The sequence below is a fragment of the Aethalodelphis obliquidens genome, unplaced genomic scaffold (genome assembly GCF_003676395.1).
Source record: "Aethalodelphis obliquidens isolate GAN/ISIS:26980383/991018 unplaced genomic scaffold, ASM367639v1 scaffold7, whole genome shotgun sequence".
Lineage (NCBI taxonomy): Eukaryota > Metazoa > Chordata > Mammalia > Artiodactyla > Delphinidae > Aethalodelphis > Aethalodelphis obliquidens.
The window spans coordinates 27,246,008-27,534,365 of NW_020837951.1; the positions used below are offsets into that span (position 1 = coordinate 27,246,008).

The 288,358-nt window shown below is 39.5% G+C and overlaps 1 protein-coding gene and 1 pseudogene across 6 annotated transcripts; both read right to left on the reverse strand.

Annotated features, from left to right (window-relative positions):
* Positions 1-5,641: 5,641 nt before the first annotated feature.
* On the reverse strand, positions 5,642-220,092 carry SLC44A1 (solute carrier family 44 member 1). 6 transcript variants are annotated; one of them, XR_003432562.1, is made up of 18 exons: positions 219,842-220,092; positions 168,202-168,291; positions 157,377-157,519; positions 123,251-123,387; positions 110,387-110,480; positions 103,370-103,539; positions 101,333-101,422; positions 96,516-96,655; positions 95,135-95,321; positions 93,867-94,032; positions 92,778-92,934; positions 92,008-92,091; positions 75,065-75,202; positions 68,149-68,385; positions 66,236-66,316; positions 53,473-53,521; positions 52,191-52,301; positions 5,642-7,672 (listed from the first exon to the last, which is right to left on the reverse strand). XR_003432562.1 is itself a non-coding variant. In XM_027105321.1 (17 exons), the coding sequence occupies exons 1-16, from the start codon at positions 219,875-219,877 to the stop codon at positions 40,263-40,265; spliced, it is 1,953 nt and encodes a 650-aa protein (XP_026961122.1). In that variant the 5' UTR covers positions 219,878-220,092; the 3' UTR covers positions 5,642-7,672; positions 40,217-40,262. The 6 variants fall into 6 exon arrangements, 5 of the variants coding, with proteins under 5 accessions (XP_026961122.1, XP_026961121.1, XP_026961120.1 ...); XM_027105321.1 differs by lacking the exons at positions 52,191-52,301; positions 53,473-53,521 and adding an exon at positions 40,217-40,265; XM_027105320.1 differs by lacking the exon at positions 52,191-52,301.
* LOC113619861 (nuclease-sensitive element-binding protein 1 pseudogene) lies at positions 159,475-165,256 on the reverse strand (annotated as a pseudogene).
* Positions 220,093-288,358: the final 68,266 nt, after the last annotated feature.

Here is a 288,358-nt window from a genome sequence, read left to right on the forward strand (position 1 = left end):
TGGTCCCGCCGGTCGTTTGAAGAAGCCTCGCCCTCCTTCCCCCATCCTTTTTCCTCCAGCGCGCGCGATTGCTGCTGGCTTTGGAATGGACCACTGGGCATCCAGCAGCCGGGTCCGTGGGGAGGGCAGGGGAAGGAAAGCTCCGGCCCTGGAGATAGATCAGCCCCTTCTCCATCCTGCAAGCATCTGAAGCACCTCCTTATGCTAGCCCTTGGAGAAGCAGCCAGGCTAAGACAGGCCCAGCGGTCCAGTGGGAAGGAAATGGCTGGGAGGGGGATGTAGTGGAAACATGGGGAAAGCCTGTAGGAACGTGACAGAAACTTGGGTAGACTGTGGAGTCTGGTAGACCTTTACCAGAGAGCCCCCTGGGAACCTTGCTCGCTATGACTTTGAGCAACTACTCTCCCAGAGCCTGTTTCATCTTTGGTAAAATAAATAATTCTGACTTTGCAGAGCATTATGAAGATTAAATAACGTATTGGGGGCTTCCCTGGTGGCGTAGTGGTTGAGGGTCCGCCTGCCGATGCAGAGGACACGGGTTCGCGCCCCGGTCCGGGAAGATCCCACGTGCCGCAGAGCGGCTGGGCCCGTGACCCATGACCGCTTGGTCCTGCGCGTCCGGAGCCTGTGCTCCGCAATGGGAGAGGCCGCAACAGTGAGAGGCCCGCGTACCGCAAAAAATAAAAAATTAAAGAAAAAAATAACGTTTTGGAAGTGCCCAGTACATAGTTAATGCTCAGTAATTATAGTTATTGGTGGGAAGCTAGAACCTGCTCAGTCTGGACTGAGGGGACAATAGAGACTAGAAAGCTTGGGAAGGTACGATTCAAAATGTTCTTCCCCAAGTGGACAGGCCTCATCTTCCATTTCGATGACTGCAGAGGTTCAGAAAAGTTCAACTGGGCAATCACTTATTGTGAATGAACAAAAGGGAAAAATATATTGAGTACCTATCAGGTACCAATTCCACAGACTGAGAATCAGCAGTGACAAGGCATTTTATATACATATATATATGTATATAAAATGCCTTATATGTATATAAAATGCCTCCTTACATTACATCTCTAATGTAAGGAGTTTAGACGTTTTACAGGGAAAAATTACATGGGATAAATGGAATCAGAGAATTGTGTGGGCTTCATGTTTGGTAGGAGAGTCAGGGAAGGCCTCTCTTGGGTCACTCCTGAGAGTGAGAGAATAACTATACAAACATCTGGAGAAAAGCATTCTAGACAGAAGAAACAGCAAATACAAAGGTCCTGAGAGGGCATGGTCTCTATGTTTAAGAAACAGCATTTATCCTACAAGGCTGTAATTATCTCTGTAGATGTGTCTCCCCGACTATACTTGTGGGTCGAAATTTCTTTTACCCATATCTGTATCGCCAGCACAGGGCCTGCCATCTAGTATGCATTCAATAAATCCTTTTTAAACTGGACAGACATGTACAAGAAAGGGGTTGAAGGGAACAAAAGGAAAAACTAGTTCAGGCCGGGTGGGTTGTTTTTGAAGGCCAGGGTCCAGGGCCTATGTGCACAATTTTCCTCCTGCATCTGAAAGTAGTGGCATGCAGTCTTGCAGAGAGATGCTCCTTTTCTTGGTATCAAGGGAAAGGAGCCTCCTCTCCAAGCTGCCCAGTTCCATGAGGAGAGATGAGAGCAGCCAGGCACTCAGCGACTAGCCTGCCGCTGCAGCCACGCAGGCCATTCTTCGCAGTGCACGCGCACTGCAGCTGAGTCAGTTTCCCTTGAGGGAGAAATGCAGCCTCGGGACTGGAGAACGTCAGAAGTCAAACCACCCTGCTGTGAGCTCCCCAGCCCTGCACCTGCCTGCCACTGCACGACCCAGTGAAGAAGAAACAGCATTTAGCACTGTCCCCAGTTCTCTTGCTGCAAGGACTTTACCTCACTACTGTCAGAGGGTAACTCCTGGGCACTCTGTGACTGATGGGCTTAACCCCCGAAGGAGGCAGAAAGAGGCTTTGGAGACAGTGAGTCAACAGCTGAAATGCGATCTCCAGATTCTGTCCCAGGCCACATCCCAGGAGCTCACTCCTGGCCCCTTGCCTCCCCGCTCCCCTAGTTCTTTCCCTGCAGCCCAGCCAAGAACCTGCAGCTTTTGACAAGAGTGCTACCCCATTTGACTTCTGCTCTCGCCAGATCTCTGTCTCCTCTGGCCAGTCTGGCTCCCTGCCCAGCTTCCCGGGCCTTCTGGTTTCCCTCATTCTCATCTGTAAACAGCTAGTGTCTTCTAGCTGTGACTTCTGTCTTCCCCGGCCCATACAGCAGGCACTCACCTAGCTGGGCACTAAGTCTGCTGCCTGACCCACTCCCACTGCTTCTGGCCTATGGGCAAGTCCTTTGCCTCTTCACAGCCAAGTCAGTTTAGAAATTTTCAAAAATAGCTTTTCTAATAAACCAAAGCCCTTGTTCTCAAATGTAATCCCCAGACCAGCTGAATCAGCAGCACCTGGTAACTTGTTAGTAGTACAAATTCTCAGGCTTCATCCCCAGACTTACTAAATCAGAATCTCCAGGGGGTGGGAGGGGGGTACAGTAATCAATGTTTTTCCAAGTCCTCCAGGTGATTCTGACGCACACTAAAGTTTGGTCGCCATTGAACTGAGAGAAAGCAAATTGTTTTAAAAAAAAAAAAAAAGGGAAAAGGGAACTACAGAAGCACAGAAACAGATGACTTTTCAACACAGGTTTCTGATTCTGAGATAGCATATCTGGTCATAGATATTTATTTGAATGAGGTTCCTCGGCCTTCAGGACTGCCTTTCTGACTAAATCCCAATTTAGGATAGCCTCAGGCTTGGCACTGCTGATTTAAAGAGTCTGGCAAAATTGTCTCTTCCAGAACCAGGTTTCCTGTTCTCTCTTGCCAGGCATCGCCTGCAGCCCTGAGTTCCCTCATAAGTTCTGGGATCCCCCATCTCTTGGGAGAGAAAATTTCTTCCCTTAAGTTTCTTGCCAACAGTCTTTCCCTTTGGTATAGTGCCATCGCCCTGGAGTCAGCCATCTGAATTTTTTTCTTTCTTTTTTTTTTTTTTGGTGGTACGCGGGCCTCTCACTGCCGTGGCCTCTCCCACTGCAGAGCACAGGCTCCGGACGCGCAGGCTCAGCGGCCATGGCTCACGGGCCCAGCCGCTCCACAGCATGCGGGATCCTCCCGGACCGGGTTACGAACCCGTGTCCGCTGCCTCGGGAGGCGGCCTCCCAACCACTGCGCCACCAGGGAAGCCCCAGCCATCTGAATTTTAATCCTGCCACTGCTACTTACCAGCTGTGTAGCCTTCAGTGAGTCATTTAACCTCAATAAGCCTCAATTTCCTTATCTGTAACATAGCGATCATAGTGGTAGTAATTCCCAGTTAGGGTTGTTGTGAGGATTAAAGGAGATTATGTATGCAAAATGCCTGATGTAGACACATTTAACAAATGGTAGCGGTTACTGTTATTACTGCCTTGTACATCATAACCTTCTGTGCCACCATGGCATGGCTTTCTGCTCCTTGATCTCTGAGGTCTTAGAAGTCCTATTCTCACCCCTAACCAGTTTTCACTGTCATACCTAGCTTTTCTGAAACATAATCACTGGCCAGATGCAGCTCTTTGTTGAAGCCAAATCTTCACCCATTGCTCCCTGTTAATATCTGGCCTGAGTCTTGGCATACACTACATAGCCTCGGAAAACCCTGAGCTTCTCTAAGCCTCAGTTTCTTCAGCTGTGAAATGGGCATCATAACAGTACCACCTGTAAGGGTGGTTGAGTGGATTAAATGAGAGAATTCATATTAAGTGTTAAGCACAGTGTCTGGCATGTAATAAGCATTCAAAAAATATTATCTATTATCATCTCTTCCTAACCACAGAAATCTAACTCATTCTTTTTTTTCCTGCCCCCTTCTGACCAAAAATAAATTCACCCCAAATCCCTGGAACCCCTTGGAACTTGGAGTACTAATTTCTGATCCTATAAGTTCTCATAGGAGGGAAGGGATGGTTCTGGTCTGACGTGAGCTTGTGCTCTAACTCCATACTTGGAGAGCTCTAAGCAAAGCGGGAAGCAGTCAGTGGACACAAATCTGACAAAGGGCCTGGAAACCATGTGAGAAGAGACACAATTAAAGCACCTGTGAGTATTTAGCCTGGAGAGGAAAAACTCAGGGAGGACACAGTCATTTAGGCTTCAAATCTCTCTAGGGCTGTTGTGTGGAGGAGGAATCTGGCTTGTCCTCTAGCCTCCCCCAGATAAGAGTTAGACCTGATTTGGTGGAAGCTACAGGAAGATAGATTTCCACTCAACAAAAAGTCCAATTTTCTAAGAGAACCGTACCGAGCTGGGATGGATTTTTGTTTGGTTGGAAGGTCCCCATCAGTGGAGGTATCCAAACAGAGGGCTGGGCATTTCCTTGTCAGAGCTGTTTTAAGGGGATCAGGCACTGGAAAATAACTGGCAGAGATAACCTTTAACATCTTTCCAAACCCTGAGGTTCTCGCATTCTTCAAACTAGAGGCCAGTTACTATGCATTCCCTTTCTGACTCAGCTTTGCAATTGTACTCACCTTTGGAATGCACTCTGAATCTCTTCTCCCCACCCTCACTCTCATAAGATCCATCACAAGAGGTCCCACTTTTCCTGGGAGAGAGCATGAGAGGGGCAGTTAACTAAACTGTAGCCATTATGATATTACTATGTCACAGTCCCTTCTCCATGAATGATGGCCTGCTTTTATGCTAGGTCCCTGGGACACTGAGATAAGTGAGGTCTGGAAGACACAGGTGTTTCCATCACATCCTACCTTGGCTCTGGAAATGCCCCTGGATTCATCATGTTCAGAGAATGACCAAGGACACAGCAAATTCATCTGCCTCTTGAGCTCCTCTGTGTGAAAGGATGCTGGCCCCCAGCCAGGTCTCTCCAACACAGAGGAACAGGCTCACTGTTCCTAGTAAGAACATTGCTCAGCAGCCCCTCTGAGGCCCTCTGCATATACTCTGAAGATGGTATGGGCCCGATTGAGGCTGCGTGGTTGAGACTAGGGAGAGGAAGGGCCGTTGTGAGTTCTATTTCACTGGCTAAGCTCCAGGACTCTGACACCAGACTGTCTGAATTCAAATGCCAAGTCTCCCACTTATCAGTGGTGTGGCCTTGGGTGATTTCTTAACCTCTCTGTACCTCAATATTCTCATTTGTACAATGAGAGTATTAACAGGACCCACTTGAAAGGGTTGTCGGGAAGATAAATGACAATGTATATACAGTGCTTACGATAATGCCTGACATATGGAAAGTACATAGTATGTGTCCGCTATCTATTGTTCTTTTCTAAAATAAACCATTCTTGAGTACAGCACCAGGAAATAATGGTTTCTGAGCCCTTTGATACTGCAGTGCCATTGCAGTCAAGTTCAGATGGTACCATGTCAGCACCTTCTAGGGAAGTCTCTTGAAATCCGTCATTCTAAAGGTCAATCTGAACTCTCTCCTAGCAATCGGAGATTGAAGGGGGAAGGTGACAGGACTTAAGCAGACGGGAAAGGACAACAGGATCCTTCCCAAGCCAAGAAAACAGTCTGAGCAAAGGTGAAAAAGAAGGAGAAGAATAACTAGAGGCAATAGAGATAGGAGTTGAAACAAATGAAAACAGCAACCTTTAATGTCCAAATACCCGGGCAGTATTAGGAAAATTCTGGAACATATAGGAGATGAAATATTCTCAGCCATGAAAAATTATCTTTATGAAAAATACACAGCAACGTGGGAGAGAGCTTATGATAATACAATTTAAAAACAAAACAAAAACCTTAGCTGGAATAGTTTTTTTCTAAACACAATTGGAGAGTGACTTCTGGTAACTGAAACATTTATAAACTTCTCTTTTGTTTATAACTTTTTGTTTTTGTTGCGCTGCTGGGCATATGGGATCCTAGTTCCCCCACCAGGGATCGAACCTGGGTCCCCTGCAGTGGAAACACGGAGTCTTAACTACTGGACCGCCAGGGAAGTCCCTGTTTATATAACTTTTAGCTTAGGTGAAGAATCAATACATCATATATAAGAAAGCTCAGCCTGGTTTCCTATTATCGCCTACAACTATTATATGTTTACTTTTCTGCTTACATAAAAGTGAATCAAAGACAAGTACATTGGCTTTGAAATATAAACCCAAACTTGGCGTGACTTCCTCGTGATTAAAAAAAAGAATAAGACGGGTGGAGAGAGAGATTCATAGGGGTCAGATTGTTTTGGTCTCTATATTCCCAGCTGGGGTGTTCGAATTTGAGCATTTTGTAAGTGGGAAGCCACTTACAAGTTTATGAGCAGTTATTTTAGGAGACTTGATTTGGCAGGGGAAATCGGAAGGACATGAGTGGGATGCATCTGGGGGGAGGAGCTGAGTGGGGACCCAGAGGCCCAGACTTCCCCCTTCTCCTCCCTGTCCCTTAACCTCCGCTGGTTGGATCCCTACAGCCCCACCCCCGTGCCCCACTCCACCACCACCAGTGACGGCCTTAGCAGTACGAATCTTTAAGTCGTTTTCTCAGTCAAATGAAAAAAATAATTAATTGGCCTTAATAAAAACTATTGGTTCTCTTCCTAAGTCATCCAAAACAGGTGTCAGCAAACTTTTTCTAGAAAGGCCCAGAGAGTCAATATTTTAGGCTTTGAGAGCCATATGGCCTCTGTCACAGCTATGCAACTCTGCCATTGTGGAGAGGAAGCAGCCTTAGGCAGTACATAAAGGACTGGGTGTGGCTGTGCTCCCGTAAAACTTAACTTACAGAAAGAGGTTGGGGGCTGATTTGACTCATAGGCCACAGTTTATCAACTTCTGATCTAAAAAAGCATTGTGTTATTTTTCTTAGAGACTAATTCTGTGATTTTTCAGTGCCTCTAAAGCTCCCTGACCCTCCCTTTCAGACACTTCCCATCACATACACTGCCATCCCCACCTCTATTTATGAGAGGAGTGCCAGTGATGATATGGTGGGCTAGTGATCTCTGGAGCAGTGATGGGCAAAGCGGCGTGTTAAAGTGGAGGGGCTTTGGACTTCATCTCAATTTGAGCCCTGACTCTGCCAACTGTGTGACCTTATACACAGCGCACAACCTCTCTGAGCCTCCATTTGCTCATGGGCAAAATGGAGATAATAGGTTCAACCTCACAGGGTTTTTGTGAGGATTAAATGTTTGTAAAGCACCCAGCCTAACAACTGGCATGGAACTGGCATTCAGTAAATAGTTACTAACCCACACGGGCTCTATAAATAGCTGTCAAACAGGACAGACCCAGCCTGCACGAAGAGAATTCCATTGTGGATCCAGCCTTCAGGTCAGTACTGGCACTGGAGTGAGAGGCAGTGGGATCATTAAACACACGCAAGGTTAGATAAGAAGGCAACATAAATTTGAAGAGGCTGCTGCCAGACACATTTGTATCAAATGCTTCTGATGAATCATTTATTAGGCAGCCCCACTGTACCACATCCTCTTGGTGGGCTGGTGGTTGGGGACATGGTCCCAGGCTTCCATTGAAGTAATAAGATCCTGCTCTTCATCCACAGACTCTCAACAGCTGGTGAGCGGGAGAACCTCGTGTAAACAGCCTCCTCTGAGTTCATTCTCCCGGGCTCATGGGACCAGTCACCTTCCCCTCAACTGAAAAATAAACACAACAAGAAAATGAATGCATCTCTCCTAGGGGAACACGACACAATGAGAAGCAATCAATAACAAGAAATAGTGTGGGATCATCTTTAGAGAAGACACTGTGACATGTAAGAAGGCTAAACACACACACGGGTTAACAGACAAGAAAGATCTGAGAACCTGGGTTCATCCTGATTTTGCCTCCTTATCAGTTGTTCATTTCTGGGCAAGTTATTCAACTTCTATGCCTACATTTCCCCATTGTAAAATGAAGATAATCATGGTAAGTTCCTTTAAGGTTTTTGTGAGGATTAAATGCATTACTAAGTAGACAGTGCTTAGAACAGTGCCTGACACTTTGTAATGAATACTAGGTTAGTGTTTGCCATTATTTGGTATCAGTATTACTCATTCACAAAGATGTTTTCAGAATAGCTGAACAACTGAGTCAAACACATAATGAATCAAATTCAAAACTAATCTGAAAAATCTGATTCTGTGGTACAGTCAAAGACCCAAACCCAAAATTCAAATAAAACTTTGGATTTTTCACTCCCATGACTGAGCGGTGGGAGAGGTCAGACCAGGATGACGGGTGTTCCCGTAGTTCAGTTCAGTTCAAGGAACAGAATATCCTAATTCTTAGGAAATATACAATGAAGTAGTTAGGAGTAAAGGGCCATGCAAATTGTTCTCAAGTAGTTAAAAAATATTAGATGTGCGTACATATATATATGTATATATATAGAGAGAGAGACAGAGAGAGAGAGAGGGAGAAATGTTTAACAATAGGTGTAACAAGAGTCTATGGTGTTCAGTGTATCATTCTTTTTTTTTTTTTTTTTTGCAGTACGCGGGCCTCTCATTGTTGTGGCCTCTCGCATTGCGGAGCACAGGCTCCGGACGTGCAGGCTCAGCAGCCATGGCTCACGGGCCCAGCCGCTCCGGGGCATGTGGGATCTTCCCGGACCGGGGCACGAACCCGTGTCCCCTGCATCGGCAGGCGGACTCTCAACCACTGCACCACCAGGGAAGCCCCAGTGTACCATTCTTATTCTTGCAGCTTTTCTGTAAGTTTGAAATCATTTCCAGATAAGTTTTAAAAAAAAACCATTAGGATGGGTTAAAAATAAAAAGAAGCATTGACTCAAGTGTGACTATCAAACAAGCACTGGGCCGCTATAGGACAAGCAGAGGTGACAAGGTACAGTCTTGACAAGACACCAGGAGAGCCTGGACCTGGAACAAGGAAAGTGGTTCTATGACTCAAATATCTAATGGAAACAGGCAAACTAAGATCGTCTGATACAGCTGTCTCCACAGTAGGCTCTGCTTGTCCCCAGGTGCCTAAAACAGGTTGTATGTGGCACTAAGAATAACATTGCTTGAAACCTTTGCCATAAGCTCCATTTTAGGGCTTTAGTCTTAAGATTTTTGTTTACCATTCCAGTTGTCGCCTCTTTGCTGATCCCCCTGCCTCAACTTCTCCTCAAATTCAACCCATTTTGCAAACTGCTCATAGAATAAATCCCTCAAATGTCACTCTCACTACATCACCTCCTCACTCAGGAAATTACAATGGCTTCCTATTTTCCACAACCCAAATCTAAACTTTGCTGTCTTATCAGTTCCATATTTTCTGATTTTTATGTATCTTGGTTTGCAGTTTCAACTTTTTTCCCTGTCGCTGAAAATAACTGAACCTGGGATTCAACTGATACCCGACAGTGGTTGAGGCTTAGCTGCAGTCATGTGGCCTGAGCACTAGGCTTATGCCAAAATTGTGATTTGTCTGAGATTGAGATAATAGTTCTTTCCTCCTACATATTTTTTAATTTAAATAAACTTAAATTTTAGAATAGATTTAGGTTTACAGAGAAGTTGCAAAGATAAAGAGTTTCCATATTCTCCACACCCAGTTTCCCCTATTTTTAACATCTTACATCACTATGGTACATTTATCACAATTAATGAAGCCACACTGGTACATAGTTACTAACTAAACTCCATACTTTATTTTTATGTCATTAATTTCCCCTAATGTCCTTTTCTATTCCATGATTCCATCCAGGAGACCACATTACAGTCAGCTTTCCTCCTATTTTTAAATTTTAGAATATTATTTTAAAAGCCAAATGTAAACAAAGTGTATAGTCTAACTGAATAAGATTTTATATGACACTTTGATGCAATATCTTTCCTACTACCCTTGAACATGAAAAAACTCACAGCATCTAACTCATCTCCAGGCGTGATTAGAACGTTTATCCTGAGTTTTCTCTTTGTGTCAGATCCCTTGGGAACCCAGAACAGTCTTCTCAGATTTCATGTCCAAGACTACATCAAATTAGCTAGTCCAAGAAAGCTTTGCTTCCTATACAATATAAAGGAATTCTCTACACAGTAACTCACATGGAGATTCCTGAAATCTCTTGTTTGACACAAACACATGGTGGTAAAATGGGCTTTCACTACCACCTGTGGAAAGTACCTCAGAAACATCACCACTGTATTATTCCCGCATGGGCCAGGAATACTAGTGTCCCGTATGGAAAACTATAGTATCAACTGCCCTTAAACAGGCAGAGACTTTTCTCTCATCAGTTATAGGGAGTCTACCTACCCCACTCACAGAGCTCATTAGCTCATGGAGCTAATTAACAGACAATGTTTAATGGCTCTTTCTAGACACCGATTTGATCTGCATTCTTTCCAACACCCTCATCTTTCTCTGCATAGCTGGAGTAGAAAGAAAACTTTCATGATAACATTTAACCAAGTGGCCATGTTTTTCCCATCAGGAGTGGGTAATTTCCCACTCTCTCTCTTAAGGAAGAGAGATAATACCACTTCCTAGAAAAATTTCTTAGATGGAACCTGAATTTAAGTACAATATCCTTTAGCATCCTGCTAAGGGCTAATAGCTATAAAGATTTCAGATAACAAAAATATTTGAAAAGTAACAACAATGCTTTCCAAATGAAATACTTGGCATAGAATTTTAAATAGGCAACATAGGATTTTTATCACTTTTATTAAAAAATTTTTGATGTTTCCCTTGTCTGTTAAAAAACCCAATATAAAATTAAAGGGAATTTTGAAAAAAGAAAAATTAATTTGTAATTCTGCCATCCTCACATACCTGTTTTCAGGTTTATTACTTCCCTTTTGTCTTCATCCACAGCATGTGTTCCTTTCACCTTGCATTATTTTATACACATTTCCTGTGTTTCTGGTATTCATGTAATTTTTCAATGGTTACATAACATTTCATTAAGTAGATGTATAATTATTATTTAAACATTTCCCTAATGTGCTCTATGAGGGCAAAGACTTCTGTTTTCGTCACCTCTGTACCCTCAGTGTTTAAAACAATGCTGGCAAAAAGTAGACACTCAGTACATATTTGTTGAATAAAAAATAAATTCAAATGGTTTCAAATTTTTACTCATATATTATTATTATTTTTCAAATTTCATCATGCCTTCTTTTGACTTGTTAATTTTTCTCACTCTACCTCCATGAAATAAAAACAGTTTATTATGATGATTTTCTCTTTTGTATGTAGACAACATTGAGTGATCAGTTTTCTTTGATGATGATTGGTATGATTCCATGTAAATCCCTTGTGTATTTGAAATGTTTTTATTCTACCCTCACATTTATTTCATAGTTTGTATAGATTATAGAGTTCTACAGTGGAAATCATTTTCCCTCTGAATTTTGAAATTGTCTTTTCATTTTCTATTAGCTCTCAGTGCTCTCTTGAGAAAGCCAATGTTGTTCTGATTCTTGATCCTTTTTCTATATATAATGTTTCTCCCCTTCCCTTCTCTCTTTCTCTCCCTCTCTCCCGCCCTCTGTTCCTCCCCTAACCTCTTTCCCCTGAATCTTCCTCTTTTAAATAACCAAACTTTTTAATGAATACAGTCTTCTCTATCATGTACCTTAATTTAGTAATTTTTTAAAAAGTGTTCTTGCATCTTACAGTCTGTTTCCTCCAAGTCATTTTGTTGTTGTTATTTTCTCTTTGTTTTGGTCTCTGTCTTTCATGGTAGAGACTTGCCTCAGGGGTCTGGTAATTCTTATTTAAGAATGGGGCACTAACTATATTCAATATCTTGTAATAATCTATAATGGAAAAGAATCTGAAAAAGAATATACTATATATATATAACTGAATCACCTTGCTGTACACCAGAAACTAACACAACATTGTAAATCAACTATACTTCAATTAAAAAAAAAAAGAATGGGGCAGTAAAAACTAATCGGAAGCTTTTCATTTGTGGGTAGATTTTGGAATTCAAGAGCTCTACCACAGGGTCATCTCGCTGGGCCATTTAGTTGGAGAACTCTGGGTGTCAACATCTTTAGGTATTTTCCCTTGGCCTAGTCAGATTCCCCAGAGAATAATCTTCCAATCTCATGCTTGGTGGGTGAAGGTCTGGTTGCTAGATTTCTGGGAGCTCAGAGGGGGAAGGAGGCCTCAGGTCCTCTACTTTCAGTATGTAGACTTCCACTTAACCCCCTAATTTTACTATGGTTCCCTGCTTCTGATGCCACCCTACGTCCTGTTTTACCCTCTTCAGAGATTCCCTCCTAGTTGTCTGCTGGGGATGAAAAGAGGTCTGACTTCACAGAATAGAGGATGGTGTCTGGAAAAATTAATTTTTTTAGCATACCTTTAAAAATTTAATTATAACTTAAATATAGTAAAGTGCACAAATCTTACATGACTAATGAATTTTTACACATGTATGTATCCATGTAACACCATCTAGATTGACATATAGACTATTTCCAGCACCCAAGAAGACTCCCTCATGACCCCTTCCAGTCAAAACACTCCCTAAAGTAACCACTATTCTGATATCTTTTACCATAGATTAGTTTTGCCTGTTCTTAATCTTGATTTAACCATTAAATCACACTGTGTGTATTCTTTTGTGTCTAGCTTTCTGCTCAACATTATATCTGTGAGATTTATTCATATTGTTTCAAGTTAGCTGTAGTTCATTATTTTTCGTTTCTGTGTAGTTTGCCATCATATGAATATACCACAATCTATTAATCCATTCAACTGTTGTGGAAATTTGAGGTGTTTCCAGTTTGAGGCTCTTAGAAATAATCCGTCCATGAACATCATTGAACTCATCTTTTGGTGCACATGTGCATGCATTTCTGTCGGGTACATAACCAGGAGTGGACTTGCCATATCTTAGGACATATATTTATTTTTAGCTTTTTTTTTTTTTTTTTTTTTTTGCGGTACACGGGCCTCTCACTGTTGTGGCCTCTCCCGTTGCGGAGCACAGGCTCCGGATGCGCAGGCTCAGCGGCCACAGCTCACGGGCCCAGCCGCTCCGCGGCATGTGGGATCTTCCCGGACCAGGGCACGAACCCGTGTCCCCTGCATCGGCAGGTGGACTCCCAACCACTGCGCCACCAGGGAAGCCCTATTTTTAGCTTTAATCCTACAGCCACACAAGTTTCCAGTGTGCTTGTACTGATTTATTTTCCCACAAGCAGTGTACGGGAGTTCCAATTGCTCCACAACCGAGTCAATACCTTGAATTTTAGCCATTCTGGTGGGTGGGTAGTCGTATCCCATTGTGGTTTTAACCTGCATGTCCCCAATAACTAAAGATGTTAAGTATCATTTTATATGCTCGTTGGACATTGGACTATCCTCTTTTGTGATGTGCCTATTCAAGTCTTTTACCCATTTGGGTTACCTGTCTTTATCTTACTGATTTGCAGAAGTTCTTTATACATTTTAGGTGAGTCCATTTTTAAGTGCGTTTTGCAAATATTTTTCCAGTCTGTGGTTTACCTTTTCTCTTTTAATGCTGTCTTTTGACAAACAGAAGTTTTTGATTTTTATAATGTCCAATGGAAGGCTCAATTTTAAACAACTTAAAAAGGAATGATTTCATTTAAAAGTCTGGTCCGTCTTTCTGAGTTCACTTTAATTACTGTAATAAAACTTATGCTGAGCAGAAAACCATCTTTGCTCCAGGGTTCGGGATGATGATTCTTGTTCCAGCTGTCATCAAGATTAAACATTACCAGACACAAACTGTATTATGCTACTACAGGATCTCTGGCAACAGCAAAGAGGAAGAGAGGGGTCAGTCTTTGGTTGTTCTAGCAGACCATACTGCAACAAAGCTTTGATCTCTAAAGACAGACGGACAAAGCTTCCAGGCCCAGGGAATCATTGTCTCTGCCCTTTTCTTTATACGTCGCTTGTTAATAATCTGATATCATTTTGGATGTTTTATGCAATCCTGAATATTCCTGTGCCCCCATCTTCAACAAAGTGGAACCAAAAGACAAGCATTTTATTATACACAAACGATAAGATTTTATTACCTTTAACAAGGAGTGGCCTGAATAGATACTGCAGTTGGCCTACTAGCTAATTATTGACAAAGAGAAGGGCTATAATCAATGGTTCACAAACTAGAGCCACCATTCAACTGTTTTTGACCAAAAAATGATAATCTCATACAGTCAACGTACTGTTTTTGGTAACTTTGCAAATAGTTTATGTTGGAGGTAGGCCAGAAATAAAAGGCTTCAAATCAAAGCTGCTTTATCGTACATGGTACAGAGGAGGGGCTCAATAAATATTTACCAGATGAATTTGAGGATGCTGAGATGAGTGTATGGAGTTATATTTGCCTAAAATTGACAAGGCTTCAAATTCCTTTAACCACACTATATGGGCTGGAATTCGGGCCTAATTTGTCAGTTTGTCTCTAAGCAGACTAGAGTTCCACGTCTTTTCAGGTGCGTGTCCCTCTTATGACCCTCATTCTTAGAGGAGATGTCAGTCTCTTACCCACGCCAGGCAACAGGTGAGAAGCATGGGCCAGTGTTCAACTATACTCCAGGTACTTGTTAGAGAACAAAATGTATTCATTTCACTCCGGTGTTCATCGAAAACTCAGCAGAGACATGAATTCCAATGGAATAGAACTGCAAGTCCAGCAGGAAACCCATACATCCATAGTCAATTAATTTTGGCCTTGATAAGACTGCCAAGACCATTTCATGGGGAAAGAATCGTCTTTCAACAAAGAGTGACGGGACAACTGGATACCCACATACAAAAGAAGAAAGTTGAACACATACCCTACACCGTGCACAAAATTAACTAAAAATAGATGAAAGATCTAAATATATAAGCTAAAACTATAAAATTCTCAGAAGGAAAAGAAAACTAAACCTTTACAACCTAGGTAATGGTTTCTTATATATGACAAGAAAAGAACAAGCAACCAAAGAAAAAATACATAATTGGACTTCATCGAAATTAAACACTTTTATGCTTTAAAGGACACTATAAGAAAGAGAAGAAAACAACCCACAGAGTGGGAGGAAAATATTTGCAAATCAGATATCTGATAAGGATCTGGTATCCACAGTATGGAAAGAAATTTTATGCTCAACAACAAAAAGACAGACTAACCAATTAAAAAATGGGCAAAGCACCTGAATAGACATTTCTCTTAAGAAGATATACAAACGGCCAATAAATATATGGAAAGGCGCTTAAAATCATTAGTCATTAGGAAAATGCAAAGCAAATCCAAAATGAGGTACCACTTCACACCCACTAGGATGGCTACAATCAAAAAGATGGAAAATAACACATATTGGCAAAGATGGAGAAACTGGAACTTCCGTACATAGCCGCCGGGAATGTAAAATGGTGCAGCTGCTGTGTAATATGGTTTGGCAGTTCCTCAAAAAGTTAAACACAGTTACCACATGACCTAGCAATTCCATTCCAAGGTATATACCTAAGATAATTGAAAACATATATCCACACAAAAACTCGTACACAAATGTTCATAGCAGCATTATTCATAAGAGTTACAAGGTGAGAACAACATAACTATCCATCAACGGATGAATGAATAAACAATACGTGGTACGTTATACAATGGAATGTTATTCAGTCATAAAAAGGAGTCAAGTACTGGCATGTGCTACAACTTGGTTAAACCTCTAAAACATTATGCTAAGTGAAAGTAGCCAGACAGAAGAGTCTACATATTGTATGAGTCCATTTACATGAAATATCCAGCACAGGCATATCCATAGAGAAACAAAGTAGACTGGTGGTTGCCTGGTGCTGAGTGAGGGGAAGAGGTATTGACTGCTAAAAGGCACGGGGTTTCTTTTGCGGATGAGAAAAATGTTCTGGAGTTAGATCATAGACATGGTTGCACAGCTTTGTGACTATGCTGAAACCATGAATAGTACACTAAAATGGTAAATTTTATGATATGTAAATTATATCTCAATAAAAAAGGAGAAAAGAACTATAAAAAACCTTAGTAAGAAATTATTTACGCCCACATGATAAGAACTGTGGTTAAAGCACACAAACACAGACACATAAAGAGACACGAAAGAAGATTTAAACAAAATTGAGATAAAATCAAAGTTCTGCATGGGAAGAATTATTTTAAAAATTATTTTCTCCCAATTAATTTATATACCTAATAGTCTTCTAGTTAAAATTGCAGAGGCCTTTTTGGCAGATGGTAAACAGTTGATAAGAGATTTTATGTCAAAGGATAAAAAGTATTATACAGAAAAATGATTAAAAATTTCCAACAAACAAAACTCCAGGACCAGATGGCTTCACAGGTGAATTCTATCAAACATTTAGAGAAGAGCTAACACCCATCCTTCTCAAACTCTTCCAAAAAAATTGCAGAGGAAGGAACACTCCCAAATTCATTCTATGAGGCCACCATCACCCTGATACCAAAACCAGACAAAGATACTACAAAAAAAGAAAATTACAGACCACTATCACTGATGAATATAGATGCAAAAATCCTCAACAAAATACTAGCAAACAGAATCCAACAGCACATTAAAAGGATCATATACCATGATCAAGTGGGGTTTATCCAAGGGATGCAAGGATTCTTCAATATACGCAAATCAATCAATGTGATACACCATATTAACAAACTGAAGAATAAAAACCATATGATCATCTCAATAGATGTAGAAAAAGCTTTTGACAAAATTCAACACCCATTTATGATAAAAACTCTCCAGATAGTAGGCATAGAGGGAACCTACCTGAACATAATAAAGGCCATATATGACAAACCCACAGCAATCATTCTCAATGGTGAAAAACTGAAAGCATTCCCTCTAAGATCAGGAACAAGACAAGGATGTCCACTCTCGCCACTATTATTCAACATAGTTTTGGAAGTCCTAGCCATGGCAGAGAAGAAAAAGAAATAAAAGGAATACAAATTGGAAAGAAGAAGTAAAACTATCACTGACACTTGATAAAATTTCAATTTTCTTAAATTTACCAAGTCTTGATTTGTGACCAAAGATATGATCTACCCTGGAGAATGTTCCATGAGCACTTGAGAAGGAAGTGTATTCTGCTGTTTTTGGATGGAATGTTCTATAAATATCAATTAAGTCCACCTCATTTAATGTATCATTTAAAACTTGTATTTCCTTATTTATTTTCATTTTGGATGATCTGTCCATTGGTGAAAGTGGGGTGTTAAAGTCCCCTACTATGATTGTGTTACTGTCGATTTCCCCTTTTATGGCTGTTAGCATTTGCCTTATATATTGAGGTGCTCCTATGTTGGGTGCATAAATATTTACAATTGTTATATCTTCTTCTTGGAGTGATCCCTTGATCATTATGTAGTATCCTTCCTTGTCTCTTGTAACATTCTTTATTCTAACGCCTATCTTATCTGATATGAGTATTGCTACTCCAGCTTTCTTTTGTTTTCCATTTGCACGGAATCTTTTTCCATCCCCTCACTTTCAGTCTGTATGTGTCCCTAGGTCTGAAGTGGGTCTCTTGTAGACAGCATACATATGGGTCTTGTTTTTGTATCCATTCAGCGAGCCTGTGCCTTTTGGTTGGAGCATTTAATCCATTCACATTTAAGGTAATTATCGATATGTATGCTCCTATTACCATTTTCTTAATTGTTTTGGGTTTATTTTTGTAGGTTCTTTTCTTCTCTTGTGTTTCCCATTTAGTGAAGTTCCTTTAGCATTTTTTGTAGAGTTGGTTTGGTGGTGCTGAATTCTCTTAGCTTTTGCTTGTGTAAAGCTTTTGATTTCTCCATCAAATCTGAATGAGATCCTTGCTGGGCAGAGTAATCTTGGTTATAGATTCTTCCCTTTCATCCCTTTAAATATATCATGCCACTCCCTTCTGGCTTACAGCGTTTCTGCTGAAAAATCAGCTGTTAACCTTATGGGAGTTCCCTTGTATATTATTTGTTGTTTTTGCCTTGTTGTTTTAATAATTTTTCTTTGTCTTTAATTTTTGTCAACTTGATTACTATGTGTCTTGGTGTGTTTCTCCTTGGGTTTATCCTGCCTGGGACTTTCTGCACTTCTTGGGCTTGGGTGACTATTTCCTTTCCCATGTTAGAGAAGTTTTCAACTATAATCTCTTCAAATATTTTCTTGGGTCTTTTCTCTCTCTCTTCTCCTCTGGGACCCCTATAATGCGAATGTTGGTGTGTTTCATGTTGTCCCAGAGGTCTCTTAGGCTGTCTTCATTTCTTTTCATTCTTTTCTCTTTATTGTGTTCTGTGGCAGTCAATTCCACCATTCTGCCTTCCAGGTCACTTATCCATTCTTCTGCCTCAGTTATTCTGCTATTGATTCCTCCTAGTGTATTTTTCATTTCAATTATTGTTTTGTTCATCTCTGTTTGTTTGTTCTTTAATTCTTCTAGGTGTTTGTTCTTTAATTCTTCTAGGTCTTTGTTAAGCATTTCTTGCATCTTCTCAATCTTTGCCTCCATTGTTTTTCTGAGGTCTTGGATCATCTTCACTATCATTATTCTGAATTCTTTTTTGGAAGATTGCTTATCTCCACTTCATTTAGTTGTTTTTCTGGGGTTTTATTATGCTCCTTCATGTGGTACATAATCCTCTGCATTTTCATTTTGTTTATCTTTCTGTGAATGTGGTTTTCATTCCTCAAGTTGCAGGATTGTAGTTGCTTCTGCTGTCTGCCCTCTGGTGGATGAGTCTATCTAAGAGGCTTGTGCAAGCTTCCTGCTGGGAGGGACTGGTGGTGGGTAGAGCTGGGTGTTGCTCTGGTAGACAGAGCTCAGTAAAACTTTAATCCACTTTTCTGCTGATGTGTGGGGGTGGGTTCCCTCCCTGTTGGTTGTTTGGCCTGAGGCAACCCAGTACTGGAGGCTCCAGGCATTTTGGTGGGGCTAATGGCAGACTCAGGGAGGTCTCATGCCAAGGAGTACTTCCCAGAACTTCTGCTGTCAGTGTCCTTGTCCCCATGGTGAGCCACATCCACCCCCCACCTCTGCAGGAGACCCTCTAACACCAGTAGGTAGGTCTGGTTCAGTCTCCTGTTGGGTCTCTGCTCTTTCCCCCTGGGTCCTGATGTGCTCACTACTTTGTGTGTGCCCTCCAAGAGTGGAGTTTCTGTTTCCTCCAGTCCTGTCAAAGTCCTGCAGTCAAAGCCCGCTAGCTTTCAAAGTCTGATTCTCTGGGAATTCCTCCTCCTGTTGCCGGACCTCCAGGTTGGGAAGCTTGATGTGGGGCTCAGAACCTTCACTCCAGTGGCTGGACTCCTGTGGTATAGTTGTTCTCCAGTTTGTGAGTCACCCACCCAGTGGTTATGGGATTTGATTTTATTGTGATTGCGCCCCTCCTACAATCTCACTGAGGCTTCTCCTTTGTCTTTGGTTGTGGGGTATCTTTTTTGAGTTCCAGTGTCTTCCTGTCTATGATTGTTCAGCAGTTAGTTATGATTCCTGTACTCTCGCAAGAGGGAGTGAATGCACATCCTTCTACTCCACCATTTTGAGCCCATCCACAGTCCTCACTTCATATAATATCCTAAAATTATTTACAGCTATTAAGATATATAAAAGATAAAGACATAAAACTATTAAAAATAGAACATAAATTTTACCTTATTTTTAAGAAGAAAAAAATTGAAAAGATAGATAAGTATTTTACTGATTTAGGGGGTTAAGAAAAGACTTTTAACAGAAAAAAATATAGGAGAAAATAACACAAAATTAGTTATCAATTTGTTTATCATGAAATTTAAATCATTTACAGGTAAAATATCACTAACAATATTAAAAGACAAATTATACAGAAGGAAAAATATTTTCCATAAATGTGACTGAAAAAGTCCTAATATATAAAAATCTTTTATCCAACAGTAAGAAAAGTAGTATCTCAATAGCAAAATTGGCAAAGGACATGAATAGAGAATTTACAGAAGAGGAAATAAAAGGGTCGATAAATAAATGCAAAATATTTAATTTGCTAATAAAGAAAGGCAAATGAAAAAAACCAAGGACTGTCATCTTTTGCTTTACATTGATCAAAGGTGAATGAGAATGTCATGAGTATCCACCAGGTATGGGAAGACAGGGACATTCATACACTTTAGTACAAATGCAAAGTGGTAGAACCTTTCTAGAGAGTGATTTGGCAAAATGTATCAACCTTCATAAAAAAGTACCCTCACCTCTTGATCTAGTACTATTATTTCCAGAAGTCTATTTTAAGGAAATAATCAGCAGTGTGACAAATATATATCTACAGTAAAAGGGTTATAAGTAATCTAAAAACTTAGGGACTTCCCTGGTGGCACAGTGGTTAATAATCTGGCTGCCAATGCAGGGGACATGGGTTCAATCCCTGGTCCAGGAAGATTCCACATTGCGGCGGAGCAACTAAGCCCATGCACCACAACTACTGAGCCTGTGCTCCAGAGCCTGTAAGCCACAACTACTGAGCCTGAGAGGCACAACTACTGAAGCCTGCATGCCTAGAGCCACTGGGGACAGACACCAAAAAGAACAGGAACCACAAACCTGCAGCCTGTGAAAAGGAGATTCCAAACACAATAAGGTAAGCAAAATGAGAAGACAGAGAAACACAAGGCAGATGAATGAGCAAGGTAAGCACCCACCAGACCAAACAAATGAAGAGGAAATAGGCAGTCTACCTGAAAAAGAATTCAGAGTAATGACAATAAAGATGATCCAAAATCTTGGAAATAGAATGGAGAAAATACAAGAAACGTTTCACAAGGACCTAGAAGAACTAAAGAGCAAACAAACAATGGTGAACAACACAATAAATGAAATTAAAAATTCTCTACAAGGAATCAATAGCAGAATAACTGAGGCAGAAGAACGGATAAGTGACCTGGAAGATAAAATAGTGGAAATAACTACTGCAGAGCAGAATAAAGAAAAAAGAATGGAAAGAATTGAAGACAGTCTCAGAGACCTCTGGGAAAATATTAAACGCACCAACATTCGAATTATAGGGGTCCCAGAAGAAGAGAAAAAGAAAGGGACTGAGAAAATATTTGAAGAGATTATAGTTGAAAACTTCCTTAATATGGGAAAGGAAAGAGTCAGTCAAGTCCAGGAAGCACAGAGAGTCCCATATAGGATAAATCCAAGGAGAAAACATGCGAAGACACATATTAATCAAACTATGAAAAATTAAATACAAAGAAAACATATTACAAGCGGCAAGGGGAAAAAAAAAAAAAACATACAAGGGAATCCCCATAAGGTTAACAGCTGATCTTTCAGCAGAAACTCTGCAAGCCAGAAGGGAGTGGCAGGACATACTTAAAGTGATGAAAGGGAAGAAACTACACCCAAGATTACTCTACCCAGCAAGTATCTCATTCAAATTCGATGGAGAAATTAAAACCTTTACAGACAAGCAACAGCTAAGAAAATTCAGCATCACCAAAACAGCTTTACAACAAATGCTAAAGGAACTTCTCTAGGCAGGAAACACAGGAGAAGGAAAATACCTACAATAACAAACCCAAAGCAATTTAGAAAATGGTAATAGGAACATACATCTCGATAACTACCTTAAATGTAAATGGATTAAATACTCCAACCAAAAGACATTGACAGGATGAATGGATACAAAAACAAGACCTGTATACATGCCGTCTACAAGAGACCCACTTCAGACCTAGGGACACATACAGACTGAAAATGAGGGGATGGAAAAAGATATTCCATGCAAATGGAAACGAAAAGAAAGCTGGAGTAGCAATTCTCATATCAGATAAAATAGACTTCAAAATAAAGACTATTACAAGAGACAAAGAGGACACTACATAATGATCACAGGATCAATCCAAGAAGAAGATATAATAATTGTAAATATTTATGCACCCAACATAGGAGCACCTCAATATATAAGGCAAATGCTAACAGCCATAAAAGGGGAAATCGACAGTAACACAATCATAGTAGGGGACTTTAACACTCCACTTTCACCAACGGACAAATCATCCAAGATGAAAATAAAAGAGGAAACACAAGTTTTAAATGATACATTAAACGAGATGGACTTAATTGATATTTATATAACATTCCATCCATAAAACAAAAGAATACACTTCCTTCTCAAGTGCTCATGGAACATTCTCCAGGACAGATCATATCTTGGGTCACAAATCAAGCCTTGGTAAATTTAAGAAAATTGAAATTTTATCAAGTATCTTTTCTGACCACAATGCTATAAGACTAGATATCAATTACAGGAAAAAAATCTGTAAAAAATACAAACACATGGAAGCTAAACCATACACTACTTAATAACTGCAGAACTTAAAAACTGAAGAACTTAATAACTGAAGATACCTGAAGAAATCAAAGAGGAAATCAAAAAATACCTAGAAACAAATGACAATGAAAACATGACGACCCAAAACCTATGGGATGCAGCAGAAGCAGTTCTAAGAGGGAAGTTTATAGCAAATACAATCCTACCTCAAGAAACAAGAAACATCGCAAATAAACAACCTAACCTTACATCTAAAGCAATTAGAGAAAGAAGAACAGAAAAGCCCCAAAGTTAGCAGAAGGAAAGAAATCATAAAGATCAGATCAGAAATAAAAGAAAAAGAAATGAAGGAAACAATAGCAAAGACCAATAAAACTAAAAGCTGATTCTTTGAGAAGATAAACAAAATTGACAAACCATTAGCCAGACTTATCAAGAAAAAACGGGAGAAGACTCATATCAATAGAATTTGAAATGAAAAAGGAGAAGTAACAACTGAAACTGCAGAAATAAAAAGGATCATGAGAGATTACTACAAGCAACTATATGCCAATAAAATGGACAACCTGGAAGAAATGGACAAATTGTTAGAAATGCACAACCTGCCGAGACTGAACCAGGAAGAAATAGAAAATATAAACAGACCAATCACAAGCACTGAAATTGAGACTGTGATTAAAAATCTTCCAACAAAAAAAGCCCAGGACCAGATGGCTTCACAGGCAAATTCTATCAAACATTTAGAGAAGAGCTAACACCTATCCTCAAATTCTTCCAAAATATAGCAGAAGGAGGAACACGCCCCAACTCATTCTACGAGGCCACCATCACCCTGACAAAGATGTCACAAAGAAAGAAAACTACAGTCGAATATCACTGATGAACATAGATGCAAATATCCTCAACAAAATACTAGCAAACAGAATCCAACAGCACATTAAAAGGATCATACACTATGATCAAGTGGGGTTTATCCCAGGAATGCAAGGATTCTTCAATATATGCAAGTCAATTAATGTGATACACCATATTAACAAATTGAAGGAGAAAAGCCATATGATCATCTCAATAGATGCAGAAAAAGCTTTCTACACAATTCAACACCCATTTATGATAAAAACCCTGCAGAAAGTAGGCATAGAGGAAACTTACCTCAACATAATAAAGGCCATATATGACAAACTCACAGCCAACATCCTTCTCAATGGTGAAAAACTGAAACCATTTCCACTAAGATCAGGAACAGGACAAGGTTGTCCACTCTCACCACTATTATTCAACATAGTTTTGGAAGTTTTAGCCACAGCAATCAGAGAAGAAAGGAATTCAAATCGGAAAAGAAGTAAAGCTGTCACTGTTTGCAGATGACAGGATACTATACATAGAGAATCCTAAAGATGCTACCAGAAAACTACTAGAGCTAATCAATGAATTTGGTAAAGTACCTGTATACAAAATTAATGCACAGAAATCTCTTGCATTCCTATACACCAGTGATGAAAAATCTGAAAGAGAAATTAAGGAAACACTCCCATTTACCATTGCAACAAAAAGAATAAAATATTTAGGAATATACCTACCTAAGGAGACAAAAGATCTGTATGCAGAAAATTATAAGACACTGATGAAAGAAATTAAAGATGATAAAAACAGATGGAGTTTTATACCATGTTCTTGGATTGGAAGAATTAACATTGTGAAAATGCCTATACTACCCAAAGCAATCCAGAGATTCACTGCAATCCCTATCAAACTACCAATGGCATTTTTCACAGAACTAGAACAAAAAAATCTCACAATTTGTATGGAAACACAAAAGACCCCGAATCACCAAAGCAATCTTGAGAAAGACAAATGAAGCTGGAGGAATCAGGCTCCCAGACTTCCGACCATACTACAAAGCTACAGTAATCAAGACACTATGGCACTGGCAGAAAGACAAAAATATAGATCAGTGGAACAAGATAGAAAGCCCAGAGATAAACCCACAGACATATGGTCACCTTATTTTTCATAAAGGAGGCAAGAATTTAAAATGGAGAAAAGACAGGCTCTTCAATAAGTGGTGCTGAGAAAACTGGACAGCCACATGTAAAAGAATGAAATTAGAACACTCCCTAACACCATACACAAAAATAAACTCAAAATGGATAAAAGACCCAAATATAAGGCCAGATACTATCAAACTCTTAAGAGGAAAACATAGGCAGAACACTCTATGACATAAATCACAGCAAGATCCTTTTTTGACCAACCTCCTAGAGAAATGGAAATAAAAACAAAAATAAACAAATAGGACCTAATGAAACTTAAAAGCTTTTGCAGAGCAAAGGAAACCATAAACAAGATGAAAAGACAACGCTCAGAATGGGAGAAAATATTCGCAAATGAAGCAAGTGACAAAGGATTAATCTGCAAATATACAAGCAGGTCATGCAGCTCAATATCAAAAAAACAACCCAATCCAAAAATGGCCAGCAGATCTAAATAGAGATGTCTCCAAAGAAGATATACAGATTGCCAACAAAGACATGAAAGAATGATCAACATCATTAATCATTAGAGAAATGCAAATCAAAACTACAATGAGGTATCACCTCACACCAGTCAGAATGGCCATCATCAAAATATCTATAAACAATAAATGTTGCAGAGGATGTGGAGAAAAGGGAACCCTCTTGCACTGTTGGTGGGAATGTAAATTGATACAGCCACTATGGAGAACAGTATGGAGGTTCCTTAAAAAAATAAATAGAACTACCATACAACGCAGCCATCCCACTACTGGGCATATACCCTGAGAAAACCATAATTCAAAAAGAGTCATGTACCACAATGTTCATTGCAGCTCTATTTACCAATTGCCAAGACATGGAAGCAACCTAAGTGTCCACTGACAGATGAATGGATAAAGAAGATGTGGCACATATATACAATGGAATATTAGTCATAAAAAGAAACAAAATTGAGTTATTTGCAGTGAGGTGGATGGACCTAGAGTCTGTCATACAGAATGAAGTAAATCACAAAGAGAAAAACAAATACCGTATGCTAACACATATATATGGAATCAAGGAAAAAAAAAAAGGTTCTGAAGAACCTAGGGGCAGGACAGGAATAAAGATGCAGATGTAGAGAATGGACTTGAGGACATGGGGAAGGCGAAGCGTAAGCTGGGATGAAGTGAGAGAGTGGCATGGACATATATACACTACCAAATATAAAATAGACAGCTAGTGGGAAGCAGCCACATAGCACAGGGAGATCAGCTCGGTGCTTTGTGACCACCTAGAGGGGTGGGATAGGGAGGATGGGTGGGAGACGCAAGAGGGAGGAGATATGGGGATATATGTATATGTATAACTGATTCACTTTGTTATAAAGCAGAAACTAACACACCATTGTAAAGCAATTATACTCCAATAAAGATGTTAAAAAAAAAAAGTTAATGGGTTAATGTATATAAAGACCCAACACGATGAGTCACTCATAAAAAGGCTTTCAGGAAATAGCAGTTGATATTATTTGATTGTTATTTTTTTAAATGGAAAAGATTTAGGAAGCAAAGTAGTAGTGAAGGCAGAGGAATTATTTCCCGGCCAAGGGAGTTATTTAATTTCTAATTTAAAAATAAAAAACATAAAAGATATTACAATCCTGGGACCTTAAAGGAATGTAAATGTCAATGTAAATCAAGATCAAACATGAGGAAAAATAATAGGAAGAATGCAATGCACGACGTAACCCCAGCAAATTCTCTAAAGCTTCTTAATAACTATGACATTGCCACCTTGTGGAATTAGTGATGCATTACACATCGGAGGAAATTTGAGTCTTTTTTTTTTTTTTTTACATCGTTGGTATAGAAAGACTAAATTACACAAATATTCTTACAAAAGAAAATAACATGTAACAAGGTGAGATCATACATAAATTGTTCAAGCACATACTTCCTTTAAAAATAAAAAAGTTAACTGTAGAAAGTGATGTTATAGGACATTTGGCGAACAAACAAAAAATCAGAATTCTGTCACTTGAAAGCAATGACATCATTTAAAAATTATTTCTATTATTTCATCCCATTTTCTACTCACTTCTAAGTTAATATTATATAATTAGGATTTTCCATGCTGTGACATTTATCACAATGATTTTTAATGGCTGCCTAGCATTTTGTTGAACGGACGTGCCATACCCTGCTTCAACATTCCCTTAATGCTGGACATCTAGACGGCTTCCAGGTAAAACGTCAGTTTACTGCGATGGTTTCTTTACAGGTAGATATGAGGTATTTATTTATTTATAAAAATTAAAATATGTTCTTATGAAGGTAATACACAATTAGTATTTTAAAAGTTAAGCAAAATTAAGAAAATAAACTACAGTCACAATTTTCCAACCCAGATAACCACTGTTACACCTTGCAGAGTTTTTAAACACACACACACACATATATAATATATACGTAAACGTATGTTAGCATACATTAACATTTATAAAAACAAAAACGGGATTATATTACTATATGACCTTTTTATTCATTTAAAATTCTATCATGTGCAATTTTCTATGCCAGTAATACCCATAGAAAACATTATTTTTGTTGACTAAATAGTATTCCATTATATGTTGATAGATTACTTAATCGCACAGATGTACTATGCAGTGCTACTTCTGATATACACATTATGAACACGGTTCTTACAATTTGATGAGAGGGAAACAGGCATTAAACAAATAAACAAGAAAAAGAAATATAGAAGCCTGACTTGTGATGAAATGCCATGAAGGAAAATAATAGATACTAGGAGGCAAAAATAGGGGTACACAAGTTGGTTGCAGGAGGTCTGCCTGAGGGAAAAAAATTGGACTTGAAGGACGAAGAATCTGTCATGTGATAACTGAGAAAGTTCTAAGCAGAGAGAGCAGTATTTTTGAAGGCCCTGAGGTGGAAAAAAATTCTTAGGAAGCACTGGAAACTGAAAGGTGCTCACTGTGGCTCGCACTTAATGAGGCTGGGACAGATGCAGCTGGAGGGCTTCTCTGCCATGGCAGGGAGTAGGTACTTTCAGTCTGTGGCAGTCACATGGTCTGATTTCTATTTTAGAAAGCTCACTCTGCCTGTTCCGTGTTGAAGAATGGATTGCGGGGGAACAGTGGAAGATGGGAGACTAGTTAGGGGAGTACAGCAAGAACCCAAACAGGAGATGCTGGGGGCTTGGAGTAGTGTAGAGGTAATAGTTGGATAGGAGATATAATGGCATGGGGAGTTGGAAGTTGAAATTAATATCCCATCCAGTCCCAAGAGTCAGCGGTAAATATTGCATCCAGGGTGGCTGCTAACATTTTCAGGGCTGAGACAAGAGGACAAAAGAAGACCCTTCTCCCATTCTCTCCCCACCGCTTGCCCTAACACTTGCTTGTGGATACCTGAACCCACTAATCCAAGCTCCAACCACACCACCTGCCATAGCCAGGATCCACCCTTAGGAGGAACCACCTGGAGAAGAGAGCCATGCAGGCCTTGTTTGAGGAGGGAGTTCTGGGGTCCTTTGTGGTCTCAGGGGAAGGAAGTGGGCTTTGGGTTGACTTCTTGCCCTGTGGAAGGGGTCCAGAGGGAAGAGGGCAAGGGTGAGGACCCTGATGCTCAGGATCTTAAGGTGGTGCTGATCCCATCCCGTCAAAATTAACTTTGAAAAACCTCTTAAATTATCCATAAAGTATAGTACCGTATATATGTTTTATATGTAAAATCCTATATCACTATTTTCTAATTCTTCCTTTTCCGTGGCTCTCAAATTAATTTCATCTTCCATGATATTTGTAGAGTCATCAACTCCCACTTGCCTGGCTACTTAAACAATGCCTTTCATAGCTCTTTCGTTTTCCTAGTCATCTCCCAGGGATGTGCAGAGGATACATCTTCCTCTATCGGTGGTGAATAAACCCTTGAAAGCATTCAACCTTCCTTATATATTGGCTTTTAGGCTTGATGGCATCTATCACCTGCTTAAGTTACTACAAGACGATACCCTGTATATTTTAGAAAACGGCAGGACTCGGAATGACAAGTTGAAAGAGAAGGAGGGAAATTTTAAAGTGATTCTAGGTTTCCAGCTTGAGCAACTGGTTTAACAGTGGTGCTATTTTCTGAGAGGAGAAAGACCGGGGAAGAACAGGTGTAGGTGTAATGTAATTCGTTGACCTGATTCTCTATATTTGGATATTTAGGTTGGTTGCGATATCTTATAACTAGGAACAGTACTCTGGTTTATGGCAAAATCTTTTCACACATCCTTAATTTCTAAACACTCAATTTTTGGGTTAAAGGATGTGCACATTCTTTAGATTTTTAATACACATTGCCAAACAAGTTCTAAAAGAACTGTTTCCTCACACTGTTAATATTAGGGTCTATTTTGAATACTGAGGTTCTCAGTATGCTCCCTCTTTTTCTTTCCTTTTCTCCTTACCACTTTTCCTTTGTCCATTCAATAACTAAACTTTTATCAAGTACCTACTATATCCCACACAGGGTCTGAGATAAATCTAGCTTTGTTCCTTGTTGGGGGCTGCGAGGTGACTGGGAGAGGAAGAGCTATAGAAGACGCTAGAGTTTTGAATTGGATGACTTGGATATCCCACCCACAAAATTTTTTCTCTCTGGATAGCAGTCCAAATTAGTTAAAATTCCTTCTTCATTTAGGTCGGTGATGCCACTCTAAGAATTTGGAAGAAAAAATGCTTACCTTTGAGCAGACTGCGAATAGGACACTGAGACCAGGCTTTCCCCCAAAGAACTGTAACTTAGAGGGTATCATTTTCCAATGAGCTTTTAAAATATTATGCAAATTTTACACTTTAGCCAATGGCCACATCACTTCTCCAGGCTTTGAGGCAGGGTTGCCCTAGCCAGGGATCTGTCTCCTGGGAGCTGACAGAGAAGAATGGAGGAGACCAGAGGTCAGGGCGGGAGTTCCCAGCATGAGGCCTCTTTGTGCACACTAGGGCCAACCCCCAATGTCTTGATCTGAGAGTATATCCCATACTACTTGGTTTGAACACCTGAGTGGCTAGATTTAACTATGACCTTGCGTTAAAACAGGCACCGGTGGACTTCCTTATTGCTGTAATTCAGATAGGAGTGTCCAACCCAACAACAATATCTTTTCTCAACGGGCACTTAGTGAAAGACTTCATTCAGCACTTCATTCAGCACATTCAGCACATAACACCATATTTATTACCAGTCATTGGAGACTTAGGCCCCTTGAAAGGCTGAAAAATAATGACAGTGTACCTATGTGTCCAAGGAATTAAAAGGAGATTCCTGGAGTATTGTGAACCTAACACAAGCCTTGATCATGAGTACCACTGTTCTCTTTTTAAACATGGGCTATTAGAAAATCCCTGTAATCCAGAGTTCTAACACTTACTTATTTAAGTAATTTGCTAGAAGCTCTTTGACCTCTAGTAAGCTACCTAAGTCTCTGAGTCACTGTGTTCACATCTTTAAAATGGAAACAACATTCTAGTCTCATGATTCTTGTAAGCATTTAAGGAGCTAATGCACCTAAAGCCCATAGTAGCTTTCACTTAGTGAAAGTGTTTAGTAAGTGGTGGCTGTTTCTGGAACAGTGTACACCATCATACCACATCTGAGTCATAAAATATTAATGCATTTTATTACTAAGACCATCTATTTGAAAGCCAGAGGAACCATTTCCAGGTATTGTTTTGTAATGAAAAATAGAGTTTTAAAAGAATTAACAACTGCCTTTTAAAAATATATGATGTGGTTAAATCTTTGGAACTCTAGATATTTATTAGTTTATTCCACATTTGCTGAACACTTTTTATTTACCAAAATTATGCTATATATCTGTGTCTTTCTGAATGGGCTCTTGCAGTTCTTTTCTCAGTAGGATACTGAAGCAATACAACAGCAGATCAATCTAGACCATCCTACTCAAACAAGCATTGCACTGATTATAATCAACTCAACATTCTGGCACTTTGCAGACTTCCTCACTTTGGAAGAAAAGAAAGAGATGTCTAAAAAAGGAATATGTGCTCTTCAGGGGAAGGAAAGAGTCTTTCTAATTCGCTCTCTCATACGCCACCGTACACACATGTCTCCAGGACAAATTAAAGAATGTTGTGATAACTTTAATTTTTGAATCCCAATAGGAGGCCAACATTTCTTAAACAGTAAAAGTTACAGACAACCATGCCTTTTATTTAACCAAGTGCTTTAACTTCCTCCCTCTTCCTAGGAATCTAACAAGGAGTAAAATAGGGCATTTAGTCTCTCCCCTCTCATCGTGCCAAAATGTTGGAGGTACTGCAGGCAACAGGGCATATTCCACCAGGATCAGGGGATCCTGGATGGGAAGGGCTCTGGTGAAGGCGGCATTTTCCTAAATAATGGCAGACAAAAGAGACCTCTGATAAAATGATAGACAGGCTGTCAAATAACACAGGCACCAGCTGTTCCAGAAGACAGAGCAGGGAGCGTGTGGAAGGTTCAAGGCAGCAGACCCTGCTCTCTAACCATCAGGGCAGCCAGCATGGGAACACGATGCCTTCTAAGGGGATTCTGAACCAGTTAGAAGAATTACTAAATTAACTTCTAGTAATAATTAGCAGTTGACTGTACCTGCAAGTTAGGAGATCCAGAGCAATCAGGAAGTTTCCTGCAGTATAGGATGTTCAAGTCTTCTAAATCCCAGATTGGGACAGATCACCTGTCCAAAGGCTTTTTCTCCTGACTTGTGTATTTGCTGATATTCCCTTTGTAAAACTACAATGCAGATACAATTTTCTTTCCTACTCTTTGAGCTTATTAAAAGCAAAATAAAAATTACTTTGGGAAGAGCTTCAAGATGGTGGAAGAGTAAGACGTGGAGATCACCTTCCTCCCCACAAATACATCAGAAATGCATCTACATGTGGAACAACTCCTACAGAACACCTACTGAACGCTGGCAGAAGACCTCAGACCTCCCAAAAGGTAAGAAACTCCCCACGTACCTGAGTAGGGCAAAAGAAAAAAGAAAAAACAGAGACAAAGAATAGGGAGGGGACCTGCATCAGTGGCAGGGAGCTGTGAAGGAGGAAAGGTTTCCACACACTAGGAAGCCCCTTCGCGGGCGGAGACTGCGGGTGGCGGAGTGAGGAGCTTCGGAGCCATGGAGGAGAGTGCAGCAACAGGGCTGCGGAGGGCAAAGCAAAGAGATTCCCGCACAGAGGATGGGGGCTGACCAGCACTCACCAGCCTGAGAGGCTTATCTGCTCACCCTCCGGGACGGGCGGGGGCTGGGAGCTGAGGCTCGGGCTTCGGTCGGATCCCAGGGAGAAGACTGGGGTTGGCGGCGTGAACACAGCCTGAAGGGGGCTAGTGCGCCACACCTAGCCGGGAGGGGGTCCGGGCAAAGTCTGGAGCTGCCGAAGAGACAGGAGACTTTTTCTTCCCTCTTTGTTTCCTGGTGCACGAGGAGAGGGGATTCAGCGCGGCTTAAAGGAGCTCCAGAGACGGGCGCGAGCCGCAGATATCAGCGCGCACCCCAGAGACGGGCAGGAGACGCTAAGGCTGCTGCTGCCGCCACCAAGAAGCCTATGCGAGCACAGGTCACTATCCACACCTCCCCTCCTGGGAGCCTGTGCAGCCCGCCACTGCCAGGGTCCTGTGATCCAGGGACAACTTCCCCAGGAGAACGCACGGCGCACCTCAGGCTGGTGCAACGTCACACTGGCCTCTGCCGTCACAGGCTCACCCCACATTCTGTACCCCTCCCTCCCCCCGGCCTGAGTGAGCCAGAGCCCCCGAATAAGCTGTTCCTTTAACCCCGTCCTGTCTGAACGAAGAACAAACGCACTCAGGCGACCTATACGCGGTGGGGGGGGGGGGCCAAATCCAAAGCTGAACCCCAGGAGCTGTGCAAACAAAGAAGAGAAAGAGAAATTTCTCCCAGCAGCCTCAGGAGCAGCGGATTAAACCTCCACAATCAACTTGATGTACCCTGCAACTGTGGAATACCTGAATAGACAACGAATCATCCCAAATTGAGGAGGTGGACTTTGGGAGCAAAGATGTATTATTTTTTCCCATTTTTCTCTTTTTGTGAGTGTGTATGTGTATGCTTCTGTGTGTGATTTTGTCTGTATAGCTTTGCTTTTACCATTTGTCCTAGGGTTCTGTCCGTCTGTTTTTTTTGTTTGTTTGTTTTTACTTAAAAAATTTTTTTCTTAATAATTATTTTTTATTTTAATAACTTTTATTTTACCCTCTTTCTTTCCATTTTTTTCTCCCTTTTATTCTGAGCCATGTGGATGAAAGGCTCTTGGTGCTCCAGCCAGGAGTCAGTGCTGTGCCTCTGAGGTGGGAGAGCCAAGTTCAGGACATTGGTCCACAAGAGACCTCCCAGCTCCACGTAATATCAAATGGTGAAAATCTCCCAGAGATCTCCATCTCAACGCCAAGACCCAGCTCCACTCAACGACCAGCAAGCTACAGTGCTGGACACCCTATGCCAAACAACTAGCAAGACAGGAACACAGCCCCATCCATTAGCAGAGAGGCTGCCTAAAATCATAATAAGGACACAGACACCCCAAAACACACCACCACACGTGGACCTTCCCACCAGAAAGACAAGATCAGGCCTCATCCACCAGAACACAGGACCTAGTCCCCTCCAACAGGAAGCCTACACAACTCACTGAACCAACCTTAGCCACTGGGGACAGACACTAAAAAACACGGGAACTTCAAAACTGCAGGCTGCGAAAAACAGACCCCAAACACAGTAAGTTCAGCAAAGTGAAAAGACAGAAAAACACACAAGATGAAGGAGCAAGGTAAAAACCCACCAGACCTAATAAATGAAGAGGAAATAGGCAGTCTACCTGAAAAAGAATTCAGAATAGTGATAGCAAAGATGATCCAAAATCTTGGAAATAGAATGGCGAAAATACAAGAAACGTTTAACAAGGACCTAGAAGAACTAAAGAGCAAACAAACAATGATGAACACCACAATAAATGAAATTAAAAATTCTCTAGAAGGGGTCAATAGCGGAATAACTGAGGCAGAAGAATGGATAAGTGACCTGGAAGATAAAATAATGGAAATAACTACTGTAGAGCAGGATAAAGAAAAAAGATTGAAAAGAATTGAGGACAGTCTCAGAGACCTCTGGGGAAACATTAAATGCACCAACATTCGATTTATAGGGGTCCCAGAAGAAGAAGAGAAAAAGAAAGGGACTGAGAAAATATTTGAACAGATTATAGTTGAAAATTTCCCTAATATGGGAAAGGAAATAGTTAATCAAGTCCAGGAAGCACAGAGAGTCCCATACAGGATAAATCCAAGGAGAAACACACCAAGACACACATTAACCAAACTATCAAAAATTAAATACAAAGAAAACATATTAAAAGCAGCAAGGGAAAAACAACAAATAACACACAAGGGAATCCCCATAAGGTTAACAGCTGATCTTTCAGCAGAAACTCTGCAAGCCAGAAGGGAGTGGCAGGACATAATTAAAGTGATGAAGGAGAAAAACCTACAACCAAGATTACTTTACCCAGCAAGGATCTCATTCAGATTTGATGGAGAAATTAAAATCTTTACAGACAAGCAAAAGCTGAGAGAGTTCAGCACCACCAAACCAACTTTACAAAAAATGCTAAAGGAACTTCTCTAGGCAGGAAACACAAGAGAAGGAAAAGACCTACAATAACAAGCCCAAAACAATTAAGAAATTGGGAGTAGGAACATACATATCGATAATTACCTTAAATGCAAAAGGATTAATAGCACCAAAAGACACACACTCGCTGAATGGATACAAAAACAAGAGCCGTATATATGCTGTCTACAGGAGACCCACTTCCGACCTAGGGACACATACAGACTGAAAGTGAGGGGATGGAAAAAGCTATTCCATGCAAATGGAAATCAAAAGAAAGCTGGAGTAGCAATTCTCATATCAGACAAAATAGACTTTAAAATAAAGACTATTAAAACAGACAAAGAAGGACACTACATAATGATCAAGGGATCAATCCAAGAAGAAGATATAACAATTGTAAATATTTATGCACCCAACATAGGAGCACCTCAATACATAAGGCAAATATTAACCATAAAAGGGGAAATCAACAGTAACACAATAATAGCAGGGGACTTTAACATCCCACTTTCACCAATGGACAGATCATCCAAAATGAAAATAAATAAGGAAACACAAGCTTTAAATGATACATTAAACAAGATGGACTTAATTGATATTTATAGGACATTCCATCCAAAAACAACAGAATACACATTCTTCTCAAGTGCTCATGGAACATTCTCCAGGATAGATCATATCTTGGGTCACAAATCAAGCCTTGGTAAATTTAAGAAAATTGAAATCGTATCAAGTATCTTTTCTGACCAAAATGCTATGAGACTATATATCAATTACAGGAAAAGATCTGTAAAAAATAGAAACACATGGAAGCTAAACAATACACTCCTTAATAACCAAATGATCACTGAAGATCAAAGAGGAAATCAAAAAATACGTAGAAACAAATGACAATGGAGACACGATGACTCAAAACCTATGGCATGCAGCAAAAGCAGTTCTAAGAGGGAAGTTTATAGCAAATACAATCCTACCTTAAGAAACAGGAAACATCTCAAATAAACAACCTAACCTTGCACCTAAAGCAATTAGAGAAAGAAGAACAAAAAAATCCCAAAGTTAGTAGAACGAAAGTAATCATAAAGATCAGATCAGAAATAAATGAAAAAGAAATGAAGGAAATTATAGCAAAGATCAGCAAAACTAAAAGCTGCTTCTTTGAGAAGATAAACAAAATTGATAAACCATTAGCCAGACTCATCAAGAAAAAAAGGGAAAAGACTCAAATCAATAGAATTAGAAATGAAAAAGAAGTAACAACTGACACTGCAGAAATACAAAGGATCATGAGAGATTACTACAAGCAACTCTATGCCAATAAAATGGACAGCCTGGAAGAAATGGACAAATTCTTAGAAATGCACAACCTGCCAAGACTGAACCAGGAAGAAATAGAAAATATAAACAGACCAATCACAAGCACTGAAATTGAAACTGTGATTAAATATCTTCCAACAAACAAAAACCCAGGACCAGATGGCTTCACAGGCGAATTCTATTAAACATTTAGAGAAGAGCTAACACCTATCCTTCTCAAACTCTTCCAAAATATAGCAGAGGGAGGAACACTCCCAACCTCATTCTATGAGGCCACCATCACCCTGACACCAAAACCAGACAAAGATGTCATAAAGAAAGAAAACTACAGGCCAATATCACTGATGAACATAGATGCAAAAATCCTCAACAAAATACTAGCAAACAGAATCCAACAGCACATTAAAAGGATCATACACTATGATCAAGTGGGGTTTATTCCAGTAATGCAAGCATCCTTCAATATATGCAAATCAATCAATGTGATACACCATATTAACAAATTGAAGGAGAAAAACTGTATGATCATCTCAATAGATGCAGAGAAAGCTTTCACAAAATTCAACACCCATTTATGATAAAAACCCTGCAGAAAGTAGGCATAGAGGGAACTTTCCTCAACATAATAAAGGCTATATATGACAAACCTACAGCCAACATCGTCCTCAATGGTGAAAAACTGAAAGCATTTCCACTAAGATCAGGAACAAGACAAGGTTGCTCACTCTCACCACTCATATTCAACATAGTTTTGGAAGTTTTAGCCACAGCAATCAGAGAAGAGAAAGAAATAAAAGGAATACAAATTGGAAAAGAAGAAGTAAAGTTGTCACTGTTTGCAGACGACATGATACTATACATAGAGAATCCAAAAGATGCTACCAGAAAACTACTAGAGCTAATCAATGAATTTGGTAAAGTAGCAGGATACAAAATTAATGCACAGAAATCTCTGGCATTCCTATACACTAATGATGAAAAATCTGACAGTGAACTTAAGAAAACACTCCCATTTACCATTGCAACAAAAAGAATAAAATATTTAGGAATATACCTACCTAAGGAGACAAAAGATCTGTATGCAGAAAATTATAAGACACTGATGAAAGAAATTAAAGATGATATAAATAGATGGAGAGGTACACCATGTTCTTGGATTGGAAGAATCAACATTATGAAAATGACTGTACTACCCAAAGCAATCTACAGATTCAATGCAATCCCTATCAAACTACCACTGGCATTTTTCACAGACATAGAAGAAAAAATTTCTCAATTTGTATGGAAACACAAAAGACCCCGAATAGCCAAAGCAATCTTGAGAAAGAAAAATGGAACTGGAGAAATCAGGCTCCCTGACTTCAGAGTATACTACAAAGCTACAGTAATCAAGACAGTATGGTACTGGCACAAAGACAGAAATATAGATCAATGGAACAGGATAGAAAGCCCAGAGATAAACCCATGCACATATAGTCACCTTATCATTGATAAAGGAGGCAAGAATATACAGTGGAGAAAAGACAGCCTCTTCAATAAGTGCTGCTGGGTAAACTGGACAGGTACATGTAAAAGTATGAAATTAGAACACTCCCTAACACCATACACAAAAATAAACTCAAAATGGATTAAAGACCTAAATGTAAGGCCAGATACTATCAAACTCTTCGAGGAAAACATAGGCAGAACACTCTGACATAAATCACAGCAAGATCCTTTTTGATCCACCTCCTAGAGAAATGAAAAACAAAAATAAACAAATAGGACCTAATGAAACTTAAAAGCTTTTGCACAGCAAAGGAAACCATAAACAAGATGAAAAGACAACCCTCAGAATGGGAGAAAATATTTGCAAATGAAGCAACTGACAAAGGATTAATCTCCAAAATTTACAAGCAGCTCATGCAGCTCAATATCAAAAAAAAAAAAACCCAATCCAAAAATGGGCAGAAGACCTAAACAGACATTTCTCCAAAGAAGATATACAGATTGCCAACAAACACATGAAAGAATGCTCAATATCATTAATCATTAGAGAAATGCAAATCAAAACTACAATGAGATATCATCTCACACCAGTCAGAATGGCCATCATCAAAAAATCTAGAAACACTAAATGCTGGAGAGGGTGTGGAGAAAAGGGAACCCTGTTGCACTGTTGGTGGGAATGTAAATTGATACAGCCACTATGGAGAACAGTATGGAGGCTTCTTAAAAAACTAAAAATAGAACTACCATACGACCCAGCCATCCCACTACTGGGCATATACCCTGAGAAAACCATAATTCAAAAAGAGTCATGTAGCAAAATGTTCATTGCAGCTCTATTTACGATAGGCAGGACATGGAAGAAATCTAAGTGTCCATCCACAGATGAATGGATAAAGAAGATGTGGTACATATACACAGTGGAATATTACTCAGCCATAAAAAGAAACAAAATTGAGTTATTTGTAGTGAGTTGGATGGACCTAGAGTCTGACATACAGAGTGAAGTAAGTCAGAAAGAGAAAAAGAAATACTGTATGCTAACACATATATATGGAGTCTAAGAAAAAAAAAAAAAGGTCATGAAGAACCTAGAGGCAAGACGAGAATAAAGACACAGACCTACTAGAGCATGGACTTGAGGATATGGGGAGGGGGAAGGGTAAGCTGTGACAAAGTGAGAGAGTGGCATGGACATATATACACTACCAAACATAAAATAGATAGCTAGTGCGGAGCAGCCGCATAGCACAGGGAGTTCAGCTCGGTGCTTTGTGACCACCTAGAGGGATGGGATAGGGAGGATGTGAGGGAGGGAGACGCAAGAGGGAAGAGATATGGGAACATATGTGTATGTACAACTGATTCACTTTGTTATAAAGCAGAAACTAACACACCACTCTAAAGCAATTATACTCCAATAAAGATGTTAAAAAAATTACTTTGAACATACTTTAAAATCCTTCAAGTACAACCCAACTGAAAAATGGACAAAAGACTTAAACAGACATTTCTCCAAAGAAGTCATACGGATGGCCAACAGGCACATGAAAAGATGCTCAACATCACTAATAATTAGAGAAATGCAAATCAAAACTACAATGAGGTACCACTTCAAACCGATCAGAATGACCAACATTAAAAAGTCTACAAATAATAAATGGTGGAAAGGGTGTGGAGAAAAGAGAACCCTCTTACTTGGGTTAGAGGGTTGGTGGGAATGTAAGTTCGTGTAGCCATTATGGAAAACAGTGTAGAGGTTCGTCAAAAAACTAAAAATAGAGTTGCCATATGATTCAGCAATTCCACTCCTGACCATATACCCAGACAAAACTATAATTCAAAAAGGTACACACATCCCAATATTCAGAGCAGCACTATTTACAATAGCCAAGCCATGGAAACAACCTAAATGTCCATCGACAGAGGAATGGATAAAGAAGATGTGGTACATATATACAATAGAATACTACTCAGCCATAAAGAAGAATGAAATAATGCCATTTGCAGCAACATAGATGCACCTGGAGATCATCATACTAAACGAAGTAAGTCAGAAAGAGAAAGACAAATACCATATGATATTACTTATAACTGGAATCTAAAATACAACACAAATGAACATATCTACGAAACAGAAACAGACTCGCAGACATAGAGAATAGACTTGTGGTTGCCAAGGGGAAGAGGAGATAGGGAAGGGAAGGACTGGGAGTTGGGATTAACAGATGCAAACTATTATGTATAGGATGGATAAACAACAAGGCCTTACTGTATAGCACAGGTAACTATATTCGATATCCTGTGATAAACCATAATGGAAAAGAATATGAAGGACATATATATGTATAACTGAGTCGCTTTGCTGTACAGCAGAAATTAACACATTATAAATCAACTATGCTTCAATAAAATTTTTTTAGAAATCACATTTAAAAACTTCTTCAAGTACAAATAAAACAGGGTAATGTTTCAGCATCATCATTATCTCCCCACATCAGTCGCTGTCTTGCAGCCACCCTTGGACATACATTTATACCAGCACTACTCAAAGTACAAAAGCTGTGCAAACTAGCATGTTTCTCACCAAAAGTTTCTATGCTAACACAAGCGTTCTTCAGCTTGTGAGTCTTTTTCTTTGGTAGCTTTTCAATCTTTTGTCACTTGGCTCTATTTTGACTGTCATGTTCACTGCCATACTGTGTTTATTCACAATTTGCCAATTTCTCGGCATTTCCAGGACATTAAGAGTAGATGAGTACAACAGAACAGAATATGCGCGATGGGAACTGTCCCTGAAATACTGTCCCTTTAAGTCAAAGATTACCTTTGGACCAGATCTTTGAGGGTAATGTTCTTTAGGCTGTTGACTTGGCCGATGAGTAAGAAACCTTGGTCTGTTATGTAATATCTACCAATAGGAAAGTCATCCTTCAGCATGAGTGGCTAGGAGACCCTCTCCTGATTTGGGGTCGGGCCAGTCAGGCACCAGTCTGCTTATCTGTGCAGATGGGGGCAGTCCCGCCCACAGGTCAGGAGAGCCTGTCTTCGGGCATCACATCAGGGTTGTGGTCCATGTCCTGTGGTGAGCAAATATTGACAGAACTGGATTCCTCTTGGAACTGCAAGGAGGGTGGGTGGCTGGTTAATGACCGTCAGACTCCATACTTGAAAGAGCTCAAAATCTTTTTGTTTTGTTTTTGTTTTTAATTTTGGCCACCCCGTGCAGCTTTGTGGGATCTCAGTTCCATGAACTCGGGCGATGGCAGTGAACGCGCCGAGTCTTAACCTCTAAACAGAGAGATTGGGACAGAAAATCTGTAAGCTAAGAAAAGGTCTCTAATTTAATTAACCCGTTTCAGAGGTAAACTCCATAGAACAGCACAGAACAGCAGGAACTAATGGTCACTTACCACTGTTGCAGTCTGAAGGCTGTGTGCTTCCTGGTCTTTTGATGACTCACTGGTATCAAGGGAAGGATAGAAAAAAAAGGGGAAAAGCTAACATTTACTAAGGTCCTGCTGTGTGTTGGGCACTGCTCTCAGGTATTCTATACATATTTTTTCTCACTCAATCCTCAAGAGAAGATATTATTAGCTCCCTTTGCCAGATAAAGAGGAAAAGTTAAGTGACTTGCCAACATAATGGGGTGGGAGGTGGGGCAGGGAAGGACAAGATTCAAATTCAAGTCCTTTGGATTTCAAATTCCATGCTTTTTTCCTCTAGACTATGCCAAGTGGGTAAGGCTATGCATGGCGTGGCTGAAGACCAAGCAGAAGGGAGGCGGAAGAAACAAAGAGATTGTGTTTGTCCATCTTTCCTGATTGTGTAGCAGGGCCCCACGGTAAGCACCTCCTCCTGTTGTCAAAAGCAACATGCAAATATATCCATTATCACTTATTATATGTTCAAGGTGAAAAATTGTGCAGGAAATAATGAATTGGTTTATTTCGTGCCTCAGGCTCTGAATATAAACCAGAGCTCAGCTTTTGGCCCTGTTAAGGACACCTGTGGGGGTTTCCCGGGGTCTGTGTGATGGGCACTGCTGCGTATGTGGCCCTGTTAGCACAGGAAGAGGAGGCAGTGCAGAAGCTCCAAAATAAAAGGCATGGAGAGCCTGCTCTGACTAATAGCTACAGTAAACAAACAAAGAAACAAACCAAAAACCGCCCCCCACCAAACCTCTGTTATAGTTCACAAGCCAAATCTAATTACCAGAATGCTAAAAGTCTTTTCAAATGGGCAGGGGCTTTTTTTTGTGTTGAATATGCATGAAATTCTCAACTACTAGATAAAATTTTTTTAAAAACAATTATTTATTTGGCTGCACTGGGTCTTAGTTGTGGCATGTGGGATCTAGTTCAATCCCTGACCAGGGATTGAACCCAGGGCCCTGCACTGGGAGTGCGGAGTCTTCACCACTGGACCACCAGGGAATTTTAATCAGGAATTTGGACTCAGTTAAATTTGTCGACCATCAGATAAAAAGGAGGTGCTCTGCTTTGTGTATTGCTATTCCAATGGAATAAACAATCTGATAAAAAGCACATCTTAAATTTAAGCTCTTCAGTGGTTAGTCACAACCTACAGGGTGAAATCTAACCTTGGCAAGTGGGGGAGGTTTGGCCTGACTCCTTGGCCCCATTACCTGTCACTGACTTCCAGCCTCACACTTTATAAGGGCAAATTATTTGGAGGTTACCCCTTTCCTGTGACATTCACCCCGAATGACATTTCACACCTCTGTGTTTCAGCACATACCAGTCTCTCTTCTGGGAGCTTGGGACCTGGTAATGTCCACGTAGGATCTGGAAGAACGAATCTTTCCCACATCTCACCTTCTTCCTTGACTCCGCCCCTTCGTCTCACTGCTTCTCCACATCACACACACTTCCACTGTAGGGACCACGCCTGCACCCTCTCCATCCCTGAGCCCCGAGTTCTCTGAGAGGATGGCTGGCATAAGTAGGTGCTCAGTAAAAAGAAGAAACCAAGATATCATGAAACAATTTTTTTTTTTATCTTGCCTGGAGTCATCAATGAGAGATAAAAACTGGCTTCTCACTTTTCCTCTAAAACAACCACAAAGAATAATTTTCCTAGCCAAAGAGTTCAGTAAATCCTTTCAGAGGAAATCCAAGAGTTGGTAATGTTTCAAGTAAATGTGAAATAAGAATATTTGTTTAAGAAACATGTAAGATAATTGAAGGATAATATTCAAATATATATTGATTCTACTTGAAGCTAGTGAAAAGAAGATACAAATATAAACGCATATCCCCCTAGATACCTGGGGCTTTGGGTATATTAAACATCGCTGTTAGAATTCAGACACTAAAATGCAGCACCTTCGGTATCTGGGCCCCTTAAGAGAAAACACCTGTGTATCAATAGTTTGCGGGGTTGAGCCTTTGCTTAATTGTTACTCTCAACCAGGAGGTGTCGTCAGAGACAAGCGCGTTTGCTATGGCTGCCTTCTTGAGGCTGATCACCCAAATCCTGCTCCAGGTGGAATTCCTGCTGCCTCCTAAGATCCTATCCCTCTGTGGAAGCTTCAGCTGGAACAGCCAGTATACACACCTGCAGTTCTCAAAGTGTATTATACAGGAGAATCACTCGGGGGCGGCGGGGGGGCGGGGGGGGATGCTAAAATGCAGATTCCTCAGCTGCAGCTGTGGAGATTCTGATTCAGTAGGTCTGGAGTGGGGCCCGGGGGTGATTTTCATCTTAAGCACCATCTTCTTCTCCCTCCAACCTCCCATTGTGAAGCGCTTCGAGAAACACTGATCTGCACCTACATAGACTGTACAATATCATCTCACAGCCTCAACTCAGACACAGGCTGGAAGGGGACTCATTTGTTCACTCATTCGTCAAACACCTACTGAGTCCTTACAGCCAGCCAGTCACCACTGGGTACCTTGACAAAGTCACGCAGCTCATCTTCCTCTCTCAGGCTTGAGATCCCCATCAAGGGATCAATCATAGAATCCAGTAAAGACTTAGCCTATCCTTTCTTATGTTCACCCCCATCAAAGAACCTGGCTTCCACCATGATAGGGGAAAAAGCCCCCCTTTCACATAAAGAACACTGCCATGTTTACAGAAATTCTGCCTCTAAATTGATCCCTAATGGTTATTTTACAGGATATCAACATTCCAATGATTTAGTTAGGAAGGAATCTTATTACCAAGATTCATTCTTTCAAACACAGACAAAAATAATAAATCCATGGCTTTAAAAACACAGACCAAAATAATAAATCCACATGTATCTGAAAATCAAAATGCTGCTGAGTATGTTTCACTGCCATGTTAACTTTGTAAGTCCAAGATAAATAAAAATCCTGGTAGTAAACAGTGGGATAAATTACATTACTATAAATAAAACATAAACTAAAATTCCATTAGAAATTTTAAATCACCATGATATGGTTACCCCGGGGGAGTTGAGGGAGAGCGCTTTCTTAGAAACTGTAATGAAAGTTGCATATCCCACTATAGTTTTTCAGGCTACAGCTGAAAAACACCATCTGTTCAGTGACCAAAACTTACTATGCAACAGTTCACCTATTTTTAACTTTCTGACCATCAGAAAAGTTCTTGTTCTAGAAAGGACTTTAAAGGTCATTAAATCCGACCTTTCACTCTACACTCAATACTGCTTTATAACATCGCAGCTGCAGAAGTGCCCTACAGCCTCTGCATGCATTCTATTCCTCTGTGGGTCAAGAGGGTCACTGCCTCCCTGGAGCTCAGCCCATCTTGGTACTGTTCCAGTTTTTAGCACTTTCTACCTCACATCCTGTCTGATAAGCAGAAAAAGCCAGTTTTGTTTTTTGGGTTTTTTTCCCACAAGAAAGGCTTTCCCCTCTTAGAACAGAGCAGGGTTCCTGGATTAGGAAGGCATCTCGGCTGCATTGACCAGAAACCTGATTCAGTGCCTTAAACCAGGCAGGGCTTAATTCTTCTTATGTAACAGGAAGCCCAGAAGACAGCTCAAGTGAGAGAAGCCGTGGCCTTCTTGGCCACAATTCTGTCACATAGCCACCTCAAACTTCAAGGAAGTATGGGACGGTGGGTATTTTAGCTGGTGACCAGAACAATATCTGGGTTATATCCACGAGGAAGGTTGGGACAGATTTTGGGTAGGGCGATTAGCAGTCACTGCCACAGCCTGAGAGTAGTATCAGGTGACTAATATGCTAACTGACTGATGAAATCTGTCTTTCTAACCATTAGAACCCTTTAGGGGCTTAGGACAGGATTATAGAAACATTTTTTTTTTCCTGTAACATCCCTTCAGCTGTTTGCACACAATGATCATTTGTTTTCCTTTTCCCCATCCCAAGATGTCTCTTTGCCAAGTGATGTCTTTTCCAGGCTTGTCTCTGAAAACACTCCCATTTGTTTATATTCCAGGTGCGGCCTGACCTATAAAAAGTAATGCAGAGTCATCTCCTTCCTCCTGCTGTACACCATACTATTATTAACAGAGCCTAAAATCCCCTGAACTGAAACAGCCTGCTGTCAATTCATGCAGAGCACGCCTTGAACTCAGATGCTTGTGGGGAAGGGGTAGGGCCAAGGAGGGCACACATCACTGAGTACTTACCTTGTGACAGGCACCCCACCATCTCCTTTATAAGGCATCCATTCAGAAGACCCCACCAGGCCATATCAACCTCATTTAGCCATTGCAAGGCTGCTTTTATGGACCCAAGGAAGCACTTTATATTATCACTGCTAACCTCCATCCTCCATGCTATCAGGTTTAGTCCACTGCTCCTGAGCTCTGATTATTACCCCATGGACTATATATCTAGCATTTTTAGCTCTAAGTCACCTTAATATATGATTATCTTTGGTATTAGTTAGGATTGTGTTCAGCTGTAATGAAAAAAAAAAAACCCCAAATAATAGCTGCTAACATAAGACAGAAATTAATTCAAAAGTCTGGAAGTTGTTAGCCAAGTTGACATGATGTGCCGAAGTATCAGGGATGCAGGCACCTTCTGTCTCATTGTTCCATCATGCATGTCTTCCAGTGTCAAGGTCACCTTGCTGTCCAGGATGGCTGCTGAACCTCTAGCCACCACATCTGAATTCCAGCTGGCAGGGAAAAGGAAACTGAGGAAGGAGTAACTGCCCTTCCTTTTAAAGACATTTCCTGATAGTTACATGTCATTTGCACTTATATGCCACTGGCCAGAACTGAGTCACATGGTCACAATTTAGCTGCAAGGGGGAGCTGGGAAATGCAGTCTTTGTTCAGGATGGCTATATATCCATTTAAAAACCAGGTGACTGCTGTCATCAAAGATTAAGTAAAAAGACATTGGGAGACAACCTATAGTCTTGGCCACTCCTTCCATTCTTCATCCACGTCAGTGGTGAAAACATTAAACTATCCAAGACAAAGGCAAAAAACACCAACAATAATAGGAGATAATATTTATTGAGCATTTACTATGTGCCAGCCACTGCCCTATGCATTTTATGTGTAATAATGTAGTTAATCATCACAAAAGCATTGTTAAGTTGGGCACTATTTTTTTTTTTTTTTTTTTTTTGCGGTACACGGGCCTCTCACTGTTGTGGCCTCTCCTGTTGCGGAGCACAGGCTCCGGACACGCAGGCTCAGTGGCCATGGCTCACGGGCCCAGCCGCTCTGCGGCATGTGGGATCCTCCCGGACCGGGGCACGAACCCGCGTCCCCTGCATCGGCAGGTGGACTCTCAACCACTGCGCCACCAGGGAAGCCCTAAGTTGGGCACTATCATATTATAACTCCCCTGAACTGAAACAACCTGCTGTCAATTCATATAGAGCATGCCTTGAACTCAGATGCTTGTGGGGAAGTTGGGCACTATTATATTATTAATAATAATTATATATTATTATTAATAATATATATTATATGATTATATAGTATAATTATGTATAATTATACTATATTATACATAGGTGGGAAAACAGAGGCCTAGAGAGTCTGAAGCCCAAGGTCATATAGTTCATAAGGGATACAAGTGTGCTTGAATTGGAGCTCATGCTCTAATTAATCACTATAATGCATTGCCTTTGGGCAATGTGTGAGAGATGTAAACTTCTGTCTTATTTTGGCAACTGTTGTTTTGGGATTTTTTGTTTACTCACATCTGGAGTTGGCCTCCTCTACTGGAACCTCTTTTGGGTTGAAATTAATTAGCAAGACTTGGGCTTGGTTCTTCAATTAATGACTATTCCACCAGTATACCTGCTCAGGTCTGCTTAGCTCCTAAGAGTCTTGTCCTTTGTAATTTGGATAAACAGGATCAGCTCCCAGAACCAGGCTTATGCTGAAGAAAAATGAGAGATATGACCTAAAAGACAGGAGAGCAAGTGTGGCAGCCCAGCAAACACGTCATGGCAGTATGGAGGGCTGTATATAGGAGAGTTCAAGGGTTTTGGGTTGTTTATCTTTGCTGTTGAGTGTTAGAGTTCTTTATATATTCTGGATACTAGACCCTTATCAGATATATGATTCACAAATATTTTCTCCCATTCTGTGGGTTGACTTCTCATACTTTAAAAAATAGTATCCTTTGAAGCAAAAATTTTTTAATTTTGATGAAGTCCAATTTTCTTTTGTTGCTTGTGTTTTGGTGTCATACCCGAGAAGTTATTGCCAAATCCAAGGTCATGAAGATTCACCTCTATGTTTTCTTCTAAGAAGTTTATAGTTTTAGCTCTTGTATTTAGGTCTTTGATCCATTTTTAGTTAATTTTTGTATATAATGTGAGGTAGGGGTCCAACGTCTTTTTTTGCATGTAGATATCAAGTTGTACAAGCATCATTTATTGAAAAGACTATTCTTTCCTCGTTGAAAGAATCTTGGCAATCTTGTTGAAAAATCTGTTGACAACAGACACACACTTTTATTTCTGTCCTTTTAATTCTTTCTATTCTAATGTTGATTTCGATATCTATCTGTATGTCATTATCCCATTGTTTTGATTGCCATAACTTTTTAGTAAGTTTTGAGGTCAGGAAATGGTAGCTCTCCAATTTTTTCTTCTTTTGCACAATTGTTTTGGCTCTATGGGCTTCCTTGCAATTCCATATGAATTTTTGAATCACCATTTCCATTTCTACAAAAAAAAAGACGATGAGGATTTTGAAAGTGATTGCACTGAATCTGTAGATCACTTTGGGTAGTATTACCATTCTAACAATATTTGCTCTTCCAATCCATGAATGTGTGTCTTCTCATTTACTTACGTCTTCGCTCATTTCTTTCAATGGTATTTTGTAGCTTTCAATGTAAAGGTCTTGTACCTCCTTGGTTGAATTTATTTCTTGGTGCTTTATTCTTTTTGATGCCCTTGTGAATGGAATTGTTTTCTTCATTTCCTTTTTGGATTGTTCATTGCTAGTGCATAGAAATAAAACTGATTTTTGTGTGTGGATCTTGTATCCCACAACAATGCTTAAATCGTTTATTAAGTCTACTTGTGTGTGTCTGTATGAATTGTTTATGATTTTCTACCTATAAGGTAATGTCATCTGAGGAGAGAGATTTTATTTCTTTCTGATTTGGGTGTCTTTCTTTTACTTACCTAATTATCCTGGCTAGAACTCTCGGTACAATACTGAATAGCAATGGCAAGAGAGGCATGCTTGTCTTGTTATTGATCTTGGGGGAAAAGCTTTCAGTCTTTCACTATTGAGTACGACGTTAGCTGTGAGTTTTTGGTAAACACGCTTTATCAGGTTAAGTTTCCCCCACTGCTGTCACAGTGATTTTTTTCCTCCTAAAATGCAAATATCATAAAGCACTCCCTTGCTAAAAGTCCTACAGTGAGTCCCCATTTCCTTCAGCATGAAATCAAGTCCCTTAGTATGGCCCAAAGCCACTTCAAGAGTGTCTGATACCCGCTGACTTCTCCAGTTTCATGTCCCCACACCCTAGAGTCACAGACACATCATTTCCCCACATATGCCGTTCCCTCCGCTGGAAACACTACCTCCCTTTTCCAAAAGGCTTCTTTGCCACAGCCCTGTGTCCCTGCCCCTCCCGCCTTCGGGCAGTCTCTGTGTTACTCCTGAGTTAACGCTCAGAGCAGCTGGTACGCTAGAATACAATCATCTGCTTACCCCTTTGCCTTCCTAAACAGACTATGAGGTTTTGGAAGGCAAAGACTAGGTCTCTCATTTCTGTATCCTTAGTGAATATAAGACTTCATAAATGTCTTTGGAATAAAGACTACTTTTCTGTTTTATTTATATTTACGAACATGTCCTGTAAGTCCTAACAGAGGTGGCTCTACATAAGGATGAGGTAACAAATTCAGTTAAAGAATCAGGAAGTTACATGCTTGGACTTTACCAGCTCAGCTCCCCAAGCCCCGTTCGAGAGCCATACGCAGATTATTTTTGCTTTCACAGTAACTTGAAGAATGCATATACCTTCTTCCATCAAAGGATAACATTCTACATAAATCTTAGTGTTCTTTCTCTTTAGGTTGCTAGGACACTCAAAGTATTTAATGCTTCATTGTCCTGTAACTATATTAGTCCTAGAGTCTAGCATATTTGTTTCTTCCTGTTTATGTCTTTGCTTTTCTATTTTTATTTTAATAATCTTACTGTACATAAGCCTTTTTGGAAAAAAGTGGAGCATAAATATGTAACTATATATGCTAAAGATACATTGTATGTATTTCTTGTTAGCAGAGAAGCACACAGATTGTTAAGGTGACAATGCAGAAGAGCAGAGTTAGAGCCATTGAGAAAGTTTGTCTGCAGTGACTTTAGCTGTACAAGCCATTGTTAGATTGGGGTCTCTTAAATGAAAACCAGAAATTAGGTAGATTTCCTTCATGAGGGAGTGGAAAAAAATTTTGTTGGCACAGAGACATATTTTCAGGCCCTCAAACTCTTCTCCAAATGGCTCCTTCTTATCATTACAGAGATTTTGCATCAGACGGCACTGAGAAGAAAAGGTAAACATTTCCAATATTCAGTGAATTAGAGACTCAGAGCCTGGATGAACTTGACCATCTGGAGCAAGTCCCTATCTTTAAATGAAGAAATGGCATACCCCACACTGAGCGTACACCTCTGCGATTCCTCTTCCCTTCCCCCCAGATCTAATTAGTCACCAGGTCTGTAAATTTCCCACTGGGATCTTCCCCTTCCCCCTTCCCCCTCTGTCCCAAGTCTCCACAGGCTCTAGGTCTGATTGAACGTGCAAAACTCCCATATCCTCTCCGGGGTCACCTCTTGCTGCCCATCCATACATTCTTGGCTTTGGATTTTCTAAATGACTGAGGTGTCCTCGTGTCGCTATATGATGGCCTGTGCTAATGGCCCGTGCTATTCCTCTGGGTAGAATCTTCTCCCTTCCTCCCTCCTGCCCTCTCATCATCTGGCTCATTCCCGCTCATCCTTCAGGACACAGCTCAGGCAGCTTCTCCTAATAACCCAGCACCTCCCTATGTGCTCCTGAAGCACCTTCACTGCTGCCTGTTTCCCACATTAGGCCGTGAGCTACTTCAGATCAGGGAGTGAAGTTACCAGAGTCCCAGAATATAAATCCTACTCACCAGAGCAGGTCTCAGGAAATGATTGTTGATCGGACGTGGACACGCTTAGCACACTGCTGTAGACACACTTAGTGAACGTGCACGAAACGGGCCTCACTCATAACAGTTTCCAGAGTATGAGACGTGGACCTCACCAACTTCCACCAGCCTGATGTTTCCCCCTCTCCCACCCCAATTCTTCTACATTTATTAAGTCCTTCCCACTCCTTCCTCTGTCTAATTAAAAAAAAAAAATTCCTTATTCCATTTGGATTTGACATAGATTTGTTTTCAAACTGAAAGCCAATTGTCCTAAACACTGTTTATTAAATGAATTCTTTCCTTTCTTATTCATTTTGAGGTGTAGCCTTAGCTCTTATTAAATTCTTATAAATAATAGAATTTGTTTTGGGGAATTTCTCTTCTACCCTATTGGCCTATTATCACTCGGGTTTAGTTGCTGTCATCTTATTATACTTACCTGGATATTTGCTTTTTAACTTAACTATATTTTTTCATGTTAAAAAACTATAGAGCTTACTTCAAAAAAAAAAAAAGAACAATACAGGAGTATTTTAAACATACAGATAAGCAAAGAAAAAATTAAATTACCCTAATGCCATGTCCCAGAGATAACTATAATTATCATTTTGATGTAACAAGAGTGGTAGCTGACTTCCACTTAACCATCTTGCCAGATTAACTGACACCTCTAGTCCTCCGTAGAATGTGCTGGCTGATGTCCATAGCAAGCTGAATGGTCCCGGAGGGCGGCCTATGCACTGTGTTCTCAGCATCAGCGGACTGTGCCTAGCAAGAGTCAGGTGTGTTTATTCCAACATGTTATGCCAGGTGCAGTGGTTATTCAAATGGTATGATTATTTAAATATTATGTACATTGGGCTTCCCTGGTGGCACAGTGGTTGAGAGTCCGCCTGCCGATGCAGGGGACACGGGTTCGTGCCCTGGTCCGGGAAGATCCCACGTGCCGCGGAGCGGCTGGGCCCGTGAGCCATGGCCGCTGAGCCTGCGCGTCCGGAGCCTGTGCTCCGCGATGGGAGAGGCCACAACAGTGAGAGGCCCACGTACCGCAAGAAAAAAAAAAAAAGTTATGTATATTGATAAAAACAATGAGTCTAAAGAGAGTAATTTCTAAGAAAAGTAAGTTGAATGCTTTGGAAAGACTCTATAAAGATAAGATACTAAAAATATTACTCAAATTATGTGTACATGAGAATTATAAACATTGGAAAGAAATAAAAATCTAGGAGTCTATACTCAGCTTGCTTCATTATTTAGCTTCTCTAAATTCTTGACCCATTTAAAGAAACCAGTATTTCACATTTTTACATTTTCTGGTGGTTACATTATTGGTATGTTTAATGCTGCCAAAAAAAAAAAAAGACAATACACAACTTCAGAGGACTCGAAGAGTCATCAATAGAATACCTATGACAAAGTTTGTCCAATGATTATTTACTTGTTGTAGTTTTAAAAAACATTTCATTTATAAAGATTCTCCTCCTTAACCAAATTTTTCAATTAACCGATCAGCTACCAGTGCCCACAGACTTGGTTAAGAGAGCATGTATTATACCTTCAGTCATTTAAAAATGTATAAAGATATTGATTTTTACATAAATGAGATCATGCTATAAATACTGCTTTAGCCCCTTTTTCACTGACTATATTGTAGACATTATTCCAAGTCATTAAAGATTACAACATTTTTAATGCCTGCCCAGCTCCTCCTGCTGAAGTCCTATTTAATGTTTCCTTTTATTGGGCATTTAAAACTATGTACCAAAAACAAACAACCCAATCCAAAAATGGGCAGAAGACCTAAACAGACATTTCTGCAAAGAAGATATACAGATTGCCAACAAACACATGAAAGAATGCTCAACATCATTAATCATTAGAGAAATGCAAATCAAAACTACAATGAGGTATCATCTCACACCAGTCAGAATGGCCATCATCAAAAAATCTATAAACAATAAATGCTGGAGAGGGTGTGGAGAAAAGGGACTGCACTGTTGGTGAGAATGTAAATTGATACAGCCACTATGGAGAACAGTACGGAGGTTCCTGAAAAAACTAAAAATAGAATTACCACATGACCCAGCAATCCCACTACTGCTCATATACCCTGAGAAAACCATAATTCAAAAAGAGTCATGTACCATAATGTTCATAGCAGCTCTATTTACAATAGCCAGGACATGGAAGCAACCTAAGTGTCTATCAACAGATGAATGGATAAAGAAGATGTGGCACATATATACAATGGAATATTACTCAGCCATTAAAAAAGAACGAAATTGAGTTATTTGTAGTAAGGTGGATGGACCTAGAGCCTGTCATACAGAGTGAAGTCAGAAAGAGAAAAAGAAATACTGTATGCTAACACATATATATGGAATCTAAAAAAAAAAAGGTCATGAAGAACCTAGGGGCAGGACGGGAATAAAGACACAGACCTACTAGAGCATGGACTTGAGGACATGGGGAAGGGGAAGGGGAAGCTGGGACAAAGTGAGAGAGTGGCATGGACATACATACACTACCAAATGTAAAACCGATAGCTAGTGGGAAGCAGCCGCATAGCTCAGGTAGATCAGCTCAGTGCTTTGTGACCACCTGGAGCGGTGGGATAGGGAGGGTGTGAGGGAGGGAGACGCAAGAGGGAAGAGATATGGGGATATATGTATATGTATAGCTGATTCACTTTGTTATAAAACAGAAACTAACACACCATTGTAAAGCGATTATACTCCAATAAAGATGTTAAAATAATAAATAAATAAAACTATGTACCTTTCTTGATTTCCTCTTTGTGGGACTCACAGAAAACTTGGAGTTTAGTTTTATGTGCAGCCTAGGGTTTCTTATACAGTTAATCTCCTTTTCTCAATTTTCACATGCCTCCTTTAAAAAAAAATTTTTTTTTAAATTTGTGTTAAAATTGTTTCTTGTAAGTTGGGAGAATCCCTTCTGGCAGAGAGAATAGACCAAACACAAACCCCTAATATCCTGTCTCCAAGTGTGAGGTTATAGTGTGAGTTTGGTTGACAGAAAGCCCTTTTGTTTTGCCTTGAAGGCAATTCCTTACTGTCGCCTCTCTGGTCTGACATAACCGGCCAGGGAGCTTATAACTACCTAGAGAGCTCTAAGACTTCTACTGAAATTGCTGATAAGCCCAGGAAGTGGTCTAATAGCTTAGCTTTGCTTTTTCTGGACTCCTGTATGTAACCTAGGTATATCTTCTAAAATTATTTTTCTCAGGATTTGGACAGTAAAGGAGGCACAATATCAAATTAAAGGCACGAAGTATTCCTTACCTTCACTGCTACTTGCAACAACTGAAAAAAATTACCAATAATGTGAAGAGGCCTGGCCTTGTGGGTTACTTCCACAACACCTGGTCAAAAATAGGAGGCCAGGGCTTTACTGGTGGCGCAGTGGTTGAGAGTCCGCCTGCCGATGCAGGGGACACGGGTTCGTGCCCCGGTCTGGGAGGATCCCACATGCCGCGGAGCGGCTGAGCCTGCGCGTCCGAAGCCTGTGCTCTGCAAGGGGAGGGGCCACAGCAGTGAGAGGCCCACCTACCAGAAAAAAAAAAGAGAGAAAAAAAAAAAAAGGAGGCCAGAGGGCCTCATTAGGATGCTGGCTTCTTTCTGAAACTTTCGACACCTCTAGGAGCTTTGAGCACTATCTGAAGCTGAAATTTCAATCACAACTTATATATTATGCTAACGTGCACAAGCAGTATGCCTCTTAAAAGAGACCCTGTGGAGGCTTCCGTGGTGGCGCAGTGGTTGAATCCGCCTGCCGATGCAGGGGACGCGGGTTCGTGCCCCGGTCCGCGAGGATCCCACATGCGGCGGAGCGGCTGAGCCCGTGAGCCATGGCCACTGGGCCTGCGCGTCCGAAGCCTGTGCTCCGCAAGGGGAGGGGCCGCAGCAGTGAGAGGTCCGCGTACCGCAAAAAAAAAAAAAAAAAAAAAGAGACCCTCTGGATTTTTCTTTATCGTCTAAAATTTGAGATTGAATACAGATTATACTTTTCATAGCCAAAGAGAAAAAGAATATCTGGGTACCTTTTAGGAGATGTGAGGCTTTTCACAGGCTCTTTCATCACTAGGTGGTCTATGGAACAAGAAATTGTGTACGCTTGCATCAGGACCACGCCTCCAAACAGTCCAGATTGGTTAACATTCTTTAGTATCTCAAACACCTGTAGTGTCTGAGGACTCCTCACAAACGTTCTCTAACAACTTCTTTTGGCAAGCTGGTATAGATAAATAACTAGGGCTACGATCTGGGCATTACTCACATTTGCTAATGAAAAGCAGTCTGTACAGCAGCCTCTCAAGAAAAATCCAAAATTAAAAAACAAATTGGGAGAGATTTATTGGTATTGCAAAAGGTCTTCCACTTAAGAACACCCCTTTCTTAGTCCCCAATATCATTTAAAATAGGATTAGTTTTAAATAAGCTTGATTTTTCCAAACTTTTCAAGCTTGTTGAAAAATAAACAAGCTTGATTTTTCCATAATTTACTGCCTAAATTATGGCACACCACAGGTTCACCAACTCACCAACTTAGCACAGATCCAGGCTTCAATTTATGTGCAGGGCACTGTACCAAGCACAACGAGTGATTTCCATGGTAAACGTTATCTAACAGGCTTTTCGTCTCTGCCTGATGATTGAATTCAGTTGCAACCTTAGCATTCACAGAGTGACTCAGACTCCAGCTAGGAAGTCTGGCTGGGCAGTGGATGAACTTTGTACTTCGGAAATTAGGTTTTATTTAGTACATTTATGTTTCATACTTCAGGGATCCTAGAACATGCTGAGAGATGCTGGAAAGAAATAGCTGGTCAATTCCAGGGCACCCTTGCAGCATATTGACCTAATCTGAAAACAAGATGTTGCCCACAATCAGTTTCTATTGCAGCACAGCAGAATACGCCACCCCCAAATATGACTGCAGGAGTTCAGGACATGCCGCCTCAAAAAAATGCCACTTTGTTGTATTACTGTGAGCTGAAGGCACTTGAAAAACAGCAAATGTGGGTGAGGTATTCTCTGAACTCTCCTTATCTCCCTAGACAGATTCTCCAAAAAGAACTCAAATGTCATAAATCCCCTTCTCAGGAGTTTCATCAACCAGGGGAGATTGACTCTTATCACAGGAGAAGAGCCTAGAAGTCGGCACCACACCCAGACACACTTTGCCATAAGCTATCATGCCGCCCAGCTATTCCTCTAAGGGCCCATTCATCTTTCCTAAAAATCATTTACTCTCCCCTAAGAGGCCTACATCCTCTCTCCCCTTTCCCTATTAAGATGGTATTTAAATTTGAATTCTAAGCCACTTAGAGGAGTTACTCATTTTTCCTGGGTATCTCACATGTATACCTGAGGTATACATGTTAATAAACTTCTGTGTGTTTTTCTCTTGTTAATGTGTCTTCTATTACAGAGTCTCAGCTAAGAACTCAGAAGGGTAGGGGAACAATTATTTTCCCTCCCCTACACTATTCATCACCACCCTGGGCATGGGAAAGTGCTACAACACAGTAGACAATGACATTCTTTCCTATAAAATTTTATTTATTACATAAAAAAATTCTATACATTTGTTAGACTAAAATACAGTTTTCGTTATAGTTCTGGTAACTGAGTCAGTACACAGAAAACTTAGCATTAGATCAGCACTGTTTTTTCTAGTTCATATTTCTGCACAAGGAAAACATTTCAAAGCTCCATTTCATATAGGCTCATTGTACTCTGAAGCCAGATGGAATTCCATCCAATTCAGAGCTCTTGGAAGTTAATTTCCCAGCAAGATTTGATAACTCCAGAAAGTTAATTGCTTCATATACATATTTTTAAAGTCCTCTGAGAGCACACCACTCTGTAAATTCTGCACTGTGTCAATAATGACAGTCACAAATACTACAGGGCTATGACCATGTCTGTGGGGCATGTTCAAGCACCTACATGTTTGTTTCCCCACCTGAATACAGTGTAGTGACACTGTAATAAAGAAATAATAATAAGGAAAAAACTCAAAATAATGCTAAGGTAAAAGATCCCGAACCAGGGAGTTCATGGAAGACTTAACTATGATCCTATAGTTTGTAGTGGACAAAGACCGGACATGATACAAAAATCCATTTTGACACTGTGAATAGGATGCAAATAGCAAAACAAAACAAAACCAAAAAGACAAAAAAGGCCTCAGATTGAGAAATATGTGGCACCACAACATACCTCTTACGCTGGATTTCACAGCAGTGAGATGTCGAAACACACTGATGGGCATTTTCTGTTCAAATCTCCCCATACACTGGATGGGATCTGACTGGACGGGATGTTAGGCTCAGAGCCTGAGAGATGAAGAGCAGGTCCCTCTGCACTGACTGATCTTTCAAACTTGGCTGCTTTATTCTAGGAGCCTATTCTAAACTCAGGAGTTCAGGAAGGCTGTGCCAGAAAGTACTTAAAGTTGGACCTTTGGTCTTCAGAAGATATGCTTTTGTCTTTGGTTGTTTTCCCAGAGCCCCTGTCATTTTGTTAGGTGCCCTCTACACTTTTCTCCCCACTCTCGTGTTAGTTGTAGCAAATCGGATCAGCTAACAACCTCCTGAAGTTATTTCACTGGGTACCATATCTTTAGAAGTGCATTCAATGGTCAAGAATATTCTGAGACAGTGTAACTGAAACTTCATTATGGAGCTCCCAGTACCCTTTTATAGGATGGACAAAATCCAGAGAACCTCAACAGCAACATAATCTAGTAGCACTAAGGCAATACAGTAGAAGAAAGGTAGCTTCCCCCTGTGATGTCTTTGAAAATCAAAACCAGCCAAAACGAGGGGACCAAAAATTCTGGGAGAACACTGCTAGAACCCAGAGGAAGGGGAAAATTTACTCTGTAGTCTCTGTCTCCAATCATCAGTCCCAAAGCTGTCCTAGTATTGTTTCATTCCTATGAATCACCTCATACAATTTTTGAAAACAATCCTGGCTTAATGACCCATGTGGTAAATGGAGGAAGTGCTCACATTTTCTAGTGGCAGGTAGAATGGTCTGCAGGATGCTGGTAGGACGTTCACTCCAGTCCTGTGTCCATTCATTCCTCAAGTCTTTTCTTTTTTTTTTGTTTTTTTCTTTTTATTTATTTTTGGCCGCACTGTGCAGCATGTGGGATCTTAGTTTCCTGACCAGGGATGGAACCCACGCGCCCCCTGCATTGGAAGGGTGGAATCTTAACCACTGGACCGCCAGGGAAGTCCCTCAAGTCTTCTTTTCAATGCTTACTTTACTCACATAGAATGATTTAACACATTATTCCTCAAAAAATAACTAAAACTAATTTCCTAGCTGATGGGATGGGTGGATCAGATTCCTATGTGAAACTCAGGACATTTCCTTTAGGTCATACACTTCTATGACAAAAAGACATCAAATATAGATACTTACACCGGACTTAGGCCCTTTTCCACCCAATATGGGAACTTCCACCTGTGGTCTCTTCCTTTGCTACTGTGGAAGGTTCAATAGAGCTCTTCTGGGGTTGTGGGGTGGGGAGGAGAGCTGACTTTTCTATTTTCTTCACCAGCCAATTAGGACATTTCCACTGCTTTCTTCAGCTTGAAAATGTAGGTAATAGTTTGATGTCTGACTATAGGTCATGACCCCCTGGAATCAAATCTTAAAAAACCTCAAATTCCTCTAAGGATGTCTGCCTGCTTTTTCAAGGGCCCAGACGACACTCCATATAGTGCAGCAAGCTTACCTAATAGTAAGGTGTAAATGTGAAGAAACCCACATGCTCCCTAAAGAAGGAAGGTGATGTGGATGGGGGGAGTGGAGGCACAGTCCCATGGGCAGTGGTCCAAGGCTGCTCTAGTGGTGACCGGAAAACACTCAAAACAGGAGGGAACATCTCACTGATTTACGAAGGAGAAAAAAATAACTTTTGAATTTGTCCCCTCAGCATCTGCTCCTCCATATTTCCACTAAAATTTTTTTGTCAACTATGGACTACGGTAAGTTTGCTAATTTATCACCATCTTCAAATGTTCTTGGTCGTGTTGACAGAGATATATTTTTAGACAGTGATCTAACTGATAACACTATGCTACAGATGTCATAGCTGAGTGACAATAATAAAGAATCTAGTGTTTTGGTAGACGGATGATTACAGGGATTCCCTATTCATTTCTTCTTGGATTTTCTTGTCCATTGCAAATAATTTGGTACCTTGCCAACAATTCATCATAGGACACATACATCCTTACACCACCAAGGAAAGAAATCTTACTGTCTTGAAGATTCAGTGTTGACGTCCTGTTTTTCATTCAGATTAGTGTGGTTTTGATTTTCAAAGCTGGTACTAAAAGTTTTCAAGTTATAAAAAGGATTCCAGACAACAAGATCCTACTGTATAGCACAGAGCACTATATTCAGTATCCTATGATAAACCAAAATGGAAAAGAATATTTTAAAAAAGTATATATATATAACTGAATCACTTTACTGTACAGCAGAAATTAACACAACATTGTAAATCAACTATACTTCAATTAAAAAAGAAAATGATTCCAGGTCCGAAATTGTTAAGTACCATCTTAAAAGAATCTTCAGTGGAGGCCTAATCACTACTTTATTTCAAAACACATTATCAAACCAACTTTAGAGCAGCCTCAGATTTGTGTTCCTTAGGCCCTGAGGGGATGGGGGCGAGGTGGAGGCGGGCAGTCTCAGGGTCCCGAAATTCTATTAGTATTTTAAATGTTCCTAAGTAGGCTATGTGACTTTGAGAGAAAGGTAGTTCATTGCTTTCATAAGCTTCTCAGAGGGGCCCTTGGTCCCCTCAAAAGATTAAGAACCTGCTTTTGAATATCAAATACTAAATTTGGGTCTTAGCAAATAAAAGTGAAAGATTTCTGAAACATTTGGAAATTACAACGTTTTCATGTTCAGCTAGACCTTGACTAGACCATGAGTAACCTGAAAGCTTTACTATTCTGAATTCCCTGGTCTAGAATGTTTATTCCTCAGGAAATCATTTATATTGTAAAACTGGTATCAAAACTGAAGAAAATAGCCTAATATTTGGGTCCCTAACAACTGCATATCTTTTCCACATGTTTACTAATGAATTTCTTTAAAAAATATCCAACTTAAATCCTGCTCATTTAATTTAGAAAAGTGATAGCTGTTCATGTGATACTGAAATGGAAGCATCATTTGTCTTTTTTTTACACATATAAAAATCAAGGAGATGGGGTGGAAGAAAGCGTACTATAGTATTTCCATAGAAAAGAAAGGTTTTCCACAGAAATTCTCAAGTTTAAAAACGCTGCATTGAAGTTTTTTATAAGAAAGATATCTTCAAAGATTTAAATCTTGGATTAAAAATTTCCCCTTAAATTGAAATTTGGAGAATAAGAATTTGACTCAAATTTATGAAACGTGAATGGAGGAAAGTGTGCTATTTAAAATTTTTTGGTGTGTACAACACGTTTAGCTTTTTATTTTGTTTTCTAAGTTTGCTAGCTTTATATTTTCTCTTGGCACATTCAAGCATCCTGCTTTTTTCACAATTTGGGCTATATGTCATTAAAAAGATCAGCTTATTCTGAAAGTAGCCAGTGTATATGAAGAGTGCCTACTTTTCAAATGGGCTAACATGTATTCCTTAGTACACAAAGATACATGAATATGCATTTAAAGCAAAAGGTATTCTGCACTGTGATTATAGAATACACAAAGCTCTGCTTTATGCATTTACTTACGAACCCACAATTTTCCAATATATATTCACAGACCACATCTTAAAAACTCTAGGCAAGCCATTATAGTGCACTTTTATCTCTCAGATGGAATATATGAAAAGAATACAGAGATTAACTGTGGCAGGCGCATTGATAAGCCTCCAGATTCTGAGGATTTTGGTTTTTTTTTTAAGTAGCGGTTAAAATGCAGTAGAGAACTTATTGAAAGGTGAAAACTTTAAAAGACCTTTCTGAAGGAAACTTCTCAGAGGCTGTGTTAAAGGCTATTACTGGAAACTCCAAAAATTCAAGAGAGGTTACTGATGAAAAATAAAATAAAATGTTCAGGTCACCATAATTGGCAGCTCTGGTTTCAGAACTGACCCCAGAATTCTACTTTGAAGGCCAGGAGACCTCTTGAAATGGCCTTTATTAGCTATTAGTGGTGCTTGGTGGAAATGGTCGGGGTCTTGAGGGCACTAACATGGCCTCACAAATATTTGGTGCCTGTAGTTTCCGTAGCTGTTTTAAGGGAGAGGGTGGGAGGAACATTACTCTGGTTTCAAGGGGCTCAGGACCCCTATAAAAGGGGTCACCTCCTAACCACCCCCTACTGGGGTGAAATCCTGAAACTGCCCTGGGAAGATAAGGGAGCCCTTGGCAGATACCGAGGTCAGTGGTATTGGGAACTGGCAGCTTAACGCCCTTGGCTGAAAAAATGACAAAATTAGAGTAAGGGAGCATCTCTACAAAGGAAAAACTTATTTGCAGCTTAATTTTTAAATAGACTCAGTGAATGCCCCCTCCTCAACCATTATGCAAAAAGTTTAGGAACCAACACACAGTTAAGCTACTTATATTGCAGTAACTTAGGACTTAATTATGCTATAGGATAGGATAAAAGCTTTGATCCTTAAACATTAAACATTGCATTAAATGGTTTAAAGGAAGAGCCTGCTTTGAGCTGTGCTAGTCCGTGCAGAGATAATACAATCTCAGCACTCTAGCTAAATTCCTAATGTTTACCTAACGTACTGGTAAGCCTCCCACAGAAGATGGGTCTCTTGGATTTATACTGAAATATAACCTTTTCCCTTCCATATCATATACAGCAGAGCTTACTCTTGAGGCAGGAGCCTAGAAAGTCTAAATCAGGCACCAGAACCTTAATTTTCCAATGGCAGCAACGATCACGATTCTCTTCTCACTGTGATCACCACTGACAACCGCGGATGCTAACTGTAACTCTGGAAGTAGGCGTCCTGAACACAATTTTGAAGATCCACCGCAGACAAAAGACAAAACCCACCACACAGAGCCAGTGGTTGATAAAAGTATTCAGGTAACCACATTTCACAGACGATTTTTGTCCTTCATGTATTCTCACTTGGGCAGAGATGGAGGCAGTGAGCGAATAGCAAGAAGGCAGCCCAGGGCCAGCTGAAGAACGGATCACGAAGAATGACAGCGGCAGCAGGTCTATCCAAACATAGCCTCAAAACCTTCAAATATCGCTAAAAGCCTCTGTGAGGCTCTCTGAATTGCATCAACAAATGAAGCTCATGAGAGAGTGATAGTCTATAAGTCAAATATCTCTGTGTGTGTGTCTGTGTAATATATATGCATATCTGCATATATCTACCTATATGGCACACATATTCACTTAGGGGAAACAGCCTGGCAATTAATTTGGAACTCAAATGACATGGTTACACATAGAGCATAATTTCTAAACACAATGTTAGTAAAACAAAATTTATTTGTAAAACAGGACCTGTTATATAAAATGGCACACAATCAAGTTATACAAAAATACAAAATTTCTTTCTGATTACAGTTCTAGTTGCAAATGATAATTAGAAAGCATTCCTGGTGGCTTCCAAACAGCTGAGATTGCGAGCATATGGAACAGGGAGCAGCAAGAGTCCATGGTGCTGGGATGGCCAAGTGAGTAGAACCTAATTTCCAAATTCAAGAATTCCACCAGGTCACTTTGGAGGGACACCTCCTAAGATAAGTAGCTCCTGTAATGTCTTCTGTTTTGATACCCATCTTCTATACTTTTGCCAAGACTAAATTTAGTTCCCAATGTTTCTTAATGCCCACAATCTGTGTGGCTATGAAACAGAAGGTAGACTGAATTTTCCTACATGATTTGCTCTCTCACCTATTTGGATAATTGTTAGTTACATAATTATATTTATTCCATTTCAAATGATATAAAAGAGTACAATGATATCGTTTAGTGACATCACATGTTAGAATGTTAACTTCTGGAGAATTATTGTTTCAAAATAGCTACTCTCACAATATTGTTTTCTGTGATCTTGCCAAGACGTGAGCTCCTGTTTCTTTAAAAAAAAAATAAAAATAAAATTCCGGACTGTTATTGCAAATATTCTGAAAAATCAGAAATATTACATGAGCTTTGAAAAGAAACCGAGGCATTTAGCAAATTTTAGCCTAGCTAGAGTAAAGAACACGGATACTTAAAAAAAAATACAATTTACCTTTTGCAGCAATTTAAAGGTCCAACCCTTTGAAAGGAAGCACATTAGCAAACAGCTGCTTATTAAGCCCTAGTGACATTAATTGTACACATTTCCATAATACCGGTCTAATTCACTGTCTAATTCTGGTAGGAGGCAATGCTTTCTTTCAAAAGATTCTCCTTCCATGGAATGATAAAATGCTGAGGCTTTTTTTTTTTTTGTACAGAGCCTATATTTAGTGCAATAAGTTTAAAAAATCTGCTCTGAAATATTTACTTTACATTAACAAAAATAGCTTTTTTTAAAAAAATTGTAACAAAAAGGAGTTATCGCATAAACAGATCATGAATTATTCTTAGCAAATTACACTTTTTTTTCTTAAAGCATTCACCATTACAATAAGCAGAACAATGAAATATTAGCCATTCATATCTGGTAAGCTTCAGGAATTAAAAAACCCCCCAAAACCCAAAACCCATCCCCAAACACAAAGAACGTTCAACACTTGAGGATCAAAACATTAACCAATTCTTCAGTTAAACATTGTAGAATTCTGGATACTTAATGAATTGCCAAGGAGAGGAGCACCTGCCAGTATGTTTTCAGATTTATAGCAAGCATTTGAATAAAATGGCCATTTAGCCCTAAGCCATTGAAGTTCCTCTGAAGCAGAAGCCCAAGTACCGGAATTTTCAATGCTTTGTGTTTCATGTTTCTCTCCCTTTTTTATTCCTTCCAGCATTACTTAGTCTGCAAACCGATACACAGAAACTTAAAGGCTAAACTTGCTGGGTACCCCAGCTTCCTTTCAAATCAGGCACACAAATGTGTGGAGGATGCTACTAACGTCAAAATGAAAGACAAAATATAAGAGAAAAGTTTGCATAAGAAAGATTATCTACCCTTTCCTTTTTTACCTACTCTCTTATAGAAGCATTAGGGTAAACTACAAATACCTGAGGAGTTGGTTACTTTTTAATGTTGGCTGACAAATGCATGAACTACTACGAAAATTCCCACATTGGGTCCACTTGTATGTTTCTAAAAGGAAAATGACATGGCTTCTTTGATTGGGGAAAACTGAATGGAGTAACTCCTTATTTACCTGAAAGCATATGCCCAGTCTCATCCCACTAGGACTTATGCATCAGTAAAATAAGGTCTTGATTTTATGCACGCATCAGGGAAATCACCCCTGAATAAACTTTAGACAGAGAATTCGGTACAATAATTTTACCTAATTTAAATAACTAAAGTTAAAATCTCCTCTAAGTTATTAAAAATGTTAATCAGATATGAACCTTAACATTTCCATTAAGACAATTACAATTGAAAACATTAAATGACGGCAGTTGCCTTGTAAAAGCCACCCGTATGAAAGGAGTACATGTTTGACAAAAATAAGCATAAAAAAGGTATTAAATCCCTGTTCCTGTTCTCTGATTTTGGCTGATTATGTGTGTGTGTGTATATACATATACATATATATACACACATACATATACATATATACACACACCCACACACACAAATACATAGTTATGTGTATATATTGTTTTGGAATGTCAATGGGTTCCATAACGGTCGGCTAGGTTCAAGCAGAACTTGCTCCCGAAGCCTAGAAAACAAAGTCATACAGAGTATAATCTTAGACAATTACCATTAAAAGGAGATCATGAATGATGGTACAAATACACAGATGGTCACAAAGAGCAATAAAGAAAAATGGATTGAGAATCCTTCTCCCCCAAACCTAAATTCCAGGGTCTGAAATTCCTGTGATTGTAGAAAGTCACACTTCCCTCTGGGTCATCTTTGAGATATGCAGAGAATTCATCTCTAGTCTATGTTGCTATAGTGCCCAGGTTTTTTCCTCCATTTTCTCTGTAAGTTTTTCCTGTATGATAGCGAGCAGATTGCCAGATGTCTCTTTCTTAAACCTCTACATCACATTTGGTAAATTTTTCTAAAATAATTTTCAAAGATTTATAGAAAGACCTTACAAACCTTCAAAGTTTCCTTAACTAGTGAGGCTCTCTCAAAAAAAAAAAAGTCTAAGAGGAAAGCTGGAAGTACTTATGTTTAGTTTAGTGATGCCCTGTCAAATGTAAAAATTTAAACCTCACTTTTCTGAACATTATTTTATAGACTTAAAAAAAACTCATATTAAACTATCTCATTAAGGAGACAGACAGTGAATTCGAACAGCAGTGTTTCTACAGATGCAGCAAAATAGTTATGACGCTCTGTTAACAGAACTTTCATCTATGGGAATAACACGTGAATTAAACCAAGCAAACACAAATAAGCAATCGTAAATTCTACCAATCCCCAAACTCTAGGAGGGAGTTTCTCAGGTACTTCTTTAGGGACACACACAAGATGGTGGTGGTATTACGGGTCAACTCTTAACATGCATACTTCGAAAGAGAGCAGATTTAGAGGTACTGATATGCTTGAAAGATTTAATTATCCTGTGAGCAACAATTCACACATCTCTCATGGGGACTTTCTGAACCACTTAAAACGTTGTTCTTAGAGATCAAATGCTACAATGTCCAAAGGACCAGAAAAACAATGCACACAGAAGATGTATTTTGGGACACAGCAGAGGGCTTTGCCATTAATCTGCAAGCAACGAACAACATAAAATAAAAGTAAAAGTGGAATGAAGATTTTAATGTGGTGTTTGAATTAAGGGACATTAATTTAAAGCTGAAAGTAATATTAGGGGGAAAAAATTTCTACATTTTTGGCTTCTGATAGAATGCCACATAACCTAGGCAATTCTCCTACTATTAATACCTATGAATCAGGGGTTTAGGTAAGAGAAGGTATATTTGCATTCTGGTCTACCACAATTCAGCTATCTTTCCCTCAAGAATAATACAGAAATACATGCCAATTCATGGTCGAAGTAGCTAGTCCTAAACCTCTAATTATTTCTCCCTTTCTTTAAATGCTTGTTACTGAAGAGTGATTTAATGTACGCTTCAACCACTGGAAAGACAGAAAAGGGGGGGAAGGGTGGTTTACATTTTAAGATTTTATATGTCTTTTAAAAGTTTTAGGTTTGAAACCTTATTTTCTGAACAATTAGGACAACCAAGCAGTGGCAAGAAGGAAACCTTCCTCATTTTTCCAGGCTATCCTAGGGTTGGCAGAATTTTCACTGTGGTCCCCCTCAGCCCACATGAAGTAAGAGGGATGCAGAAAGAAAGGGCAGGGAGGCGAGTAACCTGACAGGAGGGATTGGTGATTAGCATCCCTTCCCTGTTCATCCAGTGCTGTCTGATGCACACTTAAAAATAAGAGTTACATGGCCATTCTACATGCTCTTACTTATGATTAGAGTGATCTGTGCCTTGGGAATATAAACATTGAAGTTTTGACTTTATCATCATCAATGCTATTAAGAGCAACACCAAAATAGGCACTGGATGGGGTTACAGAGAAGAGTTTATATCTAAACATTCTGTTGAGGCTTTAATGTAGGTTGAATATGCAGTTATTTTGCATATACATATACCATCCCCCCACCCCTGCAATGAAGCCATTTCCTTCATTCTTACATACTTAGATGGGCTTGTTTTATACTACATATTTCTTAAGTTGGACACCTATAAATCAAACCATTTATTAAAGTATAAAGGAGAAAGAAAAGAGAGTCTTCACCTCTCCTTTTTTTGGACATTATATGCAAATAGAAGGCACATTGTTTTAAAATTAAGTGCTTAAGGATGTAGGCAATTATATAATATTCTGAAATAAACATGTTATTTAAGAATAATACACTTGTAATACAAGCAGTAATTAGACCAATTACTGAAGACATCTGTCATTATGCAGTGGTGAGAATATATATGGGAAAAGCTACTCAGGATTTTCTTATACTGGTTAATTTTAAGTTGCTTTTTTCAAATGAAAGGAGAGTGGTTATATATATATCACTGACCAGAGGTAATTTATCTTTCTCACAATTAAACTGAGGCTGGAGAAGACCAGATTGTCTTATTGAGTGGGAATGTGGGTGTTGACGGAAATAGCCTTGTTTGCTACTGAAAAATAGCTTAAGAAACAAAGAAAGTACAATCCAGGCAACAGAAGAAAAAGTCAGCAAAGGGGAAAAGACAGCAACATAAACAAACCAATATTAAAAGAAGGGGGGAATATGAATTTCAGCAAGTTGAAAGGAATTGCTATCATCACTTCTAAAATAAGTATCAAACCGTCAGTTCAAGTGTACAACCAAATGTTCAGTCCCATGAAAACTAAACACTGACAGTTAAAAAGAAAAAAATGGAAATTGCAAGTTCACCTCAGGGACAAAAATATCCCCTGCCCCGCCATGAACACTGTTCCTTTCAGCTTACTTTTACAGAAGGTGGTCTCAGTTGTGACAAGAATTCTGCCATCCAAGTGATGGGTAAACACACAAACAGAAAGAGCAGCACGTCCTGCGTGACACAGATCACAAAAGCTTCTCCTGAGGAAGTGCAGTCAGTGAAGAGAGAGAGAGAGAGGAAGTGAAAGTGAAATTCTTGGAGGGCGGCCACCTCCTCATCTCCACCTACCATCGGTTTTAGCTCTCTGGCATCAGCAACACCTCCCTTCCCAGCTTCTTTCATTGCTTTCCTGCTGTTTTCCACAAACTCCTGCAAAACAGGGACCAGATTACATAAATTCTTAGGTCCTTTCAGACTTCAGTTGGTAGATGATTTCTAAAGAATATTTACATTTTTGACTCAGTAATGGTAAATGGATGGCCTAAAAACACAGCAATAAGTAATATTTGGTACCACACATAAGAGCGGCTAAATTTGTGGGGATGCAATCTTGATATAAAATCTTTTTTCCCACCATTCCTTGTGACAATCTCACTTAGGCTCAAAGAGATGTCAGTTCTATCTGAAAGAGAAAATACCTTTCGTTTTTTAGAAAACACTATTTTTCCACACTTAGAATATTGTTTTATTTGTTGTGTTACTTTTTCCATATCAAGGTTAAATGGAAAAGCAACAACATTTTACTCTATAAGCCTCCTCTTTAAAATAACCCTAGGAGGTAAAAGAAAGTGTTGATACCACTAAGTATAGTATACTGTTTTTACCAAGCCATAAATAAGCTATTTGAAAAAAAAAAGTCTATCTGGCCTTGAGATTACTCCATAAAGCAGGAAGACAGGGAGTAACAACCAGAACCAGTGGATAGAAGTAGTTAAAATGGGATTATGCCCTGAAGGAAACATTTCTACCTGTCAAAGTTTATGGAGTACTTCCTCGTTCAATATCCTCGTCATTCTTATAGAGAAAACTAAAATAATAAAAACTATATATTTTACTCTGCTTTTCTTCAGTGGCTTAAAAAACAAAAACAAACCTCTCCTCCTAAATGCCTTAATCACACAAGAGATGATGCTTCTAGGTCAAATTCCATTATGAAAATAACAGTTATGACGCTCTGTTAGCGTCATTATAGGATTGTAATTGAGTTAGGATTATAACTGAGATTATGAAAATGTCCAAAATGTAGCTGGTAATGTTCTTAGTAAAAGAGATAATGAGTACCAAATAGGTCAGTTGAATCACTTGGAATTTTCGAGATTGAAAAAAAAAAAGAATCTAGTTTATTTATTAATACATTTATTTTAGATTTAACTAGATAAACCATGTTTCTGGAAGATGGTGTGTTATTTCAAGGTCTAATGTTTAATCTTAAATATTATCCATTCTTGAGATAGGAATATTTTATAGCTTTATTAAAACACATCTTTAATTGGGCAGCATTTGACATTGAAACTAGTATTTAAACCATTTTAGAATGGTTTCTAAATTTTTTAAAAAATTTAATTGAGGTTCTAATATAGGGAAGCTGCAGAGGTTACGTAACTATAAAGAATCTGAATATAATATCTGTGTAAAGGTTCAGATCTTGACTAATGGGAAACAATACCATCTACCAGTCATGGGTCTGATAATCTGTATTCATTACAAAACTCCTTCAGTTTGGCCTGGAATACTTAGGATAATGAGTTTTAACAGGGCTGACAGCAATAATACTTGGAAAGATGGTGGATGGAGAAATACAGATAGGCACTACAACCTGGGAAATAAAACTTTTGTCTTTGAGTTCTGATTCAGGAAAAGGCACTTAGAAGACTAGCTGTCCAATGTTCCAGTTCAAGGGCTAAAAAAGTCGATTCAAGTGTATCTAACTGGAGAGATGGAGAGAGCAGTATGGAATAGTGTGAACTCAGGACTCTTAATGGGAAACTGCTCTAGCAAGGTAGATTTGAAATGGTCTCGTTCATGCCAAGAGGATCTTCTTCCCTGATTTCCCCAAGACTAACCTCATTCACGGGTGCTGAAGGTTTAATTCTGAATTATTCAGTTTCATATAATGGGAATTAAATACAGAGAATAGTCTACAAAATATTTATATTAGTATTTTTATCCTTAAAGCAGTAGAGGGCATTTGAGGTACTTACCATCAGCACTTTATCCATATAAAATTCTCTGCCTGGGCTCCCATCATTGTATTTTGTATCAATGGCAAAACACAAGAACAATACATCCACTACCATTTCGTAAATGGACAGGAAGCAATGAGCGACTAGGAAAGCAAAGAGGCAGACGATGATCAGAGGCAGCACCCATACTGTGTAATCTTGCTGGTAGTTGAGCAGCATAATCCCAGCCAGACCTGTGCTGCAGACTATCAGCACCTAAAGCAGAGAGAACAAAGATCACATTTAATAACCTCCTGCAGAAAACCACTATTTCTTTATCATTTGCAGACTTCTCCATTTATAAATGATGGTTGTATGAGTCCATGCCACCGTAAGTTAGAAAGCATAATCCATAAATACCCATATACATGTACATCATATAACATAAATATCATCCTTGTTGACACTAAAAATAATCAAGTTTTCCAAATGTTATGCTTGTTTCCTAAGACTTCACTTATTCAGCATCTGTGGCAATTTTTAAGATAAATGTATACATATCTTAGAAAAAAAATTATACACACTGTTAGCACTCAGAAGGAAATTATTGACATTTCAGGGTATTGCTATGTATTTTTTCTAAGCATTTTTACATATATGAAATAGTATTACATAAACATATCATTAAAAGCTCTTCATTAATATTTATATATCATAAATGTTTCATAAATATCTATTCAGCTACATATTTACATTTTATGGGTGATTTAAAATTTATTTAACCATTCTCCTATACTTGGAGACATATTGTTTTCAGATATAAATAATGCTGCAACAAACACCTCTAAGAGCTTTTTCTTTGTTCCATATTTTATTTCACATAGAATATGTGGTAAATTTAATATGATTTGCCATGAAGTGTTGATTTGGACTATTTGTGGAGAAAGAGGTTGCCAAACACACTCATGCTGTAAAAATAAAAGAAACAGCCATTTGCCTACTGTCAAGAACCACCTACTCTGATGCTTCAACACTGTACGTGCAGCACTTTAAATTTTCTGTGTTCCTTTTAATACTTTTTATTTCAGTTTTTCAATAACTCTATGAATGGCTTATGGCAAACATTATCACCCTCATTTTATAGATTGGGAAACATGCTTAGAGGGGCTAGCTGATCTGCCCAAGGCCACAGAGTAGAATAAAGATAAGATACCATTCAAAAAATGGTCTTATGATGCCAACACCAGTACTCTTTCCAGGTAAAAATTCAGCAAATACTTGGATACTGATATATCACCGTAACAGATTACACTGAATCCTAGCCACACTCTTCCCCAGCCCTTTACCTGGCCTAGCGTCAAGCTTTAAATAACAAAAGAAAAGAAAGAGTTCTCTAGAACCACAGCAGCCTTTCCTTGCCCAGTGCTGAGGACAGGCAGACTGAGAATTCTTCTTTTGCCTTTCCCTCACTATTTATCAACACCAAAACATCTCTCATTCACCATTATCTTAACCAGGAATTATAATGCATCAGAAGATGTATTGGTTAAGCTATAAATTGATCCCTCTCTCAGATGATTTTAGGGAGCAAATCTGGGTCTGCTCCCCTCTCACCATTTTTTGTGGCAATATACCTATGAATCTTCTCTCACAGTGACTTATTTTCTGGGGTGATGTCCACAAATAGCTAATTAGGTCCATTTTTTTTCCCTCTTCTGTTTCAATTTTAGGATGAGTTATTTCTTATACTCTTCTTCAATGTTTTTACATCCACCCTATGGGAGAACTCAGCTGCTTTACACTCTCTCTATGGCACTAAAAGTTAAACCACATTTGAAATGTTAAAGTCAATTATAGGCAGAAGATGTGGCTCAGACAAGTAGATGCTGAGACAAAAACTGTTAAGGTAGAATACTGTCACATGAGAACCAACTTCAAAAACTAGTGACATTTAGCTTAAAAAGTCGATTTAATAATTTACTCCCCAATTTAATTTAATAATTTAATAATTACTCCCCAATATAATGAAAGGGTATCATGCACTCATTCAAGCAGAGGATACATTAGTGGTTCTCAAACTATTAGAGGGGCTGGAAATCCCTTGGGGAGTTTGTGAATAATGCAGATTCCTGGGTCCTGCCCCCAGAGAATCTGATTGGTTTGATTTAATATGAAGCTTAGCAATATTCATTTTCAAAGAACCCTCGGGTGATTCTTAGAAAGTCCACAGCCTATAAGGAGTACTGCTCTATATCACTGATCTCCATGGTAGAGCACACATAGCCCAGAGAAGGTTCAAGAGAATCACCTGGGACTTTTATTTGTATTTCCCATACGTTTAAAATTTTACACTTTATAAAGCATATATTAGTGAAAGCTATACATACGTCATTAATAAATAAATGTAAATATATTGGGGAAATGTGCTCAAATCATTTTTTGGTAATAGGATGTTTGATTTTAAAGGTTTAGACATTCTTGTTATAAAGGATAAATTATTTGTGATGCAGTAGAAGAGATTCATACACAGAGTAGGATGTGAGAAGCAGGAAGAAAAGGATGCTGGTTTTGGAGTCAGAAAGATGTAGGACTGAATCAGTTAGAACTTCTTAGTTTTGTGACTCTAAGCAAGTTCACTTAACTTTTCTGAGATTGTTTTTCCATCTTTAAGAGAGACACAATAGGACATACATCCCGTAATTGTTAAAATAAGCATTCTGAAAGCATTTAACATAGTGACTGGCAAACTTAGCTTCTTTCTTTCTTTTTTTTTTTTTTGTCATCATAAATCTTGCATTTATGATGCCCTTTTCCCCGATGGAACCCATGTTTTGAAAGATTTTGTTTACCAACAAAATAGCATCAACAAATAACTCATATTTTCATTTTTTAATAATTGAAGCCAGATTAAATTGTCAGCTAGAACATCTAATTGTCATAAAAAGTATTATCAAATAGAGGTAAAATAATTTCAAACAGAAGCAAAGAAACAAGATTTGGGGGAATTTTTTGGTATAGTTTTATTGGCAATAAATATGCAGTATGCAATATTTATTAGACTTAAAATGCAATACCTATTAGACTTAAAAATGTTTAAAAAAGCTTCTAAATCACTATTCTTAATCTTTGAGGACCCTGTAGGCCAGTGATCATAGGTCACAAGCCACTAAACTAGAGGAGCTAAGGTCTCTTCCAAATCTAATTTACCATTCCATAAAATCATTGGGGCTTCATAGAAATGGAATACATGACACTGTCTTTTGTTTTCTTTCTAAAATCAAGATTTTGAAAATTAAATTTAAAATTTTGAGATATTATGAATTCACGTGCAGTTATAAAAAGTAACAGAACGATTCCATGTACCCATTACCCAGTTCCCTTCAATGGAAACACCTTGCAAAATTACAGTACAAAGTCACAACCCAGATATTCATACTGGTACGACAAAGATACAGAACATTTCCATCACCACAAGCATCCTTCGCTTTAACCTTTTATAGATATTCCTACTTCCCCCCTCCCCTATCACTAACTGGGTGACCACATATATGGTCTCCATTTCTACTGATATAATATTGTCATTTCAAGAATGTTATATAAATGGAATCATACAGCACTTCATCTTCTGGGATTGGCATTTTTCACTCAGCATAATTCCCTCAAGATTCATCCAAGTTGTTCCATGTACTAGTAGTTTGTTCCTGACACTTTCATAATGTTTATTATGATCTACCTAGTTGAACTATCTGATCAAAAACTATTTCTGCATACTAGTAGCCATTAATTTCATTAATTGTAATGAAAGAAACTCTTTAAAAGATTTATTGTATTCTGTGATCAGAACTATATTTTTGGAAAAGGAAAACAAGAATTTATCTTAGTACATTGGAAACCCAGAAGTTTTTTTTTCCTCTTATCTTTCTCCTTTTTTGATTTCTCAATTTAAAAAGTGTTTACCTTTCATGGTTTTAAAAGTCTTGTTTTTACAACATTAGAAATATTATGTTATTCAAAATTATATTTTTCTGGAAAGCAACTTGGAAATATGTATCAAAAATCCTATTATGTATTTGAACTCATTAATTCTACTTCTAGGATTCTGGCCTCAGGAAATAGGTATTAATGTGGGCAAGAACTGGTATGCAAAAGTTTCACTTTATAATAGTAAAAAATTGAGAAAAGTTCAACTGTAAAAAAACCAAAAGAACCCAGAGGCTTTGTTAAATAAATGATACAACAACTATATAGACATTTTTAATAAAATGAGAAATGCTCATAATATAAGACGAAGTGAAAAAAGGGATACAAAACTTCCTTTTCTACCAGGTTTTAAATTCTCTTTATTGACTAGTATATAAGCAGCACCCAGATTAGCCCCTAGTACATTACCAGTAGGCACTCTATAAATATTTGTTGAATGACTAAAAGGTTATGATAAACCTAAAGAAAAAATTTTGACAGGTCATTAGGTTGCTGAAAAACTCAAAGCCAATTTTAAAACACTGTATTTTATCCTGTATATATTTTTCCATTACAAGAGAAATGCATACTTAATATAGAAACTTTATCATATAAAGTTTATCAACTTTATCAAAGTTTCTATCATATCATAGAAACTTTACCATTATATGATAAAGTGGGGGGAGGTGCTTAGAATCACTCATATTTTCAGTATTTCAAAGCAATAGTTATTAAAAATATTTTGAGATATTAATTTTCTTTCTCTTTCTTACGCACATTTTTATGCACATTTTAAAATGGTTCTGTGATGGTCTAGTAGTTTTATTCAGCTTTTCCACTTATTATACACATTATCACATTATAAACTCAATAAAATACATGGTTTAGGGAATTCCTTGGTGGTCCAGTGGTTAGGACTTGGCGTTTTCACTGCCATGGGCCTGGGTTCAATCCCTGGTTGGGGAACTAAGATCCTACAAGCCACACGGCGTAGCCAAAAAAAATTCTAAAAGTTAAAAAAATAAAATAAAAAAACAGGGTTTAAGAGGTGAATAGTCTGTTGATTATTATTTCCAACCTTTACTGTCAGGCAGTAGATTGTTTACAATTAGTCACTACTGTAAGTAATGCTGTATTTAGAATTATCTCCAGTAGTTTACAATCATCAGAATCAAAAGGCTTTAGGGGGGAAAAAAAAAAGGCAGGCCCAGGGACAAAATTAATGTCAGTTGAGGCAATTATAGCTCACAGTGCTTAAAAACTTTGAAGTCAGACAGATCTGAGTCTGAACTCCAGCTCTGCCACATTCGAGTTTTCTAAATTTGGACAACCTACTTAGCTCTCTAAACTTTGGTTTCCTTTGCTGTAAAATGAAGATAATAGTAGTAGGTCTCCTTACAGGGGAGGACCAAATATAACACTTCACATAAAGCACTGCCCTCAGTACCTGGTACTCAGCAAGTGTCTCAATCAGAGTTACTAAAATTATCATCGTGATCAAATGTTGCCACTTGGTATAATTTTCTCCCTTATTCTCTATATGTCTTCTTATTTCTCTTTTATTTTAATTGCTCTGCATTATGTATGTTTTTATTTGAAGTTGCTTCATATCTTTCTTAGCAGTAGGGGTCAATTATAAATACATAAAAAATGAACAAAAAAATCTGAAGCCTTCCTGAGTTAGTCATATAGCACATAAATAATAGCAATGGTTACTGACAGGGTCAGACCTGTACTCATTCGTTAACATGAATTAACTCATTCAATTTTTACTATAAAAATTATCCTCTTATTGTTAAAACATGACAAAAAAACAAATCCAGGAGTCATAATGTACGTTTAATTACAAATTTTCAAAATAACTATCTGTATGGTTTTATAATTCTTTTTAGATGACAATTGCCTGAGAACTTAAAACTACATTACACAGTGCTAATCAATGCCTTTCTACATCAAATATTTAATTCCCTTTCAAAAACATTTTAAAGGCACAGTGGTTGGAGTAACTTAAGTGTTCAGCAGTAAGAGAACAGCATTTCATGGAACAGTGGCCATCATGATAATGAGTAATTATGAAGATTATCAAAGTAATGCAAAAAATATATATGACAGAATATGAAGTGAAAATAGCAGAAGAAATAGCTATGTATACCAGGATTGTTATACTATAGAAATATAAGCCTGTGAAAAAACACTGGGAGGGAATATAAAAATAAGTTATTAGGTTATAGTGGTGGTGCCGTTTTCTTAACTCAATTTTTCAAATTTTCTGAGTATTTTATGGTTTGAAATATAGATACAAAGATAAAGTGAGTCCTCAATTATAATGTTATCTAATATTTTGCAGATTTTAATAGCACAGAATAGAAAAACACTTTTGAGGACAGTTAGGTCTCATTCCCTAACAGCTCTATTTTAAGGGGTTTATATATAGTAACGATGACGGCTAATATTCATCAAGAACTTGCAATGTATCAAGCACTATCTTAGGTACCCTACAAGTATTAATCAGTCTAACCCTCACAGTTCTAGGGGTTTGGCACTATTATTACCCCAATTTCACAAATGGACAAACCGAGGCACAGAGTGGTTATATACCCTGCCTCAGGTCACACAGCTAGTCAGGCCAGGATTTAAATCCAGGCAGTCAGGCTCCAGATGCAGTGCCCCTAACCATTACATGGACTGTTTCTTAATTCAAAATATGTAATGGGCAAATTACTTAACTGCTCCGTGCCTCAGTTTCCCCATCTATAACATGAAGATAATAACAGTACTTCCTTTACAAATTTATTACGAGGATTAAATGAGCACAATACATGTAAAGTACTCAGAACAGTGCTTGACACATATTAAGGGTTTTATAAGTGCTTGCTGTATATTATGTGACTTTTAGGTTTTTTGTGGGCTACATATATTTTTGAAATTAAAGAGCAACTATACGCATATGCAAAAATTTACTGTCTGTCTCAGATAATATACTTGGTCTTCTTACCTTGCCTAGGAATAACATGAAATCCCCCACTGTGTTGATGGCAGCTACTCGCAAAGCATTCTCCACGAGAATGACAAAGGCGTCCTTCGCTGAGGTGCAGAAGTTGGTGCTGTTGATAGCTGTGGCTGTGTATGCGTTCTGGACAAAAGCAAAAACAATTTTTCATCAGTACATGTAACCTTTAAGATTTAAACCAAACATAGTTAAAGCATAGCTTGTGAAACTAGTTCACAGTTAAACCCATGGCTTTGGTGAGGTACAGATTTAGATTAAGCTCAAGGAAATATGAGACATTAAAAAAAAAACCTGATAGGGTAACGAGAGCTTCTCATTTAGCCTAGCTTAGGTCCTTTAAAAACACTAATATTTATTAAAACACACATAAACCTTTCCAATATCCATTAACTTCTTCCATGTATTAGTAAATCAACCATAATTTAAACTTTCCTAGATATCTTGGGTTCATTACCATGCATATCAGTGATGCATTATCACCACTTCAGTGATGCTTTAAAAGCTGCACACACACACACACACACACACACACACACACAAAGCCATCAGATTGCTGTGCTGCTTTATCTGGAACCCTTCCTCCTTGGTACTTTCTTCTATGCTGTCTTATCTCATAGTTCTTGCAATAGACAGCTGTTTGCTGCCGATCTTATACCCCTCCCTCCTGGGGCAGGATCCTAAATTCCCTTTAAGAAAACAGACCTTCCCCATTCTCTTGGAGTCTGAGTGAGACTGACACTACCTCCAGCTCTTGGGGTGGGCCTTGGTTGATGTAAGCCAATCAACATGTTCTACCTACAACGATTCAGGGGTTCGTACATAAACTAATCAGAGCCTATGAAAGTAAAAGATGTTCCCTGGGGCTTCCAGGGGGAAAAAAAGAAGTTTCCTTTCTCTTCCATAGGTGCTCCTGACAGAGCAGCTCTCTCATTTTTCTGGACAGCAAGGTGTGAGGGTATGAATTGCCATGGCTGTTTTGCCAACATAATGGAAGTCAGAACAGGGAGAGGAACCAGGTACTCGCACTGGGTGACAATGTTTGCAAGATTAGGAACTAGCCAGATTCTGGACTTCTTAGTTATTGAAGCTAATACATTGCTAAGAATCTCTCCCTTCTTCTCTCTCCCCCACCCCCTTCTCACTCTTGCTCTTTTATGGGCCAGACTGAGTTGGTTTTCTGTCCCTTGTAGTACTGAGGCCCCAGCTGACATACTTTTATTAAATCATACCTGCTTCTGCTGCCCCATGTTTTCCTTGACCACTCAGACTTTTTCCTTCTTTTTTACATTGCATTCTAGAACAGCATTGGCATTTTCAGGGAAATGTGAATAAGTAACATAACATGAAATATGTCTGAGTCTTAGAAGGGAACGTATACGTACTTTGTAACTAAAACTTACGGTTCTAACCAAGAGGGAGGGAACCCAGCCCCCCCCATCAACAGCCAAGAGGATTAAAGTTTTACTGAGCTCTGCCCACCAGAGCAACAGTCAGCTCTACCCACCACCAGTCCCTCCCATCAGGAGACTTACACAAGCCTCTTAAATAGCCTCATCCACGAGAGGGCAGACAGCAGAAGCAAGAAGAACTACAGTCCTGTGGCCTGAGGAACAAAAACCACATTCACAGAAAGATAGACAAGATGAAAAGGCAGAGGGCTATGTACCAGATGAAGGAACAAGATAAAACTCCAGAAAAACAACTAAATGAAGGGCAGATAGGCAACCTTCCAGAAAAACAATTCAGGATAATGATAGTGAAGATGATCCATGACCTCAGAAAAAGAATAGAGGCAAAGATCGAGAAGATGCAAGAAATGTTTAACAAAGACCTAGAAGAATTAAAGAACAAACAAAAAGAGATGAACAATACAATAACTGAAATGAAAACTACACTACAAGGAATCAATAGCAGAATATCTGAGGCAGAAGAATGGATAAGTGACCTGGAAGACAGAATGGTGGAATTCACTGCCGTGGAACAGAATAAAGAAAAAAGAATGAAAAGAAATGATGACAGCCTAAGAGACCTCTGGGACAACATTAAATGCAACAACATCCGCATTATAAGGGTCCCAGAAGGAGAAGAGAGAGAGAAAGGACCAGAGAAAATATCTGAAGAGATTATAGTCGAAAATTTCCCTAACATGGGAAAGGCAATAGCCACCAAGTCCAGGAAGCGCAGCGAGTCCCATACAGGACAAACCCAAGGAGAAACACACTGAGACACACAGTAATAAAATTGGCAAAAATTAAAGACAAAGAAAAATTATTGAAAGCAGCAAGGGAAAAACAACAAATAACATACAAGGGAACTCCCATAAGGTTAACAGCTGATTTCTCAGCAGAAACACTACAAGCCAGAAGGGAGTGGCATGATATACTTAAAGTGATGAAAGGGAAGAACCTACAACCAAGATTACTCTACCTAGCAAGGATCTCATTCAGATTCGATGGAGAAATCAAAAGCTTCACACAAGCAAAAGCCAAGAGAATTCAGCACCACCAAACCAGCTCTACAATAAATGCCAAAGGAACTTCTCTAAGTGGGAAACACAAGAGAAGAAAAGGACCTACAAAAACAAACCCAAAACAACTAAGAAAATGGTCATAGGAACATACATATCGATAATTACCTTAAACATGAATGGATTAAATGCTCCAACCAAAAGACACAGGCTTGCTGAATGGATATGAAAACAAGACCCATATATATGCTGTGTACAAAAGACCCACTTCAGACCTAGGGACACATACAGACTGAAAGTGAGGGGATGGAAAAAGATATTCCATGCAAATGGAAATCAAAAGAAAGCTAGAGTAACAATACTCATATCAGATAAAATAGACTTTAAAATAAAGAATGTTACAAGAGACAAGGAAGGACACTACATAATGATCAAGGGATCAATCCAAGAAGAAGATATAACAATTATAAATAAGTATGCACCCAACATAGGAGGACCTCAATACATAAGGTAACTGGTAACTGCTCTAAAAGAGGAAATAGACAGTAACACAATAATAGTGGGGGGCTTTAACACCACACTTACACCAATGGACAGATCATCCAAAATGAAAATTAATAAGGAAACACAAGCCTTAAATGACACAATAGATCAAAAGATTTAATTGATATTTATAGGACATTCCTTCAGAAAACAGCAGATTACACTTTCTTCTCAAGTGCGCACGGAACATTCTCCAGGATCGATCACATCTTGGGTCACAAATCAAGCCTCAGTAAATTAAAAAAAACTGAAATCATTTCAAGATCTTTTCTGACCACAATGCTATGAGATTAGAAATTAATTACAGGGAAAAACGTAAAAAACACAAACACATGGAGGCTAAACAATACGTTACTAAATAACCAAGAGATCACTGAAGAAATCAGAAAGGAAATCAAAAAATACTTAGAGGCAAATGACAATGAAAACACGATGATCCAAAACCTATGGGATGCAGCAAAAGCAGTTCTAAGAGGGAACTTTATAGCTATACTAGCCTACCTCAAGAAAAAAGAAAAATCTCAAATAAACAATCGAACCTGACACCTAAAGGAACTAGAGAAAGAAGAACAAACAAAACCCGAAGTTAGCAGAAGGAAAGATCAGAGCAGAAATAAATGAAATAGCAACAAAGAAAACAATAGCAAAGATCAATAAAACCAAAAGCTGGTTCTTTGAGAAGATAAACAAAATTGATAAACCATTAGCCAGACTCATCAAGAAAAAGAGGGAGAGGACTCAAATCAATAAAATTAGAAATGAAAATGGAGAAGTTACAACAGACATGGCAGAAATACAAAGCATCCTAAGAGAATACTATAAGCAACTCTATGCCAACAAAATGGACAACCTGGAAGAAATGGACAAATTCTTAGAATGGTATAACCTTCCAAGACTGAACCAGGATAGGAAATATGAACAGACCAATCACAAGCAATGAAATTGAAACTGTGATTAAAAATCTTCCAACAAACAAAAGTCCAGGACCAGATGGCTTCACAGGTGAATTCTATCAAACATTTAGAGAAGAGCTAACACCCATCATTCTCAAACTCTTCCAAAAAATTACAGAGGAAGGAACGCTCCCAAACTCATTCTATGAGGCCACCATCACCCTGACACCAAAACCAAAGATACTACAAAAAGAAAAAGAAAATTACAGACCAATATCACTGATGAATATAGATGCAAAAATCCTCAACAAAATATTAGCAAACAGAATCCAACAACACATTAAAAGGATCATACACAATGATCAAGTGGGATTTATCCCAGGGATGCAAGGATTCTTCAATATATGAAAATCAATCAATGTGATACACCACATTAGCAAATTGAAGAATAAAAACCATATGATCATCTCAATAGATGCCGAAAAAGGTTTTGACAAAATTCAACACCCATTTATAATAAAAACTCTCCAGAAAGTGGGCATAGAGGGAACCTACCTCAACATAATAAAGGCCATATATGACAAACCCACAGCAAACATCATTCTCAATGGTGAAAAACTGAAACCATTTCCACTAAGATCAGGAACAAGACAAGGATGTCCACTCTCACCACTATTATTCAACATAGTTTTGGAAGTCCTAGTCATGGCAATCAGAAGAGAAAAAGAAATAAAAGGAATACAAATTGGAAAAGAAGAAGTAAAACTGTCAGTGTTTGCAGACATGATACTATACATAGAGAATCCTAAAGATGCCACCAGAAAACTACTAGAGCTAATCAATGAATTTGGTAAAGTTGCAGGATGCAAAATTAATGCACAGGAATCTCTTGCATTCCTATACACTAATGATGAAAAATCTGAAAGAGAAATTAAGGAAACACTCCCATTTACCACTGCAACAAAAAGAATAAAATACCTAGGAATAAACCTACCTATGGAGACAAAATACCTGTATGCAGAAAACTATAAGACACTGATGAAAGAAATTAAAGATGATACCAACAGATGGAGAGATATACCATGTTCTTGGATTGGAAGAATCAATATTGTGAAAATGACTATACTCCCCAAAGCAATCTACAGATTCAATGCAATCCCTATCAAATTACCAATGGCATTTTTTTATGGAACTAGAACAAAAAATCTTAAAATTTGTATGGAGACACAAAGGACCCTGAATAGCCAAAGCAGTCTTGAGGGAAAAAAACGGAGTTGGAGGAATCAGACTCCCTGACTTCAGACTATACTACAAAGCTACAGTCATCAAGACAATATGGTACTGGCACCAAAACAGAAAGATAGATCAATGGAACAAGATAGAAAGCCCAGAGATAAACCCACACAACTATGGTCAACTAATCTATGACAAAGGAGGCAAGGATATACAAAGACAGTCTCTTCAATAAGTGGTGCTGGGAAAACTGGACAGCTACATGTAAAAGAATGAAATTAGAACACTCCCTAACACCATATACAAAAATAAACTCAAAATGGATTCAATACCTAAATGTAAGGCCAGACACTATAAAACTCTTAGAGGAAAACATAGGCAGAACACTCTATGACATAAATCACAGCAAGATCCTTTTTTGGCCCACCTCCTAGAGAAATGGAAATAAAAACAAAAATAAACAAATGGGACCTAATGAAACTTAAAAGCTTTTGCACAGCAAAGGAAAACATAAACAAGACCAAAAGACAACCCTCAAAATGGGAGAAAATATTTGCAAATGAATCAACTGACAAAGGATTAATCTCCAAAATATATAAACAGCTCATGCAGCTCAATATTAAAGAAACAAACAACCCAATCCAAAAATGGGCAGAAGACCTAAATAGACATTTCTCCAAAGAAGACATACAGATTGCCAAGAAGCACATGAAAAGCTGCTCATCATCACTAATTATTAGAGAAATGCAAATCAAAACTTCAGTGAGGTATCAACTCACACCAGTTAGAATGGGCATCAACAGAAAATCTACAAATAACAAATGCTGGAGAGGGTGTGGGTAAAAGTGAACTCTCTTGCACTGTTGGTTGGAATGTAAATTGATACAGCCACTATGGAGAACAGTATGGAGGTTCCTTAAAAAACTAAAAATACAATTACCATATGATCCAGCAATCCCTCTACTGGGCATATACCCAGAGAAAACCATAATTCAAAAAGACACATGCACACTAATGTTCATTGCAGCACTATTTACAATAGCCAGGTCATGGAAGCAACCTACATGCCCATCAACAGACGAATGGATAAAGAAGTTGTGATACATATATACAATGGAATATTACTCAGCCATAAAAAGGAATGAAATTGGGTCATTTGTTGAGACGTGGATGGATCTAGAGACTGTCATACAGAGTGAAGTAAGTCAGAAAGAGAAAAAAAAATATCGTATATTAACGCATGTATGTGGAACCTAGAAAAATGGTACAGATGAACCAGTTTGCAGGGCAGAGTTGAGACACAGATGTAGAGAACAAATGTATGGACACCAAGGGGGGAAAGCCACGGGGGGGTGGGGGTGGGGGTGTGATGAATTGGGTGATTGGGATTGACATGTATATACTGATGTGTATAAAACTGATGACTAATATAAACCTGCTGTATAGAAAAATAAATAAAATTCAAAAATTCAAAAAAAACCCAAAAAACTAATACTAAACTTTCTTTGGGTTATTTGTATGGAAATATGTTAATATAAATGTTTCAGACATTACATGAGATTCCTAGAAATCTTATATGTTCTGGTATAATGTTATAAGTCATAATTCTAGTTATTACTTTAAAATGTATATCTCAGAAATAACTAAATTTCCTTGTCAACTGCATTATTATGAACTTTCATTAAACCTTTAACTGTGGTCATTTTTAAGTCTTTTGTCATTTACACACAATTCTAGGTGTACTCTGATGGTTTTGCAAAAATGTTCCTATAAAAGGGTTTCATCTTCAAGGAATGCATGGAAAAGACTCTGGCAAGTACAGGTTTCTGGTAACTGACTGTACTGTTGAACTGAATGAATAAGCATTTTCAGAAATCTAATGGAAAACTGATGAGTTCATAAAAGTGCTAACAAAAGATCAAGATGAAAAAAAAATTACATGGGACTGAGTGAACTGATGAGGATGATTATAATTTTTGTGACTTTCTGCTTGAATAAAAAAATGTGAAAAAAATACAATGATGTATATATTCATGTATACACATTTAGTGATTTATGGATTTGGTGTTTTTCATCATTCTAATAATAATTTCCTTTTGACAAAAAAAACCCCAGAAAACTTACGGTCCTGAGAAATTTTGGTTTTGTGCTGACTTAAGAAATTGTTGGTGAGTCCAAAATATGGAAGTTGTTGGAAAACTGCAGGACACGAAGGGCTTACTTTACACTGTGTTGTCTGAAAAGTTTAAACATTGAGCCCAGGAGAGATGGTCTTTAATTTATGAATGTTCCAACTGTACGCGTGTTAGTTATTAAGAACCTGGTATGAAGATGAGGTTTGAGTTATCAAAAATTTAGCTTGCCATTATATGCTTAATTTTATTGGTTAAAAATGCAGAACTTTTCAGGGCCAAGGAGAGAGTACTGTACTGAGTAGGTCACTACTTGTGGTTCATAAACTTTTTACAGTAATGGAGCAGCAAGAAATTATGTTGCTCTTTGAGAAATACAGTATGATTTTGATATATGAAATTCCATCATACAAATTGGCATAACATCACAATATATTACTATATCAGGTTTGTAGGTCTTCTTATCTTGAAAGTTAATATATACAACATTTTAAGGAAATCATACTATTAAATTGTCCTGGTAACATTCATTTGCTGCTTGCTCACTTATACTGTCATCTGCCAGTGTTTCCTATCAGTTAAAAGGCAGCAGGCACCTAACTGCAGTGGTTCACATTTTTTCATCTTCTACAAAGCTTCTTTTGAAACATTTTGCCAAAGGCCTCATGACATCGAAATAAACTATACTTTTGATCTTGTATAACAGTAACTCGGCTGAAAAATGATAAAGAACTTCCCAAGCCTGATCTATTCTCAAAGAACCCAGATTAGTTCCCACTTCTCACCAGTTCCCTATGTACTCAAGAAAAAACCCTATTTAACAATTTATTCTAGAGAAGAGGTTTTCAAACTACCACCTGTGGGCTAAATCTGTACTTCTGTACATAAGTTTTATTGGAAAACAGCCATGTTCATTTGTTTACAAACTGTTTTGGCTGTTTCCATGTTATGATGGCAGAACTGAGCAATTGTGGCAGGGACTATATGGCCCACAAAGCCAAAAATATTCACTGTCTGGTCCTTTGCAGAAAAACTTTGCTGACCCTGGCTCTAGAGTAATGCCAAGAATCAATACCAACCTCACTTACAGTCTAGGGAACCCACCTTCTCATCCCTTTCGAAATACAAACCACATTTGCTCATTTCCAGTCTATTAGTACCTTTTCCCACAACTTCCAGACTTGTAGCATTTTTTACTATAATTCTTCAGTTCAACAATTGACAAATGTCCTTGGTGATCTGAGATACAATTTCCCTGAAGAGAAAAACCTTATTTCCCCTATTCTAAGATATGATCCAGGGGCTAATAAGCCAGTTATTTAATAAAAAGTTTTCAGAGGGAAATACCCTACCATATTAACTATATACATACTATATATATGTATACACACACACACACACACACATATATATATATAATTAATGCTGATGTAAAAAAACATCATTATAATGTCTAGAATCAAGGGTATTGGATGACCCATTTAAATCAACTAGGTGTTGTCTTAAACCCCACCCCCTCAGTGAGGACGAACAACTCTTAACTATGTTGCTCTCCACTTTCCACTTTGAACATGACTTTCCTTGAAAGAAGAGACAGAAGCAAGAGAGGATCCACACACCTCGAACCTCTCTTCTCTGTTATCATCAGACCAGCTGAGTCTAGGAGCAGACCCAACACTTCCAAACTAAACTACAAAAGTTTTTTTTGCTCTCATTAATTTTCAGAAGCTTCAGTTCATTTGACAATTATTATTCTTCCTCTGCTGCTTCTTTCTTCTCTCCCCCACCCAGCTCCACCCATTCCATCTACTTTTAGAGCAAAAGGCTATTTGTCGACATGAAAGGAGGCAATAATGATTTCTTTTCTCCACTCCTCAGTTCCAGGGTTGGATATTCTCATAGAAATTTAGCCTTCTTGGCAATATTCCTACAGATCTATGCAACTCCTTTATATTCAACCTAACTGAAAAAAGTAGGTGGGTATTTTATAAACGTTTTCCCTCTCTCAAGGCAGGAAGATGAGCTGCATGTGATACACAAAGGTCAAGATGACCTCTTCAGGAAGAACAATGTGCTAAAGATCATAGCAGGCCATTGAAATTTCCCTCTGGTTCTATACCTCTTAGTCTAAAGGATTCATGCTAAGGTTCTCAAGAGATTCTGAGTCCTTTGTAGCTTTCCCTAACTGTTCTCTGAGCTTTCTGCAGACCACTTAGTTAAGATTTTTAGAGCCCACCCACCTGCTTCCCAGACCGCCTTCCTGATCTTGAGCTAAACTGCCCACAGACAGGCATAATGATTAACATTTAGCCTGTGCACAACATCTGCTCAGGCAGGGCACAGGCTTAGAGACTATTCAATTCTCAGAAGCATGATAAAAGATGATCACCATCCAGGAATCTTTTTAAAAGGATGCCTGTTAGTCCAAGTGGTCCCTGGTGTGTGCATTTTTGTGAAAAAGTACTGGTCATGTGGAAGAAAATATGTTAGGGCAGAGGATCTCCAGGCAGGTAACCCAGGCCTGCCTGGCCACCAGTCAGAGAACAGCGTCTACATTTTTACACACTTTCTTTTGTTCACTGAAGGACCTAGAAATTCTCTTAAAGTTTAAAATCTTTACACAATAACTCAATTAATATGGGCAAGCTAGACAGCAATGGTAGGAAAAGGGGAACAGTTATGTACAACTTTGTGGATCATTATACATTAAATAAAGGAAATGGTAAGTAAAATGATCCCTTTCTTATTTTGAGTGAGGGAATGGAAGGGGCACAAAGTCCAATCTATACCATATATTTCATTCAGTTTGGTTGCAAATATTATTTTAAGGGCCATAAGAATTAAAAGTATGTTGCAAACCTTAATTTAAATAGATTGTCTTTAAAACCATCACTTACCTTAGTTTATAGCATGAAACATGAAAGTTTGAGATGTTTGCATATTCTCTATAATAAACTATACTTTAGTTTTCTTTAAGTTTCACAAAAATGTATATACAGTTGACCCTTGATCAACGCAGGGGCTGGGGTGCCAACTCCCCCTCACAGTCGAAGATCCGCATATAACTTTATACTCTATGTTTTCTGTGATTCCAGCATCCGTGGATTCAACCAACAGTGGATTGTGCAGTACTGGAGTATTTATTTTAAAAAATTTGCGCGTAAGTGGACCCGCACAATTTGTTTTTCATTCTATGTTGATTTCACTACATTAGCATATTAAACGACACACCTACCCATGCCAGTACTGTACATTAAGGACCAAAACAGGATAAAAAGGGGGTGGCACCCCACCCCCTCGAAAAAGCCCTGCCCCTCGCTTGGTAGACTAATGCATGTGCCTCCCCATCATCAGCCTCACTCCTCCTCCCTTTAAAATTAAACCCCTCTCGCCAGGTGGGCGAGTTCATCTGTGATGGACCCACACAATTTAAAACTATGTTGCTCAAGGGTCAACTGTAGGACACTGTGCATTGTCATGGTAAGATCTAGGTAAACTTAGACTAGAAAACTTCCTCCACCTCTAGGTCATGTGATCTGCCACAAGGTACCAGGCTCAATTTTCTCATGTATAACAGAGGAAATGTGTCTTCCTTTCAGAGTTGTGTAGAGAAAGTGATAATATATATGAAGTGCTTTGTATACTATCAAGGATTTAAGTAGGTGCTCAAAAAATAACTCCCACTCATACTATGTAGAGAAAAGCTTTATAATCTTAAGAGCTTATCGGCCAGAGAGCAGATACCCTCCAGTGTTAAATGTACTATCTTCAAGTGGAGTCAAAGTAAATCAAGGCCTGAGTAATCCAATGCCCAAATGTAACAGATTCTAGTTGTAACAATCTTTCTACCTAAAGTGAATTCTATAGGTTAGATTAGATGTACCATAACTTTCCTGTCACATTAAGATAAGCACCTGCAGAAACAAAGAGCAGTTCACAGTTCACTCTGTTTATCTGCAAAACTCTAGCACCTATGCTGTAAATATTTAATAGCTTATTTTAAAAATCTAAAGCTCTTTTTCTGAAGTCAGCTATATTTTCCACATTGTTTAGCATTGAAGTATGGTTTGGGATTATGGAATTTCATAGTGTGCTGCACAATGACTTTGGTCTACCCTGCCTCCATGTAAACACTCCTCTCTATTATCCTCTACATTCTCTAAGGCAGTGGCAACAAACTGGTGGCCTACGGGCAACTGACATTGTGGGGTCCAAAGACAACACAGTGTTTGCTTTGGCTCACTCAGAGTTATTCTTTTCTTTATTAGTTGTCAACATTTTAATAGCAGGAGATAAAATGCAAACATCCAGAATTCTGGCTTCTCTTAGAAAACTGGAAGAGTTAGAAACTGTCTATAAATTCTCACATGGCAAACAGTATCCCAGAGCTAAGTAGTGATGGCCCTCTTTGGATGGAAAGTGACCATCCAGTTGATCACTCTCTACTGCTCCCTATTGCTTTAGACCCTGGCTGCTGCACTCACTCACAGAAGTGATGTAACGGACTTCAACCGGCCCTGCAGGGGTTTGTGTTGTCCAGTCCTGCTCCAGGATTTTGACTGTGGGTTGCATGCTGACATCAGGAGTTGACAGCAGAAGAAAGGATAGGAGGAAAATGATGCAAAGGGACCTTAACTAACTCACTGTTAACCATTTCCAGAGAGTACTACACAAAACAGAACTCCAACTGAGAGACTCTGCATGTGAAGTGTGAGCCACAGTGCACGGCACATGGTAAGTGCTCAGTAAGTGTTAGCTGGCATTATAATTAGTATTACGTTTTCAATGTACTCTATTGAATACTCTAAAGATAACCTCAGAGAATAAACAGGTGACTTGACAAGAAATCTTTGAAAAATAAGAATGAGAGATTTGCATCACAGGATACTTGAGATATATAATGAAGTATAATTAAATATTCTAGTACTGTACACCTGTAACTTACATAATACTGCACATCAACTATACTTCAAAAAATTTTTTAAATTAAAAACAAACAAACAAACAGTGCCAGTAGAAGAATAGATCAGAAAAGAAAGCCCAAAGATAGACTCAAGTATGATATGTAAGAGTTTAATACACGATCAAATTGACACTTCACAGCAGAAGAAAGGATAGATTAATCACTAACTGGTCCTGGGATAACTGATTAAATCCCAGATAAACTAAAAAATTTTTTTTCCCTTTTAAAAAGGGGGAATCTTTAAAGGACTATATGAAAAAATGCTAGAAAAATTATTTGATCCTGAGGTGGGGAAAGCTTTTCTAAGTATAAAAGCCAAGTAAGAAACCATGAAAGAAAAGTTGAACAGAACTGACAAGAGAAAATAAAAAATATAACTGCTGCACATTATAAAAACGTAAAAGAAATTAACTGTGGACAGTACCATAGAATAAGATTCACCACTCACTGAGCACATGCTTAGAGCACTGTAGACTCTCTTCATCCTCACGGTAACTGGCACTACAGATACTCTTGTTTTTTAAATTTATTTAATTAATTAATTAATTTCTGGGGCTGCGTTGGGTCTTCGTTGCTGCGCACAGGCTTTCTGTAGTTGCAGTGAGTGGGGGCTACTCTTCGTTGCGGTGTGCGGGCTTCTCACTGCGGTGGCTTCTCCTGCTGCGGAGCATGGGCTCTAGGCGCGCAGGCTTCAGTAGTTGCAGCATGCGGGCTCAGTAGTTGTGGCTTGTGGGCTCTAGAGCACAGGCTCTGTAGTTGTGGTGCATGGGCTTAGTTGCTCCGTGGCCTGTGGGATCTTCCCAGACCAGGGCTCAAACCCGTGTCCCCTGCATTGGCAGGTGGATTCTTAACCACTGTGCCACCAGGGAAGTCCCACTACAGATACTCTTATTAGCTCCATTTTACATATGAGGTTTAGAGCTTATCAGACATTAACTGAAGTGAAATACTGCAAACTTTTTCTCAAAGCTAATGATAAGTATTTTAATGAAAGTGGTAGGTAGTTAGACATGAGCGGCTCCTCGCCCTGTCCTGGACGGGGTCATCTTTCCCTCCCCGACCTGGACACGGGTGATCAGAACATGCCCAGAGATCTTCCCTTTTTGCGGTCAAGGACCGCTACGATTCCAGCCTTATGAAGACCAAACAAGACGAACCCGCCAGCACAGGCTGACGCAGGCTCACCAAGACCTAAAAGGTGCCTCAGAGTAAAACCCAGGGTTCATTATGCCGTATTTATAATAAATTAGCATTGCGGTTTTTGCCCATGTCCCCCGGGGTTTTGCTTGGGTGTTTGTGGGTAAGCGCCTGCGCACAAAGAGAAAAGTCATATAACCTAAAGCTGTAAATCACCTCGGCAGTCAAATGACGCAAGACACAAGGAGGGACTTTCCACCACTCTGAAAAACCAGCCCTACGCCCGTTGCGGGCTGCTTCTGATTTCTGGACGGACTGCTCCCTTTCTCTCTCTTGGGAGGATATTCTCGCTTTGCTTAATAAAACTGCTGCTGCTTAAAACTGCTCTATGTCTCTCGACTGAGTTCTCTCCTTCGGGAGGTCCAGGACAGAGGAATTGCCGTTTGGCCGGTAACAAAAGTGTTATGTTAGCATGGTGAGATCATGGGTGATGTTTTGTTCTTGTCTTGGTTTTCCAAACTCTTCAGTATCTTACATTACATTTATTTTTACAGAAAATAGATTCATTTGTAGAACTACCTTTTGAATTTTCTTTGTCATAGCTCTGTTATCTTAGAGTAAAACATAGGGAGTTCTTTATAAAAAAATAAAATGCGGTGGAGGGAGAGCGATAACAACACTTACTAGGTATCTACCAAGAGTTAGACACTGTAAGAGCTGATTTATCTGCATTATATTTCATCCTAACCTAAAGCCTGTGAGGACAGGTATATTTTTCTCCACTTACTGAAGAAGAAAACTGAGACTCAGAGCTTTCACGGAGTTTGCCAATTACACTGCTGGGGACTGAAACACGTCTTCAACATCTGGGCTCTCTTTATTGGGCCTCCCCCCAATTATCCACTGTACCTTCTCCAACAAGGCTATAAAAGTGTGGGCTCAATCCTATGTGTATGGGAAAAGGAACTTCATTTTCAGAAAGCAATGATAAATACAATACAGGAGACAAAACGAAAGGTGTGAGTCGACTCCATCATCTTGGGGCCAGCTATGGCTTCATCTCTAGCAGAGCACTAAGCTTACAACTGCCGAATGTGTGTGACAGCACTAAAAATGTCCCTTCTTGCACTAGTAGATCATACTCTTATATCCTGTTTTCTCAAAGTTTAGAAAAGTTTCTGGAGCTCATTTATTCAGTACCACCATGACCCCTATCATCTTAAACACTTCAAACAGATGGGTGCCTATCCAGCTCTGAAACATTTCACAGGAACAAGGGTTAAAAAATTCCACTGGTAACTCGTATTTATGCTTAACCTGTCACGGCAGGAAGTATGCTAATGTCTTCAATATGTTGACCTCATTTCAAATAAAATTCCTATGAAAACAAGAGACATGAAGCTCCAGTGGTAACCAGTTCCCATATCACAACGCTTCATATTCCCAAAGAGAGCTACCAGGTATGAGTTCAGAATCACTCTCCCTAAACCTTTGCTCCCATATTTGATTTACTACTATTTTGATGCCTCCCTTGAATCTTCAGACATCATGCCTACCTAATGAGGATGCAAAATGGACAAAACCTATAAAAGAAAGACCAACTTGTAATTTGTATATACATCTCAGGACTGCTGGGACTAAACTGCTGACTAATGTTTAGTTTGGAATGAGCTGAAAACTTTGGATGTTTGCACCTGGTTACTGACCATCTTGACATGATGTGATTTGTTTTCTTCCTGTAGTATAACTGCACATACCCTTTTTGAGATTCTTAGAGTTTTATATCACTGTCTCAGTCTTTTTTAGTCCAAATATTCATTGATTAATCATTCATTCAGAAAACAGTTAAAGACCACCTACTGTATACCAGGCACTGTGATAGTTTCTGGAGAAACAAAAATAAGTCTTGCCTTTAAGGACGTAAAAGTCTAAAGGATGAGATGAAGTGAACAGACAACTCCCATAGAGTGTCCTTAGTGTTTTCACAGAGGTATGAACTGGTGTTGTAGAAAGTCAGAGGAGGGGCTGGGGTAATGAGGGAAAGTTGCTTAGAGGTGATGCTCAGGAAGAATCATTAAGGATCAGTAAGAGTCAGTCAAGCATTGGAAGGAAGTTATTCCCTGAACATTCTGGAAACTGCGAGAGCAAAAGGTGCCTGTGGGAACTGAAAACAGAGAGCTGAGGTTAGCCCATATGTCTGAGAATAAGCTATTTAGTGACAGATACAAATGTAATGATGATTATCTTTAGTGCATCCATCAACTTTTTTGATGAAGATGACTTGGTCCCAAACCAAATTTTAAAGGACATAATTTTTCAGAATGTTGTGGTTGTTACTAATTATTTTAATAATAACCTTCCAAATGCTTTACATCCATAGAGTATGATGAGCTACAAGAATGTATTTTGCTAATGAAATGTCATATCTACTTTATCATATTAACCATAAAACTCCAATAAAGCAAACTCCAGGCAAGCTCGACACCATCACCATTGGACTCCTACCCTTTGACTACCCGTGAGTGAATGGAAAGTGCAATGCTACCCTGCAATCACTTAAAGGTAAATGGTGAGAAAGTCAATTTTTATCTTTGGTCCATTAGATGAGGGCATCAGTACATTAGAATTGATTTTCAGCGACTGGAGAAAAGTGGTTTAAAAAAAAAAAAAAAACAAACAAACCCAGATGAACAGAGTATTTCACAGCGAGAGTCCTACATGCTCACATACAGAAAGACCCACTCCGCTAAGAACTGTTACCCCATAAGTATCAATCCCTCCATTTGACCTTAGAAATAGCACTTCCTTTGATAATATTTTCCAGGCCAGTATCATAGTCTTCAGCAGTTAGACAAAAAACAAAAACAAAAAAAACCCCACGGCCTACAGAGCATGCTAGTTTTGAACAATAGTAGACAGTTGCAAAAAGGAGCAAGTGTCACAACAGCTTTTCACTAAAGCTTTCAAAAAGCATTAAAAGAATTAAAGAACTGTGGCTAGCGTAGACAGATTCTCAGAGAAAATCAAAGATGAAAGGATGTGAATTAAGGGATAAGAGATAAATGTCTTTCCTGAAAGATGGACACTAATAATATTTTATCAGTGTACTACAATTAATTAATAATAAGCCTTGGTAAGAACATATGTTACGTTTAAAAACAAGAATATGATTGAAACAGTTATACGTGATCAAGGTACAATGTATAACACCATGAGAAAAACAAAACATCTTTCACTTAAGCTCAATAACTTTATCTTGGAAGAAGAAACAATGAACCTATCTTTGAAAGTGAATGTTAAATGTATTTTTAAAACATTTTACCTTGGCACCAGGTGGGGGATGAATTGGGAGATTGGGATTGGCATATATACACTAATATGTATAAAACAGATAACTAATAAGAACCTGCTGTATAGCACAGGGAACTCCGCTGTACAGTAGAAATTAACACAACATTGTAAAAAAACTATAACCCAATTAAAAAAAAAAGAAACATAGAAAGGATATGACAATTAAAAACAAACAAACAAAAAAATAAAAAACCAAAAAAACATTTTACCTGATTTAAATAATTTAGGCACTTTTCAAGACACCAAAGGCAACAAATGCAAGATTTCAACACACATCGAGCACAAGCATTTTCCTGGAAAGAATGAAAAATGGAAATAATTAAAGACCAAAGAATCAAACCATATCATATAGAATATTCTAAATTTTAGAAAAATAAAAATTAAGAAAAATCACAACCTATGCTTCAAAGCCTCCACACTCACCCTTTTTCTCCTCAAAATGTAATGGCTGAATTATTTTTAATCAGTTCAATTCAACATTTACTTAGTACCTATTGCATACAAGATATAAGGTATATAAGACCAACAAGGAACTTATAATCTAGTAGGGGAAAAAAAAGCGCTAAACATAACAACAATTAGAATCAGAATATGATATAGATACTAGTGCTATGAGAGTGGAGAAGAGAGAGAGAAGACATCACTTGGGAGGTGAGAGGACTCGGGGGAGGCTTCTAGGAAGAGGTGGCATTTGAGCTAAGCTATGTAGAAATGCATGGTATTTCTGCAGTCAAGGACAGAAAGGAGGTTCCAAGGAAGAAAGCGTGTTGAGTCCACACAGAGGAAGAGAAGCACAGGACATTTGGGGAAACTACAGAGTGCAAGAGTGGGAGACAAAAGGAAGAATTAGATTCTATTAGGCAAGGACTTTGAAAAAAACATTTGCACTTGGACTTAATATCGCTGGGAACTTTGCTACATGCAGAACTGAAGTTCTGGAATTTGCCCACAGAAAGTCCAGAAAAGGGTTTTTCCTTACCTTTCCTTTGAGCTGACTGTGAATGTACATAAGGATCATTCGTGGAATTTTGACTAATGTGATAATGAAAGATCCTTTCGCCACAGTACCAAGGTGATAACGAATAAGGCGATTCACCGATGCCAAAATAGGTGTAAATGGCAAATTCCTTTTATCCCTATATAAAAGACCAAGATGGAAACACAGAGATGGTTTAGAGTCCAAAAGAGTGAAAAATTAGTTCATTTTTCTTATTCTAGCTCTATGACAAAATGGCAAAGTAATATAAACGCTACAGATGTACCATGTAAAATTAATGCTTCATTTCTTTATGGTAGTTTCATGGGGTTCTTATGCTGTAACACTTTAAGTTAAATAAAACTGTGCTTTGAAAGCTCTTATTAGCAAATAGTTATGGGGTTAATTGTAGAATCAGATAATGGAACTTAAAAAGATGTTAGGCCTGGCACCTCATTATAATAGAAAACTATAAGGCCTATTGTAGTGTATACTCAGCTATGAAGTTAGGAAAGGAAGTCACAATATTTGTTCTGATCCATACAAATTAAAAAGACTTGTTATCCTTTGATGGACGTTTATATAAAGCAAAAGTACATAAGACACTACTACAAGATTCGTTCTTCTGCTAAATGTAATTTAAGTGTAGCATGACCTGCGGTTCTAATTAATTTTTTGAGAAAGCTACAGAAGAGTATAAAGAATAAAATAATAACCTCCCATTTTCCTACCTCACAGAATGATCAACTACACATTTTGTTATATTCACTTCCAATTACTTTTTAAAGAAATGGAACTCTTGCCGGTCTCAGTTCCATTTCCTTTAGACAAAACCACTTAGATGATCTTAAGTTTTCTTTCTTTCTTTCTTTCTTTAATTAACCTACAACACTATGTTAGTTCTGGGTGTACAACATAGTGATTCAATATTTCTATACATTACAAAATGATCACCACAATAAGTCTAGTTATCATCGGTCACTATACAAAGTTACTATCTTTCTCTTCCTGACTTATTTCACTTAGCATAATACCCTCTAGGTCCATCCATGTAGTTACAAGTTAAGTTTTCTGACAAGTATAAATTCTCACCTAGTAAAATAGTATGTTACCACAGCTCCTGCCACAGTCATCTGTTGACAGGCTAGAATAAATTCACTGATCCAAATCAGACCCACCACATGGTACCACCACATGTATTGTAGAGGCCCAGAAACTTTGAACTCCACAAAGCCTTGGTCATTCTGAACAGCGCTGCCTAGGAAAATATCAAAGAAGGAAAGAAGGAGCACATAAAGCATAAACCAATAAGTATGGCTATTAAATCTAAGAGATTAATCTAATTTCCAACAATATGTCCCTATCCCCAAACCACTGACTTCATGATCACAGAGCTATTACATTAAGGGACCCTCAAAGCCATCATATATAGCTTTTAAAAGTTGTTCTATTTGAATATAGATTTTTGTTTTAATATTTATTTATCTATTTGGCTGCACTGGGTCTTAACTGCGGCACATAGGATCTTCGTTGCCACGTGCGGGATCTTTAGTTGAGGTATGTGGGATCTAGTTCTCTGACCAGGGATCGAACCTGGGCCCCCTGCATTGGGAGCTCAGAGTCTTAGCCACTGGACCACCAGGGAAGTCCCTGAATATAGTTCCTACCACATTATCAGTTATTTAGTGTAGGCATGAATTTTCAAACACTTCAATTTTTTTCCAGAGGTACTACTTGTCCAATAATTATAGACCTAAATTATTAGCAAAGTACAGAAATTAATATTATTTTCAATTGGTGATGGTGTGCTGAATGGCCAAAGAAGTTACATATAAGCTTACTATCCTTATACCACTCCTCATAACTAATTCCATTTAGACATACATAACCTTTGATATTAAGTATGGCTACAAGCAAGTCTGGGAGTCTAACTGTGAACTGTATCACTGCTAGCTCCACATAGGTTCAGGTCATTTCCAAACTAGAAAGTCCCAAGGAAGCAAGTTGATCTTTGGCTATAACTGGAGTTTGAGGCAATTCCAGAGCAGCACTGCATTCATTAGTTCATCTTAGAATGAATCCAAATGTCTGAGTCAGTACAGGAACTTACTTCAAATCCATAACCATCTTGAAACTGGATATGATTTCAGGCCCTACCTGGTTTAGACTCACTTTGCTGGGATGTTCTAAAAATCATGAACGGGGAATATGTTATTGAAGAGCCATAACCATTGCTAATTCTGATGGTTGTTAGACCTTAGTCCATAAATGTCTTAAGAATTATACCTCTCTGATGTTTTAAAATATTTTAATGCAAATCAGTTTCATTACTAAAAGAAAGAAGTAACATGTCTTCTTACCGGTAGTGCCGAGAAAGAGAAGTGTCATGATCCAATACACCCAAAACAGGACGAGAGCAAGGAAAGTCCAAAAGGGTTGGAAGACTAGCAGTGGCAAGTGAATGAAAACCTTGCCAGCCACGTGGAACAAGGCGATGGTGAGAGCAACCCGCTTGCGCATGACTAACATTATGAGGAACAAGATAACCTGTAGGAGAGAACAGATGGAAAGATTCCAGCTACTGTTTTAAGCAGTAAAAACAGAAACTGAACAATGGTGGAAAATTTTTAACATAACCATTCATTCCAAAATGGAGATGTATCATTCTCTGAACCCCAATAACGCTTTAACAGTCTGTATCTCTCTTGCAGCCCTTATTTTTCATTATATATTGAAAATGTCTTTTAAAGCTAAACATAAAAGAGTTTCTCAATTTATTAATATATCCTAGATGTATTAATTCTTCTACTTTCCCTTTTTCCACTCGTTATGAATCAAAACGTGTTGTTTGTCATCAGGATGAGACTCTTAATTTATTTAAATAGATACATGCTTGCCACTCTGAAAATGGGGGAAAAGACGATATGCTATGACCACAAAAGCACAGAGAACTTATACCTCATCTCCCTTGTTGGAACAAAAGCACCTTACAAGCAGGGTCCATGTCAAATTTATCCTTTGTCACTCCCCACTCTGCCCTGGCACCTGGCGCAGAGAACTGTACTTAAAAGATGATTAATAAATATTTGTACAACGATAGCAAACAAAAATCTTTTGGCACCAATGGTTTTACAATGGCTTTATTTTTAGTTTCTAATGCTCAATGAAAAGCTTGGGATTGCTCCAAGAAGTGGACTGAGATTTTTTCCCCTTTTTTCAGAGAGGAGAAGGAGATGAACCAAAGATATGAATATAGATTATTGAACCACATGTTAATGAATAATTTTACTGCAATTCTTATAATAATTATACTAGTTAGTGAAGCTCACCTCTCTTTTTAAAATAATGTTGTTAAAAGTTTAAAAGGGAAAAATGGGAAATACTTAGTGAATACGTAGATGGAATGACACTAGGTAGCCTATTTCTTAATAGACTTTTCTATAATTACACTATCTCATGACAATAAGATGTATGTTCTTACTAGAAAATGATAATTAATACTCTAGGTGAAAATTCCCTCTCAAAAAGCAGGCAGCACAGAATAAAATGTCACATAAAATAGCACTCATCATTTAGGGGAGCCTTCTGAAGCCTTCTGAGTATGTCATACACTGTGGGGCAGAGATTTCATCCAATAGGGATCATGGTTAGGCATGCAATGGCTAAGCATGAGTTTCTGCTTCATTAATGATCTAGAAATTAAAACATAAACCTGAAAGATACACCAAGGCCTGTACTCACTGTGAACACTGTAGCTGAAATGGCATAGATGAGGAGGGCCCGAAGATTGTCTTCAGCTACCTGAAGCTGTTCAGGGATAACTGTTTCTTTGGGAGACTTTCTTTGCTTTGCATATAGCCACCATAGTACACCTGTGCCACCTGGAGACAAAAAAAAAAACAATTGTTTTTGCAATAACTGGCACAAGAAAATGTGTAACATAAATCCTCAATTTTCTGGCCCCTTCCTATACATCAACGTGGACTAACACAGCAACAATCCATTTGGCTGGGATGTGCGTGGCTGTAACTTTTTGCCAGCATAAGGGGAACGCCAATGACTCCACTTACATCTTCCACATTAGGCACTTACAAATCTCTCACTGTATCAAATAAACTTCCTTTAACTGTATTTATTATCAACTCTGAAGCTGAGAGAGAGCCAGCAAGGACAGACACCCCTGAGAGGAACTGGTCACGAAGAGAGCCTCAGCGCCTGCTTAAACTAGGGAGCCTACGGGAAGCAAGTAAGGGTTACAGAAATCAGCAATGAAGCTGAGGAAGGCAAAGATCTTCTCTGTTGTACAGTAACCCTAGTGCCTAGTGAGGATACACTCATGCAGTTGATGAAATATCTGTACAATGAATAAATGAAGATCAAATGAGTAGTTCCCACCAAAGGTAGGAACAAAGATAGGAAATCTTTTAGCTAGTGGGAAGCAGCCGCATAGCACAGGGAGATCAGCTTGGTGCTTTGTGACCGCCTGGAGGGGTGGGAGGGAGGGAGACGCAAGAGGGAAGAGATATGGCAACATATGTATATGTATAACTGATTCACTGTGTTATAAAGCAGAAACTAACACACAATTGTAAAGCAATTATACTCCAATAAAGATGTAAAAAAAAAAATAGGAAATCTTTGATAGCTGGAGAGCGGTGGGCACTAGGGATGGGAATTTTTATCTCCATGACTGGTTCAGAGATTCTGAGATCTAGACTGAAGAGGGAGGCAGACCTGCCTCCATATAAGAGAGCTGCTTTGGACACCTTCATTCAACCCATTCGACAAACACTTTGAGTGCCTACAGCACCTACTGTTCTAGGGGCTGGGGATAGAGCGGTGAAAAACCAACATCAACTCTCATGCAGTGTACAGAGTAATGGGGAAACAAAAAAAACAAGGAAACAAGTGAAAATAGAGTATATTAAATCTAAGAAAAAAGCTGCCAGTAAGGGATAGAAAGTGCTAGTGCTGGGAAAGCATTACAATTTTATATAAGCAAGGCCTCACTGGGGTGAGACGATATTGGAGCAAAAGAATCAAAGACAGGGAGAAAGCCATCTACGAACCTATCTAAGAGTGTTCCAGGCAAGAGGAAACAGCAAGTTCTAAGATGCTGATACGGGCCATGCCTGGCAGGCAAGAAAAGAGGAGGCCACTAGAGCCACAGCAACGAGCAATGGGGAAAGCAGTAAGAGATGTGTGCAGAGAGGGAGCTGGGCACCAGGTCATACTGCAAGGCCTCGTAGGCCACGGTAAGGAAACGGAAGATTCAGAGTAGAGATGTGTATGTATCGGTGGATGAGATGAATGCCTGGGAGAGAAGCAACTGGGCTGAGATCTATGCAAATCAACCAGACCTCCATGTGCACTCAGGTCAAGAGTGAATAGTGTCAAAGGGAAATTCCAACTACCTGTCGGCAAATATTAAGCATGAATTTTTCTTCTATGGAAGATGATTAAACAAACCAAAACAACCATGAGTCTACGAAGAATATTTCAGAGAAAGGGAAAGGCTACTTCCATTTTGGAATCATGAAGGTACAAGAAAACTGTTTGGAAAACTGTTTAATATCCTCAAAAAATGGGATAAAATACGTTCTCTACAAACAGAAATAAAAAGTTGAGAGAAAGCCTGAAGTTCAGGAAGATAGAATGAGATAATAATGATGACATCAAGGGCATTGTTCATAACATCCACAGTAGATATCATTAATTAAACATTTAAACTTGTGCCAGGAATTAGCACAAAGAGTTGCAACCACATTTAAATACAATGCCATTAAGTGGGTATTATTAGCTCCACTTTGCAAATGATGAAATTGAAATTTAGGAAATTTCAGCAGCATGCCAAATGTCACATACTTGGTAAGTGGGAGAGCTGGGATTCAAATCTACTTTTATTATAAAAGCTATCCATCTGTTATGAACTGAATGCTGTGTCTCCCCAAAACCCATCTACTGAAATCCTAATCCCCAATATGGTATATCTGGAGGTGGGGCCTTTAGAAGATGATGAAACCATAAATGTGGAGCCCTCATGAATGGGATTAGTGCCCTTATAAAAGAGACCCCAGAAAGCTCCTTCCCTCTTCTGCTACGTGAGGACACAGCAATCAGATGGCCGGAAACAGGAAGATGGCCCTCACCAGATGCCGAATCTGCTGGTGCCTTGATCTTAGACTCCCCAGCCTCCAGAACGGTGAGAAATAAATGTTTGTTGTTTATAAGGCATCCAGTCTTGTGGTACTTTGTTACAGCAGCCCAAACTGACTAAGACATCGTCTAAACACAGAATTAGATTTGAAGGCTACAAACTGAAATGAAAGGGAAGATGGCTGAGAGAAGGAAGACCTACAAATAAGATGAAATTGGGATAACAAAATTAAGTAGTCAAGTACAGACTGACACCAAGGAAAACAAAATCAGTGATATGGTAGATAAACTTGAAGAGTTCTTCCTCAATGTAAAGAAAATGACAAAAGGATTAAAATGATAATTTAGGAGATGATAGCAGGAGAGTAAGAAGGATCTTAAAAAGAAAACCACCAGGATGGAAACAAGAAACAAGTATAGAAATAAAGTAAACTTTTCAAAGTTGAAAAAGATTCCCCCAAAAAAGAGATCATAGGCAAACTGAGTTAAGATTCTGAACTAGACAAAAATTTTAAGTTGTAAGGATAAGTTAAAAATTATATAAACATCTAGGTAAGTGAGATAGGTTATGGGCACAGGAACAAAATTTAGACTGGTCTCAAAGTTCTTCTCTGAAATGAAGTACAGACATAAGGCAATATACTGTATCTTAAGACTTTTATATGCAACAAATTCAATATTCACATGTGAAGGCAAAGGCAATCTTAGATAACCAAGAATTCAGAATATTACAACCCATAAGTCTTTCATGAATAAGTTACTTGAACTCAGATTCCAGTCAAAACAAATATGAACTGAAATTTAGAACTCAAGAATGAACTTTTATAAAAACAGGACCAGTGTAACTGAATCACTTTGTTGTACACCTGAAACTAACACAATACTGTAAATCAACTATACTCCAATATAAAATAAAAATTAAAAAAAAATAAAAATAAAAACAGGACCAGTAGTTCTCACTAAAATCAGGACAGGAGAACTTAAATAAATATAATTATGAAACTCCTCAAGGCAAAGGTAAGCAAAATTCTTTGAAAAGGTATAGTACAACAAATAATATTTTACGTTTAATAATAACCTGAATAACGAACACTCAGAATATTTAACAAGAGCTAAAAAGTGCGAGTGGGCAGAAGAGAGTAGGATTAGACAGGAAGGAAAGTTTATGCTAAATTTAAAGGGGGGGGGGACCTCAACAAGTATTGTTTCATTTCAGCCTTTAATAATTATAGAATTCTAGACTGAAGAATATTTTATGAAAATGTATGGGTTACCAACTGAAGAAGTGAAAATAAAATTATACCATCCAAAGCCAGGGTGAAAATAACCAAAGAAAACACAATTCCATACAGCAAAGATAGGGAAAACAAAATAAGGAAGCATAAATTTAAGGAAAACATAAAACAGATGACATCAGTAAGACCAAACATACCAGGTAAACGTAATGGTGGCAAATTCTCCTACTGAAAGAGTTTCATATTGGGTTAAAACGTTTTTATACTATATACAAACACACACACACACACACACACACACACACACACACACACACATGCATACATATATATATGAATATCAAGGTCTGGATTCCAAATGCTAACACTGGTGAACTGAAGGTGGGTCCCTATAATTATGACATTTTTAAAGGCAAAAGTAAATACTCTTTAAAGAGAAGATGTAGCATGTGAAATAAAACTTTTATTTTCTCTCCTATATTTCTATTTTCTACCATGGAAGTAGTTAGATACCATGAGTAGGTATGACATTTATAATTGGGAGGGGGAAATTTTTTTTAAGACAATAAACACAGAAAACCCAGAAGGTTTCATTAGAAACACTAAAATGAAAACAAAATAGAATGTCAATAGACAGAAAAATGAGTAACAAAATTTTAAACACACGCCCACCCCGACAGAGTTATCCTGCCAGGAACACTTTTCAACCAGAAAGAATTTCAACACCTTAGAATGGCTGATTTAGGCCTTAAAAAAGTGCAAGATAAAAAGAAAGGGTCCCTTCATTTGCCAGGCAGGGAGCACTGGAAGAATCAAGTGAAAATTCAAAAGCAGGAGCAGAACAGAGGCTCAATTCCTTTCTTTTCAGTTGTACTCTCCCCCTCCAACTGATATTGACAGAAAAACGTTAGTCCCCTTTTAAAAATATCACTTGCTCTCATTCCAAAAGCCACTGACCTTCCCATTTTATTTGATTTAGTGATCTCACAGTGAACTAACTTAAATGTAATCCACTTACCTGTCTTTACATTTTATCAATGAATTCACAGGCCTTACAAGAGGAAAATTATTTAAAATAACCAAAACAGTTCTGAATTGAGGGATTGTTAAAGGCAAACTTGAACTCTCAATTCTAATTACTAAAAAACAAAGGAATAAGCAGCTTACCAAGTGAACCCAGGATGAGCAGAATTGTTAAGATCCACACAAGTATTCTTGATATATACCTGATTATCACCATCAAAATCATGGACAGAACTGCAGGGAAGATAAAGAACACACAGAATATCATTTGAAAACTTTAGAAAATATAAAGAGAAACTCTTTCAATTGTTTTCTCCTAGGGAAATAATTTGTTGCTCTTGACAAGTTCATGACTCCAATTTAGGTAAGAAAGGAAACTGGCTGCTTTTGTACTTTGACTTTGGTACTTGTACCACTTGAACAGCATCACTTAAAACCAAAGGCACCTAACTGGGTTTATAAATGACAGAAAAGAATATATGCAAATGTATATGGTGACTCAAAAACAGCACAGAACTTTTGTGGATTTGCCACAGGAAGACATCAGAACTCACATGCAAACATAGATGCCGACACACAAAGTGTAGAGAATGACATGCCGTGTTGGTGACCGGAAAAATTACCACATGTAGACAGACATCAGTTAAATTAGGTGCTACACTTCCTTGAGTCACCTATGCGTTTCAGGACCAACTTCTCTGATGTTCGGTCAACAAGCCAGATGGTATATTATCTTTTTCTGGTTGTTTCTCCTCTAAAACTCCAAGAAATGGTCTGACTCTATAGAATAATATCCTGAAAACTACTGAAGCCAAAATTCCTCTGACGTTACTTCTCAACTGAGGTCAGGGGTCCTGACTAAGAAGCTCTTCAAAAAAGGAGCAAAGCTTAGTTTGAGTTATTTAACCAACTCCTCTACCCACCCCAGGCTAAATTCCAACATGCCAAAATCTTGAGTGAAAATCTCAAAAGAAACTGAGAAGATTTAACCCTTGCACGGGGAAATTCATTTCTGAAATCATAATTTGTTCATCTTTAATTATCTAAAGTCCCATTTCACAAATAAATGAATAAAGATCTTAAACCTCAAAAGTAAACCATTCTAATAAAAAATGGAATTCCAATGGCTTAACAACATTATTAACACTATTTTAGGTTTGGATTTTTTTTTCTTGGTTCAAGTATTCAACTATTTCAGAAATCAAAAAATTTTTAAATAAAGCTAGACTAATAATCAAGTTTCCTTGGACCATTTGCAAAGCCAAATAAATGGTTGGGATCTGTGACTAGGTAACATTATTAAGGTACTCACATTTGCAATAAATGTACAGGAACCAAAAACAGATGGGAGCGTTTCAAATATCACAGAAATAGTTTTTCATATGGACAGCATTATTTCAACTGAGTCAAGTACTACCTAAGCAAAAAGAAAATACTCTCTAATGACAAGACAGAAATATAGCTAGACTTCTCAATGACTATAATTGGTGTTAACAGGAATAAACACTCATTTTACTTATATAACAAAATAGTTGTTTGGTTCCTACTACAGTTTACTTCTCCCAACTAAAAAAGTCTATAAATTCTGATATGGCTACATATAGTTCTAGGATAATATAGGGAATTTACATCTTGAAAATAAAATTTATTTGCTTTTATTTATTTTATTATCTATTTACTGACCAAAAAACTAAATGGCTAACAAGTGGAGATTTCCTACTTTTTCAAGCAATACAGATATTAATTGCAGCAATGAAAAAAATTACATAATCCAAACATAATATATCAGAAATCTTGCTCTTTGATGGAAATATAAAAGAGAATATGTAGCCTCTTTTTATAAGCAAGTAAGCCTTTTGGAATCAAAACTAAAAACAAAGGGGTGCTGATATTAGAAACCTCCTATTATCATATTAAAGGTTATTATAGGCTTTGTAATCAAAGTTTGGGAATACACCAGTTTTCTCCAATGAGAGAAAAAGAAGGGAAATGAGTTTCAGATATATTATATTCTTTTAAAAATATGTATCTATTTATAACTATATATATTCTGAAACAATTATTTTGGCTATGGGAAGTTAAACAATTTACAAGTATCCCCAGCAGTATTCATATTTTGGTTAAAAGAACAGTCTTCTACTGCAGTACTATGCAATAGCTAATAATGAGAAAAACAATTACCTAGTGATAACAAGCAAAGTCCCAATATAATTTCTTTGCTGGTCATTACTCCACTAATCAGCCTGTGTAAGACACTATTGTCACTGACAAAGGTGATCAGGGCCTCTGCAAACTTGGCATAGCAGGAAATGTTCACAGGAGCACAGCGATGGAAGAATGGAATAGGTGCACTGGTGACACAAGAAAAAAAAATCAGAAAAAAAATTACTCCTACTTAATATAAATGCCACATCAAACACACAAATGAAAGGTGAATATGACTGCAATACAGTCCACCCTCCACACATCATATGGGAGCTAAGAGCTGTGAGCTTAATGCTATGAAGATGACCGTCATGGGGCATGATGCACATCTTACCACAAGCCTTATCAGAGGGTGGAGTGCATATTCCAACAGAAGACATTACCCTCCCCTTCTGAAAAGAAACACACACACATATACACACACATACACACATACTAAAAGCAAAACCAAACACTTAAACTCCTCAGCCTACACATCTATCAATCAAGGGGCAGATGGCAAAACTTACAAACATATACTTCATTGAACTGAAAATGAATTTTTGCCATAAGCTATCTAAAAATAAAAACAAACATACTTTTGCTTGAAACATGCCACCATTAATAGAGTATTTCTTCTCTCAGAACAGCATACAAAACCTTAGATTAAAAAAGGTATTTGGGGCACAAGCTTAATAACTCATACAAAGTAGTCATACCAAGACATCAACATACAGCATAATATGCAGCTATTTGAAACAATAACTTTGAATACTAATGTATGGAAGAACTTATGATTTAACAGTACAAGGGAAAAAACCCCAAAATTGATATCTAATGTGATGATTACATCTCTGTATAAAAGATATATACATAAGAATGAGAACAGGAAAAAATATAAAGAAATGAAAAATCTCTGATTTGTTAGGGTCATGGGATTCTGGGCCATTTTCTTTTCTTTTTGTATGTTATTATTATTATGAGATTATTTGTGTCCAAAAAAGAGGGAATCAATTATATCAGGTTTATACTGACTGCAGCTTTCAGTTGTGAAGGAACATAGCTATGTATAAACCATGACATAAATATAGCTTGTTATAACATGGTTCCATTTTAGCTTCTGAGAACGTGTATGCACTAATCAGTGAGAGATTTTAAGCAAAGCTCTATGAACATGCCCTCAGTTGTGACTTATTTGGATTCTAAAAGAGCCCATACATGCGCCTATGCACAAACACACATTTATGTGTGCATTAAGTTAAAATTTAGTCATTACTAACACGAATCCCACATTGTCAGAATTATTTGTAGGACTATCAGTCACAGTGTAACATAACACTTTTGACTGGACTGAAATAAGTGTGTTCTCATTCTTGATTGGCACTGTATTTTGGTCAAATTAGTGAATAAGATTACGTGGTTGAACACCAAATAAAATCCCAAGGTTTCTAATCTCAGCAAAGCAACTTTGTATAACCCAAAGCAAAACACTACCTTTGTTTCCTTCCTCAAAAAACAATTAGAATATTTCTTATCAAGTAAGAATATAAGTGAACTATATATTGATTTTCCTTAAATGTTGGTACGTGAGCACCGTTGGGAGTAAGAATAAGCAACATCTTCCGTGATGTTAAACTTCATGGAGCAAAATAAAATAATATAATTTTAAAGATCTAGCCTTACCTTAGTTATGCTCTAAAGTAAAATGTATCCAAAAATGATGATGACATGCATGTTCATTTTTAAAAAATTGCCTCTTGTGATGTGTGGGTGTATTTGTATACACCTCCAAAATGGTGTTGGTGAGAGACAATACCAAAGATTTGATATTTTGTCACAAAGTGCAGAAAGCCAGAGCATTCTGAGTAATGCTTGAATTACAGGTATGTAAGTCACCATTTTTTGACCAAAAGTTGTTTTACTAATGATTTAAAAAGACATTAAATTACAGAATACTTTTAGGTGATATGGATTTAGTTAGAAATATTACAGGAAAGAATGAAAGAAGATTAACTAGAAGTTCCTACTCAATGGAGGCTAACTTGGGACAGAAACCTCTAAACTTGACAAATGTGTTGTGACCTACAACTATTTTTTTCCTGATACTGTCTAGATACTGTCCCTGCCAGGTTAATGTCCCTGTCTAAGGACTTTTAACCGTATTTTAACTAAAAGGCTGGTTCTCTGTCCTTCAAAACTAAAGTCCTCTCTGCTCCATGACTGTCTACATCTTCATCTGCTTTATTACCCTACATCTCTGATGTCATCTCAGTTTAACTCACTTGCCTCCAACCTTGAACATAAAATACATCCACCTTAAGGATACTGATGTTCTGTTTTTAAAACCCACAAATTTTTTTGGTCCTGCCCCCCTGTTTCCTTTTTCCTGTCATATAACCGTAAACTTTATCCTCTGTCCAGAGGCGGCTCCACTTAAATCTCCCATATCCTAACAGGATGTTGATGTATTTTTATACTCAAATAGAAATATACACCATTTCCAAAAGAGAGTGGAAATTGTGATAAAGAAAAACTGGACTTGGGTTCAAAAGCCCTGGGTGATTCTCCTTACATTACACAGGTCACTTCATCTCTCTTTCTCAGTCCCTCCTTCTGTTAGCTGAAAGGGTAGAAGTAAGTCCTCTATTAAGTCTTTTCACATCTTAATAATAATAATAATGTCTACCCATAAATCAATGATTCTAAATTAGTAGAAGCAGGATGCCCAGTAGCTTTCGTATTTTTCTGCTTTTCATACTTATAATGAGGATAGCTGATTTGAAAAGGGAAAGATTATAGTCTTAAAATTCTAATCCTTCATTTGTATTTAAGAGGAAAAGCTGAGTAATATCAGTTTTGAACTTACGCTTTCAAGTCATTTGTCTACTGTATATAAACACTTGGCCAATTAGAAAGAGTACTTGTACAAGTATCTTTCAAAGAACTGGAATAAAATAACAGTCCCTTGCCTTATAATTCAATCTATGTCAGTTAAAAAAAACCTGACAGCTCTAAATTTAAAGGTATAAAAATAGCACACGCTGATTACACTGTTTAGCTGATGGTCAAAATGGTCAAAAGCTGCTCTTAGTGGTAAGGAATAACAGAAATAGAAGGCAAACAAGACCAAAGATAATATCTGGACACAACAGCAAAAATGAAATTAAATACTTAGCTTTAAAGTGAAAAGTACTAGATTCCCTTGTCATTCTTTTTCTCAACTCTTTCCCAAACAGAAACAACTTGACTAGTCATGAATTATTTTATTTTATTATTTTAAAAAATTTTAGTAATCATGGCATTGAAATGGTTTGTCTTATATTTTACCATTTAAATCCCATGTGATACAATGAATTTAAGATGTTACCTGATTTCATATACCTCTCAGAAAATAACCCTTCTGAGAACCTAGTATATGAGATCACTTCTACTTTAGTGTCTAACCTAAATGACACACTCTGTGCTTCTTAATTAAGAGAACGAGCATAAAGTATTCTATTTACAGTAAGTTTTTCTACCTTTTGAAGCCTACAGAATATTGAATCTTTAAGAAGTCAGTGTTGTTTCATTAGGAACCGATGCTGTTTCACTTTATTGAAACATTAGTCAACAAGAACAAAATGAATTTATAATGAGTCTTTCAAAGATTTTTTTAAAATTAGCCACTCATAGGAAAATTGTATCTTACCTTGGCAAACATATTGCCCATTTGCCTTTAAGTCCAGACTATCACAGTTAATGAGCTCCCTCAAAGTATGATGACAAACAATGCCTAATATCTTGTCCATATGCCTTTGTAAGAGAAGATAGGAGTTTGCACTTCACACAATTATCTTAAAACTTCAGGTTATAAATAAGCAATTATACAAGACTTCTCATTAAAAGTTTTATTTAAGAAAGAATAAAAATAAAGGGTTTTGGCAATATCTCTATAGCACAGCAAAGGGAGGAAATAAGTAATCAAGAATCTAATGGCAATGTGCAGTGATTTTCACACATTTCATTTTATTTCTTTTCTCTCCTCTTTCATTCCTATACTCCCTTTTTTCCCTTCAAACTAACTGTGGTATAGACTTTACAAGACCTGAGATTCAAATTCTGATTCCCAACAATTAGTTGTGTGGCCTTGGGCAACCCATTTAACCTCTTATTTTCTATTTCCTCATCTATAAATTAGGGACAGTATCCTTATAGGCTTTTGTGAGGGTTAAGTGAGATAGTACATATGAGAAACATAATATTGTACTTGGCATCCAATAGATGATTTATAAATGTTAATTCACCTTGAATCCTTCACTTAAAAAATATAGATAATATTTTTTTCTTGGCTATTATTTTCTTATTTCCATATCATGTTAATTCCTCAACACCAAGTACCATTTCTGGCATCTGGAAGTACCAAAATAAATGTTTGATGAATAAACTGAACTTATGAAATCTGTTTCTAGTATTGCAACTTTTTCTAGCTATACCCAAACCTTTAAGCACTGTAAGTATAAGGGCTGGCTAGACTCCCTGTTGCTACTATGTTTAGCATGTCACCAGTAGAGTTCTGAATTTGGATACAATATGGCCCTTTCTAGGCATTTGCTTTTAAAATTCAAAAGCTCTTAGGAACAGTAACCATTTGGAAATTATGTGGCACTAATGTTTTATTGCAAATTAGTTTACAACTGCTTTTCTTTAAAACAGGCACCTTCAGCTGCAGAAGGTTCCTGGGTACCCAGGAAGGTTGGAAGGCTCTAGAATAGTTCCTAAGCCAAATGCCAACCACAATAATGAATATTTAACACATATTATCTTACTTAATCCTTATGACAATTCCATGGGAGAGGTATTGATAGTCCCATTTTACATATGAGAAAACTTGGTTTACTGAGGGCTTAACAGACTTGCTTAAGCTGACAAATAGAAAGTGGTCGAACAGATTTCAGCCCCAGGCCTATCCGGACTCAAAGTTCAGTTCTTTCTGTCCCACTGCTGTGCTCCCAGGGAGACAGCAAAGGAGACATAAAAGATGCTGAGGGCCATTTGCCTGCATCACAGGTTTGCCTAGTGCTGGTCTTCTGGTACATATAGAAAAGTCAATCAAAGCATAGTCCCTACTCTTTTTAAGGACAGAGTTTCTTAAGGACAGAGACTAGGTCTTACTCATCTTTGGAGATTTGGTATCTAACACTGTGTGTGAAACAGGGTAGTGCCCTAAGTTTTTTATTAAAACAAATTTATTCTTGTTTTTTGATCCTTTCACTTTGCCAAATACCAGATGATATTTACAAGATCTTGATTTGCCTTCCTTCTATCAACTGTTGCTTCTCTTTTACCTTCCAACAACGTGAGTTCAGACAAAAGTGATAGACGGTGAACGACTAAGTAAGATGTGAGGATCTTTAAATACAATATAAATATAGTACATAGCCGGTTTTCACACGGTTTAGGTTCATCATTGCATCTTGGATTACTAAAACATTAGTGGATAACCTTGTTAGAAGCCAAGCCTGTCCATCTCTAAAACCCAAGCCCCTAATACTACGTTTTGTCTCCTAGTGAATGCCCTTAGGATGCTGTATGTGAGACGTCCATGAATGTGCAGCCAAGACTGGATCACCCAGGATAACCAGGAACAGGCAGTCCTCAACATGGTAGAGTCAGAGGTCAGAGGTGCCGGAGGATTTGAAGTATGAACTGCCCACCCATATTATACTAGAGCAGAGCAACCTCATTCTCATACCACGGCTTTCTGGTTATCCTTTTATAATATACTTATGCCTTAAAATAGTGACTCTATACTCAAAGTATGCATTTAAAATAGGTTTTAGCAGTTGAATAGAGAACAGAGCTTTTCTTGTTTCTACATTGATAATTTTCTCTATTCAAAGAACCTCCTTTCTTTACTGTCTCAGCCTCCCTAATATTCTCAATTTTCATGAATGGAGTTTCCCTACCTACTGGTCTAAGCCCATAATTTGTAGGTCCCTCCTACTTAGTATCTTTTAAAACAGTCCCATTATTTTTATGTCTGTAGGCTTTAAATTTTAATTTCAATAGCAACTTGACAGTACTAAAAGAGCTGGAAATCAATTAAACTGATATATCCTTTGTCGTCTTTTCAACAGAAAATTTCAAATTCAAGTTAATAAAGCGCAAGTAACACCCATAAGCAAGTTGAAGGAAAGGAGACATAAGATAAGAATTTTAACTAATAGCTTGCTATAACATACTGAGATACAGTAAAAAGTGGTTTTGATTCAATATTCCTGGGAAATACTCATGTCATACATGGTTAGTGATATATGCTAAGGTTCTCAAGATCAGACATGCTCCAAAAACTATATACCTAATTCTGAGGATATATTCCACAATGCTTGAGAATTTATTTCCTTTTTTAAAAAAATCAATTTATAATTTTAAAATTTGCTTTACTTAAAACTACTGTGAGATCCTTCCAAACAAAGAACATTTCTTGTTTCATCTTTGCATCCATTACACGCAGTAGGTACTTAACAATAAATGTTTGTTGATTAAGACAAACAGCTTACTATAGAGAATGTACCTAAAGGATAGAGCTTGAAATAAACTATGGAGAATAATCATTGGCATATTTTTTAAACTTACAAAGAAAATTTTAAAATAATACCAGTAAGTATGGCCAACTTCAAAGAATCTTCGGAGAGTGTGAGACTTGGCTTCCAATTTTGTTGTGGGTTTTATAATGATTCAGCAGCTTTGTATACTTAAAAACTATGGCATTAAAAAAAAAAAAAAGTGAGCCCCCAAAAGAAATTTAAAATAGCTGAGAATGAGAAAAGTAATTTGCCTGTGTGTGTGTGTGTTTTAAAATGATGTGAAATTCACAATGTCATTTCTATTACTACTTTTAAAATTTTGTTGTAAAAGCACTGAAACTGGGCAACAGGTATCATCAGGTGACTCTTTTCTCAGAAAAACATATACAGTTTAAAATCTACCTACAAAAACAGAAGTCACAAGTTAACAAAATACAATAAAATTTACCTCGCTGGAACAGGCAGTTTGGGGCAAAGAACAGAAGCTTTTGATGATGTAGTATATTCAGAAGGCTTTAGGTCGTAGCTGCATAGGGCTGAGCCTGTTGAAAGAAAAGCTATATGTTAGCTAGCAGAACAGAATCCAAATAAATTCTTCTATTAATTCACTTTATTTTATTGGTTAATATTAACTCAACATATACAACTTTCAAACATTATAGAATTAATAAAAGTCTGATTTGGTCTATAGTATCAATTCTCAATCATTTGAAACAGATTTTTCTCTGGTAACTTATATATAAATTTTAATTAATAATATTAAGGGTAATAACAATAAGTACTAGAGCTAATTTTATTGAGTGCCATATATCAGGCCCTATACAAGATGACATACAAATACACATATTTTTTTTTTTAATAAAGAGTCAACTTTTCATTGTAACTGACCAAACTGTGTTTAGGAATGTCTTCAAACAACAGAACCAAAGAAACATGATAAAAATATCCTCTTGAAGAAACCAAGAGTTTCTGCCAGCCCCAGTGCTTCTGAGGGTTAGGCTGAAAGCAGCCCATTCCTGAGGCTGGTTCTCTTCCCCACGCCAAGAGCAGGGCTGGGATAGATAGAGGACCTGGCCTTTCCTCCTATTATGCAGTGGGGTGAGCCTCTCCTCTCAACATATATAAAAATTATATTATTTACTATAACTCCATTAGGTAGGCCTTTTTAAGCCCACTTGACGGAGGAGAAAATAGAGGCTAAGAGACAAGGTAAATAACTTGTCCAGGGTGACACAGCTGCTAAGCCAGTAATGCTGGGGTTAAACCCTAGATCTCTTTGACTACGAAACCCATCTTCAGCTACATATGCCATCTCTCCTTCTGATGCTCTCCATTACTAAATATTTAAAATTATTGCATATAGCACATATGCATTCAGATAATATATTACTTTTTCCTTATTTAAAAGGCAGGAAACAGTAACTGTAAATAAACTGAATTAATTGATAAAATCAATAAATTGATCAAAGGACTCCCTGTTTTCAGATAGTTTAAAACAGCTTAAATTCAGTCCTAGATTGGTTATTCCCTGACTATATGGCTAATATATATCTAAATAATACATAAAATTCAAATGGATACAGTACACCCTATCTTTGATAAGTCTTATTTAACTGACCTGCTAATTTTATAACACAGCAACTAGAATACTGTAAGATTCATTGTACAACAGATACTGTTAAATAAGGAGATCTAGGCTTTAGTTCTAATTTTGCTGAGACCTACTACATTATATCATGTAAACTGTTTGTATTTCATTAATTGAAGTGCTTACAAGGTTACTAATTTGGTCAAATACTTCATTATTAAATACAAACAGAATAGCTTTGCATTTATGTCATAGCAATAATGAGATTTTGCACTGTATCACCATGGAAAATGTTTAAATTATAATGTGAAGGCAGACTTTAACATTGTTCATTATGGAAACATCATGTGAGGATGTGAGAAGGAACTAGAAGGGAATATAGAAAAAAAGATTTGTTGGGACAACAAAATTGGGAGATTTGTTTCATTTATATCTGGTCCTTTCAATCAAAAGCACTTTTAGAAAGCCACAAACCTGCATTTAATTCAGTAATGCTGCCCATAAACCAGCAGCCAACTTGCTAAGTGTTTGAATACGTGGGCCTTAATAGCACATTTACATAAATACATGTAGCATCTATTTTATATAAAAATAATTCAAGTAACTTGACAGTGTAAAATATTTTTAAAGAGATACTTGAAAGTTACATGGCACTGTTCTTCAAGTTTCTTCAGCTCTTAAGATAGACTCAATAGAAAACTAAGTTTCTAAAATTGTTTTCAATCATTCTCTTCATTTTAATGACTTTCTTTCTTTTTTTTAAGTTAAACATGAATATTAAGCATCTAACTCTTCTAAAATTAGGCTTTTGTGTTTAAAGATAATGGAACTAGATACTATTTATAGCAATTTTAGAGAAAATATGACAGCAATGGCAAGCAAACATCTTAGATTAATTCTAAAATAACTGGGAGTCCTATTATAGAATTGCTCATGAAAAAATAGCAACTGTGCCAATAACTGCAGAGCACCCAACGTGATCATCAACTTCCTAATCTGAATTGTCAACTTACTTCTTTCAGAGTCCAAGGTGGAATCGATTTGCACAATATAAGAGGCCCTAACTAAAGCATATTGTGTCAGTGCTGTCAAACACACTGCTCCATCTGAATTCAGTGAACATAATCTCCATCCCCACTCTTTTTTCATTTAAAAAAGGAGGTCAGCAGGTGCAACAGAGTTCAATTTTATAAAGACTTTCCCAGGATAATGCTCAATGAAAGGATAATAGCCTTATCTCTGATGGTATTCTGGGACAGAGGCCAGTACTAAATAGATCCTGTACTAAATAGATTAAAGAAAAAAGATCTTTACAATGTGTTAGTAGTAACAATCAGAAGAAACCTTATATTGCTTCCTGCTCAAAGGGTTCATGGACAGAGAAGCCTCAATGAAGAACATTAAAACAACCCAGAAATGACCAATGTTTTACAATTGTTTTTCTTTTCATGTTTATTAGCTAATGCATTTTTAGTGAACTCTTTTAAGGTAGTATTTATTTTATTATTTTTTAATAGTAGAAGTATAAACATACGATGTTTGGTTATAAACAGCAAGACAACATTTTTCTTCTAATGCAAAAAGCAGGGAAAAACCATGCTAGAGTAATGAAAAGTCTAAAACAAAAACCAAAAGCTTATCTAAACCACACCAGAGGCAATCCATGCAATTCAGCCAGTGTTACTCAAAGGCCATCAGAATGAGTGATCTTAGGAACCTAACTTGGGTATATAAACATCTATCTTGGTAAACAGTTGCTATAGTCCCCAAAATGTTTAACTACTACAATATATCAAATGCCTTTTAATAGTCAATTATTTATTCTTTAGCTCACTATCACGTATAACAACACCCCTAAGAGGTATGTTTCCATCACCATGCTCCAAACATTACAGATGAAAAAAATGAGTCATACTTCCAAGGCCTTTTAAGCAATCACTGGCAAACTACTAAGAAACAGAGTTCTTCACTCCTAGGCTACAATGCTTCTTCTGTGTCTTTTCTAACAATCATAATCAGACACGTATTCAATAAGCTCCTGGGCAAAAAGCATATGGTCCACAGATACTGCAAAGATAACATGTTTGAAAACATTTTTTTCCATCACCCACTCTCTAAAATCTGCTGTCTCCTCCCGTGTTAATTCTACCCTGGTTAATGGCTCCAGCACCCATAAAATCCCCAAGATGAAGTGTGGAAGTCATCCTATATCTTCTTAATCTACATCTTCCATCTACGTCTTCCCACACTATTCAAAACATTCAAGATACCAAGTCCCAACAATCAGATCTTTCTGTGTTTATTTCAGACCATCACGATCTCTTATTGGGTCAGTTAAACTATTCTCTCAGAGGGTGTCTTAACTCCATCCTGTGTACAACCTTCAGAATGATTTCTGTAAACTGGGCATTAGTTGTATTACATCCCTGCCCTCAGGAAAATTCCAAACCCCTTGGCTTCAAGGCCCTCCTAAGGCAGGCCTCTTCCTAAAACTCCAGCTTCATTTAAGCATAATAAACTACTTATAATTCTTGCTGTTTCACAAACTTCCAGGCTTTTCCACATGCTGTTCTCTCTGCTTGGGCTGTCCTTTCCTAACTAGCATCTAATGAGTGTTCCAAGTTTGAGCAGAATTTCTACAAACTACTCAAGCTTTACCTCCTCTGTCAAGTCTTCTCTGATGCACCCAAACAAAGCTATTTACTTCTTAGCTCTATTATAAAACTTAGCATATTATTTTATAATTTTTTAGTTTACATATCATCTCTATCTTTAGAATGTGAGCTCTTTGAGAACTGGGACCTTATGCCTTCAAAATATGTGGAACTCCTATCTCCTGGCATACAGACAGCACTCAAAAGCCATCTGGTAAATAAAACAGACAGAAATAACTACTTTTAGTCTCTTATAGTTTGGTGTTACATGTTATATATAATGATATATGCTTTTCAACATTGACTACAAAGTACACTATCTGAAACAGGATTTCTAAACCATGGTATTAATGCAATTCTTGGGCAATTCTTGGTTGTATGGGGCTGTCATGTGCATTTGCAGGATGTTTTAGCAGCATCCCTGGTCTCTATCCACTAGATGCCAGCAGCCTCCCTGTAACCTCTCACCCAGCTGTGACAACCAAAAATGTCTCCTGACACTACTAAATGTCCTTGTGGGGTGGGGGGGTGGGGGTGGGCAGCAGTGGCAGGTGCAAAATCACCCTTAGTTAAGATCTACTGGTCTAAAATATCAAATTATTTGAAACAAAGAATTGGCAAGTTGGAGGCTAATTCTTGTTTAAAAATTTTGTTTGATTTGCTATCTCAATAATACTTGTAGGCTATACAAAGAGAAAAAAACAGTCCTTAAAAAACGTGCTTTAGGACTTCACTGGTGGCGCAGTGGTTAAGAATCCACCTGCCAATGCAGGGGACACGGGTTCAAGCCCTGGTCTGGGAAGATCCCACATGCCGCAGAGCAACTAAGCCTGTGTGCCACAACTACTGAGCCCACGTGTCACAACTACTGAAGCCCGTGCGCTTAGAGTCCGTGCTCCACAATGGGAGAAGCCACTGCAATGAGAAGCCCATGCACCGCAACAAAGAGCAGCCCCCGCTTGCCTCAACTAGAGAAAGCCTGCACGCAGCAACAAAGACCCAATACAGCCAACAATCAATCAATCAATAAATAAAATTAAAAATAAAGAAAGAAAAAAGAAAATCTTTTGAGGCAGAACAGTTTTCATTATGAAAAACAAATTACATTGCTATGAGAAGTTTAATTAATTTAACCCCTTTCTCTCTAATTAGGAAAGCATTATATATTTACATGCCAGAAGAAAGCAAGACAATTTTCCAATTTCAGTTTCTAGTAACCAGTGAAAAGGATGGACATATTTACAATTCCCAAGAAGCACCATTAACCAGCTGTAGATATGACATCACCTGTCAATCACTATTGGCACATAGTAGGCACACAAGAAATATTTGCTGAGTGAATTAACTTTGGCCATCTATGTACAAGACTTCTACTAGGTATTGTGGAGGACAAAGAGAAGTTTGACTGCCTACTCTAATGCAAGCTCCTTAAAGATGGAGAGGACTGTACCTTGTTTTTGTCTCTCTGGCACATAATTAGTTATTTGTTGAATAAAGGAATTAGTTAAAATTGCATTACTAAATGTAAGGATTTTTTCCTCCCCTTTTTAACAATCAAGTTTCCCTTGCTGGTCTCTGACTTGGAGGCAATTAAATCAGTTGCTACGGTTGTATGTTTCATTCATTTATAAATTGTATCAAGACCAATCTTTTGATTCACTGTGGCCAAAAAGAATACATACTCTCTGTGGTTTAAGTTATAGTGTTACTGCCAGGTAAAAAAAGAGGGTAATAATCTGGTCGTCCATTCATACTAACTCTACACTTACCAACCAGATAATGATAATCAAAAGGCTTGTTAGTATTCATAAATCTTATACGAATGGATCACATAATCTTTCATGATTTTCAGCAGTGATCACTGAGAAAGCACCAAGCTGCATGGCTCTACTCAAAATGTGAACATGGTCCAATTGGCAGGTCATAAAGCTCTCAGAATTTATACAAAATACAGTACACTGAAGAAGCACTCTTAAATAGGAGTGCTATAAATGGGACACAAACAAAAGGAAAATAAGAATTCTGTCATCTTACTACTGTGTTAGGGAAAACAAAATAAATATTGATACAATAGTTTGATAAGAGTAATACAAAAGAAAATAAGGAATTCCATGTAAAATATTAGCACCAACTGAGAACGTGCAGCCAGCCCCCAACCTACAGGTTATTCTCATTTCTAAACTTTGGTTTAGAATTTAGACTGCATGTGGAAAGAATCAAATGACATGTAAAGCATCTGCCACAGTGCATGACACAAAGTAGGTACCAATAAATGGTATGTTGAAACAAAACGCAGGGCTTAAGTCTGATTTACCTATTCAGACTCAGATGCCCATGCTCAACAATGGGGACAGTGGAATAAAGTGAAGGGTGGACTACAGGCCAGAGGTGGTGGTAGGGCCAGAATCAGGGAAGGGGGAGAGGAAGGGGAAGAACATCTGAGCAGGCATTATGTTCCCTTCCCTTCACCACCTGTCATGGTCTGGCTGGGCTGAGATAAAAGTCTCATGTAAAGCTGAAGTTAGTTTCAGAGGGAGGGTGATTCTTTTCCCCCCTACGATGTATACATTATTGAGTTTTCAAAAATAATGATAATAAAGGAGGAAAGAAACTTCTTCATCAGAAACCGGAGGGAAGAAACATTGCTGGGTTCATGCTCTGCTGAAAATAAGAACTCAGATGGGAGCTCTCACCAGATGGTTTTAGTTTCCTCTGTAGGGCATAAGGTTAGGAAAGAGGAAGAACAAGAGAGCTTAAGAGAATAAAAGGCATGAATAATCCTTGGAGAGTATGTATAAGAGAGATAAATGAATGAATAAGATGAATTATTTAGAGATGAATAAAAAACTGATTTCACAGCAATTCTAGTTAGACTGAAGCTAAACAATTTGCCTGTTGGTGGCAACTCACATGGATACAGAATTGAGCAAAGGATAGTATGTTAAGAGAATGAGAAATTATTAAGTGACAATAGAGATGAAGAGGGAAATTCAGTCTATTATGCTTTCAAAAAACATGAATAATTGCTATGTGAGGTCCTATATTAGGGCTTCGATATTCAGAGATGAATAGAGCATGATCCCGCCCCCAGGAAACTCATGCACCACTGCAGCAAGGTGATAAACAAAGAACCAAAGAAGTTTAATACTGAGTCCTTATGGTATTTGGCAACTCTAATTTTTTAAAGGCAATTGTTACATTGTTTTATTCTCTAGTATCATATATTTATGATTTGTGTCTATATAAACTATGAACCAAAATAATAAAATGCACATTTATACACCTACCACTCAATTCATGTACTAAAACTTATACTTTTATATTCATCTGAAATCTTCTGCCTGTCTTTTAAAGCTCCTTGTAATATGGCAGCATCTTCACATAACTAATCTAATTTCCAGCTATTTCTTCCAAGCTTTCTATTCTAGTCAGACATATTTGACAGAAGCATTACACGAACTTAAGTGTCCAAGAAAACATCTCCTCTTTCTTGTCCAAAAGAAACAAAGAATTGAGGAAATATTATTTGCCTAATAAATGCATTTCTTATATTACTACAGGAACTAAGAGCTTTTCCTTATAAAGATTTTAAATAGTTTGTAAAGGTAATAAAAGTTCACATGAATGGATGGTTAAGTGCTAAAAAGTACCTTCAAACGTTGTCATGGAAACTTAAAACTCTGAAAAGGATTTATATTATCTTTTCATTCTGGCAAGAAAAATGTTATTTTACCTTGCATTTTAAAATAAGGTTTAAAATTATCATTAAAAAAGTTACTACCCCAGGGACTTCCCTGGTGGCGCAGTGGTTGAGAATCTGCCTGCCAATGCAGGGGACACAGGTTCGAGCCCTGGTCGGTGAAGTTCCCACATGTCACGGAGCACTAAGCCCATGCGCCACAACTACTGAGCATACGCTCTAGAGCCTGCAAGCCATAACTACTGAGCCCACATGCCACAACTACTGAAGTCTGTGTGCTCTAGGGCCTGCGTGCTGCAACTACTGAAGCCTGCACACCTAGAACCCGTGCTCCGCAACAAGAGAAGCCACCGCAATGTGAAGCTCTCGCACCACCACAACGAAGAGTAGCTCCTGCTCACCGCAACTAGAGAAAGCCCACGCACAGCAGCGAAGACCCAATGCAGCCAAAAATAAATTAATTAATTAAAGAAAAAAAAAGTTACTACCCTAAACAGGATCCTTCTCTTTCATGAACTTTTAAATTGTGGTACAATACACATAACAAAAAATTTACTATCTTAACCATTTCTAAGTGTACAGTTCAGTTGCACTAAGTACATTCACACTGTTGTGCAACCATCACCATCGTCCATCTCCAGAACTTTTCATTTTGCAAAATTGAAACTCTTTATATATAAAACAGTAACTTCCCATTCGTCTCTCCCCATGGCCCCTGGAAATTACCATTCCACTTTCCGTCTCTGTGAATTTGACTACTCTAAGTATCTCATATAAGGGGAATCATACATTTGTCCCTCTGTGTCTGGCTTATTTCATTTAACATAATATCTTCAAAGTCCATCCATATTGTAGCATGGGTCAGGATTTCCTTCTTTTTTAAAAAAAATTGTGGTAAAAACACATAACATAAAATGTACCATCTTAAGCATTTTTTAAAGTGTATGGCAGTCTTACCTATATGTGTATTGTTGTGCAACAGATCTCCAGAAATTTTTTACCTTGCAACATTGAAACTCTATACCCATTGAACACCATCTTCCCATTTCCCCTTCCCACCCAGCCCCTGGCAACCACATTTCTACCTTTAAAGAATCTGACTACTTTAGATACCTCATATAAGTGTAACCATGCAGTGTTTGTCTTTTTGTGACTGGCTTACTTCACCTAGCATAATATCCTCAAGGTTCATCCTGTTATAGTACATGACAAGATTTCCTTTTTTTTTTTTTTGCAGTATGCGGGCCTCTCACTGTTGTGGCCTCTCCCGTTGTGGAGCATAGGCTCCGGACATGCAGGCTCAGCGGCCATGGCTTACGGGCCCAGCCGCTCCGTGGCATGTGGGATCTTCCCAGACCGGGACATGAACCCGTGTCCCCTGCATCAGCTGGTGGACTCTCAACCACTGCGCCACCAGGGAAGCCCGAGATTTCCTTATTTTTTAAGGCTGACTAATATTCCATTGTGTGTATTGATATATACCACATTTTCTTTATCCATTCATCCGTCAATGGACATTTAGGTTGCTTCTACCTCTTGGCAGAATATGCTGCAATGAACATGAGTGTGCAAATATCTCTTTGAAATCCTATTGTCAATTCTTCTAAAAGTGGGATTTCTGGGTCATATAGCAATCTATTTTTTTCTAAGACCTGATTTTTTTTTTTTTTGATTAGTTTTAGGTTCACAGCAAAACTGAGAAAAAGGTACAAGATTTCCCGTATAGGGCTTCCCTGGTGGCGCAGTGGTTGAGAATCTGCCTGCCAATGCAGGGGACACGGGTTCCATCCCTGGTCTGGGAGGATCCCACATGCCGTGGAGGAACTAAGCCCGTGAGGCACAACTACTGAGCCTGCGCGTCTGGAGCCTGTGCTCCGCAACGGGAGAGGCCGTGACAGTGAGAGGCCCGCGCACCGCGATGAAGAGGGGCCCCCGCTCGCCGCAACTGGAGAAAGCCCTCGCACAGAAACAAAGACCCAACACAGCCAAAAATAAATAAAATAAATTAAAAAAAAAAAAAAGATTTCCCGTATACCTCATACCCCCCGCATATGCACAGCCTCCACCATTATCAACATTCTCACCCTGGAGTGGTATGTTTGCTACAACTGATAAAACTACAATGACCAATGATAATCACCCAAAGTCCACAGTTTACATTAGAGGTCATTCTTGGTGCTGTACATTCTATGGGCAGACTCTCAACCACTATGCCACCAGGGAAGCCCTGCCCATTTTTTAATTAGGTTGTAAGTTTCTACTTGCTGTTGAGTTGCGGAGTTTTTTATATGTTCTGGATATTAACCCCTTACCAGATACAAAGATTTCCAAACATTTTCTCTCATTCCATGGGTTGCCTTTTACTCTGTTGATTGTGTTTGACTGACAGAAGTTCTAAATTTTGATGAGTTCAATTTATCTACATTTTCTTTTGTTGCCTGTGCTTTTGGTTCACATCCAAGAAATTATTGCCACATCCAATATAAGGAAGCTTTCCCTTATGTTCTCGTTTAGGAGCTTTGCAGTTTTCTCATGCATTAGGGTTCTTTCATGGATGTTTAACAATTCTCTTACAGATTTGGAAAGTTCCCACTTAAACCTAAATTATCTTTTAAAGATATACCTCTCTGAAATTAATGACTGAGAGCTATATATTTGAGGTCAAAGAACTGTGTATTTTCTAATAGAAATATAGCTGCAACAACAAATGGACACAGATAATAATAAAAATTATCTGCTCCTTCCAAATCAATTTGTACCTCCAGTTTTAAGTCACCAATCCAAAAAACAATATAGATTATTTTGAGAAATTCAGAAATTTCAACTTAGGGTTGCTGTTAAAATTAAAGTGTTTAGGCCCCTACACCAAAGGCTCTCTCTCTATTACAATTTTATAGTTTTCTATTTGCTTTTTTAAATTATTATCTTCTCCATCCTCCATCGCCATGCCTTTTGATGCTGCCATTATTATTACCTTTGAAAATGCCTCATCTAACTTATTTTGCAAACAGCTGCCTCAAAAGCCTAAGGGTGCCTTTATCACTAGGCACCAATCTAAGACGTCTGTTTTCTGAAATAATGTTTATTCATTAATACTCCTGAACACCCACTTTGTGCAAGATACTATGGGTAATACAAAGCTGCAAAACTCACCAGAAGGGGCTTCTTATCAGGGCCTATTAAGGCCATACTCGGTATCATATTCACCCAGGATAGGGGCCTGGAAACAAAGCATAAAAGCAGGGCAGCATGGAGCATTTCTCCCCAGTGGATCATCAGAGCAGGCAATACAGCCAACAAGGAACTAGCTCTTTTCTGGCCCTCCAGATGATATGTCAGGTTCAAGGGACCAAGACACATCTGGTACATCCAAGAGAACTTGTTAGACGTTAGTTCAATACTAGATCATGGTTTTGAATGCCAGGGTAAGACATAGAGACTTTTATTTTATCTTCTTACCACTGATTTCTGGATAAGAGATTAACATGATTGAAGCTCTAGGAATATTAATATGGCAGCAGTATGTAAGGGCACTAGAAGTTAGAGACTGGAGACAGGAAGAGTATTACATTTAATTGGTAGAATAATAATAATGATGATGATGATGATGATGATGATGATATAACAGCAGTAGCCAACACTTTTTTTTTAACAACTTATATTAGCCAAACATTGTTCTAATGATTTTTTCATGTATTAACTCCTCATAACAACTCTATGAGGTACTTTAGGTAAAAATATTATCCCTATTTCATAGATGGGGAAATAGAGGCATGGAGAGATTAAGTAACTTGCCCAGGGTCTCACAGATATTAAGTAGCAGGACCAACATTTGAACCCAGATAATCTAGTTCCAGAGTCTCTACTATTAACCACTGCATGATACCACTTCTCAGAGTACACTACATATGCTCACATATGTAGTGTACTCTGCTCAAATATTCCTAATATTTTAGGAAAACGCTTAAGGAATAACTCATCCATCCCTGAAACCTGATAATGACAGAGCTGATAGTTCTGGTATTAGACTCAGCAAATCAACACATGTGAGGATATCATGTGGGACTAGAAAATGAGAACTTAAAGAATAGTTGGTACCTCTTTATTCAATGCCCACCAAGTGCCCAGTATTCTTCATGCATCATCTCATTTAATCCTCACACCAACCTAAGAGAGGGGCATTATTTTAAATCTACCTTTTTTCAGTTGAGGAAATCTAGGCTCAGAGAGGCTATACCTTCTGTCCCTCATTATACAGCCCATCAGTGACAGAAGCAGAAGTAGAATCCAGATCCCAATCAATCCCGTGTTCTTCCTACTCTCTTATGTGGAGGGCATGCAGCAACGGGACAGGAATACTGCCAGTCTGGAAGGCTGCAGTCCTTCTGCCCTCAGAAGGCTAGCGCCCCCATCTGAAACACTCTGGAGCCATGCCGGTATGTGTATAGTTATGTCCCCAGGGTGCTTCTCCACCCAGCCAGAAGTTACACCAGGTGGATGCCTGAGTCAGCCCTTGTTCCAAGGCTAGAACTAGCCTGTGAGTTTGGGCAGGACTGAGGCGGCTCTGAGGATTCTTATACACAAAATACAAACGTGAAACCCCATGGAAAAATACAGGCTTGAAGGACTATCACTATGCAGCCCTCCACGAAGAGAGGTAAAAAAGAAAAAATTCTCTGAAGGGAAATGCTCTGAGTCATATGGAGCTGAGGATAGCACCTGGAGATTAGCAACCCAAGAGAAGAGAGCTAGAGTTCAGGAAATTGTCCATGCTTGTTTTCTCAGGGAATTCCCATATGTTTAATCTCAGTTTCTCAAAACTTATTTCTTCAAAAAATGGTTAAGACATAATGTGTAATTAAAAAAGCAAAACACAAAATTTGAAAAATGCTGGAATTTTCCTTTTTACTTCATTTTTTTTTTTCTGAACTTCTCAAATTTCCTATCATAGACATACGTTACATCCAGGGGTAAAAATAAAATAAACTAATTGAAATACTTTTAACCTATACTTAGGAAGAGGGGGAAAAACCCCACAAATTTCCCATAGAGTAGTCTAATAATTCCCGAATACTCAAACAGGCAACATCAAAATCACCTGAAACATTTGTAAAAAATACAAATTTCCAGAGCCCAAAGACCTACACAGTCAGAATTTCCCTGGGTGGGGCCTAGGAATCTAGAGTTTCAACAAGCTCCCTAGGTGACTATAATAATTTATATCAAGGAAGTCCAAAAGCACCTTCACTTCTCTTTTTCTTTCTGAGGTTCTTTGATGATTTATTTAATGCTAGGACAAATTTATATTGAAAGGCAAACACAATATTTAACAGTGACTGGACTGTAGACTTGGATGGCCTACGGTCTCACCATTTATCTCTGCAAACTTCTGAACATCACTTAGGGTTTTCAGTTCTTGTCTTGGACATGCTGCTACACACAGTGCTACAGACTTGATCTTCCGGTTTATCAAGTCCAGATTGCATGGATCCAAAAAGAACACGTACCTAAAGCATGAAGAAAAATATTGAGATATTATTTCACAAAATACAGTCTGGTTCACTGCATATTTGAATAAATCTAAGAGCAAAGAACATCTCATTTCCCCTTCACAAATTTAATCATAGATGAACAAACATTTCACAAATCTAATCAAACACGAATTTTTTTTTTAAATAATTGCTTATAAACATACTGTTAACAGTGGGGATGGAGGAAATACGGGACTCATATTTTTCATGATCTATTTTTCTAATATTTAAAATTTTGCAATGTGTATTTTATAATCAAAATTGTCTATTTTAGTATTTTTAAAACAACTAACTTTAGTTTTATTTTTTTGACAAAGTTGTATCCCCCAAATCACTGAAATACTGTTATATAACATGAATTATAATTTAAACATAAACTTTAATGAATATATAATCATATATAAAGTGTATCATTATAAAAATGAACATATATTGATATATACAAGGTATAGCCAAGAAGGCTGAGTAGGAAGACCCTGAGATTATCTCCTCCTATGGGCACACCAAAATTACAACAGCAACTATTGATGAGAATGATCTGAAGACTAGCAGAAAAGATTTCCCACAACTAAAGATATAAAGAGGGAATCACAGTCAGATGAACAGTGGGGTGGAGACGTGGTACAGGAAAGATCCACACCTCTCAGTAGGCAACCCACAAATGGGAGGATAATCACAATTGCAGAGGTTCTCCCCAGGGAGAGAGGGATCCGTGCCTCATATGGGCGTCCAGCCCTGGGACCCTGAGCCAGGAAAACAAGCCTCCAGAACATCTGACTTTGAAGGTCAGCAGGGTTTGCACACTGGAGAGTCAGAGGGCAGTAGGAAACAGAGACTCCACTCTTAAAGGACACACACAAAATCTCACATGCTCCAAAACCCAGTACAGATATAGTAATTTGAAATGAGTCTAGGTCAGACTCACTTGCTGATCTTGGGAGAGCCTCCTAGACAGGTAGGAGGCAATTTCAACCCACCTGGGGACATGATTGCTGGTCACAGCCATTTTGGGGAACTTGTTCTACCACAAGGACATTGGTGCTGACAAGCACCATTTTGGAGTCCTCCCTCTAGCCTATCAGCACCAGGGGCTTACCTGCCCACAAGCTGGTTACCCCAGGCCCAGGATGCCCCCCCACCCAGGACAAGCAGCCAGCCATGCAGGGACCCAACCTCACCATCCGATGGGCCAACACCAGCCCCAGGCACCATAGAGAGCTACCCCAGGACCTACTCCCACCCACCAGAGGGCCAAGACCTACTGTAAGCTATGCTGGGACACAGGCCTATCCACCAGCAGGCTAGCACCCGCCCCAAGACTCACCAAACTTTGCAGCCACCCATGCTGGGAACCAGCCCTGCCCACCAGCAGACTGACATTAGCCCCGGACCCCCTGGAACCCACTGTCAGCCATGCCAGGACCCATGTCCATCCACCAAAAACATTAAACACTGCAGGGGGAAGAGGGTGTTAAAATCGCACCTTCCTTGTTAGAATGTCTTTGAACTTAAGAGACTATCAACTTAAAATAATCATGCATAAATATGTTGTTATATATGAACCTCATAATAACCACAAATCAATAATCTATAATAGATACACAAAAAAGAGAAAGGAATCCAAACGTAACACTAAAGAGAGTCATCAAATCACAAGAGAAGAGAGCAAACGAAGAAGAAAGGAACAAAACAGAACTACAAAAACAACCAGAAAACAATTAACAAAATGGGAATAAGTACACACATATTAATAATTGCTTAAATGTGAATGGACTAAATTCTCTAATCAAAAGACATAGAGTGGCTGAATTGATAAAAAAAAAATGAAATCCATCTATATGCTGCCTACAGGAGACACACTTCAGATCTAAAGACAGATACAGACTGAAAGTGGGGGGGATGGAAAAAGGTATCCCATACAAGTGGAAACCAAACGAAAGCTGGGGTAGCAATACTTAGAACAGAGAAAATATACTTTAAAACAAAGACTGTAACAAGAAACAAAGAAGCATATCATATAATGATCAAGGGATTGATCCAAGAAGCAGATATAACAATTGTAAATCCATACGTACCCAACACAGGAGCATTTAAACACATAAAGCAAATATTAGCAGACAAAGGGAGAAATTGACACAGTTTCTTGTATTATTAATTGTTAATTGCTGATTGTATTATTAACACAAGAATAGTAGGGGACTTTAACAGCCCACTTACATTAATGGACAGAAAATCAATAAGGAAACACTGGCCTTAAATGACACATTAAATCAGATGGACTTAACTGATATATAAAGAACATCCCATCGAAAAGCAGCAGAATACACATTCTTTTCAAGTGCTCATAGAACACTGTCCAGGATAGATCACATGCTAGGCCACAAAACAAATCTCAATAAAGATAAGAATACTGAAATCATATCAAGCATCTTTTCTGGCCTCAATGATATGAGACCATAGTTGGTAGAAATCAACTATAAGAAACAAAACTGCAAAAGCCACAAACATGTGAAGGGTAAACAATATGCTACTAAACAAGCAATGGGTCACTAAAGAAATCACAGAGGAAATCAAAAAATACCTGGAGACAAATGAGAACAGAAATACAACAATCCAAAATCTATGACACGCAGCAAAAGCAGTTCTAGGAGGAAAGTTTATAGTGATCAAGTTTACCTCAGGAAACAAGAAAAATCTCAAATAAAAAACCTAACCATACATCTAAAGGAACTGGGAAAAGAAGAACAAACAAAACCCAAAGTTAATAAAAGGAAAGAAATAATAAAGACCAGAGCAAAAATAAAATGAAATAGTGACTAAAAAATGATAGAAAAGATCAATGAAACTAAGAGTGGGTTCTTTGAAAAGACAAACAAAATTGGTAAGCCTTTAGCCAGATGCATCAAGAGAAAAAGAGAAGGCCCAAATAAAGAAAATCAGAAATGAAAGAGAAGTTGCAACTAACACCACAGAAATTCAAAGCATCACAACAGATTACTATGAACAATTACATGCCAACAAAATGGACAACCTAGAAGAAATGAATAAATTCCTAGAAACATATGATCTTCCAAGACTGAATCAGGAAGAAACAGAAAATATCTACACTGATTACCAGGAAAGAAATTGATTCAGTAATCAAAAAACTCCCAACAAACCAAAGTCCAGGACCAGAGAGCTTCACAGGTGAATTCTACCAAACACTTAAAGAAGAAGTAAAACCTATCCTTCTCAAACTATACCAAAAAATTGAAATGGAAGGAATGCTTCCAAACTCATTCTATGAGGCCAGCAACACCCTGATACCAAAACTAGACAAAGACGTCACAGAAAAAGAAAATTACAGGCCAATATCACTGATGAACATAGATGCAAAAATTCTCAACAAAATATCAGCAAACCGAATTCAAGACGTTAAAAGGATCATACGCTATGATCAAATGGCATTTATCCCAGGGATGCAAGGATGAGTTAACATCTCTCAATCAATCAATGTGATACACTACATTAACAAACTGAAAAATAAAAATCACATGGTCATCTCAATAGATGTGGAAAAAAACTTTTGGCAAAATTCACCATCCATTTGCGATAAAAACTGTTAACAAAGTGGGCATAGAAGGAACATACCTCAATATAATAAAGGCCATAAATGACAAGCCCACAGTTAACATCATACTCAAAGGTGAAATGCTGAAAGCATTTCCTCTAAAATCAGGAACAAGACAAGGGTGCCCACTCTTGCCACTTTATTCAACATGGGAGGCCTAGTTACAGAAATCAGACAAGAAAAAGAAATAAAAGGAATCTAAACTGGAAAGGAAGAGGTAAAACTATCACTGATATCAGATGATGATACTATATACAGAAAATCCTAAAGACACCACCAAAAACTATCAATATTAGAACTCATCAATGAATTCAGTAAAGTTGCAGGATAAGAAAATTCATATACAGAAATCTGTTATGTTTCTATATACTAACAACAAACTATCACAATGAGAAATTAAGAAAACATCTCATTTACAATTGCATCAAAAAAAAAAAAAAAAAAAAGCCCTAGGAATAAATCTAACCCAAGGAGGTTAGAAACCTACACTCAGAAAACTCTAAGACACTGATGAAAGAAACTGAAGATGACACAAATGGAAAGATACACCATATTCATGGACTGGAAGAATTAATACTGTTAAAATTACCATACTCCCCAACACAATCCACAGAGTCAATGCAATCCCTATCAAAATATCAATGGCATTTTTCATAGAATTACAACAAATAATTCTAAAATTTGTATGGAAACACAGAAGGCCACAAATAGGCAAAACAATCTGAGAAAGAACAACAAGCTGGAGGTATCATGCTCCCTTATTGCAAACTGTACTACAAAGCTACAGTAGTCAAAACAGTGTGGTACACTGTGGTACAAAAATAGACAAATAGAAAAACGGAACAAAACAGAGAGCCCAGAAATTAACTCATGCACTTATGATCAGTTAATCTATGACAAAGAAGACAAGGATATACACTGGGGAAAAGACAGCCTCTTCAATAAACGGTGTTAGGAACACCAGCCAGCCACATGTTAAAGAATCAAACTGGACTACTTTCTCATACCATATACAAAAATAAACTCAAAATGGATTAAAGATTAAATGTAAGATCCGACTGTAAAACTCCTAGAAGATAACACAGGTAAAGTGAGAGAGTGGCATGGACATATATACACTACCAAACGTAAAATAGATAGCTAATGGGAAGCAGCTGCATAGCACAGGGAGATCAGCTCGGTGGTTTGTGACCACCTAGAGGGGTGGGACAGGGAGGGTGGGAGGGAGGGAGACGCAAGAGGGAAGAGATATGGGAACATATGTATATGTATTACTGATTCACTCTGTTATAAAGCAGAAACTAACACACCATTATAAAGCAATTATACTCCAATAAAGATGTTTAAAAAAATGCTATTAGACATTGGTCTTAGCAAATTTTTTGGATCTGTCTCCTCAAGCAAGGGAAACAAAAGAAAAATAAACAAATGGGATTACATCAAACTAAAAAGCTTTTACTTGGCAAAGGAACTATCAAAAAAATGAAAAGGCTGCCTACTGAATGGCAGAAGATATTTGCAAATGATATGTCCAATAAGGGGGTAATATCCAAAATATAGAAAAAACTCATATAACTCAACATCAGAAAAACAAACAACCCAATTAAAAAATAGGAAGAGGACCTGAACAGACAATTTCCCAAGAAGACATACAGATGGCCAACAGGGATATGAAAAGATGCTCAACATCACTAAACATCAGTGAAATGCAAACCAAAACCATAAGATATCACCTCACACCAGTCAAAATGGCTATCCTCAAAATGACAACAAGTAGCAAGTGTTGGCGAGGATGTGGAGAAAAGGGAACCCTCGTGTACAGTTACTGGGAATATAAATTGGTACAGCCACAATGGAAAATAGTACTGATGTTCCTAAAAAAATTAAAAATAGAACTACCATACGATCCTGCAATTCCACTTCTGGGTATTTTTCCAAAGAAAACTAATAAAACACTTAATTTGAAAAGGTATATGCACCCCTATGTTCATTTGCAGCATTATTCACAACAGCCAAGATATGGAATCAACCTAAGTGCCCATTGATGGATAAATGGATAAAGAAGATGTGTTACATACATGTATGTATAATGGAATATTACTCAACCATAAAAAAGAATGAAATCTTGCCAGCTGTGACAACATAGATGGACCTAGAGAGTATTATGCTAAGTGAAATAAGTCAGAGAGTGAAAGACAAATACACATATTGTTCCATATGTGGAATCTAACAAAGAAAACAATTGAACAAACATGACAAAACAGAAACAGACTCATAGATACAGGGAACAAACAGATGCTTTCCAGATGGGCCGGGGGAGGTGGGGGATGGGTGAGATAGGTGAGGGAGATTAAAAGGTACAAACTTGCAGTTACAAAATAAATGAGTCACAGTTACAAAACGTACAGCATGGGGAACAGAGTTAATATTATTGTAATATCTTTGTACAGGTGATAGATGGTAACTACTTATCATGGTGTTCATTTTGTAATATATAGAAATATCAAGTCACTATGCTGTGCACCTGGAATTAACATCATGTTGTATGTCAATTACACTTCAATTAAGAAAAGAAAAAAAAAGGGAATTCCATGGTAGTCCAGTGGTTAGGACACTGCACTTTCACTGCCGAGAGCCCAGGTTCAATCCCTGGTCGAGGAACTAAGATCCCACAAGGTATGCAGCAGGGCCAAAAAAAAAAAAAAAAAAAAATTTAATGGGTAAAAAATATCTTACTGTTTTAGTTGCATTTTTGATGAATTTGAACATTACTTCATATATTGTTCATTTGTATTTTCAATTTTTTTGTATCTTTTGCTTGTTTTTAAAATTGAGGTGTTCTGCTACTCGCTGAATCATAAAAACTTTGTATATTAAGGGTATTAAATTTATGTTAAGGCTGATACAAGTATTTTCATGATTTGCCAACTGTCACTTTGAAATATTTTTCTATTTTTGCCATCAAATCTTTTCTGTTTTATTTTTGTAATTAGTTCACTAAATTTTTATGTTTCAAAAAGTAGCTCTCCATTCTCATATCAAATGTTTCATAGATACAATTTGGTGTACAGAAAAGAGAGAAAAGATGTTACTTTAATTTTCTAAGTAATTAACCAATTATCCTAGTGCTTTTTTTTTTCTTTTTTTCGGTACGCAGGCCTCTCACTGTTGTGGCCTCTCCCGTTGCGGAGCACAGGCTCCGGACACGCAGGCTCAGCAGCCATGGCTCACGAGCCCAGCCGCTCCGTGGCATGTGGGATCTTCCCGGACCGGGGCACGAACCCGTGTCCCCTGCATCGGCAGGTGGACTCTCAACCACTGCGCCACCAGGGAAGCCCCCTAGTGCTGTTTTTAAAATATTATTTCCTGTTCATAGCATGTTGTCACTCTTCTACACTAGAGGATATGGGTTTATGTTCTCTATTTTGTTTCATTGATTCATCTGAATGTTCTGGTGTTAGTAAAAAAAAAATTTTTAAAGGACATATAAACTTGAGCTAATGAATATATAATTATAAAAATGCATTATAAAATTTAATATATAAAGTTGAATATAGACTAGAGGAAAATACACCACCAGTTCAACTACAGTCATCTCTGGATATTAGAATAAAGTGATTTTAATTTTTTTCTTCTACTTTTAGGGGCAGGACAGGAATAAAGACACAGACGTAGAGAATGGACTTGAGGACACAGGGAGCGGGAAGGGTCAGCTGGGACGAAGTGAGAGAGTAGCACTGACACATATACAGTACCAAATGTAAAATAGATAGCTAGTGGGAAGCAGCTGCATAGCATAGGGAGATCAGCTCTGTGCTTTGCGACCACCTAGAGGGTGGGATAAGGAGGGTGGGAGGGACACGCAAGAGGGAGGGGATATGGGGATATACGTATGCATATAGCTGATTCATTTTGTTATACAGCAGAAACTAACACAACACTGTAAAGCAATTATACTCCAATAAAGATGTTAAAAAAAAAAGAATTCTTATATTCTAGAATGAGTGCCAATTACTTTTGAGTTGAGATGACTATAATAATAAATGTTGTTTTCTAAAAATGTCCATTTCATATAAACAAAATACTCCCCAAGGGGCTTCCCTGGTGGCCCCGTGGTTAAGAATCCGCCTGACAATGCAGGGGACATGGGTTCGATCCCTGGTCCAGGAAGATCCCACATGCTGCAGAGCAACTAAGCCCGTGTGCCACAACTACTGAGCCTGCGCTCTAGAGCCCACGAGCCACAACTACTGAGCCCACGTGCCACAACTACTGAAGCCTGCACGCCTAGAGCCTGTGCTCCACAACAAGAGAAGTCACTGCAGTGAGAAGCCCATGTACCGCAACGAAGAGTAGCCCCCGCTCACCGCAACTAGAGAAAGCCCATGCACAGCAACGAAGACCCAACGCAGCCAAAAATAAATAAATAAAATTTTTAAAAAATACTCCCCAAATCCTAAATTATGTTTGGTTACCTGTACATTTATATTTTAGGAAAGAGAAAATTAATTAGAAATTACACTAAAACTTTTTTTAATGTTATAAAGGTAGAAGAGATGACAAAGATTGCAGATGTTATCATTTGTCCAAAGAGAAGGTAAGAGCCAGACACTCTTAACTGAGATAAACAAAGTCTAATATTATTGATCCAGGGAGAGAGTACAAGTAGGGATACTTTCTCCCAAGATAAGAGTTAAAGAACCTCCAGCCCTGGGTTCTACTCTACTGGGTCCATGGAAAGTTTTATAAAATAACGTATCTTCCAAAACCTTTCTCACGCTGTTACACTCTGTTGCTTTACAAAATATGATTCAAATCAGGAAATATAACCGAATACAAGAATTAGGTGAGAAAACTGAAAAGCAAAAAGATAAAGTCAATATATGTGCTCAGATGGATCGTATAAAGGGATATCAGGGAAAAAATTAAACAGAAAAAAAAAAGTTGGGAGTGGTGGCTATGACAGACCAGGAAGGCCTTTGCAGGTGGAGTAACCACTGAACACTTCAATGGAGCTGGGGGCCAGGAACCCAGCATGCAGGCCAAGTATAAGCTACAAACCACCAAACTAGAAAAAATGAATTTTTTGCAACTCTGTCAGTGATTCCAATACCATTAATGTTCTACATAGATAAAAGGAAAGGAAAGAAGTCAGGCAGGAAGATGTGGTTTGGAAGTGGATTCACTGATAACAAAGGATCTAGGGCACAGAGAAAACTTTCTGGCACCCTTTGTGTGGAAACAATCATTCCCTTACTAACTCTCCCTCCATCTATCCTGTGCATCTTACTGGGCATGCCCATGCCTGGGACCTTGTGTAATGAACTGCTCAAGCCAGCCACTAGGCACGGAACATGCTGGTCTTTGAGGAAGGTGTCCTAGAACCACTGAATCATTTACCACCACCACCACTAATAATAATACTATTAACAATGAAAATAATGGTAGCCAACATTTACTGAGTACTTACTATGTACCAGACACTGTATTAAACCCTTTATACATATTAACTCATTTATCCTCGCAACAATCCTGTTGTGTGTTTCTAGGTATGTGCTTGGGGTGGAAAGGGTGTGGACAGCAGAACTGGGGTGGGGTACAGGAGTTAACTGTGATGAGCAATGCCTTGAGAAATATCTGGAGAACCTCCTGACAGTTTAAAAAAACAAAAAACATGCTTGGGAAAAAGGAGAGAAAGCCAGAGGTTTCCAGGGTCTTGCAGATAGCTATATTTATCCTTCTGAGCCCCAGTTTCCTTACCTGTAAAACTGCATACCATCTACTTTATTTGTTGTAATGCTATTGACAACATACATAAAGCATCTAACAGGCAGTATATACTCAGTGATTCATATCATTAAGAAACTGACTTGCCTTTCACAAAATTTACATTTCATAGTAAGGCACTAAATTCAACACCTTCTGATATGGACATAAAACAGGACTACAATATTAGTATTTAGCTTTCACTGGAGGAAAAATCTGTGTAGGTGTAGTCATGACTGTTAGGGCATTAGCCTTGATAAGAGCTAAGCAGGTCTCCAGAACTGATCTAGCACAAGGCAAACAATATTAAGAGGGAAAGAAGAATTCTACAATGACTATAATACTGTAAAACACTGCACATTTTTTTACCCTGTGTATATGGTTCAGAAGAATCTGCTTCAATAGAACTACAAAAATAACTTTAAATGGTATCCTCAGGAATTACACTCATATACATACACGTCATTAAACTCAAAAGTCACCCAACTCCACAGTCTAAGAACACAATAAACTTAATTCCCTACACATTTCCCATATTCAAATGCATATACCCATAACACATGTGGACACACACAATGTTTAAAATAATTTGTAGGCGTTAGATTTAGATTCTATCAACATTTACTGAATGTCTGGGTGCTGGGAACTGTCACGCTAATGACTTTATTTGATCCTCACAACAACTTTATGAGATGGAGGTCTTAACCTTCCACAGAGGACAAAACAGAGATGAACTCAGTTTTGTAGTAGGGACTAACCACATGGCCCAAGAGAGCTAGTAGGTAGGCGTCAGCGTTATGAAATCAAACCTAGTCCTCCTGATTCTGAGTTTCACTCTATTTCCAATCTGCTCTATCCTTAAAATATTTCCCACAAATACAATTAATAATTTTAACTGTTCTATATTAACTCTGAATATTGTTTCCAGCATTCTGAAGTTCATCCAATCCATGGCAGCATGTCTATAAGTAATTATATTTTAACTAATTGGTATTTAACTGAATATTTACAGAGTAGGAAAAATGCTTCTATTAAACAGACAAATTTAGGCTTCATTAAAACTGCACTTTCTTGCCTTTTGATTTGAAAATGCCCTTAGCCTAGTAAATAAATCCTTAGATTAGTTTCAGTTTTCACTTCAAACAAAACGAACTTTATGGGGCAATTTTATTTTTTTGAAATGAAACAACCAACTCTCAAATAATCATGGCATTGGCAGATTTTAATAACAAATCAACAGATGAGTGTTTTTTAACTGAGAGGAGGCAAGAGATACTGGGTAAAAAGCTATAAAATATTCTAGAAAGATTTCTTAAAACATCCTACTTCCGCTCTGCCACCAGGCAAATGGATGGGAAAGGGATGGGGCATATGAATTTTGAGAAAGCATCTTATGCAACTCTAATTACACGCCTTGGTTCCTATGCCCCAACCTTTCAGGGCAGAGAACCACTGTCACAGATAATTTATAAACCTAAGTTCAAAGCAAATTTTCATTGCTATCCTCAGTGAATCTTTTACTAGACCTAGTAATAACTTAAAAACAGCTTGATATAAGCTTCCCATTCTTTAGAGGAACTAGAATGACTAAAATAGCAAAAGTGGGAATGAGAGAAGAGAAGCACCAAGAGAAAAATACCCCACAAATGAAACAGCCCAGACACCTGCAGGCACTGGCCTATACAACACGCACACAGCATGATCCCGAGAAGAACACATTTGCAAAGAGAATTGTAAAGCAGCCGAAGCGAGCTTTGAACTTAAAACTTAGGGGAAGGGAGAAAAACGTTCAAACCAAACTGTAATGCAAACATTAGAGAGGACAGCAGTTAAGACAGATAAATATATATTACGGTCGAAGTGGTTTCTGGGAATTATCGAAGGAGAGAAAAAGATGAATTCAGTTAAAACGCTGTCCTCACACGTCCTATTTCAACAAGAGAGAACTGAGACTTACAAGCTGGGCAACTAACCAAAGGCTACACAGACACGAGCCCTGGGGAGACTGACTCCCAAGGGTTGCTCTTTCCACCATTGCTATTCCAATTCAAATTGGAAAGTGAGAGGCTTCCCTGGTGGCGCAGTGGTTGAGAGTCCGCCTGCCGATGCAGGGGACATGGGTGCGTGCCCTGGTCTGGGAAGATCCCACATGCTGCGGAGCAGCTGGGCCCGTGAGCCATGGCCGCTGAGCCTGCGCGTCCGGAGCCTGTGCTCCACAACGGGAGAGGCCACAACAGTGAGAGGCCCGTGTACCGCAAAAAAAAAAAAAAAAAATTGGAAAGTGAGAATAAATGCAGTGGAAAGTGAGTTACAGAGCAATCAAATCAGTGAATTAAGATGGGTCAATCCTCTGGAATCCCAGAACAGATGAACCCCTACTTGGACATGACAGTGTTGTCCGCTACGTGGTATGAAACACCCCCATGACAAGGATTAAATAGGTCGATATGAAAACACTTCATTCATTCAACAAACATTATAAGTGTTGACTATGTGCCCACTCCTGGGCTAGGTCCTGGGGATATGAAATTCACAAAAAAACAGGGACTTCCCTGGTGGTGCAGTGGTTAAGAATCTGCCTGCCAATGCAGGGGACACAGGTTCAAGCCCTGGTACGGGAAGATCCCACATGCCGCGGAGCAACTAAGCCCGGCGCCGGAACTACTGAGCCTGCGCTCTAGAGCCCGCGTACCACAACTACTGAGCTCCCGTGCCACAACTACTGAAGCCCGCACACCTAGAGCCTGTGCTCCACAACAAGAGAAGCCGCCTCAACAAGAAGCCCGCACACCGTAACGAAGAGTAGCCCCCACTCACTGCAACTAGAGAAAGCCTGCTCTCAGCCCGGAAGACCCAATGCAGCCAAAAAATAAACAAATAATTTTTTTTTTTTAATTCACACACACAAAAAAAACCCCAAAAAACAATTCTTGAATGCAAGTAACTAGAGAAGAAAAGAAAACTACGGAGTCATCTCAAAATCACGTGATATGAGGCAGGGTTTGGATGGCAGAGGAAACGGTGTAATTCCGCAGAGGATATGGGGTTAGAGGAAGCATTACAGAGCAGGAGACAGTAGCTAAGCCACGTTTTGAAAGTGAGTAGGAATTTTCCAGACAGATGGGGAAGGGAGCATTCTAGGCAGAAGAAACTGCATATGGAAAAGCACAGAAGCATGAAAGAGCATATTTAAGGAATTGCAAATAACTTGAGAAAGTGGACTACAGGATGGGACATCAAAGGGCTATGCACCAAGGAGAGGCAGGAGCTGGAAGAAATAGCCATCCCTCGACTTGGGAGCATCTTTCAATTCTACTCCATTAGACAACTTGCTTTCAAATGGCCACGACACAGTGATGCCCTCGTATAACCAGCCTCTTGGATTGAAGGCCAGAGAGGGGAAGGCTACAGTACCAGCAGCGCGCTGCCCCAGAGATGAGCCTTTGCCATTAAATTGCCTCTCGCTGCCATGGCAACTCTCTGCAGCAAGGCTTTTTGGAGCAAAAGGTGGCAAGCAGATACTGGGTCTGCTGGCCGCCTCCTGCCAAATTTGGCTTCTCTCCTCTCTAATCAGGATGGAAGCCCTGCAGCACTAAAACTGGAAAGCCGGCTGAAAAAATCCCTCCGCCGCCTTCTGCTTTAGTGATTCCTGACACGTGTTTTCCCCAGAGGGGAATAAAAATGGAGTCTGATCATTTTCCCAATTATTACCTCATATCAATTTACAATTTATAGCCCCTTTCCACAGAGTATGCTGCCATTAGTGAGTCACACCAAAAGGAAAACAAGACAGCCTAGCAGAGGCTTCTGCTACTGCTAAATATAGACTGCAGAGAACCCCGGGTCTGTACTCCACTCACAGAGGAATTCCGCCCAGAGGAGGTTTCTTACTTCCTGTGTGGAGTGCCAGCACGGCAAATCCGGTCATCCCAGCCGGGGTGGGACCCAATTACCCCACGAAGAGCTGTGTTACACAAGAATAGCGCTACGGGGCCAGCACACTAATGTCGGTGAAACCCCACCTAACCCAACACAACTAAATGCAACATAATTAACTACAACTTTACTGGGACAAAGCTAAGGGGAGAGAGAGAAACAAGCTGAGAGCAGCCATTGGACTTCAAATTTGTAACTCCCGATAGCGGCTGACAGAGTTGTACAATTTTTATAAAGCCCCCGAGACTCTACGAAGACAGACTAGAGAACAGAAAAGGACTGAGGTGAACTGTGGGGAGCCCAACACATGAGGCTGATGACAGTGGTATCCCACTTTCCCACTGCCCCCCCCCCCAATCCCAATGAGAAAATAGTGAAACCGTCCTGAGAAAGAGGTAGTTCTTGTTAAAGCAATGCCTAAGCATGCACCTCACCAACCTCCAAAGAAGCAACTGAACCCTCACCAGCACGGCAGGTTTCTACACCAGCACCGCCATGGCCCTTGATTCACAGGTCACTGCTAAGAAGAGAAATTTTCAGAGTCCTTCTTGGGAAACTCATAGCACTGAGAGCTGGGAAAAACTTAAAACTATGGAGGAAGACCAGGTATTGGATTGAAGCAGCAACTGATATTCAGAGAATAAATACCTCCCTGACCTCACTCCCCCCGGGTCTCCAGTCTGTCCTCAAACAGCCCAGCACACTCTCACATGAGGCCTTTGCACCTCTGTCTGCCTGGAATGTTCTTTCCTCAGATAGCAGCATGGCTATTGTTAGCTCCTCCACTTGCTTCAAGCCTTCACTTAAAAGTCACCTTCTCAAAGAAGTCTTCCCTGACCACCCTATCTAAAATGCCATCTCTCTACTCTGATGCACCTTATCCATCTTTCTTGCCTTGTTTCTCCTCAGCACTTACACTCAATAAGACAATGTATATTTTACTTATTTATCTGTTTATTACCTTTCTCCATTGGTAGGGTATTAGCTCCCAGAAGGCAGAGTTATTCAACTGTTTAATTCATCGCTATATGCTCACTGCCTACAATAGTGCCTGGAATAAGAAAAGAGCTTCATTCTTATTTGTTGACTTAATAAATGGGTGGCAAGTGTGTAAGATTTTACCAAGTGTGGCAAGAGTTGAGGGGAAGGGAAAGAAGAAGATATTTTAGGTAAAAAGAGACAACTCTCATTCATTCAACAGAAATTGACTGAACACTTTGCCAGGTGCAGGGCTAAATAAGCACTAGCGATACAGTGAAAAATAAGACCAACGCAAGCCAGTGTCTCCCTTCCCAGCGTTTATAGCCCAGAGAGTAGGGAGGCAATGACAAAACTGTGTGTAAATGCTTTAACAGAGAAAGGAGGATAGCAGAGGATGCATCAAAAGGGCCCTATGAATGGAGAGTCAGGATAGGAGTCCAGTAGAAAGAAAATCTACAGCCAGAACCTAAAGAGTGAGTAAGAGTTAGCAAGGTGTGGAGGAAGAGGGGTGGGAGCAGGGGGGAAGAGAGCAGCAAAGGCTTATGAAGTGACAGACAGCATGGCATTACTGAGAAAATGGAAAAGGTCGGGATGGTTGATATGGACAGTGATGCAAGAGACAGATGGCTGGACAGCCCAGCTGGAACTAGATCACGTAGGGCCTTGCAAGTGGTATTGAAGATGTCAGAAAGTTTGGAGTTCATTCTAAAGACACTAGGAAGTCACTGAGAGTTCATCAGCTGCCATGGGGAGACTGAATTAAAGATGAGCAAGAGAGAAAGTAAGGAGACTGGGCAGGAGGCTACTGAATCTCTACCAAGAAAGGATGACTTGGACTAGGGTGAGAAAGGGAATGAAAAGGAGACTTCAAGAGCACATAGGCATAATTAAGAAAACCCGATGACTATATAGAGAGAGGGGAAGGAAGAAACTAAGAAGGACGCTTAGCATCTGATTTAGGCCAGGGCGGCTAAGGCATCCTTGGTTTGGGCTCTTGTTCCGTTCAATAAGACAGAGAACTCAGGAGGAGGAGGACAGTAAGGAGGGATAAAGACCATGTTCCAACTTCAGACAATTTGAGTCAGGGGTGTCTGTGGGGTGTCCAAGTGGACCTAGACAGTTGGCTGTAGTGTTCTAGCAGAGAAATCTGGACAAGAGACAGAGATTTTGGAATTATCAGCATATAAATGATAACCTCACCCCTAGGAGTGCATGAGATCACTAAAGTGAGTGTATGGGGTAAAGACCCTTATCCTGGGCTTCCCTGGTGGAGCAGTGGTTGAGAGTCCGCCTGCTGATGCAGGGGACACGGGTTCATGCCCTGGTCCGGGAAGATCCCACATGCCGTGGAGTGGCTGGGCCCGTGAGCCATGGCCACTGAGCCTGCGCGTCCGGAGCCTATGCTCTGCAACGGGAGAGGCCACAACAGTGAGAGAGGCCTGCGTACCGCAAAAAAAAAAAAAAAAAGATTCTTATCCTAAGTGAAATCTGTGACTCTCCTGAAATTGTAAGCAAAATTTGGTACAAATTCACGTGTAGTTTTCTGAAGAGAGACTTCATAGTTCACAGTTTTGAACAGATTGTCAAAAGCCCCCAAAGAGATTAAAACTAAGAGTAAAGTAAGATGAGCAAAGAGCCAAAAGAGGTACCAACATTGCAAAACAAACGCATGGAACTGGAAACCATGGGGAGAAAATGATTCTCCCGTTTAGCTACAGTGTCTGTCTCCTCCTTATACTTGTCCATTAAAGGGAGAAACAATTGCAAGAATGGTAAACAAGAGTCAGATATCGTATTGTGTTCCTTATACTAAACTAAGACAGAAAGCAAATTAAAACAGCCTTTTAAAAATATTTCATAAGAGCTACAAGAAAAAGTTTTCTATTTAATCTAGCTAACTAGAAGAATACCCCTAAACCCAAGTTCATGGTCAACACTACACAAAGGGATGATTGTCAAAATCATCTTGTTCCAGTACTCAAAATAAATCCTATCTGCTAAGAGCCAAAGGCCAGAAATTTATTTTTCTTTTTAGTTTTAAGCTTTACTGAGATATAATTTGCTTACCATAAAATTCACCTGTAAACTGTATAATTCAATTCAATGTTTTTAAGTGCATTTTACCAAGTTGTTCATCCATCAACACAATCTAATTTTAGAACATTGTCACCCCCAAAAGAAACCTTATATCTATTAGCAGTCACTTCCAATCCCCCCACACTCCCTAACCCCCAGCCCTAGGCAACCACTAATCTATTTTCATTCCATAGATTTGCCTATTCTGAACATTTCATATGAATGTAATCATGTAATATGTGGTCTTTTGTGATTGGCTTCTTTGACTTAGCGCAGTGTTTTTGAGGTTTGTCCATGTTGTAGCACATATCTGTACTTCATGCCTTTTGACGGCTAAATAACATTCCTTTGTATGGATATACCACATTTTATTTATCCATTCATCAGCTGGTGCACATTTGTGTTGTTTTCCCCTTTTGGCTATTATGAATAATGCTGCTGCGGACATCTGTATACAAGTTTTTGTGTGGACATATGTTTTTATTTCTTTTGGGTAGATACCAAGGAGTGGAATTGCTAGGTCATATGGTAACTCCATGTTTAATATTTTGAGGAACTGCCAGACTATTTCCCAGAGTAGCCGTACCTTTTTTGTTCCCACCAGCAATGTAAAAGGGATCCAATTTTTCCACATTCTTGCCAACAATTAACTGTATGTCTTTTTTATTATAACTATTCTAGTGGATGTGAAGTGGTAACTCACTGTAGTTTTGATTTGCATCTCCTTGATGACAAATGATGTTGAGCATCTTTTCATGTGCTTATTGGTCATTGATCTCTCCTCTTTGGAGACATATCCATTCAAATCCTTTGCCCATCACAGATCTCTTTTTAATCTTTGAGAAAGACAGAGTAAGGCAGAGAAAGGTACTAGATACTATCACACATTATAAAAAAATTATATTAGAAGAAAAAATAAGGATAAAAGTAGTGAAGGAAGAGTGTTTAGAAAGTACAGGAGTCAAAGGACTAGAAGTGAAAGAATGACTCCAGTGGGCAAAGAAGAACACCCAAGCCGGAAGGAGAGAGAAGGCTGTGGTCAGAATGGGGAATTCTTGAATCAGGTTGAATTGATTTAAGGGTGATGATGAAGATGAAGCTGGACTACAGAACAGTGAATCCTGAAAACCCCCACTGGGAAGAAATTAAAACAGTTCCATGTCTAGGGTGAGAATCAATGAGACAGAAGATGTGAAAGCGCTTTGTAAACTACGCAAATGTAAGGTTGGTTAAAATAGCTGTTTTCCCCAACTGGGTTAAAAGCTTTGATAAGTAACTTTGAAACTTGTTTTAGAAGATGGTAATAATGAAGATGATTATAATAAATAGAAGTTAACATTTATGGTTCCAGGCAATGTGCTAAAGAGTAGACATCATTTATCATACTCATTCCTCCAAAACACCCTAGGAAGTAGGTACTACTATTATCTTCACTTTACAAATGAAGATCTTTAAGCCAAACATATTCATGTTTTTCTCTCTAGTGCAAACCATCCTTGGTTACAGTGTAAACCATTACCTGCCTACTTATAGATACATCCCAATTTCAGAGAAAATCTTACCTATCAGAGGAAAACAACAAATACTATTCTCACTGCATTGCTTTTTTCTTTATATCAGAGAATCAAAGTTTTTGATAATCAAACATGCCTATCTTGGTCCTATTTTATTTCTTTATTGCTTCAATAATGTATAAATGATCTCTCCATAACAAAGGTAAGTACATAATGTTTGTTTAAAAATATTTAACTCATCTTGGGGCTTCCCTGGTGGCGCAGTGGTTGAGAGTCCACCTGCTGATGCAGGGGACATGGGTTTGTGCCCCGGGCCGGGAAAATCCCACATGCCGTGGAGCGGCTAGGCCCGTGAGCCATGGCCGCTGAGCCTGTGCGTCCGGAGCCTGTGCTCCGCAACGGGAGAGGCCACAGCAGTGAGAGGCCCGCATACCGCAAAAAAAAAAAAAAAAAAAAAAAAATTTAACTCATCTGGGATTTATTCCACATGGTATGAGATTAAGATAGAGCTAAATGCAGTTTTCTTCATATTATCATTCAACAATGTTTTTTATTAAACACTGATCGCTTTTCTCATATATTGAACTACTATGAGTTTATTTCTGATATTTCTATTTTGTTTCCATCAGTATTATTAACACACATTCAGGTAGTCTTGTTAATATACTTTGGAATAGATTTTGGTCTTGAATGGCAAAACTCCCTTTGTTCCTCTCTAAGCTACACAATCCTTAATTAGATAATGACAACTATACACACATAACTCTTACTTAGACAATGAGTAACCCCTCCCCCCTACACATTTTGTCTGGCCAGTACACTAATTGCCAGTATTTAAAGATCACTAGGGCTTCCCTGGCAGTGCAGTGGTTAAGAATCCACCTGCCAATGCAGGGGACATGGGTTCAAGCCCTGGTCCGGGAAGATCCCACGTGCTGCAGAGCAACTAAGCCCGTGTGCCACAACTACTGAGCCTGCACTCTATAGCCCGTGAGCCACAACTACTGAGCCCATGTGCCACACCTACTGAAGCCCGCGTGCCTAGAGCCTGTGCTCCACGACAAGAGAAGCCACTGCAAGGAGAAGCCCGCACACCGCAACGAAGAGTAGCCCCCGCTTGCTGCAACTAGAGAAAGCCCACGCTCAGGAACAAAAACCCAATGCAGCCAAAAATAAATAAATAAATTAAGTAAAATAAATAAAATAAAAATCAGTAGATGATAGGTGCTATGGTCTGAATGTGTCTCCCCAAAATTCACATGTTGAATTCTAACCCCCAAAGGTGATGGTATTAGGAGGTATAGGGGCCTTTGGGAGGTGATTAGGTCATAAGTGTGCCTATAAATTTCTGGCTTCTCTTGAAAAATTAGTATCACTGGGACCATGTACCCACATGCCAAGAATCAGCTAGAACCACTCAGCCACCACCTCCCCTCCTTCATATGGGCACACACATATAAAGTTCAAAGTGTCCAACATTCCCTGTTGTCTTATTCCCAGGCCACCTAAGTGACGACCAGTGTCTGCCTAAAGGCCTTTGAATTGCAACTTCTGGTTCCCTTTTCTGCCTTCAAAGACAGGAAGTTCACAGTTAATTTGATGATCAACTTCAGTAACCACACCTAACCTAGATTTCTGGTCTAATCTTTTCTCTACTTCCATGGTATGGTTCCTGATCTTTATCTTCATTTAATTATCTTAAAATATATGCACCTAATTCTAACCCTCTCAAATAATTTTATGAACAAGAACAATTTTTAAAAACATTTGCCCCCTGAAGTTCTTGCCTGCTCCTTTACTGTGTGATTTATACTATCCTCAAATTCAATTCAACATCCTATTGGTATCTTAACTCGTATTATATTAAATCTATAAATTAACTTTGTTAGTATTGTTGTCTTTATCATATTAAGACCACTCAGCCAGGAGTAGACTATATTTCTCTTACTATTTGTTTTCTTTTTTTCTACTGAAGTATTATAATTCTCTGTATTTGGCCCTATATCTTGTTAGATTTTTTAATAAAACAAGTATTATCTTTTTCATTACATTTTGCTATTGACAAAATAAATGACTGAATTCAGTTAGGCATATTTTTATAACCCATGATTTAAGCATCTCATTGCAAGACATGTTTTTGTTGAATCTCCTAAACATTCAGGATACAGTCCCTTGTCATTGACAAATAGCATTATTTTTCTCTCTATTGATTTACACACATTTCACTTATCTCATTTATATGATTTGTTGCAACTATTTATTTAAAATAATACTATAAAAAAGGTGACATCCTTATTATGTTTAATTTTAAATAGACTATTTCTCCATAATATTGGTACCTGCCACTACTATAAACTCCATAAACTTCCCTCATGCCTTCAGACTTAAAATGAAATTGTTTTCTGACAGAAGTGCCAAGGTAATTCAATGGGGAAGATAACATTTTCAATAAATGCTGCGGAAATAGCTAGATTTTTATATGGGAAAAACAAACAAACCTTGACCTCTCCGCACTGTACACAAACATTAAACGTAAGGGCTAAATAAAAAAACTTCCGGAAGAAAACAAAAAAATCTTTGTGACTTTGGGGTACAGCAATGATTTCTTAGAAAACAAAAGGCATGAACCATTAAAAAGACACATTTTTGTGTGATGTTTTTAAAATTTATCTCATGGATAAATTAGACTTCATCAAAATTAAAAACTTTCATTTGTCAAAAGATACCATCAAGAAATTGAAAAGGAAAACCTCATATTAGAGAAATATTTACAGAACATGCCTGACAAAGGCCTTTTATCTAGTATACATAAAAACTCATAACTTATTAAAACAAACAAACCAATTTATTTTAAAATGTGTAAACGACTTAAATACTTTGCAAAAGAAGATATATGGATGGTCAACTAGCACTTAAGATGCTCAACATCATCAGTCACTAGACATATGAAAATTAAAACCACAGTAAGATACCACTACACATGTACTAGAATAGTTAAGATTAAAAAGCCTGATAATATGAAATGTTAGTGAGGAGACGGAGCAGCTGTAACTCTCCTCCTTTCCTAGTGGGAATGTAAAACAGTTTGGTAATATCTTATAAAGTTAAAAATAGCCTCACCATATGACTTGGCAATCTCAATCTTACGTATCTACCCAAGAGTAATGAAACAGACCTTCATACAACATCATATACACACATTTTCAAAGCAGTGTTATTCACAATAGAAAAAAATGTTAAGCGTGGAAAACACACACACACACACACACACACACACACACCCAAAAACTGGTGAACAGATAAACAAAACGTTATATATCCACACAATGAAATACTACTCAGGAATTTAAAAGGAACAAACTACTGATATATTTAACAACATGGATGAATCTCACATTATTATGCTATGTGAAAAAAAGTGAGAAAATACTACACACTGTATGATTCCATGTATATATATGAAATTCTAGAAAAGGCAAAACTATACTGACAGAAAGCAGATCGGTGGTTATTTGCGGACAAGGATGGGGCATGGATTGACTGCAAATGAGCATGAGGTAATTTTCTGGGGGTAAAAGAAGTATGGATTATGATGGGGAGCACATGATTGTATAGTTACCAAAACTGTACACTTAAAATGGATAAATTATTATACGTAAGTTATACCTCAATAAGACTATATTTTAAATTTCATCTTGAAAATGCATTTTACAAAATGCAACTTAATCTAAGGAGTCCCAGTGGGTACTAACAAATTTAACCTACTCAGAAAGAGGTCTGGACTTTGCCCTGGGCTTTGGGGAGTTAATCTCTAAGCTTTGTAGAAGTGTCTTTATTTGCCTGGGGATTTAGGTTGAGGCAGGTAGTCAACAATGTGAAGGCTGGAGGTGGGCCTCACCAGATAGGATTTAGGGTGGAAGTTGACCACTCTTAGAAAGATCAGCAATGTCATGTAGACCAGGAGTTTTGGATCATATAGTATCAGCCTGACCAGAAGGGGCTGAGACTGAGTCAGCCACATGGGTAATGAATCATGCTTGCATAATGGAGCCCTATAACAATTCTGAATGCTGAAGCCTGGCTGAGCTTCCCAGGTGGCAATACTCCATGCATATTATCACACATCAACGCCAAGCAAGTCACATGCCCTGACTCCACGGAGAGAGAACAACAGTACAGCTTCTCTTGTTAGCATCTCCTTACAACTGTTTGCTTTTCCTTGTAATAAACTGTAACTGTGAGTGTAACAGACTTCAGTAAGTTCTGTCAGGGCTTCTGGAAAATTATCTAAACTAAAGGTGGTCTTGTGGACCCCTGAACTTGCATTTGGTGTCAGAAGTGAGTGTGGTCATGTGTGGACTGTATACCCTCTAACTTCTCAGTTGCCCTCAACTCTCACATCCAGATAAACATAATAAGTAGGTTGCAAATTGATGACTATAAAATTCATAGTTGAAGTGGTTCATAATAACCTAAAGTATATGACAAAGGTCATATCCATAAGCTTATGTACAATGACAAAATAACAAAGAACTTTTACAGCTGTCTGGTTAACCTGGAACCAACCCAAGTAGTAAGACTCTAGGTTGAGGATGTGCAATCAGTTGTTTAACTTAGACATGTCAAGTATATAACCTAGGCAGGTAACACAGAGAAACCAATCATCCCTCCCTTGTCTAGGTGTATGCCTATCATCTAATTCTGTTGAGTGGCTTTTTACTTCCTTATTTAGAACCTGCTCAACATTTTGACTTTCAAGTCCTGAATTTCCTATGGCATGCAGTTGGATCTCTTCTTTCAAATTGCTAGCAGTATTATCCAGAGTAAGTATTTTCCTAAAGGAAGAATTTCACTAGCAATACAGACGTTACTTTGTAAAAAGTGTTTTAAAAACTCAGGATAAAGAGGGTGTAATCATGAAATGACAAAAACTATTTTCCAAAGATGCCATCATAAATCTGCTTTCTGAAAGTTTAACTATCATTTTTACAACTTTCACAAGAAAAAAAATGAAAAATTAGGAAAAAATTGCATAAATAATACAGTAAGTTTCCATAGAACATCATAAATGTTACTGTTTCCAAATGCTTGTAAATTTGTGGGCAAATGAGTCCACAAATGCAAGTTCAAGTGAAGTATCTATCTAGGCTGCTCTTTTTTGTGTCAAGCCAAACTAGGACAGGTGGTAGGTTAATGTTGCAGTCAGAGAGTATTTGACAGGAGGGCACAGAGGAAAGTGCTTTCCCTCAAAGCAAAGGCAAACTCAACAAAGGCTCAAAGTATCTCCATTTGTTCAAACTTATCCTTAAGTGTGGGAATGAGCAGATATCTACTGGGCTGCTCTGAAGAATACCCGGGACACTCCATAAAACCCAGCACAACGGATAAATGTGCTACCTCTGTCCTCCTAAGTTTCTACAACTCCACAAGACAGAGCTGGGAGCTCCTTACTGTGTGCACCAGTTTTCATCAGGCTTTAGGTTGGCCTGCAGAACTCCAACCTGTAGACGATGTTCTTCAGCCAACAAGAACCAAGCTTAGCATTCTAATCGGAATCTCATCCTCACTATAGGTGGGCTCTTGGAGCTGCCTCTTGGGCCAAGAACCCACATGACCATCCATCATCAGCTCCCTCCTGCACCATCATCACTATGTATGCCCTCCTTCCACAGATCTACTTTATTTGATTTTTCCCCTGCTAGAATGCAAGTTCTGCTCTGAACCCCCAACTCACCTAACTGGGGCTCTAAAAAAATCCTACTTTGAATGACTCTGTTCCTGAGCCCCGAGTCATTGGCTGAGAGATTCTCTAACCCACATGGACAATCTAGAACTAAGAGGCAACCCTAAAGAAGGGGAAGTCAAAAACATTGAAGCCTGAGAAGGATTTGACCCACTGTTGTTGAAGGAAAGGGACCATAAGCCACAGAATATATAGGCTACAGAATACATAGGTTACCTCTAGAAGCTGAGAATGACCCCTGGCTGATAGCCAGCAAGGAAATGGAAGTTCGTCCTACAGGCACATGGAACTGAACTCTGCCAACAGCCTGAATGAACTTGGAAGAAGGTTCATTCCCCAGAGCCTCTAGTAAGGAACACAGCCCTGCCAACCCTCTGATGTCAGCCTTGTGAAACCTGGGGCAGGGAACCAGCTGAGCTGTGCTGTGCACAGAATTCTGATTTACAAAACTTTGTTGTTTTAAGGCACTTAGTTTGTGGCAATTTGTTACAGAAGCAGTAGAACTGAACACAATAGTGCTCTCAGTGCTACCACCAAATTGCCTTGTTTTCCTGTCCCTACCTGCCTGCAGTTAGGAACCCAGGAAACTGGAGTCACCCAGCTTTCAATATACAACACTTTTATAGGATGCCCCACACTGCACTGTCATAGTTTATCTGTGTATTTTGTCTTCCTCACTAGAACGCAAGCTCTTCAAGGACAGGGACTGTGAATTCCTTTTTTTTAACTCTAATTTTTTTTTCACTGCCCAAATAATATACACTGATGGTAGAAAACTTAGGAAAAAAAGAAGCATAAAAGAAAATTTAAATGACCCATAATCAACAGTTAATCACACTTAATATTTTCATGTCATTTTATACTTTATTATGTACATGTATTTTTCATATATATAAATAAAAATCACACTATATATACTGATTTATAACTTTATTTTCCCCTTAATAATGTTATGTGGATATTCCACGTCAATGGACATAATTCTATACCATCATTTTTACCGTTCCATAGTATTCAGACTGCGCCAGGTCCTCCTGTTATAACCACTCTGGTGCCCTTATATCTCGCCCTTCATAACACTTTTGACAGCTGTAATAACATTTGTGATTATATGATGATATTACTAAGTTCTGTTTGCTCTACTAGATTGTAATTTCCATGAGATAAGAGTGTGCCTATTTTTCTCAGGAGTATAATCTCCAATGCCTAACCCAAAGAAGATGGCCAAGAAATATAATTCATGAATGAATGAATGAATTAAAGCAAACCTCTCTTTTCAGCCATTTAGGTTGTTTCCTATTTTGTTATTCTTAATAGAGGTTTTTAGCACACAGTAGATTTTCAATAAATGTTTGCTGATGACTAAAATAATAAACAGAATTTTAAAGAATGGTGAAGGATAGTCATTCAGTAGGCAGTAATTTGATTTAAGCCATTGGGAGGAAGAGAAATAAGCCCTAGCGACGTAAACAGAAAGAACTGTACATAGCTGATAAAAGGATCCTCAAAGTGGATATTCTAGCAAATTGTATCTTTACTTTTCTAGTCTTTCTTTTTTTCAAACAGAGACAGGTATGCATAGTCAACAAGATTTGATAACTCTTTAAAAAGTCTTCAAAACAGGTCTATGTTTTATATGATAACTAATTTTTTTTTTAAGTTCTTCCTAAAATATATGGTTATACGGCATAGTATAGGCCCAGAAAGCTTGGCAGTCTGGTCATGAGTAGTTTAAAATGTGAACACATTCTTCATATGGGTATAATATCACAACCAACCCCCTAAATAATAAATCAGACATCATAAAAGTTAATAAGCTTTATATAGTATTGTATATCAATTATACTTCAATTAAAAAAAAAAAGAAACCAGGGGGAAAAAGTTAATAAGGTAATTAGCAAACATGGGATAGACTGAACCAGACACTAAACCTACAGAATTCTGAGATTCAGTGGCCACTAAAGTCCCATTCTTTTTTTTGTTTTTTTTTTAATATTTTATTTATTTATTTATTTGGCTATGCCAGGTCTTAGTTGCAGCATGCGGGATCTAGCTCCCTGACCAGTGATCGAACCGGGGCCCCTGCACTGCAAGTGTGGAGTCTTAACCACTGGACCACCACGGAAGTCCCTGAAGTCCTATTCTGTATCCATGTAGAGATTATAAAAATAGACAGTTTCTTTAAAATAAGACTATTGCCTATTAAACAATCAATGATCTTACTAAGAAAGTAACATTGCCAGTTTTAAGCTACATGTTTTTCAATGAATATTTAACACATACAAATGGTAAAAATATACAAATGTGAAATGAGAAAAATGCATTTCATCATTAAAATTCATATTCTTTATCTTACAGAGAAAGAAACACACAAGATTGCCTCCAAATTATTCAAAGCCTTCAGAGATTGTATAGGTGCTTTGGTTCCTTACGAAGTTTCTTTAGTTATAACTTTATTGATTTATATAACCTGCCCTTTCTTCTTTGCATGTTCTACTAAGTTTCTTTCATCTTTAAATGTTGGAAGGGAGAGGCCCCAAAAGCGGAAAGGGTGAGAAAGTAGAATCACTGTGTAGCTTACCAGAGACAGTATAGCATATAATGCAAAGAGCACTATACTAAGCATGGAGAGTGGAGAGCTAGTCCTCGTATTACTGTCTTTGTCAAGTCACTAATGTTTCCTAGACCCCAGTTTCTTCACCTATAAAATGAAGGGGCTCGGGGCTTCCCTGGTGGCACAGTGGTTGGGAGTCTGCCTGCCAATGCAGGGGACGCGGGTTCGTGCCCCGGTCCAGGAAGATCCCACATGCCGCGGAGCGGCTGGGCCCGTGGTCCATGGCCGCTGAGCCTGTGCGTCCGGAGCCTGTGCTCTGCAATGGGAGAGGCCACAACAGTGAGAGGCCCGCATACCGCAAAAAAAAATAATAATAAAAAAAAAAATGAAGGGGCTCAGTGATCTCAAGGGCCCTTCCAGCACAAACATTCTAAGCTGTGGATTTCTGGGGAATGAGATAGTTAAAGAAAAGAAGTAAAACTCACACTAGATACCCTGCTAAATATTATGAAGGTAACTGAAAAAGGTCTCAAATAAAATGCCCCCTATGGATTTTACTCACACATACATGCTATCAACCTCCTCAGACCTCTACTTCCTGTACATCTTGTTGACACTGATTCATCTGAAATCTGAGAGGCATTTTAGGGCCACAGAGCTTTTATCAGTGATTGGGACTTTAATGGCTTCCTTAGAGAAAAGCCAAAAAGATAAAGAAGAACATTAGATTAATGCAAAAAAAAAAGTACACACAAAAAATTTGTGTATTAGAGGTAACTTCAGAACCTCTGCAGAAAGATCAATATTGATAAGAGAGATAAGCTGAGAAAACTTCTTAGAGCAACAGAGCGGACACTAAGCTGTATGTTAGGATTGTTTGCAGAATGGAGAACAGAGTTCTATTAATAATATAATGCCTATATCAAAATGATTAAAAGCAGTTCCCTACATACCCTCACCCAGCTTTATGATAGCCTATGTATACTAAGAGCCACTGCCACCTTGCCTTAGCCTCTCCCATCCCAAGCAACCAGAAAAGGGGACTATCCATGGAGGAAACACAGTACCTCCCCTCCTCCAATCGTCTTACCAGGGGTCAACAGAGCTAGATGCTTTGCCCCCATATAGTTCTCATATATACTAATTCAGGCATCTTAGAACTAGAAGCATTTCTGCTTTATCCAAATTGATAAGGATAAAGCAGAGATTTGACGGATGATTTGATGATTTGCAAATCAAAACTATCATGATATCACCTCACACCAGTCAGGATGGCCATCATCAAAAAATCTACAAACAATAAATGCTGGAGAGGGTGTGGAGAAAAGGTAACCTTCTACACTGTTGGTGGGAATGTAAATTGGTACAGTCACTATGGAGAACAGTATGGAGGTTCCTTAAAAAACTAAAAATACGGGCTTCCCTGGTGGCACAGTGGTTGGGACTCTGCCTGCCGATGCAGGGGACACAAGTTCGTGCCCTGGTCTGGGAAGATCCCACATGCCGTGGAGCAGCTGGGCCCGTGAGCCATGGCCGCTGAGCCTGCGTGTCCGGAGACTGTGCTCTGCAATGGGAGAGGCCACAACAGTGAGAGGCCCGCGTACAGCAAAAAAAACCAAAAAACAAGAAACAAAAAACAAAAAAAACCAACTAAAAATAGAGTTGCCATATGATCCAGCAATCCCACTCCTGGACATATATCTAGAGAAAAACATGGTTCGAAAGGATACATGCGCCCCAATGTTCATTGCTGTTTACAATAGCCGAGACATGGAAGCAACCTAAATGTCTATCAACAGATGAATGGATAAAGAAGATGTGGTACATATATACAATGGAATATTGCTCAGCCATTTAAGAGAATGAAATAATGCCATTTGCAGCTACATGGATGGACTTGGAGATTATCATACTAAGTGAAGTAAGTCAGACAGAGAAAGACAAATGTCATATGATATCACTTATATGCAGAATCTAAAAAAAAAAACTTATACAAATGAACTTATTTACAAAACAGAAACAGATTCACAGACGTAGAGAATGAACTTATGGTTACCAGGGGGGAAGGAAGGAGGAAGGGCTAGATTAGGAGTTTGGAATTGACATGTACACACTGCTATATTTAAAAGATAACCAACAAGGACCTACTGTAAAAATAAATAAATAAATATAAATTTTAAATAAGATAAAAATAGATGGGGCTTCCTTTCTGGGAACAATTTCTATAATAATAATGATTCTCTGTCTAAAAATTGACACATACACTCTAAGACTAACTTTATTTTATTTTATTTATTTTTTTAATTTATTTATTTTTGGCTGTGTTGGGTCTTCATTGCTGCATGCTGGCTTTCTCTAGTTGCAGTGAGCGGGGCCTACTCTTCGTTGAGGTGTGCAGGCTTCTCATTGCAGTATCTTCTCTTGCTGTGGAGCATGGGCTCTAGGCACGTGGGCTTCAGTAGTTGTGGCACACGGGTTCAGTAGTTGTGGCTCGCGGGCTCTAGAGCACAGGCTCAGTAATTGTGGCGCACAGGCTTAGTTGCTCCCCGGCATGTGGGATCTTCCCGGGCCAGGGCTCAAACCCATGTCCCCTGCATTGGCAGGCAGATTCTTAACCACTGTGCCACCAGGGAAGCCCTAAGACTAGCTTTATGGTTTTGAAAATGATAGGCAATCTAGAATGTGGCAGAAGAGATATGTTTTTGGAATTGCCAATCAGAGTTCAAAATATATTATTACCATCCCAATCCCCACTACCAAATACCAAGAAAAATGGCTATAAGCCACACCCATGCTCTATAGTAACATTAATACCATAGCTCAGCTATAAATACAAGTCATTTTCTTCTCCGGGCCTTAGCTGGCACTCACAAATATTTGATGCAATGCTTTAAGGAGGTTACGTATTAGATAATCTTAAGGATCCCTTTCATCTCTGGCACTTTATGGTTCTAAGATAAATGAGCTTTTCTACGTTGACCCAGCATCAGAACTTTATTTATAGCATTGTTTCTAGGCAGAAAAGTTTTATACATCTCAAGCAACTGACTTAAAAATCAACTTTGGGAATATAATCCATTTGAAGTTGAGGCCTTCCAGTATCTCATAAAATACTGTCTGCCATGTTCCTATACATCTTTATTACTACAGTAAATATTATTTGGAGAAAAAGAACACATTACAATTAGAATGATTAAAAAAATAAACACAGACTTTTCTTTACTACTATAGAATTCTTACAGTCGTCTTGGTATCTTAAATTTTCTGGTTAGAACAGGTCAAAGACATTTCCCTTCCCATGACTCTCTTGACTTACCTCCTTCCTATTTTATTGCAATTCAATAAGCCCTTAAGAAACAATTCTTGGTTTTTGAAATTTAGGAGTCATACAAAACATGGTGCTCCAGGGAGACAGAGCTGGGCAGTGTGGCACTGAGACTCTAAGATGCCCTAATTATCCCTACCTCCTATAATTCAGACCCCTCCCCTTAAGTTTGGGTGGGACCTGTGACTTGTTTCTAACCAGTAGAATATGGCAAAGGTGAGGGGATCTTACTTGCATAGTTACATTACATAAGACTGTAACTTCCATCTTGCTAGCAGACTCTCTGTATTGACTCCCTCCCCGTTGGCTTTGAAGTAAGCTGCCCTGTGGAGAGGCCCACGTAGCATGCAACGAAGGTGGCCTCTGGCTGATAGCCAGTAAAGAGCTAAGGCTCTCAGTCTAACAATCCTCAAGGGGTATGTGCTGCCAACAACCACCTGAGCTTGGCAGGGGAATTTCCCCAGTAGAACGCCGGCTCTGACCAACACCTTGACTGCAGCCTTCTGAGAGACTCTGAAGCAGGAGTCCAGCTAAGGCAAATCCAGATTCCTGACCCACAGGAACTGTGACATGATAAATGTCTTCTGTCGTAAGCCACTAAGTTTATGGAAATATTGTTACCTAGCAACTGATCATTAATACAAGCAGATAAGAAGCACAGTATAATTAGAGAACAACTTAAAGGAAATAGAAATCCAAGTATAAAGTTCTGGGATAAAGTTAGTTTTGAAATATTCCATAGAGAGGGTATGAGACCCACATTTTTTCAAGAATTCAGATTGGCAGAGAGGTAGAGGGACAGCACAGAGGTAGAATAAACTGAATACCATGGACAATAGTATCATTACACTGAGAAACGTGGCTAAGACTGAAGAGGTACATTGGGTCTAGGTCACGGTAGGGCTAAGTGGGCTCATTTTCTATACTGTAGATAATCACACAAAAGGAAAGGCTCTAGAGCAGGGAAATGACAGTAAAAAGTGCTTCAAAGAACTTAATCCTATCACAGTATAAAGGATGGAGAAGATTAGAGATAAGAAGACCAAGAATAGATATGCTGGCACAACAGTCTTCATGAGAGGCCAACAAACATTGGTGGGGGGCGCGGAGGGCAGCAGCGCCGGGGGCCGGGGGGGTGGGGGTGGGGGTGGGGGGGTGTTCACATTCATGAATAATCAAAGGAATGCAAATTAAAACTATAAAACACCACTTCGTGATTGATCAGATTAGTACAAAAACTAATAATACTAGCAAAGATAAAACAATCTCAGACATTTTGTTGGTGGGAATGTAAATGAAACAGACTGTATGGAAAGGCACTTAGTGATATGCATTAATAACCTTTAAATATTCAGATCCTTAGACTCAGTAATTCACTTTGAGAACATATTCAAAAAAATAAATAATTTTTTTTTTGCGGTACGCGGGCCTCTCACTGTTGTGGCCTCTCCCGTTGCGGAGCACAGGCTCTGGACGCGCAGGCTCAGCGGCCATGGCTCACGGGCCCAGCCGCTCCGCGGCATGTGGGATCTTCCCGGACCGGGGAACGAACCCGTGTCCCCTGCATCGGCAGGCGGACCCTCAACCACTGCGCCACCAGGGAAACCCAAAAAATAAATAAATTTATTTACTCATTCAACAAACGTTTAATTGAGTGCCTACTACATTCCAGGTACTGAGGATACAGCAGTGAACAAAACAGACCTCACCTCTGCTTTCATAGAACTTAGAAGAGACCAACATTTAACAAATAATCACAAAATAAATGTATAATTACACATATTACAGGATAAAATGAGACAAATTATGAGCTTATAAAAGAACTTTCTGGAAAGTAACATTTATACTGAGAGCTGAAGGATGAATAGAATTTAGCCACATGAAGAATAAGAGGATTTTTTTTTTTCTGATAGAGGAAACAATATTCATGAAGGCAAAAAAGAGCTGTATTCAAGATTTTAGAGGATTCATTCATTAACTTACTCAACAACTATGTATGGAGGTTCTAGTAAGTACCAGGAATTAGGGGCTGAGGATAAGGGATGGGAGAAAATGATCAAGGTCAAGTTGAGGTAACAGCAGACAAAACAGGTATAAAAATTTCTATAGGAATGGAAGAGCATGGTATTCATAATAAAGCCAAAGATGTGTGAAAAAGGAGGAAACCAATGTGTTTGGCAGGAAAAAAAAAAAAAAGGATGGAGTATAGGTAACAAACACAAAGATTTTCTACCTCCTCTCAAATCCAAATAGTATAGACTTACCTGAGAAAGATACGTTCAAAACAGTACCATTCATTTATTTAAAAAATTACTACTTATAGATAGAAATACTTAGATGGCTCAGCGCTAAAAATGTTCATATGCAGAGAAGAAGAAGTAGAGATCAAAAATAAATTTTAGGGCTTCCCTGGTGGCGCAGTGGTTGAGAGTCCGCCTGCCGATGCAGGGGACACGGGTTCGTGCCCCGGTCCAGGAAGATCCCACATGCCGCGGAGCGGCTGGGCCTGTGAGCCATGGCCGCTGAGCCTGAGCGTCCAGAGCCTGTGCTCCGCAACGGGAGAGGTCACAACAGTGAGAGGCCCGCGTACCGCAAAAAAAAAAAAAAAATTTAAAAATTAAAAAAATAAATTTTAAACATATATACATGAGTTAAGGCATAGCTATACTTGGGACACTACCCTACAAGCTATCCATGAATGTGTCTCAACTGTGCTAAGCATTCAAGGAAAGGGAACCACTTTTTCAGAAAAATAAGCAGGCTTTCTTTGCAAGAGGCCAAAATGTACATAGAATAATCTGAGGATTTGAAATTAAAAACTGATCAAATGAACCTAATAAGCTTAAGGATGAAGTGACAGTTACACAAACTTTATGGTAAGAATATGCTTGGAGTTACCAGCAAGTTAAAAAGGGAGCCATAAGAAAGATCACGACCTCATCTCAGCAGTAGACCTGAGGAAGTAGAGCCCTTTTCCTCCTGTCTCCTCAGTTATCTAAATGGTAATATTTTATGTTTGGTACATGTCAACAGCATTAAAGAGTTACAAATATTTGACACTACCTTCAAAAATATATATATATGCAGAACTCTGTACTATTTTTGCAACTTCTCTATGAGTCTAAAATTATTTCAAAATAAGAAGTTTGGGTAGATTTGCTACAACAAATAACACAAAGACTAAAATTTGTGTTAATTTCATGAAGCAATCAAAAAGAAGGACAAATGAAACAATTCTCCAAACTATGCTCTGAGAGTCCAATTTTCACTTCTTCTGTTAAGGGATGCAGGTACCTATCAAGAGAAAAGCCCATGGTCTGTCTTGGACATCCACTGCCCACCAGACTTTTGGGGAAGTCATTTCAATCTCTCTAAGCCTCTGGTACACCTACCCCACAGGTTGGTATTATATACTTTTTGACTATGGCATACTATACAAGTATTCATGATCATTATTTAGAATTATTTATTTGAACTGCATTATTCCTTCATTAAATGGAGGAATATCTCTAAGATATGATGAACTATTTGGATTTTTTTCAAGTCTTTGCATTTATCAAATGAATCTTCTACTTAATTAGGGGCTCAGATTTAACCAACAGATTTATCTAACAGTAAATATAGTTATTATATCCCCCCAAATATAATAGAACTACAGTCTAAAAAATGTTTTTATCTGCTTTAGCCTTTTCCTATAAAGTTCATTAATGGAATTGGTTAACCTGTTACCTTAAAATTAATTCGGTTAATTCTGAAGACCTGTATTTATTTATTAGAGCTGTCTAATAAAGTTTGATGGGGCATAAATACACAGTTTGAACAAACATACTATCATACATAAAATGTTTGATGAAATATATTTACCCCATAGACATTAAAAATGAAAAAATAGCTCTTTTGAAGAAAAGAGGCGATTAAGTCAGGAATTTCATGAAATCCAAACGCTGAACCTTGAGAACCCAAAAGAAATTTCAAAGTCTGACAAAGAAAATATATCTCTTATAAAATTGGAAATCAATATGTACTTATAAATGATGCAGCACAAAATGCTTTATTATAACTTTAATGTGTCAAAATCCATTATCCCTCTGCCTTCCATCAAGTACACTCTCAGGAGGAAAAATATTATATTATTTTCTGTGTTAAAACTTAGTGTACAGCCTAAAGGTGAGTCGGAAAACAGAGTACAAGAGTAACCCTCTCAAATCATGCACTTACTCATTAAAACCTCAAGGTAGCCCATTTTAACATGGCACCAAATTTTGTTTCCTGGAAAATGTATTTATAGACCAAAACTAGAAATGATTCAAGTGGACAGTTAAAAAGAAAATAAAAAAACATCATCAGGAAGCATATAAAAATAATATTCCGTAAGATATTATCTTTATAACAGTAAGAAAAGCAGGAGGCCCCCTCCCCTTCAAAGTTTCCAGTGTTCACCATTCAGCCAGTCTACTCACTTCCGGTGGGTGTGGTCCATGCCACTGTTTGGTATTGCTTCCAACTTTGCATTTTTCTGCCCACAGATATTTCCATAGCTGTCGTATCCTGACACTAGTCTTGCTGCTGCACCTGTTGCTACTGAAAAGCCACAAATAAATCCCTAGGGGAAAAAAAACAGAAAAAAACATACAAATAAACCATTTCAATAGCAACAGTCACTACTTGATAAAATAATGAGCTGCTTTTGTCCCTTGAAGGGAACAAAGAGCTATCTTTCCTTTTGCAAACACTATTTCACTGTTTTCCTTGGATTTCACATAAGCGATATACAAAGCAGTCCACAGGGCAACACTATTTGCTACAATAACAAATCTCAAGCTTTTACATCATAAGGTTGTCTTTGCATTTTACAATAATAATAGCAGCTTCTCTGTATTGAATATCTGCTCAATGCCTGGATCTGTACCAGATGCTTCCCATACATTTTCTCTAATCCTGATGATGGGGAAACTGAGGCCCAGAGAGCATAAATAAGTTGCCCAAGGCCATAGAAGCTAGTAAAGATCAGAGCATAGACTCAGACCCAGCTTTCTTCATTCTTTAGTTTTATTTGGTTGTAAAAGAGTTCTGTTAAATGAACAACAGCAACAGATGAAAGACAAAAATTCAAAGAACAATAGGTATGTGGGTTTTGAATCACTATCACTTCACTACACACAACACTTCTGTTCCCTTCCTGCAGTAAAGTTGTATAAAGCCAAAGAATTATACCATGAAGCACTGCCACGCTCTGAATATTGGAGACTCGAGGAGAGTGAGGCACTGGGTCCGTGTGCCGCAAAGGTCACTTCATTTCATGGGAATATGCTTCGCCACAGTGCCAAAGGCAAATGGTACTTCCTTCAGAACTGCATCATGCTTGCTAAATTGAGGATGCACTGACCAAAGCAAAGCAATAAAACCCTACACTCAACTGCAGGCTACTGGGCATTAAGAACAGGAAATAAGGTGAGCCACTACTAATAAACTGACTGAATGGGGAGAACGGACGGGGGTTAAGAAATATTCTTGCAACACGGTCATTAAAAAGGCTGAGTTTTTTGTTATCTTTATTAAACTGACGAATGAAGATAGAGATTATCACTGTTTCACTCATCACAGCCAAGTATCATTAATAGTACTTACCTAAGCAGCCCTGCTAGAGCTCAGGTCTACACTGGTAAATACTGTACTCATATGCAATGCCTCAAAGGATTTCCCCCTTAAACCTACTTTCCTAAAAAGGCAAACAAACTCTTTTTTCTAAATAGCTCCTCTATGTTTATCGTGCAGGTAAGGAAAATGAAGGGGGAAGCGTAGAGAGTGTAGGTCTACCTAGTGAAAACGTCTTGAAACTACGCTTTGTAAGAAAGTGGACTTGGAGCAGAGACTATGCCTGATTCGCTACCCTCTCACCCTCTGATCCTTTTGCCAAGTTATTTTACTTCCCTGTGCCTCAATCTACTCACCTGTAAAATGAAGATAATGAGTGTCACTCTTAAGGCTGCTGTAAGGATTAAATGAAACAATCCAGTAAGGGGTTAAGAATCCTGTTTGGCACATAGTAAAAGCTCAATAAATGTTGGCTCTTACAGTCGCTAGAAATGAGAACATGTTGTAAGCGAAAGACCAAGGGCTTTGGAGTCAGATAAACCTGCACTGATCAGTGGAATACTGATGAGTCCATTTTCTACTCAGGTGACCTTGGACAAACTTGCTTAATTCTCCTTGCCTCACTTTACCCATCTCTAAGTTGGGGCTAAAACCACTTACCACTAAGGCTGCTGTGACAAATACCTAAGATAATAATGTAAAGTGTCTGTCTCAGTACATGTTAGTACCCTTCTGCCTCAAAGCACAGCTAACTGCTAGCACTGGAGTTAGGCATAGGCTGGTCAGTATTCACTCATTCACCCTCACCCTGGTTTCCCTCTCCCTCTCTCCTGACTCCTCCAAGGAGACTGCAGGGCAATTAGTCCCACCTCAGAACTTCAAGCCAATATTAAGACATGAGAAAAATATGTATACTCCCCAACATACATATGCATGTGCAAATCAGCATGCCATTTTTTAAAAATTTAAGACCTTTATTAACAGGTGCTTGCAGTTTTTTGACTTCTTTGAAAAAATCAACCTGTAAACTTTTATTACAAATTAAAAATGAGGTTCTTAAAAATCTCAACTTGACCAGATATGAAACAATTTAAAAACCTTTAAAGGTGTATTGAGAAAAACCAGGCTTTTAAAAAAAAAAAAACACGTTTGTCATTACCAAAAAGATACGTCTTTAGGTAAAAATAATAAAAACCTCATGCTGCATAGATAATGCAGATAGCTCTAGTTATCTGGTCAGCAGGCAAAAAGCAAGCACTTAAGGTCTTCAGCTCCAATCTTTTGTTCATTGCTTATTGTTGGAATTTCGTATTCATTTCTTCTTGTTGGATGACTAAACCGGATGATGGTAGAGATGGTAAACTGGCATTTACTCAGCCCCACCCTGCTCAGCCTCGGGAGCAGACAAGCGGACGAATTCTCAGCTGGTGGATCATCGGCTGCTTTTGTCTCTTCGCCACCTTGTGGTTTAGGGTTTTCTGGGCGTCTGCGTCTGTAATTGAAGTTGTGGCGGTACCGACGTTGAGGTGGCTGCTGACCTTGGGTCTCATCTCCTTGATTTTCCTTATCTTCTTCATTGCCGTCCTCTCCGGGCTGTCTCTAGCGAGGAGGGCCCCTGCGGAATCGTGGTCTATAACCCCGATACATATTCTGTCTCACTGGTCTACCTTGTTCTCCTGCGCCCTGGTTGTCAGCACCCTACCTCACCTCTCCCTGCACAGGAGGGTTGGAATACTGTGGTCGACGCCCATAGGGTCTCCGCACGCAGTAAGGTGGGCACCTTCGCCTGCGGTAGGGCCGCCGTTATTGGGCCTGGACTTCAGGAGCGCTCTCCGATACTCCATCCTTTTCCCCGCTCTCACTGATTTGGTAATTCTGCTGGTAATTGCGGGGAGGACCCCTGCGACGTGGAGAGCGTCTATAATGGTTATGGTCTGCTGCACATTTACTGCCTTGCGCTGGAACTCCACCAGAGCCTGTAACATTTGCTGCCTCCGTGTCCTTTTCTCCTTTAACGACATCAAACTCCACAGTCTCTCCATCTCCTACGCTGCAAAGGTACTTCCTGGGGTTCTTCTTTATGGCAATCTGGTGTGCAAATACATCTTCCTTGGTGTCATTCCCGTTGATGAAGCCCTACCCGTTTCTTACAATGAACCATTTTACTGTTCCCAAAATCTTCGTTGCGATGACCTTGTCATCTCCGCCGGCAGGCGTTGCTGATATGAGGCCGCCTGTGCCGCCGCGCCCTGCGCCGCCGCTGCCCGTCGTGCAGGGCGTGGTGTTCTCGGCCTCGCTGCTCCTGGTTGCGGCGACGGTGACTGGGGCCCCCTGCAGCAGCTGCGGCTCCTCCCAGGCTGTGATGGTAACTAGGTCGGCGGAAGCGGTGGCGCTGCTCGGGGCTCTCTGGGGTCCGCTCTCCCAGCATGCCATTTTAAGCATATCCTTGAACTTCAAATTAGGAAGCCCTACACTAAACAAAACTGGAGGTGGAGGTAAATATTGGAGGTTTCATGGCTAACTTTTCCAATACAGCTCTTTAACAAGAAGGATCACAGAGTAATAGAAAGGGAATCCAGAAAGTTCTGGATTCAAACCCTCATTCTACCACTTACTACCTGTATAACTTTGATCCAGTTACCTACTTAGATGTTTCCTCCTCATCTCTGACACAAAGTAATATCAACTGTTTCACAGCCTAATGATGAGGACTAAATGAGATAATGCATCTCTGACTTCTAGCTGGTCTGGTACATGGCAGGTGATCAATGTATGGTGCCTGTTAGTAAGAAAGTCAGACTAAAGAGGTTGACAACAGTAATTGGGGACAAACCAAAAACCCCTTCAGTTCTCTATTTTAGACAAGACTTTCTAAAGGGTCAGGGAAAGTGAGAACTAGTGTCAGTCATTTTGTTATGACACAGAAACATTCAGACCACAATTACAATCTTCTTTCACTACTAGTCTAAAATAGGAAAGCCCTTGCATAATTAAAAGGTTATGTTCTTCTTTCACTTTTTATACAAATATTCTTCTTATGTTTATAAGTACTTTGTGTTACAGATTGCCTTAAATGATTTCTGATTTCCCTTTATGACTATTTTTAACAATACTGTGGGACATGTGGTTTTTGTGCATGTGTGTGTGTTTGTGTTGTTTTTTTAAAAAATCATAAGCCACCTCATATCCCTCTGGGATGTAGGCAGAGTATAAATTATAAATGTTACATATATATCGGTAAAATGGGACACTGACATATTTTCACAGAGGCCATTTAAACTTCTTAGTAGCTTCCCAAAGCATTAGGGTGGAGAGGGTAAAAAGCTGCAGCAGAGAAGGAAGGAGAATAGGAAGCTAATAAGATAGAAAGAAACCAAGACTGTTATTCCAGAGACTTCCCATATGGTACAAGTAGTGACAATGGAGAACTAGGCCAAATATAATTAAAAAGACAATCTCCTTTTTTAAAAAAATGTGAAATCCAAATGCAGGAAGCAATACAGTTTCAAATGAGAAAAAATGTGGTACATGAAATTAAAATAGGCTAAGAGAAATTTCACAGAACGCACTCAATAATTTAATGGCTCCGTGAGGCGGATGGGGGCCGTACTCAACAGAAGGAAATCACATTAACTAAGCAAATGATAAGGGGGACGAGGAAAGCTTTTATACACCTAGAGCAGGGAGCAATCACTAGAGAGAAAGTAAGTCTATTAGTAAGGAAGAGAATCCTGGCTAAAATCTTAAAATGACTAAGCTATTGAAGTGCTTTCAGAACTGCTATTTGAAGAGAGAGAGAAGGAGCAGACAAATCTAATAACAAACAGGAGGTGACTCAAATCAGATAAAGGGATGCAGGGATGGTAGATCACAGGCAAGATCTGGCAACTAATAAGTACCTACTGCCTACGTCAGAGAAAAGACAATTTGCTAATTAAAGAACTGTGCTCATTTCCCCTTCATATCACAGGGTTTATTAGTTCAACTTAAGTAAGAGTTTTGGCTTAGTTTCATTCACTGTCAGTCAAAAAAAGGGACATATTTTATTTCACAAGCTGTTTGAAATTCACACGTGGAGCATTTACTGTGCAACTGAGCAAGGCAGAGGCCTTAGTTTCTCTCTGAAGAAAAAAAAAAGTCAACAAAACATGCATGAGGGGTGGGGATGGGGTATGAATATGGCATTATGAAGCATACTTCAAGATAAAAAGATGGGGGAAAAAGACTCAGGCTTACAGCCTTCTCCCGGGGATTAATGAAAATATATCCAGGCTTTTTTCTCAAAGACTTCCTCTCTTATCTCAATCAACACTTGGAGTCAGTCTGCTAATAACTAATTTGTCAGACTTCAGAGTAACACTTGGCTTCTCTTCCTCCTGTTCTGAGAACCCTGAGACAAGGGGGCTATTAGGACCCAGCAGATGGGATAGAATTAGAATGCCTGATGCAGAACTAATACTTATGCAAGCAAATTTCAAAAACAAAGTTAAAAGCTTTGCCAATCTGCCAGATTTCTGGATTTCTTTAAAGTTTAATAGGCTACATTACTCTAAGAAAGAGGAAAGAGGAAAAAAACAAGAATGGTTGGAAGTCTAGGAAATATCCACTCAATAAGCATTTATTGAGCACATAAAAACGCAAGATGCCGTGCAAGGTACAAAGGGTTATAATACGTAAAGTTCACCCTGAAAGAACGGAAGTGTTCTCAAAAGAGAAAAATAATGGGGCATGAGGGAGCAAAATCAGAGAGAGGTTCAGTTTCATGGGCAGCTCGAGCAATGAAAAAGAAAACACAGACAAAGAATATGTACTGAGAACTGAACCCAGCTCTTTTGCAAATACTCATGATCCCAGACAAGTCACTTTAAATTCTCTGAGCCTCAGTCTCCTTACCTGTCATTAAGAATGGACTAGATTAATCTCAAAAGCCCTTTCCACTTCCAAAATGTTATGATTCTAAGGGAAAGTACATACAGAGTAAATTTTTTCAGGGTATACTTCCAGGGAGAAGTATAGGCCCTTTTGATCCACTATAATGACTGAGTGGGGAAGGGGCGGGAGGGGATGTAGATTAAAAGTCAATGGATTTAACTGAACTGTACATTTAAAAATAGTTAAAATAATAAATTTTAAGTTATGTATATTTTACCACAATGATAAAAAAAAAAAAAAGAAAAACCGAAAGGTTTAACAGAAAGTAGGTAGCCCCTTGGATCAGGTGACCTTAAGGTGATTTTTGGCATGCTGTTCTTCCTATTCTATCATCCTGCCAAAGCACAGCCCATCACACAGGTGACGAAACACTGCAGTGAGTCTTTGAGTCTTTCACTTTGTGCTGCATACTCCACAATGGTTAATGAGGTAGAAACACTATGCTCTAAGAACTAGACTACGGCTATAAAATAAAAAAGGTCCTTGAAAGCAGTCTGCAGGGACGACCTATGCAGACCTATAATGGCTCCTAAGTCCAGCTCTAGTCCAGATCATTCTCCAAAATTCCAGCTCTGTATTTTCAACTGCTTATCCCTACCCACACACTGTACATGTCCACAACTCACCTCCTTCCGCATTTCCCCAGACCACTTCCCCTTCCTGCATATGCCGTATCTCCGTTAGCAGCACCGTTCCTGACTAGACTGCACAGCTAGGATATGGAGTGAGAGGACTCTAGCGTCCTAACTCTGCACTAGAGGAAGCAGGAATGCTAAACTCTTTGCTCAGAGTCTGAAATATTGACTAGACCACATTTAACTGGCAGGTGAGGTTACTGTGTCCTACAGGTCCATGTTCTTAACAGCAACTTCTTTCGTTGTTCCCAATTCCGGGCAACAAAGAAGGGACTGACTATCTCTTGAGGCCTTGCCTTCTAACTCTTCTACGCTGGGTTCAATGCTGCCGCCACTGTGTAATCTTAGACAAGTTATTCAACATACCACTGTGCCTCCTTATCTGTAAAGTGGGAATGATGATAACAGTAGTATCTACTTCACTGAGCAGTTGTGAAAATTAAATCTGTATTGAGTGCAGAGAACAGTACCTAGTCCATAAGTAAGCAGCAATAATGATCGGGGTAAGTTGTAGGAGGTATCTGTGTCTTCTATTTTCCAAGGTACGGACTCCTGTTAGGACCATCCAGACTCCTCTTTTTCCTGACTTTTGAGGTAAGATGATCTGGGCAGATTGGGTCCAGGTAGATCTCTTTCCTTTCCTCTTCTCACATCTACCTCTACTTGGGACAGAATGAAGTCAGACTATCCAAGGTGGGAAGAACCTTGAGTCCATGTGGGCCAAGCTTCATTCCACAGGTCATGTTTACCAAGGAATTCTTTACTGGGCATAATCAAGTGACTGCTTGGCTACTAACAAAGTAGTGCTTTGTTTATCCATCCCACTCTTATTCCTTCATGTGCACAGAAACTGTGGTTTGGAACCTACAAGGGGCTGGAGTAGGATTTGAGCTGAAAAAGCTTACGCAGAACCCATAACACAAGAATCTCTTAGTCATCCTTTATCTGTTTCCCACTTGCCCGCAACACTGGTGACACCAAATATTATTGATCCCGCTCCTTCACTCTCTCTCCTCTCCTTTACTATTTCCTTACTTCAGGTTTTTCACCTCTTATCTAGACTCATCTGAACTGTTGCATCAGCCTCTGAACTGTTGGCCTGAAATCTCTTCCCTCTTTACAATGACTTTACATTTATTTTGGCTACCAGGGCCATGTTTCTAAACCCAGCCATATCATTTCTTGCTTAAACCTCTTCAGTAGTTTATCAGTGCCTACAACAGTGGGTCTCAACACTGGCTGAACATTAGAACCATAGAGATTAAATCAGATTCACTGGGGTGGGGCCCAGGAACGAGTATTTTTATTCTAATACCAGCTAATTCCAATATGCAGCTAGTGTTAAGAACCACTTGTTTACTATCTTAATGGAAAATAAAAATTTAGAAGTACAATGCTACATGTAATTTTTTAGAACAGGGTAAGCATATGTCCAATAATTTCAAAATATTGAATAAGTTTGAATGTGGAAGACGATAGCTCTCACAAAGGCTGATAGCAATTTACTTTGAAAAATACTCTAAGTTCTAGACAAGCATGGAAAAACCTTAAAAGTAAGGGAAGAAATAAAAGAGAAGTACAAGTATTTATGACGAGATGAACATGTATAAATAAAAAGATTTAATGGTGAAAATGAGTAAAAGATGACAAGATCTTAAAATATTTCAGAACTACAGAATAGATACCAAGGAGTGAGCAAAGAACTGCAAGTAAGGGCAGTGAGTAAAGATATAGTTTGAGTAATGGGCTGCAAAGATTGACTATAAAAGCAGAAGCAACTGGGCCACTAGCTGAAAAGAATATAGGCAGAAAGTTCCGGTTCCTATTCTATTTTTGCCTTTCATGGGCAGCAGTATATTCTTAGATAAGCTAATACTTAATCTCACTACACTTTGCCTGTAAACTAGGGATAAAATCCATTTCATAGTGTAACTGGGAGAATTTAGTGAGATAAATACATATATGAAAGCATCAAGCCCATGATAATCCTCAAAAAATATTTGTTGAATGTTTCTCTGAAAGGTACTATGGAATGAAATCCAAAGGCAAAAACAAAATACAACTTTTAAAAAACATACAAAACACATTCTCAGAAGACCAAAAAAAAACTCTGGTCTATTGTTGTTCCAGTAAGGTGTGCAACAGAACTTTGAGATTTCTCCAGTTTCCACATGGCAAAATTTGATGTTAGCTCAGCTCCAAGATGGTAATCCATAAAAAGAATCATTCCAAAACAAATAATGCTATGCCTGCATTTAAAAGTACACACAGTGGGTCTTAATTACCATCACACTGAAATTAACAGTATATTAATTACCATTGCATTACAACGTTTCAGTAAACAAATGGCTCCTTACTCTCTGGTCACTCCCAAATCAGCCTATTAACATTAATGATTGCACTTTCCTGAGCTATTTTAGCACAGAAAATCAAAAGCACCTCGGGTGGCAGGTACATATTTTTATAAACATAATTTTGAAAGGTCAGCTGCTATTTATCCCAGGGTGAAATTCAGGGGTGGGGAGAGGTTGTGGACTAGTTCTGTTAGCAAAGAATGTCCTCCACACTCTGATGCTGCATTTCAGTTGCTACTCCATTAAACTAAGCAGACTCTTGAACAACATCTTACAAGTCCTAAGTTAGGAAATGGGTATTTTGATGTTTTCTAAATATCCTAGATTTGATGAAACTGAGCTGTCTATTATCTTTAAAACTAACACTCTTTATTTTACTGGATTTATTATATCTCATCAGAGTTCACTGCTTTCTTTTCCTTGATTCAGGAGCTGGACTGGTGCCTACACTTATGCCCATTAGCCATGAATAGGGTTGTTCTGTGCTTCTCAAATGACATTTTTGAGGTGGACAGCCGCAGAGAGACACAGAATAGGATTACCTAAAAAGTAGTAATAAATAAAAAATAACAAGATTCCTTAAAAAAAAAAAAAAAAAAGGTATGGGAAAAAGGAGGTTAAATACACTCACACTTGAGTGAAAAAAAAAAGGTGCCTGAGGTAGCATGATTGTGTTTCCAGCTGCAAAGCCTAAGGAAAGAGAGAACAATACTGTCTGCGTGATCCCCTGATCCCCTCGAGGGAGAGGAAACTACGTGGCAGAAAAGAGCACTGGCCTGGAAGGTAAAGAGTCCTGGGCTCTGTTCCCAACTCTGCCATTCACTAACAGTGTGGCCTTGGGATGTTCATTATCATCTCTGGGGTCTGATGTTCTTAACGTATATAATGAGGGTGATGCACCAGATGAGGATTTCTAAGTCCTTGCTAGCTCGAAATATCGGCTAGCTCTAAAACAGCTGCTTTCTACCTTTTTTCCAGCACTGGTGGCAGTGACACTAAAGTCCGTGAACCCTGTGTGGAAACCCCTGCAGGGTAGAGCGGGGATGCAATCTGAGTAAGCACAGCCCCAGCACTTTGCACTCTGCTCCTCCATCCTCCGCACCCACTGGAAAATCACCAGCTCCCGTGACCTCTGACTGAGAGATGCCACTTATTACAGTAGACACAGCAGGCAGCAGGAGCCTAGTATGGGTCGAAGGAGGAAGAAGCAGGGAGAAACCAGCCTCCTTCTAGGAAGAACTAAAAGATGTCAGAACTGGAAGCACTGTAGATATCATCTAGCAAAACCTCTAATTTTATACAAAAGAACACCAAGTCCCTGAAAGGAAACTGAATGGCACAAAAATAACCATCAGGTTTGTGTGACTGGGTTGGATGAATACTCAGGACTTGACCCCATGACCATTGCTCTGCTCACCATCCCATCAAGATCATAGTTCACGGATATTTTGGTCAAATGACCTGGCTTTCTGAAATGGGCTAGTCAAAGACATAGAGTTTCAATTATTCCTTAATTTTGATCACAGTTTTCATGCAAACCAAAAAAAAAAAAAAAAAAGGTCAAGGGGTACCAAATACCACTTAACTGTATGGGGAAAAATAACCTGCTTCAATGGTATCCTAGGACTTCCAGATGTAAGCAATTCAAGAGGGATTATTTATTTATTTACAGATATAAATAAATAAATAACAAGTTCCCTCTTTAAACTAACTCCCCGTCATCCCCTCGGATCATGAGTTCAGGTTCTGAGGCTCTGTGAGTTTCTTACCATCCCAATGCAGAACAGGATAAAAAGCAGCAGCCACGGTATGTCTGTGCAACAACGGTCCTCCAGTGGCTTCCATTCTCGTTTGGAGCTCTAATTGAAAACACAAAGAGAGTGGTAAATGTGAATTTTAGTTAACGTTAGGAAGGTGCAAACATGCCATCGATACCTAGATCCCTTCTTTTCCTGACAAATTCCTATTGACCCTTTCAGTTCAATAGGAACCTCAAATATTTGTCACCTTTCTGTGAATTTTACCCTAACACCCACCTTTCTTCCTGGCCAGGATTGATTCCAATGCTGTTTTGGTACCTCTATTAGAGCAGTTAGCATGCTGAATTATTATTGATTGAGCTGTGCCCCTAGCAGAGCATGAACTTTGCAAGGGAAGAGGCCACTTCTCATTTCCCAGCGTCCAACATGATGCTTGAGGGTTCATGGTATATACTTAGTAAGGGCTTTTTTAAATTAATAAACAAACAAATTCTTCCAACATCAATCTTGGTGGTAGCTTTTTCTTTGTATGTCCAGAGGCTAGACTTAAAAATGTAGAACGTGCTTTCTACATGTTCTCATCTAGGAAGGAAGCTCTTTAATTATGAATTCCTATTGAGGGGTAGACTCTTCTAAGTCTAATAAAATTCAGGAACAAAAAACTAAATTAAAACACTTTTACAGACAGATCTGGGCAACTCCTAAACCACCATCCACAGATTTTCATTCTGTTTTTAGAAAGTGTAAAGAGTTTTTAGATCAAACACAAAGATTCCCTAACTAAAAAGCTAAAGGCATTCTAAAAGTTAACTTGCAAAGTATTGATTGGAATTGAATGCATTTTTTTTTCATACAGCGATAGTCTTAGGTTCTCAAATCAGCTCACAAATTCCCTTTAACCAGAATGTAACTGAAATAACACTCTTGAGCTTTCTAATGAACAAAAATCCCTGAGTCTCACACTTTTTCCTGGAAACAGTAAGCAGAGAAGGGAGAGAGAAGGTAGCCTTGGGAAACTTATGGGAAAAGTTCCTGCAAAAAGAAGGCCAGGGCCTCCAGTGGCTTCCATGACAAGGTCCAGGAAGCTATCCGGAGAAGGCCTGTCAGTAGGAAAGGACAGCAGCACAAGGTGTGGTAAGAAGATAAGAGAGCCCTCTAGTATAATTAGTACGTAGAGTTCAAGAGTGGAGACCCAGTTCTTAATCAGGTTTGCTTAGCTTTCTCTCCTTCTAAAACAGTTTTTAACTTTAACAACCTGATGAAAGCTACAGATTCTTTTCTTAGGAGATAAGCATAACTAAGTTGCATAATTTTCTTAAAAGTTTAGGGAATTCAGACCCCAGGTTATGAAATCCAACTTTAAAATACCTGCCTATGGACACTGAGGGCAAAGCGCTGGAGCTACAAACACTCCTTCCTGACCCCTAAATGCTAACCAGACAAATGCCTTTCCCTTCCTCAGTGTCTTATACACTGTTAGTTTTTCACAAACAACAACAAAAACCACCACCCTTGATAGCTTGTTCCCAGACACCCACACAAGAAAACAAAAGAGCACTAGTTAGTCATGGAGAAAAACCTCACGCCAAGGCTCTAACTAGCATTAAAAACCAAGAGCGAGTAGGCAGTGTTTTCCAGAGGAATATAACACTATGGCAACTGGATAAAGGACTCTGTCCTCTCCTTGGCTCTGTCATTAGTTAGCTACATGACTTTAGATAAAACGCTTCATCTCCCTGGGTGGCAGGAAGAAGTGAGATTAAATCTCTTAGGTTCCTTCCAACTCTAAAAATCTATGGTCAGGAATGCAGTTTTGTGAAAATTTGTGCAATGACAAAAAAACTGCAAAAATAATTTGACATTATTCCCTGTGTTATTCAAATAAGAATGCACGCATTGTGGTCTGTGTTTTGGAAGACAGTTGTTCATAGTATGAATAAAGAATGTTTCTTTGTATTAAATAATTTCAAGCTTGAATAATACCCATTATAGTAAAATTACTTACAAACACAGAACTTGGACACATCTTTGAAATTCATTACATTTACTCTAAGGTGATTTCCAGAGCAATGGCTACTTTGAAATACTATATTTGTTTATCTTAACAAACAGTATGTATTAGGGGAAGGCAGCGGAGGGGGGTGCGGACAAGTCTCAGACTGATTGAGCATTTTCTTTATCCACAACTATTTTCTTCGTATTTTTACTTCAGACCAACATTCAGCTTTTAATGCTTAAATTTTTACCTATAACATAAAGAAGGTAGAATTTCATTTTGACCAGAAAAACACAAAGATTCAATATCTCAACAGTCAACTTACTGTGGGCCACTTCTGGGCCAAATACATAGAAAACCTTTCACTGGGGATGAGAAATGGAGAAGGGGTAGGGGTTACATTTATAAAACATAGTCAGAGTACAACACGGAGTAGAAGAATACAAAAAAAGGAGGTAGTCACCTCACTCAGATAAAGAAAGGCTTCTCCAGGAGGGGCAGCTTACCTCATAGGCTATTCTGAGGATTAAATGTGAGCATCTGTCACACAGTAAGCACTAATTCTTGGTTATAATTCTTATTTGTCAATACTCACTTTTCAGTTAACCTTCTCGCTATTGTAAAAATATCCCTTTACCAGGTGGACCTTTCCACTAAAAGGACAGAAAGAATATTAAATTCACCTTTTCCCCTTCTATTACTAAAATTCTGACTTAATGGTGGCATCTTTCATTTTAGCTACTGTTTTTAATGCTTTCAGTTATTGATTACTATTAAGTAGGCACTATACCCAAAGCTTTATACACATTACTTTCAAAATAGCTCTCTGATGTATGTATCATCCCTATTTCACAGCTAAGGAAACTCAGGCTCAAAAGTTAAGTAATCAGGGGCTTCCCTGGTGGCGCAGTGGTTGAGAGTCTGCCTGCTAATGCAGGGGACACGGGTTCAAGCCCTGGTCTGGAAAGATCCCACATGCCGCGGAGCAACTAGGCCCGTGAGCCACAACTACTGAGCCTGCGCGTCTGGAGCCTGTGCTCCGCAACAAGAGAGGCCGCGATAGCGAGAGACCTGTGCACCGCGATGAAGAGTGGCCCCCGCTTGCCACAACTAGAGAAAGCCCTCACACAGAAACGAAGACCCAACACAGCCAAAAATAAATAAATAAATTTTAAAAAGCAAAAAAAAAAAAAAGTTAAGTAATCAGACCAAGGTTCCACAACTGTGCAACCAGGATTTGAACCCAGGTCTGTGGCCACAAAACCAAATCTGATGAAAATATCATTCATTTTGCACTAGTCAGTAAAGAGCAAAAACACCTCCATTAGTTTTTCCTCACACAGCAAAATTTGGGAGCCAACCCAATAATTTAAAATCCTATAGGCACAGCGAAAAAGAGAGATGTTTTATGAGCCATGAAATTTTTCAAGCAAGTCAGGAAACCCAACAGTTGAAAGAATTTAATGATTCTTTAACAGACTTAACCAAGTGGTAACTGGATTTAATGCTGTCTGTTTCTTCCAATTAAAATCCACATAGACTTAGCAAAAGTAAAATGTTTTGCAAAAGCACTTTTTAAATGTGATTTTTATCCCTTTCTCAAATTCTACATGAGGTTAATAAAGGCTGTCAATCAATGTTAGGTCCCTTTCCATTCACAGAATCTTACAATTCAGGAACTAAATAGGACCAAAGTAATCATACAGTCTATGCCTTTAAGTGACCTAGGGAAAGGAAAGGAAGGGACTTGCCTGACTTGCCCAAGATCAATTGTTTTGATCTTCAAAACAATTCTGTTAGTTGTTATTATATATTCCCAGTTTTGCTGCTCTGTAAAAGAGAAAACCAAGGTTCAAAGAAAATAAGTGGAAAATTCATTACTGAAACCTGAGTCCTCAAACTCTAGCAGAGAGATGGAAACTATAAGAAAGAGTTAAGAAAATGCTAAAAATAAAAAACCATGGTAGGGCTTCCCTGGTGGCGCAGTGGTTGAGAGTCCGCCTGCTGATGCAGGGGATGCGGGTTCGTGCCCCGGTCCGGGAGGATCCCACATGCTGCGGAGCGGCTGGACCCGTGAGCCATGGCCGCTGAGCCTGCGCGTCCGGAGCCTGTGCTCCGCAACGGGAGAGGCCACAGCATTGGGAGGCCCGTGTACCGCAAAAAAAAAAAAAAAAAAAAAAAACATGGTAACAGAGATGAAGAATGCCTTTGTCTGGCTCATCAGTAGACTAGACACTGCCAAGGAAAGAATCGATAAATTCAAGGATAGGTCAATAGAAATTACCCAAAGTGAAACACAAAGAAAAAGAGAATGAAAATTAACCCAGAACGGAACATCCAAGAACTACAGGATAATAGCAAACGGTCTAACATATGTGTAATTGGAATCCCAAAAGAAGATTAAAGGGAGCATAGGGAATGAATAAAGAAATAATGACTGAGAATTTTCCAAAAACAACAAAAGAAATCAAAGCACAGATCCAAGAAGCTAAGAGAATCCCAAGCAGAATAAATACAACACACACATGCCTGCATACACACACACAAACACATCCTACACAAACTATATCCAAAATGTTGAAAACCAAGTATAAAGACATAATCTTGATGGCAGCAAGAGGGAGGAAAAGGCACACTATAATCAGAGAAGCAACGATGACGCAAACTTCTTATCAGAAACTATGCAAAGCAAAAAACCATGGAATGACATCTTTAAATTACTGAAAGAATTAAAAAGAAAAACAAAAACATTATTAACTCAGAATTCTATACCCAGAGAAAATGTCTCTCAGAAATGAAGACTTTTTCAATGAAAACCTAAGAGAATTTATCAGCAGCAAACCCGAAGTACAAAAAATGTTAATGCTCTTCAGGCCGAAAGAATATGATACGACACAAACTTGGATATACACAAAGAAATAAAGACTTGTAAAATGAAGTTTTGAAATTTTCCATAATAAAGTATTTTAAAAATAAGTGTGTGAATATATGTGTATAACAACATTCTCATTAGTCTTCTTGCACACTCTACAAGATTAATAACCTAGAAAGCAGAATTACAATTTTTAATGTTAGTATTAGACCATAAAAAATAAATCTAAGTCAGACACAGCTGATGTATGCCTTATGTTTGTATTATATTCATATCCTTAAAGTTAGGGAGGAACAATATTTAACATCTTCACATTCCTTCCTACATTTTCTACATCATAGATTTAAAAAATTTTTTTTTTCCATAGTATCTTACAGAAGTCATAGTACAGGCAACTATATATATCCTAGACTTCACATTCACTATGAACCCTAATAGCTAAAACCAAGACCTTCTGGTGAATTTGATACGAAAGAGGTGTGTATTTTTTTAGGAAATAAACCTATAAAACGTTTTGTCTTAAATTTCCATGTTGGGAATTCCCAGGTGGTGCAGTGGTTGGGAATCGGCCTGCCAATGCAAGGGACACGGGTTTGGTCCCTGGTCCGGGAGGATCCCACATGCCGCAGAGCACCTGAGCCTGTGAGCCACAACTGCTGAGCCTGCGCTCTGGAGCCCGCGAGCCACGGCTGCTGAGCCCACATGCCACAACTACAGAAGGCCGGGCGCCTAGAGCCCGTGCTCCGCAACGGGGGTGGACACTGCAATGGGAGGCCCATGCACCGCAGCAAAGAGCAGCCCCGCTCACCGCAGCTGGAGAAGGCCAGCGCGCAGCGGCCAGGAGCCAACGCAGCCAAAAATAAAATAATAAATAAATTAATTAATTAAATAAAATAAAATTTCCATGTTGTTCCTAATGAAGACACAGTTGTTGAGTAACTGTTTTTTTAGATAATAGTCACACACAAAGATTTTGACAAGTGATATGTTACAATCAGTTAGTCAAATCAGGCATCACTGGAGGGCATCAGCAGTAATAGGGCTGGCAGTGTGGGCCAAGCCAGGGAACAAATCAGGTAGGAAAAGGTCTGGCAGATGTGAATCTAGTTCACAGAAGTAGGCAGGGCTGGCTGGATCAGGAAGATATAAAAGGATCAGAGAGGCAACAGCAACAATCCAGAGTTAAGACAGAAAGAGTCAGCTAGGTCTCAAATATGGAAACAAGTAGGGTCCAAAATCCAAGAAGTCAGAAGATCTAGGCAATACCTAATGGCAAAGATTAAATGCTCCCTGCCCTCTTTCTATGCTCTGCATACTGTCTGTATGACTCTCTCCTAATTAAGACAGATGTACAAAGATTCCCAAAAGATTCTTATCGTAATCTAGTAACAGTATTACCTAATGCTATGAGTCTTTCCTTGATACACCAGATTTTTGTAAACATGGTTTGAAAATAATGAAAAATGTGCTTAAAAAAAATGGTATTGTCAGTTATACTAAGAAGTTACTTAATTTGTCAGGTAATACTCTTAAGCATTCTGTTGGTTTTTCAAATAAATACTGAGCACCACACAAAGAACCTGAGATCCAAAGCCATGTACAATAGCCCCTACCCTTACAGAGCTCTAGTTTAGCAAGACAGGCAAACTAAGGACTGATAATGTGAGTGATGCCAAAATAGAGATGTGTAAAAAGTACTGCAGGAATAGAGATAGGGAACCATTAAGCAAACATTTGCAAGATTTATTGAAATTACCTCATAAACTTCTGAAGCAAACACTAAAAAATGATCCTCTGTTGTCTAAAATAGAATGTGTTTTTGTGCCCAAAACATACTAAAAATTCTCGCTACCTATGATGGGGAAATATTGACTGCCAAATAAGAATTATTCCACTCAGAAATGTTTAGTAGTAAACAAACAGAACATTAAGTTGGTTTAAAAAAACAAAAATCAGCCATTTTCCTCACTTTGTACCCATTAGATTTCTCTGTACTACATTTTATGGCTGCTCCAGTTAGAAAGGAGCCTTTCAGTTTTGGAAAAGAGAAAACGTATCTTCCTTTGTTTTCTGGAACAATTAGTGCAGGGCTATATTCAACTAAGCTACTAGAATAATATTTTCATGTTGATGTCATTGGTGAGATTCCTACTAATACTGAGTTAAGTACTATCTTGTCGCATACATCCAGAGTTGCTATAAATTGGAATTTCTGATGGGCTAAAGAACTACAGGCTCCCTGTCATTTACCTAGTACAACTGTCTTTACCTAGTACCCTGTCCAGCGGCTCTACTTTAGTTTTCATTTCCCAGCTACTCCGTGGCACAACTAGAAAGCCTCTAAAGCAGTCACTGGATGCATCTCCAAGGTCACCGCTACAGACATTTGCGATCTAAGTAAGTACATATGTCGCAAGCACTGGGCTATCTGTGAGGACGTCATTTTGTTCATGCCCATCTGTTTTACACAAAAACCTCCAATATTCAAGACAAACAGTCATACACTCCAAATCTTCAAAGCTCCCTCCAAGGACATACTGGTTCATTAAATTCCCCAAAATGCTTTTATTTGTGCAGAGTAGTAACAAAAGAATAAAAGAGCTGATGTGTATCATATTTGCCACACTCCTGAATAGAGTGAGCAGATCTGATGAAGTTGGGTAGCAGTAAAACATGGAGGCTTTCAACTTTCTGTCCATAGCACCTGAAACTAAAATCTTGTAATAGGATTCTGAAAGACGTTGCCCGTCCTTGGGAAAGCTCTCTCAAGGATTTGGAGTGCATAACTCCTTACAGTTGCCGCAAGTAGCCCATTTCATTCGCTAAGCTTGGCGATGGCAATTCATATTTGCAAGGTAAAAATAAGAGCCGTGATTTTAACAGGCAGTTAAAGGTAATAAGATACATTGAGTGGAAAGATACAGGCATCTGTGTCCAACTGTTTCTCTTAGTTCATGAACTTTATGCTAAATCACAAACATTCATCTATTTAAGGAAAAAAGGGGGAAATGGCAACTAGAGCTGCTCTGAGTTATGTATTTACACAGTGACAGAAAGATCATGGGAGATATGTTGCCTATGACTTCATTCTTTCCCTGAATGCCCTAAAAAAAATAACTGTGGGTCTGTTAGAGTTGTCCTTCTTCCATCAGACTTCTCAGGGGCTGTCTTTCTTGCACGCAAGCACATGATAATTACTGGGCAGAGGCCACGTTCCTCCTGTCCTGCAACATAGCTAATAGCATCTTTTACCTCCATGACCAATGAAACATGATCAAAGTTATACAGATAAGCCTTATCTGTAATCCTCTAATAGTATTTCTAACGTGCCTTTCTTCTGAATCATTTGTAAGCAATGTTTTTAATTTAAAATTACTATTTGGTTTTATTCTAATTATACAGTTTTCATGGGCTTCATTCCCCCCATCACATCCTACAAGTGTCAGAACATCTTCAGTACTTGGTGACACCAAGGGCAGACTGAAAGGACCAGAATTGTACTTTGCACCTCCAACCTGCTACAGTACAGCCAGTTTCCATATAGCTAACGGATTTACTGACTTTTCTTGCTATACTGTAACCCTTTCTTTTAAAGCAGGAATTCATAGGTACTCAAAAGAGGACTGTCATTCCAATCTTGCTTCCTTTCCTTGATGGAATGGCTAAGAACTGACTTATGAAGACAATGATGACTTATGGAGAAGAAACATGAAGACTACACTGATCATATACATAGCTAAGAGGTGAGTGGAAATGAGTAAGTTTATGTCTTAAATCAAAATTAGATCTCATCTTTGCCAATGAAGAGTTTTTAGTCCATAGCAATTGTGCACAGAAATAAATATATGTTCAGTTCTGTGGCAGTGCCTAAGAACTCTCAAGGGAACAAATACTTATCACAGTTAAATAATTTACAAAAATATAGATTACATTCCTTTCGTGTTCCTATAACACACTGTGTACACACCACCATCACCGTAATTATTATTTCACATTATAATTATTTGCTTCCCCAGTAGATTACGAACTTTTTGAGGGTAAGGATAATGTTTCTATTTTTTGTTTAAATCAGGGATCAGTAAGTACTTAATATTCTTCAAGTGAAAGCCTATTCCACATGAAAGTAGAATCTTACCCTAAGTGGCTGAACATATAATGGCCATTCTTCCTACCTTACTGCCTACTTCGGGCAGGGACTTGTTGGGTTTTATTCACTGCTATATCCCCAGTAGATGAACAGTGTCTAGCCCATAATAGGCTCTCAGCAAATTTATTTAATGGATGAACGAACAAGGTGAGGTCTTTTACCATTCAAGTAGCATAATGTTAGAGCAAACATCCTCACTGCCTCTCCTGCATGAGACCATTTCCTTAAAAAGCATTCTATTGCATCACAGGCTGGCTCCTTTTCCCACAGATATTGTAAAGTATAACATTTCCCAAAGATGTTGGTCAGTAGGTTCTGTAAGAAAAATAAATTCCAGATTTAACTACGTTTTGGAAATGCTAGTTAATGAAATCTAGTCTTTTGAGCAGGACTTCTCTGAGACCTTACTGTGAGACTCTCCAAAATGTATCTGGTCACACAGTGACTGGGAGACGTGAATACAGACAGTGCCAACCTCTCTCACAATACATTTCTGGAAACCAGAGCGTAAGGGTTCATGGTTAGGATTGATGCTCCCACTGAAAAACACTTTCAGAAGTAAAGGCTGGTAGCACTGTTTAAGACTATGCTGAAACTCATAAAAAAGAATGAAACCTTGCCATTTGCAAAAACATGGATGGACGTGGAGGGTATTAATGCTAAATGAAATATATCAGACAGATACTGATATCACTTATATGTGGAATCTAAAAAAATACAACAAACTAGTAAATGTAACAAAAAAGAAGCAGACTCACAGATATAGAGAACAAACTAGTGGTTACCCGTGGGGAGAGGGATGGGGGAGGGGTAATATAGGGGTAGGGGATTAAGAGGAACCAACCATTAGGTATAAAATAAGCTACAAGTATATATTGCACAACACAGGGAATACAGCCAACATTTTACAATAACTATAAATGGAGTACAACCTTTAAAAATTGTGAATCACTATATTATACACCTGTAACTTATTTAATATTGTACATCAACTACACTTCAATTAAAAAAAAAAGACTATGCTGAAACTGAACGCAATGTACATTGGTTTGACACTTTGGAAAGTAATTTGGTGATACATTTAAAAAACCCAAAGAAATCATCTAAAACATTAAAATAGCTGCACGTGAGATGTCCAATATAGTGATATTATGAGAAAAAATTAGAAATTAACTATCTATAATAGAAAATAATTAAAAATGAGAATGGAATATTAAGCAATCATAAGGGTAATTATGAAGACTTTGCACAGTAACATATAAAATGATAATGATAAAAAGCTGTGTTCAAAAACATGGTATGAAATTATGCCACGCTCCAGTGACACAATTTGTAAAATAGTATATGCAAATGTAAAAGCATTAGAAGAGGATAGTGCAGATTTTAAATAGTTAGACTTATAATGCATTTTTCTCATTTTGATTTCTATTAATGCTATTTAATTATGGAAGAAATATCAAAAAAAGAGGAATATTAGCTCCCATTTCTTCAGATCATGCTTTTTCTACTTCCTCAGTATAGTGTCAGCTATAAATAGATGCACAATGAAAACTACCAGAATATATTCAGGTCATTCTATCTGACACTTATTGACAGGAGATCAGAACATTTCAAACTTCACTAGAAAGCCATATGCTGATAATCACCTAGGCAAGAGCAAGATTTCTCCTGAAAAATGCAGAACTGGCAATGTCAGAGAGGTAATACACTCTAATAAACATTAGAGAGGAAATCACCAGTGTAGTGGGAGGGAGGAACACATACTTGGGTGTGAATCATAGCTCCTCTTCCAAATAGGAGTATGATCAGCTGACACGATCTTCCCAATTCTAAGGTAAAGATGATTCTCCCTACACCATCCACTGTTGTTTTCAGGATTAAAGTAAAGCTGCTGGCTAGACCAGGTCCTAAACCGTTTGTTAACATCCTTTCCCAAAGAGCTATGAGAAAAATCTCCCTAGGAATCATCTTAAAGAGTGAATTCTCTCAAACAATCATCTCAAACATTTTAAAACTGCTCCCATATTGTATACATTCTAAAATGTGTGCTTGGAAAGTGAAAAATGAGTTGTAAAGGAAATACAACCGGGAGAAATTGAGTGCACAGTTTTATAGATAATCGAGGTAAACATAAGAAACAAATAGTAACTTTCAAATGATAACACAATAAGAGCGACTGAAATGACTTCTTCTATCACAAATTTTTTAAGGGAGTTGAAGAAAACATCAATCCTAAAACCACAGTTAACCAAATTATTAAAAAAAAGTCCATTCATTCAATAAATAATTGTTCCACCTGAGAAGAACTAGGCTGGGACTCCGAGAGCCCATTAGTTTACTTTCACCTTTCTACTGTTCTCTTGCTAATTTACCTTCCTCATCTCTAGGTTTTACCTTGTCTTTCCTCCCTTCTATAAATAAACAATTCATTTGAGTTCACATGTGAGGGTTGCTGAAATGATAGACAAAAATGTATGTTATTGAAGGTAGAAAAAGGTCATGGATCAACCTTAAGAAGATTACCAAAATAATCTGTTTCATCTGGAGTACTTAATGACTGTAACACTAAATGCAGACTATAGCTAGTATCAGTGAGCATAAGCCATGTGCCAGACACTTTATCCATATTAACTCATTTAATTTTCACAAGCCAGTAAGGTCGATCCTATTATATTATTCCCAGTTTTCTGCTGATAAAACTAGACAAAGAGGGGTTAAGTAAATTGCCCAAGTCATACAGCCAATAAGCACTAAAAAAGCAGGGATGTGAAGCAAGTAGTTGGGCCCTAAGGCCCACGATCACCCCTCGGCCTTGCTTACTACGGTTAACATATCTTGTGTGGACATAAGGAACAGATTTGTGGTTGCCAAGGGTGGGGAGGGGTGGAATGGACTGGGAGTTCGTGATTAGCAGATGCAAACTATTACATATAGAATGGATAAACAACAAGGTCCTACTGTATAGCACAGGGAACTATATTCAGTATCCTGTGATAAACCATAATGGAAAAGAATATAAAAAAGAATACGGGGCTTCCCTGGTGGCGCAGTGGTTGAGAGTCCGCCTGCCGATGCAGGGGACACGGGTTCGTGCCCCGGTCCGGGAAGATCCCACATGCTGCGGAGCGGCTGGGCCCGTGAGCCATGGCCACTGAGCCTGCGCGTCCGGAGCCTGTGCTCCGCAACGGGAGAGGCCATAGCAGTGAGAGGCCTGCGTACAGCAAAAAAAAAAAAAAAAAAAAAAAAAAAGAATACGTATATGTATAACTGAGTCACTTTGCTGTACAGCAGAAATTAAGACAGCATTGTAAATTAACTACATGTTAATAAAAAAATTAAAGATTTTTAAAAATTAAAAAAATATATATCCTGTATGGACACTGTGGATAGATGGGTATTGGAAGGGAGGAGGAAAAGAGGAAAATGAGAGGCATAAGAATTACTGTTGACCCTTGCACAATGCAAAGGTTAGGGACACCTATCCCCATGTAGTCAAAAATCTGCATATAACTTTATAGTCAGCCCCCCCATATCTGTGGTTACGTGGATCCATATTTGAGGTTATGTGGATCCCTATCCGAGGTTCTGTATCTGAGAATTCAACCACCCACGGATCATGTAGAACTGTGGTATTTACTGTTGAAAAATATCTGCAAATAAGTGGACCCACGCAGTTCAAACCCATGTTGTTTCAAGGGTCAAACGCACAGCAAAAATACTATAGTAAATTCTGTGGCTTATTTTATATAAACTGATGTTTTGCATGGTTAATATTTCTTCTTACAGGAAAATTATAGGACATAACCAAGAATAAGATATTATTAACATATTTTGTATTTTGATTTCAAAAATAATGTCCAAATATTACTGTTGATATTTGAAGAAAACACCTGCAGTGGTGTTTAACCAGTGGAAACAAACTGTTGTTTCTTCCTAGCCTTCTGTAACTTCCATCTATATTTTGCATAACACTTGTTTGGATTTCAAGAGTAATAGTACTTAAAATGCTACTTTGCTATTAGGAAAGCACATACAAATGCCCATCAACTGATGAACAGATACATACAATGTGGTAGATCCATAGCATGGAATATACATTTTGGATTAAAAAGGAATGAAGTAGTGATACAATACTACAACATGGATGAACCTTGAAAACTTTATAAGTGAAAGAAGCCAAAGTGGACATATTATATAATTCTATTTATATGAAATGTCCAGAATAGGTAAATCTGTAGAAACAGAAAATAGATTAGTGTGTGCCTAGGATTGGATGGGAGTTAAGGGGAAATGGGGAATGACTGCTAATGGCTATGGGGTTTCTTTGGGGGATGATGAAAATGTTCTAAAATTGACTGTAGTCATGATCAAACCTTGGTGAACATACTCAAAACCATTGAATAGTACACTTTAGATGGGTAAATTGTATGGTATATGAATTACATCAATAAAGTTGTTATATGTATAAGAAAAATCATGTGAAAAGGGGGTCATTCTGGCCACTCACATATGGAGTTCTACTGATTTCATTATAGACTCCATGCGAACACTTTTAATACAGTTCCATTAGGTAGACAAGATAAAACAGAACAATTTAACTAAGGTAAAGAGTTGGGTAACAATGAAATCTGATGAAAGCAAACATTTTTCTGAGAAATCAGAAGTTACAAGAATTACTAGATAAAGTGCTGATTTTCATGTAATAGTTCAATTCCTTTGTAGGTAGCATAAGGGGAAAAGAGAAACAAGGTTGCAGAAAACTGAAATAAAAGGTAAAATAGACCAAGTAGAGAGAGAAAATTCATCTTTTGAAGAGACCAAAGAACACACACACCAAGGCAAAAACTAGACTGTGGTATAAACACAGCTACAGAAAGAATGTACTTGTCAGAAAAAAGGGACCAGACAGGGAAGGTACACACACAGCTACTATTTATTTAGCACCTCTTAGGTGCCACGATCTGTAATTGGCCAGTTACACTGAGAAATAACGGTCTAAAAGATACACTTTGACACTGTCCTTCCAAACTGTCTTGGGGAAGGGGGTACCAGGGCAGCAGACTCTAGAATGCTGAATAGACAATTCAGGATACTGAGCTGCTGTGCCGTGAGTCATCCAGCCTACTCCCCTTCATCTGATTCCATGACGTTAGGCGACCTTCTCACTGTCCTCTGGCTTCCCACAAGTTGACAAGCAGTGTGCATAACATAACTACAGAGCTATAGAAAATAAAGCAGTGGAGCAATAGAGGTTATTGTATATGCAGAGAGTCTGGAAGAATATATATAGACTAAGCTGTGAACAATTGTTATCTCATGAGGTGGGGTCAGAAAGGACTCTCTACTTATACATGTTCATTAGATTTTTTAATAACCACACGACTTTTCTATTAGGAATAAATATGATACTTCTTAAATAATAATTTGGCTTTACCTTAATACTAGCTAAGCTGACAAAAATCCTCTGGTTTGTATGTCAGTTTAATAAATTAGCCTCCTGAGTCGATCCACGTGTCCTAAGACTTTGGTTTACATGAGTCTACTATCAACGAAAGGATCTACTCTTAACATACTAGCAAAATCAAGTTTCTGAACCTCCAAAGCCCCAGGGCTTGGTGAATTCTAAACACAATACTTGGCCAAGCTTCCAGGTTCAGCCTGGTAAAACCTGAACCACACCAAGGACCCTGCATTCAAATTCTATAAGCAGAAAATATTAAAGAGCTATAATTTAGAATCCTTCTAGAGAATGTTTCCCAGCATTTCAGCATAATTTACAAATAGGCAGCTCCCTGAACTGCAGACTGGCCTTAGCCAACTAACTTTGAAAGAAAAGAGGCTGGGTCTATCCTACCACCAACCAACATCCTCTCCCTGTGCGTGAATAGATCAGAATCATGGAGAAAGCCCTAGGAGCATGAGTCCTAGGTTTAGCCTGGCCCTAGACTCTGGATCCTAAATCCAACTACATTCCCATCCCCAGCCGGGGGTTTAAAATTAAAGGTCGGAGTACCCTGTAGTAGTAGCCACTGGATGGTGCCAATATTTCATCATCAGATAACCAGCTGGCCCTCAGCCACCCGAAAGTATGGCCAATTGGTTATCTCCAAATGACTACTGGGTCTATTAATGTTATGCTGTCACGAAGCCCCCAAATCCTACTTCTAGGTAAATCCAGCTACTCAAAATCAAGATATCAGTTATTTAAGTCTGAAATGGAAAAGAACAATACAAGGGAATCAAGCATTAAATTAACTGTTGGATTAGAAAACTATTGCAGTCCCTTCCAATCCTGAGATACAATGGTTTCACAATCAGCAAAGGTTTCCAGGAGAAGCAGAATTAAGGAAAACCAGTTAAAGACCTAAAGTGATTAAAGAAAACTCACACAAAGACTAGAAACTGCCAAATAAGTGAGGAGGAACACGGAATCATCAAATTAATAGCCCTATAAATGACAGATACTAAACTTGCTGTTTAAAAAAAAAAAATCAACCAAGAATAATGAATGTTAATGGACCAACCTTGAATAAATAAATGCTATGAAAACATGAGCATCTGTAAATCTCCATGCCCAATGAGTCATTAAAATATCCCACTCAGAAGAAACCATTTTTGTCCACCTCCAAAGCCAAGTCTCAAGCTGAGGCAGATGTCATTTATATCTTAACTGGTTTGTATCCAGTTCTGGCAAACTATCTTTCCCATCAGTCAGTCCTCTATGTGGTTGTTAAAGCTACTTTTCTCTTAAGATTAATTATTTATTAACCCCTTAAGAGTAACTACTTTTTTTTCCTCTCTCTCCACACCTTTATTCCCATCTCTATGTCAATTGGTTCTTTCTGTACTGCCCAAAACAATGATTCTCAATCACAGGCTTCAAACAACTATACAACTTCTAACAACACTGCTCCCATCTTCAGTAGATAGCCACTTCTCTGAAATCCAGTTAAATCCTGTTTCTTTACACAAAGTCGACCTTATAATAAACCAATCTTCTATTAGAACTACAGATAGGATCACAAAGAAACAACCTATTCTAAGACGGTACATTTAAGACTGGGTTACAAAATGACCAGCTAGTAATCCATTGTGGAATAAAAGTGCAAGCCCCTGATAGAATCCCTCCATCCAACATGAGATAGGACTCCAAGGCTCCATACTTTGCCGCTTCCAATCCTGACAATACCATGGCTCCTTGGCCACAATGAGACCCATCTGTGGCCTGCTGGCGTACTATAAATATCACTTAGGTCACCTTATCACTGTCTAGACACAAGCTTTTGTGCTTTCACTTATGAAAACTGTCAATAGTAATTGAACAGTATCAAAGGGAGAAGAAAAAACAGAGATGAGAATATAAATATGCAGAGACAGAAAAACACATGCACCACTGCCAAGAATATCATGGGCTTTAGAAGGAGAAGAAATCAAGGGGAAAACACCCTCTGCTCTACTCCAACTCTTCTTTTTCTGCTAAGCGTTTGGCTAGTAACACCTCTCCCCTTAGTCCTCCGCCATTGTATGATTTGGCCCCAAAGGGGCTACTTCTAGAGTAGGTCCCAACCACCCCACCGGGATCTTTCCACCCCAGAGATCCTTTGCAGGTCCAGCACCCCGTGCTGGTGCAAGTCCAGCTCAAGAAACCCTCCACAGTCCAATACAGTGGATGTTTATTCCCAACTGTCTCTATTGTGTGCTTCCTGGGGAAGGCAGCTTCAAGCAGAAATGTGCTCTGGCCCGGGGTTGATCTCCAGGTGGTTTCTCAGCACGCTCTGGCACGTCTGTGTATAGGCTGCTGCAGCCGGCGTGCACCAGCTCCCGAGCACCAGCAAAGCACATCTCTTCCCAACTCCTGCTCACCGACTTCATGTTGGTAGCCTGGTGGGAGTATTTATACGGTGGAAATCAGCAAATGTGACAAATCTGGGCATTTTCTTTCTTCCCTTGCAGAGCTGATTGTTAAACATTAACCAGTACACCACTACTTGTGCCTCAGTTTGTCATCTAATTTGAGTTTTGCTTTTATATAGAAATAAGTTTTTGCATAGCCAAATAAATTTGACTTTGGACCTTTTCTCACTGCTTTTAAACTCTTCAATTATTTGATAAATACTGTTTTCTTCTACTTGTTGATGGTTTCATGAAATTAACTGATGTATGAGTTATCCAAAACCTTTTAACTAAATATCATAGCTAATCAATCGTTGATTCAAAATGGCTCCTTTAACAAATAATAAATTCTTGTTTACACTACGGTCTTACATTTACACTCTTCCATTGACCTATTTTGCTCTTGTGTCAACAACTAAACAATAGTAGCTAACATTTTTTGAGTACGTCCATGTACCAGAATTTGCTCAGTTCTTTAATTACATTATCTCATTTAATCGCACACTTTACAGGTGAGGAAACTCACGCCTGGAGAGATTAAGTCACTGAGCTATGGTCACATGTCTGTAAGCTGCAAACCTAAAATCCAAATACTTTCCCTCCAACACCTAAACTCACTGCCACTCTGCTAAACTGTAACACATTACTGATTGCTACAGCGTTTTTATCTGATATTGGTCTCTCCTTTATGTTTACTGCTTTGCCAAGCCCCTCTAAAAAATATGTATTTTTAACCCAGACCATGTTAACTTTATAAATCAATTGGGAAAAAAATGACATCATGTCAATATTCCATTTTTTGCCTCCAGGAACAAAGTACATTCCTCCAGTTCAAGTTTTATCTTATAAATCTCAAGAAAAGTTTTATAGTTTTCTTCATTTTGATCACACATATTTCTTGTTAGGATTATTTCAAAGTATTTTGTATTGGTTGTTACTAAGGTGAATGGGATATTTTGCCCATTATATGTTTCCAACTGGTTATTGTTGACACTTGGGAAAGCTACTGATTTTTGTATACTTACCAAATATAGCTCTTACTAATAATTTTTAGTTGATTTTCTTGGTTTTTGTATGTTGTCTCCTTTCTGACCATTATACTTATTTTGTTTTGTGGTTTATTGCATCAGTCAGAACTTCTAGAACAATGCTAATAGTGATAGAAGACTTGCTTGTGTGCTCCCAAAGTAAAGAGAAAATACTCTAGTGTGTCACTGTCAAGTATAATATTGGCTGTTGGTTCAAGGCAGTGGATCTTATTAAAGATGTAGTTTTTACCTTCTAGCTTTAAAATAGCTTTATAAAGGAGGAGACTTTGAACTTTCACATGTGTTTTGAGTATACCACTGAGATAATTTTAGGGTTTTTCTTACCAACTTCCTATTTGAAACAGAAAAATTCTAGACTATCCAATAGGGAGGTAGGTCTGAGTTTGGTCCTGGTGTGTATGTCAGCTAAAAGGCATCCTAGGTCCGTAGTACGGTCTGTTCTGCAAAAAATGTGTTTCTTTGACACGCATTACCTCACACACAACAGACAAACAGATGTGAATGATGTCAGTATAATGGAGAAGTCACTTTGGCTCACGTGCAATTTTCCCCAGCACGTTAATGTTTCCAAGTAGTGAGAATCAAGTTTCCTCATGATTATTAAGAGAAAGCTTTAGCAATATAAGACCTTCAGCAGGGGAAAAAAGCTAAAAAAATCTACAGAAGTGACTTACTTTTAAATGATGGCTGATTTAGTGGCTTTGAAAAGACCATTACACTTTCCTTCTTTTAAGCTACCTGTCAAAGGTGCAAATGCAGCTGAAAAAGCTGCAGACACATTGCTCCCTGTATTAAAACAATGGATTAATTAAGAAGGCTCTGTCCTGGACCAGATATTTAATTCTGATGAAAAGGTCTCTGATAGAAGGAAATATCCTATAAGACCTACTTCTCAAAGAAGAGAGCATTAAGCTCCAGGGTTGAAGGCTACAAGATTTTTCTGACTGTGATACCGGATGCGAACACCAGTAAACTGTGCTGGGCTTTTTGTTTGTTTGTTTTTTTCCCTTTGTACTTCTTTTAGGACTATACTTGGTTACAAAATTCCTTAGTTTTAAGTGTTCTGTCCCAACTCTATTTCTCCATCAGCCCTGTTGTTTTTAGCACCTGAATTTGCACAACATGAGTTTATTTTATTTTTAAATTGTTGTTGAGGTTTTAATCTTGCTGTTTTTATTTTCTCGTATTTTCCAGGTTCACCTGTATGGGGTGGCAGAGAAACATCTGCATTCCTCCTAGAACCATCGGGTCTAATGCAACCTGCTTATCACAGTGCAGCCCACTTGAGATTTGAGATTTTTTTTTTTTAACCCAGGCAGCTAACGGACACGAAGTACCTGCCTTCAAGGAATCTACGATAATTGAGTTAAATATTAAAAAGTTTAAATCATTTTTCATAGATGGAGTACCTGCAATGAAGAGAGGGGGTGTGCAAATTTCTGAAGTATATTCACGTGAAGAGGCTGGCCACACTCGGGCTCCACTGTCTCATTTACAATACACATCTGTCACCAAACTCCTGATATTCTCCTGCACAACCTGCTCCACCAACAGCCTTCCCCTTCTCTGTAAACAGTAATTCCACCTTCTCAGGCGTTCAGACTAAAGGCCTTATTATGGCCTTTCTTCCTCATGCCATATGCCCCATTCATCACAAAATGCTGCTGTCTCAACCTTCCAACCATGTCCAGAATCTGACCATGTGTCCTCACTTCTCCACGGCTACCACCACTATCTCTCACCTGAGTCACTGCAATAGATTTCTCTCTGCTTCTATCCTTGTCCCCTCAACACCAGGTTCAATAAGATGAAGCCCTTTTCCTCAGAAAGCCAGATCACGTTATTCCTCTGCTCAAAAGCCCGCAATGTCTTCCAACCTCACTCAGATCAAAAGCCAAAGTTTTTATAATGGCCTACAAGACCCAAGTAGCTCTGGCACCAACCACCTCTGACCTGTTCCCTTCCCTCCACACACTGCTCCAACCACTCTGGCCTTGTAGCCTCTCCAGCCTCTCAGGCCTGCTTCCATCTCCTGACTTACGCACTTGCTGTTCCCTCTGCCTAGAATGCTCCTCTCCTAGGTAATCAAGGTGGCTTGCCTGCTCACTTCCTTTAGGTTTTTGCTCAATCGTCACCACAGAGAGGCTTTTCTTGACCACCATATTGTAAATTGCAAATACACACACACTCCCTATCCCCCTTCCCTAACTTACTTTTCTCCACAGCAGAATGCACCTTCATCTGCTAAACTATGTATTTTACTTATTTCTGTACCTGCCCTGTCCACTAGAAAAGAAGCTTGATGTTCTCTGCGGCATCCCCAGTGCCTAGAACAGTTCTCGCTCAATAACTACTTGCGGAGTGACTGAATAAGGTTCACTGTATGGTGTGATGAAGGAGGTGACAAAGACGACTCCAGGTTATGGCCTTCACCATCACAAATTCAAGGAATACTTGGAAGAAGGTGAGCAGTTCACAGAAATTTATTTTAATGCAGTCATATGGCTAGGTTGTGAAAACTTGTTTAAGAGATTTACTGAGCCCCTTCCTCAGATCAAGGACACTTGAAATGAAAGGGTTTTGAGTGGTTCGACTTGTCAGACACCCCAGCGACTCACAAGATTGTTCTTCTGTAATGTGGCAAGACTTCTGAACACAGCAAATCTGAGACTGCAGGGGGGAAAAAAAAACCCAGAAGCACTGCTGATATGACCAAGGAAATAGGAGCATTCTGACTAAAACTGGACATGTGAATCAAGCAGCTAGAGAATGCATTCACTGTCCACAGCAGATCAGCCCCACACTCAACGAAATCATTGCATTTAAAAAGTGAAGAATCTTATATCAATTTCAAAAGAAATTCACACATTTTAAAAAGAAATCAGGCTGTCAGTATCTGCGGTTGCCTTTGAAGGTCATCCCTTGGGGATAGGCTGGAATCATCACGCATTTGTCCCACTGGCATGGCTCACATTTTCATGAACAAAATGCAAGAGCTGAAAGCAAAATCCGACCAACAAAAAGTCAATATTCATGACATTCTGAAGATGAATTCGCAAAGCTTAGAACAATCCTAAAACTTCTCACATGTGCTCAACTCGGTTTTCTATCCCTGATGCTGTGAAAACCTATTCTTTTTCATGAAAGTGTTGAAATCAACCCTGGAGCTACCATCTGTGATGTAAACCTAGAGCCATAATAAATTGAAATATGCCTCACTACCCACCTAGAGTTGCAGAATATGGTTGTTTCTTAAGCGTCACTTTCCTCTTATTAGATCAAGAACACTATACGAGTAGCTCCAGGCCTGTAACTGCACTTTGGGGATTAACACGTTTACTCAATTGTTTTTCAAACTGACTTTGATTAATTTTGAAATCATATTATAGATCTGTTTTATTTCATTACTGTTAAGAATTTAAACTTCACATGGGCCCACACATGTATGGATTTCAAATTATGTAATTCATTACTTTAAAAACAAAGGCACTTACTTTTCAGTACTTTTCAGTAGGGACAAGGGAATGAAATATAAGGACTGCCTGAGAAACTGTCAGAGACTGAAGGAGTTAACTAAGGAAACATGATGGCTAAATGCAATATGGGATCTGGAATTAAATCCTAGGATAGAAAAAAAAAAGGACAATTGTGGAAAAATTAGGAGAACCTGAATAAAGGCTGTAGTTTAGTTAGTGGTATTGTACCAATGTTAATTTCTTAGTTCTGATAAATGTACTATATCATGTAAGATGTTAACATTAGGAGAAGCTGGATGAAGGGAATACAGGAACATTTCATACTCTTTGCAACTCTTCTGTAAATCTAAAATTATTTCAAGGGAGTTCCCTGGTGGCCTAGTGGTTAGGATTCTGTGCTTTCACTACTGTGGTCCGGGTTCAATCCCTGGTCGGGGAATAGAGACTGAGATCCTGCAAGCCATGTGGTGTGGCCATAAATAAATAAATAAAATTACTTCAAAATTAAAATTAATTCTAGATTTAAAAACTCTAGAAACACAACAAAAATTTTTAGCCATTTTAGGGTGATCTATTAAAAAAAAAAAGCCAATGCCACAAAGATGGTTTCATTTAGTTATTGATACAGAATCAAGGAAGGTTACAGAAATCTGGAATTTCAGCTACTCTCGATATGCAAGTTGTCAAAAATAGATTTGACAACAACAACAAAAAGTCTTCCATTGCTCTGTCACAACAAAATATAAAAGACACATAAAAGAAAACCACCTCAAAATAACAAAAATGATCACATTTATATAGACTTGAAGTGACAACGAAGATTAGAATAAACCATTATTTCAACTAACGTGGGATATGAAGGGCATTGTAAATTTGGAAGGGAACTAAAGCATATAGTGGTTGTTTCTATGTGCTGGAATTATAAAGGACTATCTTATCCTTTAAGCTTTTCTTTACAATGGCCGTATAAAGATTTAAAATCTGGGCTTCCCTGGTGGCGCAGTGGATGAGAGTCTGCCTGCCGATGCAGGGGACACGGGTTCGTGCCCCGGTCCGGGAAGATCCCACATGCCGCAGAGCGGCTGGGCCCGTGAGCCATGGCCGCTGAGCCTGCGCGTCCAGAGCCTGTGCTCTGCAACGGGAGAGGTCACAACAGTGAGAGGCCCACATACCCCCCCAAAAAAAAAAGATTTAAAATCTGAACAATAAGCATAATACATTTTGGTATTAGTCCACGTGATACTGAGATAAAATAACAGGAAGCTATTTCTGATCCTGCAAGCTCTCACACTCTTGCTCCGCTTTTGTCCCCTCTCACCTGCAATGGTTTAGACTCTGACCAGTTCTCCCCTTGTCTACTGCATCAACAGTCTCCCTACACTCCTCCACTGCACTTCAGTCTATTTTTCCATTCTTATTACGCTATCTTCCTAAAATTCAGGTTACAACACATCACTTCTCTGTCGAAACAAAACCACAGAAACTCTAATGTCGCTACCTATTGACTAAAGAAGAAAAAACCCTTCCACAAACTCAATACCCACCATCAAGCTTCCTCCAAGCCTCTGTTCATGCCCTTCTCATTAATAAAATTACCTACTTTAACTAACATTTGCTGAGTGCTTATTTTATGCTAAGCAAAATGCTAAGAGATTTACATGTCATTTTTTCCCTATAGTCTTCTCACCAACCCCTAGGGGTAAGTGCTACTACTAAATGAAAAAAAGTCAGAGCTTTAGTTAATTTTCCTAAGGTTACCTGGCTAGTAGGTGGTGGTGTGAGAACTTGGACCCCAATCTCTAAGTTTCAAAGTCCAAACTCTGAACACAATCTTCTTGCCAACTTCTATCATTCCATCAAGTCCCAGAACAAATGCTAACTTCTACTACCATCCCTAATTCCTCCAGGTGGAAGCGATAAGCTTTTCCATGGACCCACACGCCTGTTTAATTTCCTTTTATAGATCTTATTTCATCCTGCCTTATATGTAGGAAACAATATACATGTCTAAATTACCCATTAGATTCAAGAGCTTTGAGAACAGGAACAGCTAAATTATTATCCTTCACAACTTGGATTCATGAAAATGCCATGGGGTAGCAGAACTGAGTAAATGTCTATCAAAGAAGGAAATCGTGTTCAGAGAAACTTAGACTTCTACTTAATTCTCCTAGTTGTTCACATACACACACATTTGAACTATAGACACCAAGAATTTCACAGAATACAAAGAACACAGATTTTGAAGCTCGACAAACCTGTTTACAAATCCCGGCTCTACTAAAAAGAAACTACTATCTGACCTTGGGGACAACTCACTTAACCAATGTGTCCTTAATTCCTCATCTATAACACTGAGACTAATGATAATATGTGTAAAACACATAACACTATATAGCAAGGTAAACTTTTGATAGGTGTTTCTTATGAGAACTTGTTTCATGCCCAGAATGACAGGACCCTCTTTAAAAAGGGTCAATATTTCTATAGATAGATGACATGAAACACTTAGATAACAAGATCCAGGATGGTGTATGATGAAGTGCTAAGTGTTCAGGGATGGGAATGATCAGTGTTGACCAAAAAGAAGGCTTCTGGGGGACTTCCCTGGTAGTCCAGTGGCTAAGGCTCCACACTCCCAATGCAGGGGGCCCGGGCTCAATCCCTGGTCAGGGAACTAGATCCCACATGCTGCAACTAAGAGTTCACATGCTGCAACTAAAGTTCCTGCATGCAGCAAGGATGATCCCGGGTGCCACAACTAAGACCTGGTGCAGTCAAATAAAAAAATTTTTTAAAATTAAAAAAAAAAAAAAAACTAGCATTGTAGTTCGTAACCTTTAAAAAAGGAGGGAAGGAGGGAGGGAGGGAGAGAGGAAAGAAAGAAAGAGGGAGAGAGGAAAGAAAGAAAGAGAGAGAGAGAAAGAAAGAAAAAGAAAGAGACAGAGAGAGAGAGAAAGAAAAGAAAAAAGAAAAGAAAAGAAAGGAAGAAAGAAGGAAAGAAAGGAAGAAAGAAGGAAAGAAAGAAAGACTCCTTGAAAGGAAAGAATATGAGCTGGCTCATCAGGATAGGACTTGGACAGAAAGGAGAAAAATTCCAAAAAGGAGACAATCATAAGTAAAAGCAGGGAGGCCAGAGTAAAGATGCTCATTCAAAAAGTATGCCTCCAGTACAGTTCTTGCTCAGTGGACAAATGCCAGATGAATAAACAGAGGGCAGAGTCCAGAGAGAACTATGAATCTAATGCTGGTATAAAGGATATTGTGCTAAACAGAATAAAAGCAGGAAAGGAGAACCTTCATACTGCTTATAGGAAAATGAGAATTAGTGGTTTATCTAATGAATGCATGAATACGAGTTTGCTATAATGAGCATAAGCAAAGTCTTACCAGTGGATAGATTCTTTGTTTTTTATTAGCTTTATTCACTAATTTTAACTCTAACATCAATGACAGTATTCCCACCCAATCCTGTCTTTTAGCGGTGTGAAATGTATTTGTATGCACAGAGAAATAATAACTTGGAAAACTATTGTATACGTTCCCATGTGACTGAGGGTGTAGATAAAATGCAGAAGACATAGGGCTGAGGGTTCCTTACAAGTTAAAAATGCTGTTTGATTCTGAAGACCATCAGAACCAGGAAAAGTATTTTATTATTAATATTTTACTCAGAACAAAAAATGTAGGCACATTCTGTTGAGGGAAAAACAAGCAATGCCAAACTGCTTAATGAACTATGATATCGATATATACAATCGTATGAACTATCACTGCTCTGTGATGGCTGGTAAGGAATCAGACAATATACACAGAACATAAGGCTTTTTCAAAATGGACTCACACCTTCAAAACTCCTATTACTTGAATGAAATTCACTCAGTTGCAATTTTACACAAATCATCCACCATGAAATGGTATAAGAGCCCAGCATCCTGAGTTTACATATGGATTTTTCAAATCAGTGGGCACCTGTTCAATCAGAACTGAAAAAACAAAAAACACCTAGCTGACAAGTGGTTTTTTTTTTTTTTTTTTTGGTCTCACTGTGCAGCTTGAAGGATCTTAGTCCCAGACCAGGGATTGAACCCGTGCCCTCAGCAGTGAAAAAGCGGAGTCCTAACAACTGGACTTGTCAGGGAATTCCCTGACAAGTATTAATAAAGCAAAATGTAATCCACTCATCTCTGCAGTCCATATTAACCACAGTGACAATAAGGAATAACACCCCTACCTCTAATTCATCAACATTATATGTCCTAGAAATAAATTTGGGGTAACTCTTACTCTAATCAAAATTACCAGCCAACAGGAATAATTTATGCCAAATGGAGGAGGCCCTTTTGAGAATTACCATGTTAATGGTGAAAATATGAGAAAGAAAATTAAAAACTAAATATGTTGAATGGAATTATTGTATTTTAACATAATATTTAATGTGGTATAAAATAATGTTTATTTTTCTTTTTATTACCTATTTTCATTCATATGTCACGAGAAAGGCCAGAGGCTTTGAATTTGCCTGTATCCCTTAGCAGATGGGGAAGGCATACTTTCAGCATACAGTACTAGCCAATGCTGCATAAATTGCATTGTTTTTCAATTGGCCCACAGGCCATTAATGGAATTTGAGATACCTAAAAAATAGAGGAAAGGAAATAACATAAGACCTGTGTTCTAATTCCCACTCTGCTTACCAGCTAAATCTTTTTAGACTTTTAACTTCTATCAACTTGTTTTCTCATCTGTAAATAGGATAGTTATATCTAACACAGGACAGTTAATGGTGGCTCATTTTCTTCTTTGAAGGACACAAAGTGTCCCCACAAAAATCAGAGGCAGTTCTCTGACTGGAAGGGGGTGCATGAAGATGCCTCTGCACAGTACTGCACTGAAAATTATGAAAGTATTAGCTGTCTTATCAAGAACGGGGACTTAGAGATACCGAGGAAACCAAATATTCCACAGGCCCCTCCTTGATGCCAGCACTGCCGGGTATAGGGACCACAAATTATACATGGCAACAATGATGTGGGAGATGCAAAGAAGACAAAAAATGAATATCCACAGTGCAAACTCATATAAGGTATGCAATAAAAAAATTATACAAGTCTTTTTTTTAGATTAATTGAATAGAAAAAGTCTGATTGGGATAGACATATATACACTAATATGTATAAAATGGATAACTAATAAGAACCTGCTGTATAAAAAATAAAATAAAATAAAATTCAAAAAGAAAAAAAAGTCTGGCCATCTAGATTCTTGGAAAAATTAAATCTTCTTATCAGAATTCAACTCAACATTGAACACCTATTATGTGCAAGCTACTATATAGGGGCTATTGAAGACAGGAGAAAAAATTAAAAGTCCCTTACCTCCAACTAACCAATACATAAAAAGAAAAAAAAAATAATTCCTGCAGTAGAGATACAAAAGTATCATGAGACTAGAGTACAGGCTCTCCATAATCCTGAGCCTAACATTTAAGGTCACAATCTACCTTTCAGCCAGATCTCACACTATAGATAAACAAGGCTCCAGTCATTCCAAACCACTTTTGCCAAACATATGAAGCATTGTATGCTTCTGTGCTTTTGCTCACGCCATTCCTTCAGGCTAGAGTTCCTTTACTCCTACTGAGGTTATTATTCATCCTCAAGACCAAATTCCATTCCATTTGCTTCACAAAGCCTTTCTCACACCAAGCTGGAATTAAGGGAGGTGACTAAAACAACAACAAATGATACCAGGAAACAAACAGAAAGAAGGAAAGGAATGCAAAATCTGTACCAGAGGAGCTAGAAGGTAACTATAAGACTAAAAATTCGTCAGAATCTTCTAGAAAAACATCATCCCATGCTACAAGAGAAAATGAACAAGTCTAACAAGGTCTGGAATGACGAATCCAAGAGGTAAGAGAAAGCTGTCAAGATTATGGGATAATAAAAGAGACAAAAAACCCAGCAGCAGAAATCTGAGAAATGTATCTAGGGATTATGAAACCTAAGGTCTTAAAGCCACAGTTGGTATTTTCATCTATTATTCCAACAGGACTAAGAAGTATATGGAAAGTTAACCATTGGTTACACGGATGGCATCAAAGAACAGAATTTAGGACTTCCCTGGTGGCGCAGTGGTTAAGAATCCACCTGCCAATGCAGGGGACACGGGTTCAATCCCTGGTCCGGGAAGATCCCACATGCCGCGGAGCAACTAAGCCACAACAACTGAGCCTGTGCTCTAGAGCACGTGAGCCACAACTACTGAGCCCACGTGCCGCAACTACTGAAGCCCACGCACCTAGAGCCCGTGCTCCGCAACAAGAAGCCACCGCAATGAGAAGCCCACGCACCACAACAAAGAGTAGCCCCCGCTCACTGCAACTAGAGAAAGCCCGCACACAGCAACGAAGACCCAATGCAGTCAAAAAAGAAAAAAAGAACAGAATTTAGTTTTTTACAATCTTAAGACACTGCAAAGATTAAGCACTTTACCAGAGGGCACCTGATTAAGTCTGGAAGAATGCCTTTGCCCAGAAACTGGCTTATGTCATCAGAAGTTCTCAACAGAAGGGTCCTGAACTAAAAATGGAAGGGTAGAAGAAACAATGTAAACTGATACTATAACGCATCATTCATTCAACAAACACTGACTGACCATCTATTTCCTAGGTGCCAGGCCGAAGTATAACACTGGGGATACAGCAATCAACAAAATACACAAATCCCTGCTCATGGAGATTATGGAATGAGAAAGCCAATAAAAATACATTAATGGGGACTTCCCTGGTGGCGCAGTGGTTGGAAGTCCGCCTGCCAATGCAGGGGACGCGGGTTCATGCCCTGGTCCGGGAGGATCCTGCATGCCGCGGAGCGGCTGGGCCTGTGGGCCATGGGCGCTGGGCCTGCGCGTCCGGAGCCTGTGCTCCGCGGCGGGAGGGGCCCCAGCAGTGAGAGGCCCGCATACCGCAGAAAAAAAAAAAAAAAAAAAAAAAAAATACATTAATGATTTCAGGTGATGATCAGCTTAAAGAAAAATAGAGCCAAGTAAAGAAAAAAAATGACACAGCTGGGCTGGAAGGACTGTTTCCGAACCAAGGGAGCAAGTCTGGCAGATCTGAGGGTAGAGCCAGAAAAGAGGGAGGGCCTGACAAGGACAAGCCTGCAAACAGGAACTGGGCCAAAACATAATGAATTAAAACAATGATAAGAAGGGAGGAGAAGAGGTAGGCAGAACCAGATAAAGGTAGAGAGGAAGTCTGGATATCATATTTAAGTGTGCTGGAAGTTACTGGAGGGCTCCAAGCTCAGAGAGATGGGATCTGAGTTGCTTTTTGATTACTGAGGCTGCTGTGTGGAGAAAGGACTACAGGCACCAAGCACAAGATGCTAACTCGGAAAGGGTGGTGGCAGCAAAGTTGGCACATGTCTGATACGATATGTAAATAAAGAGCCTAGGTGAGAAAAGCCAAGAAGCAAACCAATTTATGCCACAAAATGCCCCCAAACTTCAGGAATTAGTGGTATGTGATATCTCTGGAACTAGAGGTGACAGTGGAACTACAGATGGGAGGATTCATGAAAGGCTGTTTAAGAGCTGTGAGACTCTCTGTGCAGGTAGGCAACTAACTGTCCCTCCTCTACCCAGAAAAGTTGCAGACATGGGGGCAGAAAACAAAAGGAATAAGTGCAAGTGTACACAGTAAATACTGAGACCAACTTCCACTCCAGTGTTCTTTCCCTGCTTGGGTCCCAGAACTCTGGCAGCCAGATTAATACCCACCAGGAGGCTAGATGAGACTTCTCTGGGGAAACCTGACCAGTCTAAGAGAAAAGACCAAAAGATAGCTACCCTGGGTGTTTCCCAAGGAAACTGGCCAGCCAGACCACCCTACAGTGAACCCCATAGTCAACAATCCCATCCCCAAATGAATACAGTGCTTTTTAGCAACATTTGAAGCCCAACATTTAAATAATGAGCAGATAGCTAAGGATCACCAGACATTTAAGAAAATCTTTTACATGAATGCAGAGACAAACAGAAGAAACTAAGTTGGAAGAAACAGATGATGCAGACACGGAGAGAAGAGAACTTAAAACAAATGCACACATATAGCACAGAGAGAGAAGAACAGATGGTGCAAAAATAAAAAAAGAATATTGAAGAGAACAATGTAAAATACCATACAAAATTAAGAACTCAGCAGAAATAAAAATGTAATAGAAGGACGAAGATAAATTGAGGAAATCTGATTGAATATGGATTAGAAGACAGGAGTTCAGAAATGAAAGAAAAGATAAGAAAATTAAGGAACAGGGGAAACATCGGAAGGAATAAAAGAAGAATTCAGGAAGAAATTTCCCAACTGCAAAACGTAAATTTCCAGATTGAAAGACCCCACAGTGTCCAGCATAACGGATTAAAACAGATCCACAAAAGGCACGTCACTGAAAAATGTCAGAACATGGGTCACAAGGAAGATCCTAAATGGTTCCAGAGAGAATTAAACATGTTTAATACAAAAAAAAAAAGGCAAGAATCAGAATGGCATCAGACTTCAACTGCCACCCTAGCAGAAAGAAGACAAAGGAAAAACTCATTTTAAATTCTAAGAGGAAATAATTTCCAATCTAGAATTCTAAAACCAGCCAAATATTAAATATGTATGAAGTAAGAATAAAAATATGCAAGGTATCAAAAAAATTGCATGTATCCTTTCTCAGGAACCTACTAAAGGAGGTATTTTACCTAATTAAGGGAATAAACCAAGAAAGAAAACACCAGGACAGGAACACTGATGAAAGAAATCAAAGGCTAAATAAATGGAGAAGGACACCACATTCACAGATTGGAAGACTCAATATTATTTGACAAATTCTTTCCTAATTGATCTACAGTTTCAACGCAAGCCAAATCAAAATCCCAGCAGGATTTTTTGGGGTAGATATTGATAAATTGATTTTAAAATGTATTAAGGAAAGGCAGAAGAACTAGAATAGCCAAAATAGTTTTTTAAAAAGATAAAAAGTTAGATTCACACCACCTGATTTCAATATATACTATAAAGCTACCATAATCAAGACCATGTGGTAGTAGTTAAGACAAACAGCTCAATGAAAGTTCAGAAATAGGGACTTCCTTGGCAGTCCAGTGGTTAAGACTCCTTGATCCCAATGTAGGGGGCACGGGTTCAATCCCTGGTCAGAAAACTAAGATCCCACATGACACACGGCACAGCCAAAAAAAAAAAAAGAGAGACCCACACATATATGGTTGATATTTAGAAAAGGTACAAAGGCAATTCAATGTAAAAAGTATAACCTTTTCACCAAACTGTGAAACTGGAATAATTAGACAACCATATGCAGACAAAAAACAAGATCCCAACCTATACCTCAAACCTTATCCAAAAATGAACTCATAATGGATTCTATACCTAAGTGTCAAATGTGAAAATAGAATATTGTAGGGCAGTGTGTCACCTTGCTGCTTAGCTGGGGAAGTGATCTGAGGGTCTGCTTACTCCAGTTACAGACTATCAGTCAGTTCTGCGGTTTTTCAGGCTCTCTTCTTACCCGTGCCCTCAGAGATCCCTGGGCGTTAGATTCCTGGTGTTCTGGGTCTGTATTTATGCTCTGCCAAGGAGTTTGGGGAAGGAGCAGAGATAAGTGCCTGTGTTCAATCCACCAGGTTGACTAGATTCATTGGTCTCATTCCAAACACATGTTTTGAACTTGCAAGACCTTCGAGTTTGAAGGCAGAATACAAGTTTTCTTCCTCCAATTCTATTTCACCGTTTTTTCTTCCTTCCTTTCCTTCCTTTATTTTCCTTACACAGAGTTGTAAAATAAAGAAAGCTACATAGCCATTTTTTTAAAAAAAATAGTTTTCTAGGGGCTTCCCTGGTGGCACAGTGGTTAAGAATGTGCCTGCCATTGCAGGGGACATGGGTTCGATCCCTGGTCTGGGAAGATCCCACATGCCGCTGCCACAAAGCAACTAAGCCCATGCGCCACAACTACTGAGCCTGCACTCTAGAGCCCGCAAGCCATAACTACTGAGCCCACATGCCACAACTACTGAAGCCTGTGCGCTCTAGGGCCCACATGCCACAACTACTGAGCCCACGTGCCACTACTGCTGCAGCCCGCACACCTAGAGCCTGGGCTCCGCAACAGAAGCCACCGCAATGAGAAGCCCGTGCAACAACAAAGAGTAGCCCCCACTCGCCGCAACTCAAGAAAGCCTGCGTGCAGCAACAAAGACCCAACGCAGCCAAAAATAAAAGTTTTTTTAAGTACATGGGTTCCAGATAATCAGGACACCAGCACAAGAAAGACAAAGGAAATCCTTGGTATGATGTGAAGAGAGATCTCAAACTGATAACTTTGAAGCAGGTCTGAGAAGTGGCCAGCCCAGATTGGAGCTATAGGAAAGGTCTCATCAGGAAACTGAAATTGGAAGATTATCTAAAGCATCTGTGCTGACTCAAAGAAATTCACACAACCCGGCAAGAATGTAGAGGTCAATTAGTCCTCAATAAGTACACAGAAAACTAGGTAAACAGCAACACAAGACAATTATCATCTCCAAGAGCAACACAGGATTATGGAGGAATGATGAAATACTACATGACTCAGCTGTGAAGAGCATTTACATAGTCATAATGGAAAGACTGAACATCAATCCAAACAAAACTGTGATTATCTCTGCAGTAGGAAAAGGGAGACTGAAAACATGTACATGGAATCAGGGCAAAGAATCATTTGGAAGAGAGCACAATCTTCATCTTCCATAGTGGAGGCCAAAATTAATGCTGAAAACTGAAGAATCAGGTGGTAGCAATATAAGCATGTTAGAGATACAGAGGGAAATAGCAAAAGATTTAGTTCAAAGAGTTAAAAGTGATAGCCTCAGGACAGCAGAAAATGGGGGAAAGGCTTTAAAAAAAAAATAACAATCCTGCTACTAATGTTTGACTCTTTAAAAATATATGCATGGGGGGCAACCCTGGTGGCGCAGTAGTTGAGGGTCCGCCTGCCGATGCAGGGGACACGGGTTCGTGCCCCGGTCCGGGAAGATCCCACATGCCGCAGAGCGGCTGGGCCCGTGAGCCATGGCCGCTGAGCCTGCGCGTCCGGAGCCTGTGCTCCGCAACGGGAGAGGTCACAACAGTGAGAGGCCCGCGTACCGGACAAGAAAAGAAAAGGAAAAAAAAAAAATACATATATATATATGCATGGGGTTTCCCTGGTGGCGCAGTGGTTGAGAATCTGCCTAACAATGCAGGGTACACTGGTTCGAGCCCTGGTCTGGGAAGATCCCACATGCCGCGGAGCAACTGGGCCCGTGAGCCACAATTGCTGAGCCTGCGCATCCGGAGCCTGTGCTCCACAACAAAAGAGGCCGCGATAGTGAGAGGCCCGTGCACCGCAATGAAGAGTGGCCCCCGCCTGCCGCAACTAGAGAAAGCCCTCGCACAGAAACAAAGACGCAACACAGCCAAAAATAAATAAATAAATAAAATTAAAATAAATAAAAATATATGCATGTACAGCTTTGATAAAAATAAAAATTAAATAAACTTTAAAAAATTAAAGCCTAAGAAGAAAAATAAGGGGAGGGGCAGAATAGTATAGGATCTGGAATCATGACGCTTAGAAATGGTTATATAAACTAAGGGTTTTTAAGTTTAAATGTACACACACACACACGCAACTTGGCACACATTAAGGCTGATTTCAGTTGTTTTACCTTCAGTTGTTCAGTTATTCTATATATCTAGTGGGTGCAGAATCAGAACCAACAATAAAGTTACATGGACAGTGAGGTCAGCTGTGCAAAGAAGAAATTTCTCATAACTACCTCAAAGTAGAGTTAACTGTCTCAGGAAGCAGTGAGTTCTCTGCTGACGGAGGTATTTAAGCAGAGCCTGAAAAAAACCACTCAGTGGACGTCATACCCTCGTAGGCTGGAATATAGGCCTCTAAGTCCCCACCAGCTGGGGGATTCTGTAAAAGGATTCCAGGTAATCATCTCCTTTGAATTAGTACCTTCTGAAGTGGGACTAGAAACACTGGTAGGTGAAGCAGCTGAGGTACTTAGGACACATTACAAATCAGGGACTTCCCTGGTGGTGCAGTGGTTAAGAATCTGCCTGCCAATGCAGGGGACAGGGGAACGAGCCCTGATCCGGGAAGATCCCATATGCCATGGAGCAACTAAGCCCGTGCGTCACAACTACTGAGCCCGTGCTCAAGAGCCCGCCAGTCGCAACTACTGAGCCCGCATGCTGCAACTATTGAAGCCGGCGTGCCTAGAGCCCATGCTCCGCAACAAGAGAAGCCACCGCAATGAGAAGCCCGCACACCGCAATGAAGTACAGTCTCCGCTCGCCACAACTGGAGAAAGCCCATACACAGCAACAAAGACCCAATGCAGCCAACGATAAATAATAAATAAGTTAATTAATTAAAAATATATTTTGGAGCAGATGAGATATAAAAAAAAGAGTAGAAGAGAAAATGCATGTCTGAGTGGGAGAAAGCTGGAAGAGAAACAAGCCATGGTGTGATGGGTGTTAAGAAATGAAGAATCCACTCTGGGTCCTGTGGTTTGATGGCGGTGGGACATTAAACAGGTCACAGTGCCCAGTTAGGTAAGAGACCTTAGGGCCATGGCAAGAGCACCTGGGCTTCCTGGCAGAGTGAAAGGGCAGAGACCTGCGGTTCAGTCACTAGATGCAGACGAGCTGCAAGAGAGCCACCTGAGATTAGAGAACAACAGCAAAGGGACACTTGATTTGTTCTACTTTAAATAAAGTTCCTAGAACCTAGTGCTATCAAAGAAAAAAAAAAATCACACCTCAGCTTCAACGTTGGTCATTTCAACGTGGAAATTAAAATATTAAACACATTATAGGTCCCATCTTTTTTACGGACCACCTCAAGAGTGTGACTTGTCCACAGGCTTCAGGGAAGCTTTATGTTATTTTCTACTCAAGGCCAGTATTTTTTCTTTCACTCTGTCTAATAAAATACTGTCATGACTACAGAGACAATAAATTTATCCCAAAGTTTACTAAACTCCATCCTTACCAGTTAAGAGCTGACATGGATCATACTTTAAAAAATGTCTACGTTCCCTCAGGACACTTTTGTAGTTCTAGTTCTTAGTTTTAAAACTTAGTTTGGAATCTACCAAGAAATTGTCAGTTATCAATTAAATACTGAAATTATCAGTATTTAATTAAGAAATTTAATTAAGAAATTATCAGTATTATGGGGTATTACTGTGTACCCCGTAAACTGTGTGACTTTTGGCTACTTAGGAAACAGACCCAGGTGAGCCCCAACACTCTGTGGATGCCCCTCCACCTCCCCTCCGTTAACTGACTGCACACTTCTAGACGGAAAGTCTCCTTCTTGGTTGAATCCAGTACTTAGCACCCCAAGCAGCGTACTGGTCAATAAATGCTGAACCGAACCAAAGCATGTGAGTAGCCTGGAATTTCCTCTTTATTCTACTAACATTCTTGATTTTCTTTTTTTCTTTTCAGTGCCTTCCCCTCACCCTGAGTACCAGTCACAGGCACGGGTCACTGCTGCAGGCTGCTCTTCACCCTTCTGGCCGCACTTTGAACAAAATAAGCAGGATTTGTAGCTCTACCCACACTGCTCCCAGGCAGGCATGAGAAGATGGGCCAGAAGAGCTTTCACTGTACATCCTGTACTGTGGGCCAGTAAAAAAAAAAAAAAGAAGGGGGGCACAGGTGGCAGCAGGAAATGTAAGCCTCTGTTCTTACAAATCTATTGACCAGGTCTGATGAGGCCCACTGGTCTCTAGCTTATGATGTGCTCTTTTTTTTCCTGACTGGCTAGTATTAATGTCTTACCAAGACTTCATTATAATGTGGGAACCCATGCTAACAAGTTCAGGTTCAAAATCACCAGAATTAACTTAAAACATTTCAAATAGTGGCTTAATTTTCAGGTTCATTCCCATTTCCTTCCATTGACAGGTTACCTTTGTTTTAATAGTAATTTTGACAAGAATCATTAGCATCATCAACTAAAATTCTAGTCTCTGAATACCCCATGCCCCCACCACATATATTCAATAAACATTTATTTGGGATCTATTATTTGAGTAGCCCCTGTAATATCACCTCTGTCCTGGATTCTTCCTCTAACAAGACAGTCAGCCTTTGATGCGCAGGTGCCATCTGCAGATGTCCATGTGGAATGCTGAGCAATAACTACAACTACGCCTGTAGTCTCTACCGCAGACCCCAGGCAAAAGGAGAAGAAGACCCCAAGCGCAGATGGCTGGTTCCCTCTCTAGCTGTTGGCCCAGCTGGCCTCACAGCAGTTCTATTCTGAAGTTCCAAAGTTGAAGGATCCTTTTGTAAACCCTTAACCTTCCCAACTTCTTGGAAATCTCAAACTACAAATCTGAGAAATTATTCACATGAAACGCTTTTACATTTTCCTAATATACTTGAGGGACTTGATACTCATCTACATTATTTTGCCAGTACTGGAAAGAACATGTTGAAGTTTGTGATGTGCTCAAACTCAGCTTCAAATCTGCTAATCGCTTCCGACTAAGGGTTACCTGATGAACAACATTCTTGCTACCACACTCACTTTTGTTCTCACTTGAGGAAATTGAGAAGGAATGTTTCAAGCACTGTTTCTCAAAGTGTGTCCTGTAGGAGAACAGTTCCTCAAGATGCAATGAAAAACAATAAATTTTAAGGACAAATGAATTGACTGAAGGTCAATTAAGCCAAGTTAAACTGGTTTCAGGTGTGGGGATGTAGAGCTTTTAAACAGGCTGATAAGCACTGTGGCTCCACAAATTGGGGGAGTGGGGTGGGTATGGAATGCGCAGGAACTTCCCAAACTTTTCTGACCTCAGATCCCCTTCTTGGAGTACCGTCTTGTAGCCCTGGTGCTACAGGAGCACATACTTGGGGAAACCCTGCTTACAGTATTCTTATATAAATGGGATGGCATGTGGAGCACCACCTACAGAGCAGAGAGCCTAGTGAGCAGTAGGTTATGGGGAAATGTTCCTTCCCCCCAGGAGGCTCCCTACCCTGTCTGCTTGTCACTACCACAACAGAAACGTGTGTTTACACTTGGTCTTGGTTTACTTTCTCAGATTAAACTATAAACCTTTAAAAATTATCACCAAAACTAGAATTGCATCTAATTTTAAAATGAAGTATCTTATTAAAATATTATTTCCATATCTTCATAACTGAAATCTACTTCTACCACCAATGTCCATTCCGAAATGTTTTTCTTGATGTAAAAGTAGGGCTAGTTTCAAAATATATTTAATATGCTAGACTTTAAAACTTGATGTTTTCAGAACTGTCTTCCAACACTTGAAGTTTTTAGAATTTATGAAAATACAAAATCACATGCAAAATCAGTTTGAAAACAACTGAGGTTTTAAAGTGCAGTTTGGTTCAAACAAACAAAAAAAAAACTCCAGCTTTGCTCCAGTGGTAAAAATCTCTGCCTTTGTAATTTGATCCCCATGTGCATGCAAATCATTTGTGCCAAAGTCTTCCAACTTCACCATGGCCATTTTCTTCACCCTTTCCTTTCTTACTGCTCTCCTGAGCCTTACTGATACTATTAAATAACGTTAGTATCAATTACATTAACCCTTTCAGAGGCCATGGGTCTCCAAAGACTAAATATATAAATATATATTCCTTATTAAAACTGTATTCTTGAGAATCTGAGTTATGGGGAAAGGACAGAATTGTGGTCACTTTTAGCAAACTTACTGCCATGATAGACTTGTTCAGACTTAAGTTCTTAGAAGAAAATGCAGAAGGGCCCAGGAGGAAATGCACAGCAGTTAAGGGTCCCAGGAGTCTTCAGTTTATAACCACCGCTTATACAGACCCTGCTGCAAATTCTTACATTCTTATCTCTGGTTTAGGGTGCACTGACTGAAAACCAACACCCACCCCACCCAAACACACATACACTTTAAAGCCAGAGTAAATAGTACACACAGTCTCTGAATTTCAGTGACAGAAACGTGGTATCTAGGCTACATTTAATATACTATTTAAATATAGCTCTCAGTACAGCAGAAGGAAGGGAATGCATTGCAGCAGGAAACGCACATTTTGAACTACCCCAGGCTTTACACTACTTTGGGGGCCTTGGGGCAAGCTGCCCAAGCTTCTGCGCCTCAGATTCCCCTTTTTTTTTTCAACTGAAGTATAGTTGATTTACAATGTTATGTCAGTTTCAGGTGTACAGCAAAGTGATGCAGAACACATATATATATTCTTTTTCAGATCCTTTTCCATTATAGGTTACAAGATATTAAATATAGTTCACTGTGCTATACAGTAGGTCCTTGTTAATATATCTTATTTATAGTCGTGTGTATATGTTAATACCATACTCCTAATTTATCCCCTCCCCCTTCTCCCTTTGGTAACCATAAATTTATTTTCTATGTCTGTGAGTTTATTTCTGGTTTGTAAATAAGTTCATTTGTATCACTTTTTTTCTAGATTCCACATATAAGTGATATAATGATATTTGTCTTTCTGTCTGATTACTTCACCTAATATGATAATCTCTAGGTCCATCCATGTTGCAGCAAATAGAGCCTCAGTTTTTTTGTTTTTTTCTTTTTTGGCCACACTGTGGAATCTTAGGGATTCCACAGGGATTGAACCCGGGCTCCAGGCAGTGGAAGCACCGAGTCCTAACCACTGGACTGCCAGGGAATTCCCAAGCCTTAGTTTTTTAATCAGTAAAATGGGGCTAACACTGATACCCATCTCAGAGTTGCAAGAATCAAATGAAATTTATTCTATGAGGGCAGACAACTAGGGAATGAAAGCAGGGAAAACCCAGTGGTCTGCTCTCATATTCCATGCCCTTTCCTTCCCCTGGGAGACCACCCATCCTTACAGCATCTCCTTTATGCATATGACTTAGAACATTTTCTGAAATCCAGTTCTGGATCTTCAACTGCCTATGGGAAATTGCTACATGGAGTATTAATATCATCTCAAACTCAGTTCACACAAAATTAAATTCATCTTCCCCTCCCCATATTCTAGTCTCCATCTCAACTCCCATGTCTGTCAATTATAATACCCTTCTTCCATTATACAGTATTCTAAACCGGTTTTATCCCTCTCCGTTATCCCACATATCCAGATTAAGTCAGGAGAATCTGTCCTATTTCAATTCTATAATGTCTCTTCTGTTTCCCATTTACACTGTTGGTTCAAGTTACTGAACGGTTTCCAGGGTGGCCTGTTTCCCTTTCTCTGGCTTCAGGCATAGGCAAGGCTCCGATTACTCCTTACACAGCTCTGAAAAACCCTCCATGGCTGCCCATTTCTCTCCCCTTGGAATAGTAGTCTTCCCTACATGTTACATTTCTCTTTATTCTGGCAAGGTCTCCTTTCCAAATGGACACGCAGTCAGTTAAAGGCTTCCTTGCCTTTGTTCGAGCTGTTCCTTTCACTGAAATGTCCTCTCTTGTCCCTGCTTTATACTAAAATCTGTCTATCCTCCCACATTTTCTAAACCCATCCTTCAAAGCCAAATCAAGGATGATTTTCAGGAAGCCCACTCTCCAACTAGTCCATCCTTTCTTAACTTCTCCAGTAAACTCCTAACCATCCAATTTAGCCTCTCCTTATTGCTGTTCATTTCACCCTTAACACTCATCTTCCAGACACAGTTTAAAATTTTTGGAAGTCGAGGTCCCTTTTCCAAAACCCAAACACAGGATTTTTTTAGGGGGGTATTAATGGGTAGGAGAACATCTAAGAGCCTTAGTTTACATTAATATCATAATGTCTAAGATATTTTCATGGGGTGTGCAGTTTGCTACAAGCCTGTGAGATAGGTGTTATTATTGTTCCCATTTTACAGCTGGGGAAAATGAGGCACAAAATGTTAAAGAATTTGAAACCCACAGCCAACATCGTCCTCAATGGTGAAAAACTGAAACCATTTCCACTAAGATCAGGAACAAGACAAGGTTGCCCACTCTCACCACTCTTATTCAACATAGTTTCGGAAGTTTTAGCCACAGCAATCAGAGAAGAAAGGGAAATAAAAGGAATCCAAATCGGAAAAGAAGAAGTAAAGCTGTCATTGTTTGCAGATGACATGATACTATACACAGAGAAACCTAAAGATGCTACCAGAAAACTACTAGAGCTAATCAATGAATTTGGTAAAGCAGCAGCATACAAAATTAATGCACAGAAATCTCTGGCATTCCTATACACTAATGATGAAAAACCTGAAAGTGAAATCAAGAAAACACTCCCATTTACCACTGCAACAAAAAGAATAAAATATCTAGGAACAAACCTAAGGAGACAAAAGACCTGTAGGCAGAAAATTATAAGACACTGATGAAAGAAATTAAAGATGACACAAATAGATGGAGAGATATACCATGTTCTTGGATTGGAAGAATCAACATTGTGAAAAATGACTCTACTACCCAAAGCAATCTACAGATTCAATGCAATCTCCATCAAACTACCACTGGCATTTTTCACAGAACTAGAACAAAAAATTTCACAATTTGTATGGAAACACAAAAGACCCTGAATAGCCAAAGCAATCTTGAGAACGAAAAACGGAGCTGGAGGAATCAGGCTCCCTGACTTCAGAGTATACTACAAAGCTACAGTAATCAAGACAGTATGGTACTGGCACAGAAACAGAAATATAGATCAATGGAACAGGATAGAAAGCCCAGAGATAAACCCACGCCCATATGGTCACCTTATCTTTGATAAAGGAGGCAGGAATGTACAGTGGAGAAAGGACAGCCTCTTCAATAAGTGGTGCTGGGAAAACTGGACGGCTACATGTAAAAGTATGAGATTAGACCACTCCCTAACACCATACACAAAAATAAGCTCAAAATGGATTAAAGACCTAAATGTAAGGCCATAAACTATCAAACTCTTAGAGGAAAACATAGGCAGAACACTCTATGACATAAATCACGCAAGATCCTTTTTGACCCACCTCCTAGAGTAATGGAAATAAAGACAAAAATAAACAAATAGGACCTAATGAAACTTCAAAGCTTTTGCACAGCCAAGGAAACCATAAACAAGACCAAAAGACAACACTCAGAATGGGAGAAAATATTTGCAAATGAAGCAACTGACAAAGGATTAATCTCCAAAATTTACAAGCAGATCATGCAGCTCAATAACAAAAAAACAAACAACCCAATCCAAAAATGGGCAGAAGACCTAAATAAACATTTCTCCAAAGAAGATATACAGACTGCCAACAAACACATGAAAGAATGCTCAACATCATTAATCATTAGAGTAATGCAAATCAAAACTACAATGAGATATCATCTCACACCAGTCAGAATGGCCATCATCAAAAAATCTAGAAACAATAAATGCTGGAGAGGGTGTGGAGAAAAGGGAACACTTTTGTACTGCTGGTGGGAATGTGAATTGGTACAGCCACTATGGAGAACAGTATGAAGGTTCCTTAAAAAACTAAAAATAGAACTACCATATGACCCAGCAATCCCACTACTGGGCATATATCCTGAGAAAACCATAATTCAAAAAGAGTCATGTACCAAAATGTTCATTGCAGCTCTATTTACAATAGCCAGGAGATGGAAACAACCTAAGTGTCCATCAGCGGATGAATGGATAAAGATGTGGCACATATATACAACGGAATATTACTCAGCCATAAAAAGAAACGAAATTGAGCTATTTGTAATGAGGTGGATGGACCTAGAGTCTGTCATACAGAGTGAAGTAAGTCAAAAAGAGAAAGACAAATACCGTATGCTAACACATATATATGAAATTTAAGAGAAAAATAATGTCATGAAGAACCTAGGGTAAGACAGGAATAAAGACACAGACCTACTAGAGAAATGTACTTGAGGATATGGGGAGGGGGAAGGGTAAGCTGGGACAAAGCGAGAGAGTGGCATGGACATATATACACTACCAAAGGTAAAATAGATAGCTAGTGGGAAGCAGCAGCATAGCACAGGGAGATCATCTCGGTGCTTTGTGACCACCTAGAGGGGTGGGATAGGGAGGGTGGGAGGGAGGGAGACGCAAGAGGGAAGAGATATGGGAACATATGTATATGTATAACTGATTCACTTTGTTATAAAGCAGAAACTAACACACCATTGTGAAGCAATTATACTCCAATAAAGATGTAAACACACACACACACACACAAAATGCTAGAGAATTTGGCCCAAATAACCCAGCTGGTGACAGAGCCATTCGGTCTGGCTATACAGCCCACACTCCTGCCAGTACAAGATGGTGTTTAATTCTCAGATTCTAATATCCTTTTAGAGCAGCAGTAGGGAAAGGATTTCTTTAAAGGATGGCAGAAGGCTACTTACCCATTAAGGGAGGATCATTTAGTTGGGTATGGTGAAATGAGACACATATAGCAGACTAAATTCAACTGAATTTTATATTAAGAAAATTTTACATCAGCAATATTATGCTTAAACTATTTTGCTACTACAAATAATGCCACATGTAATGTCATCTAGCATTTAGTATACTTTTGGATTACTAAAGGGTGTCAACTTTTTTATGGCTTTCAATGTATGTCATCAAACAGTGTCCCAAGAGGGTCATACCATTTATTCAGCAAATCAATAAAGTATACTTGAGTTGAAACCACATGAGCAATTAATATTATTCTGTTAACTACCAAAGTTACAGACGAAAGTGGTGTCTATGTACCCTTAATTTGATTTGATTATTAGCAAGACTGAACATATTTACATATTAGTTTACTAATTCTCCTTCTGTAAAGAAGCAATTTTTATACTGTGAGAGCTCTTTACATCATAGAGGTATTCTAAATAATGATGTGAATCTTCAGTTTTACTATTGCTATACCAAAAAACAAAAACAAAAAAAACCAAAATTAAACAGGAGGAAAAAAGACACTCTCTTTCTCCTCTTCTATGCTAGTATATTCCACTCAGTATTACGGCCCCTTAAGTGCATCAGGTAGGGGTAGAAAGAAAAGGGACGAAAAAGAAAACTTTAGGGGAAAGGAGGGAAAAAGAAAGAAAAAATGAGTACCAATCGGACAGAGATAAACACACAAAGAAGTGAGAAGAGATAGAAAAGGAAATTGAGAGCTTGAAAGGGAAGAGGTTATAGTAACCCCCAAGGTTCTCTTGGGTCTCCCTGGTTGTGGGAAAACTGATTACCTACTTAACCATTATTCCAACCTTAAATGCTCTTCTTTATCCAGAAGCTATGCTTCCCTCAGAATGGGAAAGAAGCAGTGGGGGTGGGGAAAGAGAAAGACGGGGATTCAGCAGTGGCTAGAGCAGTAGCACTGGGGAAATAGGAAGATAACTGTGTGACTTTCAACTATGAACTGTGAGGTTTTATAATGAAGCTATAAACAAAATGTTAGGAAACACCATACAAGTGTGATCTTATAGGCAGAAGAAAATGACAAAACTATGTAAGCAGATACCATTGGCTGCCTACTCAGTCACCACTCTCCCCAACACCCCCAAGCCTTAGTGGCGGAGTCCTAATTTCGCTCTGGTATTGCTCCACCCTCCACTTGACTCAGAGGGAAATCCTGGTTAGTCTAATCCAATCAGAGTGCCCTTGCCTCCCCCTTGCTAGAGATTGTTTAGGGATGAGTATGCAGCCCTCCCTAACTCCTACTGAAAGAAAAAGCACTGGAGATTGGCAGATCGGCGTGAGTCTGTCAGAGTCACATCCATCTTGGGATCACAAGGGGAGCTAAGTGAGGGAAAAACTAACTTCCTTAAATGACAAAAAGAGACAACTCAGGTCCTTGTTGACATCATCAAGCCACTGAATTAACCAAGCTGGAAGCCACCCTACCACGCAACTTATAAGAGGTAGTAAGTTTTCCTTAATGTATTAGCTATTTAGATTTAAGGTTTTTCATTTCTTAAAGCTGAATCATCCTTAAGTGATTCATAATGAAAAATCTTACTAGATCATTATCATTACCATTATCATAATGCTACCAAAAAAAAAAAAGCAAACTTTAATACCTTCCCTGCTACTTGAACATCTTGAAGTAAACATATATTTTCAATTTTTCCATCTTTTTGCTGTTTTCCTTATTTTACATTATACAAATGTATCCAGAAATCAAACATGTCTGTTCAGCAATCTTCAGCGTATCTCGCAACCTTAAAAATTAGGATAAAAATAGCTTTTAATAGTTTCCTTACTAAATAAATGTCTAAATATTTGATTGCAGGATGTTATAGAGAGCAGCTAAAAAAAAGTAATATTATTAAAAAAATTCCAGTAGTTTATCAACCAAATGTTTTTTTAAGTAAATCTTACTATACAGCTGATATGAAATCAGAGAGGAGTCCATCAGGGGAAAAAAAACACCCCCTAACTTACACCTCTACAAGTACACATGCTTCACACAGGAGACGTATACCTGCAACAGACAAGCTGCTTAAGACAGCTGCTAAAACTTCTGTTGAGAATCTTCTTCGAAAGTATTTGTCCTTTTATGGAATTCCCTGGCGGTCCAGTGGTTAGGGCTCAGTGCTTTCACTGCCTGGGCCTGGGTTCAATCCCTGGTGGGGGAACTAGGATCCTGCAAGCCGCCAGGCACCGTCAAAAAAAAAAAAGTATTTGTCCTTTAAAAAAAATTTTTTTACACTGAAGCCCTTAGCTTCTTATTTTTCTTTTTAATTAATTTATTTATTTTTGGCTGTGTTGGGTCTTCGTTTCTGCACGCGGGCTTTCTCTAGTTGCGGCAAGTGGGGGCTACTCTTCGTTGCGGTGCGTGGGCTTCTCATTGCAGTGGCTTCTCTTTGTTGCGGAGCAGTCTCTAGGTGCACAGGCTTCAGTAGTTGTGGCACGTGGCTCGCGGGTTCTAGAGCGCAGGCTCAGTAGTTGTGGCACATGGGCTTAGTTGCTCCGTGGCATGTGGGATCTTCTGGGACCAGGGCTCGAACCCGTGTCCCCTGCATTGGCAGGCAGATTCTTAACCACTGCGCCACCAGGGAAGTCCCTAAAATTTTTTTATATTGAATTTTATTTATTTTTTTTTATAAGTAACTACTTTTCGTTTTTTAAAAATTTCTTGCTTTTATTTTTTTGGCTGGGTCGGGTATTAGTTGTGGCACACAGGGTCTTTGTCAGTGTGCGGGCTTCCCTCTAGTTGCGGCGTGCGGGTTCTCTCTCTAGTTGTGGCGCACGGGCTCCAGAGCGCGTAGGCTCTGTAGTTTGCGGCACGTGGGCTCTCTCCTTAAGGTGCTCGAGCTCAGTAGTTGTGGCATGTGGGTTTAGTTGCCCCCCGGCATGTGGGATCTTAGTTCCCTGCAGGGATCGAACCCATGTCCCCTGCATTGGAAGGTGGATTCTTTACCAGTGAACCACCAGAGAAGTCCCTATATTGAATTTTAAAACATCAGAGTCACTACGGTTGGAGTTTATCCACATCCATCCATGAAAGGAAAGAGATTTGAACAAATTCACTAATTTGTTCCAATATTTCACGAGCACCTACCAGGTACCAGGTACCAACTAAGCACAGAGAATAACAGCAATGAACAAAGCAGTCATGGTCCCTCTCCTCATCAACTCAGTCTAGACCAGGGGTTAGTAAACATTTTCCCTAAGAGCCACAGAATAAATGTTTACACTTGCAGGCCATAAGGTCTCTGTCACAACTAACCACTCAACTCTGCCACTGTAGCATAAAAGCAGCTATAGACAATGTATAAATGAATGCATGTGGTTTTATCAATAAAGCTTTATTTGTAGACAATGAAATTCAAATTTATATAATTTTTATGAAATAAATTTCTCATGTAAAATTCTTCTTTTGATTTTTTCCCCCCATTTAAATATATAGATACCATTTTTAGCATTCTTAGCTTGCAAGCCATACAAAAACAGGTAGCTGGCCAGATCTGGCCCATGGGCTGTAGTTTTGCCAACTCCTAGTCTAGACATTAACTGCATATTGCTTTAGGTGTTCGTAGGGAAAATACATAAGGCTGTGAGAACTTAATGAGGAGACATGGCCTGGTTTGAAGGATCAAGGAAGCCTTTTCCAAACAAGTGACTCTGAGGCTGAAACTTAAAGGATGAGTATCAGGCAGCCAAAGGCCAGGGAGAAAAGCAAAGAGCCTTCCCCAAAAGTGAAAAACATGTGCAAAAGCTCTAAAAGAAGAATACAGTCTCCTGAAGAATCTGTGAGGTTGGAGCGAGCACAGAGAGTAAGGAGCAGCATGGTACAAGAAGACAATGATGCTGAAGAGAGATGGAGACCAGCCCATGCAGCACTGTTGGCTAGGGTCAGTGATTCTGGTCTTTGTCCTAAGAGCAATCAGAAACCATTAAAGGGTTTCAAGTAGGTGGGGGACACAATCCCCACACAGCTTTGGATTTTTTTAAAGAGATCACTAAGACTGCGGTGTGGAGAAAAATTAGAAGGAAGCATGAATGAATATGGGGAGATATGGAAGCAAGGTTCTGGCCAGAGATGACAGAAGCTTAAACTAGGGGGCTGGTAGTGGAGTTTAGAAGGCAAAAGAGGCAAGATATGGTGGCCAGGTATGGAATAATGAGAGGCAGGTTTCCTATGTGCCTCGGTTTTCCAGTTTCCACACCAGGATACTGGTATCATTCAGTGAACCAAAGATACTGAAAAAGATGTGTGTGTATGTGCCTACAAATTTTGAGTTCAGTTTTGACACGCTGAGTTTGAGTTGCCTACAAGACATTCTAGTGGAAGTGCTAAGTATAGCTCAGAGGCCAGGAAAAAATTGGTTTCAGTTCAGTAGTTCAGTTTGGGAATTGTCAGCATATGTACTGTAACTGAAACCAGAGAAGGAGATGGAATTATCTAAAGAAAGGGTGTGTAAGAGTGGGTTTTAACCTTGGCAGAACATGAAAATCACCAGGGGAACTTTAAAAAATACCCCTGGATCAATGACATCAGAACCTCCGAAAGGAGGACCCAGGAATCCGTGTTTTTACAAGTTCTCTAAGTGTTTCTTATGTGGAGCCAAGGTTACAAAGATAAGAAGACTTAAGACATTAAGAATTAATACTAACTATAGAAAGCTCAAGAGATTAAGTGACTAAGTAGGTTTCTAGTCCTAGCTACCTCATAATGTATCTCTCTGACCTTAGACTACTTCTTATCTCTACATTCTAGTTTAGCTCAATAGAAAAGAGAGATAGTAGGCCTAGTTTATCTCTAATAAAGATAAACTAGAGCTCCCCAAATCTGAGCCAAATTATGAAATTGAAATATTTACTTCTTCTTTTTTTTTGGGGGGGGGGGGGGTTGGGGAGGAAGGAGACAGTAAAATAGCTACTAACCAATTACCTGTAATAGAATAGAGAATATATTTCTATAAATAAATGTCCTTCAAGCCAATAACATTTCTAAATGATAGGATTAACACATCAGATAGTATTTGGTAGTATTTGTTAAGCCTGGGAACTTTTTAACTGGACTAGTTTTGCTGTACCACATTATGTCGTTCTCCAGCTAGTAACTGCAGCAAGTTCAAAAAGGCATGACTTTAACTTGGACATTCCTTAATTCAAAATGTTATTGAGTGGACCTTTTCTAAAGATAAAATGAACTGCAATTTATGATATGGGAAGCATGTATGTGAACGCAGAAAGAAAAGCACAGGACTCACATTCAAAAGACCTGGGGTAAAGTTTGGATGGATCCCTTAGTAGCTCTGAGACTTCAGCCAAGTCTCAACTAATGTCCAAGTCTCAACTGCCTCCCCTGTAAAACGGAAGTAAAGTCAACTTCAGAGTTACTAGAGAAATTAAAACATGAAAATGGCTGTGAAAAATAGGTATACAAAAAGTCTCACCATTTTTACATTACTTTCCAGCCAATTTTAATATTAACTTTGACTTACATTATTTGGAGGAATGGATCTTCTATGCTAATAGCATAGTATTCAGAAGAAGAAGAAAAAAATAAATTGTCTTCATGCTGTGTTTTTTTTAATTCCAGTTAGAGCAGGTCTACTTCGCTGGACAGTCTTCAAATTTCATTTTTACCCTCTGACTTCAAAGTTCACAAAGCAGAAGGAGACTACAGTACTAATAAAATTCTGTCAAAGAACAGTTAACATTCTCAAAAGTTAACCAGTATTTGTGATCCACTTGATTGTTTTTCATTACTCCTGAGACAAGATATGAGAGCTAGGAAAACACAGTTAAATACTTAGCTCTCAATTTGAAGACATGGGACGAGACCAGAGACAAGACCAATCTCTCCTAAAGTCAGAGAGATATGAGGGGCAGTTTGTTCAATTAGAAAGATTCCCCTCCATCCCTCTCACAATTTCTAAGGTTAGAACCAAAGGACACAGAACTTCAGAGCACTTGCGAAATCTCCTGGCCTCCACAGCGCTGCTGTGAGAAATGATGATCTAGCCATTAACGACAAAGACTTTTGGCAATTTGCTAAGTAATCCTTCAAAAGCCTCCTTCATTCAAACTGGTTTGTCAATGGGAAAGAACATTTCATAAATCTGAAGATTTACAACTGAACTTTGAAGTTTAACATTACAAGAATAGAAATTATGTCAGGTTATAACAGAATAAACGAATTATGGAGAGTTGGGAATAAATTTTAAGAATCTTAGGGAGGATTAGTGCTGTAAAAAGAAACTCATGACTATCTCACTTTTATGTTCTCTTCAAAGAGATTTTTAGGCAAAGGCTATCATGTATTGGCTTGTGTTGAGCAACTACTAATATTAGCAAGTAACTTGTAGTGGCCACAAATAAAAAAAATAAGAGTTCTATAAGAGTTCTATAAATATATCTAAGAGTTCTTAAGATTCTTAGAAACACATATCTGATACTGCATAAATAATTTTGCCAATAATTTCCTCCTTCAACAGTAAAATACAAGTAAGTATAGAATGTGATGCTTTTCTTTTATCTAAATCCAAAAACAGGATAATTATTTTGATGCCAAATTATGATAACCAGACACTGACAAGAAAATGAAAATAATACCAGAACAGACTACAAGAGATGAAGCAGTTTGGAAGTCAATAAACTCTTTTATGAGAGTCTACAACATAGCAAGAGACTATGAGGGAAAATAAATTATATGTATTTCAAAAGTGAATTCCTACTACAAAGAGGAAACACACTATATTTACATTGATAAAACCTGCCAGGGCTTGAAAGTTGCTGATGATACCACTGAGAAAAGCTAAACTGAACTGCAGATTACCTCAAAGTGCATTGTTTTGATGTGCTGTGCAGGTTATCGTTAGAGTTTGCAGACAAGCTCTTTTAAGATGTTATAGCCACTGCTCCAACTAAAAAATAAGCACTGAGCAGAGCACCAGGAGAAAAGAAAAAACCTGCTCAATTTTGCAAACTGATGGTACCACTGACAGAATAGGAAGGAATGTGGGAAAAGCAGGTGAATTTTAACTTAGTTGAAATTTGAGCTTTGAAGAGGGTGGCGTGGTGGCATTACTCAACCAGCTCATGGAAGTAAAACAGCACATAGTTCGGGGCTGGATTCATATTAAACGTTACTCGCCAGCCAAATGTTCAAATGTTCCAATCTGTGTATCTATATTCTCTTCATTGACTACTGCTGAGCAACTTATTATGTACAAGGTATAGTGAGGCACTGCAATGGATACAAACATGTGGAAAATAAAAACAGTTCCTATACTCAAGAAGTTTACAATTCAGTAGAAGGGATGAAAGAAACATTCTGCCTGAAAATACAATTGAGGCCTCTAAGAAAGGTTCAAAGTGATGTGGAGGTTCACATTTAGAGAAGATGTGCAGCTGCATCCCTATTTTGTTTCAACACAACTCATACAGATACTATATTATCCTAACTGGTGATGCTACTGAAAGGAGCATTAAAATGCAGCAGATTGGTAACATTTCACAAATTAAGAATGATGCCAAAATCTCAAATAAGCAAAAAAAAAAAATGATGACCAGCTCTTTGGCACGAAACCTCAATGCTCCACTTACACTACAAGTCCCTAAAGCTGCTGTTGATTGGTTATAGGAATCCACAGAAAAAAAAATGCACCCTTCGGAGTGCATGACATGCATCTTGTCTGTAGAGCACAGCATGAAGGAAACAGTGGCTGCAAGAGGAGGAAGAAGAAAGGAAAATATATGGGACAGCATTCTGAAAAGTAAGATGTGGAGCTAGTCAAATGCCAGACCTGTTAAGCAGAGCTTTGGTCCAGCATCCATCCCTTCCAAATTTAATTGATTAAACACTGAACAAGCCATCCATAAACTATCCAATACCATCTTAAAGGCATTTCATCTCCAAAAGAGGATGCAAAATAACCCAATTCTTAAAAGAAAGGCAACAGGAAAGATATCTTTTTGGTGAAAATAATATTTAAGTAAATATTAGACGAATAGCACCCAAGTAGATTCCTCCCTCTCCCCCAAAATCTCTGACCAGTTGAAAGGTACTGTGTGATTCCACACCTTTATCTGTTAATATGAAAACTGTGGTCTATCGACCTCTCCTTCCTAACACCACTACATATAGTTTTTCTCTGTTATTCTAACTGAACAGGAAGGTTTAACTAACTAAACCAGTCAGCCCTGACTATGATCCTAATAGGAAAAGAAAAAAAAAATCAAAAAGAGTAAGCAAACACCCAAAAAAGAAGTAGACAAATAGGATGGATACTTAATAAAACATAAATGTCCTCCATTCATCTGCAATTCTAGTCATTTTCTAACAGATCTCAGATTTTCAGAACAAGTATGCAGGTTATTTAAAACTGAGTTATATATAGTCATTTAGAAGCAGCAAAACACTTCTGGCATTATCACAGATGCTAGATCTCTGAAGGAATTTTTTTTTCCAAACTAGCATTTTTCTTCACCAAGAACGGACCAGCCTTTATTTCTAAAAACAAGAGCCCTTGTGTCCCCCCAAAAAAAACAAATCAAAGACCACAATTACATTCTACACTAATGAAACTGTGAGATTACATCCCAGGCGTTGTCAGAGCCTATTTTTCATACACCACCACCAGACAGTTTGATGCAGTATTCCTGATTGCTTTTTATCGTATTTGTAAATACACTCACTAATCCACTAAATTAGGTAATTTACAAACAGGTCCTCTTAGTTATTAGTGGCCAGCAGTCAAGTCCTATTACGTTTGATCCTTATACAGTTGTCTAAACATTTCTATCCAGGTTAAGGGCTCGGATCGGCAAAAGAGAGGGAGGTTAGCGAAATCTGGATGGGGGCAGGGAAGAAGCTGGGAGAAATCTCTGCATCTCAGCCCTCAGCGACAACACTCAGCCAGTGCACACAGAAAAACTAAATTCGGCACCTCTTCCTCCTGTTACACTGGCAACAAAGAGGGAGTCTCCGTAACGATCCCGTCACCCACCAGGTGCCCAATCTCCTTCTCAGCCCAATCCCCGCGCTCCCGCAGGGGCCTCGGGGTGCGAAGAGGCCGCGGTGCCCGGGGTCAAGGCACAAAGGGGGGATGGGATGGGGTGGGAAGCGAACGGCTAGAATCGGGGAAGCGGGTCGGAGAAGGGCTCTGGGATCCGCTTAAACACTTGAACCCGGACGGGAGGCGGCGGGCAAGAGAAAAGGGACAGAATATCTACGAGCAGAAACTGTAATAAGGTGGGAGAGGGGTGAACAGCCCATACTGGGGGTACTCCTCCAGGGAGCACAGAAAATAGTCTGTGGATGGGGAAGGGGAAGACTCCAAGGAGGTAGGAAGAGAGGAACCAGGCCCGGAAGACGAGGGAAGGGGGTGCCACCAGGGGCAGAGAGCAGACGCCCTTATTGCCTCTACCTGCGGGCTGGCGGGACGGGCCGCTCAGGTGTTACTGGGAGGAGGCGGCCAAGTCGGCAAGGGGCTGGGCAGAGCTAGGGGCGCCCTGGGGGCCGCGCAGAGGCGCCTGCGAATCGGCAGCCCTGGGAGCCAGCGCGGGGGCATCTTCGGGACAGGGGGAGGCGGGAGAGGGAGGCGGGAGTGGGGGTCTCTGGAGTGCACGGTGGGTTGAGGGGACGCTCGCAGGTAGTGGGAGGCTGCGGGCGCCCGCGGCACGCGCGGGGAGGCATCCGGGCGGGCGGCCGGGAGGCGGGAGCCCCTCACCTGCGCGGCTGAGGAGGCGGAGTTGCAGCAGCCCATGGCGGGGCCGGAGGAGCCCGGAGGCGGCGCCGGGCGCGCAGCTACGCCCCGGAGCCCCTCGGCATGCGAGCCGGCGGGCGCCCGGGGAGGGCGCGGCCTGGCTCCGCACGGCTCGGCGGCGGCGGCGGCGGCGGCTCGGGCGGCGGCGGGTACTCAGGAGGCGGCGCGGCTCGGGGCGGGCGCCGACCACATCCCCCGGCGGCGGCGGTAGTGGCTGCGCGGCTCCCGCTCCGCTCCTGCTGCTGCAGCTGCTCCCCAGCGGAAAGGGGCGGGCGGCGGCGGCGGCGCCTCCCCCTGTCCCCCGCCTCCGGCCTCCCGCGCCCAGTCCCTCTCCGGCTCCCTCTCCCCGGCCGCCGCCTTCTCAGCGCCGCGCGCTTCTCCCATCAGACTCCCCGCCCCCAGTGCAGCGCCGCGCGGGCGGCCGGGCGAATGCGGCCAAAACGAGGCCGGGCCCTTCGGCGCGCGTCGGAACCTGCGCGGTGCCGAGCCAATTTAGCGGTGGCACCGAGGCAGAGCGCTACCTCGGTGCGAGAGGGCGCCTGAGGCTGGGGCGCCGGAGGGCTGGACAGGCTCGCAGCCGAAAGGGGGTCGGGTTGCTTCCGGACCTGGGAGGCACGGGCGAGGCTTGCGGAGCTGCTAGCCATCCCCAGCAGGCGCGCAACCCGAGGATCCCGCTGGTTTCTTACCTCTCAGGTGGCTGATTTTATCCAGGGGAAAGCGTACGCAATAAACCCCTGCAGAAGCAGTAGGTGATTGAAGACAAGGAGAAACAAGCAACTGTTGCCACTCGCCCCATTTTGCTGATGTGGAAACTGAGCCTTGAAGGGCACCAAGAGCTTAATGGAATGCACCCAAGGTCGAAATTGTTATAAAGGGCCGAAAATAGGGAAAAGGCAAAAAAATTCTACAGTTCTGTCAATTCAGAGCCATACTGGATCTAAACGAAACTTTTTATACAGAATAGTCCACAAAAAACAATAAGCGAGTATTAATTTATCATGTTAAAACATATGTATACTGAGGGCACACTAAGTTCCAGTAATTTACAGGCACTGGGAACAAAGAGGTGAACAAAAGAACCAAAGTTTCTGCTCTCTTACAAATCCCTGTTGTTATATGAATACGCTATGCAGTATCAACAAGTTACAGTAGGTGCGGTCACCACCTTCAAGAAGTCTACAACCCAAGTCCTTGAGAAATCGTGTGAGATGAGAACAGTTAAAATGTGGCAGGAATAAACCTGAAGATCCTGCTTAATATTAAGAGAACCACTTATGAGGCACCTTTTTATGTTTCCTTTCATCCTGTCAAAGAATGTCTTAAAGACAGAATCAGTTAGAAAAGAAGAAAAAACGAAAGAGTATTTGCAAAGGAGACTCTAGAAGGCCTGACTTGCCAAATGAAAGACAGCAAGTTTTAAAGACTATTCAGAGACAAAGAGGAAAAAAATAGCACAGAAGTAAATTAACTTCACATGCCTTGAAAGGGAATCTAAGCAAAGGAAATTCAAGATGGGAACCTAGGGACAGCCAAAGAAAAGGCCAAAGAAGAATTCCCAGTTGGTGTGTTTCAATACCATTTCCTAGGTCTGTGACCAGGGATGCATCACTTCTGCCTCTTTCTCCTGGTCTGTGAAAAACGGGTAATGAGGATGACCAGGAAGGGTTGTTGTCAAGATTAAATACTATCTGAAAGTAGCTAGTAGGACGGTAAGGACTTAAAGTACTGCTTGAGATTATTCTTCCTCTGCATTCTCCTTATGTTCCCTTCAAATTTGATCAGAGGGACCACCGTACCACTGGGCTGGTGAATCCTAAGTGTGTTACTAGTAACCATTAGGCCATTAAAGAGAAGTGAAAAAAATAAAACTTTAATGGCTCTGGTCCCAATTCTGACTGTAAACTCCACAATTAGATTGTAAACTCCCTGAGAACAAGGGAAAACATTTTCTCCTTTGTATCTTTCTCAGCTCTCTCAAATGTGTGTTGAATTATTCAATGCAGCCAGGAATAAAAAACTTTCCCTTGAGATTTTCCCTCAAAGCCTCAAAGTACATCTTGTTTTTAACTGAGGGAGGAGGCTGAAAGTAAAATTACAGTCTTGAACAAGAAGCCATCTGTCTTCCTTCTTTATAATCAAGGAAAGGGCAGTTGTTTCTCTTAGCAGAGTCAATATGGGAGCATTTCTCTCAGATTATAAAAATCTTTTTGGCTAGTGTAGTTATTCTACGTAGTAGCTAGTGCTTATTTTGTAATTAGAACTGCAAAAACTGATAAATACATAACAGACTGTGACAGTGCTTCAGAAAAAAAAAAATGCATTTCACTTTTTTGGGAGGTCTCTTTCCTCGACAAGGATGATGGGTGTATATAATTGAAAGGGAGCACATTCCACTGTGCTTGACTGATCTGAATCCCAGTTTTCCCTTTAAGGGTTAATGGAACTAAGAGTTCTAAGGTTCTGCTAGGTGCTTTGTCAATATACTAATTATGTATATATGCACCATATATGCATATGAATGTTATGTTTTTAAGTTATATCTTGTCATTAGGATGAAAGAAACTAACAGCTCCCAAATTGATGTTCTGTACCTTCTAAGAATGAGTCTCTTTCCCACCCCTCCCCCTACCCAAAGAAGCCTCATAAAAGGAATGATTTAGAGGGGGGCAAATTACTGCTTCTTTTCGTTCTTTCTCACAAACAAGCACACACAGCATTCAATGAAATTAAATTACAGCAAATTCAGAAATCCTGAAAGGGAATTTTTTTCCACTAGCTAGTGATCAGGGTACTGATCTTAACCACCATGAGGTGTCATCAAGCCAAACCACTTGGGAAAGACTTGGGTTTGTTTTTCTTTTAAGAAAAAGGGATGTTAAAAAAAAAACTTATGTAAGAACAGCATCTGCACTAACCAGGATAAAATTATAAGGTCTATCAATCTTGATGCTGCAGGGTAAAATCAGATCACCAGCTGAGCCAGCCAGAAATGCTTCCCAGTGGTCTAGTATTGCATAATTGGCCATGTGAATTCCAGGGTTTCCAGCTTCAAATGGGGGGTTTGGTGCCGGTCACTCACCGAGGGAAAACACTGAACTAATGGTCTTTCCGGAGATTTTAATAAAGCCCAACTCATCATTCACATGATTTCAGGTTTAGGGGTAAAAGAAATATAAATGCATCCATATGTGTGTATGTCTATAACTGCTCAGAAGAGTCCTCTATTAAAAACAAAATTTTTAAGCATGGCATTTGGTGCTTTGGCTGTGTTATTTACATTTTAGCACATACTGTGTTCACAGCCGCACCCCACACGAGCACATTTGTCTCGGCAGAGCCCTGGCTACCATGTCCGCCTCACAACCTCCTCCTTCAAGCTATTCGCATATCACCCCTGGGAAATGCTCCAAAAGTGAAAGCTAATTGTAACCAAGGGCTGGAACTGTTCATTCATTACCAGAGATGCAAGAGCAGGTCTCTCTTTGAGAAGACTGAAATGTATCCCAGCGTCCTAGTTAAACCCTGAAGTTAGGAACCCCTGAAAAGAGCTTCCGTGAACTCAGGCATGTGGCAGAAAAAAGACAACATTGTTCCCAGAAAGACTCCAGTGAGAATCATAATTCCTTAGCTGTGCAACTTTGCTCCTGCCCACACTTGTAAGTTGATGTTTCTCCAGTGTTAATTAATAAATCTGGCTTTTATTTATTTTTACTGGGATTTCCTTTGCAAGATCAGACAACATATAAGTTCTCTAAAAATACTTGCTGTGAACTTGTGTTCACAGGGGTGTGGCACTTCCTTATTACTTTTCTGAAAGCCATTTCTTTTAAATTCAATTCTTTTGTTGAGTCCCTCTTATGAGCTTAGCATGTTTAAGTATCATGTATGCAAACATGAGTCCCAGGGATCTGACCTAACATATAACTAGTGTTCGTTTTTATTTTGGGGTGATGGGTGAGGAAGGAGGGGAAGGAAGGCAGGATTATGAATATTCATTTGAGAAGGAAAGAGGCAATTTGTAAAATAGGGAAATCCATTTATTTAACAGTATAGTTCTTGAGCCATTATAATGAGCCAGATACTAGCTAGATGCCAAGGATTCAAAGATGAACAAAGGACATTCCTCACACCCTTAAGTCGTTTTACATTTTAGTGAGGTGGAAAGACATTTAAGCCACGAATGAGAGTATGTTATGTTTAAATATAATGAGAAAAATGAGTCCACATGCTATATAAGCTCAGAAGCCACAGATTATTTTGTTTTTTAAAAAAAAAAAAATTGCTGCATTATGTTTTTTCCCGTTCCCCTTTTTTTCTTACCTCCACTAGACAAGTTCCCACTATGTACCGTAAGCCTAGAAAAGAGCTCGGTACCCAGGAATGTGTCATAAATATCTCTTCAATGAATGAATGAATTTTCTCAGTATGAGTTCCTGGAAATTTAGATTTGTAAATTAAATGCCTACTAGAATGTCTCAAAGAAAAGTTTATCTGAAACATTAAACAATTACTTTTTTTAAATGTTTGGCTTTTTTTTTCTATAAAGCAATTGGAATAAAAAATATTTCCTTATATAACACTAGAAGTATGAAAGTGTCTTTCTTTGGAAGACACTTTAGCCTAACACCTTAGTAAAAGACAGATAGGATCAATTACATAACCTTTTTAAAATTCCTAGATGCAACATATTCTGTAAATAAACACAACCAACAAACAGATAAGTAATACTTGCAAAGCAATATGTAAATGGTTTACTGCTGTAGTCTGAATGTGTCCCCCAAAATTCATGTGTTGAAATCCTAACCCCAAAGATGATAGTAGGAGGTATAGGCCTTTGGGATGTGCTTGGGTTCATGAGGATGGAACCCTCATGAATGGAATTAGTGCCTTATAAAAGAGGTTCCAGAAAGCTCTCTAGCTCTTCCACCATGTGAGGACACAGTTATGATCTGTAACACAGAAGAGAACCTTTGCCAAAACTTGATATGCCAGCACCCTGCTTTTGCACTTGCACACTCCAGAACTGTGAGAAACAAATTTCTGTTTCTCAAAGAAATTTTTTATAAGCCACCCAGTCTATGGTATTTTGTTAGAGCAGCCTGAATGGATTAAGACATTTATTATCCATAATACTAAAACAACTCCTACAAAAAAAAAAACAGAAAAAAAAAAATGGGCAAAGGGCATAGCAGACAAAATCTACAATGAAAGAAATACAGGGACTAATAAAATGTGAAATGCTGCTCAACTTCACTAATAATAAAACTGTAGGTTAAAAAAATTAGGAGCTATTATTCCTTACCTAAAACACTGGCAAAGATTTAAAAACTTGATAATATCCAGTGTCAGAGAAAGTCACAGTACTCTCATATACTATTCATGGGAATATACTTACCTCTTTCTGAAGAAGAATTTAAGAATTTATACCAAACTTAAAAGGTGCTTTTATTTATTTATTTATTTTTATTTTATTTTATTTATTTATTTTTTTTGCAGTACGTGGGCCTCTCACTGTTGTGGCCTCTCCCGTTGCGGAGCACAGGCTCCAGACGCGCGGGCTCAGTGGCCATGGCTCACGGGCCCAGCTGCTCCACTGCATGTGGGATCTTCCCGGACCAGGGCACGAACCCGTGTCCCCTGCATCGGCAGGCGGACTCTCAACCACTGCGCCACCAGGGAAGACCAGGTGCTTTTTTTTTAAATCTCAGCAATTCTCCCAGGAATGTATCCAACAGCAATATACTCTTGTTTTTAATAAGGAAAAGTTTGGGAAAACCTAAATTTCTACAAAGAGAATATTAGTTAAACAATTGGTTAAATAATAGGAAATACTACACAGCTGTTAAAAAGCATAAGATAGATTGGTATTTACTGACAGATAACTAAAATATGTCATCAACTGAAAAAGCAGTTTATAAAACAGTATTGTGATGGAATCCTGTTTATGTGAATAGTTTGTACGTGTGTGTGTATGTGTTTGCAGAAGAGGTTGTGAGGAATATGTACCACTCTGTTAAAGCTGTTACCTTTGGAGAGGGGATGGGGGTAAATTGGAGTGAGATAGGGCAAGACAGAATAACTTTCTGAATTATTGTTTATTGTTTGTAGTTTTGACAAAAGCAGGTATTGTTTTTTAAACTATATTAGAATATTTTAATAAAATAACTGCAGGGGGATGGGGTCCTCACAAATGACCTATTATTCATGGAGAAAATATGGAGAAAGAACAAATAACTGTTAATCAATGTTTAGGAAAGGTATTGAGCTGGTCCCTGAACAGTAGGTAGGTTCAAAGGCACAAAATGACTTAAGTGAAAGTGCAGGTTTAGAAATAAGATCTGGGAATTCCCTGGTGGTCCAGTGGTTAGGACTCTGAGCTGTCACTGCTGAGGGTCTGGGTTTGATCCCTGGTCAGGGAACTAAAATCCCACAAGTCACATGGCACGGCCAAAAAATAAATAAATGAATAAATGAGTAAGATCTGTTGGCTGTTCCAGATATCCATTGTTGCATCACAAACCAAACTAAAACTTGGTGACTTAAAACAACAATTATTTATGATCACCTCTCATAGTTCTGGGGACTGAGTGGGCTCAGCTAGGCAGTTCTCTCTTGGGCGGCTCTTGTGATTGCAATCAGACAGTGGACAGGGCAGGAGTCATTTCAAAGTCTTCTCACTCACATGTCTGGTATAGCTGATGCTGGCTGTTGGCTGTCAGCCAGAATACTTACCGCGTGACCTGGGTTGCCTTGCAGCATGTGGCTGGGTTCCAAGAGTGAGCATCCCAAGAGAACCAGGCTGACACTGCCTTACCTTTTATAACCTAACCTCAGACAGCAGATAGCATGACTTTTGCTGTAGTCACAGGTCCATTAAGATTCAAGGGAAGAAACTACAGATGCCACCACCACCCTAACCCCAACTGAAGAAATGTCCGTGTCACGTTGTAAGGAGAGCATGTGGGATGGGAAGTTGGGAAGCAGTGCCAGGAACTCTCCAATTTGCTATGGTTCCCAACACTCTTTCAAGTCTCTTCTGACAGGAGTCAGCTTCTCCCATCTACTTTACCCACTGGCATCCATAAGCCTTGGAGTCTGTACTTCCTACAGACAAAAGGAGCAGGAAATTTGGAGCAAAAAGGTAATAAAGGGAGCTTTTTGCTTTAAAAAGATCACTATGATAATATCTTACAAGGAGGTCTAGAGGAAGGAGAGATTAAATAAAAACAGTGGGTGCTAAAGCTGTTGCCCCTACTCATCAACTCCCTGCTCAATTCAGCAAAATGATGCCTAAGTATGATTGACAGGAGTCCTCCATATTCTTACCAAAGCCTTCAGTCTTCAGGATGCTCTCAATGGGCCTCAATTCTTATAGAACCAGATCCTCCTATGCCTGGCAGGAGATTACTAGGCCATGGGAAGTAATTGAACTTTTTGAGAATACCAAGATACCACTTCGGGGCTACTAATTGGTATTTCTCCCACTGAGCAAAGGACATATACTACCTGGGAATGAAGCCTGATTTGACCACCGACTCGCTCGCTTCCCAAGTGTTCCAGTAGTTTGTCTCCTAGTGTGGAGCTGAAGAACAAAATGAAAGAAAAGGGGAGGGGGCAGGCTGTGAGGTCTGGCTGGACTAGCAATTGGAAGCTCAGCTACCATCATTCCCAGCTTCCCTCAAGTCCTGTTAAGAGATTTGTGTCAGGCAATGAAAATTGTAGCATTAGTCTGGTTTTTAAAGTTTTTTTCCCCCAACTATTATTATTTTATTGGACAAACTGTCAAAATCCACCTGTTCTTTTTCTCAGAGCTCCTTTCTTCCTTTCTCATTGGCATTAGACAGAGTCATTTTCCCTAATACTATGTAATTTAGAAGAGACTGTGTCAATTGCATAAAATATTTCTAATCTCCATAATTAAGATGCTGCTGGTCTGACAGCTTTGCTCTCTTACTCCCCCTCAGCTAGTTGCAGGGATGTAGAAAGACATTTAAAGAGAGTACTAAAGCAAAAATGACATGCAGTTCCCCTCCCGAAGGGCCGCCGTCTTATAGCTATCACAGTCTCCCCAGGCTCACTTCTGCAGCGTTTCATTTATGGCTTTTTCATAAGTAGGAAAGAGAGACTCTGCTAAGGTTCTCCAGACCATCTCCAGAAAGTGTATGCCCTGTCCTCAGTTTGGATTTAGAGAAAATCCACATTGCCCCTTCTCAAGATCTGCTCCTGAGGCCAGCTCCTAGCACAGCATTTGACAACAGAATAGGCACCAACAAATTTGGGTCAAACAATTGAATGACTGAATTCTGAGGTCAGAGAGAAATTTGGATGTGAGAGATAGCAGAACATCCTAGTTGGTGGCAAGGAAAGTCTGGAGATCATGCAGTCTATTTTCCTTTACTTTTGGAAAAAACAGAGAGACAGTGATTCACCAAGATTGCCACACATCCCATTCTTTCCTCCTGCCTCTTGCTAGTTTGACAATGTATCCAGGTGTAGCCTGAAAAGTCTCATTTCATCCTCACAATAATTCTATTAAGTCAAAATTGTTATCACTATTTTAGAGTTTAGGAAAATGAGGTACGAAAAAATTAGTCTTGATAGACTGGGTTATGCTGCTACAATAAATTTACCCTCAAATCTAAGTGGTTTCATAGAACAAGGGTTTATTTCTCCTTCGCAGTTTGTATGGCACAAAAATTAGCCTGGCTGGAGAGAGATGAGTGGTAGCGTCTATTCCATATAGTCAGTCAGGTACCCAGGCTTATAGAGGCTCCAAGATATTGTAACTGCAACCTGTTTAACTTGAAGTCTTTCAATCTCTCAGAGATAAGAAAGACCTGGATAATTATCTATGGATGTTTCACTGCTTCTGCCCAGAAATGGCATACATTGCGTTGGGTATTTTTCATTAACTAGTACTAGTCATATGTCTCACATAACAGAAAGAGGGAGCAACTGGAGAAGCAATGGAATATTTGGTAAGCACTACTGTCACTGCTTTATAAGGTAATAATTTGTCCACCATCCCACAGCTATTAGATGGCAGTATTGTCATCCAGATCTAAGCTGTTTGACCCCAAAGCCCATGCTCTTAACCATTGTATTTTCTTTTCTTTTCTTTTTAATATTTACTTATTTAGGCCACACCAGGTCTTAGTTGCTGCATGCAGGATCTTCGTTGTGACATGTGGACTCTTAGTTGCAGCATGCATGCAGGATCTAGTTCCCCGACCAGGGATTGAACCTGGGCCCCCTCCACTGGGAGGTGGAGTCTTACCCACCGGACCACCAGGGGAGTCTCAACCATTGTATTTTCATCATTTCATAATGCCATTTGGGGGATAGAAGTAGCCATTGCATAGGAAACAAATATAGCATAGTAGAAAGATCCCTGGACTTGTGACAGGTGGGTCTGCCTAACCATTTTGCCACTTCCTAGTTGTTAGGTCCTGGGCAAGCCCCTTAGCCTCTGTGCTAAGAGCAGGTTTCCCATCTATAAAATAGAAGCGACTAAAACTCATTAAATCACTGTGAACTTAAAAGCATGAGACCTTTGTAACCTGTAACACTCTCTCAACGGTCTTCTTGTCCCTCTTTCTGTCACGCAAGTGCCTTCCTAGGATGTAAGTCCTTCCACAGTAAGAGCTTTCGCTGAAAGTTGTAGTTGAAATTTTGCCAGAGGAAAGCCTTCAGTAACCTGATCTAAAACACTTCCAGCATTAAAGTTCTGATTCTATTACCAGTCCTTTTCCTGACATCAGCAATTTCCTTCATGTGTTGCCAAGCACAACTCATTCATGACTTCAGGTAAAAGGAAAGGATAATGTCACAGTAAAATTAAAAGTTGTGGCTTGAGAGCAGTTTCACATTTAAAAACAGTGGAAATGTTGGAGCCTCTCTAGGAAGTAAATGTCAAGGTGTATTAATGTAGAGTGAGCACCAATGCCTTCAGGTATTAACCTACTGAGAAAACTCATTTGGTTCACCATTGTAGCCTCTCCTAAACTCTGAAAATAGGTCCTCTGTATTATTTTAATGTTACTTAGAAAAAAGAATTAAACAAACATCTATTAAAGCAACCAGGTGTTAGGAAAAATGTCTTTTTTAGAAACCTACTGAGCCCTTTCCTCCTGGGAAAGGAAAGTAAATTGTTTCCTACGGAAAGGCGCATTAACGCTTTCAGACCCCTGGATGATTGTTTAGGAGAGTATTGGTAGAGATAATTAATAACTTTTGGTTCCAAGGTTCATGGCAAAAGTAATGAACTTCCCAAAGCAAGTTTCTTTTTCAAAAAGAGGCTGAAGCATAACAACTTTTATTTCTTACTTTCCCTTTCTTGTTAGCAACTCAAACATCCTGACACACTGCTTGCCATATTGGGCTCTGTAGTCAGGACACATGTGGACTTGATAACCAGCATAGCATATTACTAGCTATGGAAACTTGTGCAAGTTACATAAGCTCTCTGAGAGCCCATGTCCTCGTCTGTGACATCGCATCGTGATTATTAAATGAGGAAAATCTAACTTTGCAAGTTTACAGTGGTATACCTGGCATGTTTGACACCGGCAACAGATAATTTTTAATTCACTCTTGTAGATGTGAAAATTATTATCAGTAATACTCACTTTCTTAATTTATTCCTTAGTTTCAAAACAATTTACAATTAAAAAGAGCAAATTTAATTTTTAAGAACTAAAAATGTGTGTTTTGTGTGAACTAAAATGCACAGTTACTAAACAAGGTATCACACTTTGCAGTTCACCATTTTACTGTTTAAAGTTTTAAACTTTAATTAAAAAATCAAATTGTCAGAATGATTGAATTAAATTAATCCAGTTTTGTTTCTTTGTCTTTAGAACCAATGTGCTATCATTGTTTATTCATATTTACTGTTTAAATGTAGGGATATATTGTACCACAGGGCTTGGAGACATGAACAGTGCCCTAAGTGAGCTTGAACAATTCCTAGCTATTACGAACTTACTCTCGAAGCAAACCCATGAAGCTGCGTCCACGTGTCAGGGTGGCCTGTGTAACTGGGGGTTCTCTGAATTATCTTCCACATAGAGTACAATGCGGATTAAGAGACAATTTGAATGATGAATGAATAAATGAATTTGATTCATAGAACATAAACAAAATTACATGGTAGTGCTTCAAGATACTAATATTGGTTATACAAATAAAAACTACTCATGTCTAAAAAAAAAGAGAATTTGAAGTTTACATACATACACAGACACATATACATATTATATAATACATATTATATACACGTGTTATATAATAAATTTATAAGTATATGTTTATTATACATATTATATAATATATATACATATTGTTAAAACTCAGCAGTTTAGAAGATAGACCAACCAGAGATGTTTTAGGGAAGAGCATTTTATCACCAGCATTGTTTAAAATTGTGAACACATGATGATAATAAAAAGCAGACAGACTAGGCTTGAGTGGTTTTTAAAATTCTCTCCAGACAGTGCATGCTCTATTGTTGCAACAGGGCCAGCCACTCCCCCTGCCCCACCCTTGGCACACCACTGCAAAGTTTCCGGTGTATACTTAGCACGCAAGTCTTTTTACAATATTATACTTCTTTTAATTAATTATTTATTTATTTATTTATTGGCTGCGTTGGGTCTTCGTTGCTGCGCACGGGCTTTCTATAGTTGCAGCGAGCAGGGGCTACTCTTCGTTGCGGTGCGCAGGCTTCTCATTGCGGTGGCTTCTCTTGTTGCAGAGCATGGGCTCTAGGTGCACAGGCTTCAGTAGTGTGGCATGCGGGCTCAGTAGTTGTGGCTCGTGGGCTCTAGAGCTCAGGCTCAGTAGTTGTGGCGCCCGGGCTTAGTTGCTCCACGGCTTGTGGGATCTTCCCGGACCAGGGATTGAACCCGTGTTCCTGCGCTGGCAGGCAGATTCTTAACCACTGTGCCACCAGGGAAGTCCCAGCATGCAAGTCTTTTGAAACCAGAAAGATTTCTAGGGTCTTACTTTTGTGTTGCAGAGAGAGAAAAACAAAGACATGGAAATATGACTTCAAGAAGTGGCATTATCTTTTAAAAAGAGTAATGTTCTTCTGTAATAACAGCAATAGATGCATTTTAATTTAGAAAATATACAAAAGTATTTTTAAAGTACACAAAAAGCAATAAAATCCCCTGTAGTCATGTTATACAACAACAACAATAACAATCATTTATTGATTCCCTTACTGTATCCCAGGAGCTGTACATTCATTCCATTATTCAAATCCTTACTATGAATTTAGGCAGTAGATTCATTTTTCACTTTTTTTTTGTTTTTTCAAATTTCCTTCTCTCTTTTCTTTTCTTTCCTTTCTTTTTCTTTTTTCTTTTTTTTAACAGAAACGATAGTTGAGACCTAGAGAAGTGAAGTTATACAAGTAGCCCAAGGTTACAAGCCCAAGCTCATAAGTGGCAAAACTGGGATTCAAATACAGATCTGTTTGACTAAAAGCCCAATCTCTTAACAACTCTGTTATTTTATACCTTTATAACCTCTCTTCTAGGGATTCATTCAAATGAAAGAAACAAAATTGTTTTCAAAGACTTATGAGTGAGGACATTTATCAGAGTGATAGCTGTAAAAACACATATTTATGTACATGGGAGAAAGATGAGAAGGAAACAATAATATGTCATCAATGGTTAATTCTTTGTTACTGAACTATTGGTGATTCTTATTTTATTGTACATATATTTCAATATTTTCTGCAAGTTCTATAATAAGAATGTGTAACTTCCAAAAAGTTGAAAAAATGTTGCTTTAGAAAATGCTGATAAATTTTTGGTGAATTTTCAACTGATCAATCATTGAATCGTGATCTTTTATACCAAGTTTGATTAACATGTTCTGTACAGCTCACACTCTCCAACAACATCTGTACTAGGCTGGAATTAAATGTCACTTTGTTGTCTTCCCTCATATCTCCTTTAATCCTCAGCTGTTAGTGGCTTTTATTCTACCAATTCTTTATTGCTCCTAACCTTCCCAGGGGGATGGCATTCATTTACTTCTTTGACTGCTTTTTATTTTTTTATAATTTTATTTATTTACTGCAAGGCTAAATAATGATTTATGCTTTCTAAAATGCTTTCTTCCTACATAGTAATCCTCATTTAAGTAATATGTGCCCACCAATGAAACAGGCGGGAAGGGGGCAGGGCACAACCTCTGAAAGAATGACATAGCCCAAGGACATGACATAAACTGATTAGAACAAAGCGGGTCCAAGATGGTGGACAAGTCAACTTCCACTAGACCTTGAGCCTCAGTATATGCTCACTGTAACACATCGGCAAGCTAAATGACACACCCACAGGTGCCATGACGGTTCTTAGACCGACCATAAGGATCAAAAAGTGGGCGGTGGCCCAATTCCTGGAAATCCCCACCCCTTCCTGAAATAGCTGGAATACTACCCCCACTCATTAGCCTATGAAATTACCCACCCCTATAAAACCTGACAACCCCATACCCTCATGCCTTTCTCACCTTCTGAGATGGCCCACACTCTGTTTGTGGAGTGTGTTTCTCTCTAAACAAATCCACTTCTTACCTATCACTTTGTCTCTCACTGAATTCTTTCTTCGATGAGACATCAAGAACCTGAGCTTCATTAAGTCCTGAAACCAGGTGTGTGATCTCAGTTGGAAGACCGTGGGTTTTGGCCGGGTTCGAGTCCCAATCTGAGGTACATAGTTTCACACTCACTCCACCCCAAATAGTACCCAGTTACCCATTTACTTTCTAATTCCCAGGATTTTTCTTTCCTCCACCCTTTCTTTGGGCCAGTTATCTCATGGCTTTTGCATCAAATCAAGCTTGTTCCTTTTTTTTTTCTACAGTGTCAACTGTTTTTTAAAAAAGACATCCAATTCCTTTCTCTCATTAAGAAATTAAAGAAAGAAATATTTACACAGCCTAACTTTCTCCAAACAGATGGAATAATTTTTTCCCATCTTTTAAAAATTTCTTCCTCATAGCTAAGCTCTCTCCAGAAATTTTGGACATGGTTAGCAGTTTTCATTACAAGCATAAGCTTCCTGGATATCCAGGCATAATATGTTAGCTGTGGGATCCTCAGTGTATTTCTTCACTGTAGACTCACTTTTCTCTTCTATAAATGAAGACAGAAAGTCATTGAGCTCTAAAATCTCTGCCTAGTCTTAATCCTTATATAAAAACAGACCAGTAAAGACTGGGTATTAGTTCTTCTGGTCCCAGTGCTGAAGGAGGATGTAACGTATCAACTCTCTGAATGGTGACTGAGCAAGGGGCTTAGAGTATAGAAGCTTAAGGTAGTATTGAGGAAAGATGCTGAATTTAGAACTAAAGGAGGCTATATGGCTTTGAGAAAGTTATGTAATCCCTGGGTTGCTTTTCAGGGTTTGTCTTTGTCTTTATCTTCTGTAACTTCTGTACAAAGTGTTCAGATGTGGATTTCTTTTTGTTTATCCTGCTTCAGAATGGTAGAAATTTTTGAATCTCTGTGGATGGTATCTTTTATTGGTTTTGGAAGATTCTCAGCCACTCAGTATTCAAATACTGCCTCTAGGGGTAAAATTACATGAACTCTGGGAATTGCCTTAAAATGTACCAACAAAGAGAGACATAAAGAGAAAGAAAGAAAATGAAGAAATGTGTTAAAATCTTGATAATTGTGGCATCTGGATGATGGGCATATGGGGTTTATAGTACTATTCCCTCTATTTTCCTTCTTTCATGTATGTTTAAATAATTTTCTAATAAAAAAATAAAGAGATATAAGAGGCATATCAACCATTCTGTCTCTTCAGGAGCTTCAATGGAACATGCATCAGACCTTTCATTTCTATCCTCCATGTCTCTTAATGCTCATATTTTTCATATTTTTACCTTTCATGTGACATTCTGGGTAATTTCTTCTGGCTTATTTCTAGTTCATTTATGCTATATTCAAATATATTTAATTTATTAGTGAGTACTTAATTTTGGTTATTGCAATTTTTATTCATAGACATTCTTTTTGTTTTTTCTTCAAATATATTAGGTGCCTTTTTATAGTTTCCTGTTCCTTATTTTTCCTTTTCTTCAATCAGAAGTGAGCTTTCTCAGGCTTCCCTGATGGTGCAGTGGTTAAGAATCCGCCTGCCAATGCAAGGGACACAGTTTCGAGCCCTGGTATGGGAAGATCCCACATGCCGCGGAGCAACTAAGCCCGTGCGCCACAAGTACTGAGCCTGTGCTCTAGAGCCTGCGAGCCACAACTACTGAAGCCCGTGAGCCACAACTACTGAAGCCCGTGAGCCACAACTACTGAGCCTGTGAGCCACAACTACTGAAGCCCGCATGCCTAGAGCCCGTGCTCCGCAACAAGAGAAGCCACCACAATGAAAAGCCCGTGTACCACAATGAAGAGTAGTCCCCGCTTACCACAACTAGAGAAAGCCTGAGTGCAGCGACAAAGACCCAACATAGCCAAAAATAAATAAATAAAATAAATTAATTTTTCTAAAAAAAGAAAGTGAGCTTTCTCCAGGAATTATTTTTTTAATACCTCTACCCCAGCTATTAAAACAACAACAACAATATGGTAGGCATAATTGTTTTATAGCCTGGGTCTCATAATTCAGACATCAGAAATCTGTGAAAGTCTTTTTATGTTGTCTATTTGTTCTATTGTTTTAAAAGGTTCTTGCTCATGGTGCCTTCTTTGTGTGCTTGATTATATTTGACTGTGTGCCGCTCACCATTTGACAAATTATATGTGGGATCCCTTGTGGTCTAGGATGGAGGTATTTTCCTCTAGGGAGAATATACATTTGATTTTGCCAGGTGCTCAAAGGCATTGACAATTTGGAACCATTTAAAAATAAATTCGGGGGTGGGGGGGAAGGGATAAATTAGGAACATGGGATTAACATATATGCACTACTATATGTAAATAGATAAACAACAAGGACCTACTGTATAGCACAGAGAACTGAACCCAATATTTTGTAATAACCTACATGGGAAAAGAATCTGAAAAAGAATAGATATATGTGTATGAATATATATAAAACTGAGTCACTTTGCTGTACACCTGAAGGTAACAACATTGTAAATCAACTATACTTCAATAAATAAATTAATTTTAAAAATAAAATAAAATGAATTTAGAAGTTGCAACTTTTTGGACCAACCAAATTCAATGATGTGAATGTAGGCTGCAAATCTGAGTGTAACTTGTTACAACTTTTAGGTCTTTCCCTCCCTGACCTGGGGTTCAGCAACAACACAATTTTCTTACAGCCCCTGAAGTCGGGGAGAGGTGTAACACTTTGAGGCCCCATTTTCTTTGAGATGAAGAGGCTTCTCCTTAGAGTCCATCTTGGACAGGACCTGGGCTTTGATTTCGCCCGCCCTTGCCATCAACACTCTGGGGAAAAAAGCAGCCTCAGTGCTTTCTTTTACCTTCTTGGAAAAAGATGAGTAGTCAACTCCTCTAAGGTCCAATTTCTTTATATGTAAGATGGGGCTGAGACTGCTTCACTCACAGAGTTATAAGTGATAAACAGGATTTTAAAATGCCTTTTGTAAATTGTGTTGGGAGGAAGAAATTTTCCTCTACCCATCTAAGCTCTGGCTTGTCTAAGAATTAAATTGACATGAGACAATTAAAAGGAGAAAAAATCAAATAAAAGTTTACCAAATTTGCCAAGAGTTGCTTAAATCCAAGCAACTTGCTGCACAAATATTTTCTCCTGCTTATCTAATTTTAGAAACAAGAGAAAAGATTCTTACCACTCTCATTTCCAACAGACCCTGCGGGCAGAGATCTGGGAGACTGACTAACAGGGTAAGAATTCTTATCTTCGGCTGGCTTTTGTCAGTTTTCTCAGGATCTCTTAGTGGCAGCTGTCTTGATGTGAATAGTGTCCAGTAAAGCTGAATCCTGCTGGCTATGCAAACTGTGGGGAGGGGAATATTCCCCTCTTTACCCTCTAAGTTCTTTCTGCTGGCAATGAAAATGACATAAGGCAGATTAACAGGAGAAAATCAAACTTATCACATACGTAAAGGGAAATTCACGTAAATATGAATTCCAAAGACAGTAAGGTAAGATTAGGTATGTATGTCATTCTGGACTAAGGAGAATGAGGTAGGGGTCTTCCCTTTCCTTACTTCAAAGGGAAATAAGGTAATTCACAGGAAGATGAAAATAATATTTGATAAATAAATGTTTGCTGGGCCATGTAGAGACAATGGGACAGAGAGGACTTTGATCAGTAGGCCTTGCTAGGTTCCTCCCTGTCGGCCACACCTACTTCATACTTTATTATAGTTACCTATGGTGATAGCTCCTTCCAGGAATAGGCCTTCTCTCTTAAATTCTTTTAGGCAGTTAGGGGGGAGTTCAAAGGTTCTTCCTGAGTCTTTGGGTCTTGCTTGATTTCAGTTCTGTGTGCCAGAGTGGTATATCTTGAGACAGCCTGCCCTGTACCTCATCAATTGCAAGTCACAACATAATCTCACTCAGGAAACCTGGGCCCTTAAGGTGTGGGGAACCTTCTCAAGTTGCGTTCATTACTTTGTAGATAAGTGCATTTTGCTATGTGTGTGTCAGAGGGTGCCCACAAATTTCCTAAGATTTTCAAAGGATTCATTGACTTCCAAAACATGTTTAAAAAGCAGTCGAGGGCTTCCCTGGTGGCACAGTGGTTAAGAATCCGCCTGCCGATGCAGGGGACACGGGTTCGAGCCCTGGCCCAGGAAGATCCCACATGCCGCGGAGCAACTAAGCCTGTGCGCCACAACTACTGAGCCCGCGTGCCTAGAGTCCATGTTCTGCAATAAGAGAAGCCAACACAGTGAGAAGCCGGTGCACCGCAACAAAGAGTAGCCCCCACTCGCCACAACTAGAGAAAGCCTGCATGCAGCAATGAAGACCCAAAGCAGCCAAAAATAAATAAATTAAATAAATAAATTAAATAAATAAATTAATTTTTTAAAAAAAAGCAATTGAAAGTGCAAATTATTATTAGAAAGTTAACAAGTACAGGAAGAGGGCAGTAGATCTGGCTAGTGTTTATTCATTTAGATGTTGCTGAATTTTTAAAATCCCTGCCAATGACCAAAATAATGATGATTTGCTCAATAAAACCATATTTTCCCTGTTCTCTTCTATACTAAAGTTCCACGTGTGTGAAGTTCAAGGGTAAGATGGAAACAACATATGTATATTCCAAATAAATGCATTGGTCCTAGTTCAAGTTTAGTATCTGGTAGGAAGAGCATTTTTTCCCCTTCATAATTTATTCCTTGCAGATTTCCATTCATGGGTGCGTATAGACTCTTAGAATGTTGGAACTGGCTGGATCTGTGCAGATCAGATCACTTACCTCCTTAATTCACATTTAAGGACAGTGAGGAAATGACAAAGAGAAGTTTACTAGGATTCTAAATTCTAGAGCCTTTGGACTCCAATATTCCAGAGGCTTTCTGCTACTTAAAATGATTCCTTCCTCTAAAAAAAAAAGTAGTCAGCAGAGTCTGAGATTTCCCCCGTTCCCTCTATAGCATTGCCAGTGTTACTCTTCAAGGCCCTGATCAAATGTCCTCTCTTCTGTGAAGTTTTGCAGGCTCAGATGAGATGAGCCATCTGAGTGTTGCAGGAAAGAAAGTGGGGCCGGAGAGGATGGTCACATCCCAGGTCACAGGCAAGTCCCTGGGACAGCCACTAAGTGTGGATTCTTGGCTTCACGCAGGAAAGAATTCAAGAGGGAGCCATAGTAAAGTGAAAGAAGGTTTATTCAGGGAGAAACACACTCCACAGACAGTGTGGGCCATCTCAGAAGGCAAGAGGCGCCAGGGTACGGGGTTGTCAGCTTTAATAGGGGAGGGTAGTTTCATAGGCTAATGAGTGGAGTTTTTTTTTTAATTGGAGTATAATTGATTAACAATGATGTGTTAGTTTCAGGTGTACAGCAACCTGATCCAGTTATACATATACATTCTTTTTCAAATTCTTTTCCCATTTAGGCTGTTACATAATATTGAGCAGAGTTCCCTGTACTATACAGTAGGTTCTTGTTGGTTATCCATTTTATTTATTTACTTTTTTGTTTTTCAATTTTTGAATTTTACTTTATTTTTTTATACAGCAGGTTCTTATTAGTCATCCATTTTATACACATCAGTGTATACACGTCAATCCCAATCTCCCAATTCATCACACCAGCACCCCCACCCCCCACTTTCCCCCCTTGGTGTCCATACATTTGTTCTCTACATCTGCGTCTCAATTTCTGCCTTGCAAACTGGTTCATCTGTACCATTTTCTAGGTTCCACATACATGCGTTAATATACGATATTTGTTTTTCTCTTTCCGACTTACTTCACTCTGTATGACAGTCTCTGGATGCATCCATGTCTCTACAAATGACCCAATTTTGTTCCTTTTTATGGCTGAGTAATATTCCATTGTATGTATGTACCACATCTTCTTTATCCATTCATCTGTCGATGGGCATTTAGGTTGCTTCCCTGACCTGGCTATTGTAAATAGTGCTGCAATGAACATTGATGTGCATATAACTTTTTTTTTTTTAATTTAATTTTATTTATTTATTTATTTATTTTGCGGTACGCAGGCTTCTCACTGTTGTGGCCTCTCCCGTTGCGGAGCACAGACTCCAGACGTGCAGGCTCAGCGGCCATGGCTCATGGGCCCAGCTGCTCCGCAGCATGTGGGATCTTCCTGGACCAGGGCACGAACCCGTGTCCCCTGCATCGGCAGGCAGACTCTCAACCACTGCGTCACCAGGGAAGCCCCTGCATGTACCTTTTTGAATTATGGTTTTCTCTGAGTATATGCCCAGTAGTGGGATTGCTGGGTCATATGGTAATTCTATTTTTAGCTTTTTAAGGAACCTCCACAGTGGCTGTATCAATTTACATTCCCACCAACAGTGCAAAAGGGTTTCCTTTTCTCCACACCCTCTCCAGCATTTGTTGTTTGTAGATTTTCTGATGATGCCCATTCTAACTGGTGTGAGGAGATACCTCATTGTAGTTTTGATTTGCATTTCTCTAATAATTAGTGATGTTGAGCAGCTTTTTATGTGCCTATTGGCCATCTGTATGTCTTCATTGGAGAAATGTCTATTTAGGTCTTTTGCCTATTTTTGGATTGGGTTGTTTGTTTCTTTGATATTGAGCTGCATGAGCTGTTTATATATTTTGGAGATTAATCCTTTGTCTGTTGATTCGTTTGCAAATATTTTCTCCCATTCTGAGGGTTGTCTTTTCGTCTTGTTTATGGTTTCCTTTGCTGTGCAAAAGCTTTTAAGTTTCATTAGGTCCCATTTGTTTTTTGTTTTTTGTTTTTTTTTGCGGAACGCGGGACTCTCACTTCTGTGGCGTCTTCCGTTGCGGAGCACAAGCTCCGGACGTGCAGGCCCAGCAGCCATGGCTCACAGGCCCAGCCGCTCTGCCGCACGTGGGATCCTCCCGGACCGGGGCACGAACCCACGTCCCCTGCATCGGCAGGCGGACTCTCAACCACTGCACCACCAGGGAAGCCCCCATTCGTTTATTTTTGTTTTTATTTCCATTACTCTAGGAGGTGGATCAAAAAAGGTCTTGCTGTGATTTATGTCATAGAGTGTTCTTCCTATGTTTTCCTCTAAGAGTTTTATAGTGTCTGGTCGTACATTTAGGTCTCTAATCCATTTTGAGTTTATTTTTCTCTATGGCATTAGGGACTGTTCTAATTTCATTCTTTTACATGTAGCTGTCCAGTTTGCCCAGCACCACTTATTGAAGAGGCTGTCTTTTCTCCCTTGTATATCCTTGCCTCCTTTGTCATAGATTAGTTGACCATAGGTGTGTGGGTTTATCTCTGGGCTTTCTATCTTGCTCCATTGATCTATATTTCTGTTTTTGTGCCAGTACCATATTGTCTTGATGACTGTTGCTTTGTAGTATACTCTGAAGTCAGGGAGTCTGATTCTTCCAGCTCCATTTTTTTCCCTCAAGATTGCTTTAGCTATTCAGGGTCTTTTGTGTCTCCATACAAATTTTAAAATTTTTTGTTCTAGTTCTGTAAAAAATGCCATTGGTAATTTGATAGGGATTGCATTGAATCTGTAGATTGCTTTGGGGAGTATAGTCATTTTCACAATATTGATTCTTCCAATCCAAGAACATGGTCTATCTCTCCATCTGTTGGTATCATCTTTAATTTCTTTCATCAGTGTCTTATAGTTTTCTGCATACAGGTCTTTGGTCTCCCTAAGTAGGTTTATTCCTAGGTATTTTATTCTTTTTGTTGCAATGGTAAATGGGAGTGTTTTCTTGATTTCTCTTTCAGATTTTTCATCATTAGTGTATAGGAATGCAAGAGATTTCTATGCATTAATTTTGTAACCTGCAACTTTACCAAATTCATTGATTAGCTCTAGTAGTTTTCTGGTGGCATTTTTAGGATTCTCTATGTATAGTATCATGTCAGCAAACAGTGACAGTTTTACTTCTCCTTTTCCAATTTGTATTTCTTTTTCTCTTCTGATTGCCATGGCTAGGACTACCAAAACTGTGTTGAATAATAGGGGTGAGAGTGGACATCCTTGTTTTGTTCCTGATCTTAGAGGAAATACTTTCAGTTTTTCACCATTGAGAATGATGTTTGCTGTGGGTTTGTTGTATACGGCCTTCATTATGTTGAAGTAGGTTCCTTCTATGACCAGGTTCTGGAGAGGTTTTTGACATAAATCGGTGCTGAATTTTGTCAAAAGCTTTTTCTTCATCTACTGAGATGATCATATGGTTTTTCTTCTTCAGTTTGTTATATGGTGTATCACATTGATTGATTTGCGTATATTGAAGAATCCTTGAATCCCTGGGATAAATCCCACTTGATCATGGTGTATGATCCTTTTAATGTGTTGTTGGATTCTGTTTGCTAGTATTTTGTTGAGGATTTTTGCATCTATATTCATCAGTGATATTGGTCTGTAATTTTCTTTTTTTGTAGTATCTTTGTCTGGTTTTGGTATCAGAGTGATGGTGGCCTCATTGAATGAGTTTGGGAGTTTTCCTTCCTCTGCAATTTTTTGGAAGAGTTTGAGAAGGACGGGTGTTAGCTCTTCTATAAATGTTTGATGGAATTCACCTCTGAAGCCATCTTGTCCTGGACTTTTGTTTGTTGGAAGATTTTTAATCACAGTTTCAATTTCATTCCTTGTGATTGGTCTGTTCATATTTTCTACTTCTTCCTGGTCCAGTCTTGGAAGATTATATCTTTCTAAGAATTTGTCCATTTCTTCCAGGTTGTCCATTTTATTGGCATAGAGTTGCTTGTAGTAGTCTCTTAGGATGCTTTGTATTTCTGTGGTGTCTGATGTAACTTCTCCTTTTTCATTTCTAATTTTATTGATTTGAGTCCTCTCCCTCTTTTTCTTGTTGAGTCTGGCTAATGGTTTATCAATTTTGTTTACCTTCTCATAGAATCAGCTTTTAGTTTTATTGATCTTTGCTATTGTTTTCTTTGTTGCTATTTCATTTATTTCTGCTCTGATCTTTATGATTTTTTTCTTTCTGCTAACTTTGGGTTTTGTTTGTTCTTCTTTCTCTAGTTCCTTTAGGTGTAATGTTCTATAGTTTATTTGAGATTTTTCTTGTTTCTTGAGGTAGGCTTGTATAGCTATAAATTTCCCTCTTAGCACTGCTTTTGCTGCATCCCATAAGTTTTGGATCGTGTTTTCATTGTCATTTGTCTCTAGGTATTTTTTGATTTCCTCTTTGATTTCTTCAATGATCTCTTGGTTATTTAGTAACGTATTGTTTACCCTCCATGTGTTTGTGTTTTTTATGTTTTTTTCCCCCGTAATTCATTTCTACTCTCATAGTATTGTGGTCAGAAAAGATGCTTGATATGATTTCAATTTTTTTAAATTTACTGAGGCTTGATTTGTGACCCAAGATGTGATCTATCCTGGAGAATGTTCCATGTGCACTTGAGAAGAAAGTGTAATCTGCTGTTTTTTGATGGAATGTCCTATAAATATCAATTAACTCGATCTGGTCTATTGTTTCATTTAAGGCTTGTGTTTCCTTATTAATTTTCTGTTTGGATGATCTGTCCATTGGTGTAAGTGAGGTGTTAAAGACCCCCACTATTATTTTGTTACTGTTGATTTCCTCTTTTAGAGCTGTTAGCAGTTGCCTTATGTATTCAGGTGCTCCTATGTTGGGTGCATATTTATTTATAATTGTTATATCTTCTTCTTGAATTGATCCTTTGATCATTATGTAGTGTCCATCCTGTCTCTAGCAACATTCTTTATTTTAAAGTCTATTTTATGTGATATGAGTATTGCTACTCCAGCTTTCTTTTGATTTCCATTTGCATGAATATCTTTTTCCATCCCCTCACTTTCAGTCTGTATGTGTCCCTAGGTCTGAAGTGGGTCTCTTGTACACAGCATATATATGGGTCTCGTTTTTGTATCCATTCAGCAAGCCTGTGTCTTTTGGTTGGAGCATTTAATCCATTCACGTTTAGGGTAATTATCGATATGTATGTTCCTATGACCATTTTCTTAATTGTTTTGGGTTTGTTTTTGTAGGTCCTTTTCTTCTCTTGTGTTTCGCACTTAGAGAAGTTCCTTTAACATTTGTTGTAGAGCTGGTTTGGTGGTGCGGAATTCTCTTAGCTTTTGCTTGTGTAAAGCTTTGATTTCTCCATCGAATCTGAATGAGATCCTTGCTGGGTACAGTAATCTTGGTTGTAGGTTCTTCCCTTTCATCACTTTAAGTATATCATGCCACTCCCTTCTGGCTTGTAGAGTTTCTGCTGAGAAATTAGCTGTTAACCTTATGGGAGTTCCCTTGTATGTTATTTAACATTTTTCTCTTGCTGCTTTCAATAATTTTTCTTTGGCTTTATTTTTTGCCAATTTGATTACTATGTGTCTCAGCCTGTTTCTCCTTGGGTTTATCCTGTATGAGACTCTCTGTGCTTCCTGGACTTGGGTGGCTGTTTCCTTTCCTATGTTAGGGAAGTTTTCAACTATAATCTCTTCAAATATTTTCTTGGGTTCTTTCTCTCTCTCTTCTCCTTCTGGGACCCTTATGATGTGAATGTTGTTGTGCTTAATGTTGTCCCAGAGGTCTCTTAGGCTGTCTTCATTTCTTTTCATTCTTTTTTCTTTTTTCTGTTCCATAGCTGTGAATTCCTCCATTCTGTCTTCTAGGTCACTTATCTGTTCTTCTGCCTCAGTTATCCTGCTATTGATTCCTTCTAGTGTATTTTTCATTTCAGTTATTGTATTGTTCATCTCTGTTTGTTTGTTCTTTCATTCTTCTAGGTCTTTGTTAAACATTTCTTGCATCTTCTCGATCTTTGCCTCCATTCTTTTTCTGAGGTCATAGATCATCTTCACTATCATTATTCAGAATTGTTTTTCTGGAAGGTTGCCTGTCTCCACTTCATTTAGTTGTTTTTCTGTAGTTTTATCTTGTTCCTTCATCTGGTGCATAACTCTCTGCCTTTTCATCTTGTCTATCTTTCTGTGAATGTGGTTTTTATCCCACAGGCTGCAGGATTGTTGTTCTCCTTGCTTCTGCTGTCTGCCCTCCGAGTGGGAGGATTATTCCAACTATTTTGTGTAATGGGCAGGGATTTCCAGGAATTGAGCCATCACCCACTTTTTGACATTTTATGGAATGACCTTGGAACTGTTGTGGTGGCTGGGGGTGTGTATTTAGCTTGCTGATGTATTAGAATGAGCGTATACTGAGGCTCAAGGTCAAGTGGAAGTCAATCATCTGCCTTCTTGCACCTAGTTGGTTTTAACCAGTTTATGTCATGTCCTCAATGGCTGTTATTCTTTTAAAGGTTGTGCCCTGCCCCCTTCTTGCCTCATAAGTATAAACAAAGGCTTCGTGATAGACCAGAATTGCTACTTTAACTTTTCATCCATTTTTACAAAACATGTCTTGCCATATTCCAGAATCAGAGTAAAAGAGAAGTCAGGGGTGGCAAGTTTGAAAATGTATAAATTTAATTCCAAAGCTGTAAATTGGGAGTACTCATTCATTCTCTCATTTAACAAATATTTACTGAGTATGTGCTAGTGTACTAGGTGCTTGGGTTACAATGATGAACAAAAGATAGATATGGTCCCTGTCCATTTCACTATCTCCACATCACCACGTGTCTCTTTGGGGCAACTCTGTTTATCTGCTCACTGACGTGTCTGCTTACATTCTGATCTCCCTTTGATCCAGGCAGAAGAACCTCTCTGTTACTAATTTGGCCACCTGGAATCTGTGCCTGGGTCCTAGCCTGGGCCAGAGACCCCTTGTCTTGGCCAGGGAGGTTCTTTTTCTGCTCAGATTTGCATAGCCAATAATGATAGTGATGCTGAGACTGAAACGGTGCAAGCTTTATAATGGCCAGAGAATGGAGAAGCAGGAACTTGTTTGCAAATTAACTTCTTAATTTGATTCTGGTGGAGACACCACTTATATAGGAGGATGGAGGTAAAAAGGAGGGAATTGAAGAGAGTGGGAGGAATATTCCTGACTTATCCAAGAACAGGGGTGTGCTTCAGACCTGGAACTGAGGCAACACTCCTTTTCAGTCTTTGTATGGGCTTTTCAGTTTGTTGTCATGGCAACTGTCAACTGTCATGGCGCTGATGGGTGTGTCATTTAGCATGCTAATGTATTACAATAAGCATATGATGAGGCTCAAAGTCCACTAGAAGTCAAATCTTCTGCCATCTTGGACCTAGTTGGTTCTAACCAGTTCTTGTTTTTCTCTTTGCAGCTTCCTCCTGAAACTCAGATAAGAGTAATTGGTTTCCATTTGAGGGAGGGAGAGGTGCATGATGCTGGGGCAACAGCCTTAGAAACGTTTTGATAATGCTTAAAACTCCTCTTTAAAACCTGTAGGAGCTCCACTTATGGAACAGTGACCCACTCCTCAGAAACAACCATAACTAGTGACCTTTTTATTATATATATGTATACATAAACCAACCATTAAAATCTCTGGAGATGGTCCTAAGGCCATGTAGTAAAGTGTTGCAGGAGAGGGAGATGTCATGTCCTGGGACCCACAGGAGTCCTTAGGAGGGACCACCAAGTGAGGGTCCTTGGCTTTTTGTAGGAAAACATTGAAGAGTGAGCCTTAGTAAAGGGAAAGCAAGTTTATTTAGAGAAACACATTTTGCAGGCCAAAGGTGGTTCAGTCTCAGAAGGCTCAGAATGTGAGTGGCCCCAGGGCATGGGGTCATCTCAGAATGTGAGAGCTGCCCCCAGGCATGGGGGAGTAGGTTTTTATGGGCTAAGTAATTTCATAGGCTAAGAGTGGGAGGAATAATCTTGCTATTTTGGGAAAGGGTGAGAATTGGGCCACTGCCCACTTTTTGGTCTGTTATGGTCTGCCTTGGAACTGCCATGGCTTAAGGGGGAGTGATTTTTACTATTACAATGAAGGTCTAATGAGTTAAATGTCAATGACCGGACTATTCTCAAAGCCACCTTGGTTTCAGCCAGTTCCAGCCAGTCTTTATCGAATCCCAACAGCTGAGTCCCTTCTCCATTATCTAGCATTTGTGTCCTGCCCCTTTCTGTCCTGTCTCCAAATGAAGAAACCTTTATTAAAGAAGTTCTCTTAGTAGATCTTGGTCGGAACGGCAAAAGTCTGTGGCACAAGCTGCTTCCTCCCCGCTTCCCATCACAGCTTGATGACAGAAGCTCAGATCTGGGAAGGTATCACCGAGGAAAATGAAGCTCCTTCTCCTCTCAGCTCCCAGTCAAGGCATGCGGAGGAGCAGGCCAGCAGCATCTCTCATGCCGCGGCTCTGGGGAGTGTGGCTGAGAGGTGAGGGGCTTCCTTCCTCCACCCAGTGAGGCCGAAAGCTCTGCACTGGTGCCCAATCAAATCTCGAATCTCGGAGACAAGAGTTTTGAGTGAAGTAGAAAAGAATAGCTTTATTGCTTTGCCAGGCAAAGGGGGACACAGTGGGCTCCTGCCCTCGGGAAAACTAAAACTACGTGTCCCAAGCCAAGCGGGAGGATTTGATGAAGAGATTCATAGTAATAGTTTAAGGGTAGGGTTGCTGACAAGATTAGGGTGTGGGCAGGGCTTGCACTCCCTTGATCTTGTCTCAGGCGGTCTCCTAATCTTGAGGAGCTTTTCTGTTCCCTTTAGTCTTACCTCAGGTGGTTTCTTGGCTGGTCCTCCCTTGACTAGGAACAGTTTGAATCTGCCCTTTGGAACTCGGGGAAGGTCATGGAGGCTGTAGTCTTGCTTACAAGAAACAGGGGACAAAAAGGCCTCCATGCCCAGGAGCCCCACAGGGCCCCGCTCAATTTCACCAAAACCCATGTATAGGTGGAGTCTCTATCCAAGGCATGGCAGGCCAAGAACACTGGAGATCCGATAACTCTTTCTCCAGGTTGCTTGCAGGGTGGAGTTTTCGCAGAAATCTTAGGTAAGCAGTTGGATATAGGATTCTGGAACTCAGAGAACTTGAGACTGTAGATACACAAAACCACCCTGGGAAAGTGTGGTCACCTCTGGGGAACCAGTCCTCCTTCACTCCCAGGCCTGAGGCTCTAGAGGGACAAATGATCACTACTACCGCTGTCAGCCTCTGGCTCCAGTCCTGCCTTGCCCCACTGGACTGTCAAAGGCCTGGAGTGTCCTTCACTATGCCTCTCCAACTGTCAAATTCCTGCTCATTCTGCAAGACCCTTCTTTCTCTGAACCCCACTTTGCAGGAGGGGTGCGCCCTGGCTCCTAGGGATTCTTTTGTAATGAGCTGATCCCAAGGAGAGAAACAATTTCTAAGAGTTAATGAAAAGCTCCTTTTGTGTCTCCTACTTTAATTTGATCCCCTTAGCTTGAATCCCAGCGGAGGTGTGTGTGCTGAATTCTGAGGGTGAAGGAAGTATTTTTCTTTCAGCTCTCAAAGGTCAGGCAGCAAGCCTTAGTCATGCTAATGGAGATCTAACCTTTCAGGGCCTCTGAGAGTTTTCCAGCTCAAGGGATTTTCCAAAGTCTCTCAAATGAGGCCTTTGTCTCCAAATCACAGTGATAATTGCTAGCAAAGTCAGAGCTTGAACTGAGGTCTTCTGACGTGAAGGCTAGTGCTTTCTTCACCGGCAACTCTCTCTTGTAATATTTGACTTTTTAATGGCTGTTTCAGCACAAAGTACCATTCCTAGCACATAGTAGTGTCACAATAAATATGATGAATAAATAAACCAATAACAGCTACTCTACTCCCTGATTCTTCCTTTTCTCCCTAGCATAGCGGGGAGTAAAGAAAGCAAACTGGCAGAATGTGTTTGGGGTTTCCAAGAAGTAGTATCAGTATGAATGAATGACCTCTGGGATCCCTGCCACTCAAATAATTCAATCAAGTGGAAATTGAATCTCTGAAGAACTACTGTCCATTCTTAGCACAATCCCTAAAGGATACAAAATCCTAGAACACAGCCAGTAGAAAATACTAACTCTGATCTGTTGTATAAGCGATATCATGTATAAAGATGGAAGACCAGATACATTTCCAAAATGGCTGAAATACATTTTCATGGCTATCACAGGCATGGGTTTAGAAGCAGAGGGCTCCCAGGTAGTCTTAGGGTGTGTTTGTTGAAATGAGTCAAATTTAATTGAATTGGATTGATTTCTTCTGTGATTACTCAAGGGGTCAGAGTTTTGTCTTTCAAGGTCCTGGGAACAAGACTCTAGAGGACGTCTATTGTTTTCTGCCCTTGTGAATCAATTCACCCTCCCTCTAGAAGTACTCTGTTTTACCCCTGAGAAGCTCTCCCTCCTCCATTCTCAGCCCCTGTGGCTTGGGCAAGTTTAAGCCAGTGCCAAGCTCCAGAGGGGACCATGGACTTTAGACATGGCTAGTTAGTTGTTGCAGAGTCAATGAGCCATAATGAAGGATTTTTATAAGACACATAAGGTGGAGACTCTCACTCTTTACACTGAAGGTAGATTTGAGAGTTTATAGGGAGTTGGCCTGCTGCTGCCATATTGCTACCATATAAAGCCCAAGGCTGAAACCAGATAGCGGAAGGCAGAGTCAAGAGATTGGAGAGAAACTAAATCTAGATGATTTCAATTGAAACCTGAATCCACTTACCTGAAGCCAGCCCTAGGTCTGGATTTCTCAGAAAAGATGTGGACCCATAGTATCCCTTTTTGCTTAAGGTAGGTTTAGGTTGGGTTTTTCTGCCACTTGTAGTCAAGAGGCTCCTAATTTGTGTAAGAACAGTTCCTGTCTCACTTCTTCAATGTTCTCTCCTGAACAGTCTTCTCTAGTACAGGCCGTACACATCCAGTAACAGGAAAACAATCTGGCTCACCGTGATCTTCTCTGATTTCTTTCCAATCTCCACCCTACCATCAGCACGCTACCTTTAAAAGGTAACTTGTGCTAGGAAACGAGTGTTTTATTGGAGATCATATAGCTAAGAGGTGGTGAAGCCAAAACCATGGCCTGGGATTTTGGATTCAAATACTTTGCTGTCCACTTTTCACATTTAAAAAAATCATATTAGGAGCCATTGTTGATCCCATTTTCTGGCTGTAGCCATATACTTTAGAGCTGCACTGTATAATATGGAAGGTGCTAGCCTTATGTAGCTACTTAAATTGAAATTAATTGAAAATAAATAAAATTTAAAATCAGTTCCTCAGTCATTCTAGTCTCATTCCAAGCACACTCTAGCCACATATGGGTAGTGACTGCCAGATTGGACAACACAGATAAAGTACATTTATATCACCACAGAAAGTTCTGATGGACAGCATTGCTCTAGAGACAGATTTCCTTCTTTAGCCAAAGTTGCTAGGGTCAGAATCCCTGATAGAATCCTTCTACTCTTCAAATGGCAAATGAGGCTAATAGACAGATGCTGAAATATGAGCTGTTCAGTCGTCTATTCCATACTTTTTAAACACTTAGATGGGATGAATAGGTCCTAGCCCCTTACCTCTGGGATGGGTAAATCTGAAACATGCTACTTAGTAAGGGATGATTAATCTGTTGTTATATCAAGCATTTTGAAATTATATAAATAAATATAAATTAAAACATGCATTTCTCTACCCTGCTCTGATCTAGTATGTGATTATACGTTTCTTGGGAGTTTGAAGAATATGATATTTCATTCTCAAGCTGGTGATTCATTAAGAATACATTTCTCAATGACATTTCCACAGATCATCATTCTCCAAGCAGGAACTCTCTTCCTAGGTCTGGGCCCATTTCCCTTTCAGATTAAAACCCTCTGGGAAAAAAGATCTAATCATTTCCATTCAAACAAACAGTAAGGCTCTCCAACTGAAAATTTGTAGCAGATATTCAAGTTGGGAAATGGTAACTATGGCATAAAATAAACCTTCTTTATTGGACAGAATATTCAAATAAATAATTGCATTGTCACCTAGATACCACTAGTGAGTTATTCTTCCAGGGGAAAAAAAAAAAGCTAGTTTGGCTTTGTTGTCTGTCAAACGGAAAAAAAAATGATGAACAGATACACATAGGACCCAGGATGACCATTTCTTTTTGGTTTGACATGAATAGTGTGTATTTGCAAACATTCCCCATTCACTTGTATGAAGTAATTAGAAAAAAAGCACACAATTTTCACAAAATGGGAGGGGGTGTGGTCAGATTTCAGCCCAAGGGCTCCCTTGTTGGGTGGATAATTTAGTATCAGAAGGTAGCCGTGGAGAACATGAAAGTTACTCATGTGAGTAAAGATGCAACTAGTGACGCCCACAGTTACTTAATCGCAGGCATGCTTCAACTGCTTTTGCCATTTTTGGAGCCTGCTTATGGCTAATTGTGGCTGCAAGTGAGTAACTACAGGTGCAATCAGATGTGTTTCTAATTTTTACATTTGTGCTGACAGCAGGAGAATAAACTGCCCCTTCTAAAAAGGGGAGTTGTAAAAGGAGGGCTGAAATTAGTTCTTTCAAGTTTAGGGAGGATGGAACAGCCTCCAACATGAAAAAAAGACACAAGTCATTTAATGTTTAAACAGAGGAAAATTCTAGACCATCCACCGACCTTCAGCCAGGTTCCAGGCCCATCTGTGCATCTTCCCCTTTCCCTGAGGTCCTCCCACTCGGATTCCTGCTACTGCCCCTACCAAAAGGGGCCTTTTACATTCTCCTTCTAGCTCTACAACTCCTGTCCCATCATGGAATAGACACTATTTTTTAATGTTATCTTCTGCATGGTCACTTTTACTCTACAAATACTTTTTACACATGTTGTAATACATATGTGCACAAATGAACTCTCATATATACCCTTGGGACAGGCGGTTAGTTTTTGAAGTTCTCTTACCAGGAATTAACACCCCAGAGATGGCTACGGAACACTTCCAATATCCTTATCAAAATCTCACTTGGTTTTTAATTCCTATAAGGAATGTTAGAAATATTTTTGAACAGGTAAAATGAGTGCTGGAACGAGGCATTTGGTTGACTAGGAAATAGAAGCCCCACTGCTCTTGCATGGCTGAGTATACAGCTCCAGCAAGCTCAGGGGACAGACTCCACCTAAGAAGTGATTGTGGTTGCATTGCCTGTAGTGCCTGCTGCTTGTGGTAAACGGATCCCCAAAGCCTCAAGAACCAGTCACAGGACTGTTCTTGTACCTGCTGGTGAGTAAAACATTTGCAGTTTTGGCAGAATTAGGTCTGAGTCCTCACCTGGTGTGGAAGTTGTAAGGTAGAGGGTGTATGCCTCAACCCACCTGTGAGCACTAGAGCTACTGACATTTACCCCAAGAGCCTGGCAGTTACTGACTGGCCAAATTAGTCTGGGTCAGTTCAGAACATTTTGATTTTCTCCTAAAATAGTTCTCACGGGTTTCTATTCCCAAAACAAATGAAATAAAAAACAAGGATATATATAATTATAATACAGATAACGAAATAAACAACAAGGGTATAGAGGAAATATGTAGTTACAGAAGGCACCAAATGCGGAGAAATGGACACATTATTTTAGGTTCAGGAAATCACCTTCTACCCAAGGGAGGGAATGTAAATGACTCCCTTTGTGTACATCTTGCCTGGCCTCTGGCCCTCCTAGGCCCTGCTTTTCTCCAAGCGCTGTGAATCATCTTTTCCCTGCCTCAAAAGAGCTGCTGGTGAATCACTCAAACTACTCTCCATTCCACAAACAGTATCAGATATCCATCTGCGTGTTCTGGGCTCTGTGGTGACTCATTGGGATAAATTGGACAGGCTCCCTGCCCAAGGGATGCTTTCCTATAAGTAAGCCCTCTGCTCCATAAATCATGCACTCTTCTGGTTTGGGGCCTGAGATACAAGCTTTATCCATAGCCAATGGCAGAACTGGGAGGACTGGTGAGTAATGAGGTAGAGAAAATGTTGGTCACCAGAACCCTCTTAGGGAGAGCTCTCTGTTTGATTAGAAGAAATACTTTGCAATGACATTCGGGGTGGAAGGTGAAGTCCCAAGGGCCTTGTCCATCAAGGAAAGATGTCTGCTAAACTGCTTTGCATGACACAAGGAGACAGATTGTGTTGCTCCTAAGAGAGGGCAGAGAACAGGTAGGGCAGAGAAGGGGGAGGCCAGGGAGGTGGAGGGAGGAGTGTGCAGCCACAATGCAGCGGCGGAGGTGTCTGCTGCATGATGGAACCCTTTGTGGGGATATCTTGGGTCAAATATGCTAAACGAATGAGATGTTTAGCGTGTGTGATTATCTTGTGGAGATTGGTGAAGAGGTTGAGTTTGGCATCTGGACTGATGCTGAACACTACCTCTGGGTTTTTTAGTTTCATAAACCCAGGTATTCCTTTTTTTTGCTTAAGCCAGTCTGGTTCTCTCTGTCTGGCTCTCTCTCTCTCACTCACAGACACACACACACACACACACACACACACACACACACACACGAGCATACACACACACTGTCCTACACTTCCCCATGGCGATAGAGAAGGAGCAATGGGTAGAAGCAGGTAAAAGGAGGATTATTCTTTCATACTGTAACATGACAGGCTGAGGGCATGAGCGGGCTTGGAGAAATGGGCATGGTGCCCAGGGCTTGGGCAGCCACAAGTCAGAGGATGATTAGACAATAGCAATCAACGACTTATAAAGTCTAGGGGTCAAGGCCACAGAGATTTTTCAAAATCCAGGCAAATAATCACCACTCAGGGGTCTGCCGGTGCTGTGGGATTTGAGTGTGGCTGAGGATCAAATGGTCAAACATTTCCTCAGCACAGTGATATGCCAGGCCCAGTGTTAGAGATTCTACAGGGATGGAGACACGGCTCACTTTCTCCAGATGAGAGACCTTTAGGTCCAGTAGCAAAACTACAGCCTTAGGAAGCTCAGAAGAATCTGGCAGGGTAGGGAAGCCTTCCACAAGGAGGTGGTTCTTGCTGTCAGCTTTGGAAGGTAAATAGGAGTTAGGCAGATGTGTGAGGAAAGGTCTTCCAGGCAGAGAGGTTGGCCTGTGCAAAGGGCAGAGGCCTGAGAGGCAGGGGGACTGAGGCAGGAGATGAGGTTCTCCAAGATCAAAAAGGCTTTACCTGGAAAGGAGAGAAGCCTGGAACAGACCCTCCCCTCATGGCCCTTGGAAAGAATCAATGCTGCTGACACCTTGCTTTCAGACTTCTAGCCTCCAGAACTGTGAGAAAATTACTTTCTGTTGTTTAAGTCACTGAGTCTGTGACACTTTGTTATGGCAGCTCTAGCAAACTAATATAGCAGGTTTGAATTCTGGCTCAGCTGCATCTCAGCTATGCAAACCTGGGTGAGTTACATAATCTCTCTGTCTCACTTTCTTTACCTGTGAAATGAAGATAGTCATCAGAGCTATGTCGTGATAAATGATACACATAATGTGTTTAGCTTAGTGCCTAGCCTGAAGTCAGCTTTCAATCAATGCCAGCTGCCATTATTATTTTGGTTATTATTATAATATTAGTTTCTTGGGAATTTTTTTAGCTTCATTCTGTAGTGCTACTGTGATGAAACTTAAATGGCTCTAAACTTTTTTATGAGTTCCTCTTTACACTCATAATCAAGAACGTAGTCAGGGGAGTTCCCTGGCGGACTAGTGCTCGGGATCCCGGGCTTTCACTGCTGTGGCCCATGTTCAGTCCCTGCTCGGGGAACTGAGATCCCACCAGCTGCCCAGCATGACAAAAAAACCCCAAAGAATGTAGTCAGGCCTGCAGGAGTAACTCCTGACACTCTCACATGTCTGGGGTAGAAAACTTATTTTAATGAAAAACCCCAGGAAGGTCTCCTCAGAAGGCCACCTGGCAGGGGGCTGGATCCCCTGAATCACCTGGATCTCCTAAGATCACGGGTCAGTCTGAGAAGTTGCATCGTCCCTTCACTCTGGACCTCACCCTGATCCTTTTCCGAGCTGAAAAACCAAAGCTTCCTCACAAGCAGAACACATGCCCAGATCTAAGATACACTTCCTGCCGAAGTGGTCATGCCTGAAGGAACCCTACTTCCCTGCTGGGTTTTGTTGTTGTTTTGTTTTATATTTTTACCATTTTATTGTGGAGAATCTCAAACATACCCAGAAGTAGACAAAAATAGCTTAAAAACCCCAGGTGTCCATCATCAACTCATGACCAAGCCCGCCCATCCACTCTCAATCCCTCTCAATTTTTAAAAAAAATTTAATTTTATTTATTTATTTTTTATACAGCAGGTTCTTATGTTATCTATTTTATACGTATCCTCTCAATATTTTTAAAGAATATTCCAGACCTTATATAATTTCACCATTAATGTTTGATTATGTATCTTTAAAAGATGAGTTTTAAAATTTTAAAATACCATTATTACATGACCTAATTAACAATATAATATTATTCATAATATAATATTCAGTCAATATTCAAATTTCCTTTCTCATAACCTCATAACTTTTAAAATAGTTTGTTTGAATGAAGATTAAAATCATCCTTATTATTTAAATATGATTTGCACATTGCAATTAATTAATACAGTTGACCCTAGAAAAGATGGGTTTGAAGTATGCAGGGCCACTTTTAGGCAGATATTTTCAATAGTAAGTACTATAATGCTACATAATCCTAGGTTTGTTGAATCTGCGGATGGAGAGCAGCAGATACAGAAGAAACACGTACAAGCAGGGCCGACTGCGGATTTTTGACTCTGTAAGGGTCAGCGCCTCTAACCTGTAACTCTCACATTGGTCAAGGGTCACCTGTATACCTTTCAAGTTTCTTTTAATCTATAGGTTTCTCTTTATTTGTTGAAACCTGGTTGTTTGTTCTATAGAGTTTCTCACAGTCTGGATTTTGCATTCATCCCTGTGGTGGCATTTACCATGTTGCTCCATCTTATGCCTTTCTTGTACACGGGTGGTTAAAACTAGGGTCTTGATCAAACCCAGGCTCAATTTTTTTAGCCAGACTACTTTGTAAGTGGGGTTGTATTCTTCCACCAGGAGGCATATAATGTCTGGTTGTCTCTCTCCTGCTTGTTTTTCCCTCCTTCTTTTTTTTTTTAAAATTAATTAATTTATTTATTTTTGGCTGTGTTGGGTCTTTGTTTCTGTGCGCAGGCTTTCTCTAGTTGAGGCAAGCGGGGGCCACTCTTCATCGCGGTGCGCGGGCTTCTCATTGTCGTGGCTTCTCTTGTTGTGGAGCACAGGCTCTACACGCGCAGACTCAGTAGTTGTGGCTCACGGGCTTAGTTGCTCCGCGGCATGTGGGATCTTCCCAGACCAGGGCTCGAACCCGTGTCCTCTGCATTGGCAGGCAGATTCTTAACCACTGCGCCACCAGGGAAGCCCCTTCCCTCCTTCTTGACTTCCTTCCTTCTTTCCTTTCCGTATCTCATCTTGCTGCTTCCTGGCAATGGACCTGGACGTTGGGGGTCTGGGGGAGGGGATTGCCAGCCTTTCTGTCCCCACCTGGGGCATTGCCCTGCCTTGTCCCCTTGCTTTCTGTCAATGCTGCCAACATGGCTTTCCATTTCTGCGGGACATCATGGTGCTGCTGAAGATATTCTCAGGTCTGGGTGGGGAAAAAACATGCTGAGAAAACTTCGGAGGATGACATTGAACTTCTTTTGTTCTTCCACGTTAGGGAGTGCCACATTTGAGCGCTGCTTGACTTGCTAATGATCTGGATGGCAAACCGCTGTCAGTCAGGGGATGGACTGCTGGAGGTAGGGAAGTAATTGCAGTACATTCTTCCTGACCCATGCAGAGTAGGAATATAATTTCCAAATATAACTTGGTGCCTAAAGTTCAAATTTAATGTTTGAAGCCTGAAGTCCAGCCATAGTTGAACCCCATAAGAATGTTCCAGATCCCCTAGACCTTGGTCAACAAAGGAATGCCGTATATAAAGGATTTGCTCAACCATTTATTGCCCACATGAATATGGAACCCTTGCCCAAGTTCCAGGCTATTTTGTGTCTAGAAAAAAGAAAAAAGTGTTATCAGTTGTCACAGCCAGCCTTTCTGCAAAATAAACTTTCGCTAGATTTAGCAACATTTACAGAGTATCTGTTTTTATTTTACGGCCGTTTCTTCATCAGTTAACCTTACCTTGTTGAACCGTAAGTGTAGCAGATTCTGTCGATGCTCCACCCCACTGGCCCACCTCTGAGTTCATAGGCAACTGGAAGGGGATTGTTCTAGGAACTGGCTGGTTCCTACCTCACGTGCCTGCAGCTCCCAGCTTCTCTTCCTGAAGGTTTTTTCTCATTCCACCAGAAATTACCAGACTGCTCAGGGCATTGCGGGGGTGCTGGTTATTTAAAGCTCCCGGGAGCAGCCCTCAACCACTGAAAGATGAAAGGCAATGGATAAATACCTCGACTTCCCCTCGCCCTCAGCGGGAGAATTTTGAGATGCGTTCTACATGGTCCTTCAGGGGGTTCCCAGCAATAGTGATCCATAGGGGCTTTCCTGCTCATTGGTAAACCTTTCACTGACTTTTCTCCCTCTCCAGTCTTACATTCTTCACTGTTTCACTTGAACTTCCTGGGATTACTTCCCAAATAAGCCATCTCTTCCCAATGTCTTGTGTAAAGGGCTGCTTTTGGGGGAACAGAAACGAAGACAGGGAATAAATGTGTAAGCTACCTTAAAATCTTTTGGAACAAGTGAGTACAAATAAATAAATAAAATATGGAGAATTCTGTGCTGAGTGGCTTCATATGTTCCTTATCTCCAGTCCTTTTAGTTATCGATAGCCCCATTTTCCAGTTGATGAAACTGAGAATAAATCATTAAGAGAATTTTCCAAGGGAGTTCCCTGGTGGTCCAGTGGTTAGGACTGAGTTTTCTCACTCCCGGGGGCCCCAGGTTTGATCCCTGGTCAGGGAACTAAAATCCTGCTAGCCCCACAGCAAGGCCAAAAAAAAAAAAAAAAAAAAAAAAGAATTGCCCAAGATCATATAACTGGTATGAGCTGAGATGCAAGTCCATCACTGCCATCAACATTGTCCTGCCTCTTGTTCTCCATTTTGTTTCAGGTGAAAGATTTTCTCTCACAGCTAGTAGATCTGTCTTTCTTTCTTTTTTGTATTGTTCTGTTTGCTTACCTGTATTTTGAATGGAAGAATTTCCTGCCAGTTGAACTTCAACTTGTAAGTGAAAAGGCCCATCTTGATATGGTTTCCTAGCAACAATTTATGAAACACTTTAAAGCAATTATTCTTCTCAAGTACCTTTCCAAACGTTGAAGCATGTTCATTCACTTCGATCATTAAAATCCCCAAGAGCATTCATTGTGCAGCACACAGTTCTGGTAATTATAAGCTCCTCAACAGGTTGCTTAGTGAGCTGAGAGCAAAGACGGACCACATTCCTCCCAGGAGCTAAGCACTGTGTTTCCAGCCTAGCAGGGCAGGGCAGACCCACTGTTCTCTGAAGAAATCTTAATTGACTTGTGGGGCGGGGGTAGGAGGAAGAATATTTAACCCCCAAATAGCCATCTGTAAAATGTTGAGCCCATGGCAACACACACAGCTTTAGGGAGGATTTGAATAGCTAAGGCCCAAGTCCACTAAGCAAGCAGCTTTCTGCTGCTCCTCTGGGCCCTCACCTTTACCCAGCCTAGATTTGGACAAAGTCAGGCAAAAGACCCATTTTCTCTCCTGGTCCCTTAAAAATGCAGTTCTGCCCTAAATTAGCTTCTTGCCCTTCAATTTGTGCTTCCTTCCTTTGTCTTTTTCTAAGAATTTTTTTTTTTATCTTTTTTTTTTTTTTTTTTGCGGTACGCAGGCCTCTCACTGTTGTGGCCTCTCCCGCTGCGGAGCACAGGCTCTGGATGCGCGGGCCCAGTGGCCGTGGCTCATGGGCCCAGCCGCTCCGCGGCATGTGGGATCTTCCCGGACTGGGGCACGAACCCGTGTCCCCTGCATCGGCAGGCGGACTCCCAACAACTGCGCCACCAGGAAGCCCTATTTTTATCTTTTTTAAAGAAAATATATTTATTTATTTTTGGCTGCATCAGGTCTTAGTTGTGGCATCTTTCATTGTGGCATGTGGGCTCTTCATTGCAGCACACAGGCTTAGTTGCCCCACAGCATGTGGAATCTTAGTTCTCCAACCAGGGATGGAACCCATGTCCCCTGTATTGGAAGGCAGATTCTTAACCACTGGACCACCAGGGAAATCCCTATTTTTGTCTTTTAAATGTTTTAGTATACAAGTCTAGAAGGGAATCTAGATGGTTGGTGATCACTCTGCAGGCGTAGCAAATAGGAATGACAATTTGGCAAGCTAGAGAGTTGTTGGTCTGGGCTGTGGTTGTGTACACATCATGCCTGACTCTACTCCACTGGTGAGGATGTCACAACCAGGTCGGTGCATTGGACAAAAGATAAGTGCCCCTGGGAAGTTTTAGACCTAAGGAAGAGGGGAAGATTAAATTTCCTGCTAATCCAGGCAATAGCTTCTAAACATTTTAGATTTACAGAAGCGTTCCTCTATATCCTGCATACCCTTTATCCAGCTTCACCTAATGCCAACATCTTACACAACTATGGTACACTTATCAAAAGCAAGCCTCTGTTGTATTTTAGGTGTTCTGTGGAAGGAAGTTGTATGAATCCCAAGCTGGTGAAGCTGGATGTGTGCACAAGCACATACACCTATCATACATACATACCTGCACACAACAGAGAGGTACACACACAAAACATAATACAGATACGAAGAACACACATGTACACTTAACATACATACAAACACAGCATGTACACACAAAGCACACATGCAGATATACACACATACAGATACACACGTGTATAGACACACACAAAACACACAGCATGCATACAGTATACACACACAGAGATGTACAGATACATGCCCCATACATACAGACACACGTACACATCATACATACAGATATACACACATGCTGTGTCTTAGAATTAGGGGTTCGTACTATACATCCTGAGATTGTTTCTTGATGAAACTTGAGCTTGTTGATAGAGGCAGAAAGGTGCTAAGAGAGAACTAAACAACACTAGTGATGAAACAGGGCAAGTGGGAAAGACTGACCCTCTTGGCCTGGAGATGATGATGATGATTATTTTTAATAAATTTATTTATTTTATTTATTTTATTTTTGGCTGTATTGGGTCTTTGTTGCAGCGTGCAGGCTTTCTCTAGTTGAGGTGAGCGGGGGATATTCTTCACTGCAGTGTGCGGGCTTCTCATTGCAGTTGCTTCTCTTGTTGTGGAGCATGGGCTCTAGGCATGCGGGCTTCAGTAGTTGTGGCCCGTGGGCTCAGTAGTTGTGGCACACGAGCTTCGTTGCTCTGCGGCATGTGGGATCTTCCCGGACCAGGGCTCGAACCCCTGTCCCCTGCGTTGGTAGGCGATTCTTAACCACTGCACCTGGAAATTATTTCTCCATGGAGATACGGCTGTCATCTCTCACAGCAGTATTTTGGGTTGCAAAATCTGACCCACCCAGCAGTTTGAGGGAGCCTCATTCAGATAAGCTTCTTACATAAATGGTTCCATCCTCTTCCGCAGGCAGGGCTGGGTACGTGTGGCCAGCCTCAATTGTCTGAATCCTGAGGTAAGGGTGGGGGGCAGAAATGAGAAATGTCTCCACCCCCAGACTTTAGGTTGAGGTTCTGGGTGGAGAGTAACAGAATTATGGGAGAGGGTGGAGGCTGAAATCTGCCCCAAACCTGCTGTAAGAGGATAATAGTCCTGAGGTGGGTGTCATTCACTGAGATGTAGAGACAGGTGGGCTTTAGAGACACAGGGAAGTAGGAACAGCAAGGAAGAGAGGACCAGAAGTGTAGAATGGTACTTTGGATGAGTTCCAGGGGCAGTGGTCTACTTTGCCTGAGTTTGTGTTGGTTTATGTAGGTCGGTGGGTGGGGTGGGGGGGTTACTTGAAGGAATTAGAGCCATATAGGTTAAAAGAGCTTAAGAGTTAGGTTAGTGAGTGTATTAATTATCATTTCTGTGTAACAAACTACCCCCAACACTTAGTGGATTAAACAACAATAAAGATTTTTTTTAATCCCTCATAGTATCTGTGGGTCAGGAAATCAGGAGCACCTTAGCTGGGTAGCTCTGGCTCAAGGTCATTCATGAAATTATAGTCAAGATGTTGGCCAGGACTGCAGTCATATGAGGGCTTGACTGGGGCTGGACAATTTGCTTCCAAGGTGGCTTACACACACAAAAGGCACGTTGATGCTGGCTGTTGGCAGCAGGTCTCAGGTCCTCACTATGTGGGTCTCCCTGTCTGGCTCCTTGCACGTCCTCATGGCATGGTGGCTGGCTTCCTCCAGAGCAGGTGAGCCAAGAGGGTAACACAGAAGTCTCAATGTCTCTTATGACTAGCCTTGGAAGTCCCCCTCTCGTGTCTGCAGCGTCCTAATGGTCACACAGGTCAGCCTTATTCAGTGTGGGAGGGGACTTTCCAAAGGTGTGACTACCAGGACGCCGTCTTGGGAGCTGACTTGCACAGTGGTTTATCATTTTTATGATAAATTTATTCAGGTTTCATAAAGCATATTTGATTAGACCTGAAACCAAGTCAGTGGAGTTGGTGAAGGCCAAAGTCAGGTGTCCCTGGTAAGATGACATTTGAGAAGGAACCTGAAGGAAATGTAAGAGAGACAGAGAGAATGAAGGATGAGATCAGAGCAGTGTGAGTTTGCGGGGAGGTTGTTTGGGGGGAGGCAGGTCACGTGTGCCTTGTTTGCCACAGTAAGGGCTTGGGTATTTTAGCCTTTGCATAGTGTCAGGAGCCTTGCCTAAGTGCTTGTGTCCTTCTCCTTTCTGTCTCACCTGTGGAGTTCAAGCGACGTACAAGATTTTGGGGAATTGTGTGGGAAGGAGGCCAGGAAGTGTGAAACACAAACGGAGGACTGGGTAGAGTTTAATAATAGAAGTCATTACTACTGTCAGGAATTACTGTGCGCACCGTTTGTGTGTGTGTGTGTGTGAGAGAGAGAGACAGAGACAGAGACAGAGACAGAGACACAGAGAAAAAAAGGGATTCAAGAGTCTAGTGATATGGATTGGTAACAGCTATAATAGTATTCTTTTCCTTTAAAAAGTTATTTTAACAAATTCTTACTTTACAATTTTTTTCCTGATTATCCAAGTAATATATGTTCATTGTAGAAAGATTGGGGTGAAAGAGATAAGTATAAAAAGATAAGGCAAGAATCATCCACGATACCTCACCCAGAAGCAACACTTAATATTTTGACATTTTCTTGGTACATTTTATTCTTGTCTGCATTTTATTCCTAAACTTGAGATCATATTTTCTCTGTAATTTTGTATTCAGCTTTCCATAACATTTAACTAGGTCATTTAAAAACTTTTAGTAAGTATTATTTTTCAAGATGGATGTATATACATATATAATTTCTTCTCTTGTTATACATGCTCAGAAAAAAATTAAATACTCTAGAATTGTATTAGGAAGGAAGAAAAAAATCCTCCCACCTATCACTTCCTAAATCACTGTTGATGGTATAGTTTATACTTTTCAGACATTTTTCTATATATCTATAAGTGTATATAGATAATGTTGATAGATATATATATATATTTTTGTATGCAGGCCTCTCACTGCTGTGGCCTCTCCCGTTGCAGAGCACAGGCTCCGGACGTGCAGGCTCAGCGGCCATGGCTCACGGGCCAAGCTGCTCCGCAGCATGTGGAATCTTCCCGGACCGGAGCACGAACCCGTGTTCCCTGCATTGGCAGGCGGACCCCCAACCACTGCGCCACCAGGGAAGCCTGATAGATATTTTTAAATGTTCTATAATTTATTTTACTTCATTGTCACTGTCATGAACATTTTCCATCATCAGTGAATAACACCTCAACTTTTTAAAAATATTATATTATTTTTTCTGATTTTGAAATAATAAATTCTTTAAAAAAAGTATGTTTTATGAGTGTGTAATATTCCATCATGTAGACTCCATCATTTATTTACTAGTTACCCTATTATTTTCACTATTTTATTATTATGAACAATCTTGTGAGAATTATCTTGGTAATTTCCTCCTGTATTTCTGATTATTTCCTTTGGCTCAACTCTAAGGGTTAGAATTTTCATGTCAGACTTTAATAACTATGTGATATGTATTGCTATTTGCTTCCCTATCACAATTTCATGCATTGTAAAAACAGTAATGTCTCATTCAATTATTTTTTCTTAAAAATATTTATTTAATGAACAAACTGCATTGTAACAAATATTTAAAATTATTAAATATGAATAAAAATCACAATAATACCTCCACCATAATAAATCAGCTTTATTTTTCCATATTCTTATTTAATCCTTTTTCATATAGTACATATATACTTTTAGACTAGGGCTTGGCAAACTTTTTCATAAAGCACCAGGTAGTGGTATTTTAGGCTTTGCACACCACACCGTTTGTATTGAAACCACTCACCTTTGCCATTGCATCATTAAAGCAGCCATAGACAATACATTAATGAATAAGCATGGCTTTGTTCCAATAAAACTTTATTTACAAAGACAGGTGGCCAGCTTGTGTTTGTTGACCCCTGTTTTATGGAGAGTTGTTCTTATAATATAGATGAAACTGTTCAGTCATTCATGAACCAAACTTCTAACTTTCTGAAGCTGCTTTGCATTTTTAATTATTTAATTTTCACTTATGGTTAGTTTCCTCAAATCTTCTTAACCATGCTAGAATTATGGAGCTGGAGCTCCCACAATGATTTGTTTTTAGTAATGCAGTAAACGAATGCATTTACCAATTATAAAAATACAGAATACACTTTTACAAAGGGCTTCAAGTATGATTCTTAAAAGAGAAATATTCATCAGTAATCCCACACCATAGCAAACAGCCGTGACTTTTCTCTATCTTGGTCTGTGGGCTTAATTTTCGTTAATTATGTTAATAGAAAACGTGACACAGCAAGAGTAATTTCGAAAAAAAAAAAAGATCACCTCTAGTTCCATTAACCCAACAGATACATTTCTAATTCTTGTCTACCTGCAAACGTATTTTTACATGGCTGCAATTATGTACCTATCCTTTAAAAAATATTCTTTACATTTATTGTAAGCAACACACACGTATATATTTTTTGGCCGCATCACACAGGATGCAGGATCTTCCTTCCTCGACCGGGGATCGATCCTATGCCCCCTGCAGTAGAAGCATGGAGTCTTAACCACTGGACCGCCAGTGAAGTCCCATGAACACATAATCTAAGCTATGTAAGTTTGTCCACAGTTTTGATCTTCTAAAGGAATTTCAAACTGCTTTTACCCTTGTCAGAGCAGCTCCCTCTCCATTATTCTGAGGCAGCTTAATCCAATCCAGTTTTTTTATTTGTGTATTTTCACTTAATACTATGAAAAAACTTAAATGTACAGAAAAGTTGAAAGAATAGTGTAATAAATACCTACATACTCACTACCTAGCTTCGGCAATTGACAATATTTTACACACACATAATTTTTCTCTCAATCATTTGAAATTAAAGGGCAGACATCATGTCACTTCACTCCTAAACGCTTCAGCACATATCTGAACCTAAGAACAAGGTTGTTTTCCTCCATAACTGCAATACAATATCACACTTAAGACAACTAATAATAATCTCTAATATCATCTACCATCTAGTCCATACTCACATTTCCTCAGTTGTTCCCAAAATATCTCATATAGTTCCATTTGGAACTACCATCCAATTAAGTTTACATATTGCATTTGTTAATTTGCCTTTCAGTCTCTCTTAGTCCAGAAGAGTACCCAGACATTTTTCACTATGAGATTGACTTTTTGAAGTGACTGGGATGATTGCCTTTATTCCACAGTCTGGGTTTGTCTGATTTGTTTCCTCATGATGTCATCTAGATTGTTTGTCTCTGGACTCCCCATACACTGTAGACTAAATCTAAAAGCGAAAAAATGGAGGTAAAAATGATAAAAAAAAATTTCACCGTTTATGCCTATCAACTTTGATTCATTAGACATCCTCTTATACATAAAAATATGTTCTGTGTGGATGGTGGACAAGATCTGCTTTGGAATCAGAGAGGTTTTACAGGTAGAGACCTTGGGAAAATTATTTCATTTCTTTGCGCCTCAGTCTCCCATATGTGAAAAGGGGAGTGACAGACATTTAACAAATGTTTGCTTCCTTCCCCTGGTTTACTTCTGGATCTCACAAGGCTCCCCCAGAATAGATATCTCAAAGCACATTTGAAGAGCTCACGTTTCTTAAGTAAGACAGCAGCAGCAGGATGGCAATCATTTCTGTGGAGACAGTATCATCATAATGCAATATTAGCTACTGTGATCTTCTATCATTTCCTTCCTGGAGAGTTATGACTGTGGCATTGAGGATTTAAGACCTACAGCCTGAACACTACTTACTACAAATCTCTCACAAAGCTGCTGCAATAAATCTCATAGAGGAAAGTCATTGCATAAAAAATCCCCAACTCCAGGGAGCTGGCCATCTATTTTCCTAGAAAAGAAGGGCTGTGACGAGAGACCCTCCATGGTCCTTAAACTCCATGGAACAGAAACCAACAAAGCATTCATCATGGAAAGTTGAGTGATGGGCCCAATGAGACCAGCTGGGGAAGGAAGATGGAAAGAGAAATGCCCCCACTCAAGGCCTGCTCAGGGATTTCCTGTAGCCTAGCGATTGGCTCTGCATAGAATCAGCACAACTCAAGGTGTAGTTCCTGGAGACAAATTACCTTCAGAGGCACTAAGTCAGTGGTCTTAATCTGGGCCCAATTGACTCCACAGATTTATTTAGTCTTCATAGTGTTTAAAAATGTTTTTATGGGCTTCCCTGGTGGCGCAGTGGTTGAGAGTCCGCCTGTCGATGCAGGGGACACGGGTCCGTGCCCCAGTCCGGGAAGATCCCACATGCTGCAGAGCGGCTGGGCCCGTGAGCCATGGCTGCTAAGCCTGCGCATCCGGAGCCTGTGCTCCGCAGCGGGAGAGGCCACGACAGTGAGAGGCCTGTGTACCGCAAAAAAAAAAAATTTTTTTTTTAGTTCCTAATATTTAAAAATGGAAAATTGGGACTTCCCTGGTGGTACAGTGGTTAAGAATCCACCTGCCAATGCAGGGGACATGGGTTCGATCCCTGGTCTGGGAAGATCCTGCATACCATGAGCAACTAAGCCCGTGTGCCAAAACTACTGAGCCTGTGCTCTAGAGCCCGTGCTCCCAACAAGAGAAGCCACCGCAATGAGAAGCCTGCGCACCGCAATGAAGAGTAGACCCTGCTCACCGCAATTAGAGAAAGCCCACGCACAGCAATGAAGACCCAACGCAGCCAAAAATAAATAAATAAATAAAATAATTTTTTTTAAAAAAGGAAAATTACACAGAAAAAGATAAAATACAGATTTGTGGCTCCTCTAAAGAAACTGAAATATCTGACAACTGTGGGTCATATTCCTGCCTCCTCTAGACAGTGTGTACATTCTCCCATTTGCCCACATGGCTTTTGCTTCTACCTTACCTGTCCTGTAGGCAATGGAGTTTGCAATCCCCATAGTAATCCATCGCCTGGGAGTCCATTCGCTCACCCTCTACTCCTACCTCTGTCTTTGAATCAGAAGTGTAAACCTATTGCACAGAGAATAGAAAATACAACTGACTGATCCCTCTTAAACCATGACTGATGCCAAAATCTTGGCTTTCTGTACACCGATGCCAAAATGTGATATGGAGACAAAGTTTTGGTGGAGAAAGAGAGAGTAGCTTTATTCTTTGCCAGGCAAAGAGGGGACATAGCAGGCTAGTGCCTCAAGAACTGTGCCCCCATCGCTGGGGAATAGGGAGAGGTCTTACAGACAGGGCTCTGGGTCGGAGGTAGGTGATAAAGATCAAGGCAGTGACAGGCTTGCATTCTTCTGATGGGTTGGTAGTGAGGTAAGTAGGAGTCAGCATCATCAACCTTCAGGCTCCAACTGGGCTGGGGTCTATGTGCTCGTGGGCAGCATACCATCATTCATCGTTAACTTCTCCCATCTGGAGGGGGTTTTAGTATCTGCAAAACAGCTCAAAGATATCTTTGTGTGTGTCCGTTGATGCGGAACAAGGACCTTGCTCCAAGGCTGCACTACTGTTTCTCTTGACTGTTTGTTTCTCCCTTGTCTTGCATCCCTCCCCCACCTTCCCTAATAAACAACTGCTTGAATCTGCCCATTGGAACTCAGGGAAGGTGATGGAGGCTGAATGAAAGCTGTTTCCTGTAATCAAAGAAATGGGGGACACAGGAGATATTTCTAAAAAGGTAGGGAGGCAGCTTGTTGTAAAGCAGAGGGCATCGGCTTTGCTTAAGGAGAGACCTCAGCTCAAATCCCATCTTGCCCTTACAGTGGGGTGTTGTCCAACTTGCTAAGTTCCTCTTGAAACTTTGCTCAAAGTATGCTCATAGCAAAAGAGCTGTAATGGGATCTTCCACTTTGGGTGAGGACTAAGTAGAGTAATGGATATAAAATGCTTGACACCTTGGATGTGCCCTCTTCTCCTAGCTTCTGTGACCTCAAGCTCTCTTGGTTCATTCTTTTTCATGGTTTCTTTGCTTCACTTTTTCTGTCTCCTTTGAAGGCACCCCTTCCTGGAACATGCCATAGATGGCAGTGTTCTTCAGGGTTCTATCCTTGACCTGACTCCCCTGCATCCTGAAACCAGCAGGACTCTGTGGGGCTCCCAGGTACAAAACCTTTCCATGTCCCCCGTTTTCTTGTTTGTAGGAAATAGGCATCATTCAGCCTCCTTGACCTTTCCTGAGTTCCAAAGGGCAGTTTCAAACAGTTGTTAATCCTGGAAGGAAGGGAATACAGAAACAAGGGAGGAGCCGTCAAGAAACAATAGTGCAGCCTTGAGGCAGGGTCCTGGTTTCTCCTCAAGGAATATACATGACCGTACGTTTGAGCTCTTCTGCAGAACTAAGGCCCCCAGCCAGGTGGGGGATGGCAACTTCAGGTTGAGCACAAGATTCCTGGAGCATCCTCACCACCAGCCAGTCAGAAGAAAGTCACATACATTTCAGCCCTCACCCAGATTTTGCCTATAAAATCTTTTACCCCCAAAGGACTGGGGAGTTTGGGGGTTTTGAGCATGAGTCACCCATTCTCCTTACTTTGCCCTACAATAAACATTTCTCTGATCCAAACTCTGATGTTTTGGTTTGTTGGCCTCACCGTGCATCCGGCACACAAACTTTGCCCTTCCCTCTGTTTAATGCTGGTATAGACACACAATTTGATAAGTAGATTACAGTACAAAATTTCTGTTTTGCTTGTTTTCACTTATCATTACATAAGCTTTTCTTTGCTGCAATACATCCTTCAAGATAAACATTAAATGTCTGTACAATATTCCATTGCATTTCATTTCTCTCCATTGCAGATCATAATTTAACTGATCATTCCTTTAGTATTGGACATTTAGGTTGTTCTAATTAGGAAAGGCAAGAATGCCAAGGATGTTTTCTTATACCTGGCATTTTTCTGTTTGGGGATTATTTCTCAGCCTGGAAAAGAGAATAGTTAAAAAGCAGCCTCAAGGAGGTTTAGACAACAGAAGAAAGTTCTAGAATCAGGAGTGTTTTGTTTTTGTTTTTTTCCTTTTTGAGACTTAGAAAAAATTCAGTGTGCTGACAAATTGGACACAATCCCAACTATCTGGTCCCAGGAAATGAAACTTTGATCTAAAGTCAGATTTCAGGAACACCCAGGAGAGTTTGTAAACCTAGTAAAATCCCAACTGAGCTGCTCTCTTAGGCTCTTCACAAGCACTACGAATCCTGTCCTTTTCTTTTCCTTGATTGAAGTGGCTGTAACATGAGGGAGTTCACTAACCAAGTTTATGACTCCAATGGAAATGGCCTAGTTTCCTGGATCACTCCTCCTAGCCAGCCACTGCTCTGTTGCCTCTGATCCATGATTGAGAAAGCAATCAACTTCTGACCTACAGAACTGTGAGCTAACAAATGGGTGTTGCTTTAAGCTACCGAGTTTGGGTTAATTTGTTACACAGCAATAGAAAATGAATACACCTACCTTCCTCTTTCATTACTCAGGAAAATACTATAAGACCCATTACTCAGCTGGGCGCCCGTGGAAAAAAGGGGTTCTCCAGAACAGAGCGCCCATACTGCCCTCTGGTGTAGATCTCGGGTAAAACAGGCATGTGTAGGTACAACTTCCCTTTCTGAGAAAGAATCTGGTTGTCCCAATCCTGATTAATATAACCGTGGAAACATTGATGCCAACCTAGCACAGGAGTCTTCTCTTGAGAGTAAAGCAGATCCAGCTGAGCAGTTCTACCACCTCCAAAGTTCCCTAATGAGAAACCTAATGCAGACAATAACATGTTAATAATAACAGGATAAGGAAAAGGGACAGCTTATCAAAGATTCACATCTTCCCCCTGCCCAGTCTGTGGTCCAGAGAGACATGCCTGGGAGCTCCCAAGCTTTACGCAGCAGCCTGCTCCCTGGAACTCCAGACCCATGTGTGCTGTTTGACACTCCTCCCACCCTGCATCCAAACAAAAGCTCCTGGAGGAAGAAGCTTGGTTGTCTCCCTAGTTAATCACCTTCCAAATCCCTTCAGGCTTATTCTAAGTGAGGACAGCCCTCTCCTCCCATAACCCACCCAGGCTTTGCTCTTCTCTGTAAGCCAGCCTAGCTCAACCACATTTTGACCTTCTTAGTAGACCGAGAAACTCAGAGACTGGGAGGGCACTAGAGCTGTATTTTGTGAATTGCTGAGGTTTCACTTATTCAGCTTTGTGCTGGGTGATGATGTCGAAAATTCGGCCTTTGTGCACCGGTGTCAAATTGAATCTCAGAGACAGAGTTTGGGGTGAAATAGAAAAGAATAGCTTTATTGTTTTGCCAGTCAAAGGAAGATACAACGGGCTTGTGCCCCTCAAAACTGTGTGTCTCAACCTGGGAGGATTTGGCGAGGAGTTTTATAGCAATGGTTCAAGAGCAGAGTTGCTGATAAGGGTCAGGGTGTGCGCAGGGCCTGCACTGCTTTAATCTGCTTCAGGTGGGCTCCTGATGAGTTTCTGTGGTTCCTTTAATGTGGCGTCAGGATGTCTCCTGGTGAGCTTCTGGAGGTTATCAAATGGTGACCTTCTCTGGAATGAAGAATGCTAACATCTTCCATTTTGGGGGGGGTTTAGTTCTGTAAAAGAGCTCAAAGAGGGACTTCCCTGGTGGCACGTGGTTAAGAATCCGTCTGCCAGTAGGGGACAGGGGTTCCAGCCCTGGTCTTGGAAGATCCCACATGCCATGGAGCAACTAAGCCTGTGTGCCACAACTACTGAAGCCTGCGCGTCTAGAGCCCGTGCTCTGCAGAAAGAGAAGCCACTGCAATGAGAAGCCCACCACCGCAAGGAAGACCCAACACAGCCATAAATAAATAAATAAATTTATTAAAAAAAAAAAAAGAGCTCAAAGATCTTGTTCTGTGCATCCCTTGAAGGGGAACCAGGATCCTGCCCCAAGGCTGCACTGTTGTTTCTTGGCTGCTCCTCCTTTGTCTCTGCATCCCCTCCCTTCCCTGATTAGCAACTCTTTGAAAGGCTTGCATGCCCAGGAGCCCCACAGGGTCCTGTTTGGTTTCAGTGGGCCCTGCACCTGGCATTGCTAAAGAGGGTTTCAGGAAGGTGCAAAGGCGATATGCTTCCAGGCCAATGATAGTGCATTTCTGCTCCAGGTTCATTCAAGTGCATTTTAATAGAACCTAAAGCCAAGGTGGATGGAACCAGGTTCTTCTGCATTTCAGCCTCACAACAATCTTGTGAGGTAGATAGTATTATCTTTTTATAGATGAGACTTGAAAGGTTAAATGACTTTTCCAAGGTCACAGTCTATAAGCTGTGGGAATTGGGATTCAATTTGATTAAAAAAAAAAAACCTGTATGTGGTATTATGATTTATTTTTAAATAAACTTTTAATTTTAGCATAGTTTTTAGATTTACAGAAACACTGTGAAGATAATACAGAGTTTCCATATACCCCACATCCAGAATTTCCTATGATCAGTATCATCCATTCGTATGATACATTTGTCATATTAATAAACCAGTATTGATACACTATTATGAACTAAAGTCCATGATTTGTTCAGATTTCCTCAGTTTTTCCCTAAGCACCTTTTACCTGTTTCGGGTTCCCATCCAGGATACCACAGTGCATTTAATAGGTCTACTTAAGATCCTCTTGGCTGTGGCAGTGTCTCAGACTTTTCTTGTTTTTGATCAACTTTAAAGTTTTGAGGACTACTGTTCAGGTATTTTATAGAATGTGTCTCAACTGGGAGTTACCTGATGTTTTCTCATGATTAGACTGGGGTTACGTGTTTTGGAGAGGAAGACCACAGAGGTAAAGCGGGCTTTTCATTACATCATATCAAGGGTGCATGCTCTCACGGTTGATGTTAATCCAGATCACCTGGCTCAGTTAGTGTTTGCCAGGTTTCTCCATTATACAGTTACTCCTTATTGACTCTTTTTATATCGTACTTATTTGGAATTCTGCACAGGAGATTTGTCTTTTCTCTCCATTCATTTATTTATTCAATCGTTATCAATATGAACTCATGAATATTTATTCTATGTTTTAGGTTATTATCTAAATTTTGTTGTACATAATTTGATTTTAACCTTATGTGTTTTGTTTTGTTTTTACAATATATTGCTTGTGGTCTTGAGTCTATGACCTGTGGGTGGCGGGGTGGTATTTGGCCAGGAGCTGGAATCCTTTCCTGCCACAGCCATACCCCTTTGAGGTTGCCAAGGGACATAAATGCCAGAGGATAAGGCCAGATAAAGGAATTCTCCCTATCACTGGACTGATCTTTGGCCTCTATCAAATTATAAATTTCAAAAGTTGAAAACATGAATTGGTACAGCCACTATGGAAAACAGTATGGAGTTTCCTCAAAAAACTAAAAATAGAACTACCATATGACCATATGATCCAACAATTCCACTCCTGGTATATATCTGAAGAAAATGAAAACACTAATTTGAAAAGATACATGCACCCCAGTGTTCATAGCAATGTTATTTACAATAGCAACCTAAGTGTCCATCAACAGATGAATAGGAAAAGAAGATGTAGTGTATATATATCCAATGAAATACTACTCAGCCATAAAAAGGAATAAAATCTTGCCATTTGTGACAACATGGATGGACCTAGAGGGTATTATGCTTAGCGAAATAAGTCAAACAGAGATGGACAAATACTGTATGTTATCACTTATATGTAGAATCTAAAAAATTAAACAAATGCATGAATATAACAAAACAGACTCACAGATATAGAGAACAAACTAGTAGTTGCCCATGGAGAGAGGGAAGTGAGGAGGGAGCAAGACAGGGGTAGGGGATCAAGAGGTACAAACTACCATGTATAAAATAAATAAGCTACAAGGATATATTGTACAACACAAGGAATATAGCCAATATTTTATAATTTTAAATAGAGTATAATCTATAAAAATTTTGAGTCACTCTGTTGTATACCCAAAACTAATATAATATTGTAAATCAATTATATATTAATTTAAGAAGTTGAAAACATGACTCTTAAAAATATGGAATAAATACATGTCAGAGATTTTATTTAAATTATTCATTAGTGAGGGAACAAGTAAGATGGTAAAACTGGTTTTAAAGAGTATTTGAGGAACAGGATAATTGTAGGCAATTTTAAAAAGGAACATTAGAATAAGATCACTGGGTTACATACAAAACTGATTTAATGCCCTACAGGGCAACAAAAACCACAACTTTTAGGGTTATTGTAGCTACTAGTCAGAAATCATTTGCATTTCTGCTAGCCACAAATCTACAAGTCAACTGCAATGTCACTGAACCTGAGCCTTAATTAATAGTAATAGCAATGTCATAGAATGGTACCTTCTCATGAGAAATTAAATAATTGTTGGATGGGTCTGTTAAACAGTATTCAGTATGACATTAAAAGGACAGGTGCACTTTCTTAAACTTACCATGTTTTGGATAATTTTTCTTAACAATCATACCCCAGTGTCGTCTCCTGTGGAACTGTAGGAAACAACAGGAAAGCATTTTTGCCAGCCTACATAGGCCTAGTGGTTTCCCTATAGGCTCCACTCTGGTTTCACTCCAGGAAACAGAAGGTCCTTCCCGCAGGGGAGGTAGCCTCCAGTCTAGGGAGACAGAAGATTGCAAAGGGAGGCCAGAAAGAGCCCTGAGGGGCTTAACACTTTATTTCCTTCTTACAGCACCACTTCCTGGCACTGTGGTCCACAAAATATTAAACCTGATCAATTCATAGCAAGACCTCTTTCCTTGATTGTGGGGAGACAATGAGGCTTGGCAAAGTGGACAGAACTGGATTTCACTCTAGAAAGTAAAATACCCTACACAGCTTCCAAATTTTAACATCACATAATAGTACTAATTTTTATTTAATGCCTTTTAGGTTGAGTGCTAAGGGCAGGACTATACCTTGTATAGCTCTGCATTCTTCACAGCATCTGGCATTGGGCCTGGCATAGTGCAGGTGCCCTGTAAAAGACAGCTGTGTGAAGAAGAAGGTACTATAATTTGGGGGTTAGTGTTTTGAGAAGCCTGCACCAATGACTCGCTATTTGTGAGGCCATGCTGTGAGGGGTTGTCTTGAGGACACAGTATTCCGGAAGGAGTAGTTTCTAGAAACACAAGAAATCTTTTTATTTTTTTTAAAATGCCACCCAGATGGCAATACCAAATAATAATAATTATGATGATACTTTTTTTTTTTTGAAGAGCACAGGCCTGACAATGTCTGGCTTTAGATTGTAAATTGGCTCATCATCAGGAAAAAAATATTTATTGAAACACAGTAACGATCAATGGCTCCACATAACCCTGTTGCAAAAATCAGGCAGTTATTTGTACATGTGGTATTTGGTGCATAGCTTCTCAATAGGGATAATTTTGTTCCAAGATGAGCACCAGGGACAGGAATAGGACAGGGGTCCTGGACTGATCATCTGGAAAATAGGGCTAATTGGGATGCCTCTCTTGGAGGTTTGCTTTATTGAGGTTTGGTTGAGCTCTCAGGAAGCGCTGAATCAAAGACTCCTTAGCACTTATTATTTAAATACAAAACCTCTAGGCGCTTAGACAGTTTGTTTTTCAAGCCTCTCTGTTTTTCTGTGACATTAAGGCTTTCCTAGGAACCTGTCAGCATTCAGCTCACTGCCCCTCTACTTCCTTCTCCAGAAGCATCTTAAATATTATTGAGCATAGAATATACTGAAAGACTCCGATACCTTCAAAGTCACAAATGATGGGAGAATGCAACAGAAGGCCAGCTGGAGCAGTGCTGGCTACAACAAGCAGCCTGTAGGAAATAAGCCAGGCTTTAGTGTCAGATGGCTCTGAAGTAGAATCAGGAGCCTAAAGCATAGTAGATATGTGACCTTAGACACCTTATTTAGTGTTACTGAGCTTCAGTTTCCTCCTGAAGAAGAATGGGAATTATACCTGCTTTGTAGTATGGCTTTAAGAATTAGAAATCATATTTGTATAGTTGTTAGAACATAGAAAATATTTAATAAATGATAGCAATTATTATCATCATCCCCCCCAAACAAAACAAAACAAAACAAAACACCTGGCAGAAAACCTGGCAGGGAGAAGTGGAGGTTTGGGAATTCTCTCCTTCAGGGTGTCCTGAGCTGGGAACATAGAGAGGATCTCTGGTTATAAACGTGATGGGAACATCAGTAGCAACTCTGAACTCCCCAGTTCCCTTGAACCTAACCAGCATCAGCTGTAAAATACACATGCCTAACATGTTTAAAGCTGAAAAGAAAGCAGCCAATGGAATGAATGAGACTGAAACAGCATTCATTGTCTTCGACTAGGGTGCAGATTGCCCCACCTCATAAACCAGGAATTGGGATTCCTGGAGGTAATATAAAATAGTGGTTAGGAGCTCAGACTCTGGAGCCAGACCGCCAGACTCACTCTAATTGCTTCAGTTTCCTTAACCTGAAGATGGGAAATTGTCAGTCAGGATAGGCTAGGTTATGTTGCAATAACAAATGACTCCAAAAAATCTCAATGACCGAGAACAACAAATGGTTCCTTCTTGTTCTCACTACATGTCCTTCATGAGTCGGCTATGGCTGTGCTCCATGCCACTTTCATCCTCAGACCCAGGCTGACAGAGCAGCCACTATTTGGGGACACTGCCAGTCATCATGCCACAGTGAAAAGAGAACAGGGCAAAGCACACACTGGCTTTCAAAGCTTCTTCCTGGAAATGACACATGGCACTTCTGCCCTAACTTCACTGACCAAAGAAAATCCTGTATATGGTCACCTCTTAGTCCAGCAGGGCTGGGATATTTAAGTCTGCTATAAGCCAGAGCCCTGCAGAGAGGGAAACCAAAATATTTGGTGGATAGTAATCTAATTTACCACAGATGAAGATAAAAAAGTCTCTACCTCATGGGTTGCCCTGACAATTAATGAGTTAATTTTATACATAAAGCACTTAGAAGAGTGAATGACACCCATTAAGCATAATATGTGTTTGCTATTATTATTGCTGAACATCATACAGTGGGTTAGTGACAGAGCTGGAATAGATCCCAGGTGCTGTAACTGAATGGAAAAACAAAATTGCGTGTATTGGGAACTACAGATCCACAGACAACCAAGGACCAAACACACCAAAAACCAACACAAAGCACGTTTTCACTTTTGTTTGTTTTGGCTCAAACAACACAATTCTATGTTCTCACAGTTCTGGAGGCTGGAAGTCCAAAACAAAGTTGCAAGCAGGGTTGGTTTCTGGTTTCTGTTGAGATCTTTCTTCCTGGCTTGTAGACGGTCGCCTTCTCATTGGCCTAACTGTAAACAGATAACGTAGGGGGTTCCCGGAGAAAGAAAACCAGGCGTGGCTTTTTTGACATAAGTGAAGCCATGTTTGGCCTAAGCCACTTTGTGATCTAAGCCTGGCCACAATGCTTGTCCTTGAACAGATCTCAGTAATTAAGTATCTTAAGCAGACAAAAGAATGCAGGAACAAGCAAGAGAAGTTAATAGCAAAGGTAATATATCAGTTGTAAAGACTCCCAGTTCCCTTCCAATGATAAAGATTAGCCTGAAGCCTTCACCACCAGATAACTGGAACCTAAGGGATGATGATGACCTTTTCTGGTGACCTCAGTCAGCTAAAGCCTGGACTCTGCCTATCGCCCAAGCCCCTTCATGAATATGCATGTACCCTTAGCTTAAAACTTCCCCAAATTTGCTATTGTGGGAGACATTTCTTTGGGAAAGATGCCCGATGTTCTCCTTACTGGCTGCAAGAAGTAACAGATCCTTCCTTCTCCTGACCTTTGGTTGTGTCTTTTGGCTCAATGTCCACCAGAAGGTGAATCCAGTTTTTGGGTAACATTACCTCTGTGCACACACACCCCTGATGTCTCTTTCTTTTCTTATAAGGACCTAGTCTTATTGGATTAGGGAAGCAGGTTTTAAAAAGGGAGAGAGAGGGAGCTGAGGGAGAAGGGATAGAGGGAAAGGTGAAGGAGAAAGAATGAGTGAGAGAGACAGGGAGGGGAGAGACCCCAGCCTGCAAAAGTACAGTGCTAGTATCTCTTTCTCAGTCCTCTAATTGTTCTCCTCAACCTTGAGTCAGCAGCTGTATGGGATGGTCGGAGCTCTCACGGAGAAAGGGAATTTCCCCTGGGTTCCAACTTTAGGTGATGAGTGCATTTCTAGCTCAGAGGGGCTCAGCGCTGGGCTGAAATCAAGGTGAGAGTTAGGCTCCCATTAGAAGCAGGAAAGCTCTACCCCAGGCTCCCACCTGTGACGCAGGGTGGAGTGGCAGAAGGTAGGGATGCTGTTGGGATCTGGGGCAGGGGATGGTTCCTGAGTGTGCCAATAATAAAAAGAGTTAATCGTCCAATTGCACAAACTGCGTGCCCAACACTTGAGTAAGCGCTCACATCTATAAACTCATTACATTCACAACAGCTCTAGGCTGTCTGATTATCACCTCCATTTCACAGATGGAGAAACTGAGACACAGAATCAGGTAGCTTGTCCTTGTCCAGGTTCACAGTTGGAGCAAGCAGCTGAGCTGGGCTTTGAATCCAGGCAGCTTGCTCCAGAGTCCATGCTCTGAATTACTACAACCTGCCTTTCTAGGGCTGGCTTGGGGCACTACTTCAATTTTTTTGTGCAGTAAGTTTTGTCTAATAAAGCAAGTGTGCCCTGATTTGAAACTCTGGACATAGAACATCTAGAACTCAGATTGAGGGACTCATTTTATTCCCCCTCCCAATACTAAGGATTCTTTACTTATAAAATAACACAGCTATTGTATTTAGAAAATGGCTGTCAATTGTTATTATTATTACAATTTTATTGTAATAATAAAACAATATTTACAATATTATTATTGGCTCCATTCGGCATTAATTTGTCTCCAGAAACATAACCGGCACAAACATTCAGAGCTTTCTATGTTCCACCAGGGGAGTGCAGGTCAGCCCCAGTAAAAGGTGCCCTTTTGGGAGGTGTCTCCCTGGAGCCCTTGGACACAGAGCCTCTTCTCTGGTCCTTTCAAGAATCAGTCTCCACACTGATTGCCTGATCTCACCTGCCACCAGCAACTTGCCTCCCCTTGGCTATCATTATCTGTCCTAGCCTAATTATTTTGCTGAGTCAGACAATCAGTCTTAATTGCCCATTTCCACCTCCAGCTGTGCCTCTGTCTGTGGGAGGGAAAACCTCTTAGGGCTTTGTGCCTGCTCATCCCCCTGGATCAGATGCCCAGGGTGGCAGAGGACCTCCTACAACTTCTGAGCCCCCAGATTCCTCATTTTCCTGGGCTGTCCTGGGGGAAGATGAGGGTTTTGTTCATGTGCAGAGCGTCTCCCACTAGCCTCCCCACGACCTTCACTGTGTCCTCTTTTAGAAGCGGCCAGTGCTGTGCACAGATCCCCTTTTTGTCCCTCCAGACTCACTCTCACTCTTCCTCACACTCCTCCCTGCCCTGGGAGGTGGGCCTGTTTGGAGCCCATCGAAGGGCTCCTTTGCTTCCTGGCTTCCAGCTGGTTCAGCGGTGGGAAGCCTGGGCAGGAGACCTGGGGAGGTCAGGATGTTTATTCCCCTGGTGCCCTCCCTGTGGGATTCCTCAGGTTCTCTCTGATGGAAGGTAGGAGCCTCTCCCAAGGGGGCCCTCTTCTCATGATTCTTTCTGAGTTCCGCTAAGTACTCCCTTCCTCAACCCTAGCTATATGATTGATTAAATGATTGATTAAATTATATATAATGATTGATTAAATGATCTTTGTCCCTCCTGGTATCCACGCTCTTTGCCAGGATGTGACTTTGCAGTTACTCTCGTAAAAGGGGGGGTGTATTTCTCCCTGCCCGTGGGCTTGGCTCTGTGACTTGCTTTGGTCAATGGAATGTGAGTGGAACCAATTGTTTATGCCAGTTTCAAGCCCAGGCCTTTAGAAGCATCTTGTGTTTCTGTGTGCCTTTTTTGGGCCTCTGCCATCTCCATGAGAAGACCTTCCCCTCGGCACTGCTGCCTCCTCAGTCTGGGCCCTAGAATGAACCCATGTGGAACAGCCCAGAGCTTGATCTGCAGAAAAGCCCGGCCCAGCTGGACACCAGCTTGAGGCAGAGCTCCCAGCTGAGCCAGCTGATCTCCAGTCAACCCACAGCCTGGGAGAAGTACATGCCAACTGCTGCTTTCCACCAAGATTGTGTGATGAAGGGTGGCAACACCCTACTGGTACTAGAACCAGGGTTACTGCAGTATTCCTCGAGCTTTCCCTGTACCCTGCTCTTACACCATAAATACTCCCTGTATTAAGCCCTTGGGGAGCCACCCTATTTTGAGTGTCATCTGTTTCCTGTAGTGACACTGAGTGAATGATATAGGCACCAGGCCCAGCTCTTCCGTAACATTATATCACATTGCCAGCAAAGCTCAAAATATGACATTCGATACCAGCTGCACTTTTGTGTTTCTCATTTGCTACTCAATATTCAACTGAAAGCCAGTTCTTAGAAGCTGATAATGACATCTTATTTTATTCTTTTTATGTATCTTTTAAATCTTCCATCTTTTATTAGGAAAAATTTTCAAACATATACACACGTAGAGATATTATAATGAACACCCAGGTACTCATGACCCAGCTTTAACAATGATTGACATTTTGCCAATCTTATTTCATCTCTTCCTCTCCTATTTATTTTCTAAACCTAATGATCTTTCAATTTCCAGAGAGAATCCAGGGGTCCCATCTCAGCTCTAATCTTCTATGACCTCTGTGCAACATTCGCTGCTATGGCTCACCCTTCCTTCTCTGCCCTTGCTATCTATCTTCTGGGTCTCCTTGTATCTCCTGTGTCTGGTCTTGGGTTCCTGTTTTTGATTTCTGACTTGGCTTTCAAATGTTGGGATTCCCAAGGGGCTTGTCCTCTCTTTCACCTGTTTTCCTTCTCGCTGCACTCTCTTCCTGGTGGGGGTATCCTTCTGCACTCCCATGGCTTAATCTGTGAGCCTGTGCTGTGTTTCTGGGCTGTACTTTCTGTCTGTCCACTAAGCGTCTTCACTGGGATGTTGTATGTACTTCACAAACCAAACTCAGCGATTTCTTCTCAAAACTTCTCCTTCTCCACCTCTTCTTCTGGGTTCCCCATCTCTGTTTAGACCTTCCATAATTGCCCCATCACATAACTAGATACCTTATTTCTCTCTTTGGCCCAGTTCTGACCAGTGCGTTTCTCTAAGTGCTAGCATTGCTATTCTAAATCATATCGTGCTAACCCCATCCCAACTTAGAAATCTTCTATGGCTCCATTCAGAATATATTCTAAGTATTTTGGTGTGATACTGAAGCCTCTTCACCCCTCTCCTTCTAATCTCACCTTCTGTACCCTGTCCTCCAAACAAATGGCCCTGCTTGTTTCTCCCCTAATGTACCACATGCTCCCCTAATGTACCACATGCTTTCAAGTAGCCTTGTCTCATGCTGATCACTCTCTTATTTTAATAAGATGAAAAAAATGTGGTTCTGGTTCTCAAACACTAATTTCAAAGTGCCCCTTCCATCATTCTTGAATCCCCCTTGCCCTTCTGAGATTCTTGCTGACATCTGAATTTGTTGTTCTTGCCAAAGGAAACAGTCAACATGGTATCTAATTTTTTGAGCAGTCTTATTAGAGTTTCTCTTTCAAAAGAAATGCGGCAATGAGGTATTTTCTCCATAGAAATGCTGGCCGTGAAAAGTTACTGACACTTCTGTAGCACTTTGAGTGCCCCCAAGGCGGAATGGTGTGCTACTCATCTTTTTATGTATCCCCAGTACCTGGCATATAGGAAATACTCAGTAAATGTTTGTTTGAATTGCATCTAAATTAGCATTGGGACGAGGAAGTAAGATCTGGAGAGGGCACACATGTTGCCAGCCAATTGCAGAGAAAGCAGCCAAACACATAATCTATGAGCTGAGAGGCTGGGGTCACCCCATTCCCTGCAGTGAGGGCCTCCAGGCTTGTCAGATGTCAGTTGCATTTGCAAAGCTAGGAGTTCAGGTGGAAGGTTGAATTTTTCTTCATTAAACTTGTCACTCCCCAAGGTGTGGCTCTGACAGGAACCCAGTGAGATGTCAAGCTGAGACAGCTGTTGCCAAACCTGGTGGAAGCATTTCTGACAGCTGGGGATACAGCTGCTGCCTTGGGCTTCATGGGCAACATCCTTTTCTTCTTAAAGGACATCAAGATGCTTAACAAATAAATAGCAACGGTATGATGGAGGCAGAATTGCATCAGAGATCATGTGGATTTTAGTCTCGACTTTGGTTCTTATTAGCTGTGTGACTTCAAGCAAATTGTGTCACCCTTCTGAGCCTCATTCTCCTCATTCATGATACTGGTTGCTGTGAAGACTTAATGAGATAATGTATATGTAAATGTTTTATAAGTTGTAGATCACACTTCAAATAATGGGTAAAATTAGAATATATTAAAATTACGTTTAGTCTTCAAAACATGCACACACGTTGAATATAGAATGGTTAAGTTGATACATATTTGCTTGCTGTCTATTATATGTCCAGCTCTCTGCTTGGAACTGTGATAGACACAGAAGTTTATATAAGGTCAATTTTCTGACTTTAAGAAATATATAATCTAGTTGGGAGAAAAGACCAATTTATTTCTCCCCATGTTTCTACACAGGGGAAGAAATTTCTACTCTACTACCAAGGTAGAACATTTCTCTCTATTTCTTTTCTCATCCTTCCTGAGAGAGGGAGAGTAACCTATGTGGTTGGTAAGCTTGGGCAAAGGTACTAAGCATGGTGGTTTAGCACATTTTTTGCTTCTCTCTTCTGAACTAGTAGATCACTGGGTATGCATGCTTTCTCTACTCTTTGCCACAATGTAAGGTTTTAGGCGGCATGTGTTGGGTGAGAGCAGAGGTTGTCCAGATTTCTCTGTGATTGGATGGGTAGGTTAAGTTCTGGGGGAGAGTAGTAGAAAGTGCATTGTATCTTGACATGTAATACCAGTTCTTAGCCTTGATTCCATCCGAAGGTATGTTTCTTTATTTAAACCTTTGACATCTAAATCTCCTCCCTTGTGGGGGGAAGCACCTGCCACCGACTCTCAGGACTTGAACCTATCTCAGGATCTAACTACCTCTAGAGATTTAGACTATTTAAATTAGACCAGTGCCTTAGGACTTCTGCAAGTCTCTCCAGGTGGGCTTGCCACTCCAAGTCCTACAGACAGGACAGTTCAGAATGCACTCCAAATCTGATTCTCTTCTGTATGTCCTAGCAATGTGAGTTGATAGGGTGCTTCTGTGTCGTTGGCTTTGAACTCTGTTAGGTGTGGTTTTCTTTTTGTTTACCCTACTTGGGTTTTGTTGAGATTCTTGGATCTGTCACTTAATGTTTTTCACCAAATTTGGGAAGTTTTTGGCCATTATCTTCCAATATTTTTTCTGTCCTGTGACAGTCATGGTTCCACCAGAGAAACAGACCAGTAGGATATATAGCAGGATATGTGTCCAGGAGGATATGAGTGTGTAGAAAATTTTATTGCAAGGAATATTGGCTTACATGAGTGAGGGGGCTTGCTAGGCAAGTTTGAGACTTGCAGGGCGGGCTGTCAGGAAAGGCAGGCTTGGACTTCCGGCACAGGAACTGATGCTGAAGTCCACGGGTGAAATATGTATTTTTTTTCTCAGGGAAACCTCAGCTCTGTTCTTAAAACTTTTTAACTGATTGGGTAAGACTCACCCAGATTATTCAGGATAATGTCCTTTATGTAAAGTCAACCGATTATAGATGGTAATCACATCTAAAGAATACCTTCCCAGCAACACTAGATTAGTGTTTGATTGAATAACTGGGTATAATTTTTAATAGTACAATATTATTAATATTAATGCTAATTAAAAACATTTAAAAGCATTATAGATATAAAATTCCAAATGCAAATGCATTTGCAGTTCAAAGAGTGACAAGGAAATGAACACATACAGTCACTATCTGGTTTGAAATAGAATATTAGTAGTTTGAAGCCCTATGAGCCTTTTTTTTTTTCAGGTACATCCACCTCCCTACCATATGGAAAGTTTAAAATATGTAAAACAATATCATATGTTATATAAAAGTATAAAAACATGCATACAATGATAAACACCAATTGAAGACAGTGGTTACCTCTGGAAGGAAGGAGAATGGGATTGGGTAGGGATACAAGGGTTTCTAATATATTTGTAATGCTTCATTTTTAAAAAACGACGTCAAGCAAATGGGGCAAAATGTTCAGATCTGGCTAAGTGTTTGCTACGTTATTCTCAGAGGGCATAAAGGCAAAATAGCACAAGGGGTTGAGTGCACAAATTCTGGGGCCAAACTGGTTTAGATTCATTTTTGGCTGCTTAAATTACTAACTGTAGAAGTTGTACAAATGACTTAGCCTCTCTGCAACTCAGTTTTTCTTATCTGTAAAATGGAGATCATAATAATACTTACTTTATAGTATTGTTGTGAAGATTGCATTAATTAGTTTAGGGAAAACATTGGAAGAGTGTATGGAATATAATGAGCATGCAATAAATGTTAATTAGCAGCAGTAGTAAGTTTTACATAGTTCATAAACTCTTTTAAGAAACTGCAAACACACACACACACATACACACACACGGACCCAAATCCCTAAACTATAGGATCACAATCATTTATTTGAAACTCTTAGGGTAGATGTTTCATGTGTCAGAACTATTTGTTATTTATTATGCAACATCACTAGTGGGGTCTGGGGCAACATGCCCTAATGAAACACATTATTATTTCTGCAATAAAAATTATGAATATTCATTAAGTAAGATACATAAAGACTCTAAAAAGCTTCATGTTGGTTCAGGTCAAGTTTTACCACCAAATGAATTTGCTGCCAACTTTCCAAAAACTTTCAGTTTTCAGAATGTTTTGGAATCTGGAACTGCATTTAAAGGATTGTGGACCTTTACCATACTGTATCTACCTTATGAGTACCAGTTGTCTTTAAAAAGAACGAGGAAGCTATACATATTGAAATGGAAAGGTAAGGCATATGTTAAGTAATAATAGCATATGTGTTAGAGTATTTGGCAACTGGCCAAACAATACATATTACATAATTCCTGTTATATTTATAGAACGAGACTTCCATATTTTCTTACATATATAGGATAAATGCATCGAAGGGAGATTGGAAAACACCCTCTGTTACCGAAAGTCGGTCGGCTGCTTGCCATTTGAAAGCCAATACGAGGCGAGGTTGGTGGAAAGGAAAGTTTGCTTTATTTCGGAGCTCAGCAACCGGGGGAGGGGGGAGAGGGCAAACTTTTCTCCAAAGGCCGACTCCTCACTGACAGTCATTGGGCAAGAGCTTTTAAAGGGGAGTTTCAGGGGTGCACAGGCGTAGGGAGGGGGCCACAAGAAGAACAGCACAGTCAATTCTGACAATCACCTTGCAGTTAGTCATGAGGTGGTCTGATCAACATCATCTTGATTGTTTTAAGTACAGTTAACCTTCAGTTCCAGGGTCGGTTTGTTCCTATTTCTCTGAGGCCAGTTCTCGGAATTGTGCAAGATGGAGCAGATTATGTCATGGCTACAGTCTGGTCATCATGTAGTTAACTTCTTCCATATGGTGTGGGTTTGTGTATCTATATAACAGCTCAAAGAATATGGCTCAGGATATTATCTATAGTCCTTGAGGAGGAACTAAAGGTCCTTGACTTTGCTTAATGACTAAAATATTATTTTGTCCTGTTTGACTGCTTTTTCTTTGTTTCTGCATTTTCTCATTTCTCTGATTAAATTTATTCTTTGACTGAAGTTTTTCTACAGACAAAAGGCAGGCAGAGGACATGGCGGGTGGGGGAGAGGACCATAGGGTTCTGCTTCATTTCACTGCCAAACTGGCTAGAGGGGGGCTACCACATTTTCCTCTGTACACATCTGATATTTTGTATTCTGTGAAAAGGAGTTCACCTATATTTGGGTAGTAAAAATGGAAAAAAAACTGCTTGGGAAAGTAAATTGAGGCAGTATTGTGGAGAACCTGAGAAGTTTTTATTTAAATAAATGAATGTTAAGAAGCAGTGGATGTTTTTGAGCAAATTAGTAACAGCAGGTTCAGCAGAGAAGCACGTTGTAACTATAAGGTTAGGATTTAAGTATGGAAAGGAGAAATACCCCAGGATCAGTCTGTGAAAATTTTCCATTTGAGGTCCGGCCTCAGGCTCAGAATAGTAATATGCTGGATTACTCTCCCCAATGTTTGTAGTTCATGAAAAACCCAAGAGATGATCTGTGATAAGAACAGAAATGAAACTAAAGGGCTTCTTAGCCTCTACAAGAGACCCATAATGTTTCTGTGTCACAGATATCAAGGGAAAAGAGAATTTCATTAAGGAATTGGACAGCAAGGTCATGTGGTGCTTGAATTTTTGCTTCTGTCCAGCCGATTCTCCAATTAGCAGCCAGAGTAATTTTTGAAAATCACAAACTTGGTTGTGCACAACTTGAGTGGTTTCCCTAGGATCTTTCTAAGTAGAGCTGGTGAGGAGAAGCCCCTAGTTCCTTTCTGGTTGTAAGCCTAGAGCTCCCTAGGGTCATATTTCCCTTCCATCTCCCTGCTTGGAGAAGCTGGCTCGAGAAAGAGATGCTGACACAGCAGAGAGCATCAGAGATGAAAAACAGAGCGAGGAAGGACTAACAGTATTTAAGTCCCCAAATCCAGTCTCACTTTGAGGCCTGGTATGCACCACACGGCATATGGGATCTTAATTCCCCCACCAGGGATTGAACCTGCACCCTCTGCACTGGAAGCGTGGAGTCTTAACCACTGGACCACCAGGGAAGTCTGCCATTAGCTCTTTTTGAATTTGGTTAACGTTTTTGCCCATGCTCGTTTGAGTTGGATTTCTATCTCTTGGAGCCCAAAGAATTCTGAGTAATACCCTCCATTTTGTGTTGGATTTCCTAGAACATTTAACTGGGGCCCAATTTGAATTGCTCTCCTGGTAAGGTTTATTAGGATTTATGGGATCTAAAGTCTTTATGTCTGCCTTATACAAACACAGAATTCTACACAGCTGAAGGGGGAAGTAGTAGGAGGTGACTCAAAGAGTCATGACATTTATATGCTAAAATACATCTTGTCACTGTGGTAGTCATTAGGGCTGCTTACCATTATTCCAGTTCCCCTTTCACTCATCACTCCCCTTGACATTGGATGTAGCCATATGATTTGCTTTGATGAATGGAATGGAAGTGACATGGGACATTTCTAGACAGAATCTGCAAGAGCTTGTGTGCAGTTTGCATGATCTCTTTCTGCTACTCTGGAGATGGTAGAAGTACACGTTGAGATGAAACTTCTACCATCTAAGTGATTATGGTGGCTGAGACCTCCTACCAACCCACTTTTGGTCATGTGGGTGAGAAAGAAATGTTAAGTCACTGAAATTTTGGGGTTATCTCCATAAAACCTATCCTATCCTGATTGATACAATCATTCAAAAAATTGAGTATTATAAATTCTGTAAGACTTTGACTTTGGACTTGAGAATCTATAATGAACATAATTATGAGGAGAGTGGAAGTAAAGATCTCAACTGATGTCTAGAATTATTCCTCACAACTACCTCAGATTTTGTAGACCTTGCACTACATTTTTGGTAGAGTCTGCTAATTACTCCTCTCAAATCCATTTTAAAGCTCTAGATAAAGGTTTTATTTTGCTGTATTTTTTTCAAAGTCTGTTCTTCTTTGTGGCCTCTGATCCTTATTAAACACTTTTCATTAACTCCTCAAGTACAATTCAATCTAGGTACACTCAAAAGAGAAGCCGTTTGATTTTTACAAACGGAAAATTTCTAGTCCTCAAAATTCCATTTTTACTTATGTGGTTTCTTGTATTTTCCTTTAGTCTTTGTGCTAGCCTCATTTTTTTTTTTCGGTACGCGGGCCTCTCACTGTTGTGACCTCTCCCGTTGCAGAGCACAGGCTCCGGACGTGCAGGTCGGCGGCCATGGCTCACGGGCCTAGCCGCTCCACGGCATGTGGGATCTTCCGAGACCAGGGCACGAACCTGTGTCCCCTACATCAGCAGGCGGACTCTCAACCACTGCGCCACCAGGGAAGCCCCTGTGCTAGCCTCATTTTAAAGAAAATTCTTGTTTGGGTTTCCAGGACAGAATTTTATATGCAGAGCAAATGGGCTTTAGGCATATTTACTACATTATTTGTTAGAGATAAGCTATTCAAAGGATATTTCCAATGGATTTGAGGTGAGTTATACTCACCCAGCTTAAGGGGCATTTGCAATCATATCCTAACCTACAGTGCACTTATAGTTCTTACATCTTATGTGTGTATGTAAAATCACTGTAAAAGGTCACCTTATGATAATTAGAATTTCTCAATGTTTTGCAGTTGTATTTTCTAATTCAAGTGGGATTCTTCAGTTTTCCCAAACTTGATGTATAGATTTTGGCATTTATCTTATTTATTGTTGCTCTCTATTGGAGAAGATACAAATACTTAAGTAATATCTAGAGGCGAAGATGTTGGGAGCACCTAAATCTACCTGGATACTTTTTTTTTTTTTTTTTTTTGCGGTACGCGGGCCTCTCACTGCTGTGGCCCCTCCCGCCGCGGAGCACAGGCTCCGGACGCGCAGGCTCAGCGGCCACGGCCCACGGGCCCAGCCGCTACGCGGCACGTGGGATCCTCCCGGACCGGGGCACGAACCCGCGACCCCTGCATCGGCAGGCGGACTCCCAACCACTGCGCCACCAGGGAAGCCCTACCTGGATACTTTTTGATGCTTGTCAGCAGATGTTAACAATATGTCACAAGAGGCCAAGATCCCACAGGAAGGTGAAACAATCAGATGAGACCCTTGAAAAGTAGTAGCTTCAGCCTGGAGGTGAAATTCAAATTTGTAGATGGTTCAATGTGTGTGGTGTGTGTATATGTGTGCGTGCACGTGCATCTTGAATTTAGAGATGTGTCTGATCGGTCACACTGTCAATCACATGATACTAGGGGCTATCACAAAGTTGACAAAAGTCTTATGATTCTGTGAGCCAAATTGCTCTTGGTCTCTTTAATCATCCAGGGAACCCAAGGAGGCCACAGCTAGGAAGGTGAAACGAAATTGCAGAGGTGGTAACTGATCATTGTGCAGAAATCTGGCGAGAATAATATTATTGACTTCGACTGGTCTGTCACTCTAAGCATCACGAACTTAATACAGACACTACATTATGGCTGATTCTACAAAATCTGTATGTTAATACCCCTAACAAATTCAGAATTGATAGGAATAGTCTTATATCCTAATGAGTCTCAAACCATAGATAAATATGGATGCCTATCCTCCCAGAACAGGAGGGTAAGTGCCTTCCTGGGTGCTGACAATATGCTTTAATGTCATGGCTAAAGAGTGACCTCAGTAATTGGTTCTGAATAATTAACCATTGTCAGTGCTTTTGATGCAAGGTATTCCAAAGCTAATGTCACTACCATTAGCAGATATTTCCCAAAATCGATTTAAATAAATAACAAAACAAAAACAACAATCACAATAAAACTGGACCCATGTCCATATAACAAGTCCAGCCATTCAGTTTTCTTGGGGCTAATTCATTCAGCCAAATCCACTAGGAAGTCACATGATTCACTGATATATTATTGAGAGTTTTTAATAAGCATTGGGGTGACAGTTAACATCTGCTTTTGATATTTTCTCTTTCAAAATAATCTCAACCATGCTTTGTGGGACGTAACTTTGTGTGGCGGGATCGAGGCCACTTTATGAAGAAAAAAATAATTTTGCCAGTAGATCCATCTCTGTGGGAAAGGGGTAAGTTTTTTTTTTTTTTGGTACGTGGGCCTCTCACTGCTGTGGCCTCTCCCGTTGCGGAGCACAGGCTCCGGACGTGCAGGCTCAGTGGCCATGGCTCACGGGCCCAGCTGCTCCGCGGCATGTGGGATCCTCCCGGACCGGGGCACGAACCCACGTCCCCTGCATTGGCAGGCAGACTCCCAACCACTGCACCACCAGGGAAGCCCAGAAAGGGGTAACTTTTGATTCAGGTAGAGATCCTGGCTAGGTACCTCAATTTTTTAAATAAGGCAAGGACATTACTACCTGTGCAAGTATGTTCTCACGCAGTTGTATGCTGGAGACGGTTCTCACTGGCTCGTGAGACTGTACACATCTCTTCTCATATCCATGGTCAGTGATGTCAAATTGGTAGCTTGAAATTGATCAGAGCAGGAGTAATTACACCAGTGG

Coding starts and splice junctions, on each gene's coding strand:
- SLC44A1 (XM_027105317.1), bottom strand. CDS start 219,877: ATGGGCTGCTGCAACTCCGCCTCCTCAGCCGCGCAG. Junction 110,481..123,250: donor GAAGTTTGCAGAGATAAATG/GTGAGACCGTAG, acceptor TTCTTTCAACAG/GCTCAGCCCTATGCAGCTAC. Junction 68,386..75,064: donor TCATGTTATTCCTAGGCAAG/GTAAGAAGACCA, acceptor TCTCTGCTTTAG/GTGCTGATAGTCTGCAGCAC.